Consider the following 288,358-nt stretch of genomic DNA (forward strand, 5'->3'; position numbering starts at 1 on the left):
AGCAGACACTCTGAGAAGTATTTCTGAGGCAGTATCAAGTCTATAGCTAGATGTCACATCAACCTATACACACGGTTGATACTAAAGAACTATATAATTTAGTAAAAAATAAAATCTGAACAACATTCATGGCATACTGAATATTTTTATGTTCTCTTTCATTGACTAGAGATAGCAGCATTTACACTCATAAAATAATTTTGTAAAAGAGTTTGGAACTTAAGTTTGGAAACAACATTGTATGCTCAGAGTTTACTCATCTGTTATGGAAGCTTGCAAGAAAGACATGTTGAGGGAAGTGCAGGCCCAGTTGCTGTAGGGACCCCAGAATTGAAGAGGTCATGCAGAGGAGCTGAGGCTTGACATTATGGGATGAGTGGCCATTGGTGAAGGTGCAGTTGTAGTTTCAGTGGAGACTCCATGACATTGGAGGTAGCAGGTTTGTATGACATCTATTAAGAACTGAGGCACTGTGAAATAGAGCCAGCTTGAGCTTACCCAACAGACTGTGTAGGGATAATCTCTTATTGTGTAAAGCATAATCTGTCAATAAAAAGATGAACTGCCTATAGCAAGGCAGGAAGGAATAGTGTGGACTTCCTGGGAGAGTTAGGAACTCTGGGAAACAGTCAGGCACTGTTTCACCACCTAATGTAGAGGAGGATTCACCACCTAAATGTAGAGGAGGAAGAAGTTGGATGTATGAAATTGAGGAGAGGTACCTAGCCATGTGGCAGACATAGAATAGTATAAATGAGTCAATTGAGATATAAGCTAGTTGTAGGAACAAGCCCAGCTTAAGGCCTAGATATTAATTCATAAAGAGATAAGACTCTGTGTCATTATTTGGGAACTGGGGTTGATATAGACAGACCAAACCTTTACAACTGTGTGTGCTGCGACTGGCAGAACAGGATAGGAAGAGCTATCCAAGTCCTTTGGAGCTCAGAAAATTGTGAGTCTCAGATGTTAGCTATTGAGCTACACTGCTGGATGCTGGTTTTGTTTAAATAGGATCATTTTTTGTGTTCAGGTTCTTCCTCATTTCAGTAAAAAGGTATGCAATTTTTTTATAAGATTCCACAGTTAAGAAACTTCATATATTTTGAAGAGAATTGAACTTTTAAACCATTTGAATTCATAAAGACTGGGGACTTTTAGAATTCTACTTTATATTATAATATTAATGTTATGGGGAAAAACAAGAAAGGAAAGGATATGACTTAAAATGATGTGGTTTTGTGTCAAGTTGAGAAGGGGTAGGCTTATGGTGGCTATTCTTGGTGGTCAACTTGATATACTTAAAGAAGGAACCTCAACTGGGAAATTACTTCCATCCGGTTGGCCTATGGACATATCTGTGGGACACTGTCTTGATGGAGGAGGGCTCTGACCATTGTGGATAGCGGCATCCTTGGGCTGGTGGTTCTGGGTTGTATAAGGAAGCAACTCAATAATTAGCAATTCTTGTGGTCTCTGTTTCAGTTCCCATGTTTTCAACTTGAGTTACTACCTTGGCATCCCTTAAGGATAGACTGATTGAGATGTGTAAGCCAAATAGCTCCTCTTCTCTCCACTCTCCAAGTTTCTTTAAGTCAGAATGTTGCAGCCTAGCAACAGAAAAACAAATGATGATAATTCTTTCTACAGAGAAATTTCACATATATCATTAGTTGCTCTTAACATGCACAAGTCTGAAATAACAACGTTCTTCCAAAGCCATAAGGAAGGAAATGACTTTCAGAAGAGGTAAGTGACCGTTCAAAGTCACATAGCTCTTTTAGTGGCAAGCCAGTAGTTAGTCTCTTTTTCAGCGATGTACTGGAACTCAGTGACTGATTTAGGAGTGGCAATAAGTAGGATACTGAAGCCAGATGCCCCAGGTAAAAGCTTTTCTAGGATTCTAACTGAAGAAACTATTCTGAAGGGCATTCTACCCATCCATAGTTCTCTGAAGATTTCCCCTTGCCTTCTGCAAAGGACTGATGGAGTCTGTTAAGTCTCACCTTCAAGTATGAATTCTGACATGTTTTATATTCATCAAGTGTAATGAATAACTATCAACTAACATGAACAATAATAAGAGGAATAAAATTAATAAAAACATCTTTGAAAATGTAGGTGCTGTCTAAAAGTAAGCACGGCCTTTGTTATATTTCATATCAACAACAGCATAGTAACCAATAGCTTGAGGCTTCCGTTGCCGTGGACATTTGACATCTGTCCATGGGCCTCCTGGGTAAATCCTAAAGGAGCTGCCTGGCATTGAATGCATTTATTTTTCTAACTAGAGAAGCTACTAACACTTATAATCCTGAAGATCAACATATCGGTCTCTCAGCTCCACCTCCAGTGTTGACTGCCAATCTACTCTGAGGTTTTCATGAAATAATTTATGCATGTCAGGACCACACTTTATGATCACCCAGAGGTTTATATTTTATGAAACACTGTCTACTTTGAGCCTACTAAGAATCCTCGCAAAATGCTGATCACAGCCTCATTCTATAGTGGTCAGGTAAGTTAGGGAGTCAAGTCTTGGTCTTACAAGAGTCAGTTTAATGAAAAAGATAAAAATTATACATGTACCTGAGCTTGTGAGTACTCATACACCTGGGTATATGGCACACACACACACACACACACACACTCTTCTGTCTATGATAGAAAAAAAAAGCAGCTAATGTATATTTTAAATGGGAGAGTATCAGAAAACATGTTGGTATTAAATCGAGAGAAGCAGTACAGACTCAAAGGCAGACCATCTGAAAGGACTTTAACTTGTATCCTTTGGTTCTAAGTTCAAGTGTTTTCTCTCACCCTTTGCTGAATGTTTTACTGTTTGCCCATTCAAAGCAGGCATGGCTAGTGTAATGTTTAACTATAGTCAAATGACTTTCCCCTGCTCCAAAGGCATTTAGTAGGGGTGACAGACACACGTGATTGCCTGAATAGCTCTAAAGTTCAAGGAACCTCCAGCTCCTGTAACAGTAACCTTATGTTCTCAGGATAAACAGCTAGGGAGAGGAAGATAGCTTTCCCCATGTGTCTAGTAGTTCCTAGCTTTTCTGAGCCCCACTGTGGTAAAGTCACCAGTATTTCCTGATCCTTGTACTAGGCCTGTTCTTCAATTACCCATCAGTACTGTCTCACAACGATACTAATCAGGTCCTAAGTGATTCTGGTCTGAGCACATTACAAGGATGTGATGTATAAGTTGTAATTGTTCCAAGTGGCTCAATGTAGGTAAATGTTAGTCCATTTAGGTACAGACTTTACAAAAAACTGCAGTCCCCTAACTCATAAAGATGACCTCTGACTCGTAACTGAAGTGTTCAGCTGCCCGAGAATGGAGACGACCTGTTTGTCAGTGGACATTTAGGAACCGGCTGTTCCATGCTTTGTGGAGCAACAGTGATTCTGACTCACCTGCTCCCTGATTGATTGCCCGGCTGCTGACGATTGGCTGTTTGGGTTGGGATGAAGCAGTGACCATTTTGTTTTTGTAAGCCAAAACAAACAAACAAACAAACAAAAAACCCAAAACCCAAAACCCACAAACAAACAAACAAACAAACAATGCATGGCACCTCTACACCTCTCTGTTGATTCTGTGTCTTCTCAGCCCTGTAGCCTGCTAGGGTTGGTAACTTACATAGAGCCATTCTCTGGTTTCCCTTTTCTTCTGGATGCCACAGTGGTAGGTAGGGGGCACACTGCAGGGGGTAGCACTGCCTGCCAGAGAAAGGGAAGCATCAGGAAGTCAATGTGGGTCTAGGAACTAGGACAAAGCTTGACCTTGAACATGTCCTGTTTGCTTCATCTGAGAAACATAAGTATTCAGAGAACAAGAGCCACGAGGCCTTCCAAAGTGGCCACTCCAAGACCAAGAGGGAAAGGGACAAGTTGAGTGCCAGCGAGCAGTTTCTGCTAGGCATACCCAGAACGAGCCTGTTTATTCCTGGGCCTTTACGTTGCCATGGCAACCAACATGGTGTTTACTACCCTTTACAGGGCTCAGCACAGTGCCACAGACACATAACAGAAAATCAATGAACACTGTCAAATGACCTTTGTAGCTATCTATTTGTGGTGAAATCTCATTCAACCACTTCTTTCTCTACAGACAAAAGGGAAAAAAAAAATCAACTCAGCCTTAACACTTGGGTAAACAAGGAAAGGAGGTGTGTACAGGCAAAAGGACGAATCCAAATCTTCAGAACTTTTGAGAGTTGTGCATGTTTATTTCTCTCTGTTATGCTATAGTTTACCTTTCTGTTATTTCTAAATTTCTTTTGCTTGTCCGTCTTTCTCTCCTTTGATGAGAGACAAGTACTCATTATGTCGTTGAAGTTACCCGAGGACTTGCTAGGTAGCCTAGGCTGACCCTAATTCAAAACTTCCCCATTTTAATGTCTCTAGTGCTGGAATGAAAGGCACGGATCTCTGTGCTCAGCTCTATTTAACTTTCTATAATTAAAATGTGTGCTGACTTTTATAGTGAAAAAAACCCGTAGCAAACGTTCCAAAAATATAAAATCCTCTTTAAAAAAATATCATCTGTCTTCTGGAGCAATAGCAGCTATCTACTGATTCTGTAATGTCTGGTTGAAAGGTGGCTAGGGGTAGACTTACGTGCACGTGCATGGGTCTAAAAGAGAGGTTACATCATTGTATAACAGGTAGAGAGTGTATTTAATACATTTTTTTCCCGTATAAAAACATGATGCAGTTCTAACACGAACAAGTACAGGAGTGATTTTTCCATCTGATTAATTCTTTAGCCTTATCTCTAATCTGGGCTCATCTCCTTACATCCCGTGTGACTTAGCTTTGTTTTCTGTTACTATAACTGAGTATTCCTGGTTGAGTGATTTATAAAGCACAGAGGTTTCTTTGGCTCTGGTTCCAAGGTCTAGGAATCCAGAGTGGTCATTTGGGCGTCACCACATGGTCAAGGTCACCACACGGTCAAGGGCAGCAGGTGTAAGATAGAGCCAGGGTCCTCGAGGGTCTCTTTCTCCTCCTGGTGAAAAGAGGGAGACAAAGATATCAGTCTGTGACCTCACCTAATTTTATTACGCGCTGGAGGCTTTATCTTCAAATACTAACAACATAAACTTGGGAACTGAGTTTTCAACATACGAACGTCGGGAGAGCAGTCAAAGAGCAGCAAGCACCCTGACTCCCCCGTGTCACTCCCCCGTGTCACTCCCCCGTGTCACTCCCTGATGAGGGGAATTTTTGTCCACTGCTGTGTCTTTGCACTTTGTCCCCTGCATGTTCCTTGGCTCCCTGAGGAACTACCATAAACTCAAGTGCCAGCACTGACCACTCTCTGGCACCTTGGAAGGCCTCAAAAGGTATCTGATGGATGAATCTGAGAAGAACACAGGCCACTTCCGGTGAGTTCTGGTGACATGCTCATGGCAACTGTTGTCACGGTGGCAGAAGAAAGGATCGTGGAAAGGTTTACTTAAAATGGTAATGGAAGTCAGACGTAAACAACTTTGCCGTTTCCATGGTGACTTCTGACTTTCCTTTATTGTTTTTTTTTTTTTTTTTTGGTCTGGAAATATCACCTGAGGTGATGCTGTTTGTATCTGATCTGTCACATTGTTTTTTTCTTCAACAGCAAGACCACATAAGTCAGTGTTTGTGCTGCTATTTGAGTCTTTACCTGATAAATACAAAGCGAGACAACTTCCCCCTTGAGTTTATAAAATAATGAAGAAAACCAACTCTGTGTGAGCACTCACTATAAAGTCCTCAAGATGGCCAGGATAACGACAGTAGCACATTTGTGACATCTACCAACATTTGCGAAGCATCCCCCATGTGCCAGACATGGCGAAGATGGTGGCATGCCTCAGCATGGAGACAGTGAGTCTTTCCACTATAATACTGCACGAGTGAAGCTGCTGCTAGTCTTTATCCATTGTTCATGGGATACCATAATAGCTCTAGCCAGCCAGGCAGGGTGCTTACCTCCTTCTTGAATCTGTGGAGGCAGAGGTACCTCTTCTCTCTGCTGGGTACACTAACCACACTTCTCAGAGAATGGCAGTGACCAGAGTCAGGAGAAGGCACAAAGGTAAGCCAAGAGAGAAAAGAGGGCTCCATTTGCTAGAGGAGGTGAGCAGGAAGTGAGACAAAGGATGAAGATCATGGAACCTGCAGTGAGAAGAGATCAAAGCAAGGAGTATGTCAAAGGGATGAAATAGAAGAGAGTAGGAAGAGAAATGTACAGATGAGAATGGGGAAGGAGAGCCAGCACTGGAATCAGTGTAGTGGGCTACATGTTTCTGGGCTATTCAGTGGTGGTGGTGGTGGGGGGAATCTAGTATCTTCCAGGATTTAGATCCTATGCCTGCTCTTCTAAGGAAACCTTCCCTCTGAATTTAGAACTGTATTCGTAAGTGTGGTCTCAAGGGTGGTTTGGGTAAGAAGGGAAGACCCACTTTGACTGTGTGTGATCGTCTCTCATGGGCTGAGTGAAGTTGTAGACTGCACACAAAAGGCAGCAGGGGCAAGTGAAGGAGCCAGAGCATCACTGTGCATCTCTTACCCCCAACTGTGAGTGCTGTGTGACCAGCCACCCCCATCTCTTGCTTCTATGCCTTCACTGCCATGCCAGACTGTACCACCTACAACTGTGAGCCAAGATGACCACTCTCTTCCTGAACTTACCTTTGCCAGTTTTTCTTCCGCAAGTACAGTTACTAGCACAGTCCCCACATCTGGGGTGCCTATCTCCTCTTCACTGTTGTTGCTATTTGCCAGTTTTCTTGGTGTTCAATCCTTCCCGGACAGACCATGTTTTAGAATAAAGATTTCTCAGTCTTTTCCAGTCACTAACCTCAGAGGAATAAGAGGGAAAAAAAATTCACCTAGTGCGATAATGCATGCCTTTAATCCCAGAATTGGAGAAGAGGCAGAGACAAGGTATCTCTGTGAGTTGGAGGCCAGCCTGGTTTATAGAGTGGGTTCCAGGATAGCCATGACTATGTAGATTCTCTCTCTCTCTCTCTCTCTCTCTCTCTCTCTCTCTCTCTCTCTCTCTCTCACACACACACACACACACACACACACACACACACACACACATCAATCATTTGGTTAATCACTCTCTAAATGGAACCAATCTAACTTCAATCTAAAGAAAATTCTTAGAATTCCAAGACTGCTCTGGTCTGGGGGCATCACCTGGTTCCTGCTTTGTTCTCCAAGCTCATTTCTTTCTGTTTATCCTTCAGCTGAGCCTATAGCAGGGGTCTTGCTTATTGCATAAACACACCCAGCATTCTTTTCTGGTATTTGAACTTAACGTGATTTATGCTTTCACTGTAGGTCACTTTTAGCAAATATTTTTACAGTTCTATCCCTTAACTTGCTCGGATCTCTGTTAAAATGTCTTTCTGTTCAAAAAGACAAGTCAAACAAATATTCTTAAATCTTCTGGTCTTTATGACCCTATTCTGATTGGTTTTGCACATTATCAACTTCTATCTAATCAATTACTGTCTAATTCCATGTGGTTGGCCAGTGAATCCCAGGAAACTCCCATCTCTGCCTACGAACACTGGGTTTATAGGCACATGCTGGCATGCCTGTATTTCTATAGGGAGATAGAAACTATGTAGGGGGTTTGAACGTGGGTCTTCATGCTGTGCAGCAAACATTCTCCAGCCCCTGCCCATGTGTGTCATATCTGCCATCAGTGAAGCTCTAGGGCTCAATGTATCACAGCTGAGGGAATTCCCCAACCAATGGATCTGATCTCCAATGTCCCCTGTTCCCAGCTCTGCACACAGAAAGTCAGTTTAGGTAACTCCTTGACTTTCTTTCTTGCCTTGCAGAACTTGGATTTTGTCTGTAGCTGTTATTTATAAAGCTGCTCGTGTGTGTGTGTGTGTGTGTGTGTGTGTGTGTGTGTGTGTGTGTGTGTACTCACAAGCAAGGCTGAGAATTTACAAGGCTGTTTTTGGTATCTCTGTGATCCTCAGCTGTCCTCAGAATCTTTGATTTATAGAGCAGTGCTGTGGATAATGCTGCAGGATTAGTTTATGTAGTTTATGAGCCTGGGTTGCTATTTTGCTTCACTTATCCTATATTTTTAAAGAGATAAAATTATTTATTCACAGTAGTAATAGAGGCACAGGCAGCAAACATTATCCACAAAGGTCTTATGTAACTGAATCTTTATAGATCGATTTGTATTTTTTTCATTCAATTACATTATGACTTTAGAGATTATAGTATTTATTATTGTTTAATGGCCAACAATTGGAAGTGGTTAGTACATCTATTGTCATTCTCCAAGTGTTCATTATGCACCTATTATGTCCAAAGTATGGTGTTAGGCTTGTACTACAACAGGAAAACAAGTGCCCTCTAATTACACTGGAGCATAATGCAAGCCTTACTACGGAGAAACAGGAAGTCAAGTATTAGCATTGGAAAAGTGCTGTGATGATTTCAGAAAACAGACTGACTGGAGCTGACATCAGTTTGTGAGGCATCACACATGAGTCTGTATTCACGCCAAGTCATAAGTAAATTCTTGTTCGATCAATTGCAGGAAAGACAATAAGAGATTGGGAAGATCAATGATTTTATGAAGTAAATGTTATTTCATGTAGATCTTGAAAACTGGTAGGTAATGCATACATTCTAGAAGAAAGTGTAATGAGTTTGCAAAGGACAGCAGTAAGGAGATAGGCAGGCATCGTGATGCCTGTAGGTGAGCCAACAACCATGGGGTAGAGGCTGGAGGTTTGGGGCTCCAGGCCAGCCTGGGATACACAGGAAGACCCTGCCTCAGACACACAGGGACAGATAGACAGACACACACAAACACACATACACACAGAGAAGGGAGGAAGGAAGGAGAGAGAGGGAGGGGGAAGGGAGGAGGGAGGGAGCGAAGGAAAGAGGGAAGAAGGGAGGGAGGGAGGGGACAGAGGGAGGGGGAGGGGAGGGAAGGGAAAAAGAACTTCCTCTTCCTTCTTCCTTCTTCCTCTTCCTTCTTCCTTCTTCCTCCCTCCTCCCTCCTTATCACCTCTTCTCCTCCTCTTCCTCTTCCTCCTCCTCCTTTTTTCCCATCCTTTAACTATCCAGTTTTTCCCTTTGCTTCACTACTAAACAGCATTGGGAACTATATTTGGTGATTATGACTAGTAGCAAAATATAGAAAACACTGATATGTATCAGGGCCTCCTTTAGAATCACAGACCTTTACAGTTACAAAGGGCCATGGAAATCACCCCTATAATGTGAAGACTTTGCCCCAGGCCCACAGACTTCTTTAATGGGCACTTATTCACTACACTGTCTCCACCTGTATGTACATATTAAATTAGAGAACTAATGTATACTTGAGTACTTGTGAGTGTATCAAGGCATCTACTATGAAACAGTGAAGCCGACAGCCTTCCATCATGGAGGGTCAGTAGTATACGTTAGGAGCATCTATTCAGGAGTAAGGCCTGCATGACCCTCCCTCTATCCTGAAAGCTCCTTTTGGCAGTTTTCCTTCCAGGAGCCACTAAGTGCCAAGTGAACACACTGGAGCAAGGCTCTGGAGAGAAGCCCCAGAGGCTCATGGATTTTCTGTCTGACATGTTTACTCTTCTCAAGCCACTTATTAATGGTGCTGACCTTTTTAGTCATTTGATTCTGACAATGGCACCAGCAGCAGTGCTCAAAATCTGTCTACCTGGAGGGAGTCAGGGAAGTGACTACTGCTTTAAACCAGAGAATGCACCTATGCCTAGAACAGGAAATCCCAACAAACAGAACTCCTCCATCCTTCAGACTGTATACAACCAGCATCCCTCTCTGGGCTTGTTTCTCAGATATCAGAGAAACAGGCTGCTCATTCCCATCTCTACCTGTACTGTGCAGGCGGGCTCTTTAGTTCTTTCATTGCATTTTAGGCTTGAAAGGGTCTTTACCAACCATTCCCTTCAGCTTCTTTCTCAAAATGGTTATGCCTTGAAAAGGCGTCCCTATCTCTTGTATGCTTCATGTTTGTTTGTTTGTTTGTTTGTTTTTGTGGAACATAGTCCTCTGCTCAGTCAAGCAAGGATCTTATGCTTGAGAGTGTGTGTATGTATATATGATGCATATGTGTGTATGTATATGTGTGTGTGAGTTTGTGTGTATGTATGCATGTGTGTATGTGTGTGTGCATATGTGTATATATATATATATATATACATATATACATATATATATATTTGCATGTGTCTGTAAGTGTGTATGTATGTATATCTGTATATGTATGTGTGTGTGTGTGTGTGTATAAAGGTCAGAGAACAACTTTTAGTATTATGCCTCAGGCATCAACTACTTTCTTTCTCTTTTCCTTTTTTCTCACTGGCCTGGAGATGACCAAATTGGTAGGCTAGGCTGGCCCCAGAGATGTGTGAGTTTCAGCCTCCTGGGTCTGCACACTTTCTCCAATACACCAGGCTTCAAAGCAAGGCATCACACTTACAATGCAAGTACTTACCTGACTGAGTGGATTTCCCAGCCCAGGCATCTTCAGCAGAGACTCTAAGATGATTGGCAGACCAGCAAATGGTCCCCTGGCTCTTACATCCTTCCCATTGCTCTCTTGCTACTGTTAGGAGACAGTTTTCTGAGTCCAGCCATCTCAGCTAACTGGATCAAAACTGAGTTCATGTTCCCAGGTCTTGGAACCTAGCTCCTATTCTGCTTGTTCAGGTGTTCCATGTCTATCTGTTAACCAGCAGAGGATGTAAAAAGGGAAGTTGCTGTTATCCTATTGTCTAAACTAAGGCACACAAGTTGTAAATGTTCTGTCTTTGTTTCATTGGCTAAGAGCTGCTGCCCTACTCCTTTGTTCTCTTATCATTCTAAGTTCCTGGTTGGGGATTTAGCACAAGGCCCTGGTTTCAGCCAGATCAGAGTCCAGAGGGAACCTGACTGCAAACGCTGACTGGAGGACCCTGAAATCAGGTGATCCAGATAAGGCCCGTAAGTAACTAACATTAACTTCCTTGCTTAACCCCTTGTGTCAAAATATGATTGGTCAATAAAACAGCCCACCCCGATCCCCTTTGTTTTGTGGTCCCATCCTACAAAAATGTACACTCTCCCTTCAGGGACGTGGTTCAGACCCTGAACTGGCCGCCTCCCTGAGCGCTCAGAAAAAGCTTTCTTTCAGCTTCCATATCTGAAGTGAGTTTTCTTGGCTTCCACCCTGAACCCAACACTACAAGGTTCCCTGAGCCTTCAAATTAGGGATTTTGTTGTAGATGTATGTAATGTATGTAGCAAGAGGGAAATCATGCCTCGTTAAATAAACCTAAGCAACTACTGTTGGCTCCTAAGGTCAGAGATCTTAGAGGAGGACCTACTCATACCACTCTCCTAAGCCAGTCTAATTTCTAACTGCAATCTAAGCACTTATCCATAGAGCCTCACAGAAGCGTAGCTCTCACCCCTCATCAAAGAAGCATCTATTTGCTTACACCCTTGTGTCGAAATATGATTGGTCAGTACAACAGCCCACCCCGATCCCCCTTGTTATGTGGTCTCATCCTATAAGAATGTTGGCAGGGGGATTTCTGAGTTCAAGGCCAGCCTGGTCTACAGAGTGAGTTCCAGGACAGCCAGGGCTACTAAAACAAAACAAAACAAAACAAAACAAAACAAAATGAGAATGTTGGACAATCTCCCTTCAGGGTGCGGTGTTCAGATTCTGAACTGGCTCCTTCCTAAGCGCACAGACCATTACACAAAACCTCAACTGGTCAAAATGCAGAAAATAAGTAATCATGGCGTGCATAACCCCAACCAATAAATTGCAACTTTAAAAAATATACAGTGAGCATTTAACACGTAGATTCAAAAGCTAACATAAGCTTCTCTAGCTAATTAAGAAGCAGGCTACACTTTCAGATAGGAAGGGAAAGGACAAGAGGAGATTATTTTTAGCTTAAAACATGGAAGGCGAATCATTTTGGAAAAGGCTAATTGGCTTCTCTGGCCATTCTTTATTTCCCTGTGGCATTGAACTTTTCCTGGAACAATTAGATCAGGCTGGACGATTTAGCTCTTGGTATGAAACCAGATTCATTTCCTGCCCCTCGTGTGTGTGTGTGTGTGTGTGTGTGTGTGTGTGTGTGTTTTATCAGTTTGCTTTTTAAATAGAGGCAGGTGGAAAACAACTTTCTCACACTGACAGCCAAGATTTCAAACTATTTTTTATTAACCATTGATTTGTCTAATGATCAAATTCATCTCCTAAGCACTGTAGAAGGTCATTTAAAGCTGTCCATCTGATTTCTGTTGCTAGATCTGAAGGAAAGAGCCGAGATGTGGACATGTTGCCCTTACTTACTGAACTTCCTCATTCTTGGCAGTGACTTACACTCAGTTTCCATCAGTATGGGACAATCATTAACCAGTAAGTAACTCTTGGCTATTTGGCAAAATGTCCCATTAGAGCAGAGTGGTACAGTGTGGCTGACAAAGGGGTATTTTATGAGAAATAAAAATATCCCTGATCTTTGAGTAAACATTGCCTCAATCCAGTACTCTGGCTTTGTAGCACACAGGCTATAGTGGTAGCTGAACTGTTCTAACAAACAAAGCTCTAACTGACCACCGAAGTTACCCTGGAACTCACAGGCAGTCAGTTAATCATCAAACTCCAGGATACATACAGGAGGTGGCAGAAGATGGGGGCCAAATCTGCAAACACTTCCCAAATATGTAATTATGTTTAAATTTTTATACGGTCATGCCCAAATATTAAGTTATTTAGCATCAAAATTCCTTGTACATAATTTGCCTCATATTTTAAGACTGATTTTTAACTACATTAATGATCTCTCTCTGTAATCTAAAAAGCAGTCATAACTACAAACCTTAGTTTACTAGATAAATATTATATTGCTGTTTCCTTTTCTTTCATTTTTTTTTTAATTTTTATTTTTTGAAACAGGTTCTTACAGTGTATCCCAGGCTGCCCCTCAGTTCCCCATAGTCCTCCTAGGTGCTAAAATTTATATGTGAGCCACAACACCTGGTTTATACTGCTGTCCCTCGACTTTTAAACCTTTGGCAACTGATTTCCTACCATAGAAAGTAATCTGCCAGTCATCCCTTTGCACGTGCTTACAAACTGATACCAAATACATGTGCTAGCTCTTGTTACAAGGATGAAGCCCTGGCTCTGTTTCAGAATGTTCTAGTTCATGGTTGGATGGCTTCATTGACTTTGAGCCCATGTCAAGACAGTGTGACATGGTGGTAGTATAAGCCGGAAGAGGCATGTTTATCTCACAGAAACAAGGAGACAAAAAGAAGAGACTGACAGGAAGCGGGGCAAGGTCTCAGTACTTTGTCAAGGGCATGACCCTGTTAAAGTAAACTCCTTCTAGTAGACTCCAAATCCAAATGGATCCAGAAGCTGCCAATAGAAGGGCAGGTGCTGGACCTTGCCTTCAGCACATGAGCCTTTGTGGGAAGGTCACGGTTTAAATTATAGTACTGTTTACATCACAGATTGTACCTGCACCAGCATTCAGGCCTTCTATTGCTGTGGTAATGTAGATATTACAACTGGTATATTAGTAGACACCACAGCTGGTATATTAGTAGACATTACAGCTGGTATATTAGTAGACATTACAGCTGGGCCCATATGGGACAGGCTTTAAGTCCAATTAGACCGCTATTGGGTTTGGCCCAGATGGAAGTGCCACTATTATATCCTTAGGGATATCTTGCCATTTTTGTGGTTCATAGGTATGGATATGTATATGTAGTAAATTTTATATCTATTTTTTATCTAATTTATATTAAAATAATATTATTTTATCTTATTTCTAGTAACTAAAAAGAATATAACTCCTTATGGCTGTTTCAAACATTTTATTGCTATTTCGTTCTTACAGACATCCTCTCTAGAATCTGCCACTCTGCACTGGTTGTTGACTGAGTTGCTGAACAGCTATATTTTTGAGCCTTCTTTTCACCATGATTCTAAATCTGTCCTTTGCCTCTTTCCTTATGCCAGCCTTGCCTTTTGGACTTTACATTCTTGCCATGAGATTTTTGTTCATTCCTTTTCTTTTTTGGGAAACAACTTTTAGCAACTTTCTAAGAAATAATACAAAGGGGATAAATATCTTTGAGGTTTTGTATGTAAATGGAAACCTCCTGCTTTCATATTATATGATAATGAACACGCATACTCAAGCGTAGGGTAGAATTTAAATTTTACTCAGTATTTGAAAAGCATGTTTCATTATCTTCTGGACCTAGCTTCGAAGTTGAGGAATTCAGTACCCTTCTCATTTCAGTTCATTTCTATTTGACCTCAGTTTTGGCTTTTTTAGTGTTTCATTGACTTATGAGACTCTGAGTGCACTTCACAGTGTTTTGAATGTCCCTAATGCTGAGGTATGTGGCATGTGCTCTCTTTCGTCCTTACTAATGCACTTACCTGCAGAACACTTCTTACACCTCTCCTCATACTCCCACTGTGCCTCCGGCTGTCCTTACCTCCAATGCCTAAATCTCTGAAGATTCCTTCATCTTATTATTCTACAGTACATTAGTCACCCAACCCCAGATAATTCTCTAATGTTTCTGCCTTTTGCCTACTTTCCACCTTAAATCTTTAAAAAGCCCTTTTAGGATATACTTACATGAATCATTATTACAAATATTTGAAAAAAATAAACTCACATAGTTTAAGAACAAAGTGAAAAGTTATTAAAAATACACTCTCTCCCAGAATGGTGTGTCATGCATTCCAATTTCATTCTCTACATTTCCCTCTTTGTGTTGTTAGGTGTTATTATTAATAACTTGTATTTTATCTTAGGCTTTTATAATGAAGATATAACAAAAATATAAATATGTTATCTTCTCTTCCAAAGCAATACCTTTTTTTGCTTTGATCTTTCCATTACCTATTGTGGCTTTCTTCAAGTAAAATAATATCTGTCTTTTTTTCCCCTTCAGGGTCTTTTTATGTAGCCCCACCTGTTTTGGAATTCACTATGTAGACTAGGTTGGCCTTGAACTCACAGAGGTCCATCTGTCTCTTTCTCCTGTTATCTGTATGTATACAGGTATGGGTAGGTCATCTATCCTACCAGAGGAAAGACTCTCCAAAGAGTGTGATTGTCCTTCCCCCAGTAGCTATCAACTGCAATAGTTCCTCATCAAAGAAAGGGACTTAGAAATTAATTTGAATTTGTGCAGGTAACTGCAGCTTTTGTGAACTCATGAGTGCCAGTCAACTAATAATTAAATGTGCAACATGTAACTAAATTCCAGTTAGGTAGAATGGGGCACAAACTTGACTATCTAAGGTCTATGTGTTAGAGTTTCATTGCTATGAAGAGACATTATAACCATGACAATTTTTTATTAGATATTTTCTTTATTTACATTTCAAATGTTATCTCCTTTCCTGGTTTCCCCTCTGAAAACCCCCTATCTCCTTTTCCCTTTCCCTGCTCACCAACCCACTCACTCCCATTCCTGGCCCTGGCATTCCCCTATACTGGGGCATAGAGCCTTCACAGGACCAAGGGCCTCTCCTCTCATTGATATCCCACAAGGCCATCTTCTGCTACATATGCAGCTGGATCCATGGGTCCTTCCATGTGTACACTTTGGCTGGTGGTTTAGTCCTTGGGAGCTCTTGGGTACTGTCTGGTTCATATTGTTGGACCGTGACAAGTCTTATAAAAGAAAATCTTTAATTAACTGGCTTACAATTTCATAGGTTCAGTCCATTATCATCATGGTGGAAAGCATGGCAGTGTGCAGGCAGACATGGTGCTGGAGAAGCCAAGAGTTCTAGATCCTGATCCAAAGGCAACAGGGAGAGACTGTGTACCACACTGGGCATAGTTTGAGCATAGGAGACTTGAAAGCCTGCCCCCACAGTGATATGCTTTCTCCAACAAGGCTACACCTACTCCAATAAGGCCACACCTCCTAATAGTACCTCTCTCTATGGGCCACACATTAAAACACATGAGTCTATGGGGGCTGTACCTGTTCACACCACAACACTTTGATTACCAAAATGGACAAAGGTACAGCAAGCTGTATAGTTCAGTCTTCAGGCTTTTGCATAATTATTTTGAGATTCAGTCTAGGGCCTCCTCTACCCTGGGAGTAATTCCCTAAATCCAGGGTTACTTGAACTCAGCTTCTTTTGAGAGGGGATGCTATTGGCTTCAAGAGTATATTAAGGTTTCCATTTGTCTGTAAAGGATGAGTAGAGCATGTGTTGCTCTAGATTCTGTTTAAAAAAATAATCATTCTTTCTCTGTTTTCTCAACCTATATCCCTCACAAAAAACCAAAACCAAACCAAACCAAACCAAGCAAACAAACAAACAACAATAACAAAAACTCACAACCCCCACACCTGTATAAGAATCTGAAGCTTAAACTGGCTTGGTCTTCTCTCTACATGCTCAGTCTCAACTTTTTCAGTTCTAGTTAGTCAGTTGCGACCAGTATTTTCCTTGCCCGTCTTCCAAAAATCTGTTGGCATTGCTTATTGTCTCCATTTACCATCGCCTTATCATCTTCCTACACCCTTAAAAATCCTTTAGTATAACCTTTGTATGGTTCCAGAGGAAGGGTTGGCGTACTGAACTTAACCTCAACTCCATAGTCATCTTATTTCCACTTGCCATATAAAAGAAACATAACTTGCTGTGAGACCATTACTTCTCTGCTTCCATGACTGCAGATACATAACACCAGAACAACAAAGCACTCTTTTTTTTTTTTTCTTTTGAGACAGGGTTTCTCTGTATAGCCCTGGCTGTCCTGGAACTCGCTTTGTAGACCAGGCTGGCCTCGAACTCAGAAATCTGCCTGCCTCTGCTTCCCGAGTGCTGGGATTAAAGGCGTAAGCCACCATGCCCGGCTTACAAAGCACTCTTAATAACTGTTCATACAAGTTTTTCTCATTCTATTCTATCCACATTTTGACATAATGGTTTGACCAAAGTCAGGGGATACTACAGGGGAATAAAAAAAAAATGTTCACAATTCAGCCATGCATTCTTCATTCATCTGTCCATCCATCTCATCCTTTATCCATTACCAGCTTTTCTTTCATTTATTTACTTTTTTTTAAAGATAGAGTCTCCTATCATAGGCTGGTTTCAAACTCAGATATAACTAAGGCTGTATAAAATCTGGCAGCAATTCTACTTCAGCTTCCTAGATAAGATTTCACGCATGTAGCACTATGCCCAACCATTTAGTCATCATTTTCAGCTATAGGGCAAAGATTAATGCATAATAATCCTTTATAAAGAAACTTCATAGATTAAGGGAAAAGAGGACACCTAACTATTCACAGCTGTCACAATGGCAGACAGATGTCAGGATTTATTGGAGGAAGCTCTCCCTCAACCCAGACCAAGAGTCAGGAAAGAATTCTCTGAAGTAAGTAATTTCCAAAGTGTGTTTTCAAGAATGAACTAAAATCCAACAAGCAGAAAATAAGCAACGATCAGGGGAAGGATCTGTATTGCTGAAGTAGGAAGTATAGTTGCTAAGAATGAAAGCCAGAGGAGCTAGCAAGCATCTTGAAGAGCAGGCCATTTTTACCAAGTTGAAAATTTATCTGTGACATAGAGATTATTGGAAAGCTTTTCAATAATGGAGAACATCTAAACCTCTTTTGCTTGAATACCCCTTTTGCTATTGCATTTTCTAGAAAAATAGTTTGTAAATTAGTGTTCTGGCTGTCCAAGACCAACATGGACAGTGCACACAAACTATATGCCTTCTAACAGAACCTGATAGAACTTCTTTCTCAAGTTCATTGGATCAGTGGACAGTAGAACACAGCTCCAAGCTCACTGCACTTCACACTAAATGCCATTTTCCTCTTGTTTTAAAAACCAATGGGGCAATCCATCACATCTGAGATCTCCCTTGGCTGTGTTTTCTACTTACTTTTGCAATTTTAATAGTTGACCAATTAATAACTCAATATATTAACTCATTCAAAGAATCAAGCAATGATGGTGTGTCAGTGATAACTCCATTGAAGAAATATGTTTCCATGTTTGTTCTGGTCTTCAATCTCTATCCCAAAGAAATTCTTATAGGGGCTACCAACCCTTGTCAGAACAGCGGATAAGTATCATCAAATGGAACTTCTATACATGGTCTTCTGATCTTACCATATGACCAGTTCCATAGTCTCTTTACGGGGAGTCAGAATTACAGAGTCTCCCTTTTCAGAATGAGTGGAGAGTTCTGAGGATGCTCAGGGCTGAGGTATGCTATGGAGAGGATACTGAAGAGGACACCAATGGACCTAAATCTTGATTCTATTCATTTGACTATCCATTGCTGTTTTCCATCTATAAGTTGCTTATACACTGATACCCAGGATATGAGAATATTGCATTTATTTCCTGATTCATACTCTCATCTCTTTATGTAAGTGTATATTGTCAAAAGATGCCATAAATGACTTCAGAAAAGGTGAGTTACAATGTAAAAATATTAATGATACCACTTAATAGACATTTAGTGCCCTGCCCATTGATACTGTTATTGTTTATATAAAATAACTCTTAGTGATCTTATATAATGTAAATATATCCTATAGAAGGGAATATAATATATAATATATAATATATTATATGATGTAAATATATAATGTAGGAGAATAATTTAGGGTATCAGGTTCCTAGGGTACCCTGGAACTATAACAGAAGTTCAGGCAGAAAGAAAATGTATTGACTAATCCTGAACAGAAATAAAAGATATTCAGGCTTTTGACCACTAGAGAGTTAGGCTTAGAAAGTACTGAAACTCCCCAATTTACTAGAGTGCTTACTGATTCCAGTACATAGGGTACTTACATCAACCCCCTAAGCATTTTCATATGAAACTTCCTAATTTCTAAAACCCGAGCATTGCTTGGCAGCCAAAGTGAATATATCCTAACTGAGCATGAGAAGTAGGATTTGTCTTTAAGTTTCATTCTAAATGAGATCTAAACAGCTTGAAATTCCATTGAAACATTCCCTCTATAAGTGTATGCATTTATATAGGTGCATATGTATATATTCATGCATATACGTATTTACATATCCCTTTGGAAGCTTGGGTGACTTGAGTAGATACTTTTATTAGTCACAGTATAGTTTCCATGTGTGATACTTTATCCAGATTAGTATCTCTCAACATAGACTTCACACTAGAATCTTCTAGATAATCTTATTTAATAACCTAGGCATTTAAATTGCTAAAACTTCCTGGTGATTCTTAAGTATAGCCAAAGTTGTCAACCACTAACCTAAAGTACCCTTCTACCAGGAGATAACACTCTTAGTGATTTTGTATAAACAGTAACACTATCAGTGGGCAATACTCTAAGTAACGATTAAGCAATATCATCAATACCCTTTACATTGTAAAATTTGTCATCCTCATAACAAACATGAAAGTCATGGCTATTTCTCGCCATTTTACAATAGGGAAAGCAAAGCTCCTCAAGTTACCTAAGGTCACACTGACAGCAACTAGCAGAGGGGACATGGATTCAGGCCGGGTGGGTTACCTGAGCCTGGGGTGACTTGTATCTGTGGCTCATGGTCTCAGACTCCTCAGTCTATGATTTTTTCTCTTTTGTAAGCCTCTTGAGGTACAAAAGCAGAATTGGGAAGGCTATGAGTGATGATTCCATAATACCAAGACGCCATTTGTTCTTTCTATGAGTCGGATCCTTTGCAAATCTTTCCTTGCAGCTGCTCAGACCCATCCAAGTGGGATTAGCCAACCTGTCTTGGACAGCCAAAGCCATCTTGAACCTTGCAGATTTCTTTCTGCAAAGATCTGTTTATTGGTTTTTCTTTACAAGATCAAAGGGGAAAGAGATGTGCCAGTATTCCTGATCCTGTCCTATCTCACAAACCTCTATATGTCATCAGCTATTTGGAAAAATGAATCTAGACTTTGCTAAGCTGCCTGAATCCTGGTGCTTTTGTTACAGGTGTACCCCAAGCTTAGTCTCCAGAACACCCAGTGAAAATGGTGGTGGGAGCTGTTTCCTAACAGCTATGGTGGGTTGAACTGTGCCCAGAAGACTGAAATTCTAATCTATGCTACAATGGGGCTTAAAGTCCAACACAGATGATGTTCTTATAAGAAGGGAGAAAACTGGGAACAGAGACAGGCAAACATTGAAGCCTTGTAAAGATCTAACAAGAAATTAGTTATCTACAAAACGAAGAAGAGACTGGAAGTCTGAAACAAATCCTTCTCACAGCCCTAGGGAGGAAGCAATCTGCTGTCATTAGACCTTAGACTCTGACCTCCAGAACTGTGAGACAAAACACTTCTGTTGTCTGAGGCATCCAGGGTCTGGTCCTTTGTGATGGACAGCCAGGGTAGCTGTCACAGCGGGTGAGTGTGACGGAAATCAGCCTGCAGGAGAGCATCCTGGTGGAGCCAGGGCTGACTGTGCCTTGCTAAGGAAGCACACAGCAGGGATGGAGGGCCTCCAGGGAGCCACCCACAGAGCTGTGTACACTCTGGAACTCTCTCCTGAGATCTCAGAAGGAGAGCTGCTGAGCTGCCAGCATCTGGTTCTTTATCCAGCCTAGGGGTGCCTTGTCTCCCTGTTGTCATGCCAACAGAGGATGGGGAGAGAATTTGGGTGTTTTTTTTTTTTTTTTTCCTCCTGCTAAAAGGCCATCAGGTTTAAGGCTTTTAACCCAGCATTAATGAGTAGGTTTATCTTCTTGAAATGCTCTCTGCAATATGGGTTAATTAAAGGGCTTTTTTTTTCTCATACTTTCAAGGTCATAACCTATTTCTATCAGTAAGAACATCCTTATGTTTCTTGATATGTTCGTTTACTGTATCAAGCTTATAGGTTTTTGCTCTTCCTTGAGCCGGGAATACTACATCTTCAGGCTCTGAGTCAAAGACTGTCCTCTGCCCACTCCGCTCTTCTTATCACTCCATCACAGACAGCCCCATGGGAGCGCTGGTAGCTCTTTCATCATCAATAGTTTTTACCAATGATGAAATAACAACTTGTTTGCTACTGGCTGTGTGAGGGAAGGAAACACACAGAGACTCTTTGTCCCTGCATTTATAAAACAGAACATATGGGCAGAAGGATAGAGGACTAGAGGAGATTAGAGAACCTTCGAAGGGTTCATGATTGAAGCTTTCCAAGGCCCCACTACTGAGAGGGAATAGGACTAAAGGCACACTGACTATGAATACAGATCATGTTTAGAAAGCTCTCAAGGAGGAATGCATTCTTTAGCTGAAAGCCTAGTGGGATACAGACAGCTAAGGACAGCATCAGGCAACACCACTGACAGGACATAGAAGGTGGTAAATGTTGACTACCTTGCCTTCCTGCATCTTGAAAGGGCTGACAGAAACTGCAACCACGGTGGCCTTGATTGAGGAGCAAGCCAAGCTCTAACCAAACTTCTTTCAAAGTAATTAGATATTTATGTTAAATACAATAAAGGTCACTCCCCCAATTATTCTTTGTGCTCAATTCAGTCCCTGTTGGAGGGAAGAGCAGAATGACAGGAACAGTTCCAAGAACACAGCATGGCATAAACACAGGGACTTCACAGGGGTGAGGAGTCAATCTTGGCTCTTCTGCTTTACTTTATTAGATCCGGTAGACTTGGGTAACTTCACCCCATATTTTTTTAATTGAGAATTTCATACATGCATACATGTTTCATGAAATCCATACTCCATTCCCTTCCTTCCTCTAATTCTTCCCCTATACCGTCCACCATCTTCCTAAATACACACTCTCTGTCTCTCTCTCCTCTTCCTCCCCTCTTCCTCCTTCTCCTCCTCCTCCTCCTCCTCCTCCTCCTCCTCCACTGAGTTCACTGGGTACCTGGGTATGGGACAGTCTACTAGAATGTGAGTAGTCACTGAGGTGCCACGTCTTTGAAGAAAATGGAATCTCTCCCAACAGCCATCCATAGCCAATAGCTCCCAGCTAGAGGTAGGTTCTTGAGCCCCTCTCCCACCCATGCTAGTATTTGGGCTGGTTTGGTCTTCTGTAGGTCTTGACTAGGTAGCTACAGCTTGCTTTCCTAGTGATAGATTTGTAAACTGTAAAGAGAACCTCCCTCTCCCCTTCCTTTCCACAGGCTCCCTTTCCATACACCACAGCTCTGTGCACACTGCCTGATGCCATGAACATGCCAAATCAAGCAAATAAAGTTCTATTAAAAATTTAAAAAGAAATTTTAAAAAAAGGAAAGAAAGAAAGACAGAAAGAAAGAAAAGAAAGTGTTCAGAAGGCAATTCAGTATGTTTCCAAATGCTAAACAGGATAAAGGATGCAATGTCCAACAGTGTGACTGTTTTGTCTCCATCTTTCTTTCCCTTCAGTACTCATTATCTTCAAATATACCATGTGCAAATATGTATGTTCATCATTTCATGTTTTATCCTAATCTGAGATTTTTGAAGTAGTAGTTGCTGTTATTACTATTGCTCTCCCTGCCCATTCTGGCATGCCTTGCACCAAGTCACTTGCTGAGATATATATATATATATATATATATATATATATATATATATACACACACACACACACATACATATATACATAGATATACATATATATACATACACACACATACATATATATATACACACACACACATATATATACATATACACACATACACACACATATATATACACACACACATACACATATATATATATACACACACACATATATATACATATACACACATACACACACATATATATATATGTATATATATATATATATATATATATATATACATACACATATATATACACACATACACACACAGATGGTCCTCAACTTACCATAGTGTCTAGAGTTAGGGTTTTCTTTTTTTTTTTTTTTTTTTTTTTTTTTTTTATAATGACATATCTCACTTTTATTTCATATGCACCTCATATATAGCCCAAAGGTAATTTTTTTTTCTTTTTTTTTTTTTTTATATTTTTATTACATAATTTCCTCAATTACATTTCCAATTCTATCCCAAAAGTCCCCCATAGCGCCCCCCACTTCCCTACCCACCCATTCCCATTCTTTTGGCCCTGGCATTCCCCTATATTGGGGCATATAAAGTTTGCAAGTCCAATGGGCCTCTCTTTCCATTGATGGCCGACTAGGCCATCTTTCGATACATATGCAGCTAGAGACAAGAGCTCCAGGGTTCCGGTTAGTACATCATGTTGTTCCAACAATAGGGTTGCAGATCCCTTTAGCTCCTTGGGTACTTTCTCTAGCTTCTCCATTGGGAGCCCTGTGATACATCCAATAGCTGACTGTGAACATCCACTCCTGTGTTTGCTAGGCCCCTGCATAGTCTCACAAGAGACAGCTATATTTGGGTCCTTTCAGCAAGATCTTGCTAGTGTATGCAATGGTGTCAGCGTTTAGAAGCTGATTATGGGACGGATCCCTGGATACAGCAGTCTCTAAATGGTCCATCCTTTCATCACAGCTACGAACTTTGTCTCTGTAGCTCCTTCCCTGGGTGTTTTGTTCCCAATTCTAAGAAGGTGCATAGTGTCCACACTTTGGTCTTCATTCTTCTTGAGTTTCATGCGTTTAGCAAATTGTATCTTATATCTTGGGTATCCTAAGTTTTGGGCTAATATCCACTTATCAATGAATACATATTGTGTGAGTTCTTTTGTGATTGTGTTACTTCACTCAAGATGATGCCCTCCAGGTCCATCCATTTGGCTAGGAATTTCATAAATTCATTCTTTTTAATAGCTGAGTAGTACTCCATTGTGTAAATGTACCATAATTGAGTTAGGGTTTTCAAATTCACTTTGGTATAACAGTATTACACAGTCAGGATTAACCTGTTAAGCTTTTGATCTCTGGTCTTTCTTCTGGCTATGGATACACAGCATACAATCTGGAGATGCTGGGCAACAGCATTGTGTTGACATCCCACTTACACAGCATTAAGAAGATAAACCAAAGATGCTCTTGTGTATTATGTTGTCAAAGTATGTCATCATGTTAGATGTTTTCAACTTGACAGCATCTATAACCACCTAGAAAATGGGCTTCTGGCAAATGCTTCTGAGGATTTTCTTGATTATGATAATTGATGTGGGAAGACCCTTCTTAATTATGGGTGGGGTCATCCCCTGGTATGTACAAAGAAAGTGAACTAGCATGAATTCATTTTTCTGATTTCTGGTTGTAGATGTAATGTTACCAGCTACTTACAGCTGTCTTGACATTCATACCAGGAAAGACGTTACCCTAGAACTGTGAGCCAGTATAAACCCTTTCTCCCTTAAGTTGCTTTTGTCAGAGCATTTTATCACAGCAAAAGGAAAAGAAATAAAAAACAGTAGGACTAGGTATGTTAAGATGCATTCTGACTTGGTGATATATTCTGTTTACCAGGAATTTATGGGGACAGAATCCTGTCATAAGTCAAGGACCATCTGTTTGTAAAACCTCATTCGTTCTGAATCTTCACAGAGCAAGGTGAGAAGTAGGTACAAACTGCACTCTGAGAGTTTGAGAAGGAATAGCAAGTTTGTACATCCTGTTTGTCCCTCGAGCACTGAAAAAGTTAAAGAAAGAACAGTGATAAAGTGAACTCTAGAGAAATCGATGTTCACAAGCCAGGCACCTGAAGAGGCTTTTACTTCTGCTACAGATCTTTGAATACCAATATAAACCTATGAAGTTCTGAACTCCACTTAGCACTGATTCTGATCATGTCCACTTGTAATAGAAAACCTCATGATGCCCAGAGACCATACTAGACTTGGTTTATAATTATGAGCTCAGTATATTTTCTTTGAAGCTCTCCCTCAACGTCATCCTTCTTCTGGTGTAATGTGTCTATTGCGTCTCTTGTAACAGACACATGTCTACATGAGTGATCAAATTATTTTGGGCTGAAGTGCTCAAGATTATTGTATCTGTGCATATATTACACTTCTGGAGCCTATAGGGGTTATTTAAGAACGAATTGAGTATGTAAATGTGTGAATAGAATCTCCCAGAGGGGTTTATCTTCTCTGGGTAGCATCTTAGATTTTGGACCTGTTTTTCTACACTTTATGTTTATTTTTAAATCAAAATATACCATTCTTCTCTCTTCTCCCCATTTATCCTTCTTATAGGAACTCGGACTTCTCTGACAGTGGAGAGCATAAGGAACACATGTGTCTAAATGTGTTACCTCCTGTATTAGTCAGGGTTCTCTAGAGTAACAGAAGTCATGGGTAATCGCTATATAGTAAAGGAATTTATTGATGACTTACAGTCTGCAGTCCAACTCCCAACAATGGTCAGAAACAGCTGTGAATGGAAGTCCAAGAATTTAGCAGATGCTCAGTCCCACACGGCAAGCAGGCGAAGGAGTTGGATTTTCTTCTTCCAATGTCCTTATATGGTCTCCAGCAGAAGGTGTAGTCCAGATTAAAGGTGTGTACCACCACACCTTTAATCCCAGATGGCCTTGAACTCAGAGATCTCCTTGTCTTAATCTTCTGGAATCCATAGCCACTATGCTTCAAGATCTTCATACCAAGATCCAGGTCAGAAACTTCTATCTCCCAGCCTCCAGATTAGGATCACTGGTGAGCCTTCCAATTCTGGATTGTAGTTCATTCCAGATATAGTCAAGTTGACAACCAGGAATAGCCACTACACCTCCTCAGTGACATTTGTGTTTCAAGAGGCTTCTGAGCCTCCAAAGCATAAGTCCAGTAAACAAATCACTAACTGGTCAAGAGGAATCATTATGGATCTCTGAACAAATTATCTAGGGAACAATGCCTAGACAATGCAGTGAGAAAGTTCTTTCTATAACATGGAATATGTTATGAAAATATCAATTTTTAAAGATTCTATTTGTTACAATGCTAAAGGCCAATCAAGTCACTGACTTTTTAATACTACCACTTTAAACTCTCATTATATAAACCCCTACTTTCACAAAGTATAGGTATTGAAGTCTTTGAAGTTATAGATTTCATTATTTATTTCTCTTGCACATGTGATGGACCTGTTATGCGACACGTACTGCTTTAGACTCTCGGGGTACATTAAAAAACAATATAGATAACAAGCTCTCCCCTCATGGAGATTGTATTCTAGCTAAAGCATCAGACAATGCATGGTGCTGTCCACATCCTGGCTGGGTCTTCTCAGTTATGTCAGTCATCTCTAGAAACTCCCTCACAGACACAGAACTGGGGGTGTCTAGCCTCCAAGGTCTCTCTTAACCTAGTCAAGTTGACAGTTATGGTTAACCTTCATTGTATGGTGGTTTGAATGAAAAATGTTCTCCATAGGCCCATGTATTTAAACACTTGATCCGTAATTGATGGCACTCGTTGGGAAGTTTATGGAACCTTTAGGAAGTGAACACTTTTCTAAAGGATGTATGTCACTGGGGGCAGGCTTTGGGGGCTTATAGCTTTGACCCGGTTCCTGTGTCCTCCCCTAATCCCCACTTCCTGTGTGAGGGTGAAAATGATAACAGACAGGGTCTTGCTTTTCCTACTGAGTTTCCCCTGACTGTAGCTTTGCCTTTCTAGCCATGATGGATTTGGTCCCTCTAAACTGTAAGCCAAAGCAAACTCTTTCCTAAGTTGCTTTTGGTCAGTGTATTTTATCACAGCAACATAAAACTAACTGATAGCAGTGGTGTCCATGGGATCCATGTGTCATATTATGGGTTTGGGTCTCTGCTCTGAGGGGAAAGGGAAGCCAATGCAAGTTTTAATCAAGGGGTGATTTGCATGTTAAGGCATTAGCTCTGTGCAGAGATGAAGGATGGAGCCAATTTCAGTGTTCTGGGTCACTGGTGATAGTGACTCACATGACTAGCCTCCTCAAGAGTAAGACACAGGGATGTTTTGACAGTTGAATTCACAGTTTCCCAGTGAACTCTTCAAGTGTAACAGACAAATAGGACTGACTTCAAGGTCTTCCATAAAACCAAGAGGAGAAAGATTATGAATACAATAAGTTCGGTGAGTTGGGGAAGATAGGGCCTCGACACACTAAGTTTGAAATATCTGTTGCTACTGAGATATAAGATAGTGAGTCAAGCACCCTAAGACAGCTTTCAGAGCTTCTGAGTATATTTCTGTCTCATATGTTGGACATGCTTGCTGGAAAGCCAGGGCTGGCTACAGATGAAAGGTGATACACATTCTACTTCTACATCTAGCTAGTTTCTGCTTTTATTCTCAGAAAAATATCTGTAAACACAAGGAGTAAGGCACTTGATATTTCTCTAAATACATAACTAAGTAGCACTTATAATTAGAGATTTATATAGACTATTAAAATGATCTAACTATAATAAGGGTGTATCTTCCTGCTGTGATGATTAAATTCATACCTATATATTAACTGACCACTATATTACTGTACTTTATATTTCAATGACCTCAAATTTACTTACATTTTATATTTGGTTCAACTAGCATGCTATCACATTGAAAGAAGTGTATATAATATACAATCTTATTACTCTGTTAAAAGAAACATCCTGTTTTCTCTTATTCTTTTGAACTTTATTTAAAGGCATTGGTTAGGATATTTTACAACTACATGGCTCTTAGCTCTGGGAACCCATAGAGAAAGTTTAGCAGGATCCAGAGCACAGTAGTAGAACTATGTAGAGAATGGAGATCCAGAGCACAGTGATAGGACCACACAGAGGATGGGGATCCAGAGCACAGTGATAGGACCACATAGAGGATGGGGATCCAGGGCACAGTGATAGGACCACACAGAGGATGGGGATCCAGAGCACAGTGATAGGACCACACAGAGGATGGGGATCCAGAGCACAGTGATAGGACCACACAGAGGATGGGGATCCAGAGCACAGTGATAGGACCACATAGAGGATGGGGATCCAGAGCACAGTGATAGGACCACACAGAGGATGGGGATCCAGGGCATAGTAGTAGGGCCATGTAGAGGATGGAGAAGTGGAATAGTTCCACTGAAATCTTATTCTGTTTTAAAACAAAAAAATCCCAACCAACCAACTAAACAACAACAACAACAGCAACAACAGATGCTGATCACCACTGTGGACCTAATAACACCTGATCTTAAGGGTTTATACCTGATCTTTGGGTATTTATGTCTGTTTTTACTGTTAAGTAAAATCTATGGACAACTGAATATTCTACTTACACTCACCTGTTCCCTTCTCATTTTAAAAATGTATTGTTAAGTTTTAATTATATGTACATATATGTCTGTCTGTAGATGTGTATACTGGTGGAGACCAAACAATGGTATGTCTTTCTCTGGCACTGGGCTTACAGGCAGTTGTGAGCCACCTGACATGGATTCTTGGAACTGAAATCCAACTCTCCTCAAGAGCAGCAACTATTCTTAATCAGTGATCCATCTCTCCATCCCCCCATCTCATCATGAATTTGACATTTCTAGTGATGAGAACAGGAGATTTGAACTGTTGAGTCAGTTTTAAGAGCAGGGACCCCGAGAATGAGCAGTTTAATAAATTCTTGTTCTTGACCAACAACAGGAAGTGTTCTTGGTTCTGTACTGGCTAAAGGCCAGGGAAACCAGGCAGGATGCCTCTGGTTTCTTTCCTCTCTTCTCCAAAAGGATCACCTGTGCCTGGAGTCTTTATATAATGGTGTGACTAAAACTCCAACCATAGACACTAATCCTTTCTGGTGTACAGCTTGGAATTGGATATCCAGAGTTTCGTGGTAAAAATAGGTTATTCTGAGATTTTAGCCCATCTCTTAAATGATTTTCGTGTCTCAACACTTGAAGGAGATATGTTAGATAGCTAGACAGGGATTAATATCACTGAGATCCTAGAAGACGAACTCTTTCTCATGGTTTGGCTTTGGTCCCAGCCTCCCATTTTCTTGGTAATAGTAGAAAGGTAAACATTAGCTTTGCCACTCCTTAGACCTCTTGGTCAACAGAATAAGATGCCTGTGTTCCTGAGTAGAAACATGATAGTTTGATCTGCTCCAAAGATTAGAACATTATATATTATTATTCCTCCTTTGAGCATTAATGCCTCTGGGCCTGCCAGTCATCTGGGGCAAGAGATCGCTCCTCAAGAAGACTGATGTATCCAAAGCTAAGAAGATGGCAGAAATAATGGTTCCTTTAATGAGGCAATGTATTTCTCCTTCCCAGAAACCCCTCCTCCATGCAGCTGTTTATGGTGTCTCTTATCATGTGGTTTGCCCACCTTTTCTGAATCCTAACTCAGAAAAGCACAACGTTTTTTTCGGTTCTTCTTTCTATTCCTTTTTGTTTGTTTGTTTTGAAAACTGGCCAAAAGCCTGAACAGGCTTTCTTTGGCACTCTGGGCTTTGTTGCTCTTTCTCCAACTCCACTTTCCCTTCTGCCATGCAGCTGCTTGCCTGACTAGGTTGCAAAGGCATGGGTTCTCCTCCTCTTCACACCCAAAGTTGTCAAGACTTATAGTTTGCCTCCCCTGTTGCTTTCCCTTCAAACTCTAATAAAAATTTCTTCACTCTTCCTTCAGTCTATTTAAAATTATTTTATGAATGAGATTAAGAACCCCAGAGAAGGAACTCCAAGTTCTCTAATTTCTGCAGTTTCTTAAACAGAAGCAGTAGTCAGTGTCACGTGACTTAGGGTCTTATTCGCACTTGAGTGTAGAAAAGGATCATTTATTGGTGTAAGCAAGCCCTTGTGTTGTGACTGGTTTTCAGCAAAGCACAGTGCATTCTATCTACCTCCAGGGCCTACAGTGAAATTTATAATAATAACATCAGATAGATTGGAGCACAGTGACATTTTAGCAATGACCACATACTTTCAACCTTAATAGAGTGTGTCTGCAAATGTTATTGACAGTTTAAATGCTAATTTTAGTTATTTTTCAAAATTGTTGTCTTGACAAAGCCTCTATCCAGTTCTCATTTTCTTTTCAAAAAAAATGCAGATTCAATCAGAATTATTTAAGAAAAAAATAAGAAAGTTCAAACTTTCTTTTAAAGTTAAGAAAACTAAACTTAACTACTACGTTGGCACAAAAGTTGTCCTCTGCTTAGTTTAGTATTCTGGCATATACCAAAATGCACTATGTGCTATTTAGTATGAGAACCGTATGTGTGTTTAAATCTACAGTAGTCATGTTGCAGATCTGTGGAACTTAATTATCATACATATTCATATTGCTTGACAATTCACAAACACTGAGAGAAGCTCTACTATGATACTTCTGTATGTGTCTCCGGTTTCCTTTGAAGACTAAAAATAATGTTCACAAGAATAGAGTTGCTTCATGGAACCTTCATAGTCAAGCAAAAACTCAAGTGCCTTCTATTCCAATCAATTTCGTTTATAGTCAAGGAACTCAGAGCTTGCCCATGGATCCCAGGCGGGTCTGTGTCCAGTGGCCAGAACGAGGCTAGAAAAGGAAGTTTGGTTTTCCTCCAATTCCTTTACTTTCTTACAAGAGATAGATCTAACCATGACTCCCTAGAAAATAAATGGTAAGAAGGAAAAATTTAATGTTAAATGAAGGTCAATCTATTAAGAATTTCTCGATAGAGTGGATTCAGTCCTTAGGGCACATTATAGAACTCTGTCATTATTTGCACAAGGTGCAAGGTGAACACACTATGTGAAGGTTCTCAGTTCTAAAGATAGAAGTGTCTTGACTGCTTGTACATCATGTACCGTTTTCATTACTTCTAGATGATCTAAACTAGACAAAATATAGAATTATAAGCCAAATTTTTCCTTAGCTAAAATTCTTTAGTGATTTTTCATTGTCTACACAGGTCAAAGACTTCATTTTACCCTGACTACATCTTCTTCTCATCTCTTACACTGCCTCAACCTTCTTCCTTTTATTATGCAATAAATAATATGGTTATGGCTTCTACTATGCATTTGTGTTTTGCTCTCCCTCGCAGTTGAAGTGTCTTCATGACATGGCAGCCTCATTTCTCTTTTCTGGCTCATTTCTGAGGCTTCAGGTGACATTGTCAGTTGGCTCTCCTTGATATGGCCAGTGCTCCCCAACTTCCTGGATTTTATTCTTCTGCCCTGATTAGGTATTTCCCTCTGCATACTTGATCCCTGCTTTTAAAACAGGTAATGACAAAACACTTTGTTCGATGACCACCTGATTTACTGTGGGTTCCTTGCAGGTTTAGTTTACAGCAAGCATAAGGTCTGACATATTGTAAAAGCATGGTATGAATTCAGTGAATGTCACTGGGATAATTAAATGATGAATAATTAAATGAGCTAATATACACAAAATGCATAGAGCGGTAGTTGGCACACTAAACATAGAGCATGCCAAGGAATAAATGAATAAACTTTAAGATCTTTCCAAGTTGTGTGTTCTTCTGCGTGGTGAACATTGTATTTCAACAGGAGTCAAACAGCAAGTGGATAGTCACTGGGATTTGTGGAGAGAACTGAGAAACATTCCAGTTTGGTTAACTCTAATGAAGAATTTTAAATGGGGAAATATCTTATATAGGTTCTGCAAAGAGTTCTCAAAGTGAACTGTGTAAAAACCACACCCCTGTCCAGTTTCATGGAAGCGCTCTTAGTATACAGAGAATGTGGCCTACTGTTATTGTTCCCAGAGGGAGGGGTATCACCCTTGCTCCTAGGCATTCAAGACCTTGAGTCTGTGACAGTTCTATGCCTAAAGCATCCACTAGGGGTCTAACTTTTGCAGTATTGTAATCCTGGGGGAAATGGTTCCATTTCCTTCTTGCCTGTAGTGGCAGTTGTTACGGTCTATGTACTGGTTGTACAGTCAGCCAAACTCCCACCATACTGAGCAGAATAGGAATAAAATAAACTTCTTAAGGGTAGAACTTTTCTCCTGGCCCAAGTTACTCTTCCACTCTCACTAGAAATGGGTGACTATAGCACAGGCAATTCAAACATCTTCTCCACTTGTAGAATGGTTTATATAGGTTACCATCTGCATGTAGCAGCTGGACTCAGTCCTTTCTAGTACTGATGCAATTTTTTTTTCCACATTTTATTTTTACTACAGATCTGTTGCATGCTGTAAATTTGAACTTTTGAAATTCTTTCTCTTTTTTTCCCCTTCCCACCAGCTGCCATTCTAAGAGTATCACAAATTCTGGAGTTCATCTCATTTCCACTCCAAGTACAGTACACTGTTGATAAACTTATTTCACATGGTGGCCATTAGTCTATTTATGAGCCTTCAGCTCCTCTTTAGGAGATGTTGAGTTATATTGGAAAAAATGAACATTAATATTTTCATAGGCCTTTGCATTTGATAATATTTTCACAAACACTGTGGTGTCTTGTCTTTGAAAGGCTCTGATTTATTGTGTAGGAATTCATTCATCACATTTGTTTTACAGTTTCAGTGAGTCTTCTAGGTCATGCAGAAAGAAAATGTCAGCAGTAGAATGATAAGCCTGGCTTGGGCTATAATGCATACGCTCTTATTTGCTAGAAGTTACCATATGATGTTAACCATGAAAGCACCCTAGGAGATACTTCCCATGTGCATTGGTTTTCTTGGAGTGATAGATTTTTAGGGAAGAGAATTCAAGGGAGAAATTGAGGGTGAAGTGTGGAGAAGTGAATGTTTGTACACCAACAGAACTGACTCATTTTCTCCTTGAAAGTTTTACATATCATGATATTAATTAATGTATTGTCATTGTGCTGTCTGTTCTCTATGTAAAAGGAAAATATGCCTTGACTGCTCGCCACTCTCTCATACATGATTCTGACATAGTAGAAAATGGAAACAATGTCTAGAAAGTGTTCTCCAGTTTTCTCTCTCTGATCCTTTCTTTCTTTCTTTCTTTCTTTCTTTCTTTCTTTCTTTCTTTCTTTCTTTCTTTCTTTCTTGGTATTTTTAAATCTTTATTAACAACTTATTATAAGACAGTTACTTTCTAAATTTCTGAGGATATGAAAAAAAGTTCTGCTCCTGGGTATACAAGAATATGAATATTTCCACTCTGGATATATATATATATATATATATATATATATATATATATATATATATATATATATACACACTCTCTCATTTTTGTGTGTGTATGTGTCTAAAATTTTTGTAAGAGTAACCATGAAAACTTAAGTGAAGAAGAATTTTTCTCAGTTTAATATTAAAATATTCTGACTCTCCTAGTGGCAGAAAGTAGTGTGGTTAGAGGAGCTTTGGACCAACCGAGACAAAGTACTCATAACACCTGGACGGGAACCACCCAAAAGACAGTATAACTGAAAGTCTAGGAAATGGTTCTTTCGTCTATTATTTAGATTTAATCCTTTTAGACATACAATCTTGATGTAAATATCATTACTATTACCCTTATATTATTATTATATCTGCCATCTCTTACCCCAAATAATCACCAGAAGCAACGTTTCTCATCTGATTTCTTTTCAACTTTTGTGGTCCTCTCTGTGCTGCATGTAAACGTCACCATGAACAATGTCTTGCCAGTTATTCCTGACAGGAGGCTTCCCTTCTACAGGGCCTAGCCAATATCTTCAAGCCAGAGATGCAGAGGAGAACATAGAACTAGCCATGTAGGGAAAGAAGTATAAGGTAGCAGGCTTTCCTTTGGCAACAGTGTGTGACGGGTGAGTAACACCAAGACTTGCTGTGGACATTGGAACAGCACAAAAACAACAGAGGAAAAATTGAGGTGATTATGATCGTGGTTATTTATGTCTATGTGAAAAGTACAATGCCTGAACATATGCTTTAATTGCTTAAATATATGAATCTTAAAGCATCCAAGGAAGGGAAAGCATGCTGTTTGCTTAAGCCAACAAAGAAGGATGAAGTATAATCATGGGATAGTAAACCAAAAAAAGGCAGGAAAAGGAAGGAAGGGTAAAAGTAACAGATGAGATATGATGAAGTCAAATCTGTTATGTCAGAATTACAACCAACAATGTCAATAATCACATTACATGTAAAGATGAATGACAGCTGATAAAAAAGCAATGTTTTTCAGGTTAGACTAAGGAACGGTATACAAACGTATACTTCTTATAAGAAAATAGCTTTGAATAGACACAAATGGATTAAAAGTAAAAGAATGTTAAATGTAAGGTCTCAATGTAAGAAACTAGGAAAAATAAGATGATGAAGGGAAAGAAAGTATGCAAAAGGCATGGGGTGAGAAGAGAAATTCACTGAAATAAAGGAAAACAGTGGAGAAAAATAGTAAGTGGGAAAAATGACCTTTCTCGAAGATAATAAAATTGCCTATGACTGATTAGGAGAGAAAGAAACCAATCCTCACTGGAAGGAGAGGAGTTGTGTAGCTTCAGCATCGATAGACATTAAAATGGTAAATAAGGGAAATTTGTCAGCTATTAAGCCAACAAGTTTGACAACTTGGATGAAATGGGATCAATTCTAGAAAACACACAGACCACCAAAGCTTACTCAAGAAATAACACGTAAATGGAATTGCTGTGTATCCATTATGAAAATTAAATTTGCTGCTCTAAATATTTTGTAAAGAAAACTTTTAAACTACACATCTTCACCTCATCCATATACGGGCAGTGCCAACTCTATACAGATTCTGTCAAAGAAGCAAAGAGGAGGAAATGCTTCTCAAGTCAATGATGAGGCCAGCAAGATTCTGAATCTCAAATAGAGAAAGAGAAAAACAGTCATAAAGACATCACGGATACATACTGCTCATAACTGAACTGTTTAAAAATATTGGCTTTTTCAATATTTATGTGTATGTGTGCATATGAGTATAGGTGCCCAGCAAAGCCAGAGGAGGATATTGGATCTTTGGTAGCTGGAGTTATAGGCAGCTGTGAACCACCTAATGTGTGTGGCTGCTGGGAACTGAACTCAGGTCCTCTGCAAGAGCAGCAGGTGATACTAACCCCGGAGTTATCCCTCCAGCCTCATAAATGTAGGCAAACTCTTCAATCAATCTTGGAGAAAATGACATTTTTATATGAAAAGAGAATACTTTATAAATAAATGTACTTTATCATGAAATGTAACATTGGTTTAACATCTAAATAATCAACTGATGCAATCTGCTATGCAGAAAAATATGAACAAAAATTCAAAGCCCGTTGCTTGTTAAAACTCAGCACTATAGTAAGAGAAAATTCTGGTAAGAGACTTCTAAAAAATTCTACAATGAGTAAAATAACACTGAAAAATACTAGGAAAAGTAGTGAGGAATAGGTACTGTAACCAGGTTGTTTACATTATACTGAGAGTCCCAACCGATGGATGGAAGGAAAGAAGGAAGGAAGGAAGGAAGGAAGGAAGGAAGGAAGGAAGGAAGGAAGGAAGGAAGAAGGGAAGAAAGGAAGGAAGGAAGAAAAAGGAAGAAAAAGGAAGAAGAAAGGAAAGGAAGACAGACAGACAGAGAGACAGACAGAAAGACAGACAGAAAGACAGAAGGGCAGAAAGACAGAAGGACAGAAAGACAGACAGAAAGACAGACAGAAAGACAGACAGAAAGACAGAGGGCAGAAAGACAGAAGGACAGAAAGACAGAAAGATAGACAGAAAGACAGAAAGACAGACAGAAAGACAGAAAGACAGACAGAAAGACAGAAAGACATACACTTACTCTTTGCCAATAATGTGCTAGTCTTTGTAGAAGTTCAGCAGAATCTTATCAGTAGCTCTGATAATTGAACATAACAGGTTTGCAGGATGCAAAGGTGATACACAAAATCAATTGTAACAATGAGCAATTGTATATTATAAATTGGCATTTATAGTAGCAATAAAATAAACAATACAGAGTAATAAAGAAGACATGAGAGGTTCAATCCCTGCAAACTGGAAACTATACAAACATTCCTAACAGAACTCAAAGAAGATCTAGTGAGATAAGCTATTTTAATGGATTCGGGAATTGTCATGGCTTGGGTATTTGCATCCCTGAAAAGGCTTGTGTGCCTTGATTGTAAGTTTCTGGATTTCTGGGCTGTGACTGGATTGTAGTAGCTCTAGCTTCATCAGTGGATACATTAGTTGGTTCATAATTTGACGCATTGTTGGAAGATGGTAGAAACCAGGGAAGTAGGTCACTAGGGGCATGTCTCTGAAGGGCACATTTCGTTCCTGCCTCTTTCTCTCAACCTCTCTGCCTTATGTCCTCCACAAGGTGAATGACTCTGATTTGCCATGAACTCCCTACCTTATTCTTCCCCACTCTTACACAGGACCAGTGAGATAAGTAGTGATGGATTGAAGACCCTGAAACTAATCTGGAGGAAAGCCTCCTAAACTGGTACAGGTGTTTTTGTCATCATGATGAAAAATGGCCAACTCTGAGGATTCATTCTTAGATGCCCACTTCCCTACCCATGTGTGAGCACACCTAAATAAAAACATGGAGACAGTGTTAGACAGACAGTGATGCACCAGGCCTCCCTTATGTAGTTGGTAATGATATACAGTGCCCTAGGTACGTAGGACAAAGCTTAGCAGTTTTTTTCAAAACTAAACCCATTCTTACAGCTCAGGAAAGACAGTCCTTCTCACTCATTCCAGAAAAGGGAGAACTTACATATGAAGAAAAATCCATGTGTACAATTGTTGGCAGGTTTATATGTGATAACCCAAAGATAGGAGCAACCAAATACCTTTTTGTAGGTGAACAGATGGATGATGAATGTGGCATATTCAAACTGCAGAGGGTGTTCCCAATGGAATATATATATATATATATATATATATATATATATATATATATATATGTATATATATACCCTCAAATTTCAGTTTTGGGGGTTGTGCATTCTGTGGGTTTAGATAAATATCTATTGACAGCATCCCTAAACTCTTCTATGTTCTATCAATGACACCTCTTTCCCCTAGATCCTAGCAACCACTGAACTTTTTACTCTCTATATGTACAGAATGTTATGATCGTTCAGAATATGTTACATTTTTGATTACCTTCTGTCATGCTTATGTGAAATGCTTATGAAGTTCTGACTTTTCATGGCATGAAGATTCTTTTTGTTTGGGGCTAGATTATACTCTACCATCTGGTTGTACTTTACCTATGGACACCAGGTTTCTTCTCAGTCTTGTCATTTCTGAATAATGCTACTTTATCTGAATTCAGGTTTTCTATGGCCACACATCTTGAACTCACTTGAGTGAGGTCTGAGGAGTGTGGTTGTTGTTATAGAGACTTATAAAGTGACCGTACTACTTTACACTTCCACAAGCAATGGACAAGAATCCTGTTGTGTCTCCTTCTCGTCGTTTGGTGTGGCCAGTTGTTGTTGTTTTTAATCCTAAACACTTAAATTGATATGAGGTAGTAACTCATTGTAGTTTTAGATCGTGTTTCTAGTCAACATAGAGATAGAAACGATGAATCAGTGAACAGTTTTCAGAGGGAAGGGATGACTGAGATGGTAGACAGGATGCGTATCATATAAAAGCAGTTGTGTTAGAGGCATTTTTGGAATGATGAACAGTTTGTACTGTTTGTGGGGATGGTTAGGCAACTCTACATGTGTTGCAAGGATATAAAACTGCACACACAGCCAGGAGATGCTGGCACACGCCTTTAATCCCAGCACTTGCAAGGCAAAGGCAAGTGGATCTCTGTGAGTTCAAGGCCACCTTGGTTTACAGAGTGAGACACAGGAGTTCCAGAGCTAAAACAGAGAAACCCTGTTTTAAAAAAATAAAACAAGCCGGGCATGGTGGCACACGCCTTTAATCCCAGCACTCGGGAGGCAGAGGCAGGCAGATTTCTGAGTTCGAGGTCAGCCTGGTCTACAGAGTGAGTTCCAGGACAGCCAGGGCTAAACAGAGAAACCCTGTCTCGAAAAACCAAAAACAAACAAACAAACAAACAAAAATAAAACAAACAAAAACAAAACAAAACACCAAACAGAAAAACCCCAAAAAGGAAAAAGACACACACATGATGCATGGTTTTATTGGTTTATAATGCATTAACTGTATTATGAAAATATTGGGGTAAATAAGTTGAAGGCTCTGTGTATCTATATCACTTTTGAAACTTCCTATAAATCTATAGTTATTTCAAATAAAAAGGTTTTAAAATGTCAATGGTCCCCCAAATGATGAATAGATTCCAGAGAGTACTATACAGGGCCTAGAAGGTGTTTTTACAGGAATTACAATGCTGATTTAGAACTTTAGGTCAAAGTTCAAAAGAACTAAAGTCATCAATGAGACCATGCAGAAGATGGAAGAAGTTGGAAGAATTAAGCTATCTCACTTACTGTAAATCTACAGTAATACCAAGATGCAGACTGTTGATAAACAGACAGATCAATAAAACGATTCAGAATAAAGCTCACATGTGTATGGTCAGTTTGCTTTTTAGATAAAAATGAAGAGATAATTCAGTGGAGGGAAGAGAGCGGCCATTCCATCAACTGTGCTGCACAATCAGCCACCTACAAGGAAATGAAGTAGAATTGTATCTCAGGAGGACACGTGCTTAACAAGAGCAAGGCTTTGCTTCTTACACACACACACACACACACACACACACACACACACCATGTAAACATCCAATACACAGTATGCATGTGCACATTAGTACATGAAACACTTTGCAATCTTTGCAAACTTTCTAGTTTGGGGGTTTAGCACCTCTACTGTACTAATTAATTAATTAATCTAAGAAATTTTGACAAAATGATCACTCTCCTTAACTATTTAATTTTTATTCCTTGACAATTTCATATACATATACAGGGAATTTTGATGTTTTCACCCCTATTTCTTTCTCTCATTCCCCTTCTGTGTTAATTTGAATAAAGTGCTGCACACAAGTGTCAGGGATTTAAATTCTTCATCCCCAGCTAGTGGCTGTTTGGGGAAGATTAGGAGATGTGATGTTGATGGAGGAAGTATGTGACCAGGGGAGAACTAACAGTTTCCAAAGACTTTAGTCCATCAGCTTTCTTTGCTGTCTGTTTATGGATCAGGCTGTGAGCTCTCGGCTTCTGCTCCAGGCCATACCTGCTTGCCTGCTGCTATGATGTCTGCAATGATGGTCATGGACTCTGAACTGGCTAGAACTGTCAGCCCCAAATACATCTTTTCTTCTCTAAGTTGTCTTGGTCATGTTGTTTTATCACAGCGATAGCAAAGTACCTAATATATACACTTCTGCTGCTGAAACATTTATTTTATTCCCAAGAAGTCGCCATCCTAAATCCATGCCATTGAGTGTGAGAGCCACTGAGTTTAACTAGGATTGCATCCGGGAGCCCAAGGTTATTTCCTGGAGCATGAACAACTTATCTGTGGCTACACTACTGAAGAAAATGATAGTCACCAGCCTTCATTAACTGTCGGTAGTCCCCCGAGGGAGGGAGGGGCCTCATAAGCCCCTCCCTTATCCATGATGGATGGTTCACCAGGCCAATCTTTTTTTTTTTAATATTTAATATTTTTTTATTACGTATTTTCCTCAATTATATTTCCAATGCTATCCCAAAAGTCCCCCATAACCCCCCCCCCCACTTCCCTACCCACCCATTCCCATTCTTTTGGCCCTGGCATTCCCCTGTATTGGGGCATATAAAGTTTGCAAGTCCAATGGGCCTCTCTTTCCAGTGATGGCCGACTAGGCCATCTTTCGATACATATGCAGCTAGAGACAAGAGCTCCGGGGTACTGGTGAGTTCATCATGTTGTTCCCCCTATAGGGTTGCAGATCCCTTTAACTCCTTGGGTACTTTCTCTAGCTTCTCCATTGGGAGCCCTGTGATCCATCCAATAGCTAACTGTGCTCATCCACTTCTGTGTTTGCTAGGCCCCGGCATAGTCTCACAAGAGACTGCTATATCTGGGTCCTTTCAGCAAAATCTTGCTAGTATATGCAATGATGTCAGGGTTTGGAAGCTGATTATGGGATAGATCCCTGGATATGGCAGTCTCTAAATGGTCCATCCTTTCATCACAGCTCCAAACTTTGTCTCTGTAACTCCTTCCATGGGTGTTTTGTTCCCAATTCTAAGAAGGGGCATAGTGTCCACACTTTGGTCTTCATTCTTCTTGAATTTCATGCGTTTAGCAAATTGTATCTTATATCTTGGGTATTCTAAGTTTTGGGCTAATATCCACTTATCAGTGAATACATATTGTGTGAGTTCCTTTGTGATTGTGTTACCTCACTCAAGATGATGCCCTCCAGGTCCATCCATTTGGCTAGGAATTTCATAAATTCATTCTTTTTAATAGCTGAGTAGTACTCCATTGTGTAAATGTACCAAAATTTCTGTATCCATTCCTCTGTTGAGGGGCATCTGGGGTCTTTCCAGCTTCTGGCTATTATAAATAAGGCTGCTATGAACATAGTGGAGCATGTGTCCTTTTTACCGGTTGGGACATCTTCTGGATATATGCCCAGGAGAGGTATTGCTGGATCCTCCGGTAGTACTATGTCCAATTTTCTGAGGAACCGCCAGACTGATTTCCAGAGTGGTTGTACAAGCTTGCAATCCCACCAACAATGGAGGAGTGTTCCTCTTTCTCCACATCCTCGCCAGCATCTGCTGTCACCTGAATTTTTGATCTTAGCCATTCTGACTGGTGTGAGGTGGAATCTCAGGGTTGTTTTGATTTGCATTTCCCTGATGATTAATGATGTTGAACATTTTTTCAGGTGTTTCTCTGCCATTCGGTATTCCTCAGGTGAGAATTCTTTGTTCAGTTCTGAGCCCCATTTTTTAATGGGGTTATTTGACTTTCTGGAGTCCACCTTCTTGAGTTCTTTATATATATTGGATATTAGTCCCTTATCTGATTTAGGGTAGGTGAAGATCCTTTCCCAATCTGTTGGTGGTTTTTTTGTCTTATTGATGGTGTCTTTAGCCTTGCAGAAGCTTTGTAGTTTCATGAGGTCCCACTTGTCAATTCTCGATCTTACAGCACAAGCCATTACTCTTCTATTCAGGAATTTTTCCCCTGTGCCCATATCTTCAAGGCTTTTCCCCACTTTCTCCTCTATAAGTTTCAGTGTCTCTGGTTTTATGTGAAGTTCCTTGATCCACTTAGACTTGACCTTAGTACAAGGAGATAGGAATGGATCGATTTGCATTCTTCTACATGATAACAACCAGTTGTGCCAGCACCATTTGTTGAAAATGCTGTCTTTCTTCCACTGGATGTTTTTAGCTCCCTTGTCGAAGATCAAGTGACCATAGGTGTGTGGGTTCATTTCTGGGTCTTCAATTCTATTCCATTGGTCTATTTGTCTGTCACTATACCAGTACCGTGCAGTTTTTATCACAATTGCTCTGTAGTAGAGCTTTAGGTCCGGCATGGTGATTCCACCAGAGGTTCTTTTATCCTTGAGAAGAGTTTTTGCTATCCTAGGTTTTTTGTTATTCCAGATGAATTTGCAGATTTCACTTTCTAATTCGTTCAAGAATTGATTTGGAATTTTGATGGGGATTGCATTGAATCTGTAGATTGCTTTTGGCAAGATAGCCATTTTTACAATGTTGATCCTGCCAATCCATGAGCATGGGAGATCTTTCCATCTTCTGAGCTCTTCTATAATTTCTTTCTTCAGAGACTTGAAGTTTTTATTATACAGATCTTTCACTTCCTTAGTTAGAGTCACGCCAAGATATTTTATATTATTTGTGACTATTGAGAAGGGTGTTGTTTCCCTAATTTCTTTCTCAGCCTGTTTATTCTTTGTGTAGAGAAAGGCCATTGATTTGTTTGAGTTAATTTTATATCCAGCTACTTCACCAAAGCTGTTTATCAGGCTTAGGAGTTCTCTGGTGGAATTTTAAGGTCACTTATATATACTATCATATCATCTGCAAAAAGTGATATTTTGACTTCATCTTTTCCAATTTGTATCCCTTTGATCTCCTTTTGTTGTCGAATTGCTCTGGCTAGGACTTCAAGTACAATGTTGAATAGGTATGGAGGAAGTGGACAGCCTTGTCTAGTCCCTGATTTTAGAGGGATTGCTTCAAGCTTCTCACCATTTACTTTGATGTTGGCTACTGGTTTGCTGTACATTGCTTTTATCATGTTTGGGTATGGGCCTTGAATTCCTGATCTTTCCAAGACTTTTATCATGAATGGGTGTTGGATCTTGTCAAATGCTTTTTCCGCATCTAACGAGATGACCATGTGGTTTTTGTCTTTGAGTTTGTTTATATACTGGATTACGTTGATGGATTTCCGTATATTGAACCATCCCTGCATCCCTGGGATGAAACCTACTTGGTCAGGATGGATGATTGTTTTGATGTGTTCTTGGATTCGGTTAGCAAGAACTTTATTGAGGATTTTTGCATCAATATTCATAAGGGATATTGGTCTGAAGTTTTCTATCTTTGTTGGGTCTTTTTGTGGTTTAGGTATCAGAGTAATTGTGGCTTCATAGAATGAGTTGGGTAGAGTACCTTCTGTTTCTATTTTGTGGAATAGTTTGTGAAGAACTGGGATTAGATCTTCTTTGAAGGTCTGATAGAACTCTGCACTAAACCCATCTGGTCCTGGGCTTTTTTTAGTTGGGAGACTATTAATGACTGCTTCTATTTCTTTGGGGGATATAGGGCTGTTTAACCTGATCTTGATTCAACTTTGGTACCTGGTATCTGTCTAGGAACCTCTCCATTTGGAGAGGATGAAAATCCAGGTTCTCCAGTTTTGTTGAGTATAGCCTTTGGTAGAAGGATCTGATGGTGTTTTGGATGTCTTCAGGATCTGTTGTTATGTCTCCTTTTTCATTTCTGATATTGTTAATTAGGATGCTTTCCCTGTGCCCTCTAGTGAGTCTGGCTAAGGGTTTATCTATCTTGTTGATTTTCTCAAAGAACCAGCTCCTTGATTGGTTGATTCTTTGAATAGTTTTTCTTGTTTCCACTTGGTTGATTTCGCCCCTGAGTTTGATTATTTCCTGCCTTCTACTCCTCTTGGGTGAATTTGCTTCCTTTTGTTCTAGTGCTTTTAGGTGTGTTGTCAAGCTGCTAATGTGTGCTCTCTCTAGTTTCCTTTTGGAGGCACTCAGAGCTATGAGTTTTCCTCTTAGAAATGCTTTCATTGTGTCCCATAAGTTTGGGTATGTTGTGGCTTCATTTTCATTGAACTCTAAAAAGTCCTTAATTTCTTTCTTTATTCCTTCCTTGACCAAGGTATCATTGAGAAGAGTGTTGTTCAGTTTCCACGTGAATGTTGGCTTTCTATTATTTATTTTGTTATTGAAGATCAACCTTAGTCCATGGTGATCTGATAGGATGGATGGGACAATTTCAATATTTTTGTATCTGTTGAGGCCTGTTTTGTGACCAATTATGTGGTCAATTTTGGAGAAGGTACCATGAGGTGCTGAGAAGGTATATCCTTTTGTTTTAGGATAGAATGTTCTGTAGATATCTGCCAGATCCATTTGATTCATAATTTCTCTTAGTTTCACTGTGTCCCTGTTTAGTTTCTGTTTCCATGATCTGTCCATTGGTGAAAGTGGTGTGTTGAAGTCTCCCACTATTATTGTATGAGGTGCAATGTGTGCTTTGAGATTTACTAAAGTTTCTTTAATGAATGTGGCTGCCTTTGTATTTGGAGCATAGATATTCAGGATTGATAGTTCCTCTTGGAGGATTTTACCTTTGATGAGTATGAAGTGTCCCTCCCTGTCTTTTTTAATGACTTTGGGTTGGAAGTCAATCTTATCAGATATTAGAATGGCTACTCCAGCTTGTTTCTTCATGCCATTTGCTTGGAAAATTGTTTTCCAGCCTTTCATTCTGAGGTAGTGTCTATCCTTTTCTCTGAGATGAGTTTCCTGTAAGCAGCAAAATGTTGGGTCTTGTTTGTGTAGCCAGTTCGTTAGTCTATGTCTTTTTATCGGGGAGTTGAGTCCATTGATATTAAGAGATATTAAGGAAAAGTAATTGTTGTTTCCTGTTATTTTTATTGTTAAAGTTGTCATTCTGTTCTTGTGGCTGTCTTCTTTTAGGTTTGTTGAGGGATTACCTTCTTGTTGTTTCTAGGGTGTGGTTCCTGTCCTTGTATTGGTTTTTTTCTGTTATTATCCTTTGAAGGGCTGGATTCGTGGAGAGATAATGTGTGAATTTGGTTTTGTCGTGGAATACTTTGGTTTCTCCATCTATGTTAATTGAGAGTTTGGCTGGGTATAGTAGCCTGGGCTGGAATTTGTGTTCTTTTAGTGTCTGTATAACATCCGTCCAGGATCTTCTGGCTTTCATAGTCTCTGGTGAAAAATCTGGTGTAATTCTGATAGGCTTGCCTTTATATGTTACTTGGCCTTTTTCTCTTACTGCTTTTAGTATTCTATCTTTATTTAGAGTATTTGTTGTTCTGATTATTATGTGTCGGGAGGTATTTCTTTTCTGGTCCAGTCTATTTGGAGTTCTGTAGGCTTCTTGTATGTTCATGGGCATCTCTTTCTTTAGATTTGGGAAGTTTTCTTCTATAATTTTGTTGAAGATGTTTGCTGGTCCTTTGAGTTGAAAATCTTCATTCTCATCCACTCCTATTATCCGTAGGTTTGGTCTTCTCATTGTGTCCTGTATTTCTTGGATGTTTTGAGTTAGGATCTTTTTGCATTTTACATTTTCCTTGATTGTTGTGCCAATGTTCTCTATGGAATCTTCTGCACCTGAGATTCTCTCTTCCATCTCTTGTATTCTGTTGCTGATGCTGGTATCTATGGTTCCAGATTTCTTTCCTAGGGTTTCTATCTCCAGTGTTGCCTCATTTTGGGTTTTCTTTATTGTGTCTACTTCCCTTTTTAGGTCTAGTATGGGTTTGTTCATTTCCATCATCTGTTTGGATGTGTTTTCCTGTTTTTCATTAAGGACTTCTACCTGTTTGATTAGGTTATCCTGTTTTTCTTTAAGGATTTGTAACTCTTTAGCAGTGTTCTCCTGCAATTCTTTAAGGGATTTTTGTGTTTCCTTTTTATTGTCTTCTACCTGTTTACCAGTGTTCCTTTGTATTTCTTTAAGTGTGTTAATAAAGTCCTTCTTGAAGTCCTCTACCATCATCAGGAGATATGCTTTTAGATCCGTGTCTAGCTTTTCCGGTGTGTTGGAGTGCCCTGGACTGGGCGACGTGGGAGTGCTGGATTCTGATGATGGTGAGTGGTCTTGGTTTCTGTTAGTAAGATTATTACGTTTACCTTTCGCCATCTGGTAATCTCTGGGGTTAGTTGTTGTCGTTGTCACTGTTTAAAGATTGGAGCAGAAGCTGTGTTCCACTCACCAGCAGTCTCAAAATCCTGTGGCGGGGTCGTGGGTAGCTGGCAGTACCCTGGTGCTGGTCCAGCCGGAAGAGGCCTGTGGTCCTACTCAGGCCGGTTTTCTGCTTCCCTAACTAATGCAGTCTCAGGTCCCGCGCGCAATTGGATTGGAGCAGAAGCTGTGCTCCACTCACCAGAAATCTTAAGATCCTGTGGTGGGTGTTGTGGGTAGCTGGCGAGTGTCAGCCGACCCTGCGCCCCAGCTGCCCCGGTGCTTTTCTGACCGGAAGAGGCTTGTGGCCCTATGTAGGCCAGATTTCTCTCTCCCCAACCAGAGCAGTCTCAGGTCCCGCGTGATTGGACTGGAGCAGAAGCTGTGTTCCACTCACCAGCAGTCCCAAAATCCTGCGGCGGGGGTCGTGGGTAGCTGGCGAGTGTCAGCCGACCCTGCGCCCCAGCTCTTTTTGTATCTGTTGATGCCTGTTTTGTGACCAATATATGTTCAATTTTGGAGAAGGTCCCATGAGGTGATGAGAAGAAGATATATCCTTTTGTTTTAGGATAAAATGTTCTGTAGATATCTGTTAAGTCCATTTGTTTTATAACTTCTGTTAGTTTCACTGTGTCCCTGTTTAGTTTCTGTTTCCACGATCTGCCCATTGATGAAAGTGGTGTATTGAAGTCTCCCACTATTATTGTGTGAGGTGCAATGTGTGCTTTGAGCTTTACTAAAGTGTCTTTAATGAATGTGACTGCCCTTGCATTTGGAGCATAGATATTCAGAATTGAGAGTTCCTCTTGGAGGGCTTTACCTTTGATGAGTATGAAGTGTCCCTCCTTGTCTTTTTTGATAACTTTGGGTTGGAAGTCGATTTTATTTGATATTAGAATGGCTACTCCAGCTTGTTTCTTTAAGCCATTTGCTTGGAAAATTGTTTTCGAGCCTTTCACTCTGAGGTAGTGTCTGTCTTTTTCCCTGAGATGGGTTTCCTGTAAGCAGCAGAATGTTGGGTCTTGTTTGTGTCGCCAGTCTGTTAGTCTATGTCTTTTTATTGGGGAATTGAGTCCATTGATATTAAGAGATATTAAGGAAAAGTAATTGTTGCTTCCTTTTACTTTTGTTGTTAGAGTTGGCATTCTGTTCTTGTGGCTGTCTTCTTTTTGGTTTGTTGAGGGATTACTTTCTTGCTTTTTCTAGGGCATGATTTCCATCCTTGTATTTTTTTTTCTGTTATTATCCTTTGAAGGGCTGGATTTGTGGAAAGATAATGTGTGAATTTGGTTTTGTCGTGGAATACTTTGGTTTCTCCATCTATGTTAATTGAGAGTTTGGCTGGGTATAGTAGCCTGGGCTGGAATTTGTGTTCTTTTAGTGTCTGTATAACATCCGTCCAGGATCTTCTGGCTTTCATAGTCTCTGGTGAAAAATCTGGTGTAATTCTCATAGGCTTGCCTTTATATGTTACTTGGCCTTTTTCTCTTACTGCTTTTAGTATTCTATCTTTATTTAGTGCATTTGTTGTTCTGATTATTATGTGTCGGGAGGTATTTCTTTTCTGGTCCAGGCTATTTGGAGTTCTGTAGGCTTCTTGTATGTTCATGGGCATCTCTTTCTTTAGATTTGGGAAGTTTTCTTCTATAATTTTGTTGAAGATGTTTGCTGGTCCTTTGAGTTGAAAATCTTCATTCTCATCCACTCCTATTATCCGTAGGTTTGGTCTTCTCATTGTGTCCTGTATTTCCTGGATGTTTTGAGTTAGGATCTTTTTGCATTTTTCATTTTCTTTAATTGTTGTGCCGATGTTCTCTATGGAATCTTCTGCACCTGAGATTCTCTCTTCCATCTCTTGTATTCTGTTGCTGATGCTCGCATCTATGGTTCCAGATTTCTTTTCTAGGGTTTCTATCTCCAGCGTTGCCTCACTTTGGGTTTTCTTTATTGTGTCTACTTCCCTTTTTAGGTCTTGGATGGTTTTATTCAATTCCATCACCTGTTTGGTTGTGTTTTCCTGCAGTTCTTTAAGGGACTTTTGTGTTTCCTCTTTAATGTCTTCTACCTGTTTGGTTATGTTTTCCTGCAATTCTTGAAGGGATTTTTGTGCTTCCTCTTTAATGTCTTCTACTTGTTTAGCAGTGTTCTCCTGTATTTCTTTAAGTGTGTTATTAAATTCCTTCTTGATGTCCTCTACCATCATCATGAGATATGCTTTTAAATCCAGGTCTAGCTTTTCGGGTGTGTTGGGGTGCCCTGGACTGGGCGAAGTGGGAGTGCTGGGTTCTGATGATGGTGAGTGGTCTTGGTTTCTGTTAGTAAGATTCGTACCTTTACCTTTCGCCATCTGGTAATCTCTGGAGTTAGTTGTTATAGTTGTCTCTGTTTAGAGATTGTTCTTCTGGTGATTCTGATTACCATCTATCAGCAGACCTGGGAGACAGGCTCTCTCTTCTGAGTTTCAGTGGTTAGAGCACTCTCTGCTGGCAAGCTCTCCTCTTACAGGGAAGGTGCACAGATATCTGGTGTTTGGACCTCCTCCTGGCCGAAGAAGAAGGCCCAAAACAGGACCATTCCCAGATGCTGTGTTGCTTTGGTAGGTCACAGATGCTGTCAGCTTCTGTGGTGCACACTCTCACCTGTGCAGACTAAGTTCCTAAGTTCGGCGGAGTCCTGGACCCAAGATGGCGCTCCCTGCCCCTGAGGCAGAGGGCTCCCGTGCAGGGCTGACCACTGTCCTCCAGCTGGGAGGGTGCCGGATGTCTGCGGCCCCAAAAGGGTTCTGCCTCAGCGGATCTGTGGCTCCCGCCTGTCCCAGAAGCTGTCTGCCTCTGTGGTGCACCTCACCAGGCCAATCTTATTCAGATCTTGTGGAGGAAAACACATCTGCCCTGAGTTCATGAAGGCAAAGGCCATGCCAAGTCCAGAAGGCACTGACTGTGGTGCACCCTTCCTATCCTCTGGCTCTGATGGACAGATAATACCTCACTTAGGGCTGAGCAGGCCCCTGTCAATCATTTGTAGTACTTTGACCGGTTATGAGCCTGTATATTAAAATGTTTACTCCTTTAATGTAAAGTTGCCATAGAATTGGAGATCAGATAGGCCTCATTTGCAATTATGGCTCTGCCACAGGCTGACAGTCTTCAGGTAGGCTGCTTAACTCCTTGAAGATCTCTGACAACCTGTACATGCATTTGTGATACATTTGCTCTGTCTAAAGCTGATAGTTGAGTGACATCATGTTTTTTGTGTGTGCCACTCTCTTGCCAGGAACACATTAGAGTCAATCAGCATCCAATTGTTACACTTCTGCCTGCCTTGGCTCTAAGAGCAGCATCTGCCTTCACAGTCTGCCTTCCTTCTTCCATGGGGGTTGGTTGGTTTCAGAATGGGATGAGTCATCATAGCTCCGCACCTCACACAGAGAACTCACTTCATTTTCCTTAAACCCCTCAACCCTTTCCAAGCCCATGAGCATCCTTTGGCAGCTCCACACACCACACGCCCAATTGAGAACACTCACCGGGTAAAAGGGAGGCACTTCGGCTCACTCTGAACTTTTCAATACACTGTCAGGGACTAACTTCATGGTGAATACCTCTGAATGCATTGATTTCTTTAGAGCAATTTGATCCCCACAATCCAGAGCTGACTTCCCTGAGGCCAATCAATACATCAATGGAAATATAAATAAATCAAAATAAAACTCTACACCTCTAGAACTCATGTGGACGTCATAATATGGCTACTATCTAAGACACTCTTTTTAGTCTCACTTCTTTTGTGTGTAGGTTTTCTCCAAGATCTGTGAGGACAAGAATACTTCTGAAACATAAATGGCTTAAAACCATCCACAGTTTTTATTTGACACATTGGTTTTGATGACATAAACAATGTCACACACGGTCATGCTTCTTTTTATTAGATATTTTCTTTATTTACATTTCAAATGCTAACCTGAAAGTCCCATATACCCTCCCCCAACCCTGCTCCCCAACTCACCCACTCCCGCTTTCTGGCCCTGGCATTCCTCTGTACTGGGGTATATAATCTTTGCAAGATGAAGGTCCTCTCCTCCCATTGATGGCTGACTAGGCCATCCTCTGCTACATATGTAACTAGAGACACAGTTCTGGGAGGTACTGGTTAGTTCATATTGTTGTTCCTCCTATAGGGTTGCAGACCCCTTCAGCTCCTTGGGTACTTTCTCTAGCTCCTTCATTAGGGGCCCTGTGTTCCATCCAATAGATGACTATGAGCATCCACTTCTGTATTTGCCAGGCACTGGCATAGCCTCACAAGAGACAGCTATATCAGGGTCCTGTCAGCAAAATCTTGCTGGCATATGCAATAGTGTCTGGGTTTGGTGGTTGTTTATGGGATGGATCCCCTTACTCATCTCTCACCACCTCAGATACCTCAGATTTCTTAGCTTAGCTATTTTTTCTCTCTCAGGGATTCCTTTCCTTCTTTTGACTCAACTCATCTGGAAGGTGGAGCCACAGTTGAAGCTACATGTCCTCCATGAAACTTAGAGTTCATGGTATCTGTTTAAGTTCTCAGCTTCCCATGGCCTTCAGCTGTGGGGCTGGGATTTTAGAAATCCATATTAATCTCTAGCTGTGGGAAACTGAACAAGGTATTTACTCTTCTGATCCTATATCATTTGTAACTTCAAAAATGAAGACACTAGCATCTATCACTCAGGACCATTGTGGGGATCGAACGAGGCAATGTGCCTCAGATAGCCCTCAACCCAGATTGCCTTTCTTGTGTGTGGATATGGCTCCTGATTCCTTTTGAGAAATGCTGTGAAGGTTGAGCTGTTTTATCCATCTTTACAACTCCTAACATGCTTTACACATGCAGCCATACATTAGGACATGGAATGGAGAGTATTTAGTATGGGGTGGAGCTGATCTTCTCTTCATTCAGCGAAGCAAATATCCATCGCTACATCATTTCTCTATATAGCCAGCAATCAATACACACATTTGCCCTTACAATGTTTTACTAGAAGATTGCTTTCATGGGGAAGAGGGTGAGTTAGCCCCCCCCCCCCCCGCCACTGTACCCCAATGGGTACCACATGTTCAAAGCCTGCAGAGCAAGTCACCAGCACAATTCATCAAATGATTATAGGAATTCAGGAAACAGAAAGTCCTCATTAAACCAAAATAACAATCTGCAGCAGATGCACGCTCTATTTTCAAGCTATGCCCTTGTGTTCTATTACCCCAGAGTTGTGGAGTCAAAGCTTGCAACAGAGTAACTGAGCTGGAAGCCAAAATAGGATGATTGTGCAGCTCTTGTGGAGAAGTCTAAATCGGAATGGCAGATGTTTATAGCCAAAGTCAAGAACATCTTCCATCTGAGGAGGGAACACAGAACTCAACTACTGCTAATGTCATAACTTTAAAAATGAAGAATAGTGTTGGGATTTTTACTGTGAACCTTTTTATGTAACCACTTCCATTTTTAACTAGTCCTCCTGGTAGACCTGGGCTTCTTCCTCTTTGTATTCCCAACAGTCTCTGCACATCTCTGATTAGCACATTGCACACTGTCTGGGAACAAGATCTACTTACACTTCAATCCAGTTAGACTTAGTTTCTTTCTTTCTTTCTTTCTTTCTTTCTTTCTTTCTTTCTTTCTTTCTTTCTCTCTCTCTCTCTCTCTCTCTCTCTCTCTCTCTCTCTCTCTCTCTATCTCTCTCTCCTTCCTTCCTTTCATTCTTTCTTTCTCCTTTATATGTATATATGTACCTATGTGTGCACACACATGTGTATATGTATGCAGAAACCAGAGTCAGACACTGGGTGTCTTCCTCTGTTTCTTCTCTGTATTTTTTTTTCCAATTCAGGGTCTTACTATATCACTATGGCCTGGAAATCCCTATATAGACCAGGCTGACCTTGAATTTACAGAGATCTGCTTGCTTCCAGCTCCAGAGTACTGAGATTAAAGATGAATTGCACTGTTCTCAAGCCAGTTAAACATTCTTAAGAGACTGGGAGCATAGAGACTGAATTAGTTGAGTGGTGCTAAGTGTGGGCATTGTCCTTGTGGAAAGAAAGGTTGATGTAGCACTAGATGTGATTCTTCACTTCTGGAGAAAGTTATGGAGTGGAAGTAGACATTTATGAGCCCTTAGCATATAGAAGAGCCAGGGCTATGGGAGAAAGGAGAGGTAAAGGGGGTGGGAGATAAAGGCTCAGATTTACCATTTATTTACTTGGCAAAGAACTTTGGGCAAGGCTTTTGATCATTCTGAGTGCCAAGTTTTTTTTTTTTTAATTCAAAAATTTATCTGACAAATGATTTGAAGAATGCATGTTATAAGCCAGCTGCTGTGCAAGATGTTAGGGAAACAGTGATAAATGGGATGTGGGCTTTCTTTGAAAATAAGTATTACTTACAGCATGACAGAGATAAATGAATGCTACTTAAGGTGGGGCCAAGATAGAAATGGTTCCATTTTGAAAAACAGCCACTCTAGTCCTGGAAGATCGGGACAGATTTCTGACACAATGGCATTCAAGAGGAGCACATGATGATTCATCATGCCAAGACTAGGAAGGAAGAGGAAGTGAATCAAGCAGAGGGACAAGAAGCACAAACTCCCAGACAGCAAGAGGCAGGAATACATTTAAGGACCTGTAAGCATTTTAGTATGAGCTGTGAGAGTATGCAAGAAGGAGAGACAAGTAGGTGGGTCTAAACGATGAAACATCTTGGTGGTTGGTCATAGAAGGCTGGCTTCCATTCTCAATGGAATCTGAAAGGCCCTGAAGAGGTTGTTAACTAGGGAAATGAATCAGTGAGATGATATTTTAGAGATGTAATTATTTTCCCAGGGCAGAAACTGCATTAGAAATAGGAAGGTAAGTTAGGAAGCCATCAAGAGTCTAGATGCAGAACAAAGACATATGAGTCAAGACAGTGGTTTCAGAAATGAAAGCAAACCAAAATGTTGGATTCTAGAGACAAGGAGGTGAGGGTGCCAATTACTGTTTGTCACATCCTCATTAAACATTGTATACATGTACTAAAATGTCACACTACTCCATAAACATGTACAATGACCATGAGCCGATTAAAAGAGGTTAGATATCCCTGTAAGTAAGTAAGTAATAGATTAACAAACTGGATTTCAATAGAGAGTTGGCAATTGGCTGCTGGCTTAGCAATGAGAAATGTATTTAACTCAACCGTCATTGTGACTCGTTTTTTTACACTTGATGCGCATGTGTGTTTGTTTTCAGACAGCATCAACTAGAGCATTTGCAGTTTTAACCATGCAAACCATAAACACAGACCTCAGTTTCTACCTGCACTTCATTTCCCTCTGTAGAAAGAGAGGGTGCTTGTCCTAGAAATGTCAGTTTCTTTCATTGGTCCCTTCAAAACCATTGCCTCAGGAAATTACCACTGTTAACACTACCAGTCTTTCACCCCTCTTCCCTTTTCCACAGGATGGGCATCCTCGGGAAGCAAGCACAGAACACCTTGTACACAAAAAACATGTTATTGAGTGCTTAGGGACCTACATCCCTGTCAGTTAATATTAATAGTTAACAGGAAAGGAAAAGGATCTACATTTAAGTGTGTTGGGGACACAGAAGAACTGTTTGTTCATGGGAATAAGTTGGGAAAGACTTATGGGGTGAGGGTACCTGTGAAAATAAGCAATCTATGTTGGCTGTTTGTAGGTCTTTTGTTGGTATTTTAAATAAAGTGTTAGAAAGTCTAACTTCATGGAATATAACACCAGTGGCATGTGGTATACTTTGCAAGTAAATCCTTTTATTTTCATATTTCTTGCTCATAGAAAAGGTTATTTTTTTACTTTGATATGACTGTTCCGGCATGGGAGGAGTTATTACTATAGCAACCACTGCATTTAGCACATGTCCAGCTGGAACACAGAAAAGGTTTCTACCTCTTTAAATAGTAGAGAAATGATTCAAGGATGGGAGGCTTCAAAGCACGGTGGATATAGAAGAGAAAGAGATGAAGGAAAAGGAGAAGGGTGGAGGCAGAGATGCATTCAGAAAGATGTGGATAAAAAACAATCTTTTCAATGACAAATGAACAGACCAATAAAGCTTTGTACACATGGGTGGGGAGGGGGGGACTTGGAAACATGGAAATGAGTCAGATTTGATGTTCCACATCTACTCAAAGATGCATATTTCACGAGAGTACCCTTCACACCTGCTGGATGCTATGGAAACTCTCCCTGTGTATATGTGGCTACACAAGGCAGACACCAAGTCACACAAGTGACACAGGGACTTAAGAAGGGGTCAGGAAAGCAGAGTGGCCCTACCCATATGGTTTCATTCCAAGTTAGTGTTACATGCTCAAGGAGTTCTGGGGACCAGAGGGATGGGTTTGTCACCACCTGGTAAATGAAAAGCCACTAAAATACCAGTTTACATAGGAAATCTATTACTATATACACAGCAGGCTGAGGAATCTTAGAGAAAGGACACTTCCAGTGATGGAAGCCTGTCTTCTCATAGCAAATCTGCACCTGTTTTCCTCTGAGCACATCTGTTCCCTGACCTGTGCTTTGTTTTCTCTGTATCAAAGTGGGGATACAGGGGCAGGAGCCAGGGCTGCATCAATTAGAAGGCTGAAATGAGAGTCCGTGAATGACGAACAAGTTACAATTTCCAGCTAGCTTAGCAATAAAAAAAAATTTATTGGACCGTGAAATGGAAAATTTCAGACAGACTGGTGGCTCGTGCCTGTAGCTTCAGTATTTAGAAGGCAGAGCCGAGAGAACCACTGTAGGGAGGAGAGTGACTACGTGGAGACTGGTTGTTGTTGTTATCATTTTGGTTTCCAGACACAACAAGGCAGTTGCAAATGTGAACACACAGCAGTGTGACAGCATGCCTAAGGTCTGTGCAAGATCATGACAGATAAAATTCCAGCATGGTGGATGGAGGTGGGGTTCTGTGGGAGGGTTGTCAGGAAGTCTCACCCCTAACGAAGGAGCTATTAGCAGTTGAAAGTGGGGGAGAGAATCAGTTTTCTATAAGGAGGAGGCCACCAAGAGGCTATCCCTGTATCAGTAGTAGATGGATGGTCCTGTGTCTTAGAATACACAGGCAAGCGCTAAGTGTACTCTGAGTTTAAAAATGACAAAATTGGGAAGGAGTCATGTTAGGGGATAAGAGAATGATTGGAAGGGAGGGAATAGGGTGGATTTGATCAAAACATGCACACACACACATACACATTCACACATAGACACATTCACAGAGACACACAGGAATGAGCACGCACGTGCGCGCACACACACTCTCTCTCACACACACATACTCTCACACACATATACACACACACACACTCACCAGTATACACAGTTCTCAAACAATAAAATATATTTTAGACAAAAGCAACTTTAATGTTAGAAAATTCTAGTAGGAGCGGTGCCTGGAAAGACAGAGCTCAAGGGTTGAAGACTCTCTTCCATCATGCTGAGGAAATCATTTCATTCCGTCTCTGATGAGCGACTAAAGGATGGAATCAGGGAAGATATGTGATCAGAGTCATGTTTCCCTCAGGCAATCAACCTGGAAGAAAAGTTGAGGGTTTTAGGTGATAATGTTTTCTGTTGCTAGATAAGATAGTAGTACCAAACCCACTGAAGCTATTGGAAGAAGGAGGAGCATATTGGGAGAAAAGGCAGTTACCCCAGGACACCCAGAGATTTAAATGTTTCTGGGAGACACAGGTCTTGGCTTCCCATTGGATTCAGGAAGGGGAGTGTGGCCTTCAAACATTGCTTGTGTAATTGTCCCCCCTTTTAAACTTACATATAGTATTAAACTGGAGGATTTAGAAGCGGTCTTATGATATTTAGAAGAAGCATGTTTGTAGTATATACCTTGGCTACCCCTTTAATGTCTGAATTTATTCTCTAAAGTGTTCCTTCGGTAAATCATTGAGCCAAGTTTCCCCCTGTCAGAAAATGACATTTCTCCCAGGAAGTGATGTTCACTGAATCACCCAAAGTCTTCTTAATTTATCAGAGATTCTCCATCATTGCTCAACATGCAAAACAGGCACTCTTCAGTCCCTTGTTGGGGAGTGGTCTGCACATGGAGGAGGTGATGTCAGACTGCCCTGGTAGCCTTATGAGGTAATGTTTCTTGGAAAATGGTCATATTTCCATGCTGCCATTATTCCGAGTTCCTCAAACTTCTTGGGTGAATTCTATCTAGATTTAATTTGTGCTTTGTTTAAAGCATAAATTAACTTGGAGCTCCAACTTGGAACTCATATCATTTGTGGATGGACTGTGACAGCTGTAGAATGTGTTCCTTCTGGAACACAGGAGACTGGAGATAGGACTTGAGTCTTGACCCCTGTGCATAAATTTCTGGATTAACTGCTGGCCAAGCCACTGCCCAGAAATAGAATCATTAAATAGCCATCATAGGAGACAACTAAAGCAATCAGACTGGAATGGATATGCTGTCTCTTTTTGAGTATTTAGATGACTGAATTGGATCTTATACTATGTAGTCACTTCTCCTTTAAAAGCTTAAATGATATCTGAAATCTACCTACTTAAAGGGTTCTTCTTATTTATCATACTTGATATGTAACTAAGTTAGTATTAACATTCAGGTTAAGTTTATAAAGATGTGTGGGAGGTCACATATGAGTATCCCATCTGCTCACCCCATCATTCCTTTTGTTAATTTAGACATATATCCTAATTTGTTTTGGGCCACCTACTGTTTCCATGCTACTCATGAAGACTATTTTAAAACACAACTCTCACCTCAAAGAAACTAAGATTCGACTTATTCTTGGGCCAAATATGAGTCACCATGGCCTGGAAATAGGAATTCAGGTTTCTTCCCTGAATACGTTTAACGGTTGAAACAATTTCATGAACTTTTTATAGCTACAGAACAAAAGAAAGTCATAAGTCAAGGTTTCTTTACTTTGCTTGCTTTTCAAAATCCTTCAATGACAACATCAGGTGGGCAGGTTTAACACAACAGAGACATCTCTGCTCTAGGTTTGAGATGTTGTGTGGTATTGGTAGAAACTAGTGAGATATGAACACCCCAAAGGTCTCATGTGATGTTAGAAAGATGTTAGGTCAAATACACAGGTGAACAATAAATGGCTATTAAGGAGCTAATGAGAGCCTGAGGTAATTTAATTATTGGCTTGCAAAATCTCAACAATCTATTATCATACAGTTCCAATCACTCAACCAGACCTATACAGTCTAACATAAGTATGACTCTATCCCCTGGGGAATATTTAGTTCTTAGCACTATACAATCAAATAAATATGACTCCTCTCTCATAAGAAACTTTGAGGAACTAAAAAGTCTTAATATGTAGCATGAAGTGTTATGTTCAAGTTGCTAAGAATGTGAAGATAGCTGAGGAATCGATAAAAGGCAGAGACTAAAAAAGGAACCCAAAAGTGACAATTTCTATGTTCTTCATTAATATATAAGCTTTGGGACCCAAGGATGGTATGAAAATCACTATTGATTAAATTTTATAGGGTTTATACAGTTTTATGTTTTGTTTTGTTTGGGGGGGTTGTTTTTTGTTTTTGTTTTGCTTTGTTGTTGAAACATGGAGAGAAGGGTAGAAAAACAACCAGGAATTCTAGGTCATATGGAAAAATGAGTAAATGTTTGCCTTATTCTTGTGTCTTTTTTTTTTTTCTTCTGTTGCACACACTGGCAAACTTGCCACATCTGCTTCTTTCACCCTGCCTGTGAAAAATGAGTTATTTCCCTGCTGTCCACCAGGAGGCCTGGGCATGGCCTAGTTCAGAAGAACCTTTCCTCACCAAGAGTATAGTGGAAAGATCCAGAAGTGCATGAGTAAGGCCTTTTATAAGCACCTAGTGTTCTGTGGCTGTTTGGATTAGTGTGTTTGCATTGGTATGTGTGTATTTATCTCTTACTTTAGCTATTATGAAATAAATATAATAAATTATTATGTGACTTCTCTCCTATCAGGTATCAAGTATGAAAAGAGAGCCAACCTTCTCCTTTCTAGGACAGAATGGTGGTGATTTTGTATAAGAACAAGATTCATGATTAACTTCAAGCCTTATTCAAATTCTTCCCACTGTTGTGAGGAAAAAAATCCATTCATCTACTGTGGTCTTGATCACTAGGTTCTCATCTTCATGTAAAGGACTCTGCATCTAATTTCAGTCACCATCAAGATAATGACTGTAACCAGGAGTGAAGGAACACACTATATAGAGTTTACCTCACAATTCATCTGAACTAAAGTGATGACAAATTGCTTTAATTACTCCCTCAGAGAAGCTTAGCAGACTCAACCATCCACTGGTTGCTTCCCTTTGTAGTGTTCCTCATCCTCCCTTGGCATAACCCATATGTTTAAAAGAGTTGTGATCAGAGATCCAGGCAAAGCTATATATATATATAAATATCTGCTCAAAGAAATAACAGTGATATTTATTCTGAATTCTATTTATAAATGTAAAGTTTACCTTGGATGAGTATTTGCAAAGAACATTTATAATTTCGCCATTACTAAATTATTTTAATCCCCAAGATGATCCTCAAGAAGACAAAGATACAGCAAAACTCAGAAGGAAAATTTGCTTAGATCCAAGACTTACATTAGGTCACATTATGGGTGGTGGTAGGAAGATCCAAGAGATTCATTTGAAATCCTAACTCTATCTCTTTAAAAATTATAGACTGATAAACAGAGTGACAGAGATGGGGGGGGTGACAAAATCTTGGTATGTTTCCCACGTTAATCTCCCTGCCTCATCTTCCCAGGTGCTATTATTTAGGGTATATACCACTGTACCTGTATTTTTAGCTGAAACATATTTGTACATCAATAGAGTACAGTATAAGCTGAAGTATGTAATGATCAAATATTAGCATTTCTGTGTTGCTAAAAAGTTACTATTTCCCTGTTTTGTGAGTCATTGGTTCCTTTTTTTTTAGTTATTTGGAAATATACATAAAATTGCTGTGGCAGTAGGTATGCTACCATGCTATAGAGCACTCAGACCATCTCCTTCCATGGCACTCCACTGTTATGCCTGTTGTTTTGCCTCTCCATTCCTCAATCTCTCTGCAGTATCAAGTGACAATTGTTCTCTCTACTTCTATGAGATTCACTTTTTTGTTTGTTTGTTCTTGTTTTTGTTTCTACAAAAGTGTATCTACACTTTGTTTCTACAAGTGAGCTTCTGCAGAATTTGTCTTCTCTGGCCAGGTTCCTTCACTAATCACACTATCCCTACCTGCATCTATGTCACAAATGACAGGATGTCATTTTAGGTTCTATAGAACGGTATTGCATTGTGTTGCTGCCCACATCTCCTTTATCTGTTCATCCATCCAGGGACACTGCCATTGGATTTTTACATTAGCTACTATATAATAAGTGTGGGATGTATGGGTCTCTGATACAGTAACTCCATTCTCTTTAGTTCTCTACCTGGTAGTGAAATTGTTTTTTTTTTAATTTTTAATATTTTTATTACATATTTTCCTCAATTACATTTCCAATGCTATCCCAAAAGTCCCCCATAGCGCCCCCCACTTCCCTACCCACCCATTCCCATTCTTTTGGCCCTGGCATTCCCCTATATTGGGGCATATAAAGTTTGCAAGTCCAATGGGCCTCTCTTTCCATTGATGGCCGACTAGGTCATCTTTCGATACATATGCAGCTAGAGACAAGAGCTCCGGGGTTCTGGTTAGTACATCATGTTGTTCCAACAATAGGGTTGCAGATTCCTTTAGCTCCTTGGGTACTTTCTCTAGCTTCTCCATTGGGAGCCCTGTGATACATCCAATAGCTGACTGTGAACATCCACTCCTGTGTTTGCTAGGCCCCGGCATCGTCTCACAAGAGACAGCTATATTTGGGTCCTTTCAGCAAAATCTTGCTAGTGTATGCAATGGTGTCAGCGTTTAGAAGCTGATTATGGGATGGATCCCTGGATACGGCAGTCTCTAAATGGTCCATCCTTTCATCACAGCTACGAACTTTGTCTCTGTAACTCCTTCCCTGGGTGTTTTGTTCCCAATTCTAAGAAGGTGCACAGTGTCCACACTTTGGTCTTCATTCTTCTTGAGTTCCATGCGTTTAGCAAATTGTATCTTATATCTTGGGTTTCCTAAGATTTGGGCTAATATCCACTTATCAGTGAATACATATTGTGTGAGTTCTTTTGTGATTGTGTTACTTCACTCAAGATGATGCCCTCCAGGTCCATCCATTTGGCTAGGAATTTCATAAATTCATTCTTTTTAATAGCTGAGTAGTACTCCATTGTGTAAATGTACCATAATTTCTGTATCCATTCCTCTGTTGAGGGACATCTGGGTTCTTTCCAGCTTCTGGCTATTATAAATAGGGCTGCTATGAACATAGTGGAGCATGTGTCCTTTTTACCGGTTGGGACATCTTCTGGATATATGCCCAGGAGAGGCATTGCTGGATCCTCCGGTAGTACTATGTCCAATTTTCTGAGGAACCGCCAGACTGATTTCCAGAGTGGTTGTACAAGCTTGCAATCCCACCAACAATGGAGGAGTGTTCCTCTTTCTCCACATCCTCGCCAGCATCTGCTGTCACCTGAATTTTTGATCTTAGCCATTCTGACTGGTGTGAGGTGGAATCTCAGGGTTGTTTTGATTTGCATTTCCCTGATGATTAAGGATGTTGAACATTTTTTCAGGTGTTTCTCTGCCATTTGGTATTCCTCAGGTGAGAATTCTTTGTTCAGTTCTGAGCCCCATTTTTTAATGGGGTTATTTGACTTTCTGGAGTCCACCTTCTTGAGTTCTTTATATATATTGGATATTAGTCCCTTATCTGATTTAGGATAGGTGAAGATCCTTTCCCAATTTGTTGGTGGTTTTTTTGTCTTATTGATGGTGTCTTTAGCCTTGCAGAAGCTTTGTAGTTTCATGAGGTCCCACTTGTCAATTCTCGTTCTTACAGCACAAGCCATTACTGTTCTATTCAGGAATTTTTCCCCTGTGCCCATATCTTCAAGGCTTTTCCCCACTTTCTCCTCTATAAGTTTCAGTGTCTCTGGTTTTATGTGAAGTTCCTTGATCCACTTAGACTTGACCTTAGTACAAGGAGATAGGAATGGATCGATTTGCATTCTTCTACATGATAACAACCAGTTGTGCCAGCACCATTTGTTGAAAATGCTGTCTTTCTTCCACTGGATGTTTTTAGCTCCCTTGTCGAAGATCAAGTGACCATAGGTGTGTGGGTTCATTTCTGGGTCTTCATTTCTATTCCATTGGTCTATTTGTCTGTCACTATACCAGTACCATGCAGTTTTTATCACAATTGCTCTGTAGTAGAGCTTTAGGTCCGGCATGGTGATTCCACCAGAGGTTCTTTTATCCTTGAGAAGAGTTTTTGCTATCCTAGGTTTTTTGTTATTCCAGATGAATTTGCAGATTGCACTTTCTAATTCGTTGAAGAATTGATTTGGAATTTTGATGGGGATTGCATTGAATCTGTAGATTGCTTTTGGCAAGATAGCCATTTTTACAATGTTGATCCTGCCAATCCATGAGCATGGGAGATCTTTCCATCTTCTGAGATCTTCTAGAATTTCTTTCTTCAGAGACTTGAAGTTTTTATTATACAGATCTTTCACTTCCTTAGTTAGAGTCACGCCAAGATATTTAATATTATTTGTGACTATTGAGAAGGGTGTTGATTCCCTAATTTCTTTCTCAGCCTGTTTATTCTTTGTGTAGAGAAAGGCCATTGATTTGTTTGAGTTAATTTTATATCCAGCTATTTCACCGAAGCTGTTTATCAGGCTTAGGAGTTCTCTGGTGGAATTTTTAGGATCACTTATATATACTATCATATCATCTGCAAAGAGTGATATTTTGACTTCATCTTTTCCAATTTGTATCCCTTTGATCTCCTTTTGTTGTCGAATTGCTCTGGCTAGGACTTCAAGTACAATGTTGAATAGGTATGGAGGAAGTGGACAGCCTTGTCTAGTCCCTGATTTTAGAGGGATTGCTTCAAGCTTCTCACCATTTACTTTGATCTTGGCTACTGGTTTGCTGTAGATTGCTTTTATCATGTTTAGGTATGGGCCTTGAATTCCTGATCTTTCCAAGACTTTTATCATGAATGGGTGTTGGATCTTGTCAAATGCTTTTTCCGCATCTAACGAGATGACCATGTGGTTTTTGTCTTTGAGTTTGTTTATATACTGGATTACGTTGATGGATTTCCGTATATTGAACCATCCCTGCATCCCTGGGATGAAACCTACTTGGTCAGGATGGATGATTGTTTTGATGTGTTCTTGGATTCGGTTAGCAAGAACTTTATTGAGGATTTTTGCATCAATATTCATAAGGGATATTGGTCTGAAGTTTTCTATCTTTGTTGGGTCTTTTTGTGGTTTAGGTATCAGAGTAATTGTGGCTTCATAGAATGAGTTGGGTAGAGTACCTTCTGTTTCTATTTTGTGGAATAGTTTGTGAAGAACTGGGATTAGATCTTCTTTGAAGGTCTGATAGAACTCTGCACTAAACCCATCTGGTCCTGGGCTTTTTTTAGTTGGGAGACTATTAATGACTGCTTCTATTTCTTTGGGGGATATAGGGCTGTTTAGATCATTAACCTGATCTTGGTTCAACTTTGGTACCTGGTATCTGTCTAGGAACTTCTCCATTTCATCCAGGTTCTCCAGTTTTATTGAGTATAGCCTTTGGTAGAAGGATCTGATGGTGTTTTGGATGTCTTCAGGATCTGTTGTTATGTCTCCTTTTTCATTTCTGATTTTGTTAATTAGGATGCTTTCCCTGTGCCCTCTAGTGAGTCTGGCTAAGGGTTTATCTATCTTGTTGATTTTCTCAAAGAACCAGCTCCTTGATTGGTTGATTCTTTGAATAGTTCTTCTTGTTTCCACTTGGTTGATTTCGCCCCTGAGTTTGATTATTTCCTGCCTTCTACTCCTCTTGGGTGAATTTGCTTCCTTTTGTTATAGTGCTTTTAGGTATGTTGTCAAGCTGCTAATGTGTGCTCTCTCTAGTTTCCTTTTGGAGGCACTCAGAGCTATGAGTTTTCCTCTTAGAAATGCTTTCATTGCGTCCCATAAGTTTGGGTATGTTGTGGCTTCATTTTCATTGAACTCTAAAAAGTCCTTAATTTCTTTCTTTATTCCTTCCTTGACCAAGGTATCATTGAGAAGAGTGTTGTTCAGTTTCCACATGAAGGTTGGCTTTCTATTATTTATTTTGTTATTGAAGGTCAGCCTTAGTCCATGGTGATCTGATAGGATGCATGGGACAATTTCAATATTTTTGTATCTGTTGAGGCCTGTTTTGTGACCAATTATGTGGTCAATTTTGGAGAAGGTACCATGAGGTGCTGAGAAGAAGGTATATCCTTTTGTTTTAGGATAGAATGTTCTGTAGATATCTGTCAGATCCATTTGATTCATAATTTCTCTTAGTTTCTCTGTGTCCCTGTTTAGTTTCTGTTTCCATGATCTGTCCATTGGTGAAAGTGGTGTGTTGAAGTCTCCCACTATTATTGTATGAGGTGCAATGTGTGCTTTGAGATTTACTAAAGATTCTTCAATGAATGTTGCTGCCTTTGTATTTGGAGCATAGATATTCAGGATTGATAGTTCCTCTTGGAGGATTTTACCTTTGATGAGTATGTAGTGTCCCTCCCTGTCTTTTTTAATGACTTTGGGTTGGAAGTCAATCTTATCAGATATTAGAATGGCTACTCCAGCTTGTTTCTTCATACCATTTGCTTGGAAAATTGTTTTCCAGCCTTTCATTCTGAGGTAGTGTCTATCTTTTTCTCTGAGATGAGTTTCCTGTAAGCAGCAAAATGTTGGGTCTTGTTTGTGTAGCCAGTTTGTTAGTCTATGTCTTTTTATTGGGGAGTTGAGTCCATTGATATTAAGAGATATTAAGTAAAAGTAATTTTGTTTCCTGTTATTTTTGTTGTTAAAGTTGGCATTCTGTTCTTGTGGCTGTCTTCTTTTAGGTTTGTTGAGGGATTACCTTCTTGTTGTTTCTAGGGCGTGGTTCCTGTCCTTGTATTGGTTTTTTTCTGTTATTATCCTTTGAAGGGCTGGATTCGTGGAGAGATAATGTGTGAATTTGGTTTTGTCGTGGAATACTTTGGTTTCTCCATCTATGTTAATTGAGAGTTTGGCTGGGTATAGTAGCCTGGGCTGGAATTTGTGTTCTTTTAGTGTCTGTATAACATCCGTCCAGGATCTTCTGGCTTTCATAGTCTCTGGTGAAAAATCTGGTGTAATTCTGATAGGCTTGCCTTTATATGTTACTTGGCCTTTTTCTCTTACTGCTTTTAGTATTCTATCTTTATTTAGAGCATTTGTTGTTCTGATTATTATGTGTCGGGAGGTATTTCTTTTCTGGTCCAGTCTATTTGGAGTTCTGTAGGCTTCTTGTATGTTCATGGGCATCTCTTTCTTTAGATTTGGGAAGTTTTCTTCTATAATTTTGTTGAAGATGTTTGCTGGTCCTTTGAGTTGAAAATCTTCATTCTCATCCACTCCTATTATCCGTAGGTTTGGTCTTCTCATTGTGTCCTGTATTTCTTGGATGTTTTGAGTTAGGATCTTTTTGCATTTTACATTTTCCTTGATTGTTGTGCCAATGTTCTCTATGGAATCTTCTGCACCTGAGATTCTCTCTTCCATCTCTTGTATTCTGTTGCTGATGCTGGTATCTATGGTTCCAGATTTCTTTCCTAGGGTTTCTATCTCCAGTGTTGCCTCATTTTGGGTTTTCTTTATTGTGTCTACTTCCCTTTTTAGGTCTAGTATGGTTTTGTTCATTTCCATCATCTGTTTGGATGTGTTTTCCTGTTTTTCATTAAGGACTTCTACCTGTTTGATTAGGTTATCCTGTTTTTCTTTAAGGATTTGAAATTCTTTAGCTGTGTTCTCCTGCAATTCTTTAAGGGATTTTTGTGCTTCCTCTTTAATGTCTTCTACCTGTTTACCAGTGTTCCTTTGTATTTCTTTAAGTGTGTTATTAAAGTCCTTCTTGAAGTCCTCTACCATCATCAGGAGATATGCTTTTAGATCCGTGTCTAGCTTTTCCGGTGTGTTGGGGTGCCCTGGACTGGGCGAAGTGGGAGTGCTGGGTTCTGATGATGGTGAGTGGTCTTGGTTTCTGTTAGTAAGATTATTACGTTTACCTTTTGCCATCTGGTAATCTCTGGGGTTAGTTGTTGTCATTGTCACTGTTTAAAGATTGGAGCAGAAGCTGTGTTCCACTCACCAGCAGTCTCAAAATCCTGTGGTGGGGGTCGTGGGTAGCTGGCAGTACCCCGGTGCTGGTCCAGCCGGAAGAGGCCTGTGGTCCTACTCAGGCCGGTTTTCTGCTTCCCTAACTAATGCAGTCTCAGGTCCCGCGCGCAATTGGATTGGAGCAGAAGCTGTGTTCCACTCTCCAGAAGTCTTAAGATCCTGTGGCGGGTGTTGTGGGTAGCTGGCGAGTGTCAGCCGACCCTGCGCCCTAGCTACCCTGGTGCTTTTCTGACCGGAAGAGGCTTGTGGCCCTATGTAGGCCGGATTTCTCTCTCCCCAACCAGAGCAGTCTCAGGTCCCGGGTGATTGGACTGGAGCAGAAGCTGTGTTCCACTCACCAGCAGTCTCAAAATCCTGTGGCGGGGGTCGTGGGTAGCTGGCGGGTGTCAGCAGACCCTGCTCTCTAGCTATTCAGCTGGATGAGGCCTGTGGCCCTACTCAGGCTGGTTTCTGCTTCCCTAACTAATGCAGTCTCAGGTCCTGCGCGCAATTGGATTGGAGCAGAAGCTGTGTTCCACTCACCAGAAGTCTTAAGATCCTGTGGCGGGTGTTGTGGGTAGCTGGCGAGTGTCAGCCAACCCCGTGCCCTTGCTATCCCGGTGCTTTTCTGACTGGAAGAGGCTTGTGGCCCTATGTAGGCCGGATTTCTCTCTCCCCAACCTGAGAAGTCTCAGGTCCCGCGTGATTGGACTGGAGCAGAAGCTGTGTTCCACTCACCAGCAGTCTCAAAATCCTGTGGCGGGGGTCGTGGGTAGCTGGCGGGTGTCAGCCGACCCTGCGCTCTAGCTACCCCGGTGCTGATCTGGCCGGATGAGGCCTGTGGCCCTACTCTGGCCGGTTTCTGCTTCCCTAACTAATGCCGGTAGTGAAATAGTTATGTCATATTTTAGTTACTGGAGGAGCCACCACACAATTTCCCATGTTGATTATAATATATCACCAAAAATGGAATAGAATTTATTTCCTTGTTTTTACATCCTTGATAGCATTTATTTTTTTATCTTTTTAAAAAAAGTAATACCCATTCCAAAGGAATGTGACAATATCTTACTGTAGTTTTATTTTTTGCCCTTCTGATAATCTGTGTTGGTGAGCATTTTTTTCTTTAGGAAATGTCTATTCAGATAGTTTCCTGTTGCTTAAGTAGATTATTTGATTTGTCATTCCCTTATACATCTGTGTATTAACATATCTTATCAGATGAATAATTAATCAATATTTTCTCTAGTGCTTAAGGTTCTCTCAGTTCTAATTGGCTCACTTAACATATAATATTTTACTATATAAAGTCAAAGTTAATCTAGTTAATTTAATAGAGCTACTCATAATTTTTATTAATCATGAAAATATTAATACCAATCACTATTTTAGAAAAAGAGATATAACATTACAGAGACTGAGAGGGGGGAGAGACAGAGAGATTAAGAGAGAACAAGATAGAGACCCAGAGAAATGAGGCACTTATATCTGAAGGCAGAGGATGGGAAAGTTCTAGCACAAAAGTATGTAAAGAAATTGTAGCCAACTTGGAAGCACAGTGAAGCTCAAGAGGGAGAAGATCTCTGAGATTAAAAACTCTCTCAGGGCTGGGCCTACAGCCCTCACTCTCCTCACCATCTTTCCTGCATGCTTCTCCTCACACCACCCCTGTCCTTCCTGCTTCCTCCCACTGGCTTCTCTCCTAGGTTTATCTGCCTAGCAATGGGCTCTGTGGGGACCTCTTTGATTTGCTGTGCTATCCACTGTTTTCCCAGATTCATTTTGGCTCTCTTCAGAGAGAAGGTGTGGGTAGAAGCAGCAAAGCAGGAGTCTGACCTTGCTACCATCTGGCCTAGCTTCTTACGTTGACATTTGCTTTTGACGCGTGGAATCAGTGTTCCTCGTGCTTATGATGGCGAAGCTATGCTTTGCATTGCATTCGGACTCCTCTGAGTCCCCTGGGTAACAGTTCTCAGGTAGAGTGCTAAGAGGTGGGGTACTAGGGGAGATGGGTACTAGAAGAGGGGGTGGGCAAGGTTGTTATAAGCATTTGGGCAGTGTCATCTGAGAAACATTGACAAGCCCATCCTCTCCGAAGAAAACGTTCCTTAGCACAGGAGAAGTTGGATGAGCAGTCTGTCTTCTGGGCTGGGTACGCTTTCAGGAAGATCTTGTCAAAGAGGGATAAGAACTGAAGGCGACACAGAAAAGCAGAGAGCGGGGCTCACATGGTCATCACCGACTTGACAGCTCCAGCCCTCCTGCCATTCTAACTGGATGTTTATCCCCTTCATATTAGCAGAAGTTTCTGGAGATCTCATCAGCCAGAGTTTGCGCATGCCTGCATGTGTCCTTTGTAAATATTATGTGCTCTAGTAGTCCAGCTTCATGCCTGAGTGCCCTTTTGTCCTACAGCCTTAGAAAGTGCGTGAGCTTGCTTCGCAAACAACTTACTCTGCTCTGAGGTCACTTCTGTGGCTACAAATTTGAATATTTTGTTCATAGTTTGTGCATGCTTGCATGTCTCCTTCATAAACATTGTGCATTCTAGTATTCAAGATTAGGCAAAATGTATAATATAAAGTGAGTATATATTAGAATTCTTTCTTGTTATGAATGTCATGTTTTCCTTTTGGACTTATGGGACTGACAGGAGAAATAGACACATTTAGAAAGTATTTTTCAGCTTACTCAGAAACTACTAAAGCACCCGATTTTTCCTCTGGGTATTGAACTGATAGTCTTTTTCTCCTGCCAGCCCCATTAGACCACAAGGAAAACATTCATAACAAGAAAGAATTCCAATATATACTCACTTTATATTATACATTTTGCCTAATCTTGAATACTAGAATGCACAATGTTTATGAAGGAGACATGCAAGCATACACAAACTGTGAACAAAATATTCAAATTTGTATCCACAGAAGTGCCCTTAGAACAGAATAAGTTGTTTGCAAAACAAGATCATACTTTTTAAGACTGTGGGACAAAAGTGCACTTAGGCAGAAGTTTCTGATGGCCTATTCCAAGGCACAAAAGTACAAATTCAGTTTTGAGTAGATCACTTGTCAAAATCTGAGACACTAAATAATATTTCCAGGGAGAGGGAAGAAAGAAGATGGGGCTGACTGGCATGAAGCAGCAGAAAGGAACAGAAGGCTAGAGTGTGAAGTGCCCAGTGTGTGCACAGGGATTTCTAGTCTCTAGAAGAGCTCTTTGTGCTTTCCCTGTTTTCTGCTTATCACCCTCCTGTCCCCTGCAAGATGCTGTGACATCTTCAGACAAAGCAGAGAGCAAGCTTTTCTTTCTTTATTCAGTGATGCCATTGAACACTACATGCTGTGACACAGCAGCCTTGCAAACGTGCAGGCGCCACGGAAGCCCTGAAAGCCACAGTTGGCCCAGGATGTCCTTCAGCCAATCACAATCATTACTACTTTACCACCAGGCTATACAGTTCTGGGGCTCTTCATATGTCTTCCCTGTTTAGAAGCAGAAGTCTCTGCTCAGAAATCTGTCCACAGCAACAGCACTGCCATATGGGGCAGGAGAGATGGCTCCGTGGATAAGAGCACAGACTTCTCTTCCAGAGGACCCAAGTTCAATTCCCAGCACCCATATGATGACTCATGATTGCCAGTTACTCCAGTCCCAAGGGATCTGGCTCTCACTTCTGCCTCTGTGGGCACCAGGCAAGCATGTAGGATAGACATACATACAAGCAAAAATTAAAAGAAAATGGTACCATCGATATTTAAAAAAAAAATCTCTTTTTTGGAAGCCAGTTGAAGTTTACCAAGAAAGTATTGTAATATCAAGGTAAGAGAGAATAAATACCAAGGGAACCCTGGCATGTGGCATAGAAAGGCCCCCGCTTCTTAGGAGACCCATCTCCTAAACATTCTTGAGCTGTCAAGAAACCATTAAACTTATTGGAGATTGAGACCTAAATAATTGGAGGTAGTTTGATTATTTCCTTTCTTTTGACTATTGGGATGGAATTTCCATAATGGAAAATAGAGTCTGAGTCCTGTGTCCTTGAGCGAGGACTTGTGTTAGGAGAGGTCTCTTGTATTAGTTTATTTTCATTTGTTATAACAAAATCCATGGAATGTGGTGCTTTGCATTAAAACACTGTTTATTCTATTCTGCTCATATGTTCAGAGGCTGGAAGTCCCAGGTTGGGTAGCCCCATCTGTTTGGTCTCTGGTAAATGTCTCCTTGAATGGACTGTGACTTTGTGGACAATGGAGTGTGTGCCAATCACATGACGGACCTAAAGCCAGAGGAAAGCGTTACCTTACTACAATCCACTTTCACAGGAGCCAACACTGCTAGACCAGATAATTATTTCTCCAGGCAGTGTGGCTTGTGACCTCAGTTTTATACTGAGCCCCAAATGTTTTAAATTTCACCACCTTTCAGTATTGCCACTCTGGGGATAAAGTCTCCACCATATGAACTTTTGGGACTCTAACACATCCAAATTAATTAAGTACCTTTTCTGTATAGGCTTTCCAGATGAAATCATCTTCACTGCAAATACTCAGCTTTGCCCTGTGCCTTTCAAGCAGCCACACACACTGTGTAAGCAATGTGCTGTATGCACAAACACATACGCATGCCTTTATAACTTGCACAATGTCTTTCTGTTCTAGAATTTATACTCTGTTCTTTTGCACAACAATATTATGTGTTGAAATAGTCTGCTTAGCTCTTTTAAACGTTACATAGTACTTAATTATATTTGTAAAGATGACTTGCTAAAAATTCTCTAGTTGTCAAGTATTTGGATTTTCTCCAATTCCCGCTCATGAGCTAAATAGAGCCACTGTAAAAAAAAAAAAATCTCTGTAAAAGTGACACACAAGAAGGTTAAAAGCCAAATGTAAAAATTATGTTACTTATACTAGCTTCATTAATTATTATTTTAAAACATGGTAACATTATACACTCTAGACATAGATAATTATTTTTAATGCAGCTAGATTAAAAATCCATTCAATAGTTCTGTTACATTGACTTATCTGTTGGGAAATTATTCAACCCAACCTCCACTGAGATACATGATTTGACCTGAATATTTTTGTCTGAAATGTTTTTCACCAAAGCTCTTTACAGATCTTACATGCCCCTCCCATAATCAATGAGGCATCTCAATATTACTTCACAGATTCTGCTGTGGTGGCAGCTTCAGCACTTCAATCTATATTCATATAGATTACTCTAAATCATATAATTTGTCAACACTGTCAATAACTTCATAATTAGCCTCCAGATACTGCCATACTCAAGCTCTGTGTGTTCTTTTCCCAACAGGGGAAAGTTGGAAGTTGAATCTGAAAGCTAATTGTACCTTGTTAAAAACAAAACCCTTTCCCAGCTCAGGGCTCAGGGTCCCCTGTGTCTCCAAGGGCAGCAGAAGATGCTTGCTATTTAGACCTATGGGATGCTGATGTCTAAAGTAGCAGACAGGGACCAAAGAAAGCATCCTAAGGAGCTGTTCTGAGGCATTTCTTTGTTTTCAGGATGAATCTCATCCAATCGGAGTATCTGGAAAATAAAACATGTAATTAAAACAATTCAGACATCTGGACATTCAAACACACAGTGCTTCCAGACTTCTATTATGCCCAATTTGTATCTTTAAGCATTTAAGAGATGTGTGTGTTGAAACTCAAGAAGAATGAAGACCAAAGTGTGGACACTGTGCACCTTCTTAGAATTGGGAACAAAACACCCATGGAAGGAGTTACAGAGACAAAGTTTGGAGCTGTAATGAAAGGATGGACCATCTAGAGACTGCCATATCCAGGGATCCATCCCATAATCAGCTTCCAAACGTTGACACCATTGCATACACTAGCAAGATTTTGCTGAAAGGACCCAGATATAGCTCTCTCTTGTGAAACTATGCCGGGGCCAAACAAACACAGAAGTGGATGCTCACTGTCAGCTATTGGATGGATCACAGGGCTCCCAATGGAGAAGCTAGAGAAAGTACCCAAGGAGCTAAAGGGATCTGCAACCCTATAGTTGGAACAACATGATGAACTAACCAGTACCCCGGAGCTCTTGTCTCTAGCTGCATATGTATCGAAAGATGGCCTAGTTGGCCATCACTGGAAAGAGAGGCCCATTGGACTTGCAAACTTTATATGCCCCAATACAGGGGAATGCCAGGGCCAAAAGAATGGGAATGGGTGGGTAGGGAAGTGGGGGGGTTATGGGGGACTTTTGGGATAGCATTGGAAATGTAATTGAGGAAAATACGTAATAAAAATAAATAAATAAACAAAAGACCAAAAATATTAAAAAAAAGAGATGTGTGTGTGTGTGTGTGTGTGTGTGTGTGTGTGTGTGTGTGTGTGTATGGTGTTTACAGAAAAGAGATGTGTGGTGTCATCTAGACCAAGATTTCTCAAATTATTAAAGGCAAAGTACTTGAACTGATATTGTACATCCATAAAATACAGCCAAGATTTTTATCAGAAAATGAACATGAAAGATACCAGGTTGTGGCTTTGCACCAAGCACCATAGGCTATTTATGACCTCAGCTGTACCAGCTCTCAGATATTAAACTGAGAAGAACAGATATAATATTTGATGATCAAAAGGCAATGTGTAATCTAGGAAAATTAGGGATGGAAACAGGGAGCGGGGATGAGCATGGCTTTAGTGGACCATCTAATAAACAGAGTTGGGTGTTCATTGAAACTGCCACAGAATAACAGCCTAGCAAAACTAGCTGAGAAATTCAGCAAGGTTGCCAAATATACTATCAATAAGAAGTGATAACAAAAAAGCAATGCATTCATAACATGAAGAATTTCTAAAATTCCCAAGAACAGAAATCACAGTGAATATAACAGGGAGTGCATAGAATATTATGGGTTAGAGTTAGAACTCTGCTGTTATAAGACACAGGCGAAGATTTGACAGTGAATGGAATTACTTAGTATAAATTGGTTAGTTCTTCCCTAAGCTAATCATATATTTATTTTATTCCATGTAAATTTCAGCAGAAACTTTTGAGAAACTTGGCAAGTTTGATTCCACAATGGACCTCACAGAGTTATGATTCACAAATGGTTAAGTCAATCACACATACACATACACATGCACACACACACACACACACACACACACACTTCACACTCACAGACTCATATACACACTCACACATATTCACATGCATGGGCATGCACACACACATGCACACTCACATACTCACATGCAGACACACACAAAATGCAAAAGGAAAAGCTTCCTGTAGCAACCAGAAAGCGATAGGTATTAGATACTACACTTGATCTTAGCCAAAAGGCCGAGAAGCGATGCGATAGGTATTAGTACAACAGCAGATGCATCACATGTAGACCAGTTTAAAATGAGTGTCTTGCAAGAAAACTTAAGTGAAGCTGTTTAAGTGCTGGCTTTATGAAATCTGATTTATAATGAAAATAGACATTTTAAGCTGATTTATTATATTGAAAACAGATATTCTAGATTCTTATTTCATGCTATATAGACTTTAGAAAGTTTAAAGTTCTAATGTAAAAGTACAACTGCAAGCAAGTAAGAAGGAAATGTGGCCTTTGGAAGGAAAAGTATTTTTAAATAAGATGCTACAAGCACAAACTTAAGGATATGACTCTGTAAACCAGTGGTTCTCAGCCTTCCTAATGCTGTGACCCTTTAATACAGTTCCTCATGTTGTGGTAACTCCCAGCCATAACATTAGTTTTGTTGCTGCTTCATAACTGTAGTTTGGCTTCTGTCATGAATCACAATGTATATATTTTTGGAGACAGAGATTTGTCATAGGGGTTGCGACCCACAGGTTGAGAACTGATTCCACAATTTCTATTTAGAATGGGCACAATAGTCTTAGCATATGTGTACTATACTCAGAGGAAATGATAAAAAAAAGTTGAAAATCAATGGTGTTATAAAGAAATGCCCACAGATCATTGGGGGGAAATAGAAAGATGTATAAAGGATATACAAAGATAATTCAGAAAGGAAGACAACTGAAGAACTCAAGTTAGATTCTTAGCCCCATCAATAATTACAAGCACAGAAATTAAGCTGGCAGTGATGCAGCATTTCATATACTTAACTGGCAAATTTTTAAAAAGTTACAGGGCTCCAAGTTATAAATAAGTTGAAGGAACAGGAGCCCACATTGTATTGCTAATAGGAATTGGCCCAGTGTTTCTGAAAAGAAGTCAGGCAGGGGTTAGCCTTAGTGTCTGGTCTGCCTACAGTGGAGTCTTTTTTCCTGGGAGTTCTCATATAGGCCAGCAAGACTGCACGTAGAAAAAAAGGGCAGCAACACTGTTTGCAAGCAAAAAGTTGTCCATTAGCAGGTGAAAAGTTAAACTGCCAGGAAGAAGGTAGTGAGTGCCCATCAGACACTGTGCTGGGCATGGACATAAGAGACACAGCATGGAAGCCATAGGTGCTGATGTACACAAACTACCACTGCTCATTCTTCACAGGCACACACACACACAAAGTGACAATAGTGAACATCTTTAGGGCACACCAAACCATAAAGAGTAGTAACGGAAGATGCCAGGACAAGGGAAATTGTAAAACAAAGTAAGAAGAGGTAACAAAGGGACCAAACATGAGAGAGTACAATGTGCCAACATAAGAGGATGATAAACCCAATTTTCTCCCAAACCCCAAATGCTCAAAACAAAAACCTAAGGCACACTCTATTGAACAGTCTAAGAAGGCACACTTGGTCTCTGCAGCTTTCTCCTAAGCATGTCGAAGAGCAGGAGCCCTGCAGAATAGAAAATGCAGACTAAGGAACTGCTGTTAAATTTATGGACTGTTTCTCCTGGCTGTTCCCCTTTAATCCTGTGGAACTCTTTTTAAATTTTGCAGCGTTGATAACTAGCCAAGTGGGGAGAGGAGCGGATGGTTTCTCTTTCCCATGAAGCTAATGACAAGGGTTCCCTGGCCAAGGTAGCCTAGAAACGCCTGCGTGTGTTCCTGCCTGAGTCGTATTTTCCATGTTCTCGTCAACATGCTGGCAGTAGCAAATGTCTTCATGATGGCTGTTGGCCAGAGAACTTGAAGCCAGCGCTTTGCTCTGGGAAAGCATCCAGAAGAGTCATTTGGATTCCACAGTTGAAGAGTCCCAAACTTTAAGGAGGACCCAGAGGCTGTGCTGGCTGCCTGTTGGAGCCATTGAGAGTTGAAGAGGGGGAGAAGCTGAGCCCTCAGTGCTTCTGAGAGTGGCGTGCATCCCTTAACACCTGCCTTTACTCCGAGATGCTCAAATGCTTAGGAATGTTTCAATGACAGGAGGTCCAGCATCACTCATGACAGAACATCAGAGGAGAGGGATTATGGATTTGTGTTTTAGACTTTGCACAACCTCCAAATTGGGTATGAAGATGCGTTGGGTAGAGTTTTCCTCATGAGTGCTGTGTTTAGGCTACGGAGTACTCCCCTGTCAGTGTGGAGAAACACTGAAAATACCTACCTCAAATGGCAAAACTGATCTGGAGGCCTTTCCCTGCATGCTTAGAATATGAAATTACTCTTAGAGTTTCTTTAAACGACCCCCCCTTTAAGATTCTATCATACGATAACCTGCTTATTGTTAAGAAACTCATGTCATAGTTTCAACACAACTGCTCCTATCGCTATTATCTTTCCCACTTAACAATACACAGTGTTAGAGAGAGAACCTGCCTAGCCCGACGGGTTTCTATTAGGACACAGCAGAGACAGATACAACTCAGAAGCTCACACCATCCTGATGTTGGTGTTAAAAGTGTCTGCTATGGTAACAGATGTTGTTTATGAGACAGATGGAAAACTGAGTTATCCTCAGAACCAAAGCACTATGAATTGGCTCTAATTATGCAGATGTGATCTGAAAGCCAATCTCAGGGTTACACAGAGCTCCCGTGACCTTGAAAAAGTAAAGCGCATATTTTCTTTTTTAAGTTTCCAAGTTTTAAGTCACTAAAACTAAAGAAAGTAAAACTGTACCCAGCAAATAGAAGATCCAGTCATTACAAATTTCCTTCCTGTGTCCTGCCACATGTAAAGGCACAGTGAGATTTTAGGGGAGAGGACTGGATATCAGAGACTCTAGGGGAGGGACAACTTTAAGACCAAGAAACCACAAAGTTTAAGTTGACTTGAATGAGTGCTAAGAGACTCTGCAAGGCAATGGAACCTATTTTTCCAATTTCACCTAAAGCCAGGCATTTCTCTCTGTTCATATAATGGCTATTTTCTGTGCCATTTCCCAGGTAGGGTTGACTGCCCCTGCATGGTATGAGTTTTAAGTCTTTCTTACCACCTCTAAGTCTAGTCAAAGATTCTACTGAGAAGGTATCTTCAGTCAGTCCCTGTGGTGTGGTGTTAAGTGATGAGTCCTGAGCCATCTTTCCATGCCTTAGGTTTGTTCAGGTATAAGAGTATCACACTTTGGCTAATGTATAGTGAACATATGTTTATTGCTCATGGTTCTGGAGATTGGAAAGGCGAAGACTTCAGAAGGCATACTTGCTGTATCATAAATAGTAGACAGTATCATGTACAAAGAGGAAGAAAGGAAGGAAGGGAAGAAGGAAGGAAGGAAGGAAGGAAGGAAGGAAGGAAGGAAGAAAGGAAGGAAGGAAGGAAAGAGGGAGGGGAGGGGAGGGGAGGCAGAAGGAAAGGGAGTTCTTTTACCAAGAACCCATTCTCTGGATGTGATGACTAACTTCTATGACAATGACATTAATCTACTAGTGGGGACAGAGCCCTCCTGACCTAGTCACCTTTAAAGTTCTGCCATTTTATACTGTTGAATCAGAGATTAATTTTCTAAAATGTGAATTTTGAACTTAAAAAACCACATAGAGCCACATACTTTGCTCACATCAACACATGTGCAAATAGATATGTTTGCATGGCAAGGTTTTACATGAAGGCAGAAAGGAATACATTCTCATGATCAGAGATGCTCAGAAATGGTTTTCTTTCAGCACACTAAGGCCATATGTCCTGAAATGTTGGCTTTTCATTGAAGGCCTTGGTACTGATATTAGTGCTCTTGCCAGGCCTTTCTGTGTGACTGTGGCCCTATGCTTCAATACTCAGAGCCTCAAATGAATCTTATCTAAAATCAGTATCACAAGGATTGATATTTGTAAAGTCATATACAATTTTAAGCCTATTTCTATAGCACATCTCCATTGCCCCACTTTGAAATTGCACTTGTATCACTACCCTGCATTCTGCAGGAGAAAGCAGCTCTAAGAGATCTGGGGAATTGCCCAGTATTCTGAATGAATCTATGGTGGAGCTGGGAACACAAAACAGTTCTTTATTCTCATAGTAAAAATTGTCTTCCTCAACAGGAGTAGCTTCACTTTGCTCATCCTCTGGGCACCTCTGCTCCTGCTCTTCTCCTTGTTAAATATGCCCCCTTCTCATTGCCTCCCATAGTGACTCCTTTGTACTCTACTCTCTACAGAAGCATTCAGTGTCCTCTTGACAATGGTGTGTCTCACCTCAAATCCTAAATTTTGTGTGCTTCTATGAAGAATAAGTCCTAGGTACACCACAAATTAGCTGGTTGACCATGGACAAGTTACCCAAACCAAGTATGTATGTGTATCTTATGTATGCATGTGGAATAACAACACCTTCAGATGCTTGCTGTGAAAATGAACAAGATGATGCATGAAGATATTTTTATAAAACAATAAAATGTTGTTATAAACTGTCACTTAATGTTATCAATGGCCAGAACAAGAGTAGTTTGAGAGGTGGCGAGACAGGAGAATGATTTTGACATGGTGACACCCATTAGGTCTCAGCTGTGGTACTTATATTATGATCAAAAAGGGGTTCCCTATTCCTAAATCCTAAATTTCATCTTCGTTAGAAATACTTATTTCTTCTTTTAATGTTTTGAAGATATAATGATACTATTCATTAAAGCTTCTCAAGTTATCTTGCTGCCACTGTGACTTTCTTTTCTTTGGAAGCAGAATATTTTCTTATACACCTCATGGTCTGTTGACACTATACACAGTGTTTTTGCAAATCATAGGGGACAAATATAAATTTTGAAAGAATGACAGATTTAAAAAAAAAAAAAAGGTTCTATGAGGTAAGAGATGGAAAATGCCATACATCTGTACAAGTCCTACCCAAATATCATGGTGTGATTCTTTTGTTCTAGTCTGAGACATCATGTTATATGGGAGACTGAATGAACAAAAATACCGATTAATTCTTGGGATTTATCACAATTATCTTCCCCACACCTAAAAATTGAAGAATGTGTATTTGCACAACACATCTTGTTTTCATTGCACACAGAGCTTTTGAGGTCCTGCCAAGCCATTGATGATGAGCCCTATAGGAATGACATCCACATGTAAAGATCCTGGCATCCTCAGTATTCTAGTAGAATGCAGGCTAAGGAGAATAAATTCTCATTGAAAGTTTGCTGATGTCCATGATGGTTCTATATCCTACTGCCCAGGATCAGGCTCCATAGATAGTTCCTAAGACTTTTAACCTAGACTCCATGCTTTTTTGAATCTTTTGAGAAGAGGAATGCTTGGGTTAACTTAGAGAACTAAAAGTCCCATTGATAAGGATGCTGTGATTTTTAAATTAAGGGGTTAATTATCAGCTGACCAATAAGAAAGGGAAGTGTGGGTGGACATTCAATATTAAATTAATTAACTGCACAACGGGCACTGAAGCCTCATCATACAAAGTGAAATAAGTGAATTTAGCCAATACCTGGCTTGATAATTCTAGGATCTCATGGTATTTACTATTAAGTTATTAAGAATAGAGGGTAACTCTCTAAATTATAATATTTCTGGAGATCAATTGTCTTACTTTTAAGTAGCACCTGTCTTGAAAAACCAAAAAAACAAAAACAAAAAACAAAAAACCCAAAAACAACAACAACAACAAAACAAGATAGACAATCCTCTCTAGACATTCCAAGTCAATTCAATGTAGACAGCTTCCCCAATGTAGACTATTTCCCTAAGTTATTATAGATAGTATCAAGCTCACAGTTAAAGCTAGCCATCACAGTTTGTACCACATCATTGGACTCTCATCATCACCATGTGGGGTGGAGTTATGTCAATTTTATTGATAAGAACACAGGAGATCAGCAATTAACTCACTGGTTAAGGCTGGTACAATTAGGCTATTAATAATGTATTTTAGTGGTTTAAAACATTAAACATTTGCTATGTTACAATTTCTGAAGGTCACATACAACCTGACTGTATCGTCATGGCAGATTTTGAGCCAAAGACATCCAGCTAAGCAGTCAAGATTTTGTTCAGGGTTAAACGGGGTGAGATTCATTTTCAAGCTTACTGATGGTCATGGGCAGAATCAGTCCCTTGCAAGCTATCAGTCAGACTAAGGGTCTCTGTTTCCTTATTATTATTTCCACTGAACAAGAGGAACATCAGCTCCTTGCCATGTGGGGCTATCCACAGAATAACTCACAACATGGTGACTAGTTTTCCTTATAGTGAACAATAAAACAGAGAACCTAATTGACCATGATCTATTTTATCATGCTCCATTTGTCGGAGGTAAGTCAGTAAGCCTACTCACACCCAAGGATCATGCACATAACAGTAAGGAAAACGGAACACCACCTTAGAGGCTACAACCATGGTAAAGAAGGGATCCAGTCTGGTTCAATGTGTTTTGTTTTGTTTTGTTTTGTTTTGTTTTGTTTTGTTTTGTTTTGTTTTTGCTTTGCTTTGCTTTGTTTTGTTTTTGATACACCAGGTTTTATCAGTCAGGATCCATTAATCATTCCCCTCATCTATATACATTACAAGAACTATTTTTTACACTAAGGATACAGGCATAAAAGAAGAGTTCAGAGGCAGCTCACAATAATTGGAAGAAACCTAGACAATGTACAAAACTGGTATCAAATCTGTTAGTGAAAAGAAGACAGCATTATGGGAAATTGAGTATAAAGCATACAGCCTAGCCAGGAGAAACTGAGGTGGGAGGATCTGACATTGGAGACCAGTGTCGGTAGACCTGGGGGTTTGGCAAAGATGATATAAGAGAAGTGAAAATACTTCAGTCTACCCATAAAAAGCAGAAGTCTGGGAGAATATTACCATTTAACAAAATACAGACAATTTAGTTCAACAGTTGAAAGAGAATCAGCTGGTCTTGAGATTGGATAATTAAATTACATGTGCAGGAGTTCTGAACCCTGATCCCATTGCAACCACACAGGGGCCCTTTCTAAATGCCCACCCCTTAAGTTAAATAATGAAATAAAAGCCTCTGGAGTGGGGGATCTAGCACAGACTCATTTTAAATCATTCTAAGGAACACAGGTGTCATCTGGGTGAGAAAATTAGTGGGCTCGTTCATGCAAGGACCTTGCAGACCATAAAGCTCACTACACCTTCCTGGACACATCCAGGACAATGACTAAATGGGAATTGTAGTTTAGAAATTTCATTTGCCTATGTAGTCTGGAAGATGGAAGAAGAGTGGAAGATTGCTAAAAAAAAAAAAAAACAAGTGTCAAAAAAGGGAGCTACTGCAGTAAATCTAGATTTGAAATGAAGATTAGAAATGGTGGCTCAAAGAAAGCAGATCTAGAGGGTGGAGTGAATGCCGGAGCTTTAGAGTAATGCATGGCATATATGTGGGATGTGAAGTAGAGGGAGGAGCAACAGGTAACTGGTGGTTTCTGGCTTGAAAAGAAAGGAAGATAATGGCTCCACTCCCCATGAAATAGTGGATAAGAGACACATCAGAACTAAATAAGGAAATGATATAGTTCAGATAGGATAGCCATGTTGTGGTATCCAGGAGGTTCCTGAAATTATGGTCAGAAACAGAAAGAACACAGATGAGCTTGATGAAGTATCTGAGGGTCATAGAACCAAGAGAATGGACAATCAACAAGGCAGAAAAAAGTCAAGGATGGTTCCCGCTGGGGGAAGGGGGAAGGATGTTTGAGAGGCAGGTGGCTGAGAAATAGCAACCTACAACTTGAGAAGAAAATAACAATGCCTGAAGCAAAAAAGAAGAGTCATTAAAGGAAGGTGACCAGCAGGGCTAAATGCTAAAGTTAAGAGAATATCAAAAAGACTATTGTCTTAGTCAGGGTTTTATGGATGTGAAAAGACTCCATGACCATAGCAACTCTTACAAAGGAAAACATCTCACTGGACCCGGCTTACCGTTTCAGATGTTTAGTCCATTATCATCATGACAGAAAGCATGGCAGCATGCAGGCAGACATGGTTCTAGAGAAAAAGCTGAGAGTTACACATCTGGAGTCACAGGTAGCATAAGGAGACTGTGTGCCACAGTGGGCATTGCTTGAACATCTGAGACCCTCCACAGTGACACACTTCCTCCATCAAGGCCACACCTACTCTAACAAGGCCACACCTCCTAATAGTGCCACTCAATATGGTTCAAGCATTCAAACACATGAGTCTAGAGGGAACATTCCTATTCAAACCACCACAACATTGAGTAATACACATCGGTGTATTAGGCATATCACAGTTCTTTCAATGCAGCATTGGGGACAGCACATATGAGAACGACAGTAATGTAAACAAGGACAGCTGATTATTTCACATATCAAAAGTCTGTGGGGAGAAAACACCATGTTGATTAGGATTTACACTGTGCTGCTCACCATCTGAGAATGCATCCAACCACCTTCAACATACTTCAGTGTCTGTTAGTTGTTAGGAAATGGGTGTTAGGTTGGCAACCAAGAGTATTGGAAGTCACTTCATGTATCAGTCCTAAGTGATGTAGAAATTATAATCTTGGGGAGAAAGGGTGAGGAAGCCACAGGGTGGGGGGCTGAGGTAGAGAAGATCTGTCCATCTGTCATGATGCAATGCAAGTTTGATTCCCAAGCCTGTTGTCTTTGAATGGCTTCTAGTGGCACTGGCTTCTGTCACTTCTCCTAGATGGGCATAAGTCCTTTCTTACTATTTTAGGCATGCATCATCCCCCCATTCATGTGTTTACGAAGGTGTTCTCTCTAAATAAGCTACTGGGGCCTTGCTTGTCTGTGACTTCATCAGTATATGACTAATTACTTCTGCATCTGTCAAGATTATTCAGAAGTCTAATTTTACGCTGCAGGGGGGTTAGTCATTCCTTATAGCACATTAATAACTAAAGTGAGAAACGCACTTGGTAATGCTTGTCACACTCTGATGGTCATCACCTATATGATGGGAGACTACACCTCGAGCATGATTTGTGGGACAGCCTTCTCATGTACAATGGTCCCTAGAGACTCCCTTTGTCTTGCTTGTTAATTTGCCATGATCTAGAAGCATATATTTTATCAATGATGTGATAGGCTATATTTATTACTTATTTTATTTACAGCAGCCCATCCATCTACCACAAAAAATATTATATCAGTATTCTATCAGTTTGCATGGATGATTTTGGAATTGGTTTGTTATTTATATATGGATATATAGGAGATACATATCTCCAATAAAATAAGAAACACACACACATATATATACACACATATATACATATATATACATATATACATACATATACATATAGCTCCAATAAAAATACATATAACCAATAAAATCAATGTGGCTTGGGAAGACACCGGCAGTAGGAGGCTTATGGCTATAGGTGAACTAATTGTGTGCTCACGATATGCTGGGCACAGTGCTCAGTTTTACACAATAACTTTCTTACTCTTTGTAACCCACGAAGTGGCTATGAAAAGCAAGAATCTGGGGCCTGGGGAGACCAGTCATTTGAGTTAGGTTATACAGTCGCATAGTGACAATTTAGATTCCAATTCATGTTTTTTCTTGTTTGTTCTTTGCGCATGTTTCTTTGTTGTTTGTTTTTTCTCCAGAGATGTGAACTGTTAACACGGCATCCATTTTTGTCTGCCAAATGCTTAGGTGACCAACAGCAGCCTCCTCTTGAGGTACCTGTCAGACACATATCAACATCTTGCTACTAAATGTATAAAGGGAAGAGCATTTTGCATCTGATTTTCTTGCATGAATTCCTTCTTAATTCTCTCAGAATTTTCTCCATATTAGGACAAATCTTAAGATGTTTAATACAGATAGTGTGTCTGAAAAGACTTCTGAAGAGAGGCTGGCTCAGCTCACAATCCTGAAATGGAGTGTGCTATGGTGTCTCCATGGAGAGAGGTGACAAGAGTGCCAAGTTGTATATGGCAGAGTATATGAAGATGGCTGTCTTAGTCAGGGTTTCTATTCTTGTACAAACATCAGGACCAAGAAATAAGCTGGGGAGGAAAGGGTTTATTCAGCTTACACTTCCACATTGCTGTTCATCACCAAAGGAAGTCAGGACTGGAACTCACATAGGTCAGGAAGCAGGAGCTGATGCAGAGGCCATGGAGGAATGTTACTTCCTGGCTTGCTTCCCATGGCTTGTTCAGCTTGCTTTCTTATAGAACCCAAGACTACCAGCCCAGGGATGGCATCACCTACAAAGGGCCCTCCCTGATTGATCACTAATTGAGAAAATGCCCCACAGCTGGATCTCGTGGAGGCACTTCCTTTCTCTGTGATAACTCCAGCTTGTATCAAGTTCACACACAAACCCAGCCAGTACAATGGGGTCACACAACTTGTGAGTAACAAGGTAGCTATTTCTTTCTTTTAAAAACAAATTTGTAAGGACAGAATATGGGCTACTGTGAAGGACAGACCTCCCCAAGACAGAGGAGGCAGGGAAGACAAGTGTAAGTTTTTCAACCACAAAGTGGTTAGGAGTGGAACCTTAGAGTCATTCATTTCTATGAGCCTCAGTTTCTTTGTTTAAAAAGCATTAACATTTATATCAAAAGATGCATGTGAAGGTTTGAGAAGATAACTCCATGCTTAACAGGAATCAGGTTACTTCTGCCAAGCCTTTGTGAGAGTATGGGACACAAGCAGGAGACTCAGATTGTCTCCATTCCACAGACAGAAAACCAGGTCCTGGCATAAGCATGGAGTTCCTTAAGCTCTATTTCAAAGGGAGATTTGGAGGACCTGACTTGCCTGATGTCATGTAGACATTATAAGGGTGTCTGGGATCAGCCTGCTATGGCCCTGGAGCCCAGGTTCCTGGCTTCCCCATGCTTGAGCCTTCTGATGCTGTCCTAGACGACCTTTATATAACACAGAAGGACAGTACTGCCTGCTAAGCAGTTTGTGATGAATGTTTTAGGATTTCAGAGTACAGAATGCAGGCCACAGCTCTAAGTGAACTTAACCGTGGTCGAAGGCAACTGTGCAAGATCCGGGGTTCTGTTGTATCCATGCAAGGAAGCTGCTATGGAAAATAGGTGCGTGAGAGGAAGCTTACAAACCCGACTCTTGGTGAAATGAACAGTGTGCGGATGCAGGCCGCAGCTGGACAGAGGACTAGTGCCTTTTGTTTGAGCTTCTGCAGAGGGAAGGATGAGAGACAGGTGCTACGGTAGTGTGGCATAAGAGAAACATCAGCTTTATTGGCAGAACAGACTTGCCCACAACTCATTGTGGACTCCCTAGGAAAGGTGTATTCAAGCTGCAACCCACAGTTCCTAGGTAGCCAAGGGTGGCTGTGAACTTGACCCAACACAAAATCAAACCTTATTTAAAACATGATTTTGTATGTGTGGTACTGTTTGTATGACATAGTCCTTAAATGCAAACTTTGTAGATGACAGCATCATGCCACTTTGTCAAAGGTAGAGTCTAGGGTATAGTTGGAGTTCTGTCTCATCTCTCTGAGCCCTGGCTGGGAAACAGGAGTATTCTGTTCATCCTCACAAGCAAACAACAATGATAAATGAGAATGGAGGTCTTAAATGCCAACAGCAGAACTGGCACTGGGCAACAGGCAACCATGCCTCTTAACCATCCCTTAGCTCCCACTTTTGCCTTTGGTCTGCTAGAAAGGTCAGGGTACAGAAAGCCACACTGCTTGCTCGGAGAGTGCAGCCTGGCCTGGGGTGGCTCAAAGGGGCCTATTATGACTGGCACCAGTCAGACTTTGCCTCTGAGGCTCTGTGGGAACTGACAGAAGAATGGTTCTGGGCCACTTTCTGATGGAGAGCAGTTTCTGTCAGGCTTGCTGAAAGGAATGAAGCAGTGAATGCAGGTCCTGCTGGAGGCCAAAAGACCTCCCTAGGGAAGAGCACTGGGGAGCCCACACCCACACAGAGAGCTGCAGCAAGCAGGATGGCTACGGACAGTCCCCAGAGTACTGGGTAGAAGGGTGGGAAGGAGCATCCTTCTCAAGGTTGCTGACAAACATTGGGTTTTTCTTCCATCATCCCTATAGCATGAGGTAGCACACCCACCCTGCTCATGCCAGATCACTGCACTATACCCGGTAAGCTGCAGGTTATAGTGGTCACTGATTATAGCACTTGAGGTACAAGGGCCTTGGTGCTCAGTCCTTAGGAGCCTTCAGATGTTTGCTGTCAGTTGTCAGCAACCTTGACTAAGTATCCTCTCACTGCAGAACACACGGCACCCCACGCTGGGCTCAAACATGTGACTTGGAAGCACACAGGAAGGTTAGCAGCCTGCTCAACTGCTTGCTGCCTGAATGACCTCAACGTCCCAGGAGAGTGAGAGCACACAGTGCTCACTATCCCACAGTGGTTAGCTGCTCTCAAGGTCTCTTGTATATGGTTAGAGGCAGGGGCAGGGCATTAGCCATGTAGTCACAATGAAAAGCAAAGAAAGAAAACAGGAAGATTCCACAACCAGCAAGAGATGTGGTGCAAAGAATGACAGCGATGACCTTCAAAGCAGTCAGCCTGGACAGATGGCCACTGTTACCAATAAAAACGAGTCAGGACTAAGGGGCCCTGAGCTGCAGAAAGGCATTTTAATGAGAAGGATTTTAAGCTTAGTTCTCATATGGCTCAGGGGTGTTGGTGATAATTTCATTCATTCCACAAATATTTTTACTGCCTACCATGTGCAAAAGTTTTCCAAATAAAATAACTGACACATTCAGACTAGTGTGGTACATACAATTTTTTTTTGCCAGACGATTGGAATTATTTGAAGTAAACTGAAGGAGCCTGCCTGTGCACTTTACACTTGGTCTCTGCACGTTCTGCCCCAGCCTGCTGCTTCTCAGCTCTCATTCCATCTCAATACAGATGTTCTTAGTTGATTGTTTCTTGCTCTCTCTCTCTCTCTCTCTCTCTCTCTCTCTCTCACAGTTACACACACTCACACACATACACACATAGACAAACACATGTATACCCATAAATACACACTCACACACACAAATACACTCATACACATGTGGACATACATACATATTCATACACATGCACACACACACACAAGCACTCAGACACATGCACATACATACACACTCTCTCTCTCACTCACGCGCACACTCACACCCACATGTGGACGCACACATGTACACATGCCCTTGTGCGCACACACACATACACACACACACACTCACATACACACACTCACACACTTGTGCATGCACACATACACATGTACTCACACACACATACTCTCAGACACATATGCACACACTCGCACATATATGCTCCACCCCACACACCCCAAAACCTTTGGGACCTTGCTCACTCCCCATCTCTTTTGTTCCCCTGAGCACCCATCTCAGGTAGCTGTGAGAAACTGAACTGAGAGACATTATCCCACATCGCCCTGAGTATGAGCCACTGAAGGAAGCAATACTTGCAGTACGAAAGAGAACAGCAGAGGCCTTCTCTCTGTGTCCCAAGGAACTGAACCTTAAAGAATTTCAGCCGCTGGACTAGATGGGTGTCTCCCCTTCCTCCCTGACACTTTCTGTCAAAATAATAAAATAAATAAAGAGAGGACTGTGAAAGAACAATGGTCCAGATGGTGATATGAATTGTGGAAATGCATAACTGAAGAATACAATCTGGATTTTCTAAGCATTTGGGTATGGTGGACCACACATATATCCCAGTACTTCCAAGAATAAGGCAGGATGATTTCAAATTCCCAAGCTCAAGCGAAGCCTGGGCTGCACAGTATTATCAAAGTACATGATATACTCCAAAGAAGACATCCTAATGAGCCGTTATCTCGCATGGTCAGCAGATGCTGGCAGAGAAGAGTTTTTAAGCAGAAAACAATTCAGAAGGTGTTGAGACGGTCGTATGTTTTCACTGTAATTGGAGATTTGGGCCACTGTCTGACTGTACTGTTGTCTTGCCACTGTCTCCTATTAAAAAGCCTGCACCCCGCCACCCCTCCCTCCTACCTGGCCTGTCTCGAATGTGACATGTTGGAATAATCCTGAATTTTAGAAAGGAATCTGAGGCGACAAACTTAAGTGACCAGTCCTTGAATTTCTTTTCCTGACTTTCTGAAGCAATAGCCATATCAGGGTGGCCGAGTCAGGACACGAGGCTTCACAAGTGAGTTATTTAGTGTGTATTCAGTCTATGGTTAAAATATCTCTCCTAGGGACAATGCTTTGGAATCATAATGCAAGTCACAGAGTGATTCATTAGGAAAAAGTACTTCTAAATACAGAGAAAGGAACCTATGGGTGATAGATTTAAGTCATTTGATGAAAATTTTATGATACTGTGTCTATTAAAATTCAAGAGCTCACATTTCTTTCATCTTTTATTCTGATACTTTTTTTCTGGAATGTTAAATTCAAATCTGATGTCTTTGAGGTAAGATGCCAGAGTCCTTATGTCTTACCACCTCTTGGCATGAATTCATAGTCATGAATTCTTATGAGTGAATGCTTTAGAATGGGACCCACCACCTCTGTGTGGACTCAGGGTGAGGCAGGAAGCAGAGGAAAGGCTTAGCCACCCAATGTTCCACAGGACTTGGGCTCCTGCACCCTTTTAGAACAATGCATATACAACACATGCATCTCTCTTAACTACCAAACTACTCCATCTTTCCAGTGTAGAACCCTCCCAAGCTTCACTTGTCAAATTCAAATACCTTGAATATGAACACCAGGCAGAGTCCAAGCATAGAGAGAATTCCATGGCCTTCCAGGAAAGTCAGCATTAGAATTATCATTAACACTACCCACCTCATTTGCCTTTTCAGAGGGAAAGCAATTTTTCATAAAATTCTAATTAATTCTCTTTATCTACATGAATGCTTCCTAAAAATGTATGTTTGTGTACAACAGCGTGTACCTGGTGCCCATTCTCCAGTCCCTTAGAATGGAGTTACAGGTGGATGTGAGCTGCCAGGTTGGGTTCTGAGATTTGAACCTGGATTCTCTGAAGAATAGTCAGATCTTTTAATCATTGAGCCATCTCCTCGGCTCCTAAGTTTAGCCTTTTAAATGTTGCTTTGTCTGTAAATTATAATTGGATCTTTACTATTGAGAAAAAGTTGGTACAGAGATGGTACAATGATAAAAATCCACTGAAATTCTCAAAGAATGAATTTCAAATATTTAAAAAAAATTTTTTTGAAGAATGAAAAACCTTTGCCAAAGACACAAAACAGTTAAGAGGACAAAAGGATGAATACAAATTATTGGTTAACATTCACAGAACTTACCAATAACAAAATCCATTATAGTCAAACATGACTTAGCCTGATCTAGATCATTACTTTAAAGGATTTGAAGACGAATTTTGTGTATTACTATCTATCCTCAGAGTTTGGACTGAAGCACTAGTTCTTGTGAGGTTTAGGGATCATTATATTAGATTTACCTTAAATACATTTTTTATAAAAAAAATCTCCCTCTCAGGAAGAAGACTAGGACCATCTTAGGAAATATCTTGCCCTAGCTAGGGTTTCTACAAGACACTTCATCAGAGAATGACAAAGGAACAGCCCAAAACAATCATGACTGTTGATTATCACCATCAATAAGCAATCAATAAATGATACCTACATTGTATTGGGTATTGGACCCTTCAAAGGAGTCAGGAGAAAATTCCATGATTCTAATAAATTGATTCTAGGGAAAACATTGCAAAATATACTTTATTCCCTAATATAGAAAACTGAAAATAACCTGGTCCTCAGCTGATCATAGTTTGATGCCCAAATATCTCATAAGTAATACAGACATGCTATAATTGATAGAAAAATTGGAAAAACCAGGGGGCAGCCACGAGTGTCAAGATGTGGCTCAGAGGTAACATAAGCTATGTGTATGGCTGAAAACTGTTCAAGGTTTAAGTTCTATAATAGCAACAGGAGTACTCCATCAGGATGCAAATAGACTTCTACATGTGGGCATAAGGGTGAACACCAAAATGTCTATGTCTAGGGCTATTGTAGTCTAGAATATGTTTCTAGAAAAGAAACAGAACAGCACAAAAAAAGCTGTGGAAGTTGTTACAGGGGACACCTCAAACAAGAATATGCAAGACATAATATCGCTTGGGTGTCAGCAAAGTCGTCTGGGGAGGGGGTTGTTCCTCTAAACTGAACCCTGCAGGTGTGTTGGATGCCGAAGACACTAAGAGTTTGCTGCACTGTGAAAAGATGAAGCTGCAGTGTGAAAAGATGAAGCACAGACCAGGGAAGAATGATCACAGGTTTTCTTTTTCCTGAAAGTAATCCATGTGACTGAATCCCTTCTTAGACACCAAGAAGACAGATCCTGATATTTCTCAATTACTTATTCTTTTTCATAACCAATGACTTAAGTGTCACTTCAAAGTTTCAGAGACAGAGGCCTGGGGAGATGGTTCAGAAGGAACGAATCCTCGCTGTGCAAGCATGAGGACCTGAACTTGTATCCCCAGCGCCCAAATGAAAAGCCAGAATCATATGTGCTCACATCTATAACCTCAACACCGTGGAAGGTGGAGACAGGAGGGCTGCTGTGACTTGATAACTACCAGCCTAGTTCCAGGTTCAGTGAGAGACTCTGCCTCAAGGGAGTAAGGAGATGGAGACTGGTAGAGTAGGAGACTGGCATTCTCCTCTGGTCTCCTCATACTAGTGCACACATGGGTTCATACGCTCTACATGTATAACACACACACACATTCACACACACACATGCACACACACACACATGCACACACACATGCACACACACATGCACACACACATGCACACATACATGCACACACACATGCACACACACACATGCACACACACATGCACACAAGCACACATGCACACACACATGCACACACATACATGCACACACACACATGCACACACACAGGTAGAAGGAACCAGAGTTCCACAGGACATCTCTTATGGTTTCATCATGTTCAAACCTTCAGGAAGGAGAGGCCAGCAAGGTAGCTCAGAAGAGTTTGCTACAGAATTCTGGTGACCTGAGTTTGATTTGAAGAACCCACAGCATAGGAGAAGACTTCCAGAAAGTTGTTCCCTGACTTCTATATATACACTGTGGTATGGGCATGCATGCACACACTATACCACAGACACACACATGTACAGAAACACAGACACATACACACTAAGTTCTGGCTTGTATTTCTGTCCAATTGGTACTTTTCTCTATATGAAGCCACTGGCTGCTCTGGCCTACACATTCTGACACTTTTTATAATTTTGCCTCTTTACCTCATGAACTGCAATGTTTTGCTGAAGTCGTCTAATTTTTTATATTGCCATAAGGTGTCCTTCATTGCTGATAATTTTTCTGTAATATCATTAACCAGAAGCCTTGCTTCAGTGACTCCTAAAAGCACTTTTGAGGGGAGGAAGCTTTGAATTGAGAAAAGAGGAGAGGAGAGTCCCTTTCATTCGCTTATATTGGCTTGTCAACTCATCCATACAAGAAGACATTGATGCCACATCTACCATCAGTGTGCCAAACTGTGGTCTAAGTTCTGGGTATGCAGTTGTGCACACAACAAGCACACAGCCTTCTTTCAAACAGTGAGCTGTCTAGCTCAGTAGGTGGCATCTGCCCAGATATTCTGGAATTCTTTGTCAATCAATGATAAGTCAGAAAATCTGAACTTTCAGAGTTATTTCTTGTTCTGAATTTTGTATCTTGGGAGGCATAGACTGTAATTCATTCCTTGCTCCTGAAGGGATGGAGTGTAACTAGATTTAAAAGACTGAATATGACCTCACAGGCCGGCCTGAAGATGACTGATATGTATTGAATGTCAGCTGCATACTAGGAACAGTTCGCTAGCCTGAATAAAGCAATGTGTAAAAATAGACACAGTACTGGCCTTCACGGAACTTATAGTCTAGTGTAAGGCGTCAGAGGCTGCCGCTGCCACATCATTTCACAGATAAGTAGAGAGTTGTAACTAGGATAAAGGCTCTAAAGCAGGTTTGAACAGAGCATGAGGTGGGAGATTGTACAGAGTGTGAACTGGCGGTGTGCACAGAGTAGGAAGTGGGGTTTGTACAGTCTAAAGTGGGGGTGTATACAAAGTAGGAAGTGGGGGGTTGTATAGAGTGTTAGGCGGAGCTTTGAAGAGACTGTGAAGGGGATGGATTTTCTGAATCAGATTAGATAGGAAAGCCTCCCTGAGGACAAATCTATAGGGGGAGAAGGTTTGGGGGACAGAAGAAAGGAACAGAAATCCAGGCAGCGAACAGAAACATTTGTCATAACTCCCCCTTTCCAGGTCCTGCGGCAGTCTGTGACTGGGTCTAGGAATAATCAACGTGAGTCTCCTGAATGAGCCCCACCCCCCACCCCCCGCATGCAATCCTAAGAGATTATTTATTTTGAGAGTCCAAGCCTTGTGTCCTGAAATACTTCCAAACACATCCTAACCACTAGCTGGGTGACCTTGAACAGATCTCCACTAGCTCGGTGACCTTGAACAGATTTCCCTTTAAGCATCAATGGTCTCATTTGTAAAGTTGGGGTGGCATGTTCCTTGAAGAGTGTGAAGGTGACATTCAATAAAGCAAGTATAAACGTATGCACGACAGCCAGACACACTAACAGAGGCGAGCAGGTAGGCGTAGCATGTTTGGCTCAGGAAGATTTGCAGGGTGTAGTAGGGAAGCCTGACCCAAAACATAGGGACATGGTGGTTTGAATGTGCATGGCCCCCATAGGCTCATGTGTTTGAATGCTTGGGCTGTAGCTGGTGGACTGTTTGGGGAAGGATTGGGAGGTATGACCTTGTTGGAGATGTGTCATTGGGGTTACAAAAGAACACTCTGCTTCCAAGCTAGTGGAAGAAGCATCCCCCAGGGAGGCCAGTTCCCCATCAAGCCATTGCTTCTGTCTCCTGTTACTGCGACTCCCTACAACCTGCATGTCCATTTGATTAGTCTCTGATGGACTTCTGGTGGACCAAGACCATCCAGGAGCCAGAAAATAGCAGGGCATAAAAGACAATACATAAAAATCTCCCAGGGCACAGTCCAGGAAAGGGAGCACATCTAGAAATCAAAGAAAAGACAGATTTTTCATTTCTGTTTTAGTGACTGGCTTTGTTCTAAGCATGTTACATGGATTGCGTCCTTTGCTTCTCATGATAAAAACAAAAGTATAGGTATGTATGTGAGAGTGCATAAGTTTGCACAGACACACACAGATGGAGGGTGTTAAATTTCTCTGGCAAAGCAGTAAAAATGTCTCTCTTGCTTAGACGAAGGCAGCCTACTGACGTAGAGTTAAATTATTTCGGTAGGTGTTAATATTGCAGCGTTTAAAGAAGCTGCGGTAGAAAATAGGACTCATTAATGTGCAGTGTGCTGAGCTCCAGGCTGTGGACAGGGACAGGGACAGGAGGCAGGCTGAGCTATTGCCTCTGCTGCAGTTCTCAGTTCTGCTCCGTCACTGCCTGCGTGGGTGGCGTGTGATCAGGAGACAGGTGGCCTGCTCCTGAGAGCCACGGGAATGGCTGTACTTTGACCAACAGCAGGGACACTGGCAGAGGAGCCGTTCCCCATTCTGCCTTGTACTGGGGAGATGAGAAATATTCTCAGGAAATAAACACACACCGTAGCTTGTGCTCCTAGACCTTAGTGTGCCTAACAGCCAACACAAAGCTCATTAAAGAGGCAGGTTCCTGGGCACCAGCTGAAGGACTTCATTCAGTTAAGCTGATCGGGGACTTAGTAATCTGTCTTTTGGGTATATCTTCAGGGGTGCAGGGTGGTCTGTTAGCTTCAATGTAATTTTTTGGAGTGAAAATGTGGTGGGTGTCGAGCTGATAAGGAAGGAAGATTGTCTGGTGACCAGGTACCGTATTTAAACCCATTGATGTAAAGCACAATGTAGAAAGATGTTAAGGGAGTAAGTAGACCAATGGGAGAATGTGTACACATAGTTAAAGGGTCATGAGCGTGGGTGTGGGTCTTAGCCAGATGTGATCAGAATACTCTGCAAATGGAAACAACAGAAGACAGAACCAATGATGGTATAGAAAGACTGGCCTCCCTAGGGATGGGAAGTGAGTGCTTCTTCCAGTAACTTCTAGCCTTATCCATCTCATCTTCAGGATGATCAGAAGGTCAAAGTCAGTAAATATAATATGAATTGTCTCTCCCGAAGTTGGGATGGACCACCTTCGTTCTCTAAAGGAGATACTTACCCAGTAATAAGATGTTATGCCCTCTGAGAGACCTGTCCAATACATTGGAATTGATCATAAATAGATAGATAGATAGATAGATAGATAGATAGATAGATAGATAGATAGATAGATAGATAGATAATTGGGAGAGTGTTTTTAAGATCTTTTGTACTAGCAGCATAGGCTTGTATATGAAGATCTCCTCACCCACTGTTCTCTAACTGTAAACATCACTGAACCTCTCAAAACCTAAGCCTATACATCAACTAAATGAAAATGATCAAAGGTGGAGTCTGTGCCCAGGAACACAAATATGAACTGGGATCATATTAAGCCCCAGGGAAGAATATGTATTTCTTGTTTCTCTGGTGCCTGTTGGATTATGTGGTGTCTATACGTATTATATAAAATGATGCACACATGAAAGATACTGTTATTACTTCATACACTATTAAGCTTGAGCTATTGTAAAGGGGACTTTGAATTAGGAGATTTGTCATGGAATGGCATCATAGGAGTGCTTTCTGGTTGGATATTATCCCTCCCCAATTTTCCCATTCTTGAATCCAGAACTCTCTTTGGGACATTCTGTTAGCATCCTCTTCATTGCGAACTTCAAGTTGCACTAGGAATTGTGATCTTGTTTGCTCCATCGAAAGTGCTATATTTACTAAAGCAGTGATCTTCACACATCTGTCAGTCTCTGGCCTCCATTCATCCTCAAAGATCCCAGACATCTATTTAAGAGACAAGTCACAGGAGCTTCCTGCATTGGGCATCTCAGCTAACTTGACTTAATATCACTATTCACTCCAACACACATTCTTGGGTAGTCTAGGCTCCACTCCTCCAGGAAAATGGCTTCTCCATTTCTCTGCTGCTTCGGGTGCTCCTGAGTGCCCCTCCCCCAGGCATGCTCCCCCTTTAGTGTTCAGTCCTTGCCTTCATGACTGCTCCCCCTGGAAGCTTGCTCTCAGACATCTCCACCATCACACTCATCCACGTGTCTAATGGAACCTCATAGAATGACAGAACTGTATCATCAAGCTTTGCTCATTCCGTAAACCTTGCAGTTACTTCTCTACACAAGGGTTCTCTGCTGCATGCAGAGCCCTGGGGTTGCCCATTACCCTGATTTACTTGATGATGCCCTCAACTCCGGTGTCTAGTGTTTCTCTGAGGTCACAATGCCAACCTTCATTTGTATCAAGCATTACAGTTTATAATGTCTTTAAAAGACTATTATTTCTTTTTATGTTTATTAGATATTTACTTTTTACATTTCAAATGCCATCCCCTTTCCTGGTTTCCCCTCTGAAAACCTCCTATCCTCTCCCCCCTCCTCCTGCTCACCAACCCACCCACACCCACTTCCTGGCTCTGGCATTCCCCTATACTGGGCATAGAGTCTTCACAGGATCAAGGGCATCTTTGCCCATTGATGACCGACAAGGCCATCCTCTGCTCCATATGCAGCTGGAGCCCACCATGTGTACTCTTTGGTTGGTGATTTAGTCCCTGGGAGCTCTGGGGGTACTGGTTAGTTCATATAGTTGTTCCTCCTATGGGGCTGCAAACCCCTTCAGCTCCTTGGGTCCTTTCTCTAACTCCTTCATTGGGGACACTCTGCTCAGTCCTATGGTAGGCTGTGAGGATCCACCTTTGTATTTGTCAGGTACTAGTGGAGCCTCTCCAGAGACAGCTACAACAGGCTTTTGTCAGTAAGCACTGTTGGCATCCACGAAAGTGTCTGGGATTAGTGACAATCCTGTTGTTTATGGGATGGATCCCCAGGTGGGACAGTCTCTGGATGGTCATTCCTTCAGTCTCTGCTCCACACTTTGGCTCTGTAACTCCTTCCATGGGTATTTTGTCCCCGCTTCCATGCAGGACTGAAGTATCCACACTTTGGTCTTCCTTCTTCTTGAGTGTCATGTGATTTGTGAATTGTATCTTGGGTATTGTGAGCTTCTGGGCTAATATCCACTTGTCAGTGAGTGCATGTCATGTGTATTCTTTTGTGATTGGGTTATCTCACTCAGGATGATATTTTCCAGTACCATCTATTTGCCTAAGAATTTCATAAATTCGTTGTTTTTAATAGCTGAGTAGTACTCCATTGTGTAAATGTACCACATTTTCTGTATCCATTCCTCTGTTGAGGGAACATCTGGGTTCTTTCCAGCTCCTGGCTATTATAAATAAGGCTGTGATGATCATAGTGGGGCATGTGTTTTTATTACATGTTGGAGCATCTTCTGGGTATATGCCCAGGAGTGGTATTCGTAGGTCCTCAGGTAGTATTATGTCCAGTTTTCTGAGGAACTGCCAAACTGATTTTCAGAGTGGTTGTACCAGCTTGCAATCCCACCAGCAATGGAGTGTTCCTCTTTCTCCATATCCTTGCCAGCATCTGCTGTCACCTGAGTTTTTGATCTTAGCCATTCTGACTGATGTGAGGTAGAATCTCAGAGTTGTTTTGATTTGCATTTCCCTGATGACTAAGGATGTTGAACATTTCTTTAGGTGTTTATCAGCCATTCAGTATTCCTCAGTTGAGAATTCTCTCTTTAGCTCTGTGCCCCACTTTTTATTAGGGTCATTTGGTTCTTTGGTAAAAGACTATTATTTAATAGAGGTTTCAGAACAATCTTTTTTCTTTAAACTTTTAGATTATAATTGCAACATTTCCCCTTTCCTTTTCCTGTCTCAAACCCTCTCATGCACACCTCCTTGCTCTCTTTCAAGTTCATAGCCTGCTTTTAAAATTGTTGTGACATCCGTATATGTATACATATATACAAATATGTTCCTCAATATAATCTGCTCAGTCTGAGCAATGTTACTCATATGTATGTTTTCAGGGCTGATCATTTGGTATTGGATAACCAACCAGTGTGCTCTTCTCTTAGGGAAGACTATTTCCCCCATGCTCAGCATTTCTTAGTTGCTTGTGGGTCTTGGTAGTTCAATGATTCTCAATCAGAGATGATTTTGTTCCCCAAGAGACTTTTGGCAATGTTTGGAGGCTCTTCTGGTTGTTACAATGGAGACAACAGGAGTACTTCTGAAATCTTATTGATAGAGGCCAGGCATGATGCTCAAGTGCTGCAGTATTCAGAATCCTCCACAGCAGAGATTCACTGGGCCTAAAGAATCAGTAGCACTGAAGTGGGGAAAACTCGATGCTCGGTCATTAAGCTTTCTTACAGGGATTCTACTCTGATAGTTCCCACTCTTGGAATCCTTCTTCTCTTCAGGACTACATGCAGTGTCCTGTGGTCCTACTGTGACAGTTGGGTAGCTCGGGCAATAAAATCTCCTCACTAAGAGAACCAAACTGATTATTTCAAGTCTGTACAGTGTCCTGCGAAAACAGAGGCAAGTTAACATTGACCTTTTAAAATGTATTTACTTTTATTTTATGTGCATTGATGTTTTTTTTGAATGCATGTCTGTGTGAGGATGTCAGATCTTGGAGTTACAGATAGTTGTGAGCCACCATGTGGGTGCTGAGATTTGAACCCATGTCCTCTGGAAGAACAGTCAGTGCTCTTAACCACTGAGCCATCTCTCCAGCCCCACCATTGACTTTTTTTAAAGCTTTGTTTGTCTCAGCCCCAAATTGTTTACCTTCTAACTGTTGGAAGAGTAACTGGTCTACCACATAGAAAGCAGGTATCAAGCACATAGTTATTCTACCTTATTCTGTGTCTTCCAGTAATTTCTCAGCATCGTTTCTCACAATTCTCTCATTGCCTCCAGTATGTGCATTTTACACCTCGTTGGAAGCTGCTGGGACTAAGTCCAGATGCTTGAATGGTGGGTTCCACAACAGAAAAGCAATGGATCATGCAAAAGTAACTGTCAGATCGGTGTGAATTCAGGCCCCAAAAATGTATTACCTAAGCGCTTGTGGGTTTCCACAGCTTCTATAACTCAGGCAATGACAAGTGCTGGCGAGGAGATGGAGGAATTGGAGCCATCATCTGATGCTGCTAGGGATGTAAAATGATGCAGCTGCTTTGGAAGACATCCTAGTAGTTCCTCATCAGGTTAAACATAACGTTACCATTAGCTCAGCATAGGAGTGGAAACAACCGGGTGTCACCTTTATGAATGGTTAAACAAAACTCGTATATTCACACAGTGGAATCAGGAAGGAAGTACAAATACATGCCATAACTTGGATGAACCTTCAACATAGCAGGTTAAAGAATTTGGTCATGAACCATCACATTTTGAATGATTCCATTAATATATCCAGAGTAGAAAAATTCAAAGAAATAGAAGGAGATTATTTATTGCCTTGGGCTGAAGAGTTGAGGAGAAACAGTGACCTCTAACTGGTTGAGGATATCTTGATGACTAATTGAAATGGCCTCAAACTGATTGTCAAGATGGTTATAAAACTCTTTGACTGTATACTGTCAGTGTGTGATATACCTTAATTGGTGGTATACAAATTAGATCTCCATAAAGGTACTGATAAATAAGAAATAAAGAAAAAGAAGGAAGAGAAAGAGAAGCCAAAGAAAAGACTTGTGTAGTCTCTTGATTATCCCTTGGCTGCATCTCTTCAAAGCCTCCCCAGTTATTAGGAATGTGAAGGAGTGAAGCCTCACCTCTCTCCTCGCCTTAGGTCTTACCTGATCTTTAGTTCTGGTTATAAATTAAATTATCTTTAGGCAGATTAACAAGAGACGAGGCATACAAGTTTTACTAACTTTATGTGTCTGGGAAATTTCCACAAGACAGTGAAGTCTGAAAAAAACGTCCAAAGCAAGATGCTTTTCTACTCTGTAAACAAAGAGTAATAAATCTCAGGGTAGAGGCTAGACATAAGAGAATGACTAAACACAGGGAACACAGTGGAGAGCAAATATATGGAAGAATTCAATGAAGCAAGGCTTGTCTGCAGTCCCAACTGGCACCTGGCTCTGAGCTGATAAAGCTATTGTCAGTTAGGAATGATTAATGCCCTGTCATTAGGCAGAAATGAGAAAAGCAGAAAGTTTCTCTGTGTTGGAATATTTTTAAGGCCAATAAGCTTCAAAGTTTTGGGTTCTTTTGGCTTCCAGGAGAAGATACAGTCCAGTAGTGGTGAGCTCCAGCTTTGGAGTTACGATGACTGAGCAGGGTTAGATAGACTTCAGGATTACTCTCTTCTCCCAACAGTGTGGATCCCAGAACTTAGGTGCAGTATGAGGACTCTCCCTTCAGCATGCATCAGACCTTCTGGGGGCTTCTCAAACTATACTTGGCTGTATTCCACTGACAGAGTGTCTGAGGCAGGGGGATTGAGTGAGCAGAGAGTCTGCATTCTTAACAAGTTCCTTGGTAACAACCATGCTGCTGGTCCTAGAAGAACAATCTGAGATAATATTTAGCTCCCTAGGCTTGTAGACGTACTTTGCAAACAACACAGAAATCCATAGTTTAAATTAGTTATGTATGTTAACATAAAATGCTTTATAAATATTTTATTTGTAATGTCCAAATGTTGATTTAAAAACATAACTGCAGTTTTGATAAAATGATAAGAAGGATTGAATCATAGAATCAAAAGACCTAAGCCATACATTTCTAGCTCTAGTAATTGGGGTCAAGAAATTCTCAGTCTATAACATATTTGATAGTAAAAAATTAATAATGGTTCCTCAGTATAGATCATGGTTTATAAAGGAAATGTATGGTAAGCTACCTGAAAACACATGGCAAATCCTAAATGCACTTCTCCTTTGGCTCTTTTTCTTCTGTTTGTTCTGACCGATTCTGGTTTGTTTGTTTTTATTCTCTCTCTCTCTCTCTCTCTCTCTCTCTCTCTCTCTCTCTATCTATCTATCTATCTAATTATTATTATTTAGATTCTTATTTGTATCCTTTTAAGTGAGAGAAAGTCATGGTATAGATTTGGGTGGGTGGGGAAATGGGAAGAATCTGGAAGGAGTTGGAGGAGGAGAATCATAATTATACTATGTTATATTTTTAAAATATATTATAAGTATAAAATAAATGCAAATTAAAAATAAAAAAGAGATACCCCAAATGATTCAAATACTAGAATAGGTAAAACATTTTTTAAAAATATGTTCCATACCAAAAAACTAATGAAAAAAATTCTCAAAATCATTAGCCAGGAGACAAAAATATTCATGCCAAACTGCCACTATACACCTATTAAAATGACCAAAATGTAAAAGAAAGGATAATTTTCTGGTGCCATAGCACAGACAGCTTCTTTTAAAGTTTAACAGATTTTTACCTAGCAACTTGGAAATCACAGTCATGTGTATTTACTGAAGTGAAATGAAGAAGAAACTTTATACGAAAACCTCTGTGCATTTATAGAAACTTTATTCGTGAGCACTTATGCATAGTTATATATAATTTTTTTTTACAAATGAGATATTCCACACATGCTTTGGATGACACCTTTGTATGGGACACCCATGCTGTGCAACACTTCTCAGCAATTACAAGAGGTCAGTGACTGGCAGTACAGTCAAGTCTCAAAAGCAGGGGTAACAGAGACTGACCCGTGTGGTGTGACTCCAGTTATTAACAATCTGGAACAGGCAAAACTGGAGAGACAAACATCAGATTGTTGGGTAGCAGAACTAGGTATCGGGAACAATGAGGATGCAGAGTGTGCTCTGGCCTATCCAGTCTACTCTATAGCATGATTTCACTGCTGTCTACAGGACTGTATGCTACACAGTTGAAAAGCTGGCCTTTATTTTATACACTGCACCTCAACAAACAAAAAAGTCAATGTAAAGTTAGAAAGTGCCAGCTGAAAAAAGTTACTATTCATTGGAGCTTAACCAGTTCCATACTTAAGCCAGAGCTGAAGGGACCACTTTCAGCAGCTCAGGCAGATGCTGAAGCAAAGATAACGCCCCACTGCTCTCTCCATGGACCTATAGCACTTCTACCTGAACGTTAGACATTTTAACAGTAGACCTGAAAACAGATCATCTGCTTCTACCCCCCAATTAAAAGACGGACTAAGAACGTAAAAAGAATCCAGGCACCTAGGTTTGCAGAAATATAAAGGTTGAATTCCTTTAACTTATCAATGTTTGTGTTTTGAAATCTCCACCTGGGTTTCCGTATGATTCTAGAGAGCTAAGCAGAAGAATGGATACCAGATACCAGGTTTGCTAGTGAGAAGGGGCGTGGCAGAGGCGCAGCATGCTGGGAGATGAGGGAGGGATAGGTAGGCAATTGAGGGGGGTCTTAGATGTTTCTGAGCACAGTGGAGCAGCTGCCTCTGGTCCCTCTCCGTGAAGTGATTCTCCAGGGAGATTTCCTTGATTTACGTGTTCCTTGCATGTTCATAGAATTCCACCTTAAAACAAGCTGGACGCAAGCAAGGCCAATTTCTTAGTGTGGAAAAGCTTTTGCTTGAGCAATGACACACTGCAGTTGGATCCAGTTCACCCACATCTGGGAACCACATGTCAGCGGCAGCTGTATAAAGTCAGCCCAGCAAACTGAGGGTGACATTTTTTTTTTGCCAGAAGCCGGGCAGAATGGACCTCGCTCTTCTGTGGGTTCTTCTGCCACTGGTGACCACAGCCTGGGGCCAGTATGGTGGCTATGGGTACCCATACCAGCAGTACCAGGACTACGGTGATGATGGATGGGTGAATCTTAACCGCCAAGGCTTCAGCTATCAGTGTCCCCACGGGCAAGTGGTGGTAGCTGTGAGGAGCATCTTTAGCAAGAAGGAAGGCTCTGACAGACAATGGAACTATGCCTGCATGCCTACACCCCAAAGCCTGGGGGAGCCCACTGAGTGCTGGTGGGAGGAGATCAACAGGGCCGGCATGGAATGGTAAGAAGCAGAGAGTGATCTAGGGATGGGAATATCTGTGCACGTACTGCATGGGAGAAGTTTGGTCTTTAAAATAGCAGGGCTCATAACCTGGGCACATCCTAAACTTGCTATTGCATGCTCTGGTGGGCAGGTCTGTACAATGTAGATGACGTTGTAAGGTGAAAAACCAGGATGGGGTATGTCTCATGAAGGATGGATCTGGTTCTACTCCTTCAAAGGCCATCCCTAGGCTCAGTGTGTCCCGCAAGCTGGGTGTGTGTATGCAGAATGCTTACCAGACTTCTAAAATAGGGATTTCTTAAGGAATTTATAGAAAGTGGGCATCCCTGTGACATTGGAATAACATTTCCATTTTGGAATGATTTACTGTTTTCCAAAAATATTTGGGACAAAATAAACAGTTGGGTCCTCAGCATCAATATCTTGAAAAAAAATATTGATTCAAAGTAAGTGATTGGGTAGACAAGACTGAGAACTAGAAGCAAAGGGTGGTGAAGTTAAGTAGTGCTCTGCTGTTCTGATGAAATATGTTCTGTCGAGTTTTACTCCTAAGATTTCTCTGTCTCCCTCTCTCTCCCTTTCTCTTGAATTTAAAGTAGCCTCTGTTGCTAGGGTATAGTTTACCAAAGGTTTTTAGAGGTACTGTCCTGACTTCTGCCTTTTGCCTAATCATTGGAACTGCATTGGTCCCAGTTTGTGCTTCTCTGTGGTATTTGACTATCCCAGCCCTGGCATTTGCTCAGAAGCCCATCTTAAGAGCCAGGGGTGGCTAGACTGGTCATTCACAGCTGTCCAAATGGAGCCCAAATTTCAGGGCTTAGGGAGAGGGTGGAGGCTGACCCTAGGAGAGGTAGACTGAGGAAGGAGGTAGCCCAGCTGGGTGTGTCCTCTGCTGAGCAAGACAACTGCATGAGGGGCTCCTGCAGGGCATGGGCAGAGTGAGCATCTGGGATGGATCAACATAAAACATTAGTGGTGATACTTTCAGCCATCCAGGAGAAATACCCTGAGCATACATAACACCACACACTACATACAATTGTCTGATCTAATGCTTTAAGCAAGTCTATACATCATGCTGTAGGTTGGCAAACTGTGCTCTGGAGATAAGTGGGTTTCCTTAGCTAGAAAGACAAGATTTGGATCCAGAAAGTCTGAGCTACAGCGGTGGGCTTCCAAGACCCTGCTGCCTCTACCCCAAGTGGACTCGTGTCGACAGAGCCAGGGCCCCAGAACCACACTCAAGCTGAGAGAAGGTGGGAGCTACAGGGACTGGCCCAGTGTGTTGAGTGGCAGTTTGATTAGAGCTCTGCTCCTGAGGACAGGGCCTATCCACCCGTGGAGGCAGCAGGCAGCATTACAGGAACAGAAGCAGACTGAAGAATCTGTAGCGGCCTCTTGAACAGAGCTGTTAGGCCATCCTTCTCCATCCCCTCTGCTTCTGCCAAACAAATCCAAAACCCCTTTCAGACACAGATGACTCAGAGACCAAACTTGTCTTGAGGACAGAGGACAGACCCTGGTGAGTCCCAGCAGGCAGGCTCATTGCCTGGCTTCAAGGGTAGAAATGACCTAGTTGTAACTGCCTGGCCAGTCCACCCACCCCAAGGGACCATCACATAGATGGGCCAGCTTTCTAACCTCTTGATAGAGCCACAGAAGTACAGCACTGGGTGAAGACTGCCTAACCCCTAACTGGGGGCAGGCTAGGGGGGAGCCCTGGGGTGAGTCACAAGCTGGGTTTTGGTTCTGGTGCTAATGATAAAATGTAGTGGGACCTTAGGCCAAGCTTCAGTTGTCTCCCTGCTGCTGCCTTTGGAAGATGAACCCTCAGGCTTTGCAGTCTCTGCACAAAGCAGCCACTCACTTCAGCGTGTGCTTGGCTTTTGCTTGCATTCTCTTGAACCGTGTGTTCACCCAGCTAAGGAAAGAAGCCATATGTTATTTAGTCTGAAACGTGCCTGTTTGCAGCTGGTTACCATGAACTCCCAAAGTTGAAGAGAGGGGGAAAAAAAGGAAGAAAAGGAAAAACGTGATTTTTTTTTTTTTTTGATATGTGGGATCTAAGATCTTCACTTTGTTCATTGCCTCCTCCATCTCCACCAATCACAGGGCTAGAAAGTCATGAACATGCGAAACAGCTTCTTCATCACCAGACCCAGCTGCCCCAGAACTGGTACCCAATTACTCCCTAGGCATTTTTCTCCTAGACGATTATGGCTTTGTGTTCAGACTCCAGTCTCAGTGAAAAATTTGGAAGGCAAGAAATTGTTCACAGGCTGGGGAGCAATTACGTCTCCCCGACTGGCTGCCTGTTCTTAATCTGTTCTGGGGAGGAGTTGTTGATGAGTTTTCTGCAATTTGGCTGTCTTGTGTAAGTAAATTAGCTTTCAGGTTTATTTTAAGAGGCAGGAGGGACAAACACAAACTTGACAATACAAAGAATCTGCTGAAGAAAACTTGCTAATGGGGAGCCATCTTTTCCGGGTGCAGCCATCAGTGCGGAGTGCTGTTACTCATGGTGTCTATGCTGAAAAACATGTTTTCGAATAAAGTTTCAAGTAAAGCGGGGTGGCTGGTTCCACCACTGAAATTCCCAAGAGGCCTTCTCTGGTCCCCGGTGCATATGCATGCCTCCTCAGGGACAGGTCTGTGGTGCTCTCAGAGGATCCCTCTGACTTTGATTAGCAAATATCATGGGATACACAAGTCTTTTGTGGAGCAAGACGAAACTGGAAGTTGTAGTGAGTCGGAACTGCCTTATGGTGGAAGGTTCTCCGAGCTAGGATTCTTCGCACCACCCAGCCCAGCTGTACTGTCTTAGGTTCTCAATTCCTTCTGGAGGGCAGGGTATGGGAGAGAATACATGAGAGAAATAAAACAGAAATAAAAAAATCATGATGCTTCTAGGAGAAGAAGGGAATTCTAAAACAAATCTACATCTAAAACAAACATTTGACACTTTAACATCTTATTTAAAGGCAGTCAATAATGACTTAGTGGATGTGGACTTTGATAAAACTTACTTTGGGCAAACCAGGCTTCTTCAAGGCATGTATTTGGAGGAAGACTGTTCTATGTGTTTGCACCATTTCTAGTCCCCGTACTCCAGAGAATCTGCAAAGGCATTCTAAAAGCCTGTTTTATTAGAGCTTAGATTTTGAATTAATTAATCCATGACAATGCATTGCTCATGTCTTTGAACTTTTGTATTTTCACATTTATAAGATGAAGTCCAATATTTCATTTTGGCTTACTGTATCCACCACCATGCATGGTAGGGAACTTATAGGTTTCCTTGAGCATCTCTAAAACATGTCCAGAGCCTGGCTGACCCACATTGTTACCACGAGATGGACTTGTTATTGGATTTACATTCTCCAATGCTTTTAATGTTTCAGTAAACTAAAATAATTCATAGCGAATTCTTTGTTTCAAAAGGCATAAGGAGTAAACGTTACATAATGTCTTGGCTTGAGTCCTAGGCCAATAAAAGGACATTAATGGGAAAACGTGTAAGTCATAATAATTTCTCAAGCTTGGGCTGCTTCTAATGTCATCTCTTAGTGTTTAGAAACGCACTCAAGTTTCGGGACACCGCACCGGGGAAGCTGGGTGAAGGGCAGATGTGAATCTTACGCCATCTTTAAACCTAAAGTTATTCCTAAGTTGAAAGGTGAAAATTAAGAATTCAGGCTGTTGATTTGCATGATGGGAAATTCAAAGACAAGCAGAATGTCGCAGTATTCATTACCCCAAGCCTAGAAGGGGCCTTGCAGAGAATATAGGCCAATCTTCTTACAACACAGGTTAGAAACGAAAGCCCTGGAACTGAAAAGTCACTGAAACCATCATCGTAAGTAAAGGGTGGATGACCCAGGCCCTAACTTATGTGGCATTTAGATGCCTTGTAGCCTTTGCCATTTGTACATTTATTTGCTCAATCTGTGGGTTTTACTATAAACTTTGCTAGACTGTGATAATATGAAGATTAATAACACAGACCTACACCCTTGAGTTACTCACAGCCCAATCTTATTCACTACAGTATTGGGAGGAAGATATTCAGTATCTTTGTTTTCCTAATGTAGGAGCATGGCTCTAAGCATTAATCAGTGCCTACTGAAGGCCAGTGATGGAGAAACAGTCAAGACTTGTGCTCTATACCATAAATGGGTATGAGGTTTAAATACACACACACACACACACACACACACCCATATCCATACTGAGGGCTGAGCTAAAATGGACTCCATGTAAGAATTTCTTCTGAGAACAAGGCTGAGTGTGGGAAACAAGGTTGTGGCAGACTGAGGATTTGGGCCAACTTCCCATCTAGGTTATTCTCCTAAGTACTGGAAATCAATTGTCTAGGGGAACTTGATACTTTTCTTCTCTTTAAAGAAAGTTCGATGATAAAATTTACTCTTCCCAGTGTGGGATTTGCCTCTGTCTGGTATCTGCTGATGTCAGCTTTCCAATCAATAAAAGACTTCCAGAGAGCTGGAAACCTTAGGCTGTGCCTGTATGTGTGCACCTGTATGTGTGTGTGTGCATGTGTGCATGTGTACCTGTGTGTGTGTATGTGTGTGCACAAGTGCATGTATGCCTGTGTGTGTATGTATGTGTTTGTGTTTCAAGGCTTCGAACTTTACCCTTAAGAGGACTAATTCCCCACAACACAATCCTGTAGCTCTCATGTCCTCTGTTTCTATGTCAACAGAAATGTGTCCTAGAAAATATTATAAAATGTTAAAGGATGTCAGGCATTGAGGCACTCCACTTTCATCCCAGAACTCAGGAGGCAGAGGCAGGTGGATCTCTGTGAGTTCAAGGACTGCCTGGTCTACAAAGAGAGTTTCAGGACATTTCATACAAAGAAACCCAGCCTTGAAAAAAACAAACAAAAATTTTAAAGGATATCTGTGTCTCTTTAGGTAAGTTATGTAACATCTCTAAAGCCCCATTTCATGTATAAAACAGGGAAGATCATGCTAGCTATTTTTGCCCATTTCATAGAATTGTTTTGATGATTAAAATGACTAACATAGATACCATATTTAACAGAATACTCACCCATGTAACTCCTTGTGAAGGGTTGTTCATGATCACTGTTAGGGACACTTGGCTCTCTGAGACAAGCCACACCTAGCTAGTAAGTTTCAAAACGGAAGTGGCAGGATACATGGACTTTTGGAATATATAATTCAGTTAGAATCTATGAATATTAAATGTACAATTTCAAGCATCTTGAACACTTGCCACAACTTAATAGATACTGAGCTGGCATTATGCCAACAGGTTTAAAAGTAGTTTAATAGCTTTTGATTATGAGCCCTCCACCCTTAAGCCTGCTTGCTATCCTTTTATAGTCTGAAAGTTTAGGTTTAAAAGGACATATCACAAAGCAAGCTGGATCTCCTCCAATGCCCTTTGAATAGTTGCTACTGACTGCTTTTCTACAGTGCATCTTTCTGCCTGACAGGTTGTTTCTGCTTAATTCTTGGTAGACAGTCCAGCAACTCTAAAACATGGAGTCTGGTGACAGAACTCATATCTAGGAACAGCAAGAATGGAGCAGCCTGCGTACAGCTGAACATTATTTTAAAAGACCGTTCATGCCCCCATCATTGGGGCAGGAAAATAAGTGATGCAGTATTTATTTTCAAAAAGCTTGTATTGTCACACTGGGCGTGGGTGGGCAGCCAGATGAAGACGATTTGAAATGAAATGTGTGCATCGATACATCCCAAGGAGGGAAAACATCAATCTGAGTCAGAAAGTGTGAGACTTATTAGGGAGTAGAGCCTGAAGCTGCATCTTACCCTCTGAAACTGGATGCATTGTTGGGGGAGTTCAGCACTAATGATTCTTCATGGAGGACCCAAGGATTATAGGGGTTTCTTAAATCCATAAATAATAAGTTTTAAATGGAAAAAAAATCCAGAAATTCAGTTTTTTAGATTAAACATCCTTATCCTGCATCACAGTTTATATCCCTGCCTGTTACCTCAACATTACCTTACCAGGTCACTGCCCTGACCCGTCTAGTCCTCTGCTCTGTGCTCTTCCATCATCGGTCTCACTTTGCTTCTTTTTAAAATGTCTGCACTGTCAGAGGACCTGCTTGTCAGTACCAGAACCCCAAGAAGAAAACCAGGCTCAGTACAGAGCAGACTTTAACTTTAATACTTTTTGAAATAGTTAATGGGTATCCTAAATTTCTGTGGATTATGTTTTAAATGGTTAATGGTAACTAAAGAATTATTCCAGGAAGAGTAGAATTAAAAACCTAAAGTTTGATTCTATGTTACAATTACCCACTTCGAGGAATGGGAGGAAATTTGGAAAAGTTCAAAAGGCTGTGTCACATGGTTCCTTCAGTTCAGGGAGTTGGCCACTGGTATGAAACACGGGCAAAACTACTCTTAGCCCATGCCAGCCATGGCACTGGAGACAAGCTAACAGCCCTTAAAATATGTGTGTTATGAAGTGAGACAAGACTAACACAGCCAGATCTTCCAATTTAGAAATTTTTTGAGAGCTACTGACCAAGATGGTGATGTGGCCTTTGCTTTTATACCCAGCTCAATCCTAGTTTCGGTTCACTGATATCTTGGGTTTTCTATACATTTGAACATGGGCTAGCAGAGATCAGAGTTTATGGGCTAAAACTCCACAAACCACTTAAAAAGAAAAAAGAAAAAGAAAACCTGCCATCCCTCTCCCCCTCCTCCCCTCTCTTCCTTCCTCCTACCTCTGACTGGTGTCATTCGTTCTTCCAGTCTGACCATCCCAGACTCGGTGAAGCTCACATATAAGGAAAAGTCTACCTGAGGAGCTGTTGGGAGCAGATGGACAGTAATGCCATTTTTGTTTGTTTGTTTGTTGTTTGTTCTGTACCTCCTTGAAGGGAATTGTGCATAAAAGTTTCGGTAAAAAACAAGCCCAAGTCACAGATCCTTTTCTAGTTAGTGACTAGCGTGGCTACTCTCATTCAGGTATCACTTCATTGAGTCCTCACCAGGTCTATGAGAACCCACGGAGCACATTCATGTCAAGGTGGAGAGGAGACTCCCTGCCTGCGGATTCCTCAGAATGAGGTCCTCCCATGACCTATTATTTCCATTTTACCATTGCAGACAGAGGGGTCCATTTCCTGTCTCTGCTTCTAAGGTGGTGACCTTGAGATAAATCGTTTTCAGAAAGGCCATTTTCCTCAGAACACAGGAGCAAATGTTGTTGTCACGGGAAGAGTAATAGCCCCAAGCCTTCCCTTCCAGAAAACTCCCAGCCTTCAGCGGCGCGGAACTGATATCGCTCTTGTGTTTGAGGCTGAAATTGAATAGCAAAGAGATAATGAAAAAAATGGGAGGGGACTCTCTGAAGCAGAGCACCTGGCCCTCGTGTGCCAAGGGAACATTTTCTTGGAGTCTGATGAGAAGTCAGGCTCATGCCACAACTCATCAGTAAAGCTACAGCCTTGGAGCTGACACGGTATTCGGCAGACCATTCAAAAGCAACAAGCTGGTGCTGTGAAGTGTCCCAGGGCCTTGACATGCCCTTGTACTGTTGTTTGTTTTCTTTGTTTGAGCTGAAATGTGTGGATCAATGCAGAACCTTCCCGCTCCCTCCCTCAGCCTCATCAGCTGCCCTCATCAATTCTCACCTTCTTGAACCAGGGCCTGTAATTCTGAATTCTGCAGCTCTACTCAATGTTCACATAAGCTTTGTTATCTAAGAGGTTATTGAGAAGGCGACTGAGGGCATAAACAGGGCATGCGAGTACTGCATGAAGCAGTACCCATTTGGCACCTTCATCCTCCAAAAGAACTGCTCCTGCAGCAGATGCTGGAAACAGGAAGATTAACCACTGCTCCAGTTTCCATAGTTACAACCTAGGAAGAGTTGCAGAGCCTTTCAAAGGCTCAAATGATAGGCCCTTACAAGTTAAGTCTACCTCCAATAGAGGGAGACAGCTGGTCAGTCATTTGCTCAATCATTCTATCAAACATTTACGGGACAAGCCTCAGGCATTACGAGGAATCCAAAATAAAAATGAAATGGTCTTTTCCCACCAGGCCTGTACTATCTGCCTGGGGTGATGAGAGATAACAGAGCATCTTGTGTACAGATTGGCTGAGGCATCCTCTCTCAGTGAGCGTCATCCTAGGGGCACAACAGCTCAGAGCACATATACAATGCTTCAGTGACACTCAGCCCCGGACTGGCTCTCACAAAGTAGACTCCAACTGGTTGTGTAGACTACACCAAAATATAATGACAGTAGGTGATTTACACATCCCCAAAACACCAGCGTTCTCAGGGTTTTCTATGAATCCTCTTATTTGGTTTTTAGAGAAATACAAATACGTACTATGTGCATTTTGCAGAGAAGAAACCTACGTTATTAGTTGATGTGGTAACTGTTCTCAATGACTCAGCTAGCAGTGAGGCACCAGTCTAGAAGCATAGCCCATGATAGTAATCCCCCGCCCCGCCATGTCCGTCTTTACATTGTGAATACATATCCCTACCAAAGTCTAGTTCTAAAAGGAACAACTCCATACCACCAAACTCCATATCAGGCGCACATTAACAAAATATGAAGGCCATCCAGCTGACACTGTAGAGGAGCACTGATATTCAGTTACCTTTCTCCAAATGGTCTGGGGCCAGGGTAATGTAGGGAGCAGTCACTCTTCACAGGGAAGCATTATTTGAGGGGCCTTGTGAAAATGACAGTACTCTTCTCGAAAGGGCCATGAGGCTGGCTGGCCAGCAGAGTGCCAGAAGGGAATTTTTGGAACTCAGATTGCTTTCAGAACTGGGCTTCCACGAAAGGAGTCTGCTTACCTTCTGATAGTCATTTTCCATAAGGGAGTTCACCACCATGGGATCTCCTTTCCTTATAGGAAGCTGAGTACACAGAACACAAGGATAGAGGTGTCTCAGTGATAAAAGCACACCCGAGATGGGAGTAAAAGGGCTCTGCTCTGGAGGAAAGTAATTATTTAATGAGGACAAAACAGGAAATCTCATAGTGCACCAGTGTGTTCTGCCTTCTCCCTCTGAAGACCTTAGGATTTGCCTATGACTCTTAGAGCATAGACTGAGATCCTCCCACCCACACTGATTTGGAATTGAGATGAGCAGACCCACCTGAGACACACGAGGAAAGTTATTTCTCTATCACAGTATGACAGTCATAGTTTAATGTCAAATGTATAAGCCCAAAGTGGCAATACTTTTGAGGTTAAAAAAAAAAAAGGCTAGATAATCAAAAACCATCCATCTCAATTTACATATGGAATTTCATTATTGATCGCACAGAGCTGAGTTCTCACTCCAAACTTGTTACCACTCTTGAGAACATAGTTGAGTAAGCACCCAGTCCATCTCTTAATTCCCTTTTCATCATAATACAGTGATTGAAACAGAATAGTAGTAAGGTATAAATTGTTGATGAATGAATGTATATTTAAATACACATATGAATGAATACACACATAAATGATAAATGAATAAAAAGGAAAGATGCATGAGTTAATTTCCACCAAGGGGGGAAGAAAAAAAAATGACACTTAAATAAATGCCCCAGTATTTCAGTTCATTAGATTGCCTGTAGATTTTAATTTTTCTCAAACCCTATTTTTTAATAACTCTTCTTGAATGCCTGCCCCCTTCCAGCTCACAGAGGTAGTGGAAAAGAAAGGTTATTAGGATACAGGGGAGGTGGACCTGTTTAGAAATTGTTCTTTGGAGCAAATCCCATCTGCCTTGTCAGGAAATCCACAGTTCAGTTTATGGGTCAGCAGCGGCAGCTCCATCCATTTGCAAACACTTCATGAATATGCCAGCAGTCTAGTTTGGTAGAGTTGGGATAGCAAGCACAAATCAGCAAGGGTGGCACAACCTAGCAGAAACAACCAAGCCTTGGCTGAATCAGCATAAGTCAGTAGGAGGAACCAGGGCCACCAGGGATTCCAGGAGTTCTTTGTTATGCCTCTCTCATGGAATGAGACCGAGAATGAGGAGCACTGATTGCAAAGCAAGGGCTCTCTGTCACTGACTGTTGAGTCCAATTGATATTCCCTCCAAACATCATGTGTCCTCCAGGAGTCTGGCCTCACCACATGTCTTGCCTCAGTCCATGAGTCTGTCTTAGCAAAACTCCACGTGAGTCTGTAACAGCAGACGTCACTCTGCCAATCAGCTGGAGTCCAAGGAAGCAGCAAGAAGCCACCAGAGCACCACCAGAAGTGTTTTGGTACATTTCTCTCTACAGAGTCATAATAGACAGAGCTCAGCTACACATTGTAAGGCAAACCAACACATGCACTTCATTAGTGAAGAATTCTTCATCATGCATCCTTTCACGTGCTTGCTTTAGCAAAACATCCTTCCACCTGTGCCTGCTTCATGAAAACACTCCATCACGTGTCTGTCTGCCCCAGCAAAACACCATCCGACACAACTGACTTTCCAAAGAACCCTTAAGTTTCCACTTCAGTCTCCTCCTCCCCCACCCCCTGCCTCAGTAGTCAGTGAAGGGAACAATCCCCCTTTCATACTTTCTAGAAGCAGTTTTATTTGCAAATCAAGGTTAATCTAGCAGCCTTCAGATGATGTACCATCAGCCACCTACCTTCTGTCTCACACGAGAGAGGACAGATCAATATCCCAAATGCCTAAGAAACCGAAGGATACAAAAGAAGCTGAAGGCCTGATTTCGAGGGGCTTGTACTGTGGTTTGAATCTGTTTCATGTATTATAAACTAAATCTTTGAATCTGTGTGTGGACAGCATTGGGACATAAGTCCTTTGGAAGGTAATAGGAAACAATAAAGGGCCCCGTGATAGAATTAGTTTCTCTGTAAGCAGGGAAAGAAAAATCCAAACTGGTGTGCTGTTCTATCTTAACAACAGAAACCGGCCTGGAACAACTTAGGAAATATCATGTTCTACATAAGACAAGGAAGCTCCGAGGCCAGGAAGGAAACACTCATCATCCAAACAGAAAGGACCAAACCTTCAGGCAGTGTGTGGGTAGGGGAAAGGCGGGAAGAGGAGGAGCCTCACTGTTCCTCACTTAGAGATGGAAGAGGTGGGCTCAGAGACCAGCAGCACAGGTCGATGAAAGTGAAAATTCCCTCCCAACTTAGGACCAGGATGGAGGACACACCATGCAGGAAAAAAATTGGAAACGATAGGACAGAAAAGGGGCCTCTGGAAAGAGTTTGAACTCAGTTGGCCTGTGGATTTTCTGTGGGGAATTTTTTCAGGTTCCTGGCTTATCTGTAGGTTCTAGGGGTAAAGTTCAGAGACCCAAATAGAAGATGATAGGAAGATTCCTGGATACGCAGACAGAATGTTGACTATGATCCTAAACTTCTCATCAGGTTCTCAAAAACAGCACTGCATCTATCTATACTTTGTGTGCCATGTAGGGAGAGAGTAAAATATTAATTTGAAGTTTAACAACTCATTACACTTCTTCGTCAGCTTTCTAGTTTAAATTCAAGTAAAATGATTTATAGCATCCTCAATTGTAAAATTCATAAGCTTTCTTTCATCTAAGCATACATTTATGGAAAGTCATTAGGAACAGGGTCTCCCAAGCATCCTTCCATTCAAAGTTACTGAGCCATTGGAACCTTTATGGCACACATGTAATTTCTACAATACAACAGCTACTCTTTGTATCAAATAGAATAACTTGTGGGGGTGTGGGTCAAAGAGCATATTAACTGTGTCAGGAGGGTCTGAGGAAGGGGTCTGTATTCATCAGTGCTCTGATGCCTTCTTCTCTTCAGGTACCAGAAGTGCTCCAACAATGGATTGGTGGCGGGCTTCCAGAGCCGCTACTTCGAGTCAGTGCTGGATCGTGAGTGGCAATTTTACTGCTGCCGCTATAGCAAGAGGTGTCCATATTCCTGCTGGTGAGTCTGGTAACTAAATCTTACTCCTTAGAGCTCCTGGGGGTGGGTGGGAGCCTACAATGATCTGGTCCTTCAAATAAGCCCAGGATGTCACAAACCAGTGTGATAAGCAGCAGCTAGACTATAGAAGAGAAGGAATGGCTGAGGGAGACCATTCATACCAGAAAAAACCCTACAGGTCATCCAACCCAATGTCTCCAGACCCTTCTTTGCCATGAAAAAAGAAAGACTAATGCCTAGTGGCTCCTGTCCCCAAGCCTGCTCCCTCTGTCATGATGATGACCTCACCTCACATCCAAGTCTGTTTGGGACCTGTATCCCTGCGGCACTTCCAGGAGTAACCAAGTCTCTTCTGGGCCACATTCTGATAAAGAGTTAGAGACAGGAAGCAAAGCAACAATCACAGCAACAGCAAAACAGTGCTGGTGTTTTCTGAGTTGCTTGGCAGCCCCAGCCTGGGATGTCCTATTTCTCTGTCTCTCCCTGGGATGAAGCCCAGTGCTCCCTGACTCTGGCTTCCAATCTTCTATGAGATTACACACATATTTAGTCACCCTGATAACTCACACCAGTTAACCACACAACTTACTCAAATTCTTTGGCCTCCAAACAACCCAGGCTTTTAAGCCTTGGATAGTTATCCAAAATCAACATTCAAACCTTGGCTCATTCAAGGGCTTCGTCTCTCCATAGTCTGATGTTTGGGAGGAAAGCCTTGCGGGTTCTGTTCTCTGTAATCATGGTGTTACTCCACAGATGCGCCAGTGGTGCACAAAGTCTCTTGAGTCCAATAGTTCTTCTTGCAGCAATGACAGTAAATTCACAGCTCAAAGTCAGCTGAAGTCTGAAGCTACATGCCAGAAAAGAAACCTCCTCTAGCTTCACTAAAACTGCTTCTTACCCTATCGCGACTGGTGAGCAGGTACGCCAAGGGCTGATGAGTGAGCCCAAGCACATCCAGAATCAAAGACCAAAGATCTGCATGCTATGTTGGATCCAAGGAATGCTGGTACATGCAAGGGCATCCTGAATCTCAGGCTCTGTGCCATTTTTTACTGCAACCTCTTTCCTCGTTGTCCCCTCTATAACGTCCTGGAAAGGCACCTTTACTTCTCTGAAAATTCGGTGTGTCATTGGAAATGATGGCAAGGTTTATTTACTGTGTCTCCATAAAAAAAATTCTGATGAAAACTGCAGTTTGCAGTCTGTAAGGATGAGAACAACACTCTATTACATTCTGTGTATGGATACCTCTCTCTACCCAGATTTTTAATACCTGTGTTTGGATCTTAGTGATATGTCTGTGTGTGTACCCATGTGCATGACAGAGAGAGAGAGAGAGAGAGAGAGAGAGAGAGAGAGAGAGAAGAGGAGAAGGGAGGGGAGGGGAGGGGAGGGGAGGGGAGGGGAGGGGAGGGGAGGGGAGGGGAGGGGAGGGGAGGGGAGGGGAGGGGAGGAGAGGAGAGGAGAGGAGAGGAGAGGAGAGGAGAGGAGAGGAGAGGAGAGGAGAGGAGAGGAGAGGAGAGGAGAGGAGAGGAGAGGAGAGGAGAGGAGAATAAGGAGAGGAGAGGAGAATAAGGAGAGGAGAGGAGAATAAGGAGAGGAGAGGAGAATAAGGAGAGGAGAGGAGAGAGGAGGAGAGGAGAGGAGAGAGGAGGAGAGGAGAGGAGAGAGACTGGGCAGAAGTTTCTTGTTTTCTTGTAGCACCAAGAATCCATCATTCTAGGCAAGTGTTCTAGGGCTATACCATATTCCCAGTCATAACTGGTTCAAAAACATAGGTTGTTGTTTTAAACTTCAATAGATTTTTAATTCTTCATTCCCACTCTCCCTCCTCTGCATTATAAGCTCTGAGCTCACAGAGATCTTGGTACTTATGCATATACTAAGCCCTTTAAAAAGAATTTTTACATATTTTTCTCTGTGTGTGTGGATGAACATGTGTTCATATGTGTGCACACATGTGTGTGGATGTTAGATGTCTACCTGGGATATAGCCCCTTAGGAGGCATCTTTCTGGGAGACATCTCTCTGAAAGAGTCTTTTTCTGGGACTTGGATCTTGTGTTCTAGGTTAGATTGGCTGGCCAGTGGGCCTCAGATACCCTCCTATCTTGGATTCCCCAGGGCTGGGATCACTAGTGTGAGCCACCATGCTCCAATTTTGACACAAGTGCTGTAGATCAAACTCTTCATGCTTATGCTGTAAGCCCTTTAGGGACTGATCTCTCTCCCCAGGTCCCAAGGCCCATTGGTGACATCAGATACACAGCATTCACTCCCATTTGTTCAATTAATGAAGGCTTTAGCCTACGCCCTAGCTTTCTAGTGAGGGTTAAATGTGATAACAGGATCCTGGCTTAGCCATGGGCTATGATCACACCAAGCTGAGTTGTTTTCAACGCAGAGTCCCTTCCACTTTCCCAGATGCAGAAGAGACCTTCTATCCTAATAAGCCTTTCAAGGGCAGAAACACCCAACAAGGCCAAGCATTGCCTTGCAGAAAACAGAACATGTGACAGGAGATGGATGGGCAGAGGAACAGGGGTGAGCCAGGGGTGCACCAAGTCATGCTCACTCAGGGAGAGAAAGAGTATTCTGGGACAGACACGTTTGCCATCACAGTAAGAGCCTGGGGTCTCTGCCAGGATGAATGAGAGAGCCCACAGTGTCTGCAGACAGACCATCATGCCTGCTGCCTGGGGTTCTGGGCAAACAGAACAACAGGGAATGGGCTTGGGGCCCAAAGCTTTCAGCCGTCAGGCAGATAAATGCCCAAGAAAATCTTACTGACAACAGAGGTTGAACATGACAAAGGCAGAAGCATCTAAATTTTCTGTAATCCTTGTCTTCTAATTGAGCAACCAATAGAAATGATGCACATTCTGTATTACTGTGTGTCAACACTTGGAGCATTGATGCTTGAAACTTACCCTGTTTACGTGGGTGCCAAGGCCGGATACAGACAAATCACTGTGTACCAAATTCTACTATCCATCTAAGGATGCCCCAGACTCCAGCGGCCATCTGCCTTGCTTCCCCACAAATATTACATGTCCTTTTTCTCTTTAAAAATGACTTCCCAAGTTTCCCCTTAGATACAGCTCATCACTTATAATACTAAGAATGTCATGACTATGGAAAGGCATAGATAAGGAACAGAGAGGATCTTGGTTAGTTTAACAATGGTCTAAATGAGATGGGTAACTCTTCTTGAATTGACAGAAACATTCAGGTTTCATAAAATTCACCCCTGAACCTTGGTCTTCAGGGTTCTTCCACTTGCCTTCCTGACCCCCAATCCCTTATTCTCCCTCACCCCATGTGGGTCCAGATATATCACAATTGGTCAGAGTCACTGGGCAGTGAGAATGATATCACAGCTCAACTTTGAAGCAGACTCCCCAAAATGACTGCTTCAACGTGATTGGCTGTAGCTGAGACAGCACCGTGTCAGAACCTCAGTGGTTCTGTGGAAATGATACTTTTTCCAAGGAAACCCTAGAGAAGTGGCATAAACACTGTACACCAAACACCACACAGCACAGCATATGACTCACTGTTCCAAGGGTGTCTGCACATTTTAGTGGGATCTTTAAATTGCCTGAGTCATGGTGTTATATTATACCCTTCTAAATTGAATGAAGCCCCAAGGTCATACATTTTCAATTCTTCAGTATCTCAGCATACTATCTGGCCCTTAGTATAAAAGGTGTCAAAAGAGTACCTATATGTTGCTAGCTCTTACAAGCAGTAATTGCAGTGAAATTGATATTGATAGAGTGAGTTTTTAATAAATGATAATAATAAAAAAAACTTCTTTTCACTGTAATAAAAATACCCCGAAAAGGTAACTTAAGGGAGAAATGATTTATTTTGGCTCACAGTTGGAGGATGCATGTGCTCATGTATAGAGGTCATGAGGCAGGAGCTTGAGGAGGCAACTGGTCATATTGTATCTACAGCCATGAATCCAATCAGAGAACAGCAAATGCTGTGACCACTTGGCTTTTTCACTTTTAAACTACTTTGTGTATATGCGTGCATACCTGTGGTGATTCAATATGCTTGGCCCTGGGAGTGGCACTATTAGGAGGTGTGGCTTATTGTGCTTGATCCTTTTAACAGCCCTGCATGGTGAATGGACAGCTATGTTCTACCTTCCCCACACTGACATGCTGCTAATCCCTGCCCTTGGTACCTTCTCTTATGTCACTTTAGCTGACTTGAATTAAATGGTGGAACTAGACACATAAAAGGATGAACCTTTCCACCTACATGTGTGTGTGTGTGTGTGTGTGTGTGTGTGTGTGTGTATGTGTCTGTGTGTACCTGCATATGTCTGTATATGTGTGTGTCTCTGTGTGTCTCTCTATGTGTATATCTATGTATCTCTGTGTGGGTGTGTCTGTGTGTCCAGGCACCATGGAATCCTGAGGAGATCATTAGATCCCTTAGATGTAGATCTATAGGAGATTGAAAGCTACCCTATGTGGGTGCTGAGAATTGAACTTTGGTCCTCTGCAGGAACAGTAGGTGCTTTTAATCACTAGATACCTCCCCAGTCCTATGTGTTTGTCTGACACAAGCTTTATATTTCCTTGGCTGGTCTAGGACTGCCTTTGTAGATCAGGAATTCTTCAAGCTTTCAGCAAACATTTCCTGCCTTTGTATCCTGAGAGTGCTGGGATTGCAGGCATGCTCCAATGCAGCCTCCTTCCCTTCTACATTGAAATTCTCTCTGCAGCATGCATGAGAAGCCTGTCAAGTGAATGTCTGGCACCTCTGTATTTTCGAGCATTTAGAGACTCAGAAATAACATCATTCTGGGATAGAAAAACAAAACCATCACTAACTCCCAGATGCATGTGGGATTTATTTGTTTGGTGGGAGCCAAGGTGCTGTTCTGATTTCAGCGTGATATCTCTCTGGATATCGCAACATCACTGAAACCTGGCAAGAAAGTAAATTCCTGCTCAATGCAGACATGCCATTTCTAATCGGTTCCCACTGGACTAGTTGTAAATGCAACACATATTTATTTAGCTGGAAGAATCCAAATTTGTAGTCCAATGGTCTGTTAACAGCCAACACATGTCACCAGAAGGGCTGCAAACAAGACTTCGGAGACCTTTTGCCTCTTCCACTGTCCTCAAACGGCTCCAGCTCCTCCAGGTCACATCCCAGTCAGTCGGCCTGCTGGATGGAAGCTGTGCATATGCACCCTGGAACAGAGGGGTTTGAATTTAGGAACATGTTCACTTGTTTATTGTTTTGTCTAAATAATCCTTCCCTGGATCTATGACTGATCAGTAGGTTTGTAGAATGATCTGCTTGGACACAGTCACCTGTTTAAATGACCTTTACATTGCCTTTCACTGTCACTGTCTTTCTGTGACACTCAAACTCAGCATTCTCCACCATTGTCCCCCATCATGTCCAGTTTATAAGGCAGAGAGTAGCTTTGCTTAATTCCTGGACATTCCTAGTTCACAACAACAAAAGTCAGTTAAAGAGAACATTTGTCTCTTCTCTTCCACTGCGAATAATCCAGTCAAAGAAAATCTTTGTGAAATCGGGCACCATTGTTCTGATTTTAACACTAGATGAGGTTTGTTGGCAAGACCATTCCTGTGATGCTGTGCCTAAGTCAGGAATGAGCTCATCAGTCTTCCGTCAGGGAGTCTGTCAGCCTGCCCTGGCTGGCTGGTCTCCTGTAGCATGTTTCCCTGAGGCCTAATAAAAAGAGGAACTGTACACACTGATGGCTCTGAGCTAGTATAGGAGCTATTATTGCAGAGATGGAAGCTCCTATATCTTGACACAATGAATCTGGATGTTAGTGTTTAAGAGGGCACACCGCATGTGGATGCTCCTGTCTTTCGCAAGCAGCCACCACCCTGCCCTGCATACACTCATTCTGGAGAACCACAACTCCCCTGAGCCTTCGCAGAATCAATTGTCCCTTTCCTCAGCTGGAGCAGCTGTCACAGTTACTGTCCCCTATTTATAATGTTGGCATCTATTTGCGCATATAGAAGACACCCCGTTTTGTGTTCGGACTTCAAACGCAGACACTTCAAAGATGTGTCTGATTGTCAGAGTATCAGCTCACCCAACCTGAGCCACTTAGAACAAAGCAAACCTGTCAATCACAGCCAAGTCCACTCCAATCCACAGGACTCTAGAAGACATCCTTCATTTCTTTATCTAGTTAGTTACTAAATGTGAAAGGATGGAAAATATGTATAATTCACAGATTTAGGAGAAGTTCTGAACCATGGCTACTATATTGACTTATTTAGTGATATCTTCCCTATACTCATGGAGACCCTGAGATATGGAAGCTGTAATGCTCTTCAAAAGAGTGAGCTTGATTCAGAAAGGCCCAGCCACTTCTAGCTCCCATGTTATGTGTATAGTGTACAGCCACTTATCTTTATCACAGGAAGAAAATAAGAACAATACAGATCAAGTGTTAGGCAGCAACCCAGCAGACATCTAATGGCAAAGTGAAGGAGGGGGGAGTGTTTGCTTTATTTAGAGGGAAGGAGAAGTTGGAGGTGAAACTGTCCTTGTTGATGTACAGCTCAGGGTAGCCAGGCTGACGACTGTCAACAGTAATCAAAACAAATGTGACCACTGCCGACCAGCCCTGGGCTTGAAGCAAGAGCTCGAGGCTCCCTTCCAAAACAGCAATTTGAAAAAAGTTCAGGGACTTTCCTCTTCTAATTTAAGTCACAGACATCCTGAGAACTGTGCTTCCGCTATGTGGTGATACATATCTGAACCGTTTGAAATAGAAACCCCCAAATGCCACAGAGGATAGACACTAACATTTTATGTTCCCTCTCACAGCCCAGGCTCCCAGAATTCAGTCTGTCGACACAGACAAGGGCACTAATGTGACTGTAGAGGACATGGCATGTGGTCCTATTTGGCCAATGCCCAGCTCTCTGGGGAGGGACCAAGACACCTGCTTCTTTGCCCGTGTCTTTTTATATTTATTTTTTTATATAAGTCCATTTGGGTTTTGTTGTAGTAAACATTTAACCCCAATTGAGGGTTTCTACCCCGTTTTTGTTCATTCAGTTCTCAGATAAAGGACACACAACCTTTATATTTATATCCCCAATGAAGGATCTAGAGAAAAGACCCAAGGAGCTAAGGGGTTTGCAGCCCCATAGGAGGAACAACAATATGAACTAACCAGTAACCCCAGAGCTCCCTGGGACTAAACCACCAACCAAAGAGTACACATGGAGGGACTCATGGCTCCAGCAGCGTATGCAGCAGAGGATGGCCTTGTTGGTCATCAATGGGAGGAGAGGCCCTTGGTCCCATGAAGCCTTAATGCCCCAGTGTAGGGGAATGCCAGGACAGGCAAGCAGGAGTGATGAGTTGATGAGTTGATGAGCAGGGGGAGTGGGAATTGGATAGGAGGGTTTTGGAGGGGAAACCAAGAAAGGGGATAACATTTGAGATGTAAATAAAGAAAATATCGAATAAAAATGTAAAAAAAAAGGAAATATAAACACACAGAGAGAGAGAGAGAGAGAGAGAGAACAAGAAAGAAACTGAAAGCACTGGAGCTGAGCAGATATCTACCCTCTGTGTTATTATGTCTACTTCCCTGTCAATAACCCTGAGTTATTACTTGCTGTATTCCATCTGGGCTGCTCTTAACTCCAATTGGCCAGCCGTCATGGTCATATTTTCATGACTCACCTACCCCATGGTGTCTTCTCTCCACCCTCTTCTCTCTCCCCTTGTGGTCCTCCTCAGACACCCAGCCCAAGAATTGAAGCTCCACCTTCCTCTCTCCTGCTCAACTATAGGCTGTCAGCACCTTTATTCAACCAATAGTTTTCAATTAAGAAGCAAGTTCACATAACATCAATTTGTGTATGTGCAGTTTCTCTCCTTCCTGAGGCAACCAGGCGTTGGAGGTCAGTATCTGGCACCACAACACCTAGCAAAAGACCAAAACCCCAACAGTGTTGTATCATTCTGTCTTTGCAGAAGTAGCTCAAACAAGTCGTGATGTAGTATGGATTTTGCATGTTAGGGCACTAACAAAGTCCTCTATGCTGAAGTGTCTTCACTTTTATAGTGTGACAGGGAAGGCATTATACATGCAGCTTGATCCTGAACAGATGACAGGGATATTTAAGAAAGTTCCCCCACTGACTTACCGGTCAGAAAGTTATCATCTTTGATTTACATATAAATTGTAAGCCAGTCTTAACATATCAAGTCTATGCTTGCTTAGTGTCTCTTCAATACTCTGTAAACATTAGCTCATAAAATACATGTATGATGCTGTGCACCAATGATGCCTCAAAGACATCTCCATACCCACCAGCCCATGATGCACTCAGCAACCATTCATCCAGTCTAGTTGAACCTATTGACAAGATCTGTGACTCAAAGATCACAGATGGGAAAGTCCTGTGTCAATCTTCCTTCGGTTCAAACGGAGTTTTTTGTCTGCTCATAATTAAGATATCATTTAAGTTATTTCTGTCTTATTCATCCCTGTCTGTACAAGAACTTATACAAATCTTAAGTCCCATCTATTGGACTAAAAAGATGGAATCCTAGATTAAATTGAAAAAGAAATTCTTGCTGCGGGTGATGTTTGGAAGGCTCTCATTTTATTAATGATTGAGACCATTTCTGCTTCCATATCTTTAGTTTCCGCCTCCTTCACTATTTCCCCTAATTCAAGATTCGGGAAGAAAGTCTAAGTTTGATCTCCTGGTTTTATGATGAAAACTAAACAAAACACAACCAAAAATCAAAGCTAAAACTAATTTGGACCAATAGCAATGGCAGACACCTCACCTTCTCTGGGAAACTCGAGACAGTCACTGGTCAGTTAACTCTGCTACTGCGGAGGGAAAGTTCCTGGAAACCTATGCACTGAGCAGAAGGCTCCCATCTGCTCACTAAATGAATAAGAAATCCTCACCAGAGAAACCATTAAGGAACTGTTTGCCCCTCTGGAACCTAAGCCCTATTGATGTTTATTCTAAGTGCAAATTTTTCTTTCCGGCTTTATTCCAGATGCTTTTAATTATGCAAGTGATCTGTGGGCAGGGCAGAGGGTCAATAGAAACAACAGTCAACTAGTTTGGGCAATTGGATGTAGCCTAACACAATAGTGCCAAATACAGCCAATGCTAGTGCAAAATTAAAAGCTTTAGTAATGAAGTTTGATACGTTGTGTCTAAATGCAGCTTTTTAAAGTTCTAGAATGTTTTATGAAATGAAGAAAACACACTCAAATCCTACTCACATTATGTGTGTTCTCAACAGTCCACCCCCCTTCTCTGGATAAACTGTCATACAGCAGCTGGCACTGAATTCTCAGGTCACAAGCCAGTGGGATCCAACTGAGGCCTGATTAGGTCCCTTTATGTAGCACTTAGATGGATTTTTGTTGTTGTTGTTAGACAAAGAAAATGCTATTTCAGGATCTCTTTACAAGCCCAAAAGAGATTTTAATTTTCCTTTCATGAACATATCGATTAAAAATGCATGTGAGATTGGGCTTGGTATCTAAGATGGCCTAGTGATTTCTTCCAAAGAAACAAATCAAAAAGCGAGTGAGTTGTTCAAAGCAAAAGGAATGACTAAGAAAAGCCCAAAGAGACAATTTAGATTTCTGACTAAGTCCACCTATCTTGTGCTAACCTAGGTCCTGCTGCACCTAAGCATTCCTTGTAGACCCTCCCATCAGCCCTTCTAGTTCATAAATCAGGTTTGTTTGTTTGTTTTTTAATTCTCACAACCTTAAGAAAGACCATTGGATTACACAATGGCCTAGTACACCCAAATCAAATGGGATTACTGGCACTCACAAATTAGCTGCTTCCTGAGCAGCCCTGAGGATACAGATGTGATCCAGAAGCGCTGGTACATCATGTAATCTTGGCTCTTGGGAGGTGAAGGCAGAAGTGTCTGGAGTTGAAAGTTATCCTAGCTACATAGTGAATCCAAGGCCAGCTTAGGCTACATGAGACCTGTCTAAGGAAAGACATTGATGTCTTTTTCTTTTTTATCCTGAATGGATCTATTTTGGTCTTGAAGAATTCCAGTGGCAATTTTTTATGAGGTCCAGGGAATTCTAAATTTGTCTCAGGATTGACTCAACCTTTGAGAATAAAGAAGGAAGAATGACAAAAGGAAGGGAAGGGGCAATGCTGGCAGAGGAGGAGAATACTGTTTAATGAATTCTACAACTGCCTTTGATCATTTTATCACACATACTTTGGCTAGTTGCAGTGAAATGTATAAAACAGCTTTTACTTTTAATAGGTTGGGGAACCAATTAAATCACTCTCACAAAGCCGTTTGTTTATTCATAAAATATTTGCTATGTAGCAGGAACTGTTTTAGCTGCCAGAGATACTATAGTGGACAGATATAACTGTACCTTTGTGGAGTTCATATTTTACCTAGATATTTTAAACACATTTACTATTACCAGTTATGATAAGAAATGTGTGTGAAACTATTGCACAATAATAAATGTGTGCAAATAATAAATGCATACATACATTTAAAGTTTTCATGCACAAACTCTATTGTAAGCAACGCACCATTTCATCTAGTGCTTCCTGTTCTGGCACGTTCTCTTTTAAGCTGGTCTATTAGTTATATTTTCTCAGCACTGTGACAGGAGCAACTTAAGGGAGGAAAGATTTAATTTTTGCTCACAGTTCAAGGGTACAGTCCATCATGGTGGAGAAGTCGTGGCATCTGGAAATGGATGCAGCTCTAGATTGTAAGCCCGTGTGTCTTAGTTAGGGTTCTATTGTTATGAAGAGACACCATAACCAAAGCTATTCTTATAAAGGCAAACATTTAATTGGTGCTAGCTTACAGTTTCAGGGGTTCAGTCCATGATCATCATGGTGGCAAGCATGGCAGTGTGCAGGCAGACAAGGCATAGGAGAAGCCAAGAGTTCCACATCTTGATCTGCAGGCAACAGAGGGAGACTGCCTTCTGCAGGCAGCCAGGAGGAGACTGGATTACACACTGGGCAGAGCTTGAGCATAGGAGATGTCAGAACCCACCCCCACAGTGACTCACTTTCTCCAACAAGGCCACACCTCCTAATAGTGCCAATCCCCTTGGGCCAAGCATTCAAACACATGAGTCTATGGAGACCAAACCTCTTCAAACCACCACACCATGGTTCCGTCTATATTTAGCCTCAATTAGCACAATCTAGAAAATTCCCTCCAAGGTGACTCTAGACCCTTTCAAATTGACAATCAATATAAACCTAGTCATAATCATTTCAATTGATTTTATGATCTAATAATGAGTTATGATCCAATTTGAAACAGCACCCTGGCTGACTTGAATAGGATGGAAATAAGTCAGCATGACTTCAAAGGCAGGAGAGTCTTCTGCCTATGTTACAGCTACAGTTGCTGATGCTGTTGCTGTAGGTACTAAGTGGACAGTTTGATAGCTGGGGAAAGGAAGTGGAGAAATGGAAGAAGGTATCTATCATCATGGCTTGGCAGAAACCACCTAACTTCAGTTGTGATTTCCCAAGATCTCCCACTCTCCTTCACACTGACCTCCTGTCTGCTCCAACCCTTTGTTCTCTCTGCACAGGATGACAACAGAGTACCCAAGCCACTATGGGGAAGACATGGACATGATTTCTTATGACTACGATTTCTATATGCGAGGAGCAACAACCACTTTCTCTGCAGTGGAAAGGTGAGAGAGGTAACCCCTGTCCAGTGATCTCAGGGTTGGAGGCTGTGCAGATTCACTCCTTGCTGGGGTCCTGACTGTGGCGCCTTTTACCTGATGACCCCAATAATCTAGTTTCCTACTTAGTCAAGGATTAGCTGTGGGCTTGGTTAGGCAGCAGGAGCCAGTGAGAAGTGAGAATTCTTGGGAACTTGCCTCACAAGGCAGTGTGACCTTGCCAAGAAGGACCAAGACCAACCTACTCAAGTACCACTGCAGCCTTGAACTTGGCATGGACATTCCTTGATGTCCTAAACAATTCCTACAGTCAGCCTCAGACACTGCTTGGCATGCCAAGGAAAGGTTGAGATGGCTGGAAGGGTATTCAGTCTCAAACTGGATCCCCTTCTAGTCCTGTGCCTTTGTGTGCTCCCCACTTAGAACTGTAGGAAAGAAAGAGAGGAAAAGAAGAGGAGGGGATTCACAAGGAAGAATACACAAAATCCATTCTCTCACTACATTCAGTCTGGTATAATGCAACATTTGAGACTAGACAACTTATAAAAGTCAGAACTCTACTGTCCACAGTCCCAGAGACTTGGGAATTCAAGCTCAAGGAAGCAGAAGATATTTGGCAAGGACTGATCTTTGCTTTGAAGACGGACCCTCTCATTGTGTCCCCACACAGTGGAACTGAACCTAGTTACAAAGGCACTAATACCACTCCCAAGGACGGCATATTTTTGACATAATCAGCCCCCAACCCTTACCTCTTAGTACTACGTAGTACTATGATTACTTGGGACACTAGTTCCCAGCACACAGATTTTATAACAGACATTAACATGCAGAGCACAGCATCTAACTAATCATATTTAGAAATGAAAAGGGATGAAATCACTATATGATGAAGTCAGAATATTTCTGGAGTGAAAAGACAACCTAAGTAACTCAAGAAGGAAGAGCACTAAGTTGCACTTCGGCTCTGCTTCTCCCCTCATTCCTTTCTGGGCCTCTCCCAAGGACACTGAAACCATAAGAAAGGAAGAGTCAAAAAATTCCTGTAGACAAGATCATCATATGGCTCTTGTGTTATCTCTCCATTAATTCATGAAAAAGTATGGAGAAGTTCAGAAGTTAAGAGATGAGTTGACTAGCTTTCACTCCATGATAATAATGCCACACAAAAATGAATTCTGGAAGTTTACCCACACATGTTTTGCAAACCAAATAAAACCGAAAGCCAATCCTCTAACAGACTATAAGCTGAAGAGTCAATTTGAGTGCCATCTCCTTTTGTGTATATGCTTCCAAAGGAAGTTGCATTTCACTTAGCTGCAGCTAACTTATTTACTATGAAACCCAAATTTTAAAGACATAAAAATAGCTCTGGAAAAGCACATTGTCTTTCCCAGGTTCCATGGACAAAGATTCTGGTTTCTTCACAGAAGGACGCCTCAGTTTTCATATGTAACTTGTCTCTGTGTGAGATAGAGTTTTAACTTACTTAGTTAACTGCTTTCTAAAAGCTACAATTTAGAAGAGGAAGAATACTATGGATAAACTCAGCCAATGAGGAGAAACAACTGAGTGGTAAAGATATTTAAGATGAGACCAACCCAAGAACTCAAAGAGTATGGAAATCCAATGTCATTGAGCAATAAAGTGTCTGCCAAAGTTCAGGACACAGTGCCAGTATCAAGCATTCCTAAAGATTCCCGGGGTAAAGGGGAAATTGGTCCTGAGTTTTCTGGTTAAAAATATAAAACAAAGTGCAAACAGTAAAGAATGAATGACTATCACCTAAAATTGGTGCTAAATAAATGTTTTTTGGCAGCCAAAATGGCCAATTCTGGCTGGCTTGGAAATGATCAGTTACATAAATTGTACAGAATCACTGAAGTCTGAGGCTTAGTGTCTCTAAATTATTCTAAAATGACTTCTGCCTCCCCCAGATAAACGTAAAATTAGCATAAATAAAATTAGCATGCTAATTAATTAGTTTTGATTTAGTCTTCAACAATCAGTGGTTTGGAAATCCACAGTTTTCGTTTGTTCATCTCCATTGAAGATGGGGTGCTCACCCCCAATCTCATTGGACAAAAACCAGCTGAGCAAGGGCTTCCCTTCTGGATGAAACTCACTTGTCTATGTTCACTTCTGTATGGGATGGTTTCTCATCCTGGGGACAGATCATTCTTTGTTGCAAGATTCTGTTCTATGATTCTAGGTGTTAGCCCCACCCACTAAGTGCAACTGGTATCTATCTACCTACAAGGTGACAGGCAAAACTCTTTGCAGCCATTACCAAATATACCATGGAGTCACTTATCCCCTTGATGAAAGCTACTGTCTGGCATGGAAAACAGAACCTAGGTAGACCCCTTGATTCTTTTAGGACCAAGTCTAAATTTTTCTCAACTTCTATTAACTGCCTCTTAAACTTACATCACAGATGCCTGGCCACAGGGTCTTTCTTACCTTCTTCATGCATAGATACACACTTCTTAGCTGTGATAATTAAATTCACTCGCAAAACACACTGCACCAGTTTGTTAATCATCTAAAGCAAGCCGTATCCTCTGTGGATGATTTTTACAAGAACAAATATCAATACACATCTCATTCCTCCGGGCCCTTAAAGACATGTGCCGGAGAACACTATCCCCAGTTGCACTGCATAGGACAAGATAGAAAAACAGGCTCAGAATTAGAAAGCTTGCCTTGCCTTGGGCTATTTGCTCACCATCCCCCATCCCCCAACTCCAAATAGCATGGTCATCCGCACATACTTCCTTCCCATCCAGAAACCGGATACTGGAGCTGTCAGCCATTGGTGTTTAGGATACACTGAATCAGAAATAAGCCCAGCAGGTTCAAAGCGAAGGAAGAAGGACTGTACTGTGGAAGGAACTGCTCAGCTGAATATGGATAAAGTAGTTCCACACTTTACTGGGATTATGCCAAGAGCATGACAGCTGTGTCCTCTGGTGGCATTAAGGACACCTGGCAAGGGAAGCAGCATGGTACAAGAGAAAGACCAATATTTGAGTTCAGCACCTTCGAAATCTGACAGCATCACCTTTCACTGGTTGGTAATCCCTTAAAGCAAGTCTGATTACACTAAGCCTATTTCTTCACAAAACAATGAGTCATAGTGGGGATTACTGATAGGACAGGTTGTAGAGCATCTAGTGCAGGGTTGGGCTCATTGGAAGCACTAGGGACTTCACAATGACAATGGTCGCTGTCATAGTTAAATAGTATCAGACCTCAGGAGTGCTATGCAGAGTATATAACTCCCTGCATTTCCATTAAGTGGTTGAAAACAGGACATGGTCCTAAGCTTAGCAAACAGCAGGTATCTGCACCATGTTTTCCAAAACTGGACAGTTCTGTGCCCTCTCAAATTTATCCGATCACTTAAATAGGCTACTCCATTTCTGATAGGCGAGGCACTTTCTTTTCTCGTTTTAAGGTGCCTGGAGTGGTTTCCCGCTCATCTTAGATGTGGTTGCAAAGGGGAAACACACAGTGCATCTCCTGGAGCCTGGCATATAAGGAGTCCTCAGGAGAAAGGAAATATTATGGGAAAATGCATGACCTTTTAGAAGGAAAATAGCTTCTTCACTGTGAAATAGAGGTAGTGCTAGTAAATGCTGAACTTGTGAGTCCTGGAGGTTGAGCCATGGAGGACTGACCACCAGCCATAGTAAAAGCCTCCATGTGCCCCATTACCAGCAACAGGCAATCTAACCTCACAGATCCATCAGTTCTCTGGAGACTTTATTAAAGGTTTCTGAGAACAAGGTGAGAATCCCCACAGCTCCGAATCCTGCCAAAGCCCATCAGTGCTTTTCCCCGGGAGCTGCTCTTTCTCCACTTACTGACATTTCCTTTTCTGGCGCTCCTCCTACAGGGACCGCCAGTGGAAGTTCATCATGTGCCGGATGACTGACTATGACTGCGAATTCGAAAACGTTTAGACTTGCTGCGTACAGAAGTCCGGGTGAAGGGTCAGGGCCCAGGTGTCCTGAGGGTGTCATATCACATATGCTAATATTGATTAGAACATCTACACTTCTTTCTTTTGCTCTCTTCCCTGGGATGGGAGCTATGGTGTTGGCTGCCTAGGCCTTTCTCACCACGATCACACATATAAATAAACTCACAATGAAGCCGTGTTTCTCCCTTTCAACACATACCAAGACAACCATGTCTAGTTGCTGATGGCAGCTTCCTTGCACAGCACATGTACAGAGCCTGCATGCTTATAGCCCGCCACCCGGAGCACCTGTCCCAGCCTTGCTGTTATTCACACTATAACTTGAGCTTCAGATTCAGCTTCGTAAACTTGGAGAGAAAGAAGGAGCTTGAGAGAGGTGGAATAAAGGTTCTCTGTAGCTAAGTCTGTTTGAGTGACAGCACCTAGAGACCTCACCTGGGGTGGTGGGGGTCACTCTCTGTCTTGAGGGAACACATCCCTACTCTCTCCTTCCACAAGAGCCACATAGACTTAGAAGTTCAAGTAAAGATCTATGTGCTTCAGAAGAGAGGGGACTTGGAGGTGAAAGGGGGAGGTGGGAGAGTTTGAGGACCAAGCTGAAAGACTTTAGACTGAAAGAACTTCCTCTATTCAAAGATATACACCAGCAGACCCAACAGTGAGAATTACTATGAGGGCCAGGAAAACCTGTACGAATCAGTCTCAAGACAGAAACAATGAAAGAAAGATAAGAGAATGAGATTCACATTGGGAACCTGGGGAGACAAGTGGCCAGAGGAGAAGGAATCTTGGGTTATCAGCAGCTTGAGACACACCCAGTATTCATATGAAGACTGTAATATCCCTAGAAGCCATAGGGATGCCACTTGCACATCTCTGGATTGGTCCTGAAGGATAATTCTCCCTTTCCCATGGCGCTTGGAAGTGTATTCTGCAGAGATGACACTATAATATCTCTGTCTCTAGCCATTTGTTCCTTCTTCTTTAAAAAAAATAAATAAAAGTACCAATATTCTCTGTGCCATAAATATCAAAGGTCAATTTGTGTCCCCTATGCTCCCCTTTTGATCATTCATTAACCCATTCTGAAAATACAGCTTCACACTGTGATTTGTGAGGAGGCTTGAAGACTATCATGGTGGGAGCCATGTGAGATGATTGGAGGAATTAGATCATTAGAACACAAAGTTCAGAGTGCTCCTGTCACTGAAGGGTCGGACAAAGGATGGAACCATGTTTCTCTGGCTTTAGATCTAGCTCTTTACCTGCTATAGCACATGACCCAATCTAGCACATGAAATTGTAGCTGTAGGAAACTCATAGTTCCTTTATCTGTATCACTTGCTTATTCTTTTCTTAACTGCTACCCTTCTTTCAGCTTCTCCCTGAATAGGCCCAGGAAAGGCTCTAGAAGAGGAAAGCCCCAGTGGGGACACTTTGCTATATACCCCAGGGAAATGGTGACATAGAACATCTCAGCCAACAGTGGCTGCCTTTCCCTCAGTAAGCTCCCAGCTTTGGGATGGGCAAGACAGAACCAAAGATGGCTTTCTTTGTCTCAGTTCTTAAGAACTCTTTGATAACATCTGTCTGCTGAGTTCTGTTATTTCTTTGCCGCTGCTTTTCTGCAGTTTTAATTTATAATGAGAAGTTTCCTGGTGTTATTTTTCACAGAGGGTGCCATTAATATTTTAGCAATTGCAGCACTGGTGCAGGATGACAACCAGGAAATGGCCTTAGTTGGGTTCGTGTGGAGCCCAGCAGGAAGGGAGACAAACCGTGCAGACTGGCTCACTCAGTAGCCACATCCCTGGCAGCAACAAAGAACTGGTAGGAGGATGGGATATGAGGGTGAGAGGCCTATGGCTGGAGGAGCTGTCAGGAGACTGTGAAAAGCACAAGTCAAGGAAAGAACAGAAGGCCATCCAGTAAGAGGAGACCGTGCCAGATGAAATAAAAGGGGCTTTTACAAAAAGAAAAAAGTACCCTTTGTGTGCAAGCCAAGGACCATGACAGGAAAGACATCTTCAGCTTGGTTTGGTTATGGATCATTTACATTTTATATTATCTGTCAATCATCACAAGAGCTGAGCCTCCAAGTAAGGAACAAGTTCCAGACCTGATGATGAGTCTTGGGTCTCATTGCTCCGTTCTTTCTACTAACCTTCTCTACTGTCTTGGACACGAAACTAACATTTTCTAGGCCAGCTGTCTAAAATGAAGTCATTTATTTAGGTCAGTGGTTCTCAGTCTTCTTAATGCTGTGACTCTTTGATACAGTTCTTCATGTTGTAGTGACCCCCAACCATAACATTATTTTCATTGCTACTTCATGAATGATAATGTAAATATCTGTGATTTCCAGTGGCCTTAGATGGCCCCTGTGAAAGGACTATTAGACTCCCAAAAGAAGATCCACTGATCCAGGTAACTGTTACATTTTTTGCAGCTTTAAAATCATCTGCACTCTTTCCCAAATGGTTGATAATGGGATTCCTGAGGTAATTTCTCCTGAGTAAACAGCCAAGCACTGTGACAGAAGACCTAGGCCCTACCCCAGAATCTGGCAGAATAGAGTTATACATCTCCAAACCCATGTTTTCCTGTGTCCAATGAACAAAAAAAAATCCCTTTCCCAGGAACCTCACAAGATGCTGCCATTTAAAGCACAGTGAATAGCAGATGAGACAGGAGATTCCCACTTGACAGGACATGTGTGTACTGGGAAAATAGAGTCAAAGCAGGCCAGTGAGGCAGAAAGGGGAAACTGGGGAAGCTGAGTCCAGATCTGGCATTGCTGAATGAACAGAAATGCTATGGGCTATGGATATCAGCCCTGACTCTGTCAGTTCCCAACATCATAATCTTGGCCAAGTTAGCCACCTTTCTTGATTCTATTTATTTACCCAGAGAGACAATAATATCTCCAATATGGACTTGTTATGAAATTAAACGCAATCACATAATGATTGACGTGTAAGACCACAGTAAATGCAGTACAAGAAGGAAAGAATGTGCATATTCATGGAGGTATAATTTCTCAGAAAACAGGGTCTTAAAAGAAATCATATCAATCTTTCCAATGACAGGAAAACCGAGTGGGACTTAGGTTTGTCTCTCATTCATTCATTTGGTTAGTTACTGAAACAATGAATTATTATATACTTATTATAAGCCAGCTGCTGAATAAGGTTCCCATAGTTTAGACTCTAAAATATTGAGGATGATGAACAAAAATTGAGAGAAACAGCCTTGTGGTATAGTGGTGAGCATAGTCACCTTCTAAGAGTCAAGAAAACAAATAAAACTCTATAGTACAGTTTCATTCATGATGATGAGTGTAAAGCAATCTATGAACTTAAAGAGAATTTCCTAAGGAATGGGCCTCGGCAACAAGGTCTTGGAGTTTCATAGTATAGCCCTAAAGCTATGAGCAAGAACTGATAGCTCTTGACAACACCATAAAGCATGCCATTATTTGTGCATGTTATTGAAATTTATTATTTTTCCTGAACTCTTGGATATTTAAGGAAATGGACACACACACACACACTCAAGAAACATCACACACATGTATGTGCACAATTTCTCTGTGTGCTCCCTTCATCCTGCCTCTTGGTCCACACACAATTGTCTTTAGGTTCCACTTCTTTGACTCAGACATAATTTTGACAGAATGAAACAGGGAGGACGGTAGGGGCAGGGAGAAACTATAATAAAGTATGATATATACATATGAAAATGTCATGATACCCTTGTATTGTGTTCCAACCTCAAATATCGTGTGGTATATTTTAAAAAAGATGTCTGTGATGGCTGAGAGAAGAGGTAATCAGTCTTCCTCAAGTGTGAGCCCCCTAATTAGCTCTCCAAGACTAAGTGCTGAGCCCTAATCACATATCCATACAAGCAACACTAGTGGACTCATTGCAGCGGATTGTATTTATATATTTATGTGTGTGTATATAAATGTAACAATAATAATTTAAGAAAAAAGAAAACAACAGTAATAATAAAAGTAGGGGGACTTGGAGATACAGGAAGGGGAACAGAGGGACAGGGAGCAGGGTCTGCTAATAGGGGATTGAATGAGATCAAGTATTCTATACGCGTGCATGGAATGTCACAAGGTAGGTAACTTATTTGTGCAACTTTAAAATGCTAGTAAAGGTAGAAAAACAGATACTGAGACTCGACCTTAATGCCTCCAGAAGAATTACAAAAAGAAGTAAAAGAAAGTAAGAGAGACTTAGACTACTAGACACGTCTGTCTTCTGCATACATTCTTACTCCAGGACCTTTCCTGGGGCCTCTCTAACTCCAAGCCTACAAAGTCTCTCCTCCTATTCACCTAACAAAATATTGTTCTGTGAAGTCCACACTGAAGTGATTATTTACATCATGGCGGTCCACAGAAGAAACCAACAGCATTCGCTTTCTTTATAAAGTCTCTCTGTTTTAATTAAATCAGATCAGCTTAGTTCTGTTTATTGAAACCGCACTGTTAGGGACTTGAACCTGAGTACCTTCCTGGAAGTCAGTGAGGAGGGGGAAGGGGAAGTTTTTGCAGAACCTGTGTATACTGGCTAGGTTTTACATCAACTTGACCCAAGCTGAGGGGGCCTCAATTGAGAAAATGCCTCCATAAGATTAATCTGTAAGGCATTTTCTTAATTAGTGATTGATGGGGAAAGGCCCAGTCCATTGTGGGTAGGGACAACTGCTGGAATGGTGGTACTGGGTTCTATAGGAAAGCAGTCTGAGCAAGCCGGGAAGCAGCACCCCTCCATGGCCTCTGCCTCAGCTCCTGACTCCAGGTACCAGCACTGACAGAGTTCAAGTCATTGTAAGGAATGATCATCTATTCACACACAGCCATGACTGTCATGAGACGTGTGGCTTTTCACAAGCTTAAATCTGAAAGCCAAGCAAAATGCTATTGATTGTAAAATGTACCTAAGAGATGCCACGGGGCTTGCCAACTCTTCACACCCTCTGCTCTGTGGGCTCTTTGCTCTCCTTACTTTACATACCTGTGAGCTCAGTTCAGTAAGTTATAGGAAATGCTGAATAGAAAGTCTGCAAAATGCAGGGCTGTGTGGCTCTGTGGATGAAGGGCTTATCCAGCAAGTAGGAAGACAAAAGCTCAGATTCCTAGAACCCATGGAAATGTTGGGCAGGCATGGCTGCATACCTCTAATCCCAGCACTTAGGTGGCAGAAACAGGGGATAACTGGAACAAACTAAGTTAGCTACAGAAGCTGGTATTGGAAAGATCCAGGGTCAGTAAGAGACCCTGTCTCAGTGCAGTGGAGAGGAGCTGAAGAAGACATAGAACACCTACTTAAGGCCTCCACACACACGTGAGCCTACCCACATGCATACACACCATACATAAAACACCGAAACTGCAAATTATGATATTCTTTGGAATGTAGCAATACTGTGTTGCTGTGATTTGTACATAGCTTTCTTCCTTCTCCAGTTAAAACAATTAACATCATGTTTACCATCAAAATAAGAGTAATTCTAAATCTTATGAGACAAAAGCTGTTACTGGCTGCCGAGCAGTTCAGCCCTAGGCCAGCGTTCCAGCTGAAAGGCGACTGAAGGCTTTACCTCATGGAAAGAATGAGATTATAGAAACCCAGACCCTTTCATCTTACCAGCCGCCTAGTGTGCTGTAATTTAAGATGCAGAATTACCTGCCTCTTCCAGTGTTTCTCACCATCCCCAGAGAGAGCAGCAGATGTGCTCAGCCTGTTGTTTGGCCAGTGAGAAACATTGTCCCTCGGTCTGCTGGCAACATTTAAGGCAGTAACTAGAAACCCTTTCTCTGCTTCACCCAAGTTCAATTTCTGAGGACAGACTCTGACTCCTTATACCACTTTTCTATACCTTACAAATCTCAAGTTCTTCCCTGGCGCTTTGGTCTGCTGTCCTTGCCTTCTCTTCATCTGGAGAAGGCACAGAGGAGATTTCACAGAACATACATCCTTTCACAAGATAAAAACAGCCCTACCCCAACTGCAAACCAACTGAAAAGTCTTGATAACTTTAAATTGTGCCACGGAACCCTGCTAAGCACCTGACTTTATCACAAGCAACCTCTTTCCTCTTCTACCGCACTGTAAGCCTACACACACAGAAGGAACCTAGCAACATGACCACTGTGAATAATAACAGTCAAAACGTGAGTCTAGATTGTTTTTACTGGGACGATCTATCAGTGTTCTAAACAATTTTCATTGAAAATTGAAGTCTAAACATTCTTGGCCATTATGCGGTTTTATTAAGAGACAAGGCATTGCAGGGGTACTACGGTTCTGGGGGTCCGATGCCCATCTCTTACTCCCTTCCAGCATCATTAAGTAATGATAATCATTCATTTTTACCCCTTTATAAACTAATCACTAATGATAGGTGAGTTGGAAAACATGACAGTCTCTCTGTCACACACTTGGAAAGCATATGCCACTGTCCTAAGTAATTGAATGGCATATTTTTTTTAAAAAAAAGAATGAATTAAAAGTCATATTGAAATGAGCATCTGAGCAGCTTTTGGTGAAGATGAGATCAAACCTCACTGACTAATCCCCCAGTAGACTGCAGACCGAGGGACGATGGGGATCAGGCTGACAGATGGTTGATACACAGTGAAAAGATGTCTGAAATTAACTGGACGTGTCTGTATGTTAGGGAAAGTTGGAGATAATGCCATAGAAGTATAAACAAGTGTATCAGGATACTGGAGGAAGGGACAGGGAAACCTCAACAGGATTCTTGCAGAAAATGGTGTGATACTGGTTCTGGCTGGTCTTGGCTGGTCTTGGCTGGTCCTGGCTGGTTCTGGTTGCCTCTGTGGAGGGAAAGGGATCTTTTTCTCTGTTTGTTTTCTTGTTATACTGTTTAGTTTCACGTATGTGTGTGTGTGTGTGTGTGTGTGTGTGTGTGTGTGTGTGTGATTTCTCTGCTCCCATGTTTTGATGGCTGGAGTGACAGGGGTGTGCCTGGTGGTAGCCTGGAATTTCTTACACAGAGAAAAAAGGAAAAATTTCCCAGTCACAAGTGTTACCCAAATCACCAACACTCGGAGGCACCATTGCTACCTGTGTTCTGTATTTCCAGTGCTTTTAGGCACACCGCACACATGGATTTATGCAACGTTGCTAACTCAAAGGAAATACTCGCTTTACTTCACCCAATTAAAGAGTAAACTCCTTGAAAGTGAAGTGTTTGGCTAGGTGTCTGGGTTCTCTGAGGCATCTCTGGCTCAAAACCACAAATCATCCTACAATCAAGCAACATATTCATGAAATATCTGAGGTGTGCTTCATGGCCAGAGACTCCAGCATTATACAAGAGCCACATTAATCAATCCATTAATGTTTTGTGTCTGTGGGACTCTTTGTTGGCAGACTCACAGGTGAGTTCATTAGCCAGTACCCTGTGGAGAGATGTTCTGTGTCACACCTGTTTCCCCCCTCCCCCCACAACAATGTCATGCAGATTGGTTCCACTCACAGGCTTCCAGGAGGAAGAACCTGGAACTCTTTCACAGTGTAAAAACAGTATAGCCTGTGCTGGAGAAGTCACAAGGGGTAGGCAGGTTCTCATGGGCGAACCTTGAGAAAAATTCACTACAAAGACAGAGGGATTAAAGAATTGGAAAACACAGGTGGAACTGTGCATTCAACCCTTCCCACACTGACCCTGTTCTAAACTGACAACTGAACATGAGTGTGCCCTCATATAACGAATCACAGCAAGATGTCACTCATTAATCATGTCTGTGTCTCCTGGTTCAAACTGAAAGAGGCCAGAAAGCACACAGCACACTTTTTTATTTCTTGCAGAAAAAAATTAAATTCTAAACAAAGGGAACAAGGATTAAAACCCAGAAAGGCTATAGAATGACAGAAGGCTCTAGGCCACTAAGCATGTAGGAATGAAATATGGGTGACTCCTGGTGTTTCAGAGGTGGGAGGGTCTCTACAAGCTCATGGAACAAGCTCATGGACAGATGACAACAGCCCAAAGGGTGAAGGAAGAAGGGTTGTGCCAGGAGCTGAGTTGCTTCAGCAAGCTAGGGGAGGGAGGGAATGCTTCAAGCTTGTGAGGGGACCCTCTTGCCTCCTGCTGCCAGCTCTTAGGTGGAAGACAAGTGAGGGAAATGATTTATTCAAAATGTAGGGACAGATCTAGCAGGCAAATGCTCCATACATACTGCAGGGGTGTGAACACACATGTGTAACCTAGAACTTAGGAGGCTGAGAGAAGTATATTACAAGTTTGAAGACAGCCTAGGCTATATACCTAGATCCTATATCAAAAATAAAAATATTCCATCTACTCATACATAGGAAAATGTATTTATATACAAATACATAATATATACATCTATTAAAGGACAATATAACCTGCCAAGTCCCTATCTGGTGGTTTAGTTAGTGGCAGGAGAAGGAAGCACATGCATTTTAGGTGTTTGTGCCCTATGACCTAGCTGCCCTTCCATCTAATATAGCATCTACAGAAAGGTAGGCATTTATAAAAACAGATCCCCAAATCCTTGAAGTGGGAGGTAACCTGCCCAAACTCACACATCAGTGTGAATGGACTTGAATTCAAGACAAGTGGTTCTCAAAACTCATCTGTTTCTACAGCACCAGTTTGGAGTTGAGGGAACAAAGAGAGAGATACTGTTTCAAACTACTTTGTAGTTCCATGGCCCAACACACAATAGGAAAAAATGATTGGCATGCTTATTTTAATACTGTAAATGTTTTCCCTGGAGAGGGAGAGAGAGAGAGAGAGAGAGAGAGAGAGAGAGAGAGAGAGAGAGAGAGAGAGAGAGAGAGAGATCTGGTGTGGTGAGATTATCAGGAGAATGTTGCTGAGAACAGAGCCAGCTGGGTAGTCTGCAAATCGGAGGTATACTCCCCTGGTGTTTCACATTCCCAGAAACCTTACCTAGCACAACAACACTGGAGCGATTGAACATCTTTGGTGGCAGTCCTCTGACTGTCTGCCTTCTAAGATGATTTCTGATAAGAAATGAGAAACTTACTGTGACCCTGACAAGCATAATTCAACGAATCCCATGAGTGCCTCAATAATTGCCTTTGCTTGGCTCCTGGGCCCTCTGCACAGACTCATGGCCGTGTTCAGCTTTGCAGCATGGGCTCTGAGAATCTTTCTGCCTAGAGAATCTGTGTGCTCAGTAGACTCCGCTGTCTTCATAGCTGATGAGACCTTAGGATATTTAGTCCTTTAGCAGAAATGTGCTGTTCTGTCGATCAAAGCTCCAACCAACCCTTCTGGCTCCATGATGTGCTCTCAAGCTTATCTTGAGTGCACAGGCTACCTAGACCATAAACCACATCGATGGCTTGTATTTGGTAGTTATAATAGATTCTAGACATGGAAGTTAATTTATTACCTTTCATTTTCAGCAAAAGAACCTAAAGAAGGGAAATAGCACACTCCTGTTCTATTAGACACTGTGAGCAATTCTCTTACTCCATATGAGAAGGTAAGGAAAGTTACAATAGTGTAACCTTAAGGTCCTTTCCCATGGGACCATTCTCTGTGGTCATTGTAGTTACCCTGAGGTCATAGGCAGCTTTGCCCACACTGGCCTCAATGAAATCAGAGCAGGTCTTTCCTATGGCTCTGGAAATATGTAACAAATGAGAATGATGACAGTAACTAATTGCTTTGGCACCTACAGGAATCTCACCTGGATGCTCATAGTAGACTTTAAAGATAGCTCCCATCGCTCTGTTTTATAACGAGGAAATTGAGAGTCAGCTTCTTTCTCAGGAATATATACCGTACACATTGGAACAGAACTCAAACTCAGGCTTGGATGAATATAAGGCACAACATGATAGTGTTTCCTTTACTGTTCTCAGACTCTAGTATAGACCGTGTCATGCTTCCTTCTTTAGGTCATGCCATAGGCTCCTTGGGTTACTGTATCTCTCCTCACTTCTGACACAGTCACGTGAGCATCAAATCAATTCAGCTTCAAAGCTCATCTAAAACTTAAGAGCCAGTAGTCTTTCTCTGGACATGGACACACACACACACACACACACACACACACACACACACGCTCATATTAAGGAATGAATCACTTTAGTTGATTGGATGCTGGAGTATAGACACTTTATTAACCTACTATCTCTCATCCTCTTTCTTTGTCTTCTTTCCCTCTATAACCTTACACTGTTGTTTTTATCATCCTATTCCCAAACACTTATACCTTCTGTGCCTTTATAGCTTTTATAAGCTATAGCAGAGATCAAAGGGAAACAAGTAGCTATTCATCTTCCACCTTTTCACAGACCCACACTTAACCTCCTCACTCTACCTGGACCCTGCCTTGCCCTGGAATCCTCTCGAGTACACTTTGTATGCATCTGTGTACATCTGGATACTGCGGGGTCAGTAGTTACTGCCTTTACCTGCTAAGGAATTCCTGCATGGAGCTTTTTATTGTCTTTCATTGCATCTCCTGACTCCTTCGCATCTCCAAGAAATCTACCCACATGCTGGGGGAGAAGCCACACTTCCCCAGTGCTAATCTCCATGCCTGGGGGCCTCTCCGTTCACACTTTTCCAGCATGAGTCTCAGAGCTACATTTCCTGGTTCCCGAGGCAAATTAATAGTCCCTCGCCTGTGCCACCAAACATCTGGTTATATCAGCTTTGTCACGCCTCTTCATTTTCCTGTTTAGAGAGGTATTAAATGTTCTCTTTGTTGGTCCCTTTGTACCCAGTACACATAATATAGTGGGTATTCATTAACTAACAAATGTTTAAAGAATGAGCAATAAGAGTCTGTAGAATTGTGGAAAATAACAAGTGGAGCCCATTCATGGTTTTGTCCCAGACTATGACAACAACTTTCTGTCTAGTCTTCTATCTCCATTCTTGCTTATGCCTTTCAAATCTAATCACCAGACGGTGAGTTTCCTGTGGTGAAATATTGTGTCAGGCTTACATTTGCACCCCTGATAGTCTACACGGTTCCCAATATGTGCTCCTTAAGACGCATTGAACTAATAGTACCTAAAAAATATAATACTGGGTAGGCATGAAACAATACTTCAAAGTGTCGTGAAGGAAAGCAAACCTTCAAATAAAACTTGAGCCTTTCAGCAAACTGTAGATTCGATGTACTCCTGAATATTAAACAACTTAACATTATATTTATATTATATAATTATTTATCTTTATTCATTTTACATTATGTATGTGTGCATGTGTGTGTTCACCATGGTGTGTAATAGGGACCAGAGGACAACTTGTGGGAGTTGGTTCTCTTCTTCCACCATGAAGATCCTGAGGATCAAACCCAGGCCATTGTGCTTGGCAGCAGTTGCCTTTACTTGCTGAGCTAGCTCATTAGCTCTTAACACTTCTTATTAGAAGCTCTCAACCGAAGACAATATTCAACTGTTTGGTACAACCCAAAAGCTGATATCATGAAAGATAATTTTAAAAATGCAAAGATTTTATAATGCAGATAATTTTACAAAGCAACTTCCAGTGTCCATTTCCCAAACTTATGAGACAGCATTGACATCATTGTATTTATCCATCTAGCACACAGCAACATATTGCATTCCACCATATCGGCTACCATGCAATGCTTCCTACTGAAAGGCAAAGTTTCAGCCACCTGATAAATACATATTTATTGAAAATCTCTTGGGAGGACACCATAATATTGTCTGCAGTAGGGAAATCATGAAATGAGTTTTTTTTTTTTTTTTAAACTCAAACAGCTCACAATCTATTTAGGAAGACCAAAGAGGCAATCAAGGGCACTAAAAGATAATTCTTCAACACCTCAGGAACTAATCACAAACATCTGATGAGAGGAAGGTGAAATGGAGGGAGTGAGACTCAGGAAAGAAACTGGATAGCTGGCAATAAATAATTCTTATTGAATTGTGTTAATACATACGTTTTGTTCACTTGTGACTTTATTCATTTACCAAATATGCGTTAAAACTGAGATTCCAATGCAAATTTCTCTCTCCCTTCCCAAATGCTAATTTGCTTCCTGTACAACCTGCCTTGTGCATGATTATTACCAGTGAGCTGAACACAAGAGTTACATAATTCTTCCAGAGACTTGTGTGTTCTAACTGCTGTCAACTTACTTTATGAATAAATTGGATACCCAGAAATTATGGTGTTCAAATATACAAAGCTGAATGAAATGTGACCAAGACTCAAAACCTCAAGCCTTCTGAAACCAAAATCCAAGCTTTCTGGTGCCTTTGAAAAAGCAATGCCATTTTGCTAAAAATTAATAATCCTTCCTAATTCCCACTACCATGAATTTACAGACTACATCAGTTAAGGCACATTTAGTTGGACACATTGAGTAGAAAATCTACAACAGTTCTTGTAATATGAAAAGAGCACCCTCTCTAGTCTCCACTGGCACCACCAATTCAGCCATGGCTGCCTTATTCCATCAAGAACAGATCCGGGCAATGAAGATACAAAGGATGCAAATTGCATATTTAATCAGGGGACTTAAGCACATTAGCTGTGCTACCAAGAGTGAGACAAGGCCAGAGGCCTTGTTTAGCTTACATTATCTCATCCTTAGAGTTATCATTTTTAAAACACTGGATTCCTGATTGTAAACATCATATCCTCATTAAAACTGTATTTTGCCCATCAGATATCTTAATTAAATTTGTTTACATGACTCAAAAACATTCATGAGTCTCTTCTTGCTTCCTGTATATGTCTATACTCATATACAATATTTTTCTCAATTATATTAAATTACTGAATGTAGTGGGTTTTTTTATTTATGCATCATGCACATTAAATCTCCATAGAATTCCCCACTTTCTTGTAACACTAATTGCATGTTAGGCTATTAACCTGAATCATTAAGATGAGAATATTCAAAGGCAGGCCCCTTGATGCTATTGTAGCCAAAACTTTACTTGTCACCCAGTCCCCTAAAGTTCTTCTGATATCCTTAAAATACAGGGATTGTAGCTGAGTTTACCAAAGTACTGTTCATGAGAATAATTTAAAAGTGTTACAGCAAGAGACCTCCTATGATGTTCTGGGTGCCATCTTGTTATTTGGGCTTAAGTCATTCCTGGGCTGTAGTTACCATAAAGTTCACTTCTATCTGCCAGCTGCTTCCAACCTTGATCTGACTTTTAAGTCTTGGCTTGTGATATAATCACTACAACAGCGCACAAGTATCTCTTATGAAAAACAACACGGTATTTTCAAATGCAAACATTTTACCCCTAATCAGGATTACAAGTCATATGAATTAATTTAATGATTCAAAGAAGGCAAAAGAAAGAAAGAAAGAAAGAGAGAGAGAGAGAGAGAGAGAGAGAGAGAGAGAGAGAGAGAGAGAAAGAAAGAAAGAAAGAAAGAAAGAAAGAAAGAAAGAAAGAAAGAAAGAAAGAAAGAAAGAAAGAGAAAGGAAGGAAAGGAAAGGGAAGGAAAGGGAAGGGAAGGGAAGGGAAGGGAAGGGAAGGGAAGGGAAGGGAAGGGAAGGGAAGGGAAGGGAAGGGAAGGGAAGGGAAGGGAAGGGAAGGAAAGGAAAGGAAAGGAAAGGAAAGGAAAAGAAACAATAAAGTAATCCATTGAAAAATTTGTCCCTGGATATTTGTCTTAAAACATACTAACACTTAAAATCAAAATTCCTATTAATTAACAGGAAACTGCTTTACTATGTGCAGAGTAAAGAAATGTAAGGTGCTGTCCAATATGAGTCCAGAGTGTCACAATGGACTCCTCCCAGGCTCTTTCTTGTTGCTTCCGGTTTGTTCCAATAGTCAAATATGTTTGGAGTATGCATACCAAGAAGTGACATGAAGTCACCAATAGGATCTGTCTTAGTTAGGGTTTCCATTGCTGTGAAGAAACACCATGACTAAAGAACTCTTATAAAAGACAACATTTAATTGGGGTTGGCTTACAGGTTCAAAGATTCAGCCCATATGAGCAAGGCAGGAACATGGCAGCATCCAGGCAGGAATAGTGCTTGAAGAGCCAAGAACTCTATATCTTGATCTGAAGGCAGCCAGAAAGAGACTGTCTTCTTCAGGCAGCAAGAAGAAGTGTCTCTTCTTCTATCCTGGGCAGGGCTTGAGCACTAGGAGACCCCAAAGCCCACCTACATAGTGACACACTTGCTCAAATAAGGCCACACCTATTCCATCAAGGCCACATCTCCTAATGGTGCCACTCCCTGGGCCAAGCATATTCAAACCATGACATTCCACTCCATGGCCCCCATAGGCTTGTTCAAATACATGAGTCTATGGGTGCCATACCTAGCCATAGAATAATGCTAAAACCTTTAGTTCAACTTCAAAAGTCCCCAGAGTCTATAACAGTTTCAATAATATTAAAAGTCCAAAGTTCAAAGCCTATTCTGATGTTCATCCAATTGCTTAACTGTAATCCCCCTATAAAATCAAAATAAAAAGCAGACCACATACCTCCCACATCACAGAATATACACTACCCTTCCAAAATGTTATAGTGAGGAATTTCTAGACCAAAGCAAGACCAGAAAACCAGCTGGACAAACTCCAACTCTGCATCTCCCTGTCTGATGTAAAAGCAGTCTTCATATCTCCAACTCCTTTCATCTTTGATGACTGCAACAGACTTCTTTCTCCTGGGCTGGTTCCACTACCTATTAGCAGTTTTCCTTGGCAGATATCCCATGTCTCTAGCAATTTTAATATCATGGGATACTTAAGTCAACTTCAATGTTACAGCTTCTTAGCTCAATATCTGAGATCCACACTTGATCATCTGGGCTTCTTTAAAGGGCTGTCCTCACTTCTTCAGCTCTGCCCCCTGTAGCACTCTAGGTTCTGGTTGACTTCACTCCACTGCTGCTGCCGTTCTTGGTGGTCACCCCATGATACTGGCATCTCCAATGTGCTGGAGTCTTCCACTGCAACTAGGTTTCACCAATAGCCTCTCATAGGCTCCCTTCATGGTGCCAAGCCTCAACTTCTTTGCATGAACCTTCCAGTCCTGGGCCATAAATTGCAATTGAGGCCTTCCCTAGCCTCTCATAATGCCAGCCTCAGCAGTTCATGACCCCTTCATGTCTTCAAAAAAACAGTACCACCTGCGTGATTATTACATATTACAAGTCCACCTGAAGCATAGGATACAACCTTGGCTATCTCTGGAATACAGCCTTTTTGTACTTTCAGGAAACACTTCCCAGAAGATTTCACCTCAGTGATGCTGGTCTCTTCTTAATTACCACTAATCTCTTAGTTTCAGTAACCAGCATCAATTGTCCCAGTAATGCTTTCTACTCTTGACTCTAAAGCCAGAGCCACATGGGCAAAGCTGCTGAGTTCTACTGCATACTAGAGCTGGAACATGGCCCCCTTATTCTATTACGTTATCAGTAGCTTTCTGTTTTCCAGTTCCTTCACTGCCTAAACTTGGCTGTCCTGGAACTTGCTCTGTAGATTGACTTGAACTCAGAGATCTGCATGGCTCCATCTCCTGAATGCTGGGATTAAAGGCATGTACAACCACACCTGGACCTAAGCTTTTTTACTTGGAACTTGTTCTGTACCAGGCTGAACTTGAACTCAGAGATTTGCTTGCCTCTGTCTCCTGGGATTAAAGATGTGTAACACCATGTCTGAACTTGCTTCAAGGTCACCACTCCCTTAATCTGTTTAGCTCCTAGAACCTAGGATTCAGCTCTGTTCTACTTCCTTGTGCCCCTTTAATACTTGAATCATATACTTTGTATTTTTTCTTTTCAAGATTGCTAAGCTTTATCAAGACGTTCTTCATAAGACTAGACCACAGCACAAAGTACACACTGGGTTGTTTTGTGACTTCCTTTGTAAATGCAATTAATCTGAGTATCTTCCCCTTAGCCTCAGACAGACACTTCAGACAAGGGCAAAAAGCAGCCACATTCTTCACCAAAATATCACAAGAACAGTCTCTTGGCCACATGCTAAAGGTCTCTGAAACCTCTACAGGCAGGCTTCCACAGTTCAAATCACCCTCAGCAATAAAGTCCTCCATATTCCTACTAGGAGACTCATCAAGGAACACTTAAAGCATGCCACTGCTTTCCAAAGTCCCCAAATCTACAGCCCACCAAACAAAAGCATAGTCAGGTCTAGCCCAGCAACACCCCAGTCCCTGGTACCAACTTCTGTGTTACTTAGGGTTTCCATTGCTGTGAACAGACACTATGACCAAGACAACTCTTATAAAGGACAACATTTAATTGGGGCTGGCTTACAGGTTCAGAGGTCCAGTCCATTATCATCAAGGCAGGAGCACGGCAGCATCCAGGCAGGCACGGTGCAGGAGAAGCTGAGTGTTCTACATCTTCATCTAAAGGAAGACAGGAGCAGACTCTTTTCAGGCAAGTAGGAAGAGGGTCTCAAAGCCCACCCCCACATTGACACACTTCCTCCAACAAGGCTATACCTCCTCATAGTGCCATTCCTTGAGTTAAGCACCCATAGGTTCACTGTAGTTCATTTGAGCATATCAGAAACCAAAGGGCTGACTGTTGAAACATGTAGCCTTTGAGTGAATGGTAGAACCATACTGAACTGTATATTGAAAAACAGGTAGCAAGGTGTTGGGAGAACGGCAGCCTGTGATTGACAAGTAACCAGGACCTCATGCATGCTTCAGATTAGAAACCGAGGACATTCATCACAGTATATGTGAACTTTCTGCAACTGTAATAACGGCTTCTGCTGTGGTTCCGAAAGGCTTTAAGAACACAGGAAGCCACTCTTTCAGATAAATATTGTAGTTTGTAAAAGAAGAGTGTCTTTTCAAAGAGGGCTGCAGTGATTTTCTCAGAAATAAACCACTTGAAAAATTAAAAAAAAAAAAGAACTCTAACTATAGGGATTTATTGCAATTGAAAAATTTTAACCTGTAGACACATATTAGTTAATTTATCCAAATCTTCTTCCTAATTTGTGTGATGGACTTGCATACATGAGTGTATTATACTCTATACCTTTATATCTATATGAATTTGGATAATAGTTTCACCTGACTGGCCCCAAAACATTTATATTGGTCAGAATTTCCCCCAAACTTGATTAACTTGCACCGACATAGTCTCTGTGCCTAGATTATGATGTCTCAAAAGTTAGAACCACTGCATATATGTTTTCCTTATTTGTAGTTAACCCTCAAAGCTCCTGGCAAAGTATAGGACTCCTATTCAGTACCCAGTGAACACTTTCTTACAAATTCCTCAGCAATCAAAGCTGCAGGAACTCAAGCTTTACTGAGTCAATACAAAATGGCAAGTAAGACCGTGGACTTAATATTTTAACACCACATCAGCGGATGACACTGGTTGAGTGTTTTGTCAGTCATTTGAGCCTCAGCAGCTCAGTGCAGTATGAAGAGATGGCCATTGATACCTTCATTCCTCAGACAGCCTCATGAAGCCTGAGTCACTTGCTCAGGCCTACACTGACTGAACATGCAAGGCAGAAAAACATTGCCTCCCACATACCCAGCATTGTGCTGCTGCACACAACTGCCTCTCAATTCAAAGCTTTGGGCTCTGCATTAAGTCTTTGATACATTTTGTGTATGGAGCGGAGGTTGGGGGGTGGGGGGTGGGGGGTAAGTGACAGGAATCTAATGTTTCTCTTCTACATATAGATACCTCGTTTTCACAGCACCATTTATGAAATAGTCTGCTTTTTTGTGCAGATTTTTTGCCCCTTTTGATGAAAATCAAATTGCTATGACTAAAAGCCAGCAGCTTTTCTATGTACTCTTAGGAGATGTCCCAAGAAAGAAATCACGCAAAAAGTCTCACTCATAATAGCCATAAACTAAAACTAAAACCAAGAAAACAAAACACCACAATAGAAATCTAACAAAGGGGGTGAAGGATCTCTACAATGAAGGACCTCTACATAGAAAGACTTGCTATGCTCATGGAGTTCCTCAATATGTCTGTTTTTCTATCAGTATCATGATGCTTTTGTTAATAAAGATAGGCAGTATAATTTGAAATTAGGTATTGTGATATCTCCAATATGGGCTTTTCATTGGTTGGTTGATTGGTTGGTTGGTTGGTTGGTTGGTTGGTTGGTTGATGTGGTGGTTTGAATACACTTGGCCCAAGGAGTGGCACTATCAGGAGGTGTGGCCTTGTTGGAGGAAGTGTGTCACTGTGAAGGTGGGCAGTGAGACCCCCCTCCTAACCACTTGGGAGTCAGTATTCTAGCTGCCTTTGGAACAAAAGGTAGAACTCTCAGCTCCTCCTGCACCATGACTGCCTGAATGCTGCAATGCTCACACCTTGATGATAATGGACTGAACCTCTGAACCTGTATGCCAACCTCAATTAAATGGTGTCCTTATAAGAGTTGCCTTGGTCATGGTGTCTGTTCATAGCAGTAAAACCTTGACTAAGACAGTGGTTGGTTGGTTGGCTGGTTGGTTGGTTGGCTCTTTTGCTCCAGATAGATTTGGTTATTTGGAGTTTTTGGTGCTTCTATGTGAACTTTAGGATTGATTCTCTATTTCTATGAAAAATGCTTTTGGAACTTTACTGAGGAATAGGCATTTTGCAATATTAATTCTGCTGTTCTATGACTAAAGCAAGTCTTTCTATGTAGAGGCCCTCCATTGTAGAGATCCTTCACCTCGTTTGTTAGATTTCTTTGGTGGAGTTTTGTTTCCTTGCTTGTTTTACTTTGCGAGACTTTTCCCATGATTTTTTTCTCAGCACATCTGTTAACAGTATGTAGAAAAGCTACAGGCTTTTAAAATTACCATTGTGTTTATTTGTTTGTGTGTTTGTCTGTTTATGGGGCAGTGCCAGGTACATGTGAAGATCAGAGGATAACTTCCAGGAGCTAATTCTTTCCTTTCTCTTTATGGGAACAGGAACCAAGCTCAGGTTATGCTTGGTGGCAAGCACCCCTACCCACTAAGCAATTTTGCTGGCCCACTACTGAATTTTGTGTGCTGAATGTATTTATCAGAACTAAGAGTTTCTTCATGAATTAGAACCTTAAGTACAGTATTATTTGCCTGTAAACAGGTAATTAACTCTTTCCTATTTGAATTCCTATGCCCCTAAATTTTGTATTTGTATTGTTTAAAACAATGTAATATTTTTGAGTGTGTAGCATATACAAATTACTACTAAAATATTTTCTAAATTATATTATTTAATAAAACTACTCAATGCTAAGTACTTTTACATGCACATTTCATGAATGATAAAGATGAAGCCAGACAGTAATGGATTGAATTGCCCACATAAGTGGCAGTTTTAGCTAAGAGGCATATTTTTTAATCATCTTAATTAATATTTCCTGGTTTTGTTTTTATGAGTTAATTATTCATTTGGATGTTGAAAGGCTGCAAACATGGATGGAAGCATCTCTTATAGGTTCAATTATGTTTTCTCTGCAAACTGAAACATAACTTTATTCTGGTTTAGTGGCAGAACACATAAGCACATAACCACTAGTTATGGAGCATGGACCATTGATTTCTCTGTAGAACTTGTTTTGCAAACCACTGCTAAGCAAATTAAAGACTGTGAAGAGTGGAGGGTGCAAAGATCCTTCAAGGCAGAACATTCAAGGCAGGAACTGAACATTTTTCTCCAGCATTCTGCAATGCCAGCAGCACCAAGTAAGGGACTGTTGGCTTTGTAAGATACAGTCACCATCTAGACAGCTGGATAAAATGTGACTTTAACAATCCTAAACCTAACACCAACAACAAACATTACCCAAAGTTCCAGCTGGCAGCTCAAGGTATTGCTGTTTCTGTTTTTCCCACCAAACTGAAAGTCTCCCAAGGGCTTTCCACAGCAGCCTCAGTCTCTTCCGGAAGGCTATGTAGACTGCATTAGCTGGGAAGCCTGTATTACAGAGGGTGTCATGTTTGTGACCCACAACCTGCTACACAGTCTTTTCTCTCTACTTGACCCCCAAACTCTTTCTTATTCCTGCAAATACTACTGTCCATAGCTTGTGGACACTGGAGTATGGCTGCAGTGTAATTCAAAAAATGTGAGCATGATGGTTAGGTTTGCTCTCTATTCATGGAAGTATCTGAAACTTTGCAGAATCTTTTTGGTTTGACTGACAAAAACAATTACAAATGAGCAATGAGTGCATACACTTAGGTCCTAAAGAAAATTAGCATCCTTGCAAGTCTTCACTTAGGCTTCTCGTTTCTGTTTTGGAAGGCAGGGCCTGTCTGGTGGAAAATGAGCCTATTAGGACAAATTTAACCTCCTACTCAACTAGGTGGAAAGATGTCATGCTCTACTGTCACCTAAGGTTATCCACCTGTGACAAGTGGGGATGCTCAGTAGTAGAGAAGGATGCCTAATCACCATGGGTAAAAATAAGCATCTGTAGAGCAGGGAAAGGTGGGAGAAGCTTGTGAGATCTGCACTGTGACAAATTAGACAAGCCATAAGTCATGCACAAGCAGCTGTGCTGCTCTACCTCTGGCTCCAGGGGAGAGAGGGCTTGTGACCTGCTAGCGACAAAGTAAAGGGGACATCAGGTATAGATGGGCACTCATAGGGAGATCTTTGAGGAATAAAGACCAATCCTTAACAAATTTAAAATTGCAAATAAAGATGGTTCTTAGAGATCTAGCCAAGGGACCATTCAGATCCTTCCAAGGAAGACAGCTGGATTTGGAGAAATGTCCTGTCTTCCTTGTTGGACCCAACTGGTGCACTTTATAGAGTCCTGGGGCTCACAAGATCATCACTTTTTGCACAGATATCTTCATGTGCATAAGGAAGTGACTATTATCCATGACCCACACATATTTCTATTACATTCAAATTGACAGTGACAGTGGGCATCTTTACCTAGACTATTCAGATGGCATTCACGTTCTTCCTCTCTGCTGTGAAACTGGGAATCATTAAAAAATATTCATGCTTACATATTTCCCAGTAAGAGGGAAAGGAAAGGCTATAGTGAGGTAAAAGAGGGAGAAAGGATGTATTATCATTGCTCCCCTGACTTCCCCATGAAATCAAGACAGTTGTGCTCAGAAGGCACAGCTAAATACCTATCAGAGAATTAAGGGGTAAATTCTGCTAACAGATATACTGAGCTCCTGCAGTGTAGAATTGGTCCTGTCTAAGCTGACCAATAAACATGGCTTCTGGACTTTATCAATATACAAGCAAAAAAATAAAAAAAATAAAAACAAGCAACAAAATGATTTGCCTTCAGATCTTCTGTACTTTGATTTCAAATTTTGGATCATCTCAAATTCTATGACTATTTTAATTTTTATAGTGTGTGTGCACATGCATGTGTGTGTGTGTGTGTGTGTGTGTGTGTGTGTGTGTGTGTGTGTAGTTCAGAGGTCAGCTGTGGAAATCAGTTCTCTTCTCCTGCCATATGTGTTCTGGGAATCAAACTCAGGTATTTAGCCTTGGCAGCAAGCTCTCTTACCCACTGACCATCCCTCTAGCTCTGAATTACACTGATTTTTAATGGACCCACAGGACACAAACCACAATAGATGCTTCATCCACATGCAGATTAGACTTTGTTCCTCTATTTGCATATTTAGCAGATGAGGCAAATATAAATTTTGGACAATTAATCTCATGTGTGCACTTAAAGACTCCATAAGAGGTGTGTTTAAATGGTGGGCATCATTATTATAGATCAGACAAAACTATTTTATGGTTGTCCACCATTTCAACATTTGGCACATCCTCCAAAACTAGTGTGGCCAGTACACTTTGGTGTTCTTCTTTCAAGAGAGGGAGATTATTCATTTCCCCTTGTGTATAAACTATACTTACTTTTCATTACTTAAATATAACGGCAGCAGTGGTAGACATCGTTTGTTATGTAAATTCTGTCCTTCTCATTCCTTGCCCATATTATAGTCTCTCTCTCTCTCTCTCTCTCTCTCTCTCTCTCTCTCTCTCTCTCTCCTCCCTTACTCTGGATGAAGTCAGCTGCCTGTTGTAAAGACTCTAGGATGATTATACAAAGGTCCACATATTGAGAAACTGAGCCCAAGGCACAGCCAGATGAAGGACTCTGGGTGCAGATCCTCCTTCAGATGGATGCTGAGATGAGTAGCCTGTGAGAGACACTGAAGCACAGGCACCGACTGGAGTATTGCATGGAGTAACATAGAAACTGAAGCCCTTGTGTGTATCCTTCTGAGCTGCTAAGTTTAAGCGAATGTAACACATAGTGACAAATAATGGATGCAATGTGCTTCCTTCTCTAATTCTTCCTGTCACTCAACCTTCTCAGTTGCAGTAAGTACTTCAGCCCATCCTTTCCCTCCTTGTTCTTGTCACACATGATAGATGTGCCAGCTGGCCAAAGCCATAATTGCTCAGAATCCATCTCCTTCTGTGTAGTGAAGATTTGGGTTTCTTTAAAACCCCATTTATATTGTGTGAACATGTTTTCGTTTTAATCTCAGGTATGGGATATCAGGCTGCTTCAGATTGTCCAGAGCACTTATCATGATTGTCTCTAGCTCTTGGAGGGGCATGATTTTTGCTAGCTGTAGATAGCTTATGTTTGGAATTCTGGGGAGTCTTGAGAGGGTATAAATGCCAGAGCACCCAAAGGCCCTGTGGCCAGCTGCTGCTCCTCTGCTGTGGTTCCTGCTGCCACTGATTCCTGTTTCTGCTTTTCCCATTAGTGGATTGCTGGATTACTGGATTACTGGATATGCTGATGACTAAGATAGTACTTGCCCCAAGGAATAAAATGCCCCTAATCAGCAGGAAGTAGTCTAAAGGGTCTATGCCTCCACTCTCCCCATAACCTTCATTCTCTCCTACCTAGTGTTGGAGGGTTGGAAGGGGTTAGGGTGGAATAAGGCTTAGAAGGGTGATAAATATAATAACCCAATAAAATAGCCCCCAAATACTCCTATACTTTGGCTTCTGCATGGACCTCACCTGCTAATTAGTTGTTGCCTGTTATAATGACAACAGAGGTTATTGTCATCTCCTTCTTTGTCTTTATGGTTACATAAAGGTTAAAAAGGTTGTTTAAAATGTTTCTGTAATTAACCCATCCTTAAAGGACACTGCAGTGCAGTGGTTCTCAACCTGTGGGTCCTGACCCCTTTGAGGGGTAGCATATAGATATCCTGCATATCAGATATTTACATTACAATTCATAACAATAATAAAATTACAGTTATGAAGTAGTAACAAAATAGTTTTATGGTTGGGGGGTCACCACAACATGAGGAACTCAAGGGTTGCCGCATCAGGAGGAACTGCATTAAAAGGTCACAGTGACAGGAAGGCTGAGAACCACTGCTCTGGAGACTTCTCTACTCTGCATCTCTTCTTCTTCTTCAGAGTGAAGCTTTTTAAAATAATTCTCTGTTTCCTCCACTTCAACTTAAAGCCATCAAACCACCTCAGTTCGAATAAAATGAATTCTGTGTTACCTGAACCACATGACCTTAACCCCAACATACCTCATCCATCACACCTGAGATGTTTTCTCTTTATTGCAAACTCAAAATATTAAACATTACATTTTCTGTGTTTCTCTCTATCTCAGGAAGGGCTCCACCAGTTTCTGTGTCTGAACTCCTCTTGTAACTGTCAATCTTATAACTGTCTCTGTCAATCTGTCCTTGCCTGGCTAAAATCATTCTCTCTGTGTCACTATGTCTGCCGTGCCTAGCTGAATATCAGTAAGCTAGACCCCATTTTCCTCCTCTCTGTCTAATGCTTCTAGCCAGCATACAGCATTCCAGCCATATGGAGCCTTGAAAAACCTCTGTATTCTCCTGGTTCTAAAGTGTATGCTCTCCCTTTCCCAGACAGCTCCCAATACCCTAACAGATCTTCTCTGAGCAACCCAGAAAGTTGCAGACTTGCCCTTCAGTCCCACATCTTCAATTTATTCTTATCAACAAGCATATGCTGAATAGTAGCTATTTTATGGCCCTGGAATGTGTTTCATTTGTAGATATCTACCTAGTACCTAGGGCAGCAACATGATCACTGTTGTTTATATTAAATACAAAGTTGAGTACAAACTGGTAAACATGTGCACTATAAGGTTATGCATTTAGGGCTACCTGTGATAGTTTGAATATGCTTGGCTCGTGGAAGTGGCACTATTAGGAGGTGTGACCTTGTTGAAGGAAGTGTGTCACTGTGTAGGCAGGAATTGAGGATTCCTAGTGCTCAAGCTCCACCCAGTGCAGAAGAGACCCTCCTCCTCACTGTCTGCCAAAGACAGTCTCTTCCTGGCTGCATTCAGATCAATATATAGAGCTCTCAGCTCTTCTAATTCCATGTCTGCCTGCAGGTTGCCATGCTTCCTGCCATGATGATAATGGACTGAACCTCTGAAACTGTAAGCCAGCCCCAATTAAATGTTTTCTTTTCTAAGACTTGCCTTGGTCATGGTGTCTCTTCACAGCAATAAAACCCTACGTAAGAAACCACCTTATCAAATTGTCTTTAGTCTGATGGCTTAAAACAGCAGAAGTGTACTCATTCATAGTCCTAAAGGCTGGAAATGCCAATAGAACTACTCTTTTTTTGAAGAGTACAGAGGAACAATGTTTGTTCTGAGTGGACACTGGTCAACTCACTATATTTTGTCCTCTTACCTCCTAACTCATATCTGTCCCCATGAAAAATGTATTCTATCACACCATCCCTGTCTTAGCAAGGATTTATTGCTGTGATGAAACACCGTGACCAAAAGCAAAGTGAGGAGGGAAAGATAATTTGGCTTCCATTTCCATATCAGAGTCTACCACTGAAAGAAGTCAGGACAGGAACCAGAAGTCAGGAGCTGATGCAGAGGCCATGGAGAAGTGCTGCTTCCGAGCTTGTCTATCATGGCTTACTCAGCCTGCTTTTTTATAGAGCCCAGAACCCCAGCCTAAGGATGACTCGAAAAGGGCTGGACCCTCCTCAGTTGATCACTAATTAAGAAAATGCCCTACAGATGGATCTTTCAGAGGCATTTTTTCAATTGAGGTTTCCTCCTTTTAGACGACTCCAGTTTGTATCAAGTTAATGCCAAACTAGCCAGTGCAATCCCCAAACTTTTTAATCCTCTACAAATCTAAATACATTTTTTTTCCAAATAACCTCTCAAAAGCCCTCACTCTAACCACCTAGATCACCTAAGTCACATATAGATGGCACTCTGAGTACAATCCACCTTGAATGTAGGGAGAATTTTCCTATGATGGACTGATGAACCAGAAAACAAGTTTCCTGCTTCTAAAACACACAGGTAAAACATACATATTTTCATCCCAGAAGGGAGAAAATAGAAGGAATTAAGGAGCCTCTGGTCTCACACACATTCAAGACTAAGCAAGAAAAAAAAATCCCTTTGGGTTTCAGTGTCTGTGAGCGCTCTTCTTTGGCTCTCAGATCCATCCACTGGCTCACAGCTCCTGTGCCTGTGCTCTCAGCAGCTGCTTTATCATCCTTAGCCCTAGTTCCATGGCTCTATCCAGTGAGTCACTCCTGATCCTGAAGGCAGGCACATGTGTGCAGCTGCATAATTTATCATTTCGTTTCCTGCCTATATAATTAAGAGAATCCAAAAATACCTTTTTATTTTGTCCATCCTCTGTTCAATCTCAGACTGAAATGTTTCTCGGGAATAATAGTCCTCCAAGAGAGCATAGGCTGTCTGTGTACACCAAGGGGAGTCACTCAGACAGACAATAGTTTCCCATATATATTCTTTGATAGGACAGCCCTTCACTATTTCTGGCTGCTTCCAACATGAGGGAGTGTATCCATGAGTTGAATGCCTAATCTTTCCAAAGACTGTCCTCATGTGCCCTTGGCCATCTCTCCAGAGTACGTTTGCTTAACAGTGCATTTCTTCTTTTCAGCATTCTTTGCAATCTAGATAACATGAAAATCTCTTAAACCATCAAAGGCTGATATTTAAGAGTTTCTTCTTTACTCTCTTCTGCCTCTCTTGCTTTCTCTATCTAGCAAAGAGAAACGAAACGGTCCTTTCCACACTCTGCTTGAAAATCTTTTCTGCTAGATGTCCAACTTCATCATTTGTAGCTTCCACCTAGCAAGACACGCTTTAGCCAAATTTTCTACTACTTTATAAAGAATGCCCTTCTGTACTTTCCAGTATGACTTCATTTGTTTCTGGGACCTGACCTAAGATTCCCTTGCATTTCTAGATCTTCAAGACAATATTAGATATTTCTTTGTCCTTTAAGTTTTCACTAATTCTTTGAGAATTGAAATAAAATTGAATGAAAATACATGTGTTTTGATCATAATCATCTGCCTCCTCACTCTAAATCCATCCAGATCCATGCCTACATCCCTATGACCCCAACATCTTGTCCTCTTTTAAAATATTAACTCAGTGAGTTTAGTCTTGCTGCTCATATACTCACAGATTTGAGGACATTCATTGAAATGCAATCAACCTTCCGGGGACCATTATCATAAAGAAAACTTACTTCCTCTGGAAAGAATCAACTGTCTGTGGTTCCTGAGCTATGAGCAGAGGCTCATGAACTCTTCCCAACTCCATGCTAAAATGCTGACTGGCTTAATCTCATGCAGATATTCTGCAGACAACCATGGGTGCTATGAGTTCATGCAACTATTGTACCCATGGGCAAATCTCATGCAGATATTCTGCAGACAACCATGAGTGCTATGAGTTCATGCAACTATTGTACCCATGGGCAAATCTTTCCAAACTAATCATTACAGTAGCTCATAGGATTCACAGCTGGGTAAGGCTGATGCTGCTGCCCCTCTCTTAGCAATTCAATAACACATTCACATTTACTATGAAAGCTCAATATCAGACTTTTCTATCATGCCTCTACCTATTACCTAATTCCAAAGCTACTTCTGAAGTTTTTGATGTCTATTATAACAACATTTTGCTTCCTGGTATTAATAATATAATCCATGCCATTTCTACAAAGGGAAACAATAGTTTCCATGTGACATGGAAATTTGTTTTAAGAGATTATCTTATGTGATTGTAGGGACAACCAAAGATGCGGAAAACCTTTGAATGGGAGCTGAAGCGCTAGTCCTCAGGCAAATGTCTTCTGCTATGAGAAGATTCATTTTTCCTTTAAGTCCTTCCCATTGATTAGATGAGTCCAACTCAGATTATTGTGGAGAATATTGACTTAAAGTGAACTAATTGTTCTCTCTGGCTTGAACATTTGTATAATAATATAAAATTATTGGCTCATGAAAACAATTTGTTTGACTACTGTCTTAGTCACCTTTCTATTTCTGACAAAACACCATGATCATGGCAACATATAAAGGAAGTGTTTAATTGTTCAATTGGTCTTACAGCTTCAGAGGATTAGAGTCCATGATGGTGGAGTGAAGGCATGGTGGCAGGAACAGCTCAGGGTCAACACCTCATCTGATGTAAGCAGGAGGCAGAGAGAAGCACACTAAAAGAATGGTTCTGATATTTATTTATTTATTTATTTATTTATTTATTTATTTATTTATTTTTATTAGATATTTTCTTTATATACATTTCAAATGCTAGCCTGAAAGTTCCCTATACCCACCCTCCTCCCTGCTCCCCTACTCACCCATTCCTGCTTCTTGGCCCTGGCCATTCCCCTGTACTGGGGCATATAAAGTTTGCAATACCAAGGGGCCTCTCTTCCCAGTGATGGCCGACTAGGCCATCTTCTGCTACATATGCAGCTAGAGATATGAGCTCTGAGGGTACTAGTTAGTTCATATTGTTGTTCCACCTACAGGATTGCAGATCTCTTCAGCTCCTTGGGTGTGTTCTCTAGCTTCTCCATTGGAAGCCCTGTGTTCCATCTTATAGATGACTGTGAGCATCCACTTCTGTATTTGCCAGGCACTGGCATAGCCTCAACCTATAACAAGGTCCCTTCAGCAAAATCTTTTTGGCATATGCAATAGTGTCTGGGTTTGGTGGCTGATTATGGGATGGATCCCCGGGTGGGGTAGTCTCTGAATAGTCCATCCTTTCATCTTAGCTCCAAACTTTGTCTATGTAACTCCTTTCATGGATATTTTGTTCCCTGTTCTAAGGAGGAATGAAGTATCCACCCATTGGTCTTCCCTCTTCTTGATTTTCTTGTATTTTGCAAATTGTATCTTGGGTGTTCTGTTTCTGGGCTAATATCCACTTATCAGTGAGTGCATATCTAATGACTTCTTCTGTGATTGGGTTACCTCACTAAGGATGATATCCTCCAGATACATCCATTTGTCCAAGAATTTCATAAATCCATTGTTTTTAATAGCTGAGTAGTACTCCATTGTATAAATGTACCACATTTTCTATATCCATTCTTCTGTTGAGGGACATCTGGGTTCCTTCCAGCTTCTGGCTATTATAAATAAGGCTGCTATGAACATAGTGGACCATGTGTTCTTATTACCAGTTGGAACTTCTTCAGGGTATATGCCCAGGAGAGGTATTGCTGGATCTTCCGGTAGTACTATGTCCAATTTTCTGAGGAACCTCCAGACTGATTTCCAGAGTGGTTGTACAAGCTTGTAATCCCACCAGCAGTGGAGAAGTGTTCCTCTTTCTCCACATCCTCGCCAGCATCTGATGTCACCTGAATTTTTGATCTTAGCCATTCTGACTGGTGTGAGGTGGAATCTCAGGGTTGCTTTAATTTGCATTTCCCTGATGATTAAGAATGGTGAACATTTTTTCAGGTGCTTCTTAGCCATTCGGTATTCCTCAGTTGAGAATACTTTGTTTATCTCTGAACCCCATTAAAAATGGGGTTATTTGAATTTCTGGAGTCCAGCTTCTTAAGATCTTTGTATATATTGGATATTAGTCCCCTATCACATTTAGGATTGGTAAAAATCCTTTCCCAATCTGTTGGTGGCCTTTTTGTCTTATTGACAGTGTCATTTGCCTTACAGAAGTTGTGCAATTTTTTTATTTATTAGGAATTTTCTTCATTTACATTTCCAATGCTATCCCAAATGTCCCCCATACCCTCCCCTATCCACCCAGTCCCACTTCTTGGCCTGGCATTCCCCTGTACTGAGGCATATAAAGTTTGCAAGACCAAGGAGCCTCTCTTTCCAATGATGGCCGACTAGGCCATCTTCTGATACATATGCAGCTAGAGACACAAGCTCCGGAGGGTACTGGTTAGCTCATATTGTTGTTCCACATATAGGGTTGCAGACCCCTTTAGCTCCTTGGGTACTTTCTCTAGCTCCTCCATTGGGGGTCCTGTGATCCATCCAATAGCTGACTGTGAGCATCCACTTCTGTGTTTGCTAGGCCCCGGCATAGACTCACAAGAGACAACTATATCAGGGTCCTTTCAGCAAAATCTTGCTAGTGAATGCAATAGTGTCAGCATTTAGAGGCTGAGTATGGAATGGATCCCCGGGTATAGCAGTCTTGCAAACTTGTTCAACCACTCTGGAAATCAGTCTGGCAGTTCCTCAGAAAATTGGACATAGTACTACCGGAAGATCCAGCAATACCTCTCCTGGGCATATATCCAAAAGATGTTCCAACTGGTAAGAAGGACACATGGTCCACTATGTTCATAGCAGCCTTATTTATAATAGCCAGAAGCTGGAAAGAACCCAGATGTCCCTCAACAGAGGAATGGATACAGAAAATGTGGTACATTTACACAATGGAGTACTACTCAGCTATTAAAAAGAATGAATTTTGAAATTCCTAGGCAAATGGATGGACCTGGAGGGCATCATCCTGAGTGAAGTAACACAATCACAAAAGAACTCACACAATATGTACTCACTGATAAGTGGATATTAGCCCAAAACTTAGGATACCCAAGATATAAGATACAATTTGCTAAACGCATGAAACTCAAGAAGAAAGAAGACCAAAGTGTGGACACTTTGCCTCTTCTTAGAATTGGGAACAAAACACCCAGGGAAAGAGTTACAGAGACACAGTTTGGAGCTGAAGCTTTGCAATTTTATGAGGTCCCATTTGTCAATTCTTGATCTTACAGCGCAAGCCATTGCTGTTCTGTTTAGGAATTTTTCCCCTGTGCCCATATATTCGAGGCTTTTCCCCATTTTCTCCTCCATTAATTTCAATGTCTCTGGTCTTATGTGGAGGTCTTTGATACACTTAGACTTGAGCTTTGTTCAAGGAGATAATAATGGATCAATTCACATTCTTCTACATGATAACCACCAGTTGTGCCAGCACCATTTGTTGAAAATGCTGTCTTTTTCCACTAGATGATTTTAGTTCCCTTGTCAAAGATCAAGTGACCATAGCTGTGTGGTTTCATTTCTGGTTCTTCAATTCTATTCCATTGGTTTTCCTGTCTGTCACTGTACCAGTACCATGCAGTTTTTATCACAATTGCTCTGTAGTACAGCTTAATGTCAGGCATGGTGATTCCACCAGAGGTTCTTTTATTGTTGAGAATAGGTTTTGCTATCCTAGGTTTTTTATTTTTCCAGATGAATTTGCAAATTGCCCTTTCTATCTCAGTGAAGAATTGAGTTGGAATTATGATGGGGATTGCATTGAATCTGTAGATTGCTTTCGGCAGGATAGCCATTTTTACTATATTAATCCTGCCGATCCATGAGCATGGGAGCTCTTTCCATCTTCTGAGATCTTTTTTAATTTCTTTCTTCAGAGACTTGAAGTTCTTATCATACAGATCTTTCATTTCCTTAGTTAGAGTCAGACCAAGGTATTTTATATTATTTGTGACTATTGTGAAGGATTTTGTTTCCCTAATTTCGTTCTCAGTCTGTTTATCATTTGTGTAGAGAAAGACCATTGATTTATTTGAGTTAATTTTATATCCAGCTACTGCACTGAAGCTGTTTATCAGGTTTAGGAGTCTCTGGTGGAATTTTTGGGGTCACTTATATATGCTATCATATCATCTGCAAATAGTGATATTTTGACTTCTTCCTTTCCAATTTGTATCCCCTTGATCTCCTTTTGTTGAGTTAATTTTATATCCAGCTACTGCACTGAAGCTGTTTATCAGGTTTAGGAGTCTCTGGTGGAATTTTTGGGGTCACTTATATATACTATCATATCATCTGCAAATAGTGATATTTTGACTTCTTCCTTTCCAATTTGTATCCCCTTGATCTCCTTTTGTTGTCGAATTGCTCTGGCTAGAACTTCAAGTACTATATTGAATAGGTAGGGAGATAGTAGGCAGCCTTGTTTAGTCCTTGATTTTAGTGGCATTGCTTCAGGTTTCTCTCCATTTAGTTTGATGTTGGCTACTGGTTTGCTGTATATTGCTTTTATTATGTTTAGATATGGGCCTTGAATTCCTGATCTTTCCAAGACTTTTATCATGAAGGGGTGTTGGATTTTGTCAAATACTTTCTCAGCATCTAACGAGATGAACATGTGGTTTTTGTCTTTGAGTTTGTTTATATAGTGGATTACATTGATGGATTTCCATATGTTAAACCATCCTTGCATCTCTGAGATGAAGCCTACTTGGTAATGATGGATAATCATTTTGATGTGTTCTTGGATTCGGTTTGCAAAGATTTTATTGAGTATTTTTGCATTGATATTCATAAGGGAAATTGGTCTGAAGTTCTCTATCTTTGTTAGATCTTTTTGTGGTTTAGGTATCAGAGTAATTGTGGCTTCATAGAATGAATTGGATAGAGTACCTTCTGTTTCTATTTTGTGGAATAGTTGGAGAAGAGTTGGAATTAGGTCTTCTTTGAAGGTCTGATAGAACTCTGCACTAAACCCAACTGGTCCTGGGCTTTTTTGTTGGTTGGGATACTATTGATGACTGCTTCTATTTCTTCAGGGGAAATGGGACTCTTTAGATCATTAATCTGATCCTGATTTAACTTTGTTACCTGGTATCTGTCTAGGAAGTTGTCCATTTCATCAAGTTTTTCTACTTTTGTTGATTATACCCTTTTGTAGTAGGATCTGATGATATTTTGAATTTCCTCAGTTTCTGTTGTTATGTCTCCTTTTTCATTTTTTATTTTGTTAATTAGGTTACTGTCCCTGTGCCCTCTAGTTAGTCTGGCTAAGGGTTTATCTATCTAGTTGATTTTCTCAAAGAACCAGCTCCTGGTTTTGTTGATTCTTTGAATAGTTCTTTTTGTTTCCACTTGGTTGATTTCAGCCCTGAGTTTGATTATTTCCTGCCATCTACTCCTCTTGGGTGAATTTGCTTCCTTTAGTTCTAGAGCTTCTAGGTGTGCTGTCAGGCTGCTAGTGTGTGCTCTCTCTAGTTTCTTTTTGGAGGCACTCAGGGCTATGAGTTTTCCTCTTATGACTTCCTTCATTGTGTCCCATAAGTTTGGGTATGTTGTGGGTTCATTTTCATTAAACTCTAAAAAGTCTTTAATTTCTTTCTTTATTTCATCCTTGACCAAGGAATCATTGAGTAGAGTGTTTCCACGTGAATGTTGGCTTTCTATTATTTATGTTGTTATTGAAGATCAGCCTTAGTCCATGGTGATCAGATAGGATGCATGGGATAATTTCAATATTTTTGTATCTGTTGAGTCCTGTTTTGTGACCAATTATATAGTCAAATTTGGAGGAGGTACCATGTGGTGCTGAGAAGAAGGTATATCCTTTTGTTTTAGGATAAAATGTTCTGTAGATATCAATTAAATCCATTTGTTTCATAACTTCTGTTAGTGTCCATGTCTCTCTGTTTATTTTCTGTTTCCAGGATCTGTCCATTGGTGAGAGTGGGGTGTTTAAGTCTCCCACTATTATTGTGTGAGGTGCAATGTGTGCTTTGAGCTTTACTAACGTTTCTTTAATGAATGTGGCTGCCCTTGTATTTGGAGCATAGATATTCAGAATTGAGAGTTCATCTTGGTAGATTTTACCTTTGATGAGCATGAAGTGCTCCTCCTTGTCTTTTTTGATAACTTTGGGTTGGAAGTTATTCGATATAAGAATGGCTACTCCAGGTTGTTTCTTCAGACCATTTGCTTGGAAAATTGTTTTCCCGCCTTTCACTCTGAGGTAGTGTCTGTCCTTTTCCCTGAGGTGGGTTTCCTGTAAGCAGCAAAATGTTGGGTCCTGTTTGTGTAGCCATTCTATTAGTCTATGTCTTTTTATTGGGGAATTGAGTCCATTGATGTTAAGAGAAATTAAAGAAAATTAATTATTGCTTCCTGTTATTTTTGTTTTTAAAGTTGGGATTCTGTTCTTGGGGCTGTCTTCTTTTAGGTTTATTGAAGGATTACTTTCTTGCTTTTTCTAGGGTGTAGTTTCCGTCCTTGTGTTGGTGTTTTCCCTTTATTATCCTTTGAAGGGCTGGATTCGTGGAAAGATATTGTGTGAATTTGGTTTTATCATGGAATACTTTGGTTACTCCATCTATGATAAATGAGAGTTTTGCTGGGTATAGTAGCCTGGGCTGGCATTTGTGTTCTCTTAGGGCCTGCATAACATCTGTCCAGGATCTTCTGGCTTTCATAGTCTCTGGTGAGAAGTCTGGTGTAATTCTAATAGGCCTGCCTTTATATGATACTTGACCTTTTTCCCTTACTGCTTTTAATATTCTATCTCTATTTAGTGCATTTGTTGTTCTGATTATTATGTGTCAGGAGAAATTTCTTTTCTGGTCCAGTCTATTTGGAGTTCTGTAGGCTTCTTGTATGTTCATGGGCATCTCTTTCTTTAGGTTGGGGAAATTTTCTTCTATAATTTTGTTGAAGATATTTGCTGGCCCTTTAAGTTTAGAATTTTCATTCTCATCTACTCCTATGATCTATAGGTTTGGTCTTCTCATTGTGTCCTGGATTTCCTGGATGTTTTGAGTTAGGATCTTTTTGCATTTTGCATTTATTTTGATTGTTGTGGCCATGTTCTCTATGGAATCTTCTGCACCTGAGATTCTCTCTTCCATCTCTTGTATTCTGTTGCTGATGCTCACATCTATGGTTCCAGATTTCTTTCCTAGGGTTTCTATCTCCAGCGTTGTCTCACTTTGGGTTTTCTTTGTCTACTTCCCTTTTTAGGTCTTGTATGGTTTTGTTCAATTCCATCACTTGTTTAGTTGTGTTTTCTTGTATTTCTTTAAGGACGTCTACCTTTTTAGCAGTGTTCTCCTGTATTTCTTTAAGTGAGTTATTAAAGTCCTTCTTGATGTCCTCTACCAGCATCAAGAGATATGAATTTCAATCTGAATCTTGCTTTTCAGGTGTGTTGGGGTATCCAGGACTAGCTAAGGTGGGAGTGCTGGGTTCTGATGATGGTGAGTGGTGTTGGTTTCTGTTAGTAAGATTCTTACATTTGCCTTTCACCATCTGGTAATCTCTGGAGTTAGTTGTTATAGTTGTCTGTGCTTGGAGCTTGTTCCTCCTGTGATTCTGTTGGCCTCTGTCAGCAGACCTGGGAGTGTAGCTCTCTCCCGAGTTTCAGCGGTCAGAGTACTCTCTGGAGGCAAACTCTCCTCTTGCAGGGAATGTGCACAGATATCTGGAGTTCTGACCTGCCTCTTGGCTGAATATGAAGGCCCAAAACAGAGCCTTTCCCAGAAGCTGTGTCGCTTCTGCCTGTCCCAGAAGCTGTGTAGCTTCTGTAGTCTGCAGCCTCACCTGCACAGCTAGTCTCTGAGGGATCTGGGACCTAAGATGGCTCCCCCAGGTGCTCCGAGGCAGAGCCCTCCCAGGCAGGGTGGACACCTCTCCTCTGGAGCCCAAAACGGGGTCTGCCTCAGAAGCTGTGTTGCTTCCACCTGTCCCAGAAGCTGTGTAGCTTCTGTAGTCTGCACTCTCACCTGTGCAGACTAGTCACTGAGGGATCCAGGACCTAAGATGGCTCCCCAAGTTCTCTGCAGCAGAGCCCTCCTGGGCAGGGTGGTTCAGATTTTTTTGAAACCTCAAAGGCTTCCCCTAGTGACATACCTCCTCGAACAAACAACACCTCCTAATCCTTCCCAAACAATTCCATCATTTGTGTGCTAAGTATCCAAACATATGAGCCTGTGGACTCATCCAAACCATCACAACTACCACATCCAATAGAAAATATACCAACAATTACACATGGAGGTGAATATTTTATGACTTTGTCCATAAATAATATAGTGCATTGTAAGGATTTATTAGCTATAGTATCACCTTTCACTGCTTCTTTAAATAACCAATAATTAATTGAAAGAAGTTGGAGTTAGGGATAGGCTCATATTTTTGCCCTTCAGTTCCTTGAGTTGGCTTCTAAGCTGGAATGAAATAACACTGACATTGGTTCCTAGAATATTATAACATTCCTTCACATTGAAATACACAACACAGAGGGAACAAGTCTGCATATCTCAAGTTATGCTTAGGAGGAGTGAGGAGATGGCTGTACTTATGGATTGGTCTAGAACATTTTCTGGATTGTTCTGTGAGGAAGGAAGAGTTAAAGAATTGAGTTTACATTTGTACATAATACATAATTTTCTTTAGATAGTTCTATTTGAGTCTGCCTACTAAATCTAATTTTTAATTTTCTTATCAACTCAACATAGAATATATTGGCTACATACAGGCTCTTGTTATTCTTAAGAAGGCAATGTTCAAGACTATATAGAAAACTCACATTTAAAAGGGCCATCTATCACATAGCTAGCTTTCTTTGATGACAAATCTGAAAAAACAACAACAACAGTCCTCCCTTTGGTAAATCATCTAAGCTTCAGAATGGACTTAAAGTGAATTGGTTCAAAGATGCCACCATCTCTTCAGTGTGCTAGAACTTTTTCAACTTTGGAGGCTAGTTCAAACTGAATACGCTCATACAAAATCAATATCCAAAACCAGAATATCCAAGCACCAAAATAAAGCCATAGTAGAAGAAGTATTTATTATGGTGTGCTTCTGGCCATCCATTTATCTGTAGAGAAGTCTTATTTAATTCTGCTGTGAAGGATGACATCACCTAGTGACCATAGGATCCAGAGGGCAACCGAGCCCAGTGTCATCTCCTGTGGATACACTTAGGTGACCCATCAGCACCACGACCTTCACATGCACTTTAACTGGCATTTTCTTCAGATGTGTTAACTTTTTCTGTCTGGCTATAATAAATAATGACATTGGCCTTTGGGCCAATTATTTCCTTTAAAAATCAAAGTAGCCATTACAGTGCCTCCTTCTGGGCATATAACCCAATTACTTTTTAATAACTTCTTTTAGTAGGGTGTGGCATGGTGACTATTCCTGGCCAATAATTTTCAAGTACTGACTGTCACTTCTGGACAGGACTAGTTGCCTATGAATGTAAGTCCCCCTTTAGTTACTATCTGCCAAAAACATAGCCAAGTCCCAAATGGGAGTTCACTTTCAGTCCCAAAGTACAAACCACGTGGAACACAGGCAGCCACCAAATTTGTGAAAGTCACATCCATAAGCAAAAATCCAAGTCTGACAATTAAGCTCTGGAGATGTTGGGCTTGCTTATCACTATAGTAAAACCATTTCTTTTTTTTTTTTTTTTTTTTTTTTTTGAGACAGGGTTTCTCTGTGTAGTCCTGGCTGTCCTGGAACTCACTCTGTAGACCAGGCTGGCCTTGAACTCAGAAATCCGCCTGCCTCTGCCTCCCGAGTGCTGGGATCAAAGGCGTGTGCCACCACGCCCGGCTTAGTAAAACCATTTCTATCCTAACTAGGATAATGACACTGCATAAATCTGTGAGATTTAGTTTATGACTCCTGACAATTTTATTTCCCTTTTTCCAAGTCTTTGGAAAACTCATCACTGATGCGTGTTCCTATATACCATCTGTAGAGTCATAAATACATCATACATGTATACTGTTTATTAAGGGAAGTAATTTTTATGCACCTGACCCTAACTCTGCATATATACACAAATAGTGTTACCATGTTAATATAGGTAATTAATTAAAATTTTTCAAAACAGCTTTATTATCCATGAGATTTTACCAAAAGAACCAGGAAGAAGCTGGGGCATACATCAAATCTGTGCTTTGTTTTTATCTAGTTTTGTTGTTAGTTGTTGGATTTGCTTATAAAGACCTATAAAAAATCAGGTTGGTTCCTGCTATACTGTGTATAATTAACTTCTCTAACCATCAGATGTGAGCATCAATCCACAGCCTCTAATAAGAAGGGTGTGTCACATTAAAAATTGAACTTATTGTGAGAAAATTCAATGTACATGAAAGACAGTTAAGGAAGGGTACTCAAAGCTCTTCATGCGCTTTCTTCTGATAGAAGTTCATCATCATCATCACTATCATCATCATCATCATCATCATCTCTTTCTCTTCTGTCTCCATTTGAGAGAGAAAAAGGACTATTAAAGACACGTTAAAGGGTACTATATGCATAAGAACAATTAATCAAGTTGCTAGCCTTGTTGGTAAAGTCAGTTCCTTACACATAAGGAGAGAAAATTTGTAAACATTTTGATACCCCACGGAATGCTATTTCTTATTTTTAGAATGTGACAATTCATTATTCAGAAATGTGATGAGGGTACACCCCACTTTTGATGCAGAATTTTGAAGCAGTTTTGTTCAAACTCACATGTCTAACTGTTCCACTGACAAACATTACCTTAGGGCTTCATACTTTGAGGTGAATTACTCAGAAGCCCCAGAAATTAGGGCTATTAATAACCATCACTCAGAACAGGCAAATGCAGAGCTGAAAGCCTTGGGAAAGTAGCTGTCAACCCATCCAGTCCTTCACCTCACGTCCTGGCAGCTGGCCAACTTCAGCAGCTTGCAAAAGACACAACTTCTCTACTGTTAACATGCTGTGGCCTTGAAAGATGAGTCAGGGGTTATTTTAACGTTTGCCAGTAATTTACACTTTCAGCACGACTGTTTCATGACTATCTTACAAAGCTAAACTCGGAAGGACCAAAGGTCTTAAAAATCTTAAATTATAAGGTAATTTTCAAGGCATGTAGAGGGTCTCTTAGCCAGCAAGATATCCATTTCCCTGAAAAATGACGTACAGAAAGAATCGGGTCCTATAAGCAATATTTTATAGAGATAATGACTGTCAGTTACTCATTACTTATTAGAAACTTGGAAACGTGCCCTTGTCAAATTCTTACTCAGGAAGTGAGTTCCACATCTCCATATCATCCACAGAGCCTGCCAGGATGGGAAGGGGTAAAGAATTTCTCTGACACCTCAAAACATTTGAACCATTTCTCCTAATTTATGATCATAAATCCTAACTTACGTTGCTCCTAGCAGGGAAACTATGTAAGATTGTGAGGTTGTAGAATGACCCAGTGAGCCTTCTTTCTTGGGGAAGAAAATGGTTTTAATAACCAAAGGCAAAGTATTAATGTCAACATTTCCAAAAGGGAGGAGAAAGAGGATTGTGCCCGTACAGCATGTGGGGATGAGCAAAGACTGGGAAAAGAGATACCTTCTTCAGGTTAGAGATCAAAGTAAACAAAGAGACACATCTGAATAATAAAATTGATTTTTATAATTTTTATATCTGTGTATTTCCTTTTCACTTCACTTTCCTTTGCCTAGTGTAATCAGGAACATCTGATGGGTTTGTTTCTTGTTTCTTTGTTTGTTTATTATTTTTACAAGCTCCTGTGCCCCTTAAGGCAGGGGTGTGACCTCCCTTGGCCCACTTATCCTTTTACTCTCCATGTCTGGCACACCTGAGTGAGATGAACAACTGGTCAACCAACCAAACGGCATGTGATTCACTGTTTTGTTTTGTTTTTTTTCCTAATGTTTAACTTTTTAAACAAACCATTAGCTCAATTGCCACGTCCCTCTTGACCAGCAACGCAACCACAGGTTCTTCTTAAAGCAGTTTACTCAGGCAGCTACTCTTTACAAAATCCCCTTCCAATTCCCCCGAGCCTCTCTGGGTATATCCACTTTGTTTTTCCCCACTCAAGCCACAACCACGCCCCCACCAATCACCACAGGTCACAGCACCTTACCAGGCAGGTTTGCTCAGCCAATCAGGGATTAGGGGTGTGCCATCCACCAAATATGGGCTTGTTTACTACCTGGAATAGACTTCCATCTGTCGCTGGCCAGGGAGTCCAGAATGGCTCCCCACACTCAATTACTTCAAAGAACTCTACATCTAAGTCTTCCATTAGCAAATACTACCCTTCTCTATTGTTCTTAAATGGCGCTTAGGGTATTTTAATCTCATAGTTGCCAACATTGCTTTTCTGAGGATAAAACCCACATTTTTATCCTTTCCATGATGATACAGTGAACACAGTAAGGACAATGAACACAGTAGGGACATTGACAAAGACAAGAAAACACCAAACACTCCCCATTCAAACCTGTTGACAGTCTTATATCCTCTCAAAGACTAGGTCACTTTATTCTTGTAAGACACCTATTGTTGCTCATCAGAAACAATGCTCTCTCAAATATATTAACAAAGTGGAATATACATTAATCCTTAGTTAGGTCAAGAAAACCACCCATAAGTTAGAAAACACAATTCGTGGATATATTCTTTTGACCAGGAGTTGATCCCTTTAGTCCACTTTCTGTTACTATAACAAAATATCTGAGGTAAAATAGTAGTTTAAAAAAATAAAAGCTCATTTGGCTTGTGATTTTGGAGGCTAGGAAGTCCAAGCATTCATTAAGTGCTTACTTGCTATGACATCACAGAAGGCACTGCCTGGCAGGGCATAGCTCGGGTATCTTTGTATCTTCCTAAAGTTCCTAATGCATGACCAACACCATCAATATGGTGGTATCAGCTTTAGAGACGTGAATATGGTGAGCATAGATCTTTGCTATGATACATGATGTATCTGTGGCAGTGACTGTTCCTGAAGCTAACACCCTCTCTATCAGAACAAGGACTGGAGAATCATAAACCTGAAGTTTCTGGAATCAAGAAGTTGTGAGCAATTCATTTGATCTCTAAACAATCATGCTGATGTCACAGACTGTTGTGTGAGCATTCAAACCAGAAAGAAAAATAAAAAGTCATTCCTCTACAGGGGCATAAAAAATTTAGAGATGATAGGGTTGTGTGTAATAGCTCATAACCTTTAGAACTTTGTGGCCCAAGAAAGAAATGCTTCTCCAATTCTCTTTCTATTTGTAAGCAGGTGATACTGTGGGACTATGTTAGTTCAGCTAAAAATACATTTGGCCTTGTCCTTATGAAGTGCCATCCTACTGATTTCATGTTTTAATGGGAACAGTGGTTCTCCTTAAGTGACCCCCAAAACTAAGTGGTTGATTTTCCCCTACCTATTAAAATAACAGGCAGATTTAGTAATGGACCCCAACACAGTGCCTTGGATAAGTGCCCCCAATGGTCCATACATTGAAGACTTTGGGTCTATTCCAGTGATGTGTAGAACCTTCCAGAGGTGGAACCTCGTTAGAGGACTTGGGGTCATAAGGGATTTGCCATTAGATGGGATTGTGAGATCCTGGTCTCTTCTTGTTTTTCCCATGAGGCTTTACTCTAAACATGCTCTTATCACATGTTCTGCCTTGCCAGTTGACTAACACAACAAACCAAGTAACAATGGACTGAGGCCCCAAGGCCTTTCCTCTTTACAAGTTGATTATGTGGCATACTTTAAAATAGGATGTATGTGGGTGTTTTTCATGTTTGTCTGTATACCACACCTGTGCCCAGTACTTGTGGAAGCCAGAAAAAAAGGCATTAGATGGCCCTGGAACTGGAGTTACCAACAGTATCAAGTGAGCTGCTTTATTGATGCTGGGAATCAAATCTTGATCCTCTGGAAGAGGAGCCAGTGCTCTTAACTGCTGAGCCATCTGTCCAACCCCATTCCTTATTAATAAATAGACACACGAACCAACACGTGTTTGTACCACAGTTTATTCAACCAAGCTCACAGATATTTGTGCCTTTTCTCTTACACTATTACATAACTACAATCAAAATAGTGAATGTAGCTCATTGGTAGCCTGCTGAAAGTACCTGTACTAAGGTAAAGCACAATTCAGAGTCAGTTTGCCAGTCCATCCTTGGAAACGATTTCTGAGAGGCACACTTGCTGAGGCAATGGGAATTTGTGTGCATAATATTGCCAGCAATTGAGAAGTCCACTCCATGCAGCTATTTTGCATGATCACAATCATCGTGTCACAGAGTCTTCTCTCACCAACCACGGTGCCATCTTGCCTCTGACAGATAAGAAGTGATATTCCATTGTAATTATGGTATCTATCTCTTGTTTGGAATGAGGATGAATATTTTTTTCATATGTTTAAAAGTAATTTAAATAAATTTCAACTCAAAGATAAACAAATAAAATAAATAAATAAAAGCAATAATCGAAAATGAATAAAATTTATTCATTAAAATTTATTCATTTAAAATAGGATGTATGTGGGTGTTTTTCATGTTTGTCTGTATACCACACCTGTGCCCAGTGCTTGTGGAAGCCAGAAAAAAAAGGCATTAGATGGCCCTGGAACTGGAGTTACCAACAGTATCAAGTGAGCTGCTTTATGGATGCTGGGAATCAAATAAATAAAAGCAATAATCGAAAATGCTAACTCACAAGGCAGGAGTGTCAGAAGAACATTAGATCTCTCATCAATAGTCAGAGAAGCAAGGAGAGTGAAAACTGATAAACTTCAAATGCTGAAGGTCAAAGGCCAACCAAGATTGCTGTTTCCAGCCAAGCTGTACTGTGAAAGAAATGGGGCCATTCAAGGCACACATAACTGAAACAGCTCATGACCACTAAGACAGCGCTTCAGAAGGAATACAGCACTCAGAGGAAGAGGAAAGACAGGCTCAACCCCAAAAGCACAGCACAGACTCAGTGTCCAGACTGAACCAGAGTAAGTAAAAACAACCCAGGAAAGAACCCTCATGTCCCATAGAGTAAGCCAACCAACAGTTGGTATGTACAAGGAAGGAATAAAAAAACAGCTCAATCAACCAGATACATGACTAACAAAATTTTATCAGAGTGAAATAGGTTTTTTTGCAGAACAAAATAGAGAAATTTCAGAGTCCATGGTAGAGGGATTGGTGCTATTTGGGGAGTGAGAGGGTCTGGGACAGCAGACAGTATGAGAGCCATAGCTCACAGCCTCAGGAAGTCCTCAGTGGACTTTCAGGAGCAGAGGAGAGACCAGCATGACAGGCAGCGACACTGGCAGAGGAGAAGGGGGTGGTCAGTTTGGTGACTCTGGACCCTCCCTGGATCATATTCCCAGAGCTCAAAGCATGTGTCATAGGACTACACTGAAGACTGGCCTGCGAAAGTCAGTTTAGATGGGAGGGAAGAAACTGAGTCAGAAGCGTCGAGTAAATCAAAGAGTGATCTGAGTCACAGCCCGCTGAGGAACGGACATGGGTTCTAAACATGTGCCCGCCATTGGGAAGGACTGTCCAGGAGCGTGAGTGGCATTGTCAGCCAGAGCCAGGGAAAGGTTCTGGCAGAGAGCAGGAGAGACAGCATCTTCCCATGAGCTGCAAAAGATTGCCCAGGGCTGGGGCTAGCATCAGCAGCTCAGCAAAGGAATAAAGATAAAGAGGAAACCAGTACCCACGCGGAGAGAGAGCACGCTCAGACTCCGCCCTCCAGCCATGCCCTTTACTTATCCTCCATCCTCCCTATTTGATACTCAGTAAGCTTAGTAGGCCAGCCTGGCCCTGCTCTGCTCTCATTCTATTCCCCCCGTTTTGCTTCTAATCTTTTCATTTCCCTTTTGATGCGCTTTCCTAAAGAAAACAGTCTGGTCTGGCTGCTGTGGTCTCCCAGCCTTGCTCTCCTGAGAACCCCGGGTTGTTTTAGGGCCTCTGACAGCATTCTTTACCTGGCTCTCTTCATTCTGACGTTGGCCACAGCTGCCTCATCTCCTGCCCTTCGGCCCTTGTGCACACACTTCTATCTTTCTCCTTGTCTGACTTTTTTCCTGTCATCTGAATGCTAACCAGTAGTCCTTCTTTTTGCTTTTCCGCTCACACCACCCATAACTAAGAGCTTAGTGTGCACAGTACGGTCAGTGCTCCCCTACATCTTAAATCTATCCACATCGGAGGAACCTTTGCATTGGTGGTGACTAGATCTCCAGAAAGGGCCAACATGGGGATCGTGATTGTCCCTGCAGACAGTGTTCTGCTTTTAAGGTAGAGATGGAGACTGAGACTGGCTCCTGGGAGTGTGACTGAAGGTCCAGCCACAACTCCATAACCTCTCCAAAGCCCTTCCCTTGAAGATTGCAAACATATACGATGAAAGAATAATGGTAATTAGAAAACATCTAATCAATATCCAGATGACTAAATTCCAATACACACTATGCACACACACACACCATACCACACACCATACACAACACAGACACACATATACACACACCACACAATACATACACATATCACACACCACACCACATACCATACACCACACATACAACACACATATACACATACTATATACATACCACACACCACACACACACTACACACACCACACAAACAGACAGCACTCTCATGCACACATCACACACATATACACACACATGCATACACATAGGCATACATACACACCACACACAGGCCATTCATGCCATACACACACCACAGAGACACACACCACAGAGACACACACCACACGCATCATACACATACCACACATACCACAAACACTACACACACATACCACATAAACACACACCACACACACACACATAACACACAAACACATACCACACTCACACACACATACCACACAAACACAGCACACACTCATACACATCACACACACATGTACCATACAAACACACCACACACACATACACATGCACACAAATATCCATTCACCCATACACAAAAAAATTTTTAAATTAAAAAATGTGTTCAAAGAAATCAGAGGATGCTTTTAAACTCCTAGACGGATTCAAAAGGATTATGAACAAAGGGCTGAATGAAATAAATTCAATATAAAATTTGAAAATGAGATTCAGTAAAGAGAGCTAGCTGGCCAGATGACTCAGTAGGGAAGGGCGCCTGCTGCCAAGCAAGATGACCTGGTTTCAACCTCTGAAACTCACACAGTGGAGGAAAGAACTGACTCCTGCACTGTCTTCTGATTCCTCCCCTCCAGCCATGACACCCACTGCATCTCCCGACAAGCACAGAATAGAAAACAAAAGCCAAGTCGGTCTGAAATCCTGGAAATGAAAAGTTCATAACGAAAGCCCCATGGAAACCTTCAGCAACAGAACGGATTTAGGAGTTGACAGAATGTCAGACACTGTATCTTGTTAGTTCCCATGTGTGTGTGTGTGTGTGTGTGTGTGTGTGTGTGTGTGTGTGTGTGTCTATGTGTCTGTGTGTGTGTGTGTGTATCTGTGAGTATGTATGTGTGGGTGTGCATGTGTGTATTTATGTAGAAGTGCACATATGTGTGCAGGTATGCATACCTACACACTTACATAGGTGCTGGGGATTTGAACTTGAGTCCTTATGCCTGGACAGCAGGCACTTTACCCACTGAGCCCCCTCTCGAGTCCCTTCTGCAGCTATTTTATCCATGTATTAACAGTAAGGAAAATTAATTGACAGTAATGGTGTTGAACACACTATAAATTTATTTCTACAACATATAAAACCCACTTACCAGGAGAATTGGTTGCACAGCTACTTAAAACACTCAGGTAGAAATTGATGCTAATGAAGCCCCTGCCACCATCAAGATGGTCTTCGAGGCTTTGCTGGGGGCCTCCATCCAGAGAGTGGAATGTTAAAGAGAGCATGAAGAACATATGGGAGTTCCTTTGGGTGGGGGAGGCTTTCCAATGGCAGACCACACCTCTATCCAGCTTTCATTAGATACAGGGCTGCATCCAGGAGCAGGGGGGACTGAGAAATGGAGCCCAGTAGCCAGGACTGCTTCCTTTCCATGTCTGCTCTGGGGTCCAAATGGCTGGTAGATAGCTAATTGTCTCTGCTATGAACATCTGCATCCATGGCACTCGAGACAGTTAGGAGGCAGAGATGAGGATTCAGAATAAAAAAATTGGTTCCACATTGAAAAATACTGTTTCCAAAAGACTAATACTGTAGCCTAACTCCTGGAATCTACTAATATTACAGAGGGCAAAGAAGACAGAAAGATTGGAAGGAAGTGGGCTTGTATCTGTGGTGTACAGCCTTTCTCTGCTTCTTCCTTTTAAAGCTACACATGGTTGTATTTTGGGGTTGCCTCAGATAACCTGGTGTTACTACCAACCTCAAGCTCCCTTCTTACCTTCCCCCATCTCTTTCTTTTCCTCTCTTTTCCTTCCCCCTTCCTCCCCCCTGGAAAAAAACTATAAACACAAAATTTTTAAAAAATGTGTCTTCTCTTTGCAGTGTCCTTTCTGTGTTTAGAGTGATGGAGTTTGTATTTGATACTAATGGTCTGACAGTGGGTGTGAAGACAGAAGAGGCTTTAAGATGGGTATATTAGAAACTTCATTCTAGTGTTCCTAGTCCACCAGTGTAAATAAATGTTTGATAGCTTCCAGGACCCAAATTTCATGGGAGGAGAGCAGGGTTTCCAGGGCACTGAACTGGCATCCACATCTCTAGCCAGGTGCATGAGTCAGCTCGAAGCAGTGGCAATTGCAGCTAAGAATGCAGAACAAGCAAGCTCCTTGGGTCTTGCCTTTTTTTCTGCTTCAGATTTGCAGGTATAGTATAGCAGCATATTTTTTTTTCAACCGAAAAAGACTCTGGAATTTGGCAGGCAAAATCTATAGAGATTGATGGCCCTTTTAAACCGGGAACCTAATTAATTGGCGAAGATGATGAATGCGGCTGAGGGTTCTGCTCTGCTGCACCCGGGCTCTCCATGCACACCCAGATCAGGTCATCTTCATCAAGGCATCGACTCATCTGCCAGTGAGAAGATTGCCCCTGCACTTGCTGATTCACAAGGGTAAGAGGATGCATTCTGTTAACCAGCTCTGAATCAAAGAGGAACCTCTGGGAATTAGGACCTTCCTATCCCCAGGGGAGTCTGAGAAAATGAGAAATCATTAGGCTGGCTCCTAATAACATGGTGCATAAAAAGGAGGGAACTGAATTTCCCAGCTCCCAGTTTGTCTTGTCTCTCTCCATGCAGGTCTCAGTTCCACACACAGGATCTAGTTACACCATGTGACTCTCCAAAGACCAAAGAGCATTGCGTTTGTCGTCAAGGGGTCTGGTTCAAGTCCAACTCTATTAAAACAGATTTGGAGACTTATGTAACACTTGTGCTTCAGTTTTCTTGCCTGTAGAAATGGGAGCCCCTAAGCTCTCCCCCACTCTGCCGTCTAGGATCCTGAGTCTAGGCAATTCACTATATCGGAAGGGTATCTGGACACAGGGAAACATCTACGTGCCCGACTGTATCCTTCAGGCCTGATAAGTAGAAGGGGGATGGGGTCTGGTTATCCCCATATACGTGACTGGAGCACACTGACACAGAGTATCTCTGCCCTGCAGGCATCTCTAAGCTATGTTATCAACTTCATAGATGCACATCTACCTCTTGCTCCTCAGCAGAGCCAGTGCTGTGACCATCCCCAGCGGGTGACTGCACAAGTATGGATCTGTTCTGGTGGAAGAGTGGTCACTATTAAATGAAAGCTTTAATTACCATATCATGAAACATCACTATAGTGACTGCTTATCTTGGTGTCAGTTTGACTGGATCTTGGATCACGTAGGAGTACTGCTCTGCGTGGGACTATGAAGCATTTCCTAGAAGCATTGACAGAGGGGGAAAGGTATGCCCAAGAACAGGCAACATCCTCTGTAGCAGCACATATAGAAAGAAGTTGAAGAAAACCAGTGTAGCTTTTTGCCTTTTCTCCTTTACTTCTTGCTAGTGTGTGCATCCACCCTGCTAGTACCATACTGTTGTCATTCTTTGCTAACATCAGAACCCAGGTTCTTCAGCCTTCTGGGATGAACTTATCAAATGGCTCTTCAAATCCTCTAAACCTTCAACTCCAGATTTGAACTGTGGAGACATCCAGCGTTATGAGCTGAGCAGCTATCGGTTTCTCAACCCCTCCAGCATCTAGACAAACACCGTTGGATAACCCAGGTCATCTATGTGAGTCAATCTAATCAACCCTCTTTGTAGTATACATTCATTCTGTAGGGTCTGTTCCTCAAGAGCAGTGGTTCTCAACCTGTGGGTTGTAAAACCTCTATCTCCAAAAGTTTTTGCATTATGATTCATAAGAGTAGCAAAATCATAGTTATGAAGTGGCAATAAAATTTTTATGGTTGGGGGTCACCACAACATGAGGAGCCACGTTAAAGGCTCGCAGCATTAGGAAGGTTGAGAATCACTGTTCTAGAGAACTGCACCTCACAGAACCGTTAAGACAGCCTTGTTTTCTTTTTGGTTAGTTTGTGGCACCAGAGATTGATAGTCGGGCCTCATGCATAGCAGACAAGTGCTCAACCACAAAGCAGCATTCCTAGGCCACTATTTACCCTTTTTTTTTTTTTTTTTTTTTTGAGACAAGGTCTGACCAGATTGCCTAGGCTTCCTGTACCTGCCTTCTTCTTCCCACCTCAGTCCACTGTCTCTGGGATTATAAGCTGTGTCACTGGGCCTGGCTAGGCCTTGGTATTCATGACTTTTGCTGCTATGACTGAATGCATGACAAGAAGCAGCCTAAGAAAGCAAGAGCTTATTTTCGCTTACAATTCAGGAGAAAACGGTCCATCCTGGCAGAGAGCGTGGCAGCAGGAATGTGAGTAATTAGGCCATATTGCATCTGGAGTTAGGAAGTGGACAGAAAGTGAATCCAGGCTATAAAATCCTCAAGGACTCTTTCCAATGACCCATCTCTTCTAATGAGACTTGGCCTCCTAAAGTTCCCACAGCTTTCCAAAGCAGTACCTCCAATTCGGGATGACATGTTTAAGCATGTGTCCCTGTGAGGCACACTTACATTTAACCCACAGCAGCCTTACTTCTAGAGAAGATTAAAAATTATCTTCCCAGCCAGGCGTGGTGGCACACGCCTTTAATCCCAGCACTTGAGGGGCAGGCAGATCTCTGAGTTTGAGGCCAGCCTGGTCTACAGAGTGAGTTCCAGGACAGCCAAGGCTATACAGAGAAACCCTGTCTCGAAAAACAAAAAATAAAAAATATATATTATCTTCCCCTAGATAGTATAGGGGAAATGTAGCTTGGTATAGAAAAAATAGATGAATTAACAGCCTATGTCCTACTATAGAAATCTAATGAAGGTATATGCTCAAATTACAAAGCCTCCTGTTTACCAAGTCAGCAAATGGACCAGTTTCCTGGTAAGCAGCCTTATGTGTCAGTAGAATAAAATCTGTTTCCAGTTTGAACTTCGCTTTTCTGTGTACTTGGACAAGGGGAAACTTATGTTTTCTCATATTAAGCTCCTTTCTTTATGGTATGAGGATAATGACTGCAAGAAAATTTTGTCAGGATTTGAAGAAGCTAAATAAACCTTCTGTTGAGCCAGGAATATCTGCTCCCAAGAACCAATTTTGTCAAAGAGGGAGGAAAGGCTGGGGGATGAATAAAAATGGAGAGAAACCATAAGTGACTGTTGCAACTAGCTTGACTAGAAAGGAGAGCAAAGAAGAGAGATGGTGGGCTGAGTGGAAACAGACCTCTTTTTTTCCCTATTGGGGGGGGGGGGTGACATGTCATTTGTTTTTGTGATGCTAGGAGTTGGAACTCAGACCCTTGCACATACTAGACAAACGCTCTACCGCTGAGCCACACCCCCAGCAATCTTCCTTTCTTGTTTCTTTCTTCCTGGTCCTACTGGTAAGTTGTGATTTGATTAAAGGTAACAGATCAAGCTCCCAAAGAGGCATAAGAAGTGGAACCCAGAGCAGGGCAGTGGTGGCGAATGCCTTTAATCCCAGCCCTTGGGAGGCAGGCAGATCTCTGAGTTCAAGGCCAGCCTGGTCTACAAAGTGAGTTCCAGGACAGCCAGGGCTACACAGAGAAACCCTGTCTCAGAAAAAAGAAAAGAAGAGAAGAGAAAAGAAGAGAAGAGAAGAGAAGAGAAGAGAAGAGAAGAGAAGAGAAGAGAAGAGAAGAGAAGAGAAGAGAAGAGAAGAGAAGAGAAGAGAAGAGAAGAGGAAAGGCGCCCAGTAAGTATAGAACCCAGTAAGTTTAGTGGGAAACCTGAATAGAGTGAGCACAACTGTGGACTTGAGGAGAGGGACTCCAATGCCGAAGGAGGGCAGCTAAGGCCTGTAGCTCAGGCAGTGACTGTGTCCTCAGAAGTGCCTTTGCCTGAGGACTATAGTGTACTCTAAAGTTAGGACTGAAGCAACGTGGGGGAAGAAAGGGCTGGGTGTTCAGAGTTATAAATATTCAAAATTTAGTGATGGTGTTAGATTATATTACCTGTCCCTTAGAGTTCATCTAAGACACATAGAAGAACTGTTGACGAAGACCAAGGGCTCCGTGGGAGGTGAAAACTGTGAACTTGTTAGGCTACCATCATAGGCAGTTAAATACTTCTTTCCACAACGTCTCAGAGGAAAAGCTAGGGGATACAATGCATGCACCACACAGATGCTTAGGGAACGGAGTGCAGCACAGTCTGACTCGGAGAGCAGGAGCACTAATAACACAGGCTGCTTACTCTGTGGTGGGGTGATCTGCTTGACTCAAGCTTCGGAACATGTAGAAGTAAGTATTCCTCAGACGAAGGTAGTAGTGTATGCTAACAAGACTCATTGTGTTCATCATTACTATGGCTTGACTGTGGCTTGCCCCCACCAAGGGGCTCAAATGTTGAAGGCTTGATCCCCAGCTAGTAGATCGAATCACTGAGAGGGAGTTGAATTGTGAGGACACTACATTCATCAACTGGCATTCATCAACTAATCCATCAATGAGTGCATACTGAATGAACTACTCAAGAGGTAGGGCCTGTTTGGAGTTAAGTATGCTCCCAAGGGTATATGCCTGCCTTCTTCCTATAAGTGCCCTCTTCACAGCCTGGCTACCTCATGTGAGCAGCCTTCCCAGCCACTTGTTACGTCTGCCATCATTGCCTGCCTCCCCACAGGCTCATAGACATAGAGCTAGTGAACCATGGACTGAAAACTCTAGCACTGTGAGTCAGAACAGATCTTTCCTATTTCAAGTTGTCAATGAAATGCTTGACTCAAAACTGTTATTACCAATTTACCAGCTAAAAGTTAATTAGAATTTAAATATGCAATTTCTTTTCCAGGCTTATTAAAAAGAGTTTGAAGTGGCATTTCAAATGACCCACATCAACAACTGATCTCTCTGCCTTTCCTGCCTCAGTCAATGACGTCAGTATTTAGCCAGTTGTTCAAGCAGAATGTACCGACCCTTGGGCTCACTCTCCCTTCCTCCTCCAACCTCCAACCCATCAACCAGTCTCACTACTTGGACAAAGGAAATATTTTTCTGAATCTAATCACTTTGTACGTGTGTCAGCTCCTGCTCCAGTCCAAACTTTTTCACCTCTCGCCCTTACCATTTGCATACTCTCTTAAAAGTAGATTCCCTTACCTTATCCTTTGTTGTCCGAAGGGACATTTTTTTTCTCACTGCAGCCCCTTTGAAACAACAATCAAATTCTGTTGCTTATTATCCTAAAAACATGGCATACCATTAAAATCAGAACAGGCACAGCTCCTGGCTTTCCAGTGACCTGTGACCTTGTCTCAACTGTCATCTCTCACTTCATTTCGTACCAAGATCTCTTTCTTCACTAGCCACTCTGTTCACGGTGACCACTTTGCAATCCTTTGAATTCTTAAGTTTTCCATCTCTTCAAGTCCTGGCTATTATGGTTCTTTCTTGAAATTACCCTATCATGGTAGATGTGCCCTTGTTTCTACCACTGCTACAGAGGAGTCAGTTCTGATCTAACCAATAGAAACACTCCTTTATATCACCATTCATCCCAACTCTCTGCATCCCTTCAGCTTAGGTAATGTTCCTAGCACAATGTCAAAAACCATTTCACTTACTGCTTTACGTTGGAAAGACTTCTCTCTGTCTATAAATATTCGAAGGGGAAAGACTTGGTCTCATTTGTTGATGTGTCTATAATGACTCTAACAGTTCTGGTAGGTACTCCAAACAATATTTGTCAATGAACCACGGAATGGTTTTACTGCTGTGAACAGACACCATGACCAAGGCAAGTCTTATAAAAAAACAACATTTAACAGGGCCTGGCTTACAGGTTCAGAGGTTTAGTCCATTATCATCAAGGTGGGAGCATGGCAGTATCGAGGCAGGCATGGCACAGGAGGAGCTGAGAGTTCTATGTCTTCATTCAAAGGCTGCTAGTGGAAGACTGACTTCCAGGCAACTAGGGTGAGGATCTTATGCCCACACCCACAGTGACACACCCATTCCAACCAGGTCACACCTATTCCAACAAGGCCACACCTCCAGATGGTGCCACTCTGTGGTCCAAGGATATACAAACCATCACAGGTGGGATGGATAAAAATGATCAAGGGTAATGATTTGAGGATAAGACCCAATTCCAAAGGCCTCTCTATCCTCTTATAATTCTTCTGTACTTGGTTGTCAATAAATCCTTGAAAGCCTTCTTGAATATATGTGAGGCAACATTGAACACTGTAAAGTTTTAATCAAGAAAAATGACTCTTGCTAATAACATAAATGTTTGTTCCCTTTCTCTGCAGCAGCATTAGCATATCATAATTCAGCAAAGAACTGCTTCTGACTTGGAGAAGGTCTACACTGGATGAGGTCAAAAGGCTGGGCTTTTTTTCCTTATCATGAGGATTCCTCAGAGTCAAGAGTACAACCAGGTCAGAAGGACCTAGAGTTAGAGTAGCTTTAAGTCCTGATTGGTTACTTCCTATATATAGTGACCTTAGACAAAACACTGAAGCTCTCTTAGACTGCAGTTTATCATTTATAGACTCTGGTAAAGAGAACATGACTGTACAGTTTGAATAAAAAATTAATAGTTTTCTATGTGCAAAAGATTCATCTCTAAAGATATAGATTTTGCAAGTGATTTTTTTCCCACTTTACCCAGAACAATCTGGCTTCTAACCTTTAAATTTAACATTATACTTACGTACCTATGGAAATACACCAGAGATATACTTTCAAACCCAGACCCTATTCAAGCACAAACTCTGCCTAAATTTGAGAAGCAGGAAAAGGCTCACCCAAGCATTCACATTACTTGGAAAGTTACACTTTTTTTTTTTTTTTTTTTTTACCAGATCTGATGTTCCTAATGTTCTCCGAGGATTCTCTTAATTCAACTGGAGGCTGCTGCCGAGTAATTCAATTAGCTTCTCGTTGACAGAGCTCTTTTTCTTTGATCTCCTGTGTTCATTCTTCCAAAAGCAACTCAATTGCTTCTCCTGATGAATTTCTCACTGTATATATACTTAATAGAATTGAAAACCAGCAGGTCGCCATATAAGGAGACATCAGATGAGCTATTAAAATAACATTCTTTTTCAAAGACAGGATTTGGTCTACCTAAGCCAACCTTATCTGAGTGCAAAATAGGAAGGAAGAAGTGAACAAACAGAAGTGAACTGTCCTCAAAGGCCCTGCATAGAACATTGCCACTACTGATGACTAGTGTCCTGAATCCAGGTAGAATATTTACTTAGTTTTACCTAGAGGAGCTCGAGAGCTGACAATTGGTCAGTGGGCAAGGTAGAAGACAAATCCTAGAAGCAGACTCCACTGAGAAAGGTGGATTCTATGCATCTCTAGATGCTAGTGAGGGAAGAAAAGGGTATGTGTGCTCACTGGGATGAAGCACTTCAGCATCTTTACCTCCCATATTCTCTCCCACAGAAACTACTCAGGCTGTTTCTTATAAAAGTATCTTCATCTCTCCCTCATCGTGGCTCAACTTGACACCAAGAGTCATAGATGACGGATTCATTGCCAGAGATGCAACATTGGAGGCATCTTACAAACGAAAAGCAGTTGCAGTTTAGCTTTTCTACGTCTGTGTTCAAATCCAAAGATATCCTCATAGGCTCACGTTTGGAAGTTAATTGTACCACTGAGCAGCAGGCTCCAGTTAAATTAAGAAAATTCTTGGAGGACCGTTGGAATATCAGATAATATTTTCCAGCAGGTGGGGCTGTTCTGAGATGCTGTGCCACTTTAGCGGTTGAGGTCCACGCTGGCAGAAGTAGGAAAGCAGAACTGGGACTTGGAAAGGGTTATTCCTGGCCTACTTCCTCTTTCACACCTGACTCCTTGGTCAACCAAGATGTAAACAGCCTCCACCACACTATCCAGCTGCCCTGAACTGGGTAGTCATGAATTCTTCATGATGGAGTGAACTGTAAAAGTAATCTTATAGACTGTTTCTGTCTGCCATTGTGGTCATCGAACACTAACGTATCTAGGTATGGCTACATTGCTGTCAATTACAGGAAATTAGCCAAACTCTGTCTCTCTGTCAGAAGCCTATATGTTGTGTTAGTTGACAACAGGAAAGCACAGGAACATCCAGACCATCAACAAGCTGTCATTCCTTGATTCAAGGCTGCATCAATCTCTTTTACATCTTTGCTGTCAAATTTCAGAGATGTAAAACTGTGGGAGTTTCTTTATAGAGCTGAGATTTATTTCATTTTCTTCATTTTTAAAATGGCCACACTCATCCGGCCGGACCAGCACCGGAGTAGCTAGAGCGCAGGGTTGGCTGACACCCGCCAGCTACCTACGACCCCTGCCACAGGATTTTGAGACTGCTGGTGAGTGGAACACAGCTTCTGCTCCAATCTTTAAACAGTGACAACGACAACAACTAACCCCAGAGATTACCAGATGGCAAAAGGTAAACGTAATAATCTTACTAACAGAAACCAAGACCACTCACCATCATCAGAACCCAGCACTCCCACTTCGCCCAGTCCAGGGCACCCCAACACACCGGAAAAGATAGACACGGATCTAAAAGCATATCTCCTGATGATGGTAGAGGACTTCAAGAAGGACTTTAATAACACACTTAAAGAAATACAGGAGAACACTGCTAAACAGGTAGAAGACATTAAAGAGGAAGCACAAAAATCCCTTAAAGAATTGCAGGAGAACACTGCTAAAGAGTTACAAATCCTTGAAGAAAAACATGATAACATAATCAAACAGGTAGAAGTCCTTAATGAAAAACAGGAAAACACATCCAAACAGATGATGGAAATGAACAAAACCATACTAGACCTAAAAAGGGAAGTAGACACAATAAAGAAAACCCAAACTGAGGCAACACTGGAGATAGAAACCCTAGGAAAGAAATCTGGAGCCATAGACACCAGCATCAGCAACTGAATACAAGAGATGGAAGAGAGAATCTCAGGTGCAGAAGACTCCATAGAGAACATCGGCAAAACAATCAAGGAAAATGTAAAATGCAAAAAGATCCTAACTCAAAACATCCAAGAAATACAGGACACAATGAGAAGACCAAACCTACGGATAATAGGAGTGGATGAGAATGAAGATTTTCAACTCAAAGGACCAGCAAACATCTTCAACAAAATTATAGAAGAAAACTTCCCAAATCTAAAGAAAGAGATGCCCATGAACATACAAGAAGCCTACAGAACTCCAAATAGACTGGACCAGAAAAGAAATACCTCCTGACACATAATAATCAGAACAACAAATGCTCTAAATAAAGATAGAATACTAAAAGCAGTAAGAGAAAAAGCCCAAGTAACATATAAAGGCAAGCCTATCAGAATTACACCAGATTTTTCACCAGAGACTATGAAAGCCAGAAGATCCTGGATGGATGTTATACAGACACTAAAAGAACACAAATTCCAGCCCAGGCTACTATACCCAGCCAAACTCTCAATTAACATAGATGGAGAAACCAAAGTATTCCACGACAAAACCAAATTCACACATTATCTCTCCACGAATCCAGCCCTTCAAAGTACCTTCTCCAAAATTGACCACATAATTGGTCACAAAACAGGCCTCAACAGATACAAAAATATTGAAATTGTCCCATGCATCCTATCAGATCACCATGGACTAAGGCTGATCTTCAATGACAAAATAAATAATAGAAAGCCAACCTTCACATGGAAACTGAACAACACTCTTCTCAATGATACCTTGGTCAAGGAAGGAATAAAGAAAGAAATTAAGGACTTTTTAGAGTTTAATGAAAATGAAGCCACAACATACCCAAACTTATGGGACGCAATGAAAGCATTTCTAAGAGGAAAACTCATAGCTCTGAGTGCCTCCAAAAGGAAACTAGAGAGAGCACACATTAGCAGCTTGACAACATACCTAAAAGCACTAGAACAAAAGGAAGCAAATTCACCCAAGAGGAGTAGACGGCAGGAAATAATCAAACTCAGGGGCGAAATCAACCAAGTGGAAACAAGAAGAACTATTCAAAGAATCAACCAATCAAGGAGCTGGTTCTTTGAGAAAATCAACAAGATAGATAAACCCTTAGCCAGACTCACTAGAGGGCACAGGGAAAGCATCCTAATTAACAAAATCAGAAATGAAAAAGGAGACATAACAACAGATCCTGAAGACATCCAAAACACCATCAGATCCTTCTACCAAAGGCTATACTCAACAAAACTGGAGAACCTGGATGAAATGGAGAAGTTCCTAGACAGATACCAGGTACCAAAGTTGAATCAAGATCAGGTTAATGATCTAAACAGCCCTATATCCCCCAAAGAAATAGAAGCAGTCATTAATAGTCTCCCAACTAAAAAAAGCCCAGGACCAGATGGGTTTAGTGCAGAGTTCTATCAGACCTTCAAAGAAGATCTAATCCCAGTTCTTCACAAACTATTCCACAAAATAGAAACAGAAGGTACTCTACCCAGCTCATTCTATGAAGCCACAATTACTCTGATACCTAAATCACAAAAAGACCCAACAAAGATAGAAAACTTCAGACCAATATCCCTTATGAATATTGATGCAAAAATCCTCAATAAAGTTCTTGCTAACCGAATCCAAGAACACATCAAAAAAATCATCCATCCTGACCAAGTAGGTTTCATCCCAGGGATGCAGGGATGGTTCAATATACGGAAATCCATCAATGTAATCCAGTATATAAACAAACTCAAAAGACAAACCACATGGTCATCTCGTCAGATGCGGAAAAAGCATTTGACAAGATCCAACACCCATTCATGATAAAAGACTTGGAAAGATCAGGAATTCAAGGCCCATACCTAAACATGATAAAAGCAATCTACAGCAAACCAGGAGCCAACATCAAAGTAAATGGTGAGAAGCTTGAAGCAATCCCTCTAAAATCAGGGACTAGACAAGGCTGTCCACTTTCTCCATACCTATTCAACATTGTACTTGAAGTCCTAGCCAGAGCAATTCGACAACAAAAGGAGATCAAAGGGATACAAATTGGAAAAGATGAAGTCAAAATATCACTTTTTGCAGATGATATGATAGTATATATAAGTGACCCTAAAAATTCCACCAGAGAACTCCTAAGCCTGATAAACAGCTTTGGTGAAGTAGCTGGATATAAAATTAACTCAAACAAATCAATGGCCTTTCTCTACACAAAGAATAAACAGGCTGAGAAAGAAATTAGGGAAACAACACCCTTCTCAATAGTCACAAATAATATAAAATATCTTGGCGTGACTCTAACTAAGGAGGTGAAAGATCTGTATAATAAAAACTTCAAGTCTCTGAAGAAAGAAATTATAGAAGATCTCAGAAGATGGAAAGATCTCCCATGCTCATGGATTGGCAGGATCAACATTGTAAAAATGGCTATCTTGCCAAAAGCAATCTACAGATTCTATGCAATCCCCATCAAAATTCCAAATCAATTCTTCAACGAATTAGAAAGTGCAATCTGCAAATTCATCTGGAATAACAAAAAACCTAGGATAGCAAAAACTCTTCTCAAGGATAAAAGAACCTCTGGTGGAATCACCATGCCGGACCTAAAGCTTTACTACAGAGCAATTGTGATAAAAACTGCATGGTACTGGTATAGTGACAGACAAATAGACCAATGGAATAGAATTGAAGACCCAGAAATGAACCCACACACCTACGGTCACTTGATCTTCGACAAGGGAGCTAAAACCATCCAGTGGAAGAAAGACAGCATTTTCAACAAATGGTGCTGGCACAACTGGTTGGTAACATGTAGAAGAATGCGAATCGATCCATTCCTATCTCCTTGTACTAAGGTCAAGTCTAAGTGGATCAAGGAACTACACATAAAACCAGAGACACTGAAACTTATAGAGGAGAAAGTGGGGAAAAGCCTTGAAGATATGGGCACAGGGGAAAAATTCCTGAATAGAACAGTAATGGCTTGTGCTGTAAGATTGAGAATTGACAAGTGGGACCTCATGAAACTGCAAAGCTTCTGCAAGGCTAAAGACACCATCAATAAGACAAAAAAACCACCAACAGATTGGGAAAGGATCTTCACCTATCCTAAATCAGATAAGGGACTAATATCCAATATATATAAAGAACTCAAGAAGGTGGACTCCAGAAAGTCAAATAACCCCATTAAAAAATGGGGCTCAGAACTGAACAAAGAATTCTCACCTGAGGAATATCGAATGGCAGAGAAGCACCTGAAAAAATGTTCAACATCCTTAATCATCAGGGAAATGCAAATCAAAACAACCCTGAGATTCCACCTCACACCAGTCAGAATGGCTAAGATCAAAAATTCAGGTGACAGCAGATGCTGGCGAGGATGTGGAGAAAGAGGAACACTCCTCCATTGTTGGTGGGATTGCAAGCTTGTACAACCACTCTGGAAATCAGTCTGGCGGTTCCTCAGAAAATTGGACATAGTACTACCGGAGGATCCAGCAATACCTCTCCTGGGCATATATCCAGAAGATGTCCCAACCGGTAAAAAAGACACATGCTCCACTATGTTCATAGCAGCCCTATTTATAATAGCCAGAAGCTGGAAAGAACCCAGATGTCCCTCAACAGAGGAATGGATACAGAAATTATGGTACATTTACACAATGGAGTACTACTCAGCTATTAAAAAGAATGAATTTATGAAATTCCTAGCCAAATGGATGGACCTGGAGGGCATCATCTTGAGTGAAGTAACACAATCACAAAAGAACTCACACAATATGTATTCACTGATAAGTGGATATTAGCCCAAAACTTAGGATACCCAAGATATAAGATACAATTTGCTAAACGCATGAAACTCAAGAAGAATGAAGACCAAAGTGTGGACACTGTGCCCCTTCTTAGAATTGGGAACAAAACACCCAGGGAAGGAGTTACAGAGACAAAGTCCGTAGCTGTGATGAAAGGATGGGCCATTTAGAGACTGCCGTATCCAGGGATCCATCCCCTAATCAGCTTCTAAACGCTGACACCATTGCATACACTAGCAAGATTTTGCTGAAAGGACCCAAATATAGCTGTCTCTTGTGAGACGATGCAGGGGCCTAGCAAACACAGGAGTGGATGTTCACAGTCAGCTATTGGATGTATCCCAGGGCTCCCAATGGAGAAGCTAGAGAAAGTACCCAAGGAGCTAAAGGGATCTGCAACCCTATTGTTGGAACAACATGATGTACTAACCAGAACCCCGGAGCTCTTGTCTCTAGCTGCATATGTATCGAAAGATGGCCTAGTTGTCCATCAATGGAAAGAGAGGCCCATTGGACTTGCAAACTTTATATGCCCCAATATAGGGGAATGCCAGGGCCAAAAGAATGGGAATGGGTGGGTAGGGAAGTGGGGGGCGCTATGGGGGACTTTTGGGATAGCATTGGAAATGTAATTGAGGAAAATATGTAATAAAAATATTAAAAATTTAAAATAAAAAAAAACAAAAAAAGAGATATTAAGGATAAGTAAAAAAATAAATAAATAAATAAAATAAAATGGCCACAAGTTACCAATTTTAAAGGAACCAATGAAAGAATATGAAAATAAAACCTAATGCATAAAGAAATACTGAGCCAGGCAGTGGTTGTGTGTGCCTTTACTCCTACATAACACTTGGGAGGCAGAGGCAGGCAGATTTCTGAGTTTGAGGCCACCCTGGTCTACAGAGTGAGTTCCAGGACAGCCAGAGCTATACAGAGAAACCCTGTCTTGAAAAACCAAAAAATAAAAAATAAAAAGGAGGAGGAGGAAGAGAAAAAGGAGGAGGAGGAGGAGGAGGAGGAGGAGGAGGAGAAGGAGAAGGAGAAGGAGAAGGAGAAGGAGAAGGAGAAGGAGAAGGAGAAGGAGAAGGAGAAGGAGACAGAGACGGAGACGGAGGAGAAGGAGAAGGAGAAAGAAGAAGAAGAAGAAGAAGAAGAAGAAGAAGAAGAAGAAGAAGAAGAAGAAGAAGAAGAAGAAGAAGGAAGAAGAAGAAGAAGAAGAAGAAGAAGAAGAAGAAGAAGAAGGAGGAGGAGGAGGAGGAGGAGGAGGAGGAGGAGGAGGAGGAGGAGGAGGAAGAAGAAGAAGAAGAAGAAGAAGAAGAAGAAGAAGAAGAAGAAGAAGAAGAAGAAGAAGAAGAAGAAGAAGAAAAGAAAAGAGGAGGAGGAAGAGGAGGAGGAGGATGACGATAACGACGATGACAACAAAATACTGTTAGCATAAGGTGTTGAGTGCCTACGGTGTGACAATAACAACTTAATTCTACATGTACACAACCAAATGAAAACAGTAATAAAGGTAATGGTGAGCAGCATACACAGTAACTCTAGAGGGACCTCAGTGTTAGAAACTAACTCCCCCTCATTCATAAGAACAAACTGTCTCTTAAAATGAAGAAACAACAACTGATAAAGAGAATTGTTCCAGAGTCCAGTAGCTGGTGATGATTAAACACTGATCAAGTATTAAGTGTCTATCATCTAACTTAGACTATTTTCTCACCTTCTATGATCTCTAAAATCTAATCATTAAAGATTGTCGAGTTTAGATGAATGACTCACAGGTACCATCAAGTCAGAGGTACTCCAGTGTTCGCTGAGTCACACTGTGCTGGAAATGGCTCCAGGCATAGAAGAAGACTGTTATTGCAGACAGTAGCTTACTCTCAGGGGAAGACTAACTCTTTCATTCAGGCCTGTGTCCCTGAATGTTTGTCCCACCGAAGAAAATAATACCCTGACCCTACTATTACTTAAACTTCTCCTGACCATTGCAAACATATCCACAGAAAGAAGAAAGACAACTGGAACACAAAAGGGAGAACAAAACAAAACACCGCAAAAGGCTCAACCAATTAGCAAACTCCAGATGTCCGAGTACCAGAGCAGAAAGAACAACATGAAAAGCCAGGACACAACTCCTCTGAAGTTACCAATCCCTCAGCAATGCCCCTAGAATGACTTAGAAAACGTCTAGACAAAACACTCAAAAGAATAATTGTAAACATGCCCCGACAACTCAAAGAAGACATAAATATACTCCAAGAGAACAAATCATTAATGATTGCTGTTATAAAATGTGATAATTATTAATAAGGTTGAGCATCAAAATAAGCTACTCACTTATCCATTTAGAACAGGTGGTAGTCAACAAGTGGTTGATAACATGTTTCCTTCACTCTACTTTCAAATTGAGTAATTGCTCTTCCCTTAAGTGGGAAAGGCAGAGCCTGTTTATTTACAACCCAGGTGACTCTTTCAACTCTTAGTCCCCTAAGCCTCTTACCAAGATGGAGGATATGATGATAGAAGACCTGGTATCTCCCTAACATGACCCTAAAAGTAAAAATGTTGGACATTTTGTGGCTGGAGAATTGTCTCAGCAGTTAAGAGTGTGTACTGATCTTCTGCCCTTACAGAGGGTCTGAGTTTAGGTCTCAAACCCACCATGGTTGGATTACAGAGGCTGGGAACTGAAGCCCTAAGGTTTCAACTTATCTGAAGGCCTCCACTGGCACCTGTGCCCACATGAAAGCACAAGAACTCTAACTGTTCAAAACAACTGTAAGAACAAGAAGGCTTATGTTCACTGCCTGTGCAGTTGAAGCACATCTCCTTGTTCCCCTTCAAATACTGGTAGAAAAACGGCAGGCTGTAAAAGTGTGTATCCCATCTAAGAAGAGGTATGGTGTCTGCATTACTAGTTTTGAAGTATGTGTTTGAGAATATTACAATTTAACAAGACAATTATGAAAAACAAATCATCTTATTCATATCCTATCAACATAAGAGGTTCCCAAATACCAGTTGCTAAGCCATAGGGCATGGTGGGCGATTATAACTACCATAATAGTTGTTAGACTTGCTGTTATGTAGACTGTATATAGGTATTTGACCATGTTAGCTTCAGACAATATGGCAGATGATCCCTAGATGAAGATCAATGAGATATCATTATAAGTTGGTCAAATGTCACAAAGATAGAACATGATTTCTCTTCATCAAAAGCTAGAGATGGCTCTTTTCTTCATTTCTTTTCTGTTCCTTTCCTTTCCTCTTTTCTTTTTTATTCTCCTCTGAAAATAAAAACAGAGATGGAATATCTGATTCATTTTAAATGATGGCTGAGAAGGCCAGAGTAAAAAATAGTTGTGAATAACAACTTTCCAATTTAAGTTCTTTCCCATGACTATTTGTGTCTTTGTTCACTTAATCATATTACATTAACCAGAGAGTATAGGCTTTAAGGGAGAATGTGCCGCAATCTGCAGGGCTCACTAAAATTGCTTCATTTATATTACAGATTCTTAGTTTATTCAAGAAATGCTTATTCTGGGCCTTTCCTATAGCAAAATTATACTCTAATTATTCTGGGAATCACAAAGAAGAGAACCCAGACATTGATGAACTCCCTCAGGGGACCTGATAAATGAGACTCTACTAAAAAGTGCAAGTCTATCTGGACTGTGACCAATTTGCTGATAAAAAAGATATATAGACCTACTTGCTACAGTAACTAACCAGTGGCCAACATGTAAATAATAATAAGTGTCCTGGAATAAATATAGATGGAAAGTGATGGGAGTGTAGGAGAAGAAAAGGCTGGAGCAATAAAAAGGTTATTAAAGAGTAAACACATTAAACTTTTTAATGTTGAGTTAAAAAAAAAAAGATATATAGAAACTCTGACTAGGACAGATTTTATTTTAGCCTAAGTTTTAATATAAACTCCTTCCTGCATGTGAGCATTTTGTGGTTTCATCTTATCTAGATATCATCAGAGACAGTCATGTAAGAGGCTTTTAACGAATGCTTATTGGAGGAGAGAGAAAAAATGAAGAAACTAAATTTCTGTCACTTTTTTCATAATGCTATTATGGAAGCATCCTTCATTTGTACGTTTCTTATAAAATAAATGAGCATTTCCCTGAGGCATAGGGCCATGCCTGTTTCAATTTAAATCCTTTGTAGATCCTGCCTGGCATAATTAATGCACAATAAATGTTTTCTGAACAAAATGAATAACTTATCTGGGACCTGCTTTAGCAATGCATAACAAGTAAACAACTCAACCACACTTGTCAAAACTCCTAGAACTCTACATACTTTATTTATTTAATCTATTGAGTTTGAGACAGAGGCTATCTAGGTAGCATATGCTGGCCTTTAAATCACTAGGTAACCTGACCACTAACTCATACTTTTCCTGCTTCAACCTCTTAAGTGCTGGAATGATAGATGTTCTCTACTTAGCCCAAGTGGATATATTTGAATACATAGACATGTACCTCAATAAGCATAGTTAACAATATTATATCATTGAACTGTACTAAGATCTGTGGTAGACCTATGCTCTTAGCCGAAAGAAAAAGATAATAGTGTGGATAATGGATGTTATTTAGCTTGGTCCTCATGATCAGTTCACGGTGTATATACATATTACAAAATACAAAACTATGCACCTTAAATGCATGGAAAATTTATTTACCAATTACACCTCTCTAATGTTGCAATACAAAGATAGTTTGTTACTACAAAGAAGAAGCCAGGGAGCAAGCTGACTACAGCGTCAACTGATTTATTAGCCAACTCCAGAACTAAGAATCTAGGTTATTCTCTCTGTGTCTGTCCTACCATTTCAGAGGTGACTGATTTTGCCTTCAGGTTAGTTCTCCATGTGGCTGCAGGATTCCACAGCAGTTCCAAATGGCATGTTTAAAGGAAGATGAGACCATCACTTCTATGTATTCTTGTATTTTTAAATTTTTATTAAAATGTTTTTTACACATAGCATTTTGATCATATTTTCCCCTTCTTCCATCTCCTCCCCACCTCCCATATCTACAAAGTATTATGTTCTCTTTCTCAAAAAAATAAGCCCACCAAATGAAATCAAAACAGACAAACAACAAAAGAGAAAAAAACAGAAGAAAATCAGAAAGAAAGAAAGAAAGAAAGAAAGAAAGAAAGAAGAAAGAAAGAAAAGAGAAGAGTGCGTGTGTACATACACACACACACACACACACACACACACACACCCCATATTGCACTGGCCAACTAATCCTGAGCATGGGACCTGCCCTGGAGTTTGGTTGATATGCAGTGACTCCCCACTGGAGAAAAATGTTGCTCCTTTTCCTAGATGGTATCAATTGCAAATAGATTCTTGGCTAGATTAATGTTGTGTCCATTTCCCCTTCTCAATGCTGGAATTATGCCTGGTTTGAACCTGTACAGGTCCTATGTATAGTGCTGAAGTCTCTCTGAGTTCATATGTTCATCAGTCCTACTGAGGTGTGGAAGACACTATTTCCTTGGAAAAATCTATCACCTCTGCTAGGATGTTCTCTCCATCTCCTCTTCTGCATAGATCCCTGACCTTGAGGGTTTAATAAAGACATCCCATTTAAGACTAAGTGCTGCAAAGTAGACCATGACTTTTAAACCAACTGCCATTATTGGATGATTAAAAGAAGCAATACACACACACAGAGAGAGAGAGAGAGAGAGAGAGAGAGAGAGAGAGAGAGCAACTAGATATTTTTAATCATAGTAGATACATTTCAATTTCATTAAAGTTATAAAGATTTGGTCAAATAATAGATAGATAGATAGATAGATAGATAGATAGATAGATAGATAGATAGATAGATAGATCTTCATTCTGAACATGAATGAATACCGTACTTGGTTCTGAGTTAATTTTGCTAACTAAACTTACACAGACTTTCAATATACTATGCCCATCTTCTTGGGAAAGCTACCTACCAGCTGACAACACTGTATACTATAGATCGAGAGACAACAGATCACTGGTTTTACACATTTGCAGAGAATTTGCCAAAACTTCTAACCAGGACAAATGGCAAAACACCATCAGTTTACATTCCATCAAAGAGCCGCCCAGAGGTTAAATGCAGAGAGGAAAATAAGATAGATAGAAACCATGCCTTCAGAAGGCTAGAAATTCTTGCTGTAAAAATGATCTAGAAGAAAAATGAAGAGTGATGCTGTGTGGTGCTTCGAGAATATACATCCTTTGCTGATGTGCAATCTAATCAATACTAGTGCTGCATGCTTGGTGACATTAAGTGTCAGAGGAATGACATGGCTCTTCACTGCTTTCCAGTGACTAGCATCATGTTAGAAACAACCTGACCTTTGGCCTAACTGATGTGAGCTCAGCTCTCTTTGTAGATGTTTGGAGACATGAGCATCAGCCAGCCTTGCATTGCTGTAAGAAGTAGCCAAAGTAAATGTATTCCATGCAAACAATAGGGAGGCATCAAGGAAGGACTTAGCTCAAGTCTCATCCTTGCAGCAGCCAGCAGAACACACATATTTGGAACCTTAGTACTCTGATTATGAATCAAGTCAGCGATTCACGATGGGCAAAGGTTCTGTATCAGGTTACCTACTCTCTGCGTCATCTGGCTTCTGAGAATGGGGACAGTGATTTTTTTTTCAGAGATAGATGTCTGAAATAGCTGCTGAACTCTTTGGGTATGGAAGCTACCAGTACAATAAATGAACTTGAAATAGAACTGAGGCAGAAAAGAGATTGTGGCAGAGCCTGGAAACGGAGATGGGGCTCACACAGGGGTGCCCTCATAGAATAGCTACACTAAAGACTGAGGTGGCTCACACAGCAACTTCCCCCCAGTTAACAGCACATGGAAAGAAAGAAACCACTCACTCAGAGACTTATCTGTGAAATGGGAATTACGTCCTGACTCTCCCATGTGGATTATTTTTAAGCCCCAGTGGGTAGCGTGTCTGAAAGTCTTTTGTGAATCATAAGAGTTACAGGCAGTTGATATTTTCCATCTCGGTAATCAACCTGTTCTATGAAGTGATGGTTCAAGCCCAAATCTGAAAGGTTCCCTGAATCCCAACTTTTCCCCCATCACCTACCCATCCAATCCTTTGTCAAGCCTACTCTACTCTACCTCCTAAACACATCAGTCCGCCTCTTTTCCCCATGTCTTCTACTGATGCTCTGATTGAGGCACCTCATGTATCTCGACCAACCTTCCAATAGCAGTAGCCTCCTAACTAAAAACATTCTATGCTTTTACCTCACTAGACTTCCCTCCCTAAATAATAAGAAGCCAGTTTAAAAAAACAAATCCAAATCAAGACAGAACCAAAAATCATGTTCTGACTTGACTCAGAACTATTGGATAATCTCATGAAATATTCTTGATAAATAAATTATAGCATACATGGCCAACCCTGCCCACTCCTTCATCCCATCCAGGTCTGTACTATCCCTCACTCTCTGGCCCCAGCCTTCTTGGCCTAATCCAAGGCATTAGATTTTATTCTAAAGGTTTTTGTGGATTTAGATCTTATGTTTTTTAAACTGTAAAGATCCACATGGAATTCAGTTTTACAGGCACCAGGTCATTTTTTTCTTCATGTGGATATCAATACTTCCCTTCTGTCTACTCAGGACAAAGTTGAACCTGAAGCAGCAAGGTGATTAAGCATCATGATTACTGTTTATTCTTCAGCTGACATCTTTGGTTTCAGGTATGAACTAGGTCTACACAGCTCAAGGTAGATTGGTCAGCTAGAAAGTATTCAAGTGATGTGGGAACAAGACCCATCTCTCCTGGGTTCATTGACCTATATTGACTAACCTTCACTGTTTGAAAAACCTAAAAAGGAAATAGGACTCGTCCCATATTACAGGAAAACCTCCTAACTCTTCAAAGGAAACATGACTTCCACTACTAAACATTAATAAACTACACAGGCCAGCTTGCATCACAGAGGAGAAAAGGTAGCATTTGAAAAGAGATGAAGCCAGGCGTGGTGGCGCACATCTTTGATCCCAGCACCTGGGAGGCAGAGGCAGGCAGATTTCTGAGTTCGAAGCCAGCCTGGTGTACAGAGTGAGTTCCAGGACAGCCAGGGCTACACAGAGAAATCCTGTCTTGAGAAACAAAAAAAAAAAAAAAAAAGAAAAGAAAAAGAAAGAAAGAAAGAAAGAAAGAGAGAGAGAGAGAGAGAGAGGGAGGGAAGGAGGAAGGAAGGAAGGAAGGAAGGAAGGAAGGAAGGAAGGAAGGAAGGAAGGAAGGAAGGAAGGAAGGAAAGGAAAGGAAGGAAGGAAGGAAGGAAGGAAGGAAGAAAGAAAGAAAGAAAGAAAGAAAGAAAGAAAGAAAGAAAGAAAGAAAGAAAGAGAGAGAGAGAAAGGAGATGGATCCAGACCCCTGGCAAGCCAGTAGCCACCACAACTCTGCTTGCACTCAGCCTTGCAAGAAGAACATAGAATACATAGAATGCTGCAGGGCAGGGACCACGCTTCAGCGCATATCCAGCACAGAGAGACCCCAGGACGCGGCTAAGAATCATCTCCATTTCCTCCACAAAAGACCACACATTGAAATCCCAATACACAAAAACGGGAGACTTTAACTCTCCATTGCCCTGCTTCCTTGACTCCCAGTTGTAAACTGCTGGTTTAACACATCCTGCTACCTGCTTTCTCTGGCAGAGGAGGGGTAGCTGAGAGAACAGGAAGATGACACCCAATAAATGATGCCACTAAAACAAGCAACAACACAAACAAGTCACTTAGAGCCATTTTCAGAAAGGACTAGCAAGTGCAGTGCCCTGGAAGAAAAGCTGCAAGGAGAGTACATGTGACACAGAAAATGGGCGTTTCACGTTGAAAACAGAGCCCGAAGGGCAGTCCCAGAGTGCAGCACTCTGTTCACAAGGCAGTATCAACTATTGGCACTCAGGGCAGACAGAAAAAATTTCTGCCTCTTCCTCTCGTGCTACAAGATGAAAGAAAGGCATTTCCCCTCAAATGTACCCAAAGGAGAGTGTTATAAGAGAGAGAGAGAGAGAGAGAGAGAGAGAGAGAGAGAGAGAGAGAGAGAGAGAGAGAGAGAACAGCACCAACCTTCAGGTGTTGGTCCTGTGTGTGCTTAAGCACAGCTGTGGATCGGAGCTGGCTATTTCAGAAAGCCCATTGGCTTGTAGGCAGCTCTTCCAGGAAAACGATGTTTCACTGTGCACCAACATCTACCTCTTGCAACTCCCACAGTTCCATTCTTAGGACAGTATAAAATTAACTCTATTCTTGCTCTTTACTTATCATGATGTTTTAAACATTTAGGTAACATGTAGCCCCATTTTGGTGCACCCTAATTCAGTCTATCTTTCTCTCCAAATAAGTCTCCTATGACTGGCCATTAACATCTTAATCAGTATCATTTATTCTGAATAGCTCAGAACCTAGGCACCTGTATGGGGGGGGGGGGGGTGAAGTCACTTCTTGCTGGTGACATGTTTGACTGTCCATGTGAAAGCTGGGGTGACAGGAAGCACCTGCCAAGCAGTGCTCTTTAGAAGCCTAAAAAGCATCTCTACTCAGAAAGCAAAAGCAAATAGCTTGACCTTTTGAGACTGATCCAGACAGAAACTGCCTTAGGTTATTGTGGAAAGACAAATGGCATAAAATTTAATATTTACCGGTCACGTTTAGAAACAGCTACATCCTGTCCCTCATGCTTACGTCTGCAGGAAGGGGCGGGAAGACTGTACCCATCTACAGCCTGTGCACAACATAGTGTGTGTGTGTGTGTGTGTGTGTGTGTGTGTTTTCTCTACTAATGTTTGGAAAAGGAGTCAATACTTACAGACCATCTGTCTCTAAGTACCTAAGGGATAACCTAGTAAACACTCAGAAAAAGACCCCCATCTCCCTAGGGACACCTGGAACATGGAGGGGACAACTAATATAAAAGTCCAGATACTTCTCAATTAAAATAAATAGGATTTTTACAAAATAGGATAGACTATGTGTCAATGGTTGGTGTAACACCCTTCCTTGACTGCATGGCTTAGATGGCATATCCTTGGTCCTCTGATTAAACTTTAATCTTATTTCAGAGATTGAAGACAGACTTGTGGGAGGGGTTCCCTAGATCTCTTTGTCCCTCTTTCCAGTTTAGCCATAAGAAATAAATCTCCTTTTCTTCTTTCCATTATTAATTTGGCTCTTTTAATTGGTTTACTAGGGACAGGTGACTAAACGAGCCACTTGTAGGGCCACAGACTGTGACCACCCCCCCCAAATTGAATGACATTAGGGCACAGTACATGAGAAGGTAGCATGGATGAGATCTCACATGGTAGTCCAGTATGGTAAGTGATACAGACAGGATGGACAAGGAACATGGAGGGGCTGAAAGAAGACAGAGTGAGACAGACCAGTATGTAGAATGGCATCTCTGATGGCTAATAGGGATGGCACTTCTAAGACTGAAGGGTTACCAACTTTCAAGTGTTCTCTCTAGAATATCAGCTTGGCCCTTTCTCCTGAACTCCCAGCATGCACCCTCACCTCCCACATCCCACATGGCTAGCTCTCAATTGCCTACACTTAGGAAGAACATTGGACAGCCGTAAAGAAACGGGTTTTTAAACTCATATCACGGGAGCTAGAAAAACTCCTAAGCCATGGAGAATGTTAGAAAGGATCCTCTAGAAATACCAAGTGTAAGACTTGCCTTTGGGAAGCTTCAAAAGTGGAAAAGATAGAACAGACAAATCCCAGTCTTGAAGAGGGCAGTGATAAAATCAAACCCTTCGCTATGTCTACCCATTAACCAAGACTTGGCCAATCACGTGGCAGATGCTGTATTTAGAGTAAGACCTCAATTGGAAAAATATGTGAACATTAATCATCAAAAGCTCTTCCCTTAAGTTAAACAAAATAATACTCAGTTGGAACATGATTTCATAAGGTACGAATAGCTGAGCTATCATGGTGAGATGCTTAGCACAATTGCAGCCTCTCCAGTCTCCCTCAAACCATTTATTTTTATTTGTGAAGATGAGACCTACCGGAAGTTTTACAACTCCCTGCTTGCCATGTATTCCCTCATGCAGCAACGTGAAGAACAATGAGAGCATCACTGAGCCAGATGGCCACCCCTACAATGGGTCAGAGTGTAAATTTTAATTGACAAAATGAAGATGCCACTAGTACTGCTGACATTTCAAGCAGTACTGCTTTTTAATAGGTGGGGAATTCAAGGAGAAATGAACCCCAACACAGCGCCTGCTGACAGATGTTCAGTGAATTCTTTCCGATGTAAGAGACTCAAGTATTAAGGGTTTTTTCTTTTTGCTTCAAATTTTAAAAGGAATGATTGGCTCTAAGGGATTCATATTAATTTTGTATAATGCCAACAATGAAAGTCTATCAGAGACAAAATTTTGTTTTGAGCAAATGGCTCCCCAGTTTAATTTGTTTTGTTCTAGAAGAAAGGAGTCCAAAAATCAGCCTACCTGTATGCCTGTTCTTCAGGTACTATACCGTGATAAGCCTCTGCAGTTGCCTCTAAAAAATTAAAATTGCCTTATTTCTTCTGGAACATCTATGAAGGTGGTATCTGGAACAGTCCATCTCTTTCCTTTCCTGGTGTCATTCAGGCTAGTTTCCTCCAACTGTGTGGTTTCTGTACCCCAGGGCTGTGACATGATTGATGCTTGAGTCTGACTTAGATGTGACAGGATAGACATGATAAAAGCTCCAGGGTCATGTATGCCCCAGCCTCTCCATGAGTTCAGAGATGTAGGGCCAGCCTGGTTCTTCAGAGCCCAGCTCAGACTAACGGAGGTGTACCAATAATCATTGGTAACTGAATTGAAACTCCCCTGTCTCCTGGAGTCAGTTGTACACAGGGTTTGATCAACTGAATTCATGGCCTGGGCACCTGTGCCCTTTACCAAAGGAGTTGCTATGTATATTTTTTTTCTTCCTCTGCTGTGCTTCCCAGGAATGGCCCTAACCACAAGTGCACAAACAAGTACATACACACACACACACACATTTTCATCTTCCAAAATAGTCATTTCACTTCCAGGGCACGTCTCAAATTCTTCCTGCTTAATCCCATACTGTCTTCTGAAGTGACTCTTGGGATCAGAAGACCTGGATTTAAGGTGTACTATCTTTGAAATGATCTGGGATGATACCCAGATTTTCCCAAATTGTCCACTCTGGATCTTTGAGTCTAAATTGCCCTGTATAAAATGGGCATGGTGATAACATTCATAGGATTGGTAAAGGGATCAAGAGATAACAATGTACAGGCAAGGAAGATGGCCCCATTGGTAAAGTGCTTGCTGTTCAAGCGTGAGGTTCAGATCCTGAGTTCAGATCCCCAGTCGGGCATGATGACATGTACCTGCAATACCGGTGCCCAGTGCAGGGGAGGCAGCAACAGATGTATCCCTGGAGTTCACCTACCAGCCAGCCCAATGAGGTCAGGAAGCTACAGATTTAAGAGAGACTGTCTTTTGAAATCAAAGGTAGAGATGGGGCCGGCTGTATGGCTTGGCGGGTACAAACACTTGCTGACAACCTTTCTGTGATCCCTGGAATTCAGTAGAAGATAGAAGGAGAAAAGTGACTCCACAAAGTTGTTCTCTGATCTGCACGTGTGCCGAGGCATGCATGTGCCCACACATATCATACAGAGCTCATGGCAATAATTAACAAAAAATATATATCTTTTAAATGTTAGAGATTAATGTGGAAGAAACCCAGCATCAACCTTTGACCTCTACACATGCACACACAAGCATAGACACTCAAGCACATAAACACAAATACACACACACACACACAGAGAGAGACACACACACACACACCCAAAAGAATACAATATACACAGACACAATGTAGGTGAGGTCAAGCTCTGTAAATCTTTCAGGTCCAATATGTGTCACAGAGAAGAAACTGACAAGGTCTGATGTCACCTACATGACAGACACAAAGGCTGACTAGGGATGGACAGGGGTCTCAGGGGCAGCCACTTATGAAAGTGTTAAGTGACAGAATCTGTGAAGGAGAAAGATGGAAGCCTCGAGGGTGACAAGCAGTGTCATGGAGACCCACAGGGGGACAGGAGAGGAACCAACAGATGCCTGCTGCTGTGGGGACACAGGAAGCTAGGTGGCCTGAGCTGGTAAATGTCCCGGTTCCTAGCAGCCTGGGGAGCTTGGCTCTTCTGACACATCGCCTCTTTCATGGAAACCCTGGGGAATACACCTTTTACTTTCCTCAATTTCCAGGGTGTGCTTGAAAAACCTAACGCAGTCCCCAAAGGAGATTCCAGGAGATCACTGCTACCCACCCTGGAGGTGCCTAACACCAAAATAATAAGGTTTTTCCTTGTATGTTGGTGTGTGTGTGTGTGTGTGTGTGTGTGTGTGTGTGTGTGTGTGTGCGTGCATGCTTATTTGTGCAAGTGTTTGTACTTGTGTTTATGTGTGTGTTTATTATGTGTATGCAATTGTGTTTGTGTACTAGTATGTCCTTTTTTGGTGGTCTTCATGTGTGTTTGTGCTTATGACTGTATTGGACATTTATTGTTTATGCTTTTTATGTATGCAGTGTATGTATTTGTTCATGCATTTCTGTGTGTATGCATTTGTGTGCCTTTGTGTGTGGTTATGTGTATGTGTTTGTGTGTTCATGTGTGTGTTTGTGTGTATGTATGAAAGTATTGTGTGTATGCACATGTATATTTGTATGTGCAGGATTTCAGAGAGTGTTTGTTTTGAGACACCATCTTACTGTGTAGCTCTGGATGACTCACTATGCAGACCAGAGACTGGCCTTGAATTCCCAAGTGCTGGAATTAAAAGCATGCTAGTCATGTGTTTCACACTAGTTATGTGTTTTTGTGCATGCCTGCATTCGTGTGCATGTTTATATTTGTTATATATGTTTGTACTCCCAACAATAATTCCCTGATATCAAAAAAGTCAGGGTATCATCCAAATTAACACTACCTCAGTCAGACTTTTAAAATGGCATCCATGTAATGGAGAAGATGTGTAGATAGATTCTTTGCATCTCAAACCCACCAGAAAAGGTACAATAATCTGCTCAAAGCTCTCTCAGATGAATACCTATGCCTGCACAAAGCAAGGCTTCCTAAGACAAGATCCATAGATCAATCTTAGGTGACCTATGCAGAACAGTTGGAATTTAAACTTATCCTTTTTTTTAAACCATGGATTTCACCAGATTTACAAAACATCTCATCCCTAAAACAGATATTCCTAACCATCTTCCTTCTGGGACCACTCTGATCAGAAGATATACTTAGCAATTTTAACTTCCTTTAATTGGTCAGTAAAGTTATTGGAAGGAGCTCAGGTTTCGATCATATAATGACGCATGATGACTTGTAATGACATCTTTCCTCTTTTCCCCCCAGTCACGTTTTCTTTTCTCGTTTAATGTCCACACCACTGCCCCCTCTCTGAAGAGATCTCCTTGCTTTCCCTTGCTCTTGTCTAGCTCTCATTCAGTCCCTCTCTCTCCTACCTTCAGCATGGCTGACCTCTGTGTTTCTCTCTCAGAGCCACTGCCCCATTTAATATGCTTTCTGTCTCAGTCGCTGTCACCTCTCTGTATATTCTTGTTCATCTGTTCCTATACTTATCCTCTAGCAAATGCCTGGAGAGTCATACAGTGTGAGTCACTGAGACATTAATAAGTTATTCTCTGTGAAGGCAGATGACATCACTAACCCACTGTCTGGGACATATGCCCTTGATTAGTTTGTTGCACAGCAGAAAGGAGTGGATAATGCAGTCTTCCCAGGTCTCAGCTCTTCCCCTAAGGATGAGTTCCAGAACCTTCTAAAGTAAGGTTTGAGATAACAGTCAGCAGACTTAGAACTAAAAGGCAGCAAAGTTACTAGTTCATAAGATTTGGTGCAAGCAAAGAATCGTCCTGGGAGGCCAATGCTCAAAACTAGATATGACTGGGACATTTTAACCAAAAGTGTCCTGGTTAAGGTTTAGTTATTTTTTATTGTGGTCCGAAAGAATGAGTTTGTATGGCTGTGTGGTGCTTAATGGTGTTGCCAGTCAATAAATAGGTAATCAGTATGTCATCTCCGGTCCTACCCACCATCATTAAGAAATGGTCACAGAGATAAACTGGGAAAAGCCACAGAGATGGTCTGTTTAAGAGCCTGGGCTTGAACACACTCTTCTTTCCATTACAGCATGATACCACATATATTCCCCAGCTTCCATTCCTCTCTTATTGGACATGGATAACAAGAGTCTCATGTGATAGCAAAGAAAAACCCAAGAACAGCCAAAGTGCCAGAGGCTGACTCCTCCTGTCACAGTCATTTCCTGCACCAAGTCTGAGATGCAGGGGACACAAGGAAGCTAGGTGGCCTGAGCTGGTAAATGTCCCGGTTCCAGTGACTGACACTTGTCCTCATAGTTTCAGAAACAGTTTCCTAGCACTCTACCCTGTCCCAGGAAGGAAGCAGTAGTCATTGTTTTCATCCCTTTGTGGGGCGCTTAGCCGCTCCTTACTTTGATCACCTGGCACAGGAAATAGTGTAAGGCTGCTTAGGCTCAGCCAACTCACTTTCATCATGCCCAGACAATGTTCTGACTTTTTTTTTTTTTTTTTGTGGTTTTTCGAGACAGGGTTTCTCTGTGTAGCTCTGGCTGTCCTGGAACTCACTTTGTAGACCAAGCTGGCCTCGAACTCAGAAATCCGACTGCCTCTGCCTCCCGAGTGCTGGGATTAAAGGCGTGCGCCACCACGCCCGGCTGTTCTGACGTTTTTGTTGGATCTGAATATGCCAACCTTGTGCTGTGAAACTAAGTGAAGGTTGCTAAATATCATCAGTCTTGAAAAATCAGTTGTCACTTTCTGTGTGTGTTTCTTGTCTCCCTAGACTGAGCAGGGGAAACAGGGTCTCTATGTTAATGATGATAGCGAGATCTTCAGAGACAATAATGGATAAGTTCATCTTAGATGCTTCTGATATATTCTATGCCATGTGCAGAAACAGGAATCTAGCAGAGCTCTACCCACAACAGAGTCTCTTCTGTATATTATCCCAGCATCCTAATAGATAAAATTGAGGGGACAAGATAAATGAGACCCTTCCAAATGTTGGCTGCTTTCTCTGCTGTGAAAATTGGAAAGAGTTTTCAATTCTAAAAACATTAGTGGGGTGCTTCACCACATCTTTCTATGAGAATAATAGATGTATTAAAACCTTAACTCTAGCTCAAGACACAGACATGCAAGAAAAACAGTTCCACAGTTAATTGAGGCAGAACAGAAGCATAAACAAAGTGTCCCAGGCATGGAGAAGAAGGAACTGGAATGATCTGGAATGGGGGCCTGCAAAGGCTATGGGAAAACTGGTCTTACCCAGATAAAGAGGACTTCAAAACATGAAGAACAGCGAAGATGCCTCCACTTTCAGAATCAAAAGAATCTATTACAGTCAGCCTTCTGGCAAGCATACTACCTACTAAACACCATTCAAGGTGCACAGCATACATTGCTCTATTGAACCTCAGCTACAATGTCAAGGATAAGATATTATTTTATTTATTTCCTACATCAAAAAAGCAAGTTCTAGCTAAGCATGGTAGCATGTGCCTGTAATTTTAGCTCTCGAAAGCCTGAGATAAGGGGATCCAGTGTTCAAAGCCAACTTGGGCTATATAGCAAGGCCATGTCTTGATTATCTTTTTTAAAAAATGAAAAATAAGTAAGGTTCTTTGAAATAAAGTGTGGCTTGGCTAGGTGCTGGGTTGGCTGAGGGATCTCCTGGGACATCTCATGTGACATCATATGTGACTCTCATGTGACATCACATGTCCTTCTGTTACCTGCCATCTCCACATCACTTCTGTGATATGCTCATGAGCACAGATGCCACCTCTGCAAAACAGCCACATTAATTACTCTGTTAAATTTTGTTCTTTACTTATATGTCATTTACATTTTGATAAAAGAACAATAATTATAGTTCAGCCCTAGTCACATAATGAAAATAATTCATCACAATCACATTTTCTAGTATGTATGAAGCTTTGCTATCTGACATGCTATTTCAGGCATGTCCAGGTATTAATGCCACACTGAACAACCATTAACACTATCATTGCTGCTCCAAGAGATGAAGTCATCAGCCCATCCAGATCAGAGATCATAAACGGTTTAAGTATTTTATGAGATTTGAGGGGAGAGAGAACAATCTTTACCTTAAGCCTATTTTACATGGTAAATGTAGAGTCTGCTTTTTCTTCATATGCTTCCTTGATATGATTCTTTTTCATCTGAAAAAGCTCCAGATCTATCTACCTCCGGCAAACAGAAGTAGTGCTACTCACACTGGGCTCTGCTGGGCTGAGAATCCCGAGGGTCCGAAAGTCCTTTATGGTATAACCCAACCTGGTCATCTTGCACAGAGTAACTGCTGAGCTGACTTAGGACACATTTGAATGCTTAAAATGACAGTATGGTCAAAGGTCAGTCTTCCAAATGCATGCTGACTGGCAGAAAGGGCAGACATTCTGAAGAAAACGCTGTGTGCTGTGGAACCTCAGACCTCACACAGGATTGAGTGAGAGTGAACAGTCAAGAATCTCAAGAATTTTATATGCTGCAAAAAGAAGTAAGAAAGGGAAGAGACCTGAGAAAGCAGTCTCCTCTCCACCCCCCTCACCTCCCCTACCTCAGCCTGTGCCTCTGGCTCTTCAGGAGAAAACACACAGCAGGCTAACTGCAGTCACTGTCCATGAGTGGGGCCCCTCCATCTCAACTCAGATCCCTCCCTCTCCCTCTGTCCTGACAGCACTTTCTGCTTCAAGTCTCTGCGATGCCTAGCTCATAGTCAGCTCTTGACCCAGCTTCTGGTTCCCCTAGAAATTAGAAACCATCAAGAAAGTAGCTTCCCTGCACTCCCACTTACCAGTCTTCCCACAGCTCCATCTACATGAGCAGGCTGATCTTCATACTACAGTGTATGACCCTCTATACTTCTAGCTAAAGCCAACCTATATTTGTATTGAGGTAACCATCTCCCGTTGCCTCCTCGGAGACATTGTTCCATCTGATGGTTGATCTCTTTCCTATGAGCAAACAAGCATACTGTTTATCAGGGTGCAAACTCCATGCCTTAACTTCATTGCTACCTCTGGCTCCTCCGCCATGTCTTTGTTCTCCAATAAAGACTATCAGAAGGTGTCTCTCTTCGATATCTTCTGTTCCTTCTCTTTCCCTCCACCTGCACATGCACACATTACAAGACAAATCCTCATACTTTATCTTGCTTGATCTAGACTTGTCATTTGACCCTGGGGGTTATGGTTTTAGTCCTTAAGTGGCTGGGTTTGTTTCCTGGACCATCATTCTTGCTCGGTTCTCTACCTACTCTGTTAGCTGCTCTTTCCCAGTCTCTATTGATTCCTATTTATATCATCATCATCTAAATGTAGACAAGGCCAGGACTTGTTGTCTGGGTCTTCAGCGTGTAAGCTTACTCCCTTCATGGTCTTCTTTTCTCGTGGATTTAAACACTACATTTGTTCTAATAAGGTTCTGATTTATAGCTCAGTTCTAATCATTCATCCAGCCACATCTTGATGAATAAACTATCAATGACTACACCTGAACTTGTAAAGGTGTATCAGAATTACCATACCAAAAATCATGAATTCTTAATCTGTGGCCCTCAAACCTGCTCATCTTATAGATACTTATAGATACCAGTGAGTTGTAGCTCCATTCTTCCAGATGCTCAAGTTAAAATTTTGGAGTAATTTATGACTTCTCATCTCCCCCTTTTTTCCATAGCAGCAAAGATTCTCTCTCCAACATCCAGAGCATGACTACATCTTGCTATTTCACTCCTACCAACCTAGTTCCACCCACCACTATCTCTTTCCTATGTTACTTTAAGGCTGTCGATCTCACCTCTTTCTTTCTAACCATGTTCACAGACCATTTACTGGACAGCAGTCAGAATGATCTTCTAAAATGTAAGTTGGACCATGTTATTCCTCTGCCCAGAAACCCTTGTTCATCACATGCCACACAGAGTAAAATCCAATATTCTTACTATTTGTGATAGGTCAGCAACATAATCTCAGGGCTTCGGGGTTTCAGTTTTGTTTTTGTTTTTTGTTTTCTATGTGATGGCCTGGCACAAAAAAAATGGCACACATTACTTTTCTCCCTTCGTTCAGATTTAGCCATCACCCTTGTATCCTCTTTCATACTCAAACTCTACTCCACTTGCAAATCTCATCAACTGATCTTCAAAACATCCCACAAACCTAATCACTTCTCACCACCTTCATCACCTCAGTCTGAGCAGCCATAATCCCATCAATACTATTTTAGAGCATCCTTGCTGGCCTCGTGTTTGTACCCACTCTCAGCTTCCAGAGTAACCTTAAAGAAATGTAAGTAACATCCTAGCATTCCTGTTTTTAAGCCCTCACTAACTTCCCATCTCAGAGAAAATTCCAAGTTCTTCACTACATGTGAACAGGCAAAAGTGGTTATCCCCATAACAAGCATAAATGGGAGAGGTGGTGCGACCAGGAGTCTTAATGTTAGAAGAGTTAATCTGAGGTCATTAAAGGGAGGCAGAAATGTGGCCATGGGCAGAAATTTAAGAACAGGGTAGCTATGACTGTGGCTTAGAGCTGACTGGGGATCCATTCACAAGATACAAAGCAAGCGAGAATTCTTCCTGTGAAAGATAAACTGAGAGGTGGAGGATAGAGGATAGGCAGTTATTGTTCAACCTCAGGAAGTAGAAGACCATGGAGGCTCTGCTGAAATAGCTTCAGACAGAAACAGGGCATGTATTTGAATAAGCCAGAAAGGAAGAAAGGTTTCAGGGACTATGGGTAATTCATCATAGAGAAAGATGTTAAAGATAACAAATAGTTATGATTTGAAAGTTTCTCTGATATAGATTGTATCTGTTGAATAACCTAATGTCTTTAAAATCCATAGTGAGCTCTCAGCAAACATTATTGCAATCAAAACATAATTCAATTCTAGATATATTTTCTTTTATTAAATATATTTTTCAATATCATGACTATGAAGTATGCATTCTAATTTAGTATGGGATCTCCAGTACAGTAAGAATTATCAACATTTCCCAAAGAGTGATTTTTCAAAACCTAGAGGACCATTTTATTGAGAATTACGGGGCCATGTTTACAACGTTATACTGAAAAATGAGGAACAAAATAATCAATATTTTCAGCTGTGAGCATGCCCAGTACTAAAGAAACTAGAGAACAATAGAATTCAAATGAGTGTTCTGCACACTCCGTGCATAAGGCTAAATCAGGGAGCTTTCACCATTATATAGATTGACGTATTCTTAGTCATATGCAGATAATCAGCCCACACCCATACCTAACCATCACAGAGCCTCTAACATCTTTCCTGTTGTTTCAAAGACAAAAGACTGACCTCCTTCCTTCCATCCTTGCTCATTTATCACATTAGCTACACTTTAGCCATAGCGATCTTCCGAGGTATCAATAGGTTGCATATACTCCTCTACTCCAAGACACACATGTTTTCCATGTCACTGGGAGGACAATCCAATGGAAATCTAACACAGCATAAGGAGCCATAAGCAGGTGAATGGTTTCCCCAAGATGCTCTTCATCAGGTACATGGTACAAGTACATGTCCAAAATCCTAATAAGACAGTCTTGGCAAATTGAGTACTCCTCATCCAGTCTCTCAGAATCCAAAGCCTTGCCTTTGAGATTTTCATTGCTCATTCTCTCACAACTGTCATGTCTAATTGAGCAGTCATATCATCAAGATCTGTGGATTCTTCTTCCTTTATTTCTCTTGCTCACACCCCAGCCCCATGTGGTCTCTGAGTTTTTCGCCACTGGATCACTAATATCTCCCCCAGGGTTCAGTTTCCAGTGCAATCCTCTATCTTCCCATGACTGCTCTGCTTCTGGTGCTCTGATTTAGGTCCTTGCCAGCTTCTTACGGTCTTTGGGATAAACCTCAAACTCCCAAGGAAGATTAACCCACAAGCAAGGGTCTGTCTGGTATGACTATGACTGATTTTATCTCATGCTACTACGCTTTATCCCATCTCTATCTTACCTGACACTTACTTTGTACTGCATAGCACAATTAATGCACGAGCATGTGCTGTCCTTTTTACTGAGTTCATCCCTCCTTCCTTGAAGAATCCCTAATTCTTCAAGGAAGAATTCAGAGTTTGATATGTGCTTTAGGGCACTTTTTGTTGGGTCAATATTTTTAAATGAGCAACAGTGAGGTCCTTTTTTAGACAGGAAAAGTGAGATCTAAAGAATTAGAGTGAGAAGATGCAGTCACATCGACCTCCAAAAGGGAAGGCTGGATGCATTGTATGTCCTGATCTTCATGTCTGTGCCAAGCTATGTGCCATATACACATAGTCTGTGTCTATGTTTGAATGTTGCAACCTGACAGTTTAAGTTTATCTCATAAAAGTAAGTTAATAGAAGTATACGCATTTTTTGTAAATAACCATCTTGATGATAAGAAACAAAATAATCTTGTTCTGGCCACTCCGAAGATTTGAGAAGCTGCATCGTGTAATACCAGGTTATAGGCACTCCAAAATCCTGGCTGCTGGGTGGTACTTAGGTACTAGAGTCACATGTCATAAATTCTCTAGGACAATAATTCTGTCCCTAATTGGGGGAGGGGCAGGGGGCGCCCTCTTGGAGACAGTGGGGAGGGGGACTAGGATGAGGAACTGTGGGAGGGCAGACTGGGAGGGAGGCAATGACTGGACTGTAAAATTATGAAAGTATTAAAAAAATTCACATGTATTTTCTGAATTGTATTTAGTACTCATCATCAAGAATATTTATTTTTTAAAAAATTCTCTCATCTTACTTTTTAAAAGATTTCATTTTTTTAAAAAAATATTGTTTTAAATGGAATCTTTATCCATAATTCTTATAAAGCAATATAAATAAGAGTGGTAGGTTGTAGATGTAAAAGTAGATATATTTTTAATCAGTATTACTGGAAAAATAAAATATAACAAAAACATATGAATAATACATTATTTTTATTTACCTGTTAAATATTGGAAGATATTCATATTTTAAAGTAAACTTTAAAACTATTTCTTCATTGAAAAAATACTTATTTTATTTTATGTATATGAACATTTTGACTGTATGTATGTCTGGAAACAACTGTATGTGTCTGGTACCCAAGAAGATCAGAAGAAAGTGTCAGATTCCCTGGAATTATGGAATTATAAATGGAAATGGAATTCCCTGGAAATGGAATTATAGACAGTTGTGAGCTTCTGCGTGGGTGCTGGGATTCAAACCGAGGTCGTCTGGAAGAGCAGCAGCTGCACTTAACCACTGAGTCATCTCTCCTGGCCCAATATTTTATTTTATTTTATTTTATTTTATTATTTTATTTTTAATTCTATCTATCTATCTGTCTATCTATCTATACATCCATCTAACTCAATCTGTGTGTGTGTGTGTGTGTGTGTGTGTGTGTGTACGCACATGTGTGTCTACACATAATTGTAGGCACCCAAAGTGGCCAAAAGAAGGCATCAGATTCCCTAGATCTGGAGTTGCAGGCTGTTGTGAGCTGGGTGCTTGGAACAGCAAAGGTGAAGAAATCCTATGATCCTGTCTGTTATCCTCAGAAATCCCCCTAGTCTTTCATGTTCCCACTTAGCCAACCCAAAGGAGACCCTGGCCTCTGGTGGCCTAGATAGTCAAAGACAGCTATGTTCCCCATGACTTCTCTCAATGGCAGTCACACCTCCTGCTTAGTGGAATGGCGAGTTCCTCTTTGGCCCAGTTTATTGTTAATGTGCTATTACATTTACTCTTTCATAGACTCAGTAAGCTTTCTCCTGAGCTTTTCCAGAGGTGTAGGAAAATGTGGGCCTCCACACACCGCCTCCCATAAAAGGAGTAATGAGCAATGACCAGTTTTCTGCAATATCAGTGGGGACCAAATGAGCACGGTAGAATCTGCTGTCCACTCCCGAGCTTCCGTCCTCCTGCCTTCGATCCTCCCTCTGCCCTCTGGAGCCACACCCATGCCCTGGCTCTCCACTCAGGGTCTGGCATTCTCAAGCACGCACAGCATGCCAGAGACAGCAGGAAACCCCCTCTGGCATATGGGTTCAATCCTTCATTCTTAGAATGGCTTCCAGCGGCCTTCACCCTCCACCCCGTAGTGGAGAGCAAGACTGTCTCTTGGAAGGATTTTTCTACATGTGTGAATGGAATGGAAGATGACTGATGGCTTGGTGAATTGTGCACTGAACTCTGACTTTTAGGCACTAAATATAGACAGCGCACATGCTGGACGAGCTAAATATAGTAGCAGTGTTGGCAAGAAGGGGTGAGGGAGACTCCCAGGACAGACTGGATGGAGACTGAGCGGTAAACCCACAGCCGCTTCCAGCTGTGGTTAATTTATCACCCCTGCTGGGAAGGGGTACGCATCCGTTTCATCCAGGCATGATTTGTTTGTCAGAGTGTTTGTTGGGAACCATTTTCTGTCTAGAAAACAAACAAGCAGGCAACTCAGGACGCCTCTGTCTGCCTCCAGCAAGTTAGCCTTCTCCACTGAGCTACAGCTCAGTGCCATCCCCATTGGGGGTGACTTTGGATCTCCTAGTGGGTTATTTCTAATTCCATCCCACACTGCCCCAGATCTTTCTTGCTTAGTTAGATAAGATGACTCTAATTATTGAGGCTGAAGGTCAGAATGAGAATGGATCGCTAGGGCTGCCAAACTGTACGCCCTGAAGCGCACTTTCTGGTTCAAGAACACAACCTCTCCCCCCCCCACCCCCTCCCCCCCGCTGCCCGCAGGCTATACTCTGAAAAAAGCCACATAGCTCTTCATCTTTGCCCAAGTTAGGGCCAATGGCTAGAGAAAGGGTCCTCCGCCCCCTGCCTCTCTCCCAGCAGCATGAGAAGACAGCATTAGGGCAGCATTAGAACTCTCTTGGAAGAAGGCACCGGTTCAGAACACAAAATGTCTGTCAGACCTCTCTACCAGTATTGCCATCCCCAAGAAGCCACCGCGGACAGGGAAGGCCTGATAGGCATTCATTTACAATTTTCCCTTCATTAGCAAGAAGCCTGCTTCTCTCCTGGGGTGAGACAGAGATAGCTCATCTGCATTTTGATTGCTGCGTTAGGATAATGACAACCGAAAATAGGCTCTGAGCTCCCTCTATGACCAGTTTCCATTAATTAGATTTAATTGTGTGACCCAAGCAGGGAAAAGAGATCTCCTTGCCTGTCCATGCATAAATCATATCTGATTTATCCCACTGTGTTTTCCTTTATGTCTCCCTGGTCTCCCTCAATCTCATCACACCTCCCAGTGCTGGAACCCAGGAGCCCGCCTGCCCTCCCCCATCCCTCCCCTCCAGTCCTCCCAGTGGTGACTGAGAAACTAGCCTGCCTTATCTCAAAACAAGGAAGTTTGCTCACCGATTAAGCAAAGCTATCATGCCCAGGAGTCTGTAAGTGACACTCTCGGTTGGCTATGGGTTGGTTTTTCTTAAAGCTAGGAGAAAACTTTGCCAATGGTCTTAATTGGTCTAATTCTCAGCAGTCATAACTATGGTCAAAGCAGAATGCAAAGTCACAATTTTCTGCCGTTCCGTGACAGAGACAGAAGATGTGACTATAAATACAAGATGGAGAGAATACATTGGCATGAGTACAGCTCAGAATCTTCATGATGGAGACTGGATATGTTAGATGCGTTAGGATAAATATGACTCAGGGGTCTAAGGCAGTCAGGAGTCAGAGGCAAGCCAATGCATCTCTGAGTTCGAAGCCAGCATGAGTTCCAAGACAGCCAGAGTTACAGAGAAATCCTGTCTTTAAAAAAAATAAAAAATAAAATAATGACAAAATAAATGGTGTTTGTCTGTCTCTTTGTCTGGTACAGATTTGATTTTACCTTGTGAAAATAGAAATGCAATCTCATTGTGTTTTATTCCACTATAGAGTAGTGTGTATGTATGTGTGTGTGCAATCTTCATAATTCTGCTTTGAATTTGAACTCATTTGGCCTCCTACTTATTCTCTAATTATTTAATGGGTTATGTAAAATCTCTGTCATGTAGTCATGTTGTATTTGTATGTGAGTCATGATTTTACCTTGTTGAAAATTGTGTTTCAGCATAGAATTTCCACTTACTATTGGCAGCTGCTATATGAGTAGCTATTTGCTATAGCGACTTCAGCTCCATTTTCTTAACAGAAAGTGCCAGAAAAAGATAAAGGTCATTTGGCAGACTAGGCAGTGGGTGGTAAATCAAGCCCCCTGCCCAATACCAAGGCCAGGGCTATGCGAATTATCATAGGCAAGGCAGAGAGAGAGAGAGAGAGAGAGAGAGAGAGAGAGAGAGAGAGAGAGAGAGAGAGAGAGAGAGAGAGAGAGAGAGAACGCAACTATATTAATTTGGATAAATACGGAGGTGTATGGATAGATAGCCTTTGCCCTACTGAGAACGTCATCAGATTTGCGGAGACCAGGTGAAATAATCCGCACATTGATCCTCTCCAACAGAAAAGCAGAGTCAGGGGAAGAGGTGATAGGTGTGCGAATTTACAGAAAAAACGCAAACACACACCGCTTTGCAGTTCCCCCTAAAGGGCTTCAGGTACCCTGTTCAACTGAAGCTTTATTATCCGGACTTGTCCTATTTCTTGTCGCTATACTCAAAACCCTAGAGGGCAGCAGCGCGCCCAGAAGGACCTAGCCCAGTTCCTCCTGCAGAATGAACTCAGCGAGTCCTCAATCATCTCGCTCCCTGTACACCCAACTCATTGTCAAGCAAACCCCAATAAGGTAATCGCCCACCTACCCCACCCCACCCCTATTCTCATGCCTCGGCACTGCGGGATCAGGGCTCTGGGCTCCATCACTGTCCTGGTGGACGCCTGCAGCAGGCTCCCCTAGACTCTGCACTGTAGCATTGCAGCGCCTGCAGCTCCTTGTGCTGGGTGGGAGCTCTGCACTGCGCCGCCGCCACCCCTGCAGCTCTGCGCAGCCTCTGAGCCGCAGTTTACATAAGCCTGGCACTCACAGCAGTGAGCTCACCTTCTCTGGGATCTGGATGCAAACTCCCTGAGAGACAGTAAAAGCCAAACCGCTACTAGATTGCTCCTCACCCCCAAACCCCAGGAACTGTCAAATGGTCATACCCTTAGTGGCGAAACCGGAGCCAGGAAATGCCCCCAGATAGGACAGAAAACATCTCACCATGGACAGCGAACTCTTCTTCTTTTAAAACAAAAACAAAAAACAAAAAAACAGCCACACTTGGCAAGGTACGTGACTTTGACCTCTGGTAATACAGTTTCCTCTAACCCGCTGTGACCGGCAGGGTTAAAGCCAGCCAAGGGCATCAAAGCCAGTTTGCCAAGAAAAATAAAGGGCGAACTGGTTTGTGCTGGATCCTCTTAATTGCTTCACTTCACTTACTGACTGACCTTGTAGGTAATTTTTCTATCCTTCTCTCCTGGCTTTTCTAGAATGTTCAGTGGAAACACGAAGCGTTTTCCCCTAGGGGCAATAGGCCAGTCCTAATTTCACGCTGACAAAAATAAGTGGCACTATGCATTTTCTCTCTTCTCCAGCCAGTCTCAGCTGCTTTCTTCCGCCCCTGAGAAACTTGGAGTCTCACTCCGAAAAGCCCCGGGCCCTAAGATCCTCTGCCTCTCACCTCCATCCTAGCCCTTCAGAGCAAAAAGATGTAAATCAAACCACAGATGTGCGACTCCTCCCCTCCACAGAGAAGGAAAGAACTGTAATCAACACTATCGTGCCTAGGCAGGGAGCAGCATAAAAATGCTGAGACTGCTCTGCGGTGAACATGCGTGCTGCAAAGCTTGATGACCTGAGTTCTATTCCTGGGACCCCCATGGAGAGAACTGATTCCCACAATTGTCCCCTGATTCACACACACACACAGAGAGAGAGAGAGAGAGAGAGAGAGAGAGAGAGAGAGAGAGAGACAGACAGACAGACAGACAGACAGACAGACAGACAGACAACATAGGTAAATAAACCATTAACTGATTAAAACTTGTAATTGCCATAGGCCTCTGCTAAGAACTAGGACTGCTGTTTGCTATCATCGAGCGTTCTACTCCAGCAGGGTCAAATAGGGAGAACTTGGACCTGATACAGAAAATCAGGGCTGCCCAGTGTACCCTGGATTAAGGAGAGGACATGGAACCTTCAGCCTGGAATGTCATGGGCAGACTTAGACAAGCTGGTCACCCAAGACAGGGATAGGATGCTAAAGGGATTTTTTTTTTCTTTTCTTGGAAACCTGAGCTCTGGATTGAAAAAAAGATTTTCTTTTCTTTCCCAAAATATATGAGAGTATTTTCTCTCTGAGGAATTACAGCTAAGACAAAAGATAATGCCCAGTAAGCATTTCAGAAACCTGACCAGCAGGACTTAAAGAGAGCAGTAAACAGGGCAGGATTCTAGAAGTAGGTGTCAAGACATCTAACGGACTAATAATGTTCAGGACATTTAATCTTCAGCTATGCCCTGCTTATGCCAGTTGGAGTGGCACAGGCATAAAAAAGAACGCCAAATCCAGGATGGCATCCCTACACATGCCCCTGGCTGCCGCTACCCCCACCTGAGACCTAGAATAGCAACAAACATCCTCTGTGTGGCATTTACTGGGCATCGTCAGATGCCGTCTCTTAGAAGCGCCAGATGCACCATCATGGAACGAGCCCTGGCCTACAGTCAGACACCTGAGTCCTATTTTCAGGCTGGTCCTTCTGTCTGGGGACCTTAGTCAAGCTCTTAACCTTCTCAAGTGATCTATAAATGTGAGGGATGTTTTCCATCCCTTCTTTGCTTCTTATTGTGAGGATTAAATGAAATAAAATTGACTTCCAATAATGTGCAGTGCCACATAGACCATCACCAACAATCCCCAGATTGTCTTTAAGCCCTTGTTTTCCTAGATATCCCGGATATCTTGGCTATTTTGTCCCTGTTTGGGAGTCATCGATCTACTGTAGATAAATCCTTGGCTGTTCTGAGCACTTTTCTTTTTGTACATCTTCTTCTTAAATAAGAAATCTTATGGCCTGTTATTAAGTCTTTCCCTGTGCTTCTGTGCATCGAGTTCATACCTTACACAATGTTCAGCCAGACTGACAAGTACCATAATAAGAGGTGAGGTAGTGGCCATTCATAACCAGATGCCCTAAAGCTACATACAGCAGGGCACCTGTAGAGATCAGTTGGCCTTGGTAGATTTTTTCAGGGCCTTGAATCTCTAAAGCAATCAGCATTCAAAGGTTGAATATGGAATGTAAGGGATTTGTAGTCTGGCTCTTCAATTTAGGGTGTGAACTCCCTAAACAGGTTCATCAGCATCAGAACAAGATTGGATGGGCTGTCTTGTTCAAGTATTCTGTCTAGTTCAAGAGGCTGCCAGGATTAAATAAGATAGTGTCACAATTCACGATTCATTGTAATTTGCTCAGCGCAATCCAATTTACATGTGAAAGCTCAATGGAGAATAGAGAGACCGCTCAGTGGCTAAGAAAACTTGTACTTGCTACAAATGTGTAAGGACCAGAGTTCGAATCCTAGTACCTATGCTAAAGCTCAGACAGCTCATACAAACTTGCAACCCCAGCTTTGAAGGGAGTTGGAGCAGAGACAGGAGAATTCCTGGCTCCAGATGGCTTTCACTCTAGCTGGGAAATCCAGAGTCCTCCGTTTTTAAGAGACCTTACCTCAAAAATAGACAGAAGGTGATAGAGGAGGCCACCCGGTGCCTCCTTCTGACTTCCACAGGTGTTCTCACAGGCTTGCACACATGTACACACAAGCACATATAACTCACCCGCATATAAACATAAATGAATATTTTAAATGTCAAGGTACATAATTTTTGTGGTTATATATGTATTGCATAACAAATTTATAACTATTGTATAAATTAGTGTCATTAATTATATTCAAATATTATGCAAATGACACCACAATCTTTTCCCTTAACTTTTTCACTATCATCCCAAGCAACAACTACCAACTCATTGCATTTAAACCACCGAGTCCCTCCTGCCTGTAAGCCCAGATCCTTCTAATCTACTTTCCATTTCTGTGAACTTGCTTATTCTAGCTCTCCCATGGCAACAAACTAATAAGATCTGTCACTTTCTGTCAGGATTATTATGCTTGGCATAATGTTCCCATTGTCTCTTCATTCTCCATTGGCTGCTGAGTATTTGAGTTGTTTTTACTTTGGGATTTTAATAAATAGACTATGGTAAACATTGGCATGTGAGCATCAGCTTGGATGGTAATTCTGTGTTTGGCTTTTTATGAAACAGCAAACTATTTCCCATGGGGGTTAAAAAATTTTCATTCCCACCAGCAATGGGAGCTTCCATTTTCCGTACTCCCTTGCCAACACCTATTCTTTTCTGCTTTTGCTTTGTAAGGTGACAAATGGTATACAGATTTTAAAGGCACACTAATATGTGTAATCAAGTAGGCAAACGTTATCAATCAATAGATGCATGCCAGTTAAGAATCAACTATACACTGGGTAGTTCATTAAAAAAAAATACTTCTGAGGAAGGCATGTTGTATGTCTATGCAGCTGGGCTCAGGTAAGAGTTGAGAAAGCTGGAGACGGAGATGGGTGTGGAATTTGACAGGAAAGTTTGACCCAACTATGTGTGCAGCAGAGACCTTGCCAAGTAACTACGGCTGTTGAACAAGGACTCAAATGATCTAAAACTGCTCTTTGCTTACGGTGCTAATCTCTCTGTGTTGGAGGAAGACTGCACTATGGTCTGGGTTGGAGGCAGGTGCCTTGCTGCCTGCCATTCCCTCTTCTCAATTCCGTTCCCACCCTCTTATAATCTCTTTCTTTATGAAAGCCAACTCCCGGGGTAGGAGGATGCCTTCTGGTCAGTAACTTGGAAAACTGTAGTATAGTAATTGTTTGCTAGTTATGCACTTGAGGTTGAAATCCTGAGTCTATAGATCCACGGGTGTGTGTCTTTCCACTGAAGCCCATACCCGGGGCTGTCCACATTAGCTTCTGTGCTTTGAAGGATGAGAGTTAGATTACTGTATCTGACACACTTATCACGGACACCTCGTGCCCTCCATCCCCCATCTCTAGGTTTCTTTCTTTGCTTCCTGAGATTTGGGTGAGTTTTTTATTCTTTTTTCATCACAGAAAAGTGGTGACGCAAACTCCCAGGCTCACAACTCACCTGCTATCTCAGTGTTGACTCTCAGATCAAGTGATTCCCCACACAGAGGCACGTGGCTGGAAAAGAAAGTAATGTGTGGGAACTTACAGCCATGTGAAGTCCAAGATGAATTTTTAAGCATCTTGAAACTGTAATCTATGTCAAAGAGAAAGCAGACTATGTAATTAAAGGGAAGGGGGAAATAGCCCGCATCCACACCACTGTGTTTACTACATAATGGGCACTCCAGGAAAAAAGGAAACCAAGAGTCATTTGAGAACAGATACCACATCTTGCACGCCCATGATTCTAGAATAGATACTTCTATTCTTTCCTTTCTATCTGTTCTTTATTTAACTTTTCTCATTTTTAGTTGAAAAAAAAATGATCACTTGGGATGAAGACCGCCTTCCTCAACCTTCTGTGAAGCTGCGTCTAGCAAGAAGAAGACTACACTTGGAGATTGCATGTGCGACTTCTGAAAAATGCCCTTTGGGATAGAAAATGAAAACCCTGGGTTCCAAGGATTTCTCAGCAGCCTTGGTCTGAATGACCCCTAATTTACACTGCTAGGGAGAAAAACAGAAAACTCAACTCTCAGCTTGAGTCACTAGTACTTTGGACTTACAAATAAGCCTATCCCTCAGTGATAGACCTCTTCAGTATCTAGGGGGAAAAAACGTTCATTCATTCAACACTTGCAGTTATGATAACACAACCCACTAAGCAAATATTCAGACATATTGTCTTTTTCATATTTTTTGGAAGGTCAGGTGGTTCTGATTCTCAAACATATGCCCACACATATGTAAGGACAGACATTATTCATACTAGTATGGTTAGCAAAGCAGAATGAGGAACACACACACACACACACACACACACACACAGTGCTGTCTATATAGATGAGTAAGGTTTAGGCAGTCCAGAATATACCTATCCAAGGAACAAGTTCAAGAATTGTCATTGATTGCTAAAGGATGAATCACTGCATCCTTTGGGATCAACTTGCTAAGAATACACATCACGATTTTAAAATGATTCCTCCTTGTTATACAGTATTTTTCAGAGATCGGCTCTAATGAAATCATGTGGGGCAAAGAGTGGTACTCAAAACTTTCATTGAAGGACTAGGTAGGGAGATAGTTTCTGCACTTAAGGATTCAGTCAATACACACATCCGTCAGAAGTGTGGGACTGGCAGCTAGCTGGCATCCTCCTTCCCCAGGAGTTGGCTTTCATGAAGAAAGAAAGAAGAGGATGGGAACGGAATTGAAAAGAGAAGATGGCAGGCAGCAAGGCACCTGCCTCCAACCCAGACCATAGTGCAGTCTTCCTACAACAGAGAGAGAATTACCCAGAGTCCAAAGAATTTAGTCCCTATAATAAGGTAGTGTTGCCCCATGCTCGGGGATGAAAGAAAGGCAGTGTAAAGAAGTCTTCATCTGGGGAATGAAGCTCAGTTTGGTTTAACACTGCTGGATGGAGATATGCATTGGCAACCCTGAGATCTGCAGCTAAGAGAAGATGAAGAGGCCCTATAGGGAGACAAGCCACAGAGGTGGGCCGCAGTTGCAGTGGGAGTGAGCAGGTGCTGCCCCCAAGTGGTTCTGCAGACAGCGGGCATGCTTACAGGGCCAGAGACCTCAACAGGTCACTCCAAAACTGGCTTGGACTTCCTGGTATATAAATCAAAAGGGATGTACTGCTAAGGCATATACAGATGGGGCAAGGCAACTAAATGTGTTGCAACAGATGCTCTAACCTAGGTGTACTATGGGGGCGCGGGGTCGAGGGCTGCTCTGTGAATCACGATTGGCCTCATAATCTGTGCGCCATTTTCCTTCCCTAGTCTCCTCAGCATTCTCCTGTGCCATCATTTCTCACATTTCCAGGGCACAAGTGTCCCTTTGAGTGTAATCAAAAGGTGGTACGTTGTGAGGTTCACGAGGCAGAAGGACCGCAGGCCGCTGTTGCTCTCATAGGAAAATCTACTCATGTGTATGCGTGTCAGTGCAGGACTGCTGTGGGCTTCGACCAGAAGCTCGCAGGTCCAGCAGTCCGCTGTGCTCAGCTAGAGAGGAAGCACCTGCAGTATTTGTGTGTCTTAATTTAAGCTCTTCCTGATCATTGCTCCCCTCTTTGTTTATTGTTTGAGAATCTCATATGTGTTTTCTGGTCAAATCCACACTGCCTCCCCTCCCTTCCAGTTCCTCCTCAGTCCCTCAGTTCTGTTCCGTCTCAGCTCCGCACGCTCTTTTCTTAAGCCCACTAAGTCTTCAGTGATACACGGATGTGCACGCGTGTGGATGGAACATGTGTTGCCCCTCCGGGGCTGCATCCCTAAAGAAAACTGACTCTCCCTCGACTTCCCCCAGCAGCCACTTAGCCAATAAGCTCCTCAGTAAGTCTAGGGTGAGAGACCTCAAGAGCTCCTGCCAATGCGTGCCGGGAGTTCAGCCATCTTGGTCTTGGCAGGTCTTCTGCATGCAGCCACAGTTGATATGAGTTCTTGCTCTCAATGGCACTATCATGTCCTGCAACTACTGTTTTGCTATAGGTCCCATTACCTCTGGTTCTTATCATCTTTATACACACACACCCTTGTGACATAGCTATTAAATTTGGAGATGAATACTCCATAGTCTCTGTATTTATTCCCTGTGGGCTGACAAGTTCTCCGTATAGTCAACATGTACTGAATAAAGAGCTCTGAGAGTCTCTATGTCCATACCGTTAAGAACTTAGGGAGTAGTTTATTATTATGTCTACCTCAGAGAATAGTATGGGAGGCCAATACAGCTATTGCATAAACGCCCCATCTCTATGTGAATTCATGACTTAAAACATAAATGCATGGAGTCTGATTTTGTAACCAGAGGCAGACAACACTGGCTAACGTTTATGCACCTGAGCCACTGTGATTCAAATGCTGTGTGTGTTTATGAATAATGAAATATTAAACAAGGCCCCATAAAATCTTCCTTATCCCAGTTTCTTCATATGTAAAATGGATTAAAATAAATGAGCCTATTTCACAGGACATAGTTCAAATCAATGATATATGTGAGTGTATGTCTGTCTGTAACATATATGTGTGTATATATAAAACCACAAATAAACAAATATAAGGTGCCAGAATTGAATATTACAAAATTAAAATATGACATTAGATACAAGAAAGAAAAATACATATGCATCCTAATCTTAGCTATCTTGTGTAAGTATATCAATATCTTGGGATATATATATATATATATATATATATACATATATATATATATCCAACACAACATCTTCAGCAATACATTTTCTCACTAAGTAATGAGTTTCCAGACAATCTCATTTTCTTTAGTACATTCTTTTGTATTTTTCTAATTATCTACAATGAGCATTAAAGTGCTACTATACAGAAAGCAAAAATGTAATGTTCTAAAATGGCTTACAGGAAGTCACATAAGTATAAAATTCAATGCCAGGATGCATTCACAAATCCAAAGCCTCCTGAAAAGAAACACACCCAACCAATTCTGTTTCCTCATCATGGAGATTTTACCATCTCCATAAAACACTTTCCCCAGCAAGTATTGTTGTTCCAGGTCTAAGAATGACAAAGCCCCAACTCAGGGAATTTACAAAAGTTGAAGTCGAGAGGGACAGATGAGTTTCCGGGATGAACCTGGAGAGAGTGTTTTACTCACCGCAGATACGAAGAATGAAGCTGATGTTTAATATCTTCATTCAGGAGAGACATTATTTTATATTAGCCTGTAACTACTTTCTAACCCCTCTAGTGGTCCTGAAAGAGTAAGGTGGCCTATGTCCAGGTTCATAGTTTGCTTTGCTACACCATAATTATGACCAGTGCTTTTGTTCTCAAAGGGTCTTTGTTTGGACAGCTATGTGTGCATATGTGTGCCTTATTCAAACAACACTGTGCCATTAGCTCTTAATGGACGTCTGTACGTTGTTGCTCCCTGACAACCGAAGAACAGCCACTGATTTGTTTTTGTCTCTGTGGTTGAGTTTACTGGCTTGAATTACTAAGCTTATTTCTAGACCAATTAACCGGACGGTAGCATGTTATTTTCTTCTTCCAACTGGGCTATTTTCTCAAACACCTCCTTCGTAAGGTAGTATTTGAGAAAATGATGGTTCTTTTTGTCCCGTCTGTCTAACCAGCATGTATGCCTGATAAGAAATTCTAAGACCTACAAGTGGTACCTCATAGAGGTCTTGCTGTTCTTTCTGTCTTCAGGGCTGTGCCGCATACACTGTAGAAATGCTGTGAACTTCTAGTGAGGCAAGTTGAGCTCATCATGGATTTCTAACCAAGAATACACTCTTGGAACTCCCTGTACATTGCTTCTGTGGAATTGTTTTCTGGTCACATCTTCGGGAGAGATGGTGCATAGTTGTTTGTTTAGTTTTTTTTTTAATTTTCCTGTTCATGCCTTCATTGTATTGCAATTAGGTCAGGATACAACAGAGGTGTCATCTATAAGATCAGCCATTTGACTCTATGTTGGTAGAAATATATGGAAGATTCCTTCAACAATTGCCTTTGAACTTACAATGCTATGGGTGAAATTGTGTGTGTGTGTGTGTGTGTGTGTGTAAAGCATGCTTTCATATCATCTTGATAACATATAATGCAGTTGTCAAATGACGAACTCACCAGCTGTATGTGCTGCAGACGTGAGGAGAGGACAGGGGTGGCATTGTCTTCAGGGCCTTGGTCCGCCTGTGACTTACAAGGGCTTGGCTTGTGAGAAGTCTGGGGGTTGGCAGGGAAAGGAAAATGCAAGGGAAGGTTCCAGTCCCAAGAAGAGCTACTCCAGCCCCAACACATTCCTTTTATTACCAAAGTGAACTTGGTACAAACTTGACCCAATCCAATTTGAGCTGCAGAACTGGGCAGTAAATCTCAGAAGGGCAGTGCCTCTACCTGTCAGACTGTCAAGGCACCATTTCCCTCAGCTCCTGCAGAGCCAAATGATTAATTGTACCTGTGCGGCTTGGTTTGACATTTCTATTCAATCTGAGTACACGGGAGTTGCTAAAATAGCAAACTGTCAAGGGCCAATGGGACCATGGGCATTCAACAAATCAGTATACCAGATGCCTTATTAATAAACCCAATGGCATTAGTACATAACTTTCAAAAGTAAATATATAAGCTTTTAAAAAGAAAATCCTCATTAATGGTTTCTTATTGCAGCAGAATATTATGCCTAAATCTCTTGCCAAAATACAGCTGGTTGGTTACTTGCTTCCAGGAAGGGATCCTGACACATGGAAGGCAAAGGCCTGCCAGTGGAAAGAAGAGCAACCAACTTCCTGCTCTCAAAAACACTCTGTGAACATCAACCTGGAAAACAGGTAGATGGTGTCCTCATAAGTCCCTTTCTCAACTGTCTTGAAATAGGAGTTGGACGCCCCAGTTCAGGTTAGCCATGAATCATGTTGTAGACTTCTCTGGATAGAGATAGAAATCTCAGTAAAATCAGAATTATTGAGTGATGTTTGTGATTTGTTCCCTTTCCCAACATCCCAGGGTCAACGGGAATCTACCAATCATGGCAACAGGCCACTCACTCACAAGGAGTGATGGCAAAGGGCTTCCATTGCATTGCAGAAGGACAGAAATTGAAAGACTTCAAGTCACACTTTTGTTTTATTGTTTTGTTGATTTTTTTTCTCCCTCATGGCTGTAGGTAAGGCTGTGCACTAGGCAGGAATCAGTCTCTGAAGGAGATTTCCAGGGTTCTCACAAAGAGAAGAAAACTGATTGTAGCTGCTCTGTGTTACCTATAGTAGAATCTTGCAATTCTTCAATCAAAATAATGATAAGACCTTAAGGAAATATGTGGTTATAATTTACTATTTTTAGAATACATTTAAAAAATACAGTAGTTCCTTTTTTCTTTCTGCAGGTTCAATTACTTTCTGCAAACCATAATTTAAAATACTAAATGGAAAAGTTCTGAAAATAAAGAATTCACAAGTTTTAAGTTACATATCATTCTGAGTATCTTGCTGGAACTCATACTGCTGCATCCTGCCTGAGTCATGAGTTATGCTTTTGTCCTGTGAATTCACACCGTATACACTACTCACCCATGGGGCACTTAGGAAGCATGGTTATCAGCCATGATGGTAATGGCTGTGTACAGCATTCAGAACTATCTGAGATTTGGGCATTTACTAGTAAGCTGTCTTGGAACATCTCTCCTTGGATAAGGGGGCACTATTATAGTACGATCCTAATTCTATTTTTAAGAAACCCCAAAGCCATAGTAGGATGGCAGTACAGAAATAGTAGTAAGGGTTATATCTATACATAGTAGGGAGGTAGGGTTTTTGTTTTGGGGTTTTTTGTTTGTTTGTTTGTTTGTTTTTCTTGCTGTTTTCATGCTCTCTAGGTTTGCTATTACAATGATACTTTTAACTTTTGTGCTTTAAGAAAAGAAAGAAATCTGTAGGTATCTATAAGGGCAAAAAATGTGTTTTAAAACATAACTTCGTGGGCTGGAAAGGTGACTCCATGAAGAAAAGCACTCATTGCACAAGCAGAAGGGCCTGAGTTGGAAGTTTCAAGACTTACACAGAGTCTAAGGTAGCAGCATGTTCCAGGCGACAGAGATGGGGACATCCCAAGGGGTAGCCAAACAGTCTACTTAAAAGGTGGCCTCAAATTCAGTGTGAGAACCTGGCTCAAAAATAGAGAGTGACAAGAAAGCATTAGTGTTGACCTCTGACCTCCAGATGCACATGCATGTGCTTGCACGCATGTGCTTGTGCGCACACACACACACACACACACACACACACACATATTTTTAAGTACTATAGCATGTTGGGATATACAGAACTACCAAGACATGTGATCAATAAGAACTAATAGTGTAAGGAATTTATCATAGGTTTATATCAGACTGAATAACTTACCCCAGTTCAATCAAATGAAATACCCCTAGTCTCTACCCATTCCCTGTGAAGGTTGTCATGCAAGTATTGTGAGCATTTGTGTTGGTTTGTGGGTTTATACTTGGGTCAAATGCGATCATCTGCTCTTAGGTCACAGAGGCAAAATGGTATATCTGGCAAATGCATTTTGTGGAGGTGGCATTCTCATGTGTTCCCCCGATTTTTGGGACAGTGCCATCAAACTCACAGTGTCCCTCAGTGGCACTGCACAGAGACACAGAACTTGCTAACAGGCTGCCTTTACTCATTTGCTTTGGAGTTGGTGACATTGGCACTGAAGCCAGCTCACAGCAAGAGGTAGCAGTCACCATACAGAATCTGAAACTGAAGCAAAGGACTCAATCAAAGACTCTACAGCAGAGTCTCAGAGTGGAAAGGGACTTGTGGCTTCCATATGTCTTATGAGAGCTGACACTTGGTACTTGTATTGACTCCACTGCCCTGTTACACATCTAGTAGGAAAGGGGCTAATTTTGATTGTTGGCTTGATTGGTTAAAAAGTTCCTAAGGTGTTAGTGAAGGCTCTGGAGTTAGTGATATCATTTCTAGAGACAACAGATAATGAGGCCTCTGTCTGGTCAGTGGATTAACCCCTTGAAGGAGTCCTATGATTATGGCATTACTAGGAGGTAGCAGAAGCTAGGAGGTGGGATCTTGCAGAAGACCATGGGCCACTAGCACAATTTCCTTGTAACTGTATCTCAAATTGTCCTCTATCTATATTTCCTTTATTCTGTCTGCTGCCATCCTCAAAATAGTTAAGATCACCTCTGCCACGTGCTTCTGCCACCTTGATGCTCTGCCCAAGTGCATGAAGCTAAGTGCCCACAGACTGAGCCATGAACCAAAGCAAACCCGTCCTCATTTTAATCGTTTCTGTCAGGCATTTGGTCACAGCAGTGAGAAAAGTTATTAGTCTTGGCTATATATGAGCATACTGTCCAGTGGGCCTCACTTGAACATTTCAGGACATAAGTATACCCAAGAGATGTGAATATTCTTATTTCCAGGCCCCAAGACATGGCAGGCCCAGGCACATCACCATTAGAGTATACCAGGAGATGACAGGGCTAGCAGGAAGAAGCAGCCCTCAGGCCAGAGCTCACTGCATGGAGCAATTGGAATCATCATTTGAACTGGCCACAGGACAGCTGAGTTGCTGCAGAACCAAGGCTACATGCTGGCCTCTCCACGGTGCTGTGGAGGGTCCCTGGAGAGCTACAGACATCTTGGGGAAAGGCCTTTGCCACAGTCCCAGGTGCTGCATTCATGGGTGGGATCAAGAGTCAGCCTCCATCTACTGAAGCAGTATTAAAACGAAACACTGGAGTCTGTCAGAGGTGCCAGAGAAGGCAGCATCAGAAAAGCGATTAGTTATCCGTGGTTTTTCACCCCTCTTCTGCCATGTGATATTATAGACGAAAGGAAGTTCAAAGTCGCAGAAAGAGAATCCTGAGGGGAAATGTTAACTTGTAAGTCACTTTGTGAGTACTTTGAATGATCCCATTTTTAAGTATGTGAGTGTTTGTAAGTGTGTGTGCACTCACGCACGCATGTAGGTTTCACATGTTCAGAGAGACACCGAGTATCATTAAAAACATATAAATCACTGATAAATAAATCTTCTAGAGGATTTGGAGAAAGGCAAATGCCAAGTCACAGCAAGAATACTCAAGTTTTGAGACCTCTACTGATGGCCATGAAAAGGTCATACTACACTACACACAGAGTAAGAGAACCCAAATGCTGTCATTGGTGAATGGCTAAATAAATTCAGTATATCCATGCAATTGAATACTACTCAGACACAAGCAAACGTAGACTATAATATGCTACAACTTGGATGAGCCTTGAAGATGTGATGCTAAGTGAAAAGGCAAGACTCAACAGGCATCTCTATGTAACACCCCGAAAAGGCAAATGTGGAGGTCAGTGCCTGTCTGGGACAGGAAGCTGAGACAGGAATTAGATGCATACTGGAATGAATGGTGCATGATGAAAATGTTCCAAAACAATTGTGATGCTTACTGCTAACCTTATAAACTTGCTGAACACACTATTCTACATTTAAAATGGATGAATCTTATGGTCTACAAATCATATTTTAGTTAAGTATATTTTAAACTATGAACAAAAATAGTTAAGAATATGATCATTTCTGGGTCTGTCTATTGCTAGCCACTCCATCCATAATCATTTCTTATGTAGGTTATTTTAACAGTCCAACTGGAATCGCTGCTTCCGCCAGCCTCTACACACACAACACACACACACACACACAAACACACACACATACAGAGAGAGAGAGAGAGAGAGAGAGAGAGAGAGAGACGCAGACACATAGACACACATACACACAGAGAGAAATACATACACACACAGATACACAGGTATACACAGGCAGACACAGATACACACATATACACACACAAGCACACATACACACACACATATCTTTCAATAAAAATGTTTCAGATGATGAATACTGTATAGACAAGTGAGAGAGCAGGGGGTAAGAGAGAGATGTTGTATGGGAGTGGGAAGCCAGGTGCAGAATTAGCAGAAGGATTCATTGAAAATATAAAACCTTTGTGATGGTCTCTTGTTCCACTGCCAATGAACCTCAAAGTCTCCCTGTGGCCAGCAAGGCCGTGAATGCTCTGCCCATGAAGGCCCTAATTGGACCCTTATAGACTCTGCCTAGGAAGTTTTTGTTGTGGTTGTTGTTTTTGGTTTGTTTGTTTGTTTGTTTGTTTGTTTTTCATTAACTACCCCTTTTCCCTTTGGAAAATTACTTTTTGAGGCAAAGTCTTATTCTGTAGCCCAGGTTAGCCTGAAACTCACTATATTTCCTAATCCTGCCTCACCTTCCTGAGTAGTAAGTAGACTTACAGGTGTCTGAGACAACAATTGGCTTCTAGAAAAATCTTTATGATCACTCTCACTGCCTTCTACTATCCTGCTTATCCCCCCAGAGAATGCAATTCTGATTCTGCTCTACTTAAAACAGAATTCTGCACCTTGCTTCCAGCCCCATATAGCTCTATCCAACTCTACTACTCTCTCATTTTCTATATAGCATTTGCCACCTTCTGAAACATTTTTATTGAGAAGTGTGTGTGTGTGTGTGTGTGTCTGTGTGTGTGTGTGTCTATATGTATCTGTGTATGTATGCATGTATGTTTGTGTCTGTGTGTGTCTATATATGAGTGTCTGTGTGTGCATCTATAGGTGTGTATGTATGTGTCTGTATCTCTATGTGTGTCTATATATGAGTGTCTGTGTGTATCTATATGTGAGTGTCTCTGTGTGTGTTTGTGTGTATATGTGTGTCTCTGTCTCTGTGTGTATGTGTGTTTCCCACTACCCATCTAGAAAGGAAGTCCCATGAAAACAAAGGTCTTACCTGTTACTGATTTTGTCCCAACCCATACCTCATTTGATGCAACATGGAAGTTAGGTCATCTTATCTATAGAAGACAATGGGGCCCAGAGAGATAAAGTTGTTTATTAATAGTGGTTTTAGTAGCCAGTGATGATCCAGACTAGGCTTAGAGGCTGGGGCTGGTGGACTCCACAAGTTACATCACTCCATCAAGTGCTATGAGCACCACACCAAGACAACAGCCAAGGAAAAGCAGCCAAACACTTTCCTTAACTAACCGAAGTTCTGTTGCTCTGTGCCCGCTAAATCACAGTTAATCGTTTTCCTGATTCTGAATTCCTTGATTTATTGCATGCTTTCAGGATCTGTGTAGAACATAAAGGAGCTATAATGGCTTAGCTTCTTCTCATCCATCCCTTGCCAGAAGCCAGGCCTATCATCCTTTAACCTGACATAAGCACACCTCAGAAGAACTAAAATTCCACACTCACAAGTCCAATTTAACTTCAAGATCCTATGGGTAGGAATAAGAAGATGGATGGTCCTAGTTTTCCGCAATTTTTTATTCCTTCACAAGCTAATACATTACATATCTCCGTAGCAATCTGTGTGATTTATTTGTGTAATCAGAAGAGAACCACACTTTTCTTTTTTTTTTTAATTCTCATATAACACATCCCAACCAAGCCTCTCCTCCCTCCCTCCCTCCCTCCCTCCCTCCCTCCCTCCCTCCCTCCCTCCCTCTTTCCCTCCCTCCTTCCCTCCCGTCTCCCACCTTTTCTCCTTCCATTCCTCCCAGTTCCCTCCCCATCTCTTCTCACCCTCCAGATCCACTCTTCCATTTCCCTTTAGAAAAGAGCAGGCCTCCCAGTGATACCGACCTAGCACAAGATGCAAGGCTGGATGAGACAATCCAGTAGGAGGAAAATGGTCCCAAGAGCAGGCAAAAGAGACACAGCCCCCACTCGCACTGTTCAGACTCCCATAAAAACACCAAGCTAAACCCCCACAACATGTATGCAGAAGACCTAGTGCAGACCCACTTGCTGCTTCAGTATCTGTGAGCCCCTATGAGCCCTGCTTAGTTGACTCTGTGGGCTGTGTAGAGAACTACCCTTTTAATATTACATCTTTGCTTAAATCTGTAAACATAAAATGTAATAAAAAGTTATAATTTAGTCTGCTCTCATTACATGTGGAGGTACTCTGTTCTTCAGTGTCTTCCTACTTACATGTTATTCATGTGTGTGTGCATGTGTGTGCGTGTGTGTATATATGTGTTGGCCAGAGGGAATTCCTCAGGAACGACACATCTTTACTGAGACAGGTTCTCCTATTAGTCTGGTGCTAACTGAGTATGCTAAGGTGTCTAGCCAGCAAGCCTTAAAGACCCTCCTGCCTGTTTCTCTTCTGTGCTGGGACTCCAAGGCCATTCCCCATCAAGTGGCTTTTTGCGATGGGCTCTGAGCTCTAACTAAGATCTTCTTGTCTGCACTGTAAGCTGCCTTCCCAGTCCCTTCATATATTCAATAGCTACAACATATAGATATTCCACAGACACAGTGATCCTAAGACATCCCAACCATGGAGAAAAAAAAGAAAAAGAAAGGACACCTCCCATAATAATGAGAGCATGTGTGGTCCACCTCCCCAAAACTTAGGAAGCCACAAGTAGGTTTCCATGGGAAGGCTGTCCTTGTACTAAGTCTTGAATCTACAAAGAGAGTCCGATATGGAAGATGACCTCCATGATCTACTAATTCCATAGATACATAGGAAAAATCATTTTTCTTTATCTCCTCACCTGGGTTCTAGAAAATGAAGGATAAGATAATGGAGCTGAAGCTGAAAGTCATCACTATAGTTACCACTGGGCCAAGAGTGAGCATCCTTCAACCAGCCAACCCCAGCCCTAAGTAGGAGCTTGGCATAAATCTAACATGAGGATATATATATATATATATATATATATCCTCATAATCATAGCTGATAAAGAAAAGATGATTATATACTTCAGTGTTACTGTATTCTCTGCCAAAAGAGATCATTTTCCTGTTCTTAACCTACAACCATCTTTATAAAATAGTTTAGTTCTTTGCAGAATATTCATGAGGCATCTCAAGGGTTCCTCTCCCAGGATACCTCTCAGAGTCTCCCTGCTATTTAAGGCTAAGGTTGACATCATGCACTCTTTCTCAACAAGAGAACAAAAGAAACTACATTCTGACAGAGAGTAAGAAGTCAGCCTTGGCAGTAGCTGTTATCAGAACTCACTGCAGCTTCGTGCGCCCTGGGTCAGCTCTACTCTCCCCACAGCCCTGGCTCTGCTGTCTAAGAGGGATTTACTTCCCCATTGTTGTACATGACCTTCTGGGTCTTAGGTCCTCAAAGCTTCAAACACAGAATCTTTTCTGGTGTCTCAAGAGAAAATACAATGTAAGAGCTGCTGCAGTTCTTCTGAAGGTGAGCAAAACCTATCCCACCCCAGTTTCTGAGAAAGACAGAGGAGGAGGTCCCAAATCAGTGGGAAGGGTTTACTGACTATCTCCGCGGTCCAAGGTACCTGGCATTCTGCTTTGTAAACAGTGGGGACTCAATATAGGCATGTGGTGGCTTATGTTAGGAAACTCCCATTTACATCTTTTCTGCTTATAAACATGATAAATACAGAGCTAGAGACAGCTCAGCAGTTACGAGTGCTTGCTGTTCTCACCGAAGGCCTGAGTTTGGTTTCCAAAACTCAAATGGCAGTACGGCCAGTTCCAAAAGATCCAGTGCCCAACTCTGGACTCGATGAGCACCAGACACATGGGTAGTCTGCATTACCTATATGCAATCAAAGCACTGCTACACATAAAAATACATAAACCTTCAAACTACAGTAAATACTTAATGCAGCATAATGGGGAAACTATGGGCCAGCAAGATGGCTGTGGGCAAAGGTTCTTGTGGCTTGCAAGCTTAATGACTTGAGTTCAATGCCCCACACTGCTGTAAAGGTGGCAAGAGATGTTGAGTCCCAAGAGCTGCCTCCTGACCTGGCCTGCATGGTGCAGCACGCATGTCCAAACAGACATCATGACTGAATCTTTATCTTGACTGTAGCTCAGGACAAGCTGCTTATGTCCTTTTGTCTTTATCTGCAAGCATTACCATCTCTGCTCTTCCTGACTCATCTCTCCTGCCTTTTGCCGCGAAACTTCAGTGGATTAATCTACATCCAACAGACACGTGTAGACAAGCACACTCGGTATTTCTTACTTTCAGGACATCAAGATAATGTACCTGTGGGGTGTGCTGGGACCTTTTCAGTTGTGTGCAATTTTCTTGTGTTTGCTGACCTTGATCTGTACTGACAAGACAAATGGAGAAACACATCGGCGAGTAAAAAGAAAAAGACTGTTTAATCCTTCATCTTTACCCACAATTCAATGGTTTACCTGAACACACAGGAGACTATGATTAATAGCATGCTAATGTCATGGTATTTTTTTCAAAGTAAATACGACTCAAAATGAGCTCTCTATATTTCTAACTACCCTAAACCTTGATGAATTCCAGTCTTGAGCATAGTGAAACCACAGTGAGTAAAGCGACAATCTTTTTTGAGTCTTTGGAAAAATACCATATGCATGTTAGAAAGCATACATGTGTCAGAAATAGATAAACTGTATGACCTAAGCAGCCCTGTGCAACTGGTTTCTGATCAGCCACAGCATGCAGATTGCTGGAGACTCTGACATCCACCGCCTCCTGTGTCAGCCAATGCCAATCTATCACAGAAAACCCGGGCCTTTGTAGTTCTACCGGTCAGTTTCCTGTCACTATGACACAGAATCTGAGAAAATCAACATAAAGAAGAGAGTTTCATTTGCCCCATAGCTTCAGAGGCTACTGGGCCCATGGCTACTGGGCCTCCTTTTCTGGATTGCGATATGGCAAAATGTCAAGGTAAGGAGTGCTCGGTGGAACAAAGCTGTCTATCTCACAGCAACAAAAAGCCAAAAAGGCAGAAAACTGGGATCAAATACACCCTTCAAATGCAATTACTTACTCCTTCCATCTAGCTCCTACCTACCATGTTTCAATCACCTTCCAATTTGATTATTTATTGTGAACTAAGCTACTAATGGGATCAGAGCTCTCAGGACCCTTCTCCCTCTGAAAGGTTTCATCTCTGAGCACAGCTCCATGAGGGGCCAGGATTTTATCACTCCCTTTAGCAACCCCAAAGTGAGCTTTGGGGGCCATTTCAGTTTCAAAACAGAACAATATATTCCTTTTTGATACAAATGTAAGCATACAGAATACAAATAAGCACAGCTTCACTGACAAATATGAAAAGATTGCTGGTCTGAATTGCAGCTATGAGAAACATCTGCTGCTAACCATCAATTTTTTATTAATTCTGATTCCTTGAGACTCAACACAGCTTCTTCCAAACACACATGACATAAAGTGTGAGCATTATCAAATGCTAGTAACTTAGGGAAATATCAGTCAAAGAAGAATAGTTTTTTTTTGTCTTTTTTGTTTTTGTTTTGTTTTGTTTTTTCAAGACAGGGTTTCTATGTATAGTCCTGGCTGTCCTGGAACTCACTCTGTAGACCAGGCTAGCCTCGAACTCAGAAATTCGTCTGCCTCTGCCTCCCAAGTGCTGGGATTAAAGGCGTGCGCCACCATGCCCGGCTATCAAAGAAGAATAGTAAGAAGAACCACAAAAATAATTCAGATAATTGTGACATTATACTAATAATCAACTTTCTGATCCCATAAGTTAAGTAACAACATCAGGGATTTTATCGACTCCAGATGTCAAGTTAATGGCACCAATGTATAAACAAACACTTTCTCCTTTCTGTCCATTTAGTAATTGTGCTGGCTAGTTTTATGTTAACTTGACACAAGCTAAAGTCATATGAGATGAAGGACTCTCAATTAAGAAAATGCCTCCATAAGATCAATCTGTAAGCAAGCCTGTAGGGCATTGCCTTAAGTAGTGATTGATGGAGGAGGGCCCAGCCCATTGTGGGTGGTGTCATCCCTGGACTGGTAGATCTGAGTTCTATATGAAAACAGGCTGAGCAAGCCATGAGGAGCAAGCCAGTAAACAGCATCCATCAAAGGCCTCTGCATCAGCTCCTGCCTCTAGGATCCTGCCCTGTTTGTGTTCCTGTCTAGCTTCCTTAAGTGATATACTACAACATGGAAATAAACCCTTTCTTTTTGTCATGCTTTTTCACGGTAGCAACAGCAATCCTAACTAGTACAAGTGATATATACCTCAAAGCCCAACACTATAGGTCTTGTATGAAGTTGCCCTTCATTGCAACATGAATCTTCCCAAACTAGAGAGCAGCATCTCTGTCAGAGTCTTTTAAAAAATGTACAATCGCCCTTACTCCACTCCACTTACTCTATGGTTATCAGTGTCCTTTGTCTTTTCTGCTCTTAGGTCTGTGTCCATACACAGCTACTATCTAAAGGACTCCTTGGAGGCCATGCCAGCAGTCCTGTGTGTATCTCTAATGTAACAACAGAGTTGAGCAGAGACCACGGGAAGGCCTTGTTGTAAGTATAGATTACTAAACCAAGAACTTCCAGTAACATCTACAATTCAGGGCAGGATAAAACATGTGCTACACAATAGCACACAGAAGTCGAGAGAAGTCTGATATAGTTTGTCCAGTTCTCTTTTCACCTCTCCTTTACCCACACCCCCCATTCAATCTATTCAGAGAAAGGGCTCCACTCTTCCTTCCCACCACATTTAGTAAGACTAGCACCTCACTCTGGCCATGGAATCTTTATTTCTTCATGTTACAATGTGAAACTTCTCTTCGCCATCTTGACAAAAACCCAAACTTCCTGAGCAACGCCCCAAACTTCAGGAATATGCTACTTTTATTTATGTTTTAATCCTGAAGACCAACTATTTGAAATAACTTAAAGTAAGAAGAGCATTTTTTGTTTCATAGTTGCAGTACATGGCTCATCGGCTCCATTACCTGGCATCTGAGGTGGGACAGTTATTATGGAATAGAGTGTAGTGACAGCCGATCATGTCGTGGTGACCCAGAAGGAAGCAGAAATGAGGGTCAGGTCACAAGATGCATCTTTCTAATTTTAAACACCTCCCAATGTCACAGTAGGATGAGTTCATCAAGAGGTTAACCCATTCATTAGGTCAGAACCCTATGAATGCAATCACGTCCCCAAAACCTACCAGCTGGCAACCAAGTCTTCCATAATGAGCCCGTGGAGGGCAGATCAGAATCAAAGAGAAGGATGATTATTCAGTATGAGCAACACGGTTTGCCACATTTGACACATCTCCTGCCTTTCACCCTCAGGTCTCCCAGTCTCCGTTCTAATGTATACTAGCTCCCACCAAAGGGAGGGATTCAAGTCCTGGGGCCCCTCCTTCCCATCCTCCTCCTCCCTACAATCCCCCCACCCGCCTGCATCCCAGATGCCCATCCCAAGCCTTTGCCTTCACCTCATTTGTCTTTTCTCTCATTACAGATTCATCTCTTGGCTCCTGTCTGCCTCCCACTGCTGTGTGACAAATCCCTTCTAAAATAGTGCCGGTGACTCACCAGTGGATACTTTTTTCATTTGTATGTCCCTGTCTCCCAACCCCCAAAGGGCATCAAGAGTTTCACAGATATTCAGTCTTTTTTTTTTTTTTTTTTTTTTTAGCCCGTTCATCTAAAAAAGGATTGCCTGTCATAGGGAAATTAAAAAAAAAATGTAGCTTGGGCTTTGTCTGGATTGCGTGCATATCAAGCTGATACAGTGTAGCTGGTCTTCGCCTACTTTATGGGTTCTTCTTTTTCCCAGCCTTTATCTACTCCCCTCCATTTTACTCCCTAACACTAGATATGAAAGAAACAAGGATAGAGGGGAGGGAGGAACTAGGAAAATCCTTGAATCTGATTTCTTTCCTTTTGCTTCTTCTTTAACCACAGCTACTAACAAACTGCAACCAACCTCCCTAAATGACCAAGAACCACCGCCTCCCGGGGCCATACCATTTAAACACCCTCTGAAAAGTCCCCAGAATTCCACTTGTCACGCTATCACAGAAACTCTCTGCAGCTGGCAAAACCACACCTCTGCTCGAGCACAAGGTAAATCACAGTCAGCTGCGGACAGTCCAAAGCAGCCCTGCATCCCTACATCTGGGATTAAAATGAAAGCACAGTCTCATAATACTTCGGTGGTTTTTAAAGAAATCAAAATTCCAAAATTGTCACTACAATACACAGTGCTTTTCTCCACAGCACTCTCCTTTCTTGTCTCCCTCTTCCTGGTGATTATAGTTTCCAAGGGGCTCACCAGAACCCAAGCAGAAATTAGACCAAAATCTTACCAATCAGCTGTGCTGTTTCTTAACCACTCACCCGAGCTGCAAACCTCAAAAGAGCCTCAGTTTATCAAGCTCACTGCCCGGCCAGTAGGTAGCCAGACCATCGCCGCCTTGCACATATCCCTAACCTCTCCCTGACTCCAGCGCAGACCAATGCACTATCAGTTCCCATTGTTCTCAACCATTTCCTACCTTCTTCTAAGTCAGTAGTTCGCAACTCCTAATGCTGCGAACCTTTAATACAGTTCTTTATCTTGTGGTGACCCTGCAACCAGAAAATATTAAGAAAAGAAAAAAAAAGCCTTCATGACTGCAAATGTTGCTACTGTTATGAATCAAATTGTAAATATCTGTGTTTTCCGATGGTCTTGGGTGACTCCCATGAAAGGGTTGTTGGGGTCGCGACCCATAGGTTGAGAACTACTACTCTAAGTGACTATTCTAAACTTGGATGCATCATGTTGTCCTCTGAGCCCCTTTCCCCCTACCCCTGCCCCCCGCCCCCGCCCCCACCCCTAACCCCACCCTGTCCCTCAGGACCTTTGAAATCTGACTTCAACCTACTCTTCCTCTCTGTGCTTTCTACCCCTCTCACCCAGAAGCAGTTTCCCTCAGGTGCCTCCACAATTTTTTTACTGCAGTTCTTCTGGCAAAGATATCCACCCCGCCATTTATTCCTGGCAAATTCCCTTTCTGGCTTAAAGGCACAATTCTTATGTCATCTCTTCTGCACAGAACCTTAAAAAAAAATCCAACATTCTGTAAATTCTTATTCTATAGATCTTACCTATGTCATTTTCTCAGTTATAAAATCTGAGTCATATCCCAAGATTAAGCTCGTTCCTTTGTGGGTTTTCAACCATTAAGCATTGAGCACTTATTAGACAGGTGTGTGTGTGTGTGTGCATGTGAGTTTATATTCATAAAAGTTTATAGTCATAGAAACTTACTGGAAACCTAGCATGATCAGATATTATACTATATATTAGGTAGATATCAAGTACACAGCCCCAACTTCAACTCCTAAGACAAATCAAATAGAATGATATTTCAGGGAAATGTAAGCAATAATAGAGATAAGCCCAGGAACTGACTAGGCCCTTGGGGGAAGCTAATCTGGACAAATACCATCAGATGAGAGAAGTCTTGAGTTTGGTTGTCTGAGATACCCAACTAAGAATGACTTTGGTGACTGTCACAGTCCTTTGTTGTCACTGTCCAGCTGAGTAGATCCTATTCCCACACACTCTGCAGGAGCTCAACAAACACTCTGGAACTTAATAAATCAAAGTAGGCTGTGTTAGGATTCTCTATAAGTGCACTAACGTGGCAAGTATTCTTTCTCATTCTTAATTGCTACTTCAGATAGGTAATTAGCTCCCGTTTTTGTCTACAGTTCTGATATTAGCCTAGCCAGCAAATAATGCAAACCCTAAGATAAACCCCATAAGTGTGATTTTCTTGTGCCCTGGTCCTGGTTCTCAGCAGCAGAGAAAACTGGAGAGGAGTTGTTTACTTGGGCACTTGGCGTAGAGCACAGCTGAGCCCACCAGGTCAAGCTCAAAGGTCGCTAAGTCCAGAGTCACCTGCTTTTGTCTTCTTAGCTCTTGTCTTGCTCTTGATAATCTGCTTTCCACCAATCAACCAGTAGAATCTCACCCCCCCACACACACACACCATAGACTTTAAATGAAGTGGTCTCAGAGACAGGGCCTTCCTGGGTGTTCACTGTCTCTCTGACTTCCCTTTGCCCCTGTGAATTGCTGTGTAGCCTCCATTTTGTTTCTTGGGTATAGCAAATGCCTCAACCTCCCTAGCACATCAAGATCTTTCTCCCCATTAGTCTTTCATGCGTGCTATTTGTTTGCCTCGCCAGGAATGTACTGGAGCCTGACAATTGTCTCATCCCTCTGGTCTTGGGTTATTTCCAGGATAAAAGCTGCTCTGATCTTCCCTATATGCTAAGATCTTAACAAATTTGCTCCAGTGCACCCAAGGCTCTTGCTCTGGATATGTTTTTGTTATCACACTACAAGCTTCCTATAGTTGTGGGACCAGAGACAGATGTCTGGTTTTACCTCTGCACTGCTATGATCTGCAAAGGCCTGGGGATGCAGAGGCTCGAGGAGTAGGGGAAGGAAGGCCCCAGTTCCCGAGTAAGGGAAAGGGGAGAAATTATCAAAATGAAGAGGGACTTTTTCTGCTTGCTGCTAGATTTTCAGCTCTGGGACATATAAGCCCCTCAGTAAGTGGTAATTTAATAAACTAATTATGAAGTAAGTAAGGGGGTAACATAAGAATAAATAAGAATACTGTGTCTACTTAAGTCATCTGGTCATTATGCCTTCTTGTATAGTAAGGTCTCAGGGGAACTGACTTCTGAAGAGAATGCAGAACAACAGTTCAAACACAGAGCCTCATTTCCAACTGTTCAATCTGAATTCTGCCTAGCAATGATCAAAGACCCTTAGGAAAGCTAATGAATCTTTTTTTTTATGTCTGTTGTTTTGTGATTAAGTGAACCATCATTAGCTAAGCAAGAAAGTGTTCTTCATTACTTATTAAAACCAAAATATCTGGTAAGCAAAAATCTTTAAAACTGAGAAATCAAACAATATTTATTTCAGTTGTTAATCTCGTTACTATTATGATCCTCTAGGGACTAGGAGTCATTCAGAAAGCATAATATATAATTCAAGCAGAAAATCAGAGATCAAGAGATGGTGCAGTTGTAAGGCACTTGCTGGTTTTCCAGAGGGTCCGGGTTCATTTACCAGCATCAGGCATCACTGTAACTTCAATTCTAGGGGGTCTGATGCTCTCTTGTCTTCCTAGACATCTGTATACATGTGGTCCACATAACCTCACCAAGGCACATACACACATAAATTAAAAATGAATTAATAAACTATTTTTAAAAGTAAAGAAATCACTCTGTCCATCTTCTGTGACCTTGTTAGTTTTCTATCTCCTAAGAAAGGTGTTGCTACTTGTTACGCTCTTGTCTTCTTGAACACATCTTTGAAAAACTGCAACCCTATAGGTGGAACAACAATATGAACTAACCAGTACCCCGGAGCTCTTGTCTCTAGGTGCATATGTATCAAAAGATGGCCTAGTCGGCCATCACTGCAAAGAAAGGCCCATTGGACTTGCAAACTTTATATGCCCCAGTACAGGGGAACCCCAGGGCCAAAAAGGGGGAGTGGGTGGGTAGGGGATTGGGAGGGTGGGTATGGGGGACTTTTGGGATAGCATTGAAAATGTAAACGAGGAAAATACCTAATAAGAAAAATAAATTAAAAAAAAAAGAAAATACAAACAAAAAAAAAATAAGAAAAAATCACAGTGGACCAATGACAAGCGAAAAGAATAGATGACCAGACCTTTTGCTGAGAGGTGACAGTTTATGGTTTCTACTCTGGATCTCTGGTCTACTCTGTCTAAAGGCTCTTAGTATTTATCGCTCAGTGTCTCCTCCAGAATTCTTCTTCAACTCAACTACAAGGATAAGGCCAGTTTTTGTTCTTCATCGGCTTCTTGGATACTAGAACCATAAAATGGAGCCAGATCATTGAGAGAGGCTCCATGTGACAATGTTTGGGAGTATTAGGAGCCCATAGGTAGTAACGTGGAGTTTAGACAATGGTAACCGGAGGTTATTGCCTAATTCACAAAGCATTGACTTTTACGTGAACAGCCTACCAAGAGGTAAGAGAATCTGCCTGAAGTCAAGCCTGAGCAGAGCCTCTTTCTGAGCTTTTATCTCTCAAAGTGGGAACTGGGGACAGCTGGATGATTTCTCAACACTTTTATAAATAATACTCTACTAGGAAACTGAAATAGATCGAGAGTTGTCACTGGCACAGCAAAACCCTGTAACTTGTTTTTGGAGACTGTTACAAGCTGAACTTAAGAACGATGGAGGCAGCTTCCGTCTCTAACAAACACTGATCCAAATGTTTTTCATTGTGGAGACCAGAGATCTGAGAGAGAGAGAGAAACATACAGAGAGAGACAGAGAGATAGAGACAAGGAGAGAGAGAAGAGACAGAGAGATCAATGAGAGAGAAATAAAACAAATGATAAATAAGACCTTTCCCTTTATATAATAAATCAAATATAGGGCCATCATCAATAATAAATATTTATTACTTATAACATTTGAAATGAATGTGAATGTCATTAAAAATAAAAATATTCGTGCAATGGGTTTGGGAACTGAGATGAGCTGCTTAATGAGTGAGGAAACATTGTCCTGGAGGCTGTTACCCAGTCAGGGTTATCGCTGTGCTGGTGGACCTCTGGGCTCCTGTGGGAACAGTTTCAGCCATGTTCTTTCTGGTACTGGCCCTGCCATCCACAGTCTTGATCGCTGTTTTCACCCATTTGGCTTCTGGATCAGCACAAATTTTTAGTCCTCGTTTGGTGACAAAACTATAATGTAAAGAAAAGATAATGTTAGCCATATTGTCCAATGAAAGAGGATTTGTGCATAAATTTGGCAGAAGAAGCCATCTTTCACAACCATCCATGAGCGCCCTCATTCTGCTGTCTGCTTTAGGAAGGAAGACAGATCTTCAGGTGACAGCCAGAGCTTGGTAACTGTAATTCAAATACTGGAGGGAAACTGAACTCTTAGGACCATCTAGTTCCATGTTCCAGCCTTGCTTCCTTCTCCCATCTAGAACGACTCAGCTCTGGGGGAGAATTGGAGATGGTTTATGTGCATCTCTAAGAGTGAAACTCGGTAAGTGTGCATTGGAGAGAGATTTTCCTTCTGCAGACAGGATTCTGGAGGACAGGGGTACCACGTAAGCAAATTCTGAATGTGTTCCTATGAGGTACAGCCACATATAAGGTGTGACACTCTACATAATAAGTATCCTACATTTGTGTGGCTATTTGGGTAAGTCCTAGCCTGGGGTGGCCATCAGAACTGGATGCTATGTTCATCTGTGTTGTATGTAGACTCATAGATTGAGCAAAAGAAGAAAAGGGAGTCCTATTCTTTTCCTTTTCTCAATAATTGTCATTAGGGGGCTGGAGAGATGGCTCAAGAGAGATGACTGTTCTTCCAAAGGTCCTGAGTTCGAATCCCAGCAACTATATGGTGGCTCACAACCATCCATAATGAGATCTGACACCCTCTTCCCATGTGTCTGAAGACAGCTACAGTCTACTTACATATAACAATAAATAAATCTTAAAAAAAAATAATTGTCATTAGCTAGGACAGTAAGAAGACAAGATAAAGAGGATGAGCTACTGACTAAGCTAAGATTTCCTCCACGCTGACCCATTTTCCTAGAGGAGAGGCGCACTTTAGCTTCGAGTAGACACTCACATTACAGCTCTCATGGCTCCCTCCTTGATGGTATAGGTCTTGATTCTTTGAACTGGCAGCCGCTGGGTTTGTAAGCTCACACAGATCCTCTCCTCTAGGACTTCAGTCCCCACACCTAGGGAAGGCAAAGGAAAACACACATAAAGCTTTAACTCAACAAGTGACAGGGTCTGAGCCATTTATTAAATCACTCTAACACATGATCAGAGTATACCACCACTTGCTTCTTTGGGGAAACAATTCATATTGGCACCCGAGTCGCTTGTGCATTATAGATTATGATAAATGGCTGGCTAAGTTAGATCAGTAGTGTTGTTTGAGGAATTTCATAGTAAATGTAACAAGGTGGACAGGCATGGGGGTACTGCTTTAATCCCAACACTGGGGGTCAGAGGCAGATGGCTCTCTAAGAGTTCTGGGCCAGCCTGGCCTACATAGTGAGTTTGGGGCTTGGCGGGACTGTGTAGATGAAACATTGTGTCAAAAACAAATACACAGTAACAAGTTGGTATTGGTCTTGGTATATTTTCATTAAGACAATTATGACAGCAGACTTCCCAGGGACACACTCAACAGCTACTTACTTAGGGTGTCATTTTTGTGTCCCAAATGTCAAAGGCACTGATTCAGATGGGCACTGGCCCTGTTTTATGGGGTACATGCCACAGTGAGGGAGCCAGGAAAGTAGAGAAGCACAAATCATTTCAGATACTAACTGTGCTGTGAATTAGGTAAAAAATTGCCATGGTGCAGAGTGAACCGGGGAAGCTAACATTCAAGGCAGAATACAGTTCACATCTGACTGAACAAATAGATATGTTCCCATTTTATAAGGCAGATATGAAACGCAGTATGGAAGGGTTTCCTCAGGATTTCTTCTCAGAGGGATGGACCAAGACGGCCAGTTAAGTTCTTAAGTTCATAACTCCACTTTCCATTGCACAAGGAAAGATCATAGGAGAGCCCACGAGACTTAGGAATTGGTTAAAACCCAAATAAGCAAAGTATCTACGTGTTAATGCCCTCCCTAGCTGGAGCTGCTGCTATGTGCTTCACAGTTGCAGAAGGATCTCAAGTCATCATTGATAACAATCAAGGATGAACTCTGCTGTTGCCGCCACAGGAAGCCATTTGTCCATGATGAGCAACTAGAGACTGTTTGCTTGCGCCGCTTTTCTTACGGCTCCTCTCCTTCATTCTCAACGCCAACCTGAACATTCTTTACCCAGCCAATATCATCCTATGCTGAACTACTCTGGACTCAATAGAAAAAGGAATTCTGGTCTCTTTCCGGTTTCCATCACTATTAAGAACGGTATTTCTATGTGTCAAGTGCACACGGCTGCCCAATAGGGCAAACTTGCTGTTTCTCAGCAATGTTAGGTGGTCCATTTGCAGAATTAAGTCAAAGCAAATTTACTTTTGTCCCATTTGGCATACACTAAAAACCACCAAAGCTTTCCAAACCTCCTTCGAGTAGAAAACTTGCAAAACTGAGAGCAAGACCACCCTTCCCCCAGTTCTCACAGACCACCTCCAGGCCTGCCATATCCTGAGTCTAGCCGGCCAGGACACCTGTCAACTCAAAATGCCATTCCTTTAGCAGCATGTAACCTAACAGAATATCCTTGAAGGTTTTTTCTTTGTCAATATTCCTGCTTTCACCCAATGTCAAGGATTTCCAGCCTGTTTCCTTTACTCCCTTTATGCCCATGTAGAATCTCTGATAAAGTTATAATATTATAGTCTAAGTGTGCAGAACAGAATACAAATAGATCTGTAAGTCAACTCCAGCCAGTAGGAAAAGGTGACCTTTTAGGAAACATCAGCCGAACAATGAGCTCAGCGCTTTTGTGTCTTACCTGGGAATATCTTTCAGGTTTGTCATTTGTCAATGTGAATTATCTGTTACTCTCAGTATCAAAGGCTGTCTTACAAACTCAAGAACTCTATCATAAGTTATAATATTCTCAACAATATTGGCAGACTCCTCTATTTAGTTGAGAATAATATTGGTTTTCTTGATATGAAGTTATGAACTTCTGGTCACCTTTTTCTTGTCTTTTGCAAGTAGAAAGCATTGATTTGCTTCTGAACATATGCCTTTGAGCGCATTCCCCGCTGTGAAGAAACTCTAAGAGTCTGATAATTTATCAAATCAATTTTAAGTAAACGAAAGCAAGACTCATTTGCAATCATTGCCAGAATTAATAAAAATATCATTCTAAGGATATTTAATGTGCTTAAGTAATCATCAGTTTAAAAAAATCAGATTATCCCATTTTAATTTCAGCTCACAGTGTTGAGATATATAGACAGGATATAATATTCAACTTTAAATAAATAAACATGAGTCCAAACTATCTGAGTTGAAATTAGCACTTCCCATTCTGTATATGAAGTATGAGGCTTACCTGGAGAAAGCAGTTATTCTAATCAAAACCCAAGTCAAACCTAGCATATGAGCCCACCTCTTCTTTATCCCATTAATATCTGCTCAGCTTACCTTCCACAACCCATGGGGTGAGGCAGCAGACTCCCAGGAAAGTCAGGAGGAGAGGTCTCATGGCTGAGGTCTCGCTGAGCTGTGCAGGAAGAATGTGGAGCAGACTCCCCAGGAGCCCCTTTTATTAGCCTCAATGGTCAGCACACTTCCTGGGTTGCGAGGGGCTTTCGGGGTGGGTGTGGAATCACGGAAAGTCTTTGCAATGATGATGATATTTTCTTTCTCTCTCTCTCTTTTTTTTTTTTAAATTTAAACCCAAGTTCCTTTGCCTTGTTCACACCAACATGAGACCTTGTGGCCTTTTCTTCTCCCTGTGTGGTTAATGTGTCAGTGAAACTAAATGTGTGCATGAGATGAAGTGTAGTTGTCTTTTTTTTTTTTTTTTTTTTTTTTTTTTTTTTTTACAGTTGTGAGGCTAAGGTCGGATCTTCCATCCTGAAGCCAGTCCGTGTCATGGCTCAGTGTGATAACTGGGCAACGGAAATGAGGTGGTGTGGTCACGGTGGTCCATCCCACCTGCTGCCTGGGACTGAAGGCGTCAACAACCACAAATCAGCCCCCGGTGGCCCTGCCTGACTCCACAGGAAAGCAAAGAGCTCACTGCTGTTCTGGCTTCTCCTTCTTCATCTCCTCCTTCCTTAGCCTTGCTCAGGTTGCACCCATTTCTTCAACAGGAGGAGGAACAACAGCATGTCTCTATGCATGCTTGCTGTTTGGGGGAAACAGAAATACACAGGTCTGGTTAAGCTTATTGAAAAGCTGTTCTACAATCTTATCTTAGAAAAAAAAAAAAAAAAAAGAGTTCCATCCCCAGCACCTGCATCTGTGCACTTCACAGTCACTTATCACTCCTGCTCCAGGGAATCTGATGGCCTCCTCTGATCTCCATGAGCACCTGACTACAGGCTCAGGTAGACTCAAATACATACAAGTAAATAAATAAAATAAAAGTTCCAGAAATCTCCCTTCTAAGGGTGTTCATGTACACAATCATGATCATGACAATTGCTGTTTCAGCAAATTAAAAAGTTAAATAGCTGCTCCTGTTTCTTCTGTCTTTGCTCTTGTACTTTGAGTAAGCTTACATGCATTAAATAGCCTCCTCTGCTACTACGACACAGATACAGCTACAAGGTTATTTTTTTCAATAGTATAATCTGGCCTGATTCCATTAATAATTTGGAAGATGGATAGTGGGAGAAGGCATACTGCTGTGCTTGTAGCTCTTGCTACCTTTATATAATCTTCCCAAAATATAGTTTTCATTTGCAATGTCTCCAACAGAGTTTAAGTATATCGATTATACCAACCTTTCTGATATTCCATTTTAGTTTTGTTTCTTAGTTTATATAGTTATCAATAAAGTATGTTTACTGATACTCTATATTCTATAAGATTTTTCATTAATATTAGAGATATAAAATAAATTTATATTTCCATGAGGATCATAAATTAATCTCTAAAAAATTTTGATTAATGCCAGTTAAGCCAAGCAGACTTCACCTGCACTCTCAGAATGTATTTTAAGCTCTTTCTACAACTGTACCACTTAAACCTTGAACACATTTGCTATTCAAATGACTGTTCCTGCCTCATATGGACTAATCAGTGTGTTGTCCCGATTCTAAAATACAAATATGACATCTTAGACTAGCTCGAGAAAGTCTTGGGCACTGTTAATAGGAATGCTGGTTAGTATAACCCTTATAGAGAACTGTATGGAGCCCTCAGAAAACTTAAAACTATTGAGCCGAGTGGTGTGGTAAATACCTTTAATCCTAGCATCTGGAGGCAGGTGGATCTCTGAGTATGAGTTCAGCCTGGTCTACAGAGAGAGTTCTAGGACAGCCAGGGCTACAGAAAGAAATCCTGTCTCACAAAAATAAAATAAATAGATAAATAGATAAATAAATAAATAAATAAATAAATAAATAAATAAATAAATAAATAAGCAAACTACTGTATAACCAATATGGAGAATGGGGTGGCAGGGCTCAGGAAACCTAAAAAATAAAACTGCCATGTGATCCTGCAATCCCACCTCTCTCAAAAGAACGAAAAACAGGGTTGTAGGAGGATCTGCACTTCAACATTTCTTTTGGCATTATCAGCAATAACTGCTCCTATAGAAAGAGAGAGTAGAGTGATGGTCAACAAGTGCTGAGAGAGACAGGGGTGGCACTCGTCACAGGACACTCATTGTCAGTTGACAGAAGAAATAATTGCAGGCAATCTTGTACAATGCTATGAGTACAGTAACAATATCATGCATTCTTTAATAAGAGGGAATATAAAATGTTCTAGCTTAAAAGTAACCGTGTGGAGCCGGAGGACAGTGACCTGCCCTGCAGGGAGCGCCATCTTGGCTCTGGGACTCCGCTGAACTTAGTCTGTACAGGTTAGAGTGAGGACCACAGAGGCAGACAGCTTCTGGGACAGGCGGGAGCCACAGAGCCGCTGAGGCAGCACCCTTTTGGGGCCGCAGACATCCAGCACCCTCCCAGCTGGAGGACAGTGACCTGCCCTGCAGGGAGCACCATCTTGGCTCCGGGACTCCGCCGAACTTAGTCTGTACAGGTCAGAGTGAGGACCACAGAGGCAGACAGCTTCTGGGACAGGCGGGAGCCACAGAGCCGCTGAGGCAGCACCCTTTTGGGGCCACAGACATCCGGCACCCTCCTAGCTGGAAGACAGTGGTCTGCCCTGCACAGGAGCCCTCTGCCTCAGGAGCAGGGAGCACATCTTGGATCCAGGACTCCACTGAACTTAGGAACTTAGTCTGCACAGCTGAGAGTGTGCACCACAGAAGCCTACAGCTTCTGTGACCTGCCAAAGCAACACAGCATCTGGGAAAGGTCCTGTTTTCCGCCTTCTTCTTCGGCCAGGAGGAGGTCCAAACGCCAGATATCTGTACACCTTCCCTTTAAGAGGAAAGCTTGTCAGCAGGGAGTGCTCTAACCACTGAAACTCAGAGGAGAGAGCCTGTCTCCCAGGTCTGCTGACAGAGGATACTCAGAATCACCAGAAGAACAACCTCTGAACAGAGACAACTATAACAACTCCAGAGATTACCAGATGGCGAGAGGTAAAGGTAAGAATCTTACTAACAGACCAAGACCACTCACCATCATCAGGACCCAGCACTCCCACTTTGCCCAGACCAGGGCACCCCAACACACCTGAAAAACTAGACCTGGATTTAAAAGCATATCTCATGATGATGGTAGAGGACATCAAGAAGGACTTTAAAAAACTACAGGAGAACATGGCTAAAGAGTTACAAGTCCTTAAAGAAAAACAGGAAAACACAACCAAACTGGTAGAAGTCCTTAAAGAGAAACATGAAAACACATCCAATCAGATGATGGAAATGAACAAAACCATACTAGACCTAAAAAGGGAAGTAGACACAATAAAGAAAACCCAAAATGAGGCAACACTGGAGATAGAAACCCTAGGAAAGAAATCTGGAACCATAGATGCAAGCATCAGCAACAGAATACAAGAGATGGAAGAGAGAATCTCAGGTGCAGAAGATTCCATACAGAACATCGGCACAACAATCAAGGAAAATGGAAAATGCAAAAAGATCCTAACTCAAAACATCCAGGAAATACAGGACACAATGAGAAGACCAAACCTACGGATAATAGGAGTGGATGAGAATGAAGATTTTCAACTCAAAGGACCAGCAAACATCTTCAACAAAATTATAGAAGAAAACTTCCCAAATCTAAAGAAAGAGATGCCCATGAACATACAAGAAGCCTACAGAACTCCAAATAGGCTGGACCAGAAAAGAAATACCTCCCGACACATAATAATCAGAACAACAAATGCACTAAATAAAGATAGAATACTAAAAGCAGTAAGAGAAAAAGGCCAAGTAACATATAAAGGCAAGCCTATCAGAATTACACCAGATTTTTCACCAGAGACTATGAAAGCCAGAAGGTCCTGGACAGATGTTATACAGACACTAAAAGAACACAAATTCCAGCCCAGGCTACTATACCCAGCCAAACTCTCAATTAACATAGATGGAGAAACCAAAGTATTCCACGACAAAACCAAATTCACACATTATCTCTCCACGAATCCAGCCCTTCAAAGGATAATAACAGAAAAAAACCAATACAAGGACAGGAACCACACCCTAGAAACAACAAGAAGGTAATCCCTCAACAAACCTAAAAGAAGACAGCCACAAGAACAGAATGCCAACTTTAACAACAAAAATAACAGGAAACAACAATTACTTTTCCTTAATATCTCTTAATATCAATGGACTCAACTCCCCGATAAAAAGACATAGACTAACAAACTGGCTACACAAACAAGACCCAACATTTTGCTGCTTACAAGAAACTCATCTCAGAGAAAAAGATAGACACTACCTCAGAATGAAAGGCTGGAAAACAATTTTCCAAGCAAATGGTCTGAAGAAACAAGCTGGAGTAGCCATTCTAATATCAGATAAAATTGACTTCCAACCCAAAGTCATCAAAAAAGACAGGGAGGGGCACTTCATACTCATCAAAGGTAAAATCCTCCAAGAGGAACTATCAATCCTGAATATCTATGCTCCAAATACAAAGGCAGCCTCATTCATTAAAGAAACTTTAGTAAATCTCAAAGCACACATTGCACCTCATACAATAATAGTGGGAGACTTCAACACACCACTTTCACCAATGGACAGATCATGGAAACAGAAACTAAACAGGGACACAGTGAAACTAACAGAAGTTATGGATCAAATGGATCTGGCAGATATCTACAGAACATTTTACCCTAAAACAAAAGGATACACCTTGTTCTCAGCACCTCATGGTACCTTCTCCAAAATTGACCACGTAATTGGGCACAAAACAGGACTCAACAGATACAAAAACATTGAAATTGTCCCATGCATCCTATCAGATCACCATGGACTAAGGCTGATCATCAATAACAAAATAAATAATAGAAACCCAACATTCACGTGGAAACTGAACAACACTCTTCTCAATGATACCTTGGTCAAGGAAGGAATAAAGAAAGAAATCAAGGACTTTTTAGAGTTCAATGAAAATGAAGCCACAACATACCCAAACTTATGGGACGCAATGAAAGCATTTCTAAGAGGAAAACTCATAGCTCTGAGTGCCTCCAAAAAGAAACTAGAAAGAGCACACATTAGCAGCTTGACAACACACCTAAAAGCACTAGAACAAAAGGAAGCAAATTCACCCAAGAGGAGTAGACGGCAGGAAATAATCAAACTCAGGGGTGAAATCAATCAAGTGGAAACAGGAAGAACTATTCAAAGAATCAACCAATCAAGGAGCTGGTTCTTTGAGAAAATCAACAAGATAGATAAACCCTTAGCCAGACTAACTAGAGGGCACAGGGAAAGTATTCTAATTAACAAAATCAGAAATGAAAAAGGAGACATAACAACAGGTCCTGAAGACATCCAAAACACCATCAGATCCTTCTACCAAAGGCTATACTCAACAAAACTGGAGAACCTGGATGAAATGGAGAAGTTCCTAGACAGATACCAGGTACCAAAGTTGAACCAAGATCAGGTTAATGATCTAAACAACCCTATATCCCCCAAAGAAATAGAAGGAGTCATTAATAGTCTCCCAACCAAAAAAAGCCCAGGACCAGATGGGTTTAGTGCAGAGTTCTATCAGACCTTCAAAGAAGATCTAATCCCAGTTCTTCACAAACTATTCCACAAAATAGAAACAGAAGGTACTCTACCCAACTCATTCTATGAAGCCACAATTACTCTGATACCTAAACCACAAAAAGACCCAACAAAGATAGAAAACTTCAGACCAATATCCCTTATGAATATTGATGCAAAAATCCTCAATAAAGTTCTTGCTAACCGAATCCAAGAACACATCAAAACAATCATCCATCCTGACCAAGTAGGTTTCATCCCAGGGATGCAGGGATGGTTCAATATACGGAAATCCATCAACGTAATCCAGTATATAAACAAACTCAAAGACAAAAACCACATGGTCATCTCGTTAGATGCGGAAAAAGCATTTGACAAGATCCAACACCCATTCATGATAAAAGTCTTGGAAAGATCAGGAATTCAAGGCCCATACCTAAACATGATAAAAGCAATATACAGCAAACCAGTAGCCAACATCAAAGTAAATGGTGAGAAGCTTGAAGCAATCCCTCTAAAATCAGGGACTAGACAAGGCTGTCCACTTTCTCCATACCTATTCAACATAGTACTTGAAGTCCTAGCCAGAGCAATTCGACAACAAAAGGAGATCAAATGGATACAAATTGGAAAAGATGAAGTCAAAATATCACTTTTTGCAGATGATATGATAGTATATATAAGTGACCCTAAAAATTCCACCAGAGAACTCCTAAACCTGATAAACAGCTTCGGTGAAGTAGCTGGATATAAAATTAACTCAAACAAATCAATGGCCTTTCTCTACACAAAGAATAAACAGGCTGAGAAAGAAATTAGGGAAACAACACCCTTCTCAATAGTCACAAATAATATAAAATATCTTGGCGTGACTCTAACTAAGGAAGTGAAAGATCTGTATAATAAGAACTTCAAGCCTCTGAAGAAAGAAATTCTAGAAGATCTCAGAAGATGGAAAGATCTTCCATGCTCATGGATTGGCAGGATCAACATTGTAAAAATGGCTATCTTGCCAAAAGCAATCTACAGATTCAATGCAATCCCCATCAAAATTCCAACTCAATTCTTCAACGAATTAGAAAGTGCAATCTGCAAATTCATCTGGAATAACAAAAAACCTAGGATAGCAAAAACTCTTCTCAAGGATAAAAGAACCTCTGGTGGAATCACCATGCCAGACCTAAAGCTTTACTACAGAGCAATTGTGATAAAAACTGCATGGTACTGGTATAGTGACAGACAAATAGACCAATGGAATAGAATTGAAGACCCAGAAATGAACCCACACACCTACGGTCACTTGATCTTCGACAAGGGAGCTAAAAACATCCAGTGGAAGAAAGACAGCATTTTCAACAAATGGTGCTGGCACAACTGGTTGTTATCATGTAGAAGAATGAGAATCGATCCATTCCTATCTCCTTGTACTAAGGTCAAGTCTAAGTGGATCAAGGAACTTCACATAAAACCAGAGACACTGAAACTTATAGAGGAGAAAGTGGGGAAAAGCCTTGAAGATATGGGCACAGGGGAAAAATTCTTGAATAGAACAGCAATGGCTTGTGCTGTAAGATCGAGAATTGACAAGTGGGACCTCATGAAACTGCAAAGCTTCTGCAAGGCAAAAGACACCATCAATAAGACAAAAAAAAAACACCAACAGATTGGGAAAGGATCTTTACCTATCCTAAATCAGATAAGGGTCTAATATCCAATATATATAAGGAACTCAAGAAGGTGGACTCCAGAAAGTCAAATAACCCCATTAAAAAATGGGGCTCAGAATTGAACAAAGAATTCTCACCTGAAGAATACCAAATGGCAGAGAAGCACCTGAAAAAATGTTCAACATCCTTAATCATCAGGGAAATGCAAATCAAAACAACCCTGAGATTCCCCCTCACACCAGTCAGAATGGCTAAGATCAAAAATTCAGGTGACAGCAGATGCTGGCGGGGATGTGGAGAAAGAGGAACACTCCTCCATTGTTGTTGGGATTGCAAGCTTGTACAACCACTCTGGAAATCAGTCTGGCAGTTCCTCAGAAAATTGGACATAGTACTACCGGAGGATCCAGCAATACCTCTTCTGGGCATATATCCAGAAGATGTCCCAACCGGTAAGAAGGACACATGCTCCACTATGTTCATAGCAGCCCTATTTATAATAGCCAGAAGCTGGAAAGAACCCAGATGTCCCTCAACAGAGGAATGGATACAGAAATTATGGTACATTTACACAATGGAGTACTACTCAGCTATTAAAAAGAATGAATTTATGAAATTCCTAGCCAAATGGATGGACCTGGAGAGCATCATCTTGAGTGAGGTAACACAATCACAAAGGAACTCACACAATATGTATTCACTGATAAGTGGATATTAGCCCAGAAACTTAGGATACCCAAGATATAAGATACAATTTGCTAAACGCATGAAACTCAAGAAGAATGAAGACCAAAATGTGGACACTGTGCCCCTTCTTAGAATTGGGAACAAAACACCCAGGGAAGGAGTTACAGAGACAAAGTTCGGAGCTGTGATGAAAGGATGGACCATCTAGAGACTGCCGTATCCAGGGATCCATCCCATAATCAGCTTCTAAACGCTGACACCATTGCATACACTAGCAAGGTTTTGCTGAAAGGACCCAAAGATAGCTGTCTCTTGTGAGACGATGCCGGGGCCTAGCAAACACAGGAGTGGATGCTCACAGCTATTGGATGGATCACAGGGCTCCTAATGGAGAAGCTAGAGAAAGTACCCAAGGAGCTAAAGGGATCTGCAACCCTATAGTTGGAACAACATGATGAACTAACCAGTACCCCCGAGCTCTTGTCTCTAGCTGCATATGTATCGAAAGATGGCCTAGTCGGCCATCACTGGAAAGAGAGGCCCATTGGACCTGCAAACTTTATATGCCCCAATATAGGGGAATGCCAGGGCCAAAAGAATGGGAATGGGAGGGTAGGGAAGTGGGGGGCGGTATGGGGGACTTTTGGGATAGCATTGGAAATGTAATTGAGGAAAATATGTAATAAAAAAAAACAGTGAAAAAAAGGAAAAAAAAAAAAGAAATGTAAAAGGATTCTAGTCATTATGGAAAATCATTCATGGAGCAAGACCTAGAGACCAGTAGAGATACATTACAGGAGCTAAAATCTGAATTATATAGAATCAAGACAGGGTCAGCAGGATTCACCGAATTAACATCCTGGGTCATGGAAGCAGGTCATGTTAGGTTTCTCACTGTGACTAGTAGTAGACACTTTCCATAATTTCCCATTAAAAAGTGAAAATGAAAAGTCCAAAAAAAAAAAAAAAAAAGTAACCGTGTGAGGTAATACCTAATACATATCTTAGTTAACCGATGCAGTCAGTTCATAAGAAGGGAAATAGACTTCAAAACCATGTTGCATATGACAAATACATATAACTATGATTCTAATTTTAAAACACAAATTAAAAAGCATATAAAAATGGAAACAAAGTACAGAAATCATTGTGTAGCCTTACATGTTTTTAATAAATATAGACAATGTCATTGATGGCTGACCTTTTCCTTAATATATCAAGATGGAATTTCTTAAGTTCTCAGTGTGATCTTTCACTTTGTGTTGGCCAAATCATGTGGCAGACAGAGAAACAAGGCAAGAGTCACCTATGGCAAGCGAGCATCAAAGTTAAGAAGCATCTTATCGGTAACAATTATGAAAATGGAAACCAAGGTGACCGTGGAACGCCCATATTTTCCTAGGCAAGTGATAAAAATTGGTAAGTCTGATACTGATACTATGATGCCAAAGATACAAAGTGTCAGATCACTTACAGTGTTAGAAATTGATACACATTTCCATAACACACTGGGAAGAAAAGAAACTGATATACTAGTTGAAGATAAATTCACCATTGTCTTACAAAGCCAAAAAATATTTATGTGTTGCAAGATACAGAAACTCTGCTTCTAGTTCCAAACTTGAAACACACCAAAATATCGTTGAGTCTTCAAGTGCTCTAATTGAAAATACATTAATCAGTGGTACATTGTGCAATATAATTAATTGAATGTAATAAATAAGGTCACACATAGGCCCCTGTTGATGATGTACATAGATTTGTATAATTTGGATTAGCCTGAAATAAAAATAAATGCAAATACCCCTAATCAGTTGTCTGCCTTGGAGGCTCTCCCACAAAAAGTGGCTCAGGACGCTAGGCTACTTCTACTCTTAACTAATGGCATCTCTTGCTGCCTGAAAGGACAAAACAGCATAGAAACACAATATCTTAACCACCAGGAAGTGACGTGTATTGTTTGGTTGAATTTCATTAGTGAGAAGCCCTGACCTGGTGCCATCTTTTAAGGACAGAAGGGAGAGATGGATAATATAGGTATGGGGATAGCTGGGAAATGCAATCAAGATTTGTGTCCAGAACAAAGAGCAAATAAAGTCTGCCATTCCTGCCAAAACTGCTTATTATGACTAACAGCTACTTAAATCTTATTTTTTTAAAGGAAAATGAAAGGACAATGACTGAGGTATTTTCTTTGAAGCATATTCCTATGCCTTAGCTCTTAAGTCATAGTTAGTTTCACCCCTAAAAAATTAGGTTATGTCTTTTCTGATAAATGTAGTATGATTACTATGAAGAAAGGTTAGACCCTATAGAAATTGGTGTGTATTGGTGTGTATTGGTGTGTGTGTGTGTGTGTGTGTGTGTGTGTGTGTGTGTGTGTGTGTGTGTAAGTGACTGCAGAGGCCATGTATCAGATTCCCTGAAGCTGGAATTACGAATGGTGTGAACGACCAAACCTGGGTACTGGGAATCAACTCAGGACTTTTGAAAGGGCCACTAGTACTCTAAACCACTGAACTATCCTCCCATCCCGTAGAAAAGTTGTTTTGGGTGTTTTGTTTTGTTTTGTTTTGTTTTGTTTTTAAGTACTACTGGTCAAAACCCCCTTACCGAGTTGTAACCCCTTGATCACTATGGATAGACCTTCCTTTCTCTTAGGTAAGTATGCCCAATGTATACATGTACCATTCTACGCTCTCTCTACAACATTCAATGACTCTAGATTTCTTATATCATATGTAAGGGCCATACAGTGTGTGGAACTTTTTGGTAAACCCTAAAGGGTATTAGCCAGTTTCATTCTTCAAGAAATATGATGCATTAAGTTGAATTCTTCTCTACATTTTATAGATAAGAAGCTGTAGCTTGTAGGAGTTGAGAGGTTAAGTCACCCACTTGCTCTTGACAAGCTCAAGGGGATAAAGGAGGGAAGATTCGACCCCACGATTGCCAGACTCCAGTGCCAAGCTACTAAGTCATACTGTATTCTCAGGTAACCTTGGACACAGTGCAGGCATGCCCTTTTGAAGGGTCTTCCCATTGTTCCTTCTTAACCCACAACCACACATCAACTAGAATGCATGAGTTTTAAAGCTTTCTGTGCTTATCATGAAAGATCTCCTTAGTATTCCTCCTGGAAATTTGCTTAAGTCTCCCTTTAATCTGAGATAGGCTTCTGTGGAAAGGTTAAATGTTGTAAAAGTAACATTGCCCGGAAGACGGCTGTCAATGCTCAAGGCTTCTCTACTGATCTATAGAGACAAATCTGTGATATGAAAGCCCTCTCCCCTCAGGACTCAGGGAACCCCATAGAACTGAAGACAGAAAGAGTGTAAGAGCCAAACAGGATAGAGGACCCCAAGAAAACAAGGCCTTCTAAATCAACATGATCAAAGCTCATGTGAATTCACGGAGACTGAGGCAGCGTGCACAGGGCCTGCGCAGGTCTGCATCATGTCTTCTGCATAATATTATGGCTTCCAGCTTAGCATTTCTCTGGGGTTCCTGAATGTGTGAATTCTCTAATCCTTGGGCTTTTCTCTTGGGTTACTTTCCTTCTGTTTGTTTGTCTCGTCCTAGTCCAATGTGTTAGATTTGTTTTACCTTATTTTATTTTATTATTATCCCTTCAAAAAATAAAATCAATTTATATATTCTGACATTATCATGAAACTCGGGCTTTATGTTTAGGTAAAATAGTGTTTAATTCATACCCTTACTGTAATCAGTTATAACAGGATCTGATTCTCTAATCCTTACCAATACAGGATTTCAATAAATCGATTTAGTCATTGCAAACAAATATGTAATAGATAATAGATAATTCCTCATTGCTGGTCGATCTTAGCTGTTCCAACTGTAAAGGTAGTAATCATTTGTGAATATCTTATGAACTCTTCTCCTTACTGTTTATCCATTTCTCTTTATTTCTTTAGGTGAGTGCTTTCATCACAACTATGCTTCTATTGAATTTCAATTGACAGCATGCTAGGAATTCATAAAGAGTTAAGGTCCTATGCATATACCCTGTTTGCAGTGGGAAACTCATACATTGCCAACAAAATTCAATGAATGTTTTAACTGAAAAGATCATCCTTAAGCACATGGACACATTTCCCCTGTGTCTTGCCTGAGATCTAGAGTAGGAATTTTTATTAAAGAGAAATCTCTGACATCTGGAGGAAAGAGGTCCTCAAATCTCTGGGGCACAGAGCACTTTGTTTACTCAAAGCTTCTCTACACTCAGTCCCTTGTTAAGAAGGTGACTAATCATGGAGATAGCTCACTGAAAATGGAGAAAAAATGAAAAAGTCTAGGCGATGGCTACCGGTAAAGTTCTACCACACATGGACGTTAAGGAATCCTTCAACCTCTGGGGTTTCAGTGATGTAGTAATCCCATCTTTATATTACAAACTGAGTTTGTCAACATCATGGAATAATTTGGAGTGTTTTTGTATTGTGAATGTATGATGCATAGAACTATATATTAAAGACCCGGAAGTCCTATAGCAAACTATGGCCAGCCTAGCATTTCCTAAAGTCTATCGACTACAACAGCCACTCATGGGAGATGTCAACTAGAAACACATTCATAACACTTATCAGTAGCATGGACTCTGTCTCCTAAAGTCACACTTAAATTTCACATCATGAGTGGATCACTAAACACAGTAGTGATGTCCAGACTACGGCCTGCCCTGCAGCAAGAGAAACTTGAGAGAACTAGGTGGTGATTGCAGCACAGGTGGAGGCAAGAACTTGATATGCATCAGAAGTCGGTTGGATTTTATATGTATCTGTAGAATTTCACAGACTGAGAACAAATCCTACTTTTGTTACAGTTTCCCATGATGGTGGTGGTGATGGTGGCAGTGATGGTGATGATGATGTTATGACTTTGCAATACCAGGTGACATCTAATTGCCTTTCTTGTGTTTCTCAGGGTTTGGCAAAATTCCTAATCTTACTCTGTAACCAGAGGAGCTGCTTGTTCCAGAAACTGTCAAGAGTAAGTGAGCTAAACTGACTTAACAGTCTGATTTCCTTCCTTTTAATTGTACCTGTGATGTTGTGAAAAGAGAAATAATGTTTCTCCAAAGAAATGGAAAGTTTCATAGGAAAAAAAAAATCACTGATGGTCAACCATGTAAAATTATATTGACTAATTTGGATTTGTTTAAATTATAGAATTGCAGTGACATTTTTATGTCACTATGTTAGACATGCCTGTAACCAACAGATACTAACTGCAGTGAGTTCATAGGACAAACATAGCACAAGTAGCAGCCTCCTCCTAATGTTTTTTGTAAAGCAGATTTCATTAGAACCAAGTAGTGCACAGTTGATTACATATCTGCTCTGGATGCCCATGCATTACAATGGTAGTGTTGAGTAATCGCCTGGTCCTTGAAGCCAAAACTATTTTGGACATCTAGTTCCTTACCAAAAATGAAAAAGTTTTCTAACTTATGCTGATTTGTATTTATTATTATATCCAGCTACTTTTAACAAGATTTTAACTCTGTGAAATGTATAGAAAGAAGGAAGGGGGTAAGGAAAATCGAGAGGGCATTCACAGCTGAGTTCTCTGAAAGTTCGTGGCTGGGCTGGGAGGGTGATTGGGAGATTCAAGTGAGAGCCAGGACTCACATTTCAAGCCTTTAATTAGCTCTCACTTATCTGTATATTTATTCCCACTCATTTGCTTGAAATTATCAAATATTTGTGATATTAACATGCAAGCCACTAGCTCATTGGATGGGTTCCCATTCAGCTTGATTTCTTAATAGAAAGATACACGGCCCCCAAAAATACCATGTAAGTTTCTGGAGTGCCTCATGGTTATAAAGATATCCAAACAATGTTCTGCCTTGTATAGGCAAGAATTATCAGCCCCAGGAACCATCAAGTTCTGGAGAACAGAGGAAACACTGTATCCACCACCACCCAGAAACTGCCTAAAGCATCATTGGTTACATTGTCTGTTGTTCACAGGTCACTAGAGAGTCTGGACAGAAATGCTGACAAATATAATCAATGTAACTGTCTCTGGGGAAAATTAGGTTTGGAGGAAGAAAGACAGCTTGTCTCTATCTTGTCAAGCCAACCAACCATGTGTCAAGAAATTAATATTAAGCAGACAAGCAGGGTTTCTTTTAGATTTCCTTATTTATTCTTCATAACATGTATATGTCTGTGTCTATATACATGTGTACAGGTGCTCATAGAAGCCAGAAGTATAAGCCTCCCCTGAACCTGGAGTTACACAGTCTGTAGCCACCACATATAGCTGCTTGGAAAGGGTCCTTCGAAAATGCAGCATGCATGCTTAACAACTTAGCCAGCCTCTAAATTTTCATTGTCTAACATATAAAATGCCACAGACACAAAATCTACTGTGGAACATTACTAATGGCATTTCTAGATTTCCTAATCTGGGTATCAAACAGATTCAGTCTGTCTGTGACAAAGCACACCAGGCAGGACCTGATTATTGGTTAATGCCACAGTGTGCTCAATACCCTTCTTTGCTTGAGAAGCTGTGCAGTCTCATGACTCCTAAGTTGTGAAACCAGAGGTCTGCATCCTTCTGGCTCAGCCATCAAAATTGGTAGCCAGAAGAGAATCAAAACCGTCCAACTCCACAGCCATCACAGTTAGGAACAGAGCATGCAAGATGTCTCATTTCTAGGACGGGCTCAATAAACAACAGGGATTAAAACCAAAAGACAGACACTGAAGCCATTAGATTTGAAACTGAAACATCAGCGGCAAGGGACTGATGTGTGGCTGTCATTGGAAGTTATGGTTTTATTTTATTGAATAATCATGGTTGACAGTTTGATCTCAGCCAGCACTGTGATTTTCTAACTCCCCGTACATGATTTCCTTCTCATATCTGAAATACCAGGAGGACTTGCGTGTCACTCACTGGACACCTTTGACCCCAAGCTTGGGGACATTTCCATCTTCCCAGTGAAAGGATCAGTCACAAAGACAGGATTTTTCGACAGTAGAATAATGAGGCCATGAAATATCGTGAATTACCCAACTTTCAGATTAATTAAATGACCTTCCTCTATATTTGTATAAAATTTCAGAATTTTCACTAGAATATAATAAAGGTATTAAATAATAATGGCAGATGTTTTCTTAGTTGCCCCCAGGCCAATAACTTGTTACATAGAGCCTAGGATTCTGAGAGCGCATACATTAACTTAAAGGGTACATGATATTGGAATGAATCTGAATGGGAACCCGAGATAATCCAGTCCGAAGCCCACCCTCCCAGGGCCTCAGGCAACTGTAGTCCCTGTGCCATTCCTAAGGTTGCTCATCTACTTGGTTGTCATTTGTAGATTTTACCATCATGTCTGACAGTTTTATCCTAAGTTTGGTATATGTTTTTTGTTCTCTCTATGTATAAGTTTGAAGACTATGAGAAGCAAGACATTGTTCATTACAAATCCTCACATTCTTCATGTGTAGGAATACAGTAAAGATTGACTGAGTAAATGCAAGTGAACCGATTTTCCTGTCATTTTCTCCTTTCTCCTAAGAACTGATGCAGGCGCACCACCACCATCATTCATACTGTGCGGTTTAACTTGCTGATAATTTACACACATATTTTCCAAGCACAACCAGCGACAAGGGGAGATGGGAAAAGAGCATACGAGCAGCCATAGACCTTGACGTTATCCAGCTAAGTCACTGTCCTTAATAAATGGGTAAACAGAGCAGAGTTATGGGCAATACCCTGACGCAGAGGTCTATCCGGGCACATCCATCAGCAGGGCTCAGTGCAAATCAGGAAACCAACCACTGCCGCCAAACATCTCCAGGAGACAAGAAGACTGAAGCCTCTGTTCTGCCTTCCCAGCCACAGAAGACAGCACCAGCTCTTGAAAGGCTCGAAGTAAGAGCTCGATGAACACGGATCATCTATTTATTTACCACATTCCCTTAGGGTCCAAGACAGGGTAAGCTCCCTAGAAGACTGCTTGTTCGGCATGCACAAAGTCTTAGATTTGATCTCTACAAAAATATTAAACAGAATTAAATTTTAAAAAAGAAAGAAAACCTCTTCAACTCCCTTTTGTCTCGTTGTGTCCATACTTCAATGCATGTGGCTGGGAGAAACCTCAAAATAAGTCAAATGCCGATCTGCAGTGCAGCCTGGGCTATCCAGCCTAGCTACTCCCTGCCAATTGTAAATGACACTATATGAGCAACTTTTTAAATATTCAAAGTATTGGCCACCATCTTCCATCTACCTACCTACCTACCTATCTACCTACCTATCTATCTACCTATCTATCTATCTATCTATCTATCTATCTATCTATCTATCTATCGTCTACCTATTTTGGGACAGGGAACATGCAATTGCACACACATGAAGGTCAGAGGACAACCTGCACACGTTGGTTCTCTTCTCCCACCTTATGGATCCTGACACTTGAACTTACATCACTGGGCTTCACAGCAAGTACTTTGACCTGCTGAGCCGTCTCACCATCCCTGAGGTTGTTTGTTATAAAGCAGCGTAAAACCATGGTAGAAGTGACCATACTGTGAGCACTGTGAGTGTTGCTGAAGCCTGGTTCATCCCGAGAGAACGGCACTAACCCCACTGACAGCACACAGAGGCAGCTCATACCACTTCTGTGTATCAGTTTCAATTCTCTGACTTCCTGGTTCTGTCTCTCTGTCTCTGTTTCTGTTTCTCTCTGTGTCTGCCTGTCTGTGTCTGTTTCTCTCTGTGTGTCTCTGTATGTTTCTCCCCCCACCCCACACACACACATGCAGCCTCTGTTACAAAGTCTTGCTGATACACACTGTCTTAAGAGTTAAACAAATCACATTAGTGGAATCCACAGTGTGTCTGTGTGGTTTACTGAGAGTAACCAAAGCTTCAGTGAAATGTCATCACTGGTGGTGATGAATACTTTCTAAACCATTGGTTCTTCAGCTCAGACCTCCATCAGACCTTCCGCTGAGGCTGAACTTAGTCACATGTGCCAAACTTTCTCCAGCTGCCTCTTGCTGTCTCTCCCATCAGTGATCGATAAGGGCAGGTTGCTTGTCTTCATGTGTCTGTTGCCTCCATTGGTTTTTGTGAGTTCTGATGCCAGGCTATACAAGTAGAAATTAAAACAACCTATTCATATACAAAGGCTTACTCTTGAGGCAGAAAATTTTTAAAAGGGGAAAATATTCAAGAATATATTTTCATTTAGCTAAGAATCAGTAAGGTAGGGAAATACAATTTATTTTCGTAATAAAATCCTTACATGGACTGGGAGGGAAATAACAACTGGACTGTAAAAATATATTAAAAATAATGTTTAAAAATCCTACAACTTAAATCTTCAACAACAACACAAAAATAGCAGGCATTTTTTTTTACCTTTTACTGCCAAGAAATTGTGTGTAAAGAACAGTATACACAGAATCACCACAGAAAGCTACAAATATTCTCCATTCCAAGGACCCAGGTGAGAAAGTACTCTTGCTGCTATCCTGTAAGCTGCCCGGTTTATTTTTCAGCTGCACATGCGCTGAAGTTCTGCTATGGGAAATTTCCACAGGCAGGTGTTATGCCCAAGGAGACAGCTTCGACACACAGTCACAGAACATAAACATGATGAAAATATGGGCTGGAGAGATGGCTCAGCACTTAAGACCACTGACTGCTCTTCCAAAGGTCCTGAGTTCAATTACCATCAATAACATGGTGGCTCACAACCATCTGTAATGGGATCCAATGCCCTCTTCTAGTGTGTCTGAAGACAGTGACAGTGTACTCACATACATGAGATAAATAAATAAATCTTTTAAAAGGAAAAAAAAGAAAGGAAGGGAGGGAGGGAGGGAGGGAGGAAGGAAGGAAGGAAGGAAGGAAGGAAGGAAGGAAGGAAGGAAGGAAGGAAGGAAGGAAGGAAGGAAGGAAGGAAAAAAAAAGAAAATATTCCGGAGAGCTAGAGGGATAGGGTGGAAGAAGAGAAGGGTTAGACAAAAGCAATGGTCACCTCAGAATGGAGTCTAATCTCCCAGTGCTGGGAAGGGGTTATCCATTGTTTACACACTTCACTAGGTCAGTTTAGGGTGAATGAAGGAAAGTGACAGCAAACAATCTAGAAACCTGATTTATCTACTTCCTAGATGTATGACGTAGAAAGTAACAAACAGTTAAAACCAAGAAGTCCATTGAATCGTAAAAAAACCCAGAATGCCCAGTTTACACTGTAATTTATTTAATTATTTAGTACTATGTTGCTTATTTACGAAATCCCTATCTCTAAGAGGTGACCTACCGCAGCACTTAAGAGCTCAGGTTCCAGAACAAGACCGTGATGTTCATATCTGGTTTGATAATTTTATAACTGTGTAGCCTTTCTGTGAGTCACCTGATGCCTTAAAATCTCTGTGTCTCAGTTTCTCTGTCTGTGTAATTACAAGTAATATTGCTAAATATCATCTGGTGCTACCACAAGAACTAAATGAGGTAAAATACTTCACATATAAACTACTTAAAATGGTTCTTGGTGTGTTTTCAGGCCTCAATCTACATTGGTTAGTGTTATTTCATAATTTTCATTACATTTTATTTATGGAGGCACATGTCCCCCCCAACATGCGTGTTTAGGTCAGAGGACAACTTACAGGAGTAAGTTCTCTTCTCCAAACGTGGACCCCAGGAATCAAATGCAGGTTGTCAGGCTTAGAAGCAACCATCCGTATCTACCAAGCCATCCCTTCATAGTATTAATTTTATGCAAAATTATAATGTATCTGAGAAAGAAATTTCTTGAATGAGTACTTTCTATGAATCATGCTATGTGAAGAAAATCACCAACTTGATTCAGTGAAGGAAAGACAGCGCACTGCTCGTCTTCAATGACTGATCAAAAATAGCAGTTCTCCCTGATTGCCTAGTCTTCCTTTCTTCTCGTTTTCACTTTCTGAATAACATCAAAGCACAAAAACTTGACCATGCATCTCTATAAAGAAAGCTAAAAAAAAAAAAAAAAAAAATCAGCCCATCATTTCCCTCCCAACTCTCTGGATTCAAGGCAGACTTCATCAAGTGGCTGCTTCTTTTTAAAATACTAAACCTACTGGGAATGGAATCGTGGTTGGGAAAGTCAGAGACTGTTCATGGTTACTGTGCCTACCTTCAAGATATTGTGCCACCATCAAGATAGCTGTTGCCGAGGGCCAGTGGCATTCAGTGTTGCTGGACCAGTGTTCAGTGGTGGCTGCTTGCTTTCTTAGGCTAGTTCTCCAGAACTTCTGGCAATGCAGTGAATTACTCAACAGACTTCTTTTAGTATTCACAACTCCTTCCTCTCTTCTTCCCATCTTCAATTCTTTCTTCCCCTTTGAAGAGAACATTTGCCAAGCTGTTGCCCTTCCATACCTGAACAAATCAGGTCCAAGCCATGACTGCTCTTCCTGTCCTGTGCTCCTCGTAACTCCTGGCAAATCTCCTCCTATGGAAGAAGTTCTAAGTAAAACCCAATTCCTCCCTGACAGGATGTGAAGCAGCCTTGATTTCCATAATACATCTAAGACCCAATGACGCTGCTCTAGGCATTATGTTTGGGTCTAGTAACTGAAAATTTGAATTTGTGCCAGTTTGTAAATATGGATGGATCCACTAGACCAGTGAAACTTGACCATCTTCTTTCTTCTTTCTTATATATGTGGGCCTTTGAGATGCCTCAAGAACACTTGCCCCTCTGTTGAGCTGTTATTGTTGCTATATGAATCTAATATGAGCTAAAAAATCATAGAAAGGAAATGAAAAGCATTGAATATTATTTCTATTTTTAAATGTATGGTAGGTTCCAGAACGTCATGGTACTCAGTTTGATCCAGCTCCTAGGAAAGATTAGTAAATAAGTTATTTGTGAGTCTTTAGAAAAATGAGCTCTGATTAGCATAAATAGATTAGAGTCGCTAAAATATGTCACATCAACCTAATTATATACTTCAAAGATTTTCATTATAAGGCATGAACATGGTTTTCAAAATGTCAAATAGTTCTCTAAAGCAAGAATCTATAAGGAAAATAGGACTGTTTGGTTCATCTAGTTCCTTAGTTACACTTTTAGGTTGCTGTGATAAAATTTCCTGACAAAAGATTTTTGAGGAGAAACATCTTTGTTTTGGAAGGTAGTTTCAGGGTACAGTCCTTCACAGAGGGGCATCATAGGGGTAGCAGTTTGAGGAAGCAGCTGACCACCACATCTATAGTCAAAAGGCAGAGCAAACAGCTAATGCTTGTGTGTAGCCCGCTTTATGCTTTTTATACAGTCAAGGAGCGAAGGGAATGCTACCGCCCACAGTGGACAGGTCTTCCCATCTTAATTAACCTAAGTCTGGTAGTCTCTCACAGGTAAGCCCAGAGACACAGACGGCCCAGCTAATTCTAGATCTCATCAAGTTGAAAATTGAGATTATCACACTGCTTCTCAGCTCCAAAGAAAGTACTGCATTCAACTCTTCCAGCTATTTATTCTGTAATTACAATCATCTTTTCTTTCAGAGTCTTATATTTATATTGTTGTTTAATGAATTTAAGATAGCTATTGACTTGATTCAATATTTTTTCCGTAATTTTTCCTCATGCATTTTATCTTTTTAACAGAGAACTAAAGACTGATTTGAACACTGCTTATGTTATTATGAATATAGGCATTGGTGGTGGGAAGAGTAAAGTAATGAGTAACTATCACATTTTTTTCTCTGGGTTTTATTTTCATTTTCATTTTGTTTTGTTATACTGCAGTTTTGTTTGGGGTTTCTTTTTTCATCTTGAGACAGCCTCTCATTATGTAACTCAAGCTGTCCTTGAACTTGCAACCATCCCTCCACAGCCTTCCAGATTCCAGGATGGCAGATATGACTCCCATGCTTGACAACTTGGAGTGATCTCTTTTTTGTAGTTTAAAGTTTTTATTAAGCCTAAAATCCTATTTTTTTTTCATTAAGAATTTCACCAAGCTTCTCGGCCTTTTGGCTAAGATCAAGTGTGAAGAATTTCACCAAGCATATAAAGTATCTTGATCAAATCCATCCCTATTTCCACGCCCCCTCTGATCCTCCACTAACCCCCTACCACTTTTGTCTCTAAATTTCAAGTGCTCTCTCTTTAAAAAAAAAAATCCACTGAGTCCATTAGTGCCTGTGTGCATGGGTATAGAATCAGTTCAGCCGATTTCGTTACTGGTGCTGAGCCAGGACTTCTACAGTCTGATACCAGATGATTGCTTTCGCAATATTTAAGCACAGCACAATTTTGTAGAAAAAGAGTTTTCTGATAACAATGAACTCCGTGAGTATAGCAGAGCTTAAGACATGTTTGTGCTGAAATTTGCTGGCTTTTCCATTGTTGATCTGTGTGCACAAAGGAGGGTACTGTTGACTCTGAGCTAGTGCCCAAGATTCAAGGTCTAGGGAGAGTGAGTGACTGAGGTAAACATAATGTCTGTGGATGTCGAGATTGGCCTGGCCCTAAGATAACACAGAAGTCACTTAGTCTAGTGTATAGGACAAGTAACATCATCCATATAAGGATGAGTTTTATAGCATGGAAGTTATGCTCAATATTTATAGGGAAACGATCTAGCATAAGTAAAACATACATTCTGGAAGCTATGGGTGGAGCCTAGTTCATCTGACAGCAAAAGATCCCAGGTCATAAAATATACCTATTCCCAAAATTTCAGGAGGGCAACAGGTTAAATATCTCTTTCCTTTGTAGAATGCTTCAGAAGTTAGCTTTCCTGGCTTTTCCATTGCTTATCTCTGTGCACAAGGACTTTTTGCCCTCCAATTACTGAGATATTCTTGTTCTGAGAGTCCTTTTCCCAGGTTATTTTAAGATTTCCATTACTGCTCTCTAGAGTTAAACCTATTATTTCTTGGGGGCCACTTCTTCCTGTTTCTTAATTTATCTCTTTTGTTTTGTTGGAGCTTGTCACCCAAAAGCCTTGTAAGAAACGAGTCATGAGAAGGAAGATGAAAAAGGATGTATGGTAGTTAATTCTGAGTTCTTTTCACAGAGCATCTCTGGACTGATGATGTAATAATTACATGGTGGGTAACAGAGCTCTGTGTGAAAACAGTATAAATATAAAAATAAAAATAAATAAAAGTGAAGTGCCATTTGTCTCTTAAACAGTCTATTCCCATGTATTACACATGGCCACCATTCTAAGATACCCACTTATCACATTTTTAGCATTTCTAAAATTGGAGTTGATTTTATATTTCCATTGAATGAAGGAGCATCCTTTTCTCCTAAAATCTCCTATCAAATAGATTCCATACCGTTGGTTTTAATTCAGAATAGAACAAAGGTGGTGTTTTAATCAGCATCTGGACACTTTGACATGCAAAGGGACTCTGAGATTCTCTTTTCAGATTCCCCCTTAATGTCAGTCTCATAAGTGGCCCACAACAATGCAAACAGAAATCTGAGCAAGAAGGGAGGGAAAGAGGTGGGGAGAGGAAGGAAGGAGGAAAGACAGATAAAGAAGAAAGAAGGAAAGAAAAAAGAGAGAGAGAAAGGGAGGGGAGAGAGAGAGAGAGAGAGAGAGAGAGAGAGAGAGAGAGAGAGAGAATACTTTGCTAAGAACTGATGGTGTTGTGATAGTAGACAACCTTGTAGAACTAGCCAGGCAGGATTATTATGAGTGGGTAAGGTTAGCTCACAGACACCCTGGACATCTGCACCAGGCAGGGAAATAGCAGATAGCAGCTTGAAGCAAGTCAGTGAGTCACGTGTTTTCTTTCTTTATCTTCCTTTCTCTTGCAGCAGAATAGCAGTGGCATCCTTTGGTCACCAAGAAGGACCACGTAGTATATCAGTTTCCATTTTCACTGGTTGAAGGTCCAGCCAAATTGGACTTGAATCTCTTGGATCCACTCAGAAGCTCCTGGGAGACAGAGAGAGACCCTAATCAAATGTCTATTTCTGAGCTAATCTGCTGCTGCCCTCAGAATGGGACTCCATCTCTGCTTCTCTCCTGTGTCACCAGCGGAATGACACTCTGACTCCTAACTGCTTCTCTCCAGATCTTGGTTGCTATCAAATCTGTTTACGATTGCTACCTGGTATGTTCTGCCCCTTACCTGCCCCCTGCAATTGTTGTCCTGCCTGTAGGCAACAAATGAGAATGTCACTCAATAGCCACATTCATGCCCCTTAGAGATGCTGTCCCTTACCCCATTCAACTCATTTTTTAAATTTTTTTATTTTTATTTTTTATTAGATATTTTCTTCATTTACATTTCAAATGCTATCCCCTTTCATAGTTTCCTCTCTGAAAGTCCCCTATATCCTCCCCCCCCCACGCCCTGCTCCCCAACCCACCCACTCCCACTTCCTGGCCCTGGCATTCCCCTGTACTGGGGCATATAATCTTCGAAAGACCAAAGGCTTCTCCTCTCATTGATGGCCAACTAGGCCATCCTCTGCTACATATGCAGCTAGAGCCACAAGCTCTGGGGGATACTGGTAGTTCATACTACTGTTCCTCCTATAGGGTTGCAGACCCCTTTAGCTCCTTGGTTACTTACTCTAGCTCCTTCATTTGGGGCCCTGTGCTCCATCCAATAGATGACTGTGAGCATCCACTTCTGTATTTTCCAGGCACTGGCATAGCCTCACAGGGGATAGCTATATCAGGGTCCTGTCAGCAAAATCTTGCTGGCATATGCAATAGTGTCTGGGTTTGGTGGTTGTTTATGGGATGGATCCCCGGGTGGGGCAGTCTCTGGGTGGTCCTTCCTTCTGTCTCCGCTCCGAACTTTGTCTCTGTAACTCCTTCCATGGGTATTTTGTTCCCCATTCTAAGAAGGAACCCATTCAACTCTTAATTGGGACTTAATGTATCTCCTTCCTACTGTGCAGTTTGTGAACAGTTAAGTATTTCAAAGTTTGTGGCTATCTACAGAAGGCAGCTCAGCATCTCTGTCATTTCTCTCATTCCTTAACAATAAAATTGAAGAGGAGGAAGAGGAAGAGGAAGGGGAAGGGGAGGAGGAAGAGGAGGAAAAGGAGGAGGAGGAAGAGGAGGAGGGGAGAAAGAAAGAGAAGAAGAAGGAGGAGGAGGAGGAGGAAAAGGAGGAGGAGGAAGAGGAGGAGGAGGAAGAGGAGGAGGAGGAAGAGGAGGAGGAGGAGGAGGAGGAGGAGGAGGAGGAGGAGAAGGAGAAGGAGAAGGAGAAGGAGAAGGAGAAGGAGAAGGAGAAGGAGAAGGAGAAGGAGAAGGAGAAGGAGAAGGAGAAGGAGAAGAGTTCCTCTCAACACCTCTCACTACCTAGCAAGTGCCTAGGATCTTTCCGGGGAGTCATCTCATCTGCTCCCCTTCTCTCCTTTGGTGTTATATTCGGGATTTCTGAGTAACCATTAGTGACAGGTTCAGAAATAGAGAACACAAATTGCTTTCTATATTCAAAGAAGCCCAGACAACACCTTCAAATCACTGATACCTCTGTCCCTCCTTTACGTTCAGGTGCATGAGCAGCAGTGTGTTGATTTCAGAGACCCCCTTCCCCCATCCACTTCATTTCCTCCTCATGCTCACCAGCCAAAGAGTAAAGCAAAGAAAAGATGTGTTAAGAGCACTGGCTGCTCTTCCAGTGAACCTGGGTTCAATTCCCAGCACCACGTGGTGGAATACAGTTGTCTGTAACCCCAGTCCCAGGGATCTACTAAGGGCATTAAGAACACAACGCAGATAAAACACCCATATGCATTAAACCAATTAATTAGTAAATTAATCATTTTAAAAGGTCAAAGCAGTACTTTCTTTGGCCTTTCTAGGCTTCCACTTCCTCAGCTTAGTGGGCAGTCTGACAGGAGGGTTGGTGACTCCCCTACTGTCACTCAGAGTGTTTGTGGTAGACCACCTTGCGCTGAGGTTGGGGACAGGGAGTAGGGTGGAAATAGATTCTATTTTGAGTGGAGGAGGACTAAAAGCAGAAGGGGGAAACTCTGACCTGCTGCTTGGCCCCCGAGTTTCTCAGCCTCTGCTGCTCGCTGAGTCTTACTCATTGCACTTTCCATGGTAGACTGCAGGGCTCTCAAGACCCTCTGGGGAACGAGATGTTTCCCCTGGGTGTGGGACCACCAGCGCAGTCACTTAATTCAAGGGCTGGGGATGGGACACCTGCATGGGAGGTTCTATTCAAGAGAAACCAGGGGTCCAAGTGGAAAAGTTGATCTATTTCATACTCTTCCACACAAGGGTCACATTATGAATTTCTCTTCCTGAAGCTTCATTATACAGTGGTGGGCTACAGTATTCTGATTCAATTTGTCTTCCAGGTAATATAGTCTATGGAGAGTGCATAGCAAAAAGAAACGCTTTTCTCTGGTACTTATATGACTTCCTAATAGCTACGTTTTTTTAAATATTATTTTTTATTTTTGAAATTAATGTAATTATATCATTTCTCCATTTCTTTTTCTCTCTCCAACTCTTTTCTCTTTCCTACCACATAACACTTTGTTCTCCCCGCCCCCCAAATCTATGGCCTCTTATTTTACTTATATATACTCCTAAATATCCTAAATGTCTTCATAAATATAGAGAGATAATTGCTTGGACTGTATAATCTTACCTGTATGCATATGGTTTCAGGGCTGGCCACTTGCTGTTAGATAACAAGTTGGCGGGGGGGGGGGGGGAGCTCCTCCATGGGAAAGGTTGTTTCTTCCACTCTCAGAATTCCCTAACCGTCTATAGTTACTTGTTTCGGATTTGGGACTCTTTGTGATCTCCTCTTCCGTGTTAACGTGTCTATTGGTGTAATCCAGTCCAGGTATTGTTTGGGCAGCCATGTTTTTGCGACTTCCCTATCATTTCTAGGAGACTTCTTACCGGAGCTTCCAGTTCTTCTGATACTTGAAATACCATGGCATTTCCATCTGTGATGTACTTTGTGGCTTAGCTGTACAGGGGTGTGACAGATGTAGCAGTGGGGGTCTGACACCACATCATTACTTAGTTTCTGCATTTTGACCCTGTATGGTTTTCTGTCCTAGTCTCTGTCTGTTACACTTACAAAGAGGCATTCCTTGATGAGGGGTGAGGGGTATGTTTGTCTATGGGTATAAGGGTAAATATTTAGAACACAGAAACTATGCTGGCTTAGTCAGGTGACGGTATAGGTTCTCCCCAAGATCTATGGTTTCCAGAACCCGGCATGATTTTTCTCTTGAGGAATAGGCCTTAAGTCTAATGAGAGAGCTGTTGTTACCAAGACAGCTGCTTCTTATGGCCTTGAAACTGTTGTTAAAGCACCTCACAGTTCACGATGCAAATACTCATGGCATCCAGTGAGTTCAGACATCCCTTAAATCATTCAAACCACCCTGTCCATCCCCAAGTGTACAAGAGGCTTGTGGGTCAATTGAAGAGTTGAGCCTGTCTTTCTGGAGCATCTGGATGTTCGCTGCTAGGTTCCAACTTTCATGCCACAGACTGTGTATACAATTAAAAATATTGTGCCAACCATGGTCTCACATCCAAAAATCCACTCGGTCCTCAGAATCAATGTTTTTATTAAGCATTTAACTAATTTAAGCCCTGTGGTATCCCTCAGGACAATGGATGAATCAAAACAGAACTGTTCAATAATTGCACAAAAGCAAAGAGTTTGGAGGGAATTGCAGAGAAGAGACCTCTCCCCTAGTAAGATTGGATGGGAAAGAAAAGATTTTCGAAGGACTGATCACTCAGACTGGTCTCAATGGGTGAGGCAGGATTACCCAGAAAAAGAATGGAACGGAGTTGATTCCAAGGCTCCAGACAAAGACCCAATGACACAGGGGTGATGCGGAGGTGACAGGTGTGGATGTTGGAGGACAATCTAAGAGAACAGAGTTGGAAAGGGCTTGGGTAACAAAATGTTTCATCTTTTAAAGGAAGGAGCAGGAAGCCAGCAATAGCAGTATCTTGACTGCACCCCCAGAACTCAGTAAACTGAAGCAGAAGAATCATGAGTTCAAAACCAATCTGTGCTACATAGTAAGATCCTGACTCAAAAAACAAAAAAACAAACAAACAAACAAACAAACAAAAAACAGAAAGGAAGAGAGGAAGGGAGGGAGGGAGAAAAAGGGAGGTAGATAAAACCAACACATGTGTATTTTGACCTCAAAGGGTTTAGAAGCCACAGCTGAAGTCTGTGAACAGCTGCAGGGAAAGCAGAGTCCTGGGCAGGAGATTCTTGGCAATACTGCCAGTCACCCCACCGAAACCGGGGCTCGTTTAGGTTCCCCTCCTGAGCATCAAGCACAAAGCAGAACCCTGGAGATGACTTGCTGACTTAACTGATTCCTATTTGAAGGTTCAGCTTCTTGGGGCACTCACGAAACTTGAGCATCTTGTCATCTCACTGTGTGTAAGAGACTTTAAAAAGACCTCAGACTTCTCTGTGATCTGTACATCTCAGCTAGTCTCAGAGAACACCTTCACAATGGTAGGAGACAGTGTGTTAGAAGGCGAGGCAGCTTGAACTCAGCCAGGCACACCAGTGTTACAAAGAGTAGAGACAAGATTAAATGGCATGTTAGAAGCTCCCAGCTACAGAAAAGGATAGCTGCTGAGGGATCAGAAATAAAGTGCAGAAGCACTTAAACCTCGCCGCATCGTCTTAGACAAATCACCACAACCGAGTCTCAGCCTCCCCACAAAACGCTCAAAGAATACTGTCAATGCTGGCCACCCAGTGTGATTTAAAAAAAAAAAATCTACCTGAAGAGAGAGCTTTGTATGCAATAAGATATTATAAAAAGCAGATAATGACTGTGGCTGTTTGTGGCTCTGCATCTATAGAGAGTCAATTTAAACTATTCACGCATATTAAAATCATATTCTGCCATCTGTTGCTTCCTTTGGAACTGCTACTCTCATCTTATCCCCCAAGCAGTGATGAATGGACAGCAAATATTCAAAACTGGCAAATAATACAATAGCTAGTCTTCCTAGTGAATTTTATCATTGTCATAGAATCAAAAGTTACACATATTAAATGTTCATACAGGTTCCAACAACTCAGAGGTGTGTGTGATGCTCTCTCCTTTATCAGAAGAGACCGGAGTCCAGAGAGATTTTTGTGACTAGCAGAGTCACAAGGTTTGAGTTAGAACAATTTATCACAGGGTCGATAGTAATAATCCCGTGGATATTTAAATAGGCACTTAGTAAATGGTTGAAATAGACAACTATGATTATTGCTGTTATTTATGACAATTGAAAGCGCTATAGGCTAAAGATTACAATGGTTCTATGGCTATTGAAGGGACTCTGGAAGCTTGAGTATAGTGAGCATGGCTCTGGCAGGCCTTGTCCTCCTCCCCAGTTTCCTCTGACTTGCTAAACAGCATTAGATTACATCGCTAAAGCTAGACATCAAGGTCTATTACCTTATTTGGCCACTTCCTCTTCCTGAGGCTGACTACCAAGGTCCAGCTTTCAAAGTAATCAAGTCCAGCAATCAAAAGTCCCCTTTGGTTCACCGAATTAACATGCCCAGTTAAAAATTAAACACCACATTCTAATATGGGATTTCCCTCTTTACCTTTATAAACCACCATTTTCCTATGGGCCACGTCTGTTGCTTCTCTATCCAGATATAGTCCTTTGCCCCTCTAGGATACATACTCCTGCTTTCTTAATCTTGTTCCCTTCCCCTTCTCCCTCATCCTCTATCTCCTGTCTTTGTCTCTTATTCACTGCCCTCTGTCTCTCTGGGGCAAATAAATCTCATTTGTGCCAAGAACTTGGTCTTGGGGTCCTGAGCCAATACTTTTCCCAACAGCTCTTAATGGCAATATTTATTCAACTTAAAAAGATAGTAGAATGCTTATAAATGTCTATCTTTGGAAATGGCAGGGTGGAATGAAGTTCTGAGACATGGTTCCTGGTTACCTATAACTTTGTTCCACTGATTATTACTACAAATATTAATTGAGACCTACAGCAGGAACAAAATGGCTACATACCTAAATAAAACAAATAAACCCTTTCCTATGTGAGCAAGCATTGTGGTGGGAAGGAAACAGAACAGGCAAGCCTGTATATAGAATATACTGGATGCCACAAAGTAGTTACATATTAGGGAGAAAATTTCATATCTTCAGAATATGAAAGAACACAATATTGAGGCAGGAATAAGTGAGAATTTAGATTGGCTACCTTGGAAAGCAAGCATCAGCTGCAGAGATGGCTTGGCGGTTAAGAGCGCTGACTGGTTTTGGTTTTCTGTTGTTTTGTTTTACTTTGCTTTGCTTTGCTTTGCTTTGCTTTGCTTTGCTTTGCTTTGCTTTGCTTTGCTTTGCTTTGCTTTGCTTTGTTTTGTTTTGTTTCAGAAACAATTCCCAGAACCCACATGGCAGCTCACAACTAATTCCACTTATGGGAGATCTGAGTCCATCTTCTGGCTTCTGTGGGTACTTCAGCAATGTACATAGATATGCACTCAGCCACACACAGATGCACAGGCATGTATAAAGAGAAGAAGCCTCATGGAGAATCCAGCTTTTCAGGGACAAACAACTGAAGAGATAGCCGCACTGTCCATATAGACAGGCAGGGGGAGGGCAATCCAGGAAGATGAAGGAAAGAGCAAGCACTAGGAGCCGCTAGCAGGAGGCACCCCACACAGTGAGCAGGAGGCACCCTGCACACTGAAAGCCGAAATGGCTTGTCTGCGAAATCAGAGAGTGGTAGAAGATAATTCAGAGAGGTGACACGGAGAAAAACTTTTCTGGGCCTTAGAGACTGAGGTCAAGACCCTGGCATTTTCTCTGAGGAAGAAGTCAGATCATGGGAAGAATGGGAAGATCTGACCTAGGTTTCAACAGGTCACTCTGGCTGCTATACAGCTCATGGGTTGCAGGGAAACCAATCTAAACCCAGGAGAGCACAGAGGAGGCTCTGCAGTGATCCATGGGGGAGCTGACTGTGGACTGGACCAGAGTGGTACCAGGGCTTGGTGAGAAAGGGTCAAGAGTTCTCTTTTAAACATGAAACTTAGACAGTTTGTGGGGAAACTGAGGGCATGGTGACATAGATGAGGAGAACAAAGGATGCTGCCCAAGCTATGTTTGGAGCCCCTGGAACAATATTGCTGTTAACTGAGGTAGACAGGGACATGTTGGAGTTTCTCTCTGCAGAGGTGTTAGGAACTCAGTTTAGGACATGTTAAGTTTGAGATGATTAGTAGACACCCAAATGGGAATTTCAAGTAGCTCTCTATAGATCAGGAGTCCAGGGGAAATGTCTGGGTTAGAAATGGTCATTTCATAGTCTTCAGAATATGCACAGCATATAAAGCCATTATATTGGGCAAAACACACAAGCAATGAGAGTTGATTAGAGAGAGAGAGAGAGAGAGAGAGAGAGAGAGAGAGAGAGAGAGAGAGAGAGAGAGAGAAAGAGAGAGAGAGAGAGAATCCCAAAGAGAGAGCTCTGGATTCTCTGAGTCCTTGGGTTGGAAGATGAAGAAGTGGTGAGGGAAAGGAGATGTAGTCAGGAGTGACGGGGAAACCAGCCTGGTGTGGTGGTGTGGTGTCCTGGAGACTGAGATAGGAGAATGCAGGACTGGGGAGAGTAACTCTGTCAAATGATGGTGGATGTCAGAAAACAGGGATGTGAGAGTGACAGCTGACTTAAGCAAGGTGGAGATCATAAATGACACAAGGGAGAGGTCACACCAGATTACGGGGAGCAGAAAACTTAGTGAAGGGGTTCAGAGAGGCCCGGGAGACTTAGTGACAGCACAGACCACACTCATCTTGTAAATGCCATGGCAGAGACTTAAGAGATAAAGGGCTGCAGCTGAAGGCGAAAGTGGGGTCAAGAGGGAGAGCTGTGTTTTGATTTTTGGGTCTGGTCCAATAAGAAGCTTAACATCAACCACACCCACTGATTATCTTTCCAATTATTTGAACTCATGGATGCACATCCCTCAGAAAACTGTTCTGTGTTCTTGGTCCTTAATGCTACCGATCACATTATTTCTACCTAACTATTCATACAATCTGGTTCACAGTCGATCCTTTTCTTTGTATAAACAATGGAAATAAATAATAAATAATATCTTGGGAGCATTCATAATAGTTACTGCCTCTTTAGTTAAAGAATGACTCCATTTGGGGTGCCTCACAAAAACGCAGTGATGAGAATCTTCCACTCATATTTTAACAATTAGAGAAATCATTGTTGATTTCAAAACTGAAAGGAAGTTCACCTCTGGGCCCACACTGAGTCTTCTCTACCCATCTTCTGCTGCTACTGTTTGGTATCTGGCTTGGTCCCGAACATTCATGCAAAGTTCCAGTGTCAGTGTAACTGACTTCTCAACGTCACACACGCAGAATGCTTCTCCTAACGGGAGGGACTTTAGTTTCTAGGCGACTCTACAGTCCTAGCTGCCCTCATCTGCCCTCACTTTCCCCAGCGTTAGCACCGTTGCTTGCTCGCAGTGCTGCCTTAACCAGTTCCTCCGAGTCTTCAAAGTTGTGGTCTCCTGCCCCTTTGCAACACAGACATAATAAACCACTCTTCAATTTTTTACTATTTCTTCTGCCTTTGTCCCAAGCCGAAAGAAGTCAAAACTCTGCCAAGTTTCTGTTACTGAGTTTGTCTCCCAAGTCAGGAGCCCTGCCTTCCCCGCAGGTCTCATTGTTAGGTCACAAAGCTTTTGAGATTCTCACTGCAGAGCTCTTTATTTCCGTCCCAGTGAGTATTGAATAGTTTCTCCTTCATCCTCTTGTCTCATTGTGCCCTTCAATTCCTTTTCTTGATGAGTCTATCTACTCTCCTGTCTGTGATTTAAAAAAAAAAAACTGTTCATTTTGAACAGAGAGTAAAATGAATAATTTGGAACTACAGTTGCCTCACAAGAATAGGGTGCTGTCTGATAAAGAAAAATTTCCTCTCTGCCTTTCACTTACAGATACCAGTACATGCATACACATTTTCACATGCTACACTATAGCAAACATAGCTTCAGATTGCTCGTAACATAGCCTCATTCTCTAAACGCTCACCCTGTATCAGGCAGTCTGATAGCAGCTGGTGTGTATTACCTCACAATTCCTCCACACATCACAACCGAGGATGTGACGGGGTAAGGCACCTGCCCAAGATTACACAGTTAATAAATGACTGACTGAGAGGTTTGAACCCAACTCACTTGACTTCAACACTTACAGAATTGACTACTCAGATAAGAGAGAGCCATCTCGCAGGGAAATATGGAAAAGCAATACTCCACAAACCTCAAGGGCAAGAAGAGTTCCTCCAAAGGCGAGATCTTGATGAAAGTGAGCAATGTCAGTATGCAGTTCTTTGAAATCTCACAATTTACCTTAAAATTCATGACAATTTTGCATCCATTCCATAATATATCCAGATTGCTTTCTATAATAGGGATAGTTAACTCTCCCAAAGGATACAAAAGGCATTTATGAAATGGATGACAAACATTGTAAGGAATATACTTTCCTCCAAATGAATATAAATTCTATGAAAATCTCCAAAGACCTTTGAAAGGAAATGCTCTGCCCCTTTCCTCTACCAGCAATATCTGTTGAAGCAGTATGAGGGGGAGAGGTGAACACTGGATTGTTTTAGCTCTTGTCACTAAAGAAAGCGTGTACATTAAGGCAGCACAGAGAAGGTATTGATTTGTGGGACACAAACAGTCAAACACATACATCCATTCTCCATCCTAAGCATCCATCTCTTCTAAGACCCCGCTCAGATGCTGAAGGACCAGAGAAGACTAAATCACAAAGCCCAGTTTCCCTTGTTCTCTCATGGAGAGGCTTGCTCTTGCACATGTGGACACACTAAGGATTCTACTCTAGTTTATGTATATGTGTGTGTGTGTGTGTATGACATACATGATATATATGATGTATGTGTGTATATATGTATGTGTATGTGTGTGTGTGAGAAAAATCTAGCTCCTGTTGCTTTCCCATTTTATATTTATTTGTTTTAATAGTGAGCCTGTGAGAGAGACTCTGGATTTAAGCTTACATGGTGCTTGGGAGTCCCATTCTTACAGTCCTGAGAGCTGATAGGAAGCTCAAGACACACACACTGCCTCTGCAGCTGACAGGAGCCTCCATACCCATCCCTCTGAATTTCTCACTCAGGTTCTTGGTGCCAGGTATCTCTAGGAGGGCACCTGAACCTTTAGTCAGTCTTCCTCACACCTCCGCTCTGCCCTCTGCCCTCCCATCCCGACAGTTCCCTAGCTACCTGTCTGGGAATGTGCTTACTGCAGAGCCCTTTGGTGCCACAACCCTCCACTCATGTGCTGCCCCCCAAAACCTTGTAATGGAGGATACAGTGGGCATGACTGTGTCCATTTTGTTTATGAAGAGACCTGGATGGAACCAGGATGAAGCGACTTGCCTGAATTAGTCACCCTGTAGCAAATCCGGGCTTCCAACCAGGGCATCCTCACCACCTCACTGATCACCCTCCACAAAAAAATTGTGGATCCTATCAGGCTAGCGGTGTGCTTCCATCCATGTCAAACATGGCTCATTAGATACGTGCAGAAGAGCAGCCTGCTGCAGCGTTCTCTGAAATTCTGTAAGATTGAAAACATGGGGCCTCATGCAGTTGATGTTATTCCTGACACATTTTATACCACTTCAATTCTGTCAGTTGTCTGAGTCTGGACGCACTCCATCACTAGCCATCTGCGAGGTGATCAATACAGCAACACAGAAAGGACAGAAGGATTGGAAGTCTAACCTCCTGGGAAGCTACGCCTGCTACAATGCTGACTTCACCTCGTCAGACTCTGATGTCACCTCTCCAGATGCTGCCGTCCTCACCTACAAGATAAGGAAGACCAACAACATAATCTTAAATGTTCCATGAAGTTCTAAAGTGGCAAGGTCCTGTTTTAGGCATGTGAAATTAGACGGCTAAACATTGTGCTTTCTAAAATCCTCCCTTGTCCTAACATTCCAAAGTTTCATAAACATATTTTCTGAGTCATTTCTCTCTTGGGCTAAACATATGGTCCCTGGTTTTCCAAGAGGTCCTGTGCAGTAAACATAAGCCCTGTGGGTTGCACTGACTTGGGAGAGCGTTTCGGTCAGCAACGCCATCTGCCAGCTTCTGTCATCATCATGTAAAATGTAAAGTGGTGTCCCCTCTGGACAAACTGGAGAAGGGTGCCCTCCCAAGGTCCTGTAAACAGAGAGTGGAAATAGAAACTCTCTGACCGAATGCCAGCTTCGGTTTCTCTCCTCACCTGGATGGAGGTATCAAGTATATGAGCTGACCTACGAAACACAACAGCCCTGCGAAATCAAAAACTAAGAAAGAGTTTTTTCAAGCTAAAGCCAAACTTTCTGAGGAAACTGCTTAAAAGCTGACTCAGGCAGCATACGATCTCTAAGTTACCTGAGTTAGACAAAGACCATGCTAGGAAGTGAAGGACGTCATGCTTGCAGTACATACCTGCTGCTGACAACCTAAAGGATAGTACAGCACCCTCTGCCCCAATCCTAAAACTGTAATCTCTGTGGTCCATGATGCAAACAATGATCTGGCTAATTGACCCCCAGAGGAAATGTTCTCCAGTACAATAAGTTCACCTTTAAAAAGACCATAAACTCCTCCAGAGAGATGGCTGGTTTCTCTTTTCATTTTTATGGTTGCAGAATGGACCACTGCTTAGGACAAATGAGCTATCATATAGAAAATTATTGATGGAAATTGATTTGATTCAGACACCCCCCCCCAAGGCTACATATTATGAGCATAAATGACATGGTGAGATTGGGGTAGAATCGAGGAGAGTCATCCCACAGCCCTGGTTCTCAGCCTGCATTTTTAGTTTCTAGACACTGATGGTTTGTCAGATCTCACCCTACTCTGAGTCTCATCCCCATCACACGAGGCACTTGAAAGGGCTGAACTTTTCTAAACATTAATTCTGAAGGTCTTCCTGCACTTTACAAAAAGCCACATGGTTCTCAACCTGGCAGGGGCACCTGTCAGAACTGTCCCACCACATCCGCCACTCCTCTGGTTGTGGACTTTGATGACAATTTGTAAGAAAAAGAGCCTGGATGATGTGCATTCTGATCAGTGGTTATTTAGTACCATGTCTCTAGTTGGGGATGGGGAGGAGGAAAATGGGGAAATTATATTATTTCTTTACATATCTTTTCCTTTAAAAAAAAAAAAGCAACATTTTCAGCTTAAAGAAAAGCATGGAGAATAGAATATCCTAAGTGTGCTCTCTACTCAGAATTTAAAAATAATACTGCTGTGTTTGATCCACTCAGTATAAAAGCAATCTAGTAGTCAATTTTCTATCCCTGTAACAAAATGCATGGTAGAGGATACTTGTGAAGTAGAAAATTTTACTTAGAAATTAGGAAAAGTTCCAGTCTAAGATCATGGGACCTCATGACTTTGGACCTCTAGTCTAAGTCCCCACTAGCCATGGCAAGGAGATGCTGGAGCAAACTGCTCATTATCTCAGGCCAGGAAGCAGAGGAGACTGAGAGACTAGAGTTCCACAATCCCCTTAAAGACTACACCTCCTGGGACCTAAAGACTTCTCCATAGACCCCTGCCTCTTAAAGGTCCATATTACCTCCAAATATCGCTACTCTTGGCATCATGCCCTTAATATATAGACCTTCAAGGGACCCTATCTATATAAAGGTGATAAAAAGAGACCATAACCCTGCGTTATGAAGTTAAGTTCCATGTTGTAGTGGTTTGAATATGCTTGGCCCAGGGATTGGCACTCTTAGGAGGTGTGGCCTTGTTGGAGGAAGTATGTCACTGTAGGGGTGGGCTTTAAGGTCCTTCTCCTAGCAGTCCAGAAGGCAGTCTTCTCCCAGCTTCCTCTTCCAGCGCCATGCCTACCTGGACACTGCAGTGTTCCCTGACTTGATGATAATGAACTGAACTTCTGAACCTATAAGCCAGCCCCAATTAAATGCTATCCTTTATAAGAGACGGCTTTATCATGGTGTCTCTTCACAGCAGTAAAACCCTAGGGCTTGTGTTATCACAGAGAAAATGTCAAACTTCTCCCCAGAAATTAAATCACTCTCCTGCTGTGGCCTCAAAGTCACTACAGTAGCCTCTTGGCCATCTAACACCCAATTTCACAGCTTTGTCGTTTCAAAATTCTTTCTATAGAGCTAAAAGGCTTTTTCTTGTAGTGTCTCCTGCCTCTAGTCCCTGCCTGTACTTACACAGCTTCTGTGTCAACTCCATGCCAGTGCTCACAATACACTCAGCTCTGCAGACTTCAGGAAAAAATCTCCCATCAACATTCTAAGAGATCAGAGGCTGGCCTAGTGGAACAGACCTATAATCCCAGATATTACCCCTCAAGATACTGAAGCTGGGGGATGACAAGTTCAAGGCCTGACTGTGCCACATAATGAGTTCAAGGCCAACCTACGTAGACCTTGCATCTACACTGAAGAGTTAAAAGGAAAAAAGAAAACAAAAAGAGGTCGGGGAATATAGTGGCAGAGTACTTGTCTAACAAGCTGAAGGTCCTAGGTTCAATTCTCCTCACATCCCTTAAAATGACAAGATCAGTAACCTTACACCCCTAATCCACAGTCTTCCATCAGTCTCCCATAAGCTTTCTTCTCCCATTCGATTCTTTATTTTGGGGCCTAGAAATAAGGGAGAACACTTTTTTTTTCTTTGCTTGAATATGTCCTGAAGTCTTAGCCTCCAATCCAGGCAATTTGTCAAAGCATTTCTTCCAAACAAATGCAGGAAACCCTCTAAAAGAAAATTTGGCCAATGAAATATTTTTCTTCAGTTCATTACATCCATGCTTATGATTAAGGTGGAGGTAGAGTCTGAATATACAATGGGAGAGGTCTTTGATAGGTGATGAACTCAGCCATTAATAATCAGCTGGGTGTCATTTCCTGTCACCCTTTATATCATCATGAAAGGCAGGAGAAATGAGGGAGACTGCCCACGTGGTTATATACAGAAAATCAAGAAGTAGAAAACTTCATAAAAAATGGGTTTCCTTTAAGCGAATATTCAACATGGTTTCCAGCCCTAGTATACACCCCCAGTGTGGAGGGGGTTCATATCCTGCAACATTCATCTTACACCATTAAATAAAAGCCCTGCCCATAAGATGCCCTAAAAGGTCAATGGAAGGGAACGAGGGGGAGGCGGGAGAGAGCATGGTGACATTTAGAAGTCTGGGACGGTATAAGATTAGAAGAGGTTAGGCAGTCTGCGAGGGAAGCCCACCACAGCACGAGTGGTAAGTTACTGCTTTTTTTCCCATTCCACTGAGCTGACACATGAGTACCCATTCACTTGGTCACACCCACAGCTGCTTGCTTGGAAACCACACAGCCCTGCACTGCAGCACCTCCTGACTTCCTATGCAGGCCTCCGAGGTAACAAAAGACTAGGGGGAGCTGTGACAGGCATCTGATGCTGGGCCAGCACAGTAGCATCAGAAAGGGAGAGTTCAGGAGGCAGTGAGAGACACAAGGGAAGGGTCACCATGCAAGATCAGGTCTGTCTCCTGCCTTTCCCACAAGATTTTCATTTGTCTCATTCTTTGGACTTCTGGTATGGTCACCTGATCTGCTTTAACCAAGAAGCAGATAAGGAGAGTGTGCAGCCACAGGAAATTACACCTTGAATGTGTGTTCCTGTTGCAGTCTGGAGGTTGGGAGTTGATTTACAGATGAGCTCAGATATTACATGGGTTGAGATAATAAACCTAACAAGTAAGGAGTTGGATGATAGAGAAGGGACAGTCTTTTGTTCCAGAAATTACTGTTTTCTTTCCTCTAGTACCCCTTGCAATTGTTGTGCCTGGAGTGATTTTTTTTTTTTTCAAACTCTGTAAGACCAAGAGTCATTGGGGAAAGTGACACATTTATCTTTGGTTGCATGACCAGAAATAGCTTAAAACACCTTTCTTTTTTTTTTTTCTGTTTTTTTTGTTTTGTTTTTGTGTGTGTATGTGTGTGTGTGTGTGTGTGTGTGTGTGTGTGTGTGTGTTTGAGACAGGGTTTCTCTGTATAGCCCTGGCTGTCCTGGAACTCACTTTGTAGACCTGGTTGGCCTTGAACTCAGAAATCTGCCTGCCTTTGCCTCCCAAGTGCTGGGATTAAAGGCATGCGCCACCACGCCCAGCATCTGTTTTGTTTTTTTTTTTTAATTAGATATTTTCTTTATTTACATTTCAAATGTTATCCCCTTTCATAATTTCCCCTCCGAAAACACCCTATCGCTTCCCCCCTCCCCCTGTTCCCCAACCCACCCAGTCTGCTTCCTGGCCCAGGCAGTCCCCTACACTGGGGCATAGAACCTTCACAGGACCTAGGGCCTCTCCTCCCCTTGATGGCCAACTAGGCCATCCTCTGCTACATATGCAGCTAGAGCCATGAGTCCCACCATATGTTTTCTTTGGTGGGGGGTTTAGTCCCAGGAAGCTGAAGCTAGTGAGTTAGAAGCCCGGAGAAGAGAAGGACAAATATAAGCTAACCCATAAAGGTAGCTCTTAGCTTCTGAGAACCTTAGATAATGTGACATTGGGGGAACAGGGTATCAGAAGTGCCTAGAAGCACCAGGTGAACCTCCAACCAATGACATCGCTGAGCAGTGGAGAAAGACAGCATAGCATGTCATGCAGGATCCCAGGGCGCTCTCCAATAGTGTCCATACCTAGAATATTACTTCTAGTAACTGAAAGAAGAAAGATTAGAATGGAATCTTAAGAAACCACCATGGTTTTATAAGGCAAAGAAGCAATTTATTGTTGTTCATATGCCTCACAAAATTGGATTAAGATGAGTTCTATGCCTGCCCCTCACCTTCTGCAGCACTCCAGAGAGCGACCTCTGCTCCTTGCCTGGGTAGCACAGCAGAGCTGTCCCTACATGTGGGGCTTGCAGGAAAGCTGGCCCTGGCCCTGCCTCTTGTCTGCTGAGGGAAAAATACCCTCCTCCCTCTCATCTTTGCCAGCTATGTCAGGCAGGAGAGCTGGCCTTGGGATCATGAGAGTGGAGAACTAGTCCTGTCCCTCACTGGCTGCAACACTTGAGACAGGGTAGCAGGGCAGAGCTGGTTCTGGTTGCAGGGGTCTGAGTGGTTCCAGTAAGCGTAAGACAGAGGACATGGGAGTGGGAGAGCAGGAAAGCCAGCAAGCTAACCAGACCCAGATACTTCTCGGGCCAGATCCAAGGCTTCGAATTGATCCACTCCAACCTTTACTCCATCATTGAACTGCTGGAGTACACAAAGGGACTGGGTCCTATAGGATCCAAAACTACAGGCTCTCCATGATAATGAGCAACAACAGGATATCCAAGAGGAGTCCCATTCAGATTCCAGTGTTTATAGAGTAACAGAACCCAGAGGCCGTGTACCAAACCAACGAGTCATTGCAATGAAGATTTGCAAGCAAAGAAGTGGGGACCAAAGGGACACACTGTGACACACTACAGCTTCCACAATGACTTTTTTTTCTCTCTTTTGGGGGAAGCAGGGTGGGGGGGAATGTTGCAAGGGTAGAGGGTGGTACAAGGCATGATCTGAAATTTGCAAAGAGCCAATAAGTTGGGTTTTTTTTAAATAGTCTTATGTATAGCTCATAGCCCACTGTACCTAAAAGTCCACTGTATCAAATACTATGTTAACTGTCCCTTGTTATCATATAAAGACAAGCAGGGTGTTATACCACCCTCGACAGAGTTGATTAGAAGTCAGGATCATCTCTCTACAGGAACTTTGCAAGAGATTTGTTGGCCATGAATCATCAAACAGATGACTTGAAATCCTGCAGCTGACTGACTCTTCATCATTTAGCTTTGTAATGTAAGCACTTTCCTATATTATTGAGTGCCCTTCAAAAATCACCTTTATGACTATAAATTCTCTATATTATGACTATAATAGTCTCCACAGCGAGGTAGGACAGAATGATAGGAAAAAAATAAGAGGACATTCAAAAGGTATGAAATTCATAACTTCCCTGGAACTAGCTCAGGTCTCTCAACTGTCTGGAAACCTCCCAGACAAAACTCTCATAAGTCATGTTCAGAGTCAAAGCCAAAGTCTTGACCTTGTGAGACCTATGCATGGAAAGAATTCCTTTGTCCAATTTTTGCCTGTGTTGTAATTTTATCAGCTTTCTTTTCCTATCTATACAATGACTGAAACACAGATATAGATTACATCCTTTCAGCAATCTAGCTTCAAAAGCTACAAAATCATATATATATATATATATATATATATATATATACACACACACACACATACATATATACTTTTAATTCTTTTAGACGGGCTCTCTATGCAGTTTAGGCAGGCCTCAGATTTGTGGCAATCCTCTTTACAGATGTGTGCCATATGAGTTTGTCTAACCTACCTTCTCAAACATTTCTGTAGTAGGTGACACTCCATATATAATATAATATATATATATAATGTTTTAACTAGTCTACCTCTCTTGAGAAGCTACATCTGCCCTTTGAGTGTACACTAACTGTCCTTTACATAATAAATCAAAATTTTGCTTCACACCAACTCACCTTGAAGTTATTTTCTGCAGCATAAATCCAGGTCCAAGCTATTCCTGAGTACAGGTCCCTGGGAGGAACGCCTCAGTCTGTAAGCTGGCATTTTTTTTCTTCTGCTGTAGGTGACTCACATAGTGTGATATAAATAAATGTCCCTCCATGTGGGAACATATTGATGGTTTTTTTGGTCACCTTTCTTTATCAAGGAAAGCCTTTATTGTTCTTTCTTTTATCTCTTGTGGCTCATGATTGACATTCAACATTTTTCTTTAGAAAAGATGTCATTGATATAATTGATGAGGCTAGCAATTAATTCATAATCCTTTCATTCAACAAATGACTAATATGTCCTATATTATGTCCTAACTATTTAGGTGTTGAAGATAAAGCTTTAAAGAGGGTAAAACAAGAAACACAGAGGTGGGTGGTGTTAAGGAATAAAGAAAAACAGAATCCGGGAACAGAGGGGCTTACAAGGGATAATAGTAGTGGTGGTCTTGTTGGACTTAGAGAAGGCTATCAAAATATCTTAAAAGTGAAGTTTGAACAGATATATTATAAAGCGACACCATAGGAAGACACAAGAGAAAAAAAATCCCAGGGAGGGGACAGGGCATAGCATATACAGATACAAGAAAAATCAGAAACATATTCTGTGTGCGTTAGGGGACAAGCAGGCCACCGTGGATAGGTGGGCAAAGAATGGTGTGCTAGATGATGACATCAGAGAAGAAACCAGACTGGGTCCTGGATGACCCCACAGGCCAGCACAGGAATAGCTGTGGCCTTTGTGGAATCAATGTGAGGGCATTGTAGGAAGAGGACAGCCAAAATGGAATGCATGAAGCCTTACGGTATCACCTACTACAGAGACGTTAGAGAAGATGCGATAGACAAAGTCATGTGGCACACATCTGTAAAGAGGATTGCCAGTCCTGCTAAGCTGTACAGTGAGAGCCTGTTTAAAAGAAATAGAAAGTAAAGACAAGAAAGCTGATGGTAGCTTTAAACCTGAAAATGAATACCAATGAACGCTGGAGGTCAGCTTTCAAAGATGTGAAAGAAGGAAGGAAGGACATAAGAGAGAGCAAAGCTACCTCCCAGTCATGCCAGGAAAGAAAATGGTGCTCCAGAGACTGGAGAAGGCAGCTTGAGAGGGAGGTTTGCTTGTTGAATGTGCCCAATTAAGGAAAATAAAATTGAGAGTTGACCATAGGGTTTGGAACATGGCGTTTGACAGCATGATAGTATCGTTACCCAAATCAACAGATATTTTTAGTGAAGCCTAACGGTCTTGATTAAAATATGACAGAGAGATGGGTATAAGCTCTGAGTAATCTGATCAAAGAGAAAAAAATCCTTACCCTAGTAACTTCTGGCCTTGACAAAAGCAAGTCTGCTTCCCATCTTGTTTTGCTTTCTGAGTTATGTAGGGAAAAGAAACGATAGCAATGGATGCAGGAGTCAGGGTGATAAAAACAAAGTGGAGATCATTAGAGACACGCCCTTTGAAGAAAATAGGTGCGAAGGAGAGTGGAGAAACAGACCAATAGTCCAGGGGACCTAGGAGTTCAAAGGAGACTTCTTTTGTATAGAAAGCAGCAGTTCCTACTTGGATGCTGATGGGAAGATTCAAAAGAGGAAAAGATGCAGAGGAGGCAGAAACCAAGCTAGAATGGCATTCTTGGTGGTGTTAGGGATGAGTTGTTGTTCTTCCCCGGTGCTCCCGCCAATCACAGCCATGGTAACCTTAGTCCCTGTGCTGACAACGGAGGAGAATTCATCTCAGGTCAATGAGCCCGTATTCAAGCTTCTTCAACAGTCAAGAAAGCAGAGCATGCGTTCACGCTCAAGAGTGGAAGGCACACAGCTCTGAACAGCAAAATCCAAGGGCTGCCTCAACTTTCTCCTCTGGCCTGTGCCTATTTCTGATGGTCAGCGATAGTCTCCTTTCTGGGATTGGCAAAGGCTTTCTTAGAAGTTCTCCTTAACCCGTAATTAAGTGTATTACAATTAGATTAATTAGATACAGAACTTTGAGTTTACCCAATAAAAAGACAGCGGTGCTTTCCGTGTGCTTGGGGAGGGGGTTCTTCACGAGAGCCAGTCAGAACCCGTGAGGGGGAGGGTCTTCACGAAATCCAACCAGAACCCATGAGAACTCACTTCGTTATTTTTCAGAGCTCTGTCCATCTTATCTAGTGGCCTGCCTCTCTCAGGCTCAGCGGCAAGCCCCGATGTCCTTGAGCTTGCCATTTTAACCCTAACGTATTTTGTCTTTTTTTTTTTCTCCAGAGCTGAGGACCGAACCCAGGGCCTTGCGCGTGCTAGTAAGCGCTCTACCACTGAGCTAACTCCCCAACCCCAACGTTCACTTTGTAACTACAATGGAGAGTGTGGGTCCTGCAGAAGCTTGCTTGGGTAACAGGAGGCTTTGCTCCATAAAGAGAGGTCTGGTGGAGAGAAACATCAGTAGAACAGGGGGACATTCTCCTTTGATTGTTTTTTATTTTCTTGGTGACTCCAGAAAGCCAAGTCAAGAATTCAGCCAAGTGGAAATCATCCTGACTCCTGCAATACAGACTCAGGCAACCCAGGCTAAATTGTTTTTTCCACTCCAACTGGCTCAACTCCTAAGTACTCTGTTGCTCAAAACAGCAACAGAGGTCGAACAACTGAAGGGTGAAGAAACCATCCTGAGTGGCTGATTTTGTCAACCAGACATAATTAAGAAACTTGCAGGGGATTGATAGGGGATCTCTCCCCCCCCCGCCACCCTGTGTGTGTGTGTGTGTGTGTGTGTGTGTGTCTGTGTGTCTGTGTGTCTGTGGTCTGTCTGCTCTGTGTGTGTGTCGGTGTGTGTGTCTATGTGTGTCTGTGTAATAGTTTCCAGTGATAGATCATGCAGCTTCTTACCTAATCAATGGATTAAGTTCCCTCATTCAATTCACAATATGAAGGCACTATTCATTATTGAGATGTGGTAAATGGCAAGTAGTGGGTCTAATTAGAGGAAGTGTTCCACTGAGATGCTTTCATAGACTGTCTGCCTTGGCCTCTTCCTGTATTCCCTTCTCTGCTTTCTGGTCCATCATGTTCTAAAAATGCTCTGCTTTGCCATGCCCTTCCTTCCAAGATGGACTGACACCCCGTAAACTGTAAGCCAAATAGGTAATATCCCCCTTATGTTACTTATGTGAGGGTCTATATCCCAGCCATAAAAAGTTACTAATACACAGCCCCTCTAATCAGACCATTATGACAAAAGTAGAAGGCATTTGACTGGCCCATGTAGTGACTCCTGGAAGAACAAACTCTGTGGACATAGGGGAATTTATCTGCCAAAAAGAGAAGAAACAGTGTAGAGTCATGTCCTTGGTCTGACAAGAAGTAGTTAGATGCAGCACTGCAAAGGAAGAGTTCCCTACTCAATGGGCTTCTGGGCATCCTTCTCTGTCTGTATTACATCTGGAAAGCTCAAGAGAAAGACCTAGGTGCCCTGATCTCCCCTGGCTTCCTGGGTGCCTCACATAAGGAGAGAAACAGACAGAAGCTGAAGAGTTACTTGTTTGGTAAGATGAGGAGGCAAACAGGCAAGATTGAGTTAAATGTGAGATGAAAGAAGGACTTCAAAGCAAAGGAAAAACCAGGCTAAGGTTGGGGTCTCTTGGCACTCAGGTCCACACACAGTGCTCCCTTACATTAAGGAGTGAACCTGACAACATCCACTCCTCTCTATGTATAAGACTTTGGCTAGTCTATGACTCTCCATTCTGATCTCTTTCCATGTGATGGGCTATTACACATGGGGACCCTGCCAGCAAAGAGAACCATCACTGGATAAACCACAGTAAACCTTTCTTATTTATAAATTAGCCAGCCTATGGCATTGTATTATCAGCAAGAGAGGACAGAGGAAATTGCTGCTGGCATTCAGAAGTCACAGGTATTATATGACACTGAAAATCCTTCAGCAGCTGGACAGTGATTGGTGGTGCTGGGAGCCTGGGATGGTTTGAATATGTTTGGCTTAGGGAGTGGCACTATTAGGAGGTGTGGCCTTCTTGGCATAGGTGTGTGACTGTGGGTGTGGGCTTTAAGACCCTCATCCTAGCGGCCTGGACATACGTCTTCTAGCGGCCTTCAGATGAAGAAGTTGAACTCTTTGCTCCTTCTGCACTGTGCCTTCCTGGACACTGCCATGCTTCCATGGCACTGGACTGAACTTATCTGTACCTGTAAGCCAGCCCCAATTAAATATTGTCCTTGTGAGAGTTGACTTGGTCATGGTGTCTGTTTACAGCAGTAAAACCCTAACTAAGACAGAGCCTTTATCCCAGAACTTTAACCCTTCAGCAGCTAAAGAGTGATTGCTGTTGGGCGCCCTTATCCCAGGGCTGGAACAGTGTTGTCACTATTGCCTTTGCTCCTTCCTTGACATTTAACTTTCAGGACAATTTGCCTTTCTCTAGTTTCACCTTCTGGAACTTCAATTGGCCACACTTCAGACAGAGGAAATGACTAGAAGGTGCAGGGGCGTGGGTGTGTTTGTATATACCCTGGTAGAATACAAATCTATCAAATGGCACCAGCAAGCTGTGCGGGAGCCCTCTGACATTTCATTGAAATAGAAGCCCACAAGCCAATGACTCTGTTCATGTAAAGTCTGACAGGAGGCAACTTTTAGCTGAAGATGGCAACTGGGAGACAGGCCGAGTCTAAGACTGAGCAGCAGGAAGCTTTGCAGGTATCTAAGACAGTGACAGGATTTCCCATACTCATCTAAGTTTCTAAACTAGAGCAAGAAAGATTCTCAGAACTAAAAATAAGGCCACAGTTTACCATCTCTGGGATAAAAGAAGAGAAGTAATTAAAATGTGGCAACTAAGATCTTTCCCACTTCTTAGTGGAGACGCTAAAGACCCATTAATATTTCCCATGGCCCACCCTGAGCTCTACACTGATAGCTGGCTATGACTGCCCTTGATCACACATGGGATCCATCACTCACTGGTTTTCTAACTGTTGGTGAGTATGCTCAGCTCTTTTTACTTCTAGTTCCCTACCTTTAAGGTGGAAATAACAGCAGCACATATTCTGTACAAGGGTGGAAAGAACACACACAGCGATGTGTGCACAGGCTAGACCTGGATGGATATAGCACAGGGTGTGTGTTAGCTGATGCTCTAACTGCTCCTACGTTCAGAAGATCACAGTGTGCTCAAAATTCAAACTGAGTTTATAATTAAAGCTGACCAAAAGAAAAAAAGAAAACACAATTAAATGAGTTGTGTCCACTCAGAGTGATATTTAAGCATTCCCCTGTAAAGGTTTGAAAATATTTTAATTAAAATAAATAAACAAACTAACAATGCTTTGCTCAGATCAACAGAAATCCTGATGTTCGTAGTGTGACAGAAAATCATTTCCTTGCTTTGTGATTCTGAATCGTGGAATGAAACCCTCTAGCTCCTCGACTGCTTCTGTACTGGGATCCTGACCCTGTGTTTCCTAGCAACAGCTTTCAAAAAACTCTGTGAAAGACCTGGGACGGTCTTCACAGAAAGCACGAAGAACTAGAGCTTTGAGTCATCAAAATCCCAGGATTAAGTCCCAGCTCAGCTCATCAGACACAGTGTGAGTTTAGATAATTGTCCTACCCTTCAAAGGCAGTTGCCCTGACTGCTGATAATCACGGAAACCACTTCCTGGAGTGTTTTGCCATGGGGCTATGGGGCATCCTCAATGTTCTCAGAGACAAGTAGCATGGTCTAACTAATCCCTCTAACATCAACCAGCTCCATGCCTGCCAACAGA

At 41.5% G+C, this 288,358-nt stretch overlaps 2 protein-coding genes, 1 long non-coding RNA gene and 1 pseudogene across 3 annotated transcripts; 1 reads left to right on the forward strand and 3 right to left on the reverse strand.

The window, feature by feature from the left end:
- Positions 1-71,829: 71,829 nt before the first annotated feature.
- On the reverse strand, positions 71,830-71,989 carry LOC115032542 (U2 spliceosomal RNA; annotated as a pseudogene).
- A 27,727-nt stretch (positions 71,990-99,716) lies between these two features.
- Dpt (dermatopontin) lies at positions 99,717-128,730 on the forward strand. The gene is made up of 4 exons (XM_021171771.3): positions 99,717-100,040; positions 111,860-111,985; positions 123,623-123,730; positions 127,626-128,730. Exons 1-4 carry the CDS (start codon positions 99,736-99,738, stop codon positions 127,690-127,692), a joined length of 606 nt encoding a protein of 201 aa, XP_021027430.1. The 5' UTR covers positions 99,717-99,735; the 3' UTR covers positions 127,693-128,730.
- Positions 116,839-212,493, reverse strand: LOC147006186 (uncharacterized). Its single transcript, XR_015048309.1, has 3 exons — positions 212,239-212,493; positions 144,025-144,119; positions 116,839-117,209 (listed from the first exon to the last, which is right to left on the reverse strand). It is a non-coding gene; the product is annotated as an uncharacterized LOC147006186 (long non-coding RNA).
- A 25,739-nt stretch (positions 212,494-238,232) lies between these two features.
- LOC110303666 (lymphotactin) lies at positions 238,233-242,090 on the reverse strand. Its single transcript, XM_021174844.3, has 3 exons — positions 241,889-242,090; positions 239,383-239,497; positions 238,233-238,472 (listed from the first exon to the last, which is right to left on the reverse strand). Exons 1-3 carry the CDS (start codon positions 241,947-241,949, stop codon positions 238,304-238,306), a joined length of 345 nt encoding a protein of 114 aa, XP_021030503.1. The 5' UTR covers positions 241,950-242,090; the 3' UTR covers positions 238,233-238,303.
- Positions 242,091-288,358: the final 46,268 nt, after the last annotated feature.

This window comes from Mus caroli, unplaced genomic scaffold (genome assembly GCF_978045245.1).
Source record: "Mus caroli unplaced genomic scaffold, Mus_caroli_1 scaffold_1, whole genome shotgun sequence".
Lineage (NCBI taxonomy): Eukaryota > Metazoa > Chordata > Mammalia > Rodentia > Muridae > Mus > Mus caroli.

Bases quoted from the DNA above. Each gene is read 5' to 3' on its own strand.
- LOC110303666 (XM_021174844.3), bottom strand. From the start codon at position 241,949: ATGAGACCTCTCCTCCTGACTTTCCTGGGAGTCTGCTGCCTCACCCCA. The intron at 239,498-241,888 runs GTAAGCTGAGCA...TGCCTTCCCTAG, and splicing joins CACCCCATGGGTTGTGGAAG to GTGTGGGGACTGAAGTCCTA. The intron at 238,473-239,382 runs GTGAGTGTCTAC...TTTACATTATAG, and splicing joins GGAGCCATGAGAGCTGTAAT to TTTTGTCACCAAACGAGGAC.
- Dpt (XM_021171771.3), top strand. From the start codon at position 99,736: ATGGACCTCGCTCTTCTGTGGGTTCTTCTGCCACTGGTGACCACAGCC. The intron at 100,041-111,859 runs GTAAGAAGCAGA...TCTTCTCTTCAG, and splicing joins AACAGGGCCGGCATGGAATG to GTACCAGAAGTGCTCCAACA. The intron at 111,986-123,622 runs GTGAGTCTGGTA...CTCTCTGCACAG, and splicing joins AGGTGTCCATATTCCTGCTG to GATGACAACAGAGTACCCAA.